The sequence below is a fragment of the Mus musculus genome, chromosome 5, assembly GCF_000001635.26.
Source record: "Mus musculus strain C57BL/6J chromosome 5, GRCm38.p6 C57BL/6J".
Lineage (NCBI taxonomy): Eukaryota > Metazoa > Chordata > Mammalia > Rodentia > Muridae > Mus > Mus musculus.
The window spans coordinates 129,936,107-130,169,186 of record NC_000071.6 but is presented as its reverse complement, the minus strand read 5'-3'; the positions used below and the strand labels follow the sequence as shown (position 1 = coordinate 130,169,186).

Sequence of the window (233,080 nt, the reverse complement as noted above, 5' to 3'; positions counted from 1 at the left end):
AGTGACTTTATATAAAAAGTTCACAGATCTGATGGCACATGCTTAGAATCCCAGTTCACAGGAGGCTGAGGCAGAAGGAACAGGAGTTGCAGCTGCATAGTAAGTGTAAGGGCAGCTTTATCTACATGAGACCATATTACATTATTTTTAAAAAGTTCACGTTGGCCGGGAGTGGTGGCGCACGCCTTTAATCCCAGCACTCAGGAGGCAGAGGCTGGCGGATTTCTGAGTTCGAGACCAGCGTGGTCTACAAAGTGAGTTCCAGGACAGCCAGGGCTATACAGAGAAACCCTGTCTCGAAAAACCAAAAAAGTTCATTTCACGCTGGGCAGTGGTGGCACATGCCTTTAATCCCAGAACTTGGGAGGCAGAGGCAGGCAGACTTCTGAGTTCGAGGCCAGCCTGGTCTACAGAGTGAGATCCAGGACAGCCAGGGCTACACAGAGAAACCCTGTCTCAAAAAATAAATAGATAAATAAATAAATAAATAATAAAAAAAGAGGTTGGTTTCATGACTTTTCTTGGGAAGGCATGACTTTTCACTCCAAATATCTCTCCAAATAGAGCACAGAAACTATACCACCCAAGTCTGCTTGCTGAACCACTGGGTTTAAATAGGGAATATTTACAGCAGCATGGACGATTTATTGATAGCTATGGCACTGAAGAGACCTCACTGCAACCCCCCGAACATTTTTTTTCTGAAAAGGTATCTGTAATATAACAGACTGGCCTCAGACTTATTATATAGCAGAGGTTGACTATGAAATCCTGATCCTCCTGCCTCCATCTCTCTTGTGTTGGGATTATAGGCATGGGCCACCACACACGGCTCTAGGCCTGTCCTTGACCGAGATTGGCATCATATATTACATCAAGTGCAATGTACTTCTTCCAAAGCCAGAACTCAGGGACTCAAGAATTAAGGAGACAGGACTCAGAGTGGGCCATTGAAGTTTGGCTTCTTATCCCCACAACCTTTAACTCTGTTGGCCTGAGGTCTTAGTTCCAAGAGGAGGGATGCTTCCACCAAGAGACACAATCATGATTCCCCTGAACCGGAGATTAAAACTGCCATTTTAGCCAAATGGCCCATACCTTTAATTTCAGCACTTGGGAGTCAGAAGCAGGCAGATGTCTGAGTTTGAGGCCAGCCTGGTCTGAAGACTGAATCCCAGGACAGCCAGGGATATACAGAGAAACCTTGAAGAAAGAAAGAAAGAAAGAAAGAAAGAAAGAAAGAAAGAAAGAAAGAAAGAAAGAAAGAAAGAAAGAAAGAAAGGAGGGAAGGAGGGAGGGAGGGAGGGAGGGAGGGAGGGAGGGAGGGAGGGAGGGAGGGAGGGAGGGGAAGGGGAAGGTTTTTTTGTTTTGTTTTGTTTTGTTTTGTTTTGTTTTGGGGAAGGAGAAGAGAGAAAGAAAGAAGGAAAGAAAGAAAGAAAAGGAAAGGAAAAAATAAACATATTCAAGGATGCTACACACACTCCAGTGAAGTTTGCTTGGCAGGCCAAGAGGCCTGGGAGCACTCACGAGGCAAAGAGTTTCACGGAAACTCACCTCCTGGAACTTTGGCGTTCTCATAACCCATATATTCATACCCTGTCTGTTAGTCTGGTGTATGGATCCACGTGCTCTCTTTTAGTATTATCTTATTATAAGTGCCTTTTAAGATTGAATTCTGACATAGCTAAGCCTTTGCCGGTGTTCCAATGTCCTAGAAAATGCTTGAAGCTGAGGAGCTTGGTAGAGACAGTAAAACTAACTAGGCATTACAAAAGAACCAAGCCAGAATAGCTCAGGGCTGGTTTGCAGAGTGCTCACTTGAGGCAGTAGCCAGTCTCACCCAAACACAATGGCCTAGCTAATAGGTGGGTTTACCATGAAAGAGCTAGGGAATCCCACTGAGATAGAAATCTTCAGTACAGGCTACATTGCATATTAGAAGCAAGTTGGTGAATTCTTCTGACAAATGGAGATTCTCCACAGATACTTAAAAGTTACACTCATACAAGAATTTATCAAGGCCTAGGAAATAGGGGGGTTGTGGTATTGCATTATTAATGAGAACTTCTGCTAGAGCAGAACCCCCTGGTGCTAGCTTTCACAAGGCTCAAGGGAGTAGCACTAATTGTGATTAGGCTGTGAAATCCTTACCTGTCATTAAACTGACCCTAGGCAGGACTGCTTTATCCTTACTGTAAACATTTACCTGGTTCCTGTAAGTCCTTTTGAAGTCATTCCTTTGTTTTGTGTCAGGCAACTTCAATGTACTTTGCCTGCTGTGACTTCCTACCCCCTTTATTTTCTGTACTATATAAGACTGGTGTTCACTTTGTGACAATACATTAGATTCTATACAATCTCCTATGTGCATCTGTCTGTCATTTCTGCCAACTCCTTGCCCATCTGCACCCAGAGACCTGTCCTACGCAGACAAGGGACACAGAGGGTCTGTGGCACAAGGAGTTGGCATCCCAGTGTGTGTTTGGTTATACTGAGAATGATTTTGTTATGCTATGGGGAAAATACAATCTTGTAGACAGGAGGGAATACATAAAGCATCTTCAGGCAGAGTGAAAAACTGTAACTCTTAATGGTTAACATTATATAAACTTAGCTGGGTCACAAGGCCAAATATATAATCCTATATACTTCTGATGTTTCTGGTGTTTCCTGGATGAGACTTAACCTTTTTTACAAAGAAACTTTCTCATGTGTTTTTTCTTGTTACTAGGAAACTTCCTAAAGCTAAGACTGATTACAGATTCTGCTATGTTCTGTGCCCTAGGAAACCAATCACAATAGAAGTGAGTAGATCTGTTTTGTATAGTTACCCACAATAAGCTTGGACCTGAACCAACCACCCAGCAGCACTGCCTGCCTCTGTGTATAAGCTTTTATGGTGTTTGCCTTTATAAGATGTCCCTGGGATGGCCCCAACATAAGAGAGACATCTGCACTAAAAACAACAACAACAACAACAACAACAAAAAAAACAAAAAACAAAAAAAACAAAAAACCTATTTGGAACAAGACTTCCATTTTGAGTAGTGGTATAGTAAATAAAGTTCCCAAGACCTCGCTGGGAACAGATATCCTACTCAGCAGAAAGAGACACGTACATAGGCAACTGACATCCTGGTTGGCTAGTTAAGACATGAATGTTAGACAAGGCAAGTCCCCTGCCACAGTTGAATACCCCAACCAATGGAAACAGGATACATGTACAACAAAGACATGTTCCTATGGAAATCCCTTATACCTAAATCCTGATTTGTGGCATAGATGTCTGTGGATTTTGGCCTTAAAACCTCTATAGGATCTTAACTCGGGGTCATGATTCAGTTTCTGAATTTGGACCTTGGCCTTGGTCGGGCCAATCAGCCCTGGGGCATATGCTCAATAAACTATCTCTGACTGACGGAGATCATTATTTGTATGGTTTGTGAGGCGACTCCTGGACCCCAACAACGTGGGTACCTGGCGTCAAACTTGGGCCCTCTTCAAGAGAAGCCCACACCCCTAGCTGCTGAGCCATTTCTGGAGCCCTGGGAGTTACCCTGAAGCTTGTAGACTAAGTGGAAAACAGACAGGACTCAGTTTTATGGGTGGACCTCGATTAGGCAGTTGAGGGTGTGAGTAGAATTAAAAAAAAACAAAAACAAAAACAAAAAAAACCCTGACTCTGGAAAGCAGATGGGATGCCTGACAGAGAAAGCTTTCAGAGCATCTTATGTTGCCTGCTGGAGATAAGAAAGGAAGCAAGAGCCTTGGGCGACTGCTCAGGGGCTGAGCACTAACGGTTCCTCTACAGTACCCAGGCTCTATTCCCAAACCCAAATGGTGGCTTTCAACCATCTGTAAACCCAGTCCCAGGTGATCTGACACCCTCCTCTGAAGGTACCAGGTGCACATGTCGTACCTACCCATACATGCAAAACACACATATACATAATTTTTTAAAAAGAGAAAGACAGAAAACCCTGTGAATGAGACACAGTGGTGCACATCTGTGATACCAGCATATATAAGGGCTCATGCAGTGGAGGCAGAAGGATTTTAAGGTGTTTAAGGTGAGCCTGGTCTGTACAAAGTGCAGGCCACCCAGGATGACTGAGCAAGACCCTCAACCCTCTGTGCTGACGAACTACCCACCCCCCCACCCCCGCTGCAAGCTGTTGCAGGCAGGTATTTGGCTGCAGAATTGAGAAAGGGAGCTAATTTGGGAGGTGATCGGGGTCTCAACCAAACCAAGAGGTATCTGTAGCAACACAGTTGAAAGATTTCACAGGTGACACCGTGAACAGATTCAAGCTCTGTGTAGGAGATGCCACAGCAGTCAACAATGGGCTATGTGTAGGAACGAGAGGACCGTCAGGGATGCGCTGACTTTGGTGAACGGTGCTACCCAAGATTGGTTAAAATGATGGAGATGGATGCAGGAGAAATGAGTAAGGTGCGCCCGTTCTTAGGTACCCATGCAAGCAGTGATATTAGCAGGTAATTTGAGTATAGCATTTCACTCACATCTGTGAAAAGAAGCCTGGATGAGATTATAAAACTGGGTCAATAGGCGTATAAATGGGATATGTGGTAGTCAGGGTTCTCTACAGTCACAGAACTTATGGAATGTCTCTCTCTAGATTAAGGGAATTTATTGTGATGACTTACATTCTGGGTCCAACAGTGGTCAGCTGTGAATGGGAAGTCCAAGAATCTAGTAGTTGCTCAGTCCCAGGGGGCTAGTTGTTTCAGCTGGTCTTCTGGAGAAGTAGCTTCCAACAGATGTGCTGGCAAGTAAGTGCAAGCAGGCGAAGAAGAGTGAGTCTTCCTTCTTCCAATGTCCTTATGTAGGCCCCCAGCAGAAGGTGTGGCCCAGATTAAAGGTCTATATCACCGTGCCTGGATCTGGGACTTTCATTGTCTCAGACTGACCTTGAACTCAGAGATCTCCTTGCCTCAGTTTCCTGGGATTAAAGGCCTGTACCACCTTGCCTGGGCCTAAGCTTTTCATAGCCACTATGCCTCAAGATCTCCATGCCAAGATCCAGGTCAGAAACTTGTATCTCTCACCCTCCAGATTTAGGATCACTGGTTTACAATTCTGGATTATAGTTCATTCCAGATATAGTCAAGTTGATAACCAGGAATAACCATTACAGGATAGTTATCAACGGATTGTTTCTCAGTTTCACCTTTCATTGCTTTTTCAGGAGGGGATCAATGGAAAAGAGACCTTTTAATGTTTTAATACGTGATATTCCTCTCTGTCGGTAGGGGGCGCGGGTGAGACATGGAACAGACAGGCATTTGCCTACCTCGATGGGTTGGGTCCAGCACCAATGTGTGTTGATATTAACCAGAACTGTTCTTTGTTGGTTTTACACTGCAGTGCCCCCAAAGCAAGCGCTTGAAGACATCCCTGCTACTCTGTAAGCCAAGAAGAACTGGACCTCAAATTCAGAGAGAGAAAGGAATTCTTCATTTGGCCTCTATCCCAACTCCAGACCAAAGCTTCTTAAAATTTTTTTCCTCCTGATCCCTAGAGGTGGGGCTTGACATTATATATAACTGGATATATGGAATAGTTCACAAGCTAGACATTTACTAAAAATAAATCATAAAAGAATTTGAGGGCTGGAGAGATGGCTCAGTGGTTAAAAGCACTGACAGCTCTTCTAGAGGTCCTGAGTTCAATTCCCAGAAACCACATGATGGCTCACAACCACATGTAATGGGATCTGATGCCCTCTTCTGGTGTGTCTGAAGACAGCTACAGTGTACTCATACACATAAAATAAATAAATAAATCTTTTTTAAAATTCTGAGAATAATTCTTTAGTGTGTGATATACACTAAAGTGTGTATACTTTAGTGTGTGTATGTATATATGTATATATGTATAGATATATGCACAAATGTGTAAATATACATATACACTATATACACACACATATAATTTTATGTAATTTTCCCTTTTTTTTTTTTTTTTTTTTTTTTTTCCGAGACAGGGTTTCTCTGTGTAGCCCTCCCTGGCTGTCCTGGAACTCACTTTGTAGACCAGGCTGGCCTCGAACTCAGAAATCTGTCTGCTTCTGACTCCTGAGAGCTGGGATTAAAGGCAAGTGCCACCACGCCCAGCTAATTTTACTATTTATAAAAGATGAAGGCAACCTTGCATTCTAGTGAGATGCATAAAGAACTAAATCTTAGCCGGGCGGTGGTGGTGCACACCTTTAATCCCAGCACTTGGGAGGCAGAGGCAGGCGGATTTCTGAGTTTGACAGAGAAACCCTGTCAAAAACAAAACAAAACAAAACAAAACAAAACAAAACTAAACTAAACTAAATCTTAGCTGAATATTTGATGCTGCATAGAGCATCTCCTGTGATTTTTCAGAGTTAATATTTTGATTTTACAATACTCTCCAATGCTGAGAATACTGCTTCACATACTGTCTTAGTTAGGGTTGTACTGCTGTGAACAGACAGCATGAAAAAGGCAATTCTTATAAGGACAACATTTAATTGGGGCTGGCTTACAGCCATTATCCTCAAGGCAGGAGCATGGCAGCATCCAGGCAGACACGGTGCAGGAGAAGCTGAGAGTTCTACATCTTCATCTGAAGACTGCTAGCAGAACACAGACTTCTAGGAAGCCAGGGGGAAGGTCTTAAAGCCCATGCCCACAGTGACACACCTACTCCAACAAGGCCACACCCCCTAATAGTACCACTCCCTGAGCCAAGCATATACAAACCATCACACATACGTACACAGTACAGAACGGCAGAATGCACAGGTCTATCTGAGAGAGTGCAGGAAAGCTAATGAGAGGGTCTCCTGAGAGCCCCCACCATGCAGAGCTAACATCAGGTTCTCTTCTGACCACATGCTGTGGTGCACGTGTGCCACCCCAGTGAATAAAGTAGAAGCAAAATAGAACAGCAAGGGTATCAGGGTCTAGCTGGGTGCCAGAGACACATGCCTGCAACGCCAGCTACTTGGGAGGCTAGCTCAGGCTATGTAACAACCGGTTTCAAAAAAGAGTTTAAAAACTGGGGGGAGGCTGCTGCTGCTTGCCCACCGCTCACAAAGACTTATGCTCCATGTCTTGCACTATATAAACCAGGCATGGTGATTCATGTCTGCAGTCCAGGCGGGAAGATTAGGAACTAACGGGCATCCTTGACGACGCCGTGAGTTCAAGTCCTGCCTGGGACACATGAGACCCTGTCTGAAAATAAACCAGTGGTGAGGTATGGTATTTCACAACTGTAATCCTGGCACTCGGAAGAATGAGGCAGGAGGACTGCCATGAGTTCCAGGCCAGTCAAGGAACAGTGTGACCCTGTCTCAACAGGAACAAGCAAAAGATATTATAGTGACACTTCTCATCCCAGCACGTGGGAAGTGGTCAGGGACATCAGGAGTTCAAAGTTTACCCTGGGCCACCATACAGCAAGTTTTCGGCCAGGTTAGGGTATAAGAGACCAGCTTTTAAAAAAAACCAAAAAACCAAAAAACTTGGGAGCTGAAGAGATGACTCAGCGGTTAAGAGCACTGACTGCTCCTCTGGAGGTCCTGAGTTCAATTCCCAGCAACCACACAGTGGCTCACCATCATCTGTAATGGGATCTGATGTCCTTTTCTGGTGTGTCTGAAGACAACTACAGTGTACTCATATAAATTAAATAAGTCTTCAAAAAAAAAAAAACCCTCAAATTCAAAATCAAATTCCAGGCTATAACAATTAGGAGATTTCTCTAAGTCATGCACTGTTGGAGGAGGAATTATAACATGGAGGGCAGAAAACACTAAAAAATTTCCACAGGATCTGATTCCAGTTCCCACTCTAGTTTCCACTGCCAATCAAGAAGTGTTTCTAGAAGGTTCCAAGTATTTCACACAGCAGCTCTGTTTTCCCCTGGTACACAAAGGCCCTGGTTCTGTTTGGTGTCAGGTGGAAAAAGGTTATTTACAATGATATGCCTTGGGTCTTAAACGTCCCCTTTAAATGGCTGTTAGAGGCATGGTCCTTATCTGGGTAAGGTGGTCTGCAGCCATAATCCTGGTTTCTCTGAAGGCAAGAAAAGTGTGCAATCCTAACTTTCTTTTTTTTTTTTTTTTTTTTTTTTTTTTGGCTTTTCGAGACAGGGTTTCTCTGTATAGCCCTGGCTGTCCTGGAGCTCACTTTGTAGACCAGGCTGGTCTCGAACTCAGAAATCAGCCTGCCTCTGCCTCCCGAGTGCTGGGATTAAAGGCGTGAGCCACCACGCCCGGCTCAATTCTGACTTTCAAAACCAGCTAGGCAGCACGAGCCATGTCTGGGGGACAAGAGACGAGACCCTGTCTTCATCCAGCTTGACACTGCCAAATGGTGACAGAGACTTGAGGAGGAGGGGCCTATCAGGAGGAGGTTTTAGATCAGTGGTTCTCAACCTTCCTAATGCTGTGACCCTTTGATGCAAAGTTCCTCATACTGTGGTGACCATCAACCACATTATTTTGTTGCTACTTTGTAATTAATTTTGCTACTGTCATGAATCCTAAGAAAAATATTTGGTTTTTTTCTGATGGTCTTAGGTGACCTGTGAAAAGGTTGTTCAACTCCCCCACCCCCCACCCCAATGGGGTCATGACCCACAGGTGAGAACCTGTTTTAGAGCGTTGGTGTAGCCTACTGAATGCCTTTGCTCCATCTCAGGATCAAAATCAAACTGTTCTCTAAGATGATTATCTCAGGTAGTTTAAAAACTGTTTCATTCATTCATTCATTCAAGTGTGGGTACAGGATCTCTGTCTGTATTTTTTTTTTTTTTTTTTGGTTTTTCAAGACAGGGTTTTTCTGTGCAGCCCTGGCTGTCCTGGCACTCACTCTGTAGACCAGGCTGGCCTCAAACTCAGAAATCTGCCTGCCTCTGCCTCCCAAGTGCTGGGATTAAAGGTGTGCACCACCATGCCTGGCGATCTCTAGCTGTTTTACAAAGCAATTTGGTAGAAGTCCTTGCAGTTCAGTGGTTAAGCTGCCCGTTCATGCTGTTCTTTTGTGTTGGGGAGTGTGAGAATTTTGAAAGAGGAAGTACAACTCTGGCTACTGGACCTTGTAGGCAACCCCAGTGTATGAATTCTATAGTAACATTGTTAGTTTTCAGTTGTTAGTTTAGAATCAGGTGTTCCCCTAAGAAAGAAATGAAGTTCACAGCTAATAAGAACGCTCCAGAGGCGACCAGAGAAGCAGCAGTGTGTATCTCGACCTGCTTAGGGTAACTACTCCCTTCCCCAGCACCCTCCTCACACGTGGTAACAGGCTTGTGTGTTGGGCTGGAGAGATGACTCAGTGGGTAAGAGCAGACTGCTCTTTCGAAGGTCCTGACTTCAAATCCCAGCAAGCACTTAATGGCTCACAACCACCCGTAATGAGATCTGACACCCTCTTGTGGTGCACCAGAAGTCAGCTACAGTGTATTTATGTATAATAATAAATGAATAATAAATAAATAAATAGGCCAGAGTGAGCAGAGCCGACTGGAGCGAGCAGAGGTCTGTACAGCTACAGTGTGCTCATTTAGCAGGCAGAGGCAGGAGGATTATTACAAGTCTGGGGCTAGCTTGGGCTACACAGTAAGATCCTGTCTCAAAAAAAAAAAAAAAAAATCAGGGGCTGGTGAGATGGCTCAGCGGTTAAGAGAGCTGACTGCTCTTCCAAAGGTCCTGAGTTCAAATCCCAGCAACCACATGGTGGCTCACAACCATCCGTAATGAGATCTGACACTCCCTCTTCTGGAGTGTCTGAAGACAGCTACAGTGTACTTACATAAACTAATAAATAAATAAATAAATAAATAAATAAATAAATATTTTTTTAAAAATCAAGCAAAAACACAGAGAAGGGAAATCAGAAGAAGGAAAAGGAAGGAGGTGAAGAGAGAGAGAGAAAGCTGAAGGGACAGGAAGGGAAAAACCAAAGGATAAACAGTTAGATATTAAGGGATTGTGCTGTAAACATGCCAACCCCAAAACAAACTGGTGGGGAAATCCAGTTTTTGGGAGGTGGTGGCGCCCGACTTTGATCCCAGCACTCAAGAGGCAGAGGGAGGTGGATCTCTGAGTTCAATGCCAGCTGGTCTACAGAGTGAATTCCCAGACAACCAAGGCTTCGCAGAGAAACACTTGCCTCAAAAAAAGAAAGAAAGAGAGAGAGAGAGAGAGAGAGAAAGAGAGAGAAAGAGAGAGAGAGAGAGAGAGAGAGAGGAAGGAAGGAAAGAAAGAGAAAGAAAAGAGAGAAAGAGAGAAAGAGAGAGAGAAAGAAAGAGAGAAAGAGACACCTTCCTAAAGTCAAAGGAACACACAGGAGAGTAGAAATCTCCAGTCTGAGTGACAAGCTCAACCCTTGTAAGCCTATCCCTGGGCCAGGCCACATCCTGGACACACCCCCTAACATGTCAAAATGTCCAGTGTGTATGTGCAGTTAGCTCCAGAGGGCTGTGGTTCCACTAGCTCAGGCTTTCCCAGGCCTCAGGCCCGGCCAGCCATTCACCACTCGCTAGGAAGGTCACCCTCCCACTCCAGGATATGGTTTGGTTTAAGAGTGCTTACTTGACATATTATGCAGGGTCGTCGGTTCAATCCCAGCACTAAAAGGAGAAATGGGGGTGGGGGTAAGCCAAGCATGTAATCCCGTACATCCCTTACTCTCAGCAGTAAGGGCAGGACCATAAGTTCAAGGACAACCACAGCTCCACAGTGAGAGTGTCTAAGAAAAGGGAGGGTGTCTTAGGGTTTTACTGCTGTGATCAGACACCATGACCAAGGCAAGTCTTTTTGTGTTTGTGTTTGTTTTGTTTTGTTTTGTTTTGTTTTGTTTTGTCTTGTTTCATGACAGGGTTTCTCTGTGTAGCCCTGGCTGTCCTGGAACTCACTCTGTAGACCAGGCTGGCCTCAAACTCAGAAATGTGCCTGCCTCTGCCTCTCAAGTGCTGGGATTAAAGGCAAGTGCCACCACTGCCTGGCAAACAAGGCAAGTCTTATAAGGACAATATTTAAATAGAACTGACTTAAAGATTCAGAGGTTCAGTCCAGTATCATCAAGGTGGGAACAGGGCAGTGTCCAGGCAGGCATGGTACAGGAGGAGCTGAGAGTTCTACATCTTCATCTGAAGGCTGCTAGCAGAATACTGGCTTCCAGGCAGCTAGGAAGAGGGTCTCATAGCCCACATCCACTGTGACACACCTACTCCAACAGGGTCATACCTTCTAATAGTGCCAGTCCCTGGGCTGAGCATATGCAAACCATCACAGAGGGGGGCTGGAAAAAAGATCCCTCCATGGTTAGAAGCATAGGATGGTCTTCCAGAAAAGCCAGGTTTGCTATTGAGCACACACAAGGCAACTCAAGACCATCTGTAACTTCAGTCTCAGATACTTTGTACCTGGCTGGTACACACATGGTACAGACAGAACGCTCATACACATAGAAATCTTGAAAAGAAGAAAACATCCAAGCATACTGCATGTACTTCCAATCCCAGTACTTGGGAGGCAGAGGCTGGTAGGCCTCTGAGTCTAGCCTGGTCTACAGAGTGACCTAAGATATTTGTCTCCGGCCATTCTGTTTTCCTCTACAATGGTCCCTTTGGTCACTGTCCACTGTCACCCTTGAATGGGCCTCAAATTATTCTGGAGTGAACCACATTTTCTACGCTAAAAAGTTAAAAAGGCAAACATTGCTGGTTTGGTATCCCAAGCTAGCCTCAAAACTCTTGGAATCAACAATCCCCCGACCTTAGCTTCCTAAGTAGCTAGGACCATGGATGCTTACCTAAAGACGCTGTCCTGCCATTTCCTAGAGTCTGTGTGCTTCAAGTCTTCTAGGCAGGGTAACTATTGATCTGTACAAGGGGGAGCGAAGGCAATCACTGCTCCAACCTGATCCTGGGCTCTGCTGTTTGGGTTGACCTGGGAGACTACATTTCTTTTCTTTTTTTTTTTTTTTAAAGACTTATTTATTTATTATATGTAAGTACACTGTAGCTGTCTTCAGACACTCCAGAAGAGGGCGTCAGATCTTGTTACAGATGGTTGTGAGCCACCATGTGGTTGCTGGGATTTGAACTCCAGACCTTCGGAAGAGCAGTCGGGTGCTCTTACCCACTGAGCCATCTCACCAGCCCGGAGACTACATTTCTAGACGGTCATTTCCTATGGGTAACGTGTTAGCATCAGTGGGTCAGGGAAAGCACTCAGCAAGGGTGAGCACAACTTTTTGTGAAGAGTCAGACTAATCAGAGACTTAAGGGAATCGACTAGCCCATTCAGGAAGGTTCTTAACCTTTCTAAAGCTGCAACCCTTTAATACAAACACAGTTCCTCATATTGGGGTGATTCCCCAGCCATAACATTACTTTTGTTGCTACTTCATAACTGTAATTATGTAATTCTAGTTAGGATTTATAACATTAACTATCTGAGCAGTCTAAGGGGGCCGCGCCCCACAGATTGAGAACCCCTGCAGTAGTAGCTTTTTGCAAACTGGGAACCTCAGAGCTCACCTGTGTAGTCAGTCCTGGAAAGTGACTCTAAGACTGTCCAGATGAGCTTAGCCAGGGCGGTGGCCACACTCCACTGTGTGGGTGGCAGGGTGGTGGTAAATTGTACCCATTTCTGTAGGGGCCTTGGTCATCACTACTGAGGCTCATGCATGCTTAGAACCACTCTTTCTCCCTTACTCAGAAAGTGGTGAGTAGGTCAGAAGGATTTCTGTTAGAGACCCCCCCAGGGCACTTTCAACGAATGGGAGGGGACACTCCATAAGGGCCTTCTCAGGGCCACTGAGTCTCCTCTCAAGTCCACAAGTCCAGCGCTGGTTTCCAGGAAGAGCTAGGATTTTCTCTAAAGATTGATTTATGTGTAAAAGTGCTCTGTTTTCATGCACACCAGAAGAGGGCATCAGATCCCATTACAAATGGTTTCAAGCCACCACGTGGTTGCTGGGAACTGAACTCCGGACTTCTAAAAGAGCCGCCAGTGCTCTTAACCATTGAACCATTTCTCCAGCCCCAGGTTTATTATTTTATTGTGGCCTCTCCAAACACCAGATTTAAAGCAGTGATCAAGGCATACTTGCCAGCAAAGGAGGGATGTCATAAGTCAGTAATCTTGTCACCAAGGTTCTAGGTCTTGACTTTAATGTCTGGTGGAGCTGGGGCTCCATGTGCAAGATTACTCACAAAGAGGTATGTTACTGAACACAGGACATGTTGTGCTTTGTACTAAAAAGCCAAATTTATGCAAATGAAGACGATGGGCCCAGCTGACCTCCCACACCCACTCTCTCCCCTCTGAAACTCAAGAGATCTGACAGCCTCTGCCTCTTGAGGGCTGGGATTAAGGGTGTGCACCAGCACTGCCCGGCTGGTGGAGTTTTTATTTAAGGTTCATTTCAGTCTGGGATCACACACCAATAAACTCCCCATACCCCATCTCCTGCGCTTGCTCTGTCTCCTGAGGGTCTGTTAGTCCTCCATGAAGCAACTCAGAACTCGATCAGCCTGGGACTGAGCACTCAGTTCCCAAACAGCCTAAGCCGCAATAGAGAACAAGAGGTTCCACCATGGCTGGCTTTCATGGTTGGGTATACAACAGCCAGGTGAACACACAGAGGTAGGGTATGGATGGTGATGGTTCCCCTACTTACATCAGTAACAGGGAATTCCTCCCCCTGGGATGTGCTGTCTTCCAGGATAGCTCTCTTGCCCTCTGTCTTCCTGTTTCCACTCTATGTTTTACTTTGCATTGCGTTCTGCTGTGGCTAATGTTACACCATGTGCTGCTATCAAAATCTTTTCCCCAACAAGTGAGCAAACGTGTCTCCCAGGAGAAAAGATGCCCAAAGGAAAAGAGGAGGTGAACTCAAGGGTTGTGGGCGCAAGCCAGACAAGAGGTGTTGATTGACAGGACACACACATACTTGTGAGAAGGTATTTCCTGTGAGTCAAGAAGCTTTTCCTCACAAGTCTTTTGATCAGGGCCTGGGCAATTGCAACCGGAAAAAGGATCAAACAGGCCAAACTACTTCCCACAGATATGACCCTTTTATTCAGAAGTCACCCCCAGCCACCACATTCAACAGTGCATTTCAGACTTGGCCTTGGCTTCTCGTGAGAGAGCCAAAACAGGCTATGAATTCTTTTATTCCATTTAAGAGAAGTTCCAAGAGGGAAGAGAAGGCTAGTGAGGAGAGAGTCCAAGTAGCAAAGATACACTTGGACATACTTGGTTTTTGGTGGTGCTGAAGAGGGAACCCAGCGCCTCGTGCACACTAGGTTGATATTCTACCATGGAACCACATCCCAGATCCCAATATATATTGCTTTATTTCATAGTTCTATTTTACTAGTCAAGGGAGAATTAGAATTATAATAAACATATTTTGTAGTACAAAGAAAAGTTTCTGTGCTGCAAGACGGTGGACAAGTCGCTGGCTTAAAAATGCAAAGGGTTTTGTTATTTAAAAAAAAAAAAAACAAAACCACACAAGAAGATTCAGTACATGGTTTGATCCCTAATACCATAAATATCAAGTCAACTATCTAAAAAAAAGGGGGGGGATTGCTGAGCTGGCTATCTTGTATCCCACCCCTGCCTGCTCCAGCAGCCTAGAGCTCTCTCTTGCCACAATGGTACAAACTATATCATCCTGAGAATAAAAAGGGGAACAGAAAAACAGTATCTCCAGCAAGTCACAAAGATGGCATCTTTACCCAGCATCTTTCAACCTTCAGCAAGCAGTCTGGGCCCGGTTTTTGAGCTGATACAATTTTCTGTCTTATATTTGTGGGCTCTAATTTTCCAAGCATTGCAATATTCTAGAGCAGGAAGTCGAGAGCCCCAGGCTAACTGCCCCGGGCTTAATTGTCTGCTTTCTACCCACGTGGGCATCATCCTGAACAGTGTACTTCACTAGCTCTCCAGACAGTGAACATAAGAGCTAGGGGAGGCGGGACATGCCTGTGTCCCCCAGAGCCTCGGAGGTAGAGCAGGAAGGGCAAGAGTATAAGGTTACCCTTAGCACTACGGCTAACATGAGGCCAGCCTGGGCTACATAAGACCCTGTCCGAAAAATAAAAATTAAAAATTAAAAAAAAAATCGGTTGAAATAAGGAACATCTTTGCTGAAACAAGGCCAGAGCCACAGTGCTGGACTAAGCTTCAAGCAGGGACATCAGCACCTCAGATGATGTGGCTGTTTGCTGAGGAGAACAGAGAGAGCAGGTGTCCTGGATAATGACTGCCCCTCATCCCTGCCATCCCTGCCAGACCTCAGCCTCTCTGTTACACTCAGAGTGAGACACATGTTCAAAATTGCGTGTTTCCACGAGAGCCCAGGAGAGTCACTGCCCTCCAGCTGCCCAGAGGAATTTAGCTCAGAGCCAGAAGCCCCAGGCCTTCTATCCCTCAGACTGCACCACTCTGATCCTACAGGACTGAGCTTGGCAATGCTGTCCTTAACAATTCCTTACATTTTTTTAAAAAAAAGTTTCATTAAAAAAATTATCATTCAAGGACACCCATGACTACATAGAAGCCATAGTGCAGCCTGGACATGCAATGCTCTCAGAGGAACGCTAAACAGCTCTCTCTTTAGGGGTTACAGGTTATATCCTGTCCCTGACTGCAGAGCAAGTCCCCACCACCCTGAATAAAAACTATCAAAGAAAGAGAGCACCCCTTCCAGAGAGGTTTACCACACTGGCTCCCCACATAAGACTCCGCAGCAAGGCCCTGTGTTCTTGACATCTGAGAGGGATCCTACATATCAAGAGGGTCCGGGCTCCTTGTCTGCCTGACTTGGGGGATCTTCAGAGAGAACCTTTAGAACTTAACATTCCAGCCCTGTGAAAGGGTAACCCTGCAAAGAAGGGAGAAGCCAAAGCCCCGGGGCAGGGCTGTAAACAATGTGGTTTTTCTAAGGCCCAACATGGTACACGGCTTTGGCAGCTATGGTTAATCTCCAAGAGAAGGTGACAGGCATGTTCTGGGAACATGGGACATATCTTTCTACATCGTAAGACAAGGTACTGCAAGTCACTGGAAGACCAAGGAGCACACTGGGAAGAGATACAGGCTTTCTTCTTTGGCCAGGGATACAGGGCAGATGTTTGGGCGAAACCCCTAGCTCACTCTTTATCCCGCCGGACACACATGGGAAGGTTCAAACAATGTGAGGCAGTGATGCTATCTGCGTCAGGGACAGGCAGGAGCTTTCCTGCAGGGCATCAAGAAGGTATCAAAAGCTCTCTGGACTCCCAGCGACATCCTTGCTAGATCTTGTGGCTTCCAGTGAAGACTGCCAGGCCTTGAAGAGAAAATCAGGTGAGAGCAGACCGAGTCCCCAAGAGCCACGAGCCAGGGAGACTGCAGCAAGCGCCTGGGCCTCTCTCTCTGCATCTGTGCCTCCGCGCTCTGTCCTCTCAACTCAGCGGCTTCTGGGACAGTCAGCAGCCCCTGTGGGGATCAGACTCCCAGAGTCACCCAAGAGGACGAACATCCTCCTTCGTGGTACTCTTGCTTCTGAGGACAACTCACCACCACGTGATTTTGAACTCATAGATGGGGCGTTTGCAGTAGTAATGGTTGACAAGGTGCTTGTCACACACCCCGATACACTGGTGGTCCACCGTGAGGCCCTGGGCTGAGAGGTCAGTGACCAGGCAGTGCAAGAGGTCGTATACATCAGCCACGGCCTCCCAGGGCCCAAAAGACACGTCCACTTCACAGTGGTGCTCAAAGAGCTGTCCATCACTCTCACTCCGCTCAAAGCGAAGGGAGTTGAGGAGCGGACACTCATAGGGGGTGATGGGCATCTCTTCCTTGAAGACACAGACTTTGAGCTTGGCAAAGCGGGCCTTCCGCTGTACTGCGCGAAGCCGGGCAATCTCCACAATCCGCTCCAAGTGGTCTACAGAGTTTAACAAAGCAGCCATTAATGGACAGAGTTGGAACAGGAGAGGAGTGAGACAGACAGACACAGGGACACACATCCAGTGACAGGATGCAGAGGGAGGAGGAGGAGGCAGATTTCACAAGGGACTCCATAGACTCAAGAAGGACACACTTCAATAAGGACCACGGTTTGCCAAAGCAAGGAAGTCCCCACAGGATGAAAGTGGGAGTATATGGGAGATAGCTTTCTCAACTTGAAAAGTCCCATTGTCACTGAAAGAGGGGACATTTTCTCCTAATATGGATGAACGCTGTTTCACCCACTTCTGAGAAAGGCCTAGGAACTAAATGATGCCTCATCACCCCTCCCCCGGATGGAAGGCAGCTGGCCCCTCACCTTTGTAATAGGGCATGAGTCCCAGGAAGGCCTGGCGCACCTTCTCGCCCTTCAGTGGCTGCATGTTCTCCAGCTGCTCCAGGAGGGGCCCGATGGCATAGTACTGGGCCTCCTTGTGCACAGCTCGCACATGCTCCCTGGGGGGCAGGTCCCCTGAACGCAGGAAGTTCAGCACATCTCTATGCAGAGAAGAAAAAGGTGAGAAGCAGCTATGGACCAAGTGGTGGGATGGGATGGGAGGGTTATTAAAGAGGTTAGAACACAGAATGTGGGCCATATCCCTAACTATAACTTTGGCCAAATGAACTGGACCTTTGTGTCTATCAGTGTTCTCAAGTATAAAGTGAAAGATTTTTTTAAAAAAATTACTTCATATGGTTAAAAGAAAATTAAGCTGGGTATGGTGGCAAATTCAGGAGGCAGAGGCAGGTGGGGCTGTGAGTTCAAGGCCAGCCTAGTCTACATAGGGACACTCTGTCTCAATCAAAACAAAACAAACAACAACAAAAATGTAAATTCAAGCTGGGCATGGTGGCATATGCCTTTAATCCTAGCACTCGGGAGGCAGAGGCAGGTGGATTTCTGAGTTTGAGGCCAGCCTGGTCTACAAAGTGAGTTCCAGGACAGCCAGGGCTACACAGAGAAACCCTGTCTCGAAAAACAAAAAAACAAAAAAAAAAAAAAAAAAAAAGAAATGTTCAGTCCTAAGTACACAGATAATGGAATAGCTATAACCTCACACTTCCAATAGTAGCAAACACATTCTACCCATTCCACATTGCTACCGTCACTATCATTCTATAGCTGTCTGGGAAGACAAAATACCAAACTGCAAGAGCTAACATTAGCTGGCGTCTCAGCTAAGTAAAGCCACACATGGAAAGTACAGTCTTTCTAATCCTCTTCAAACTCTTTAGTGCCGGGGGTAACAATCAGGCCTATTGTCAGCGGTTATGGGTAGAGAGGGAGGAAACCCCTAGATCTATCTGTTCCATCAATAATTCATCTAAGCCATAAAGCAACAACAGCTAACACTAAGCATTAATCTAGCCACTAACCATACACCACCCATTTGGTCCTCTTAATGACATTATAAGGCAGGTTTTTCTCTTAGCTCCAGTCTATAAATGTGGCCCAAGTGGGATCTATAAGGTTATGGAAAACCTCTGTTGGAGGAGCCACAGTTGGCACAGGCTCAGGTCCAGACATAACTCACTCTGAGCTGACAACCACCACTGTCCTCACTTCACTGAAGCAAACAATGCCAGCTGCACAATGAAGACCCCCATTCCTCTCCCCAGACCCAAGCAGCCCCCAGGATGGTAGACAAGTCTGTATGAGCTACAACAGCAGAGAAATGTGTGTACCTTCCAATTTCCCTGACCTTATACCCTAAATTTTTGAAAAACTCTAACTACCGCTGATAAGCCACAGACTATTGCAGTCCAGTAGTCTAAGTCTAAATGCTACTATACCAGTAGCAGACTACTATACCAGTATACAGACCAGCAGACAGTGGCATCTAAGCCTCAATTTGGATTGGATCCTGTTCTCCCTCCCTACAACCCCTTTAAGGATTTTTAAATTATTTTTCATTATGTTTGGGTGTGTGCCTAAGAATACAGGCACTCAGTGGAAGTTAGAAGTATTGGCTTTCCTGGAGCTGAAGTTACAGGTGGTTGAGAGCCAATTGACCTGAACTCAGGTCTTCTACAAGAGCAGTAAACACACTGAGCCTCTCAGCCGCCTTTCCAGCCCACGCCCACCCCTTTAAAGTCAGTCCTCTGAGATGTTCAATAAACCCTTATGAGCTCTGACAAGCAAAAGCCCGGGCAAGGCCCAGCTAAGAGCGCTATGGGAGATGCCAGCTGGGGCCAGCACTTCCCTCCCCAAATGGCCTGCAAACAAAAAAATCTTTTTATAGTTCCACAGAGTGATGTGACACTCTGTTTTCTCACCATCAGAGGCAGCTGATAGCCCACTGGGGAAAACCAGACTCTGCAAAACAAATTATATCGCTAGAGGCGCCTTTGTAAGGATAAAAATGACCCTTGTGGGCACTCTTACTTGGAGGTCAACACAAAGACATATACATCGATTGAAGTCTCTGTCTCTCTGGTCACTGGTTCAAGGTCAAAAGCTAGATCGATCCTCTAGTCATCTCGAAGGAGAGACTGAAGGAGCAGAGGATTCTAGCCATGTGCTTTGAAGATCTGACCTTCCCGGGGTCACACACAAGCTCTTTCCTTAACCATCACTGATACGCCCACTAGACAGCCACACTTATTTTTCATGTCAACAAGGAAACTGAGGGCTAGAGGGATGGCTCAGTGGTTAAGAGAACTTGCTGGACTTCCAGAGGACACAGTTCAGTTCCCAGCATCCACATCAACAGCTCACAACTGCTTGTGGTTCCAGCTTTAGGAGATTCAACATCCCATTCGGGCCTCACGCACACAAGTGATATGCACATATAAATAAAAAATAAATCGTAACAAAAAAAACCCGTGATGAAATTAAGGCATAAAAATTTTAATAAGTTTGCCAGAAGCATTTTCATGGGAAGGTGTAATAATCACATCCATTTCTTTAGGATAGGTACATATCAGACTGTGGGTTTGTGTGTGTGTGCGTTGTTATTATTGCTGTTAAAATCCCACTAACATACAAGTTTGATTTTTGTTTTGTTTTGTTTTGTTTGTTTGCTTGTTTGTTTGTTTTTTTCAAGACAATTTCTTTGTATGTAGCCCTGGTTGTCCTAGAACTCGCTCCATAGACCAGGCTGGCCTTAAACTCAGAGATCCACCTGCCTCTGCTCCTGCCTCTGAAGGGACTCGAACCACCACAGCCCTTGCTACCCTTGTTTTTTAAGGTTTTCTTAGCAAAATGCAGGAGCAGCAATCCGGCATCAGCCCATCCTCACGGTGTCTGCTGAAAGTCACTGTGAGCCTCAGAACCGTCACCATGCACCCCGGCCCCTCCGGGCTGCAGTAGCTTTTGTTGTTTGTTGGGAGTGTTGACCCAGAGTCTTGCTGGCTACATAGCCCAAGCCAGCCTAGAAATACTTGCAATCCCCCGTTTCCACCGAGAGCACCACCACGCCCAACCTGCATGGTATTATTGAATCCAAGTATCTCAATGTAAAGGTTTTCTCCAGGACGGTTTTCCGACATTCTCCTGACTCCAAGTGTGTTCCTCTCCATACAGATAATGATTCTCCAACTCTCAAACTGCACTGGGTGGGAAGAGTTTTATCAAACCCTGCCAGTATTAGACTTTCTCTTGCTGGGCTGTGGTGGCGCACACCTTTAGTCCCAGCACTCAGCAGGCAGGTGGATGTCTGAGTTTGAGATCAGCCTGGGCTACAAAGTAAATTCCAGGACAGTCTACACAGAAACCCTAGCTCAAAAAAAACCAAACCAAACCAAAGAACTCAAACAATTTCTCTTGCTGTTTTTACCTGGGGTAAAACAACTTAAGCATCTTAATAACAATTCAGTAAGAATATTTATTAAATTCCACCATTAGGCTATCTCCTCTGGTACTGTGGAATGCCCAAGACCCAATCCCAGGCTACTTGCTGGCTATGACTACGGAGCTGATCGCAGAGGAAGAGACAGACATACCCAAAGTGTGTGCCATCTCGATCGATGAAGTACCGGCCCTCGGAGTCTGTAGGGATGTAATGCCGCCCGCTGAACATGGCAGCCAGCATGGTGTCTTCATAGCGCCGCAGAGTAGACAAGCGCGTGGTAAAGTGAGCCCCTCCAATGTTCAAGGGGACGACTTCAGGAAACTGGAAAGGAACCACCACAGCGTTCAGACTGGCACAGGCAGCAAGATCTGGGCTCCTCCAAGTCAGTCTGCCTAGGTCTGACAGATCACAATCAGTCATCCCAAACTAGGGGACACCCCCCACCCCGCTTTCCTTAAGCATCCATCACCAAGTCCTACTCATTCGACCTGATAGCCCTTAAATGGGGTGTCTCTTCACCCCAACCCTCCAACCTCTACCAGCTTTCATTGTCTTTTACTCCTTTTTGAACATCTCACCTTTAAGTCCTTACTCATGCTGGCTTTTTGGCCACAGATGTTCTTAATGCTCTCCTCCCGCCCAGCTAGCAAATGAAACTGCCACACGTGGTGGTGTGTAGGTTGTTCACTGTGTAAACACCTGGATGACACTTTTGTCTGTCCACCCAGGTGTGTGTCCAACCCTAAATTACACCAAGGCACCACACAGTTGGCAGCATGGGTCCATTCCATCTCTATTCCATGACCACTACGGCTCTTCCCTCCATCTCACGTCCAAGAAAGAATCCCGTACATATTCCCCCCTTATTCCTTCACTACACTCTCCTCAATGACAGCACCTAGCTCCATACAATGGCAACCATTTCCTGCCAACCCATTTTCCTAGGTGCCAAGCATCCCAAAGGCAGGGAGAGCATGTGTGCTTGCCTGTTGTGAACAGAGACCAAAAGCTCTTTGTGACTGCATCGAGGTACCCACTCCTCACTGCCTTCCTCTTATCCAGAGCCTGGCAGGTGCTATGCTGGAGCTCTACCGCAGAGCTTCACACTCAGCACCAACCATCGCTCTCTACCTCACCCCATTCTCTCCCATTCAATTTATATCGATTGATTAGTCTCCACGTCACCCAAGGTTTTGGTCACAAGGACTAAGTGAGGACGGGAAAATAACAGTAAAGGTTATTAGCCTGGAGAACCTCAAGTCCCAGTTCCAACCAGCTGACTCCAGATGAACTAAAACTAAACTAAATCTCAGGGTAAATTTTATCCTAGATTCCCCCCCCCCCAATGTTACATCTCTCTGGCCGTGGTGAAAGTCTAAAGTCTTTGTAGTTATCTAAATAGTCCTTTCCCCAAATTTCCACACATCCTTTGTTTAGGGGGGAAAAAAAGACTCCACTGTGCATGGTGGTGCACTCCTTTGATCCCAGCCATTGAGAGGCAGAATCAGGAGACTCTCTGAGTTCTAGACTAGTGAACTCCATAGTATAGAGTGAGCTCCAGGCCAACGTGGGCAACCTAGAGAGACCCTGCCTCATTAAAAAAAAAAAAGACAAAAATAGATGAGATAAAACGTACCTGAGACTTGCCTTACAGTAGAGACTAAAATTCACAAAATATCAGTGAATTAAATGCACAAAATTTACAATTCTAAGTATGAGCTCAACTCTATTATTATTATTATTATTATTATTATTATTATTATTATTATTATTATTTTGAGACAGAGTTTCTCTGTGTAGCTCGGGCTCTCCTGGAACTCACTACATAGACCAAGCTGGCCTGGAACTCACATTTATCTGCTGCCTCTGCCTTTGGAATTGGAGGTGTGTACCACCAAGCCCAAAAATTCAACTCTTACTCTCACGGTGCAAAATGCCTTTCACATTTCTGCAGAAATGCTAAGCCCACTTTAGGTATACGCTAAGACTCAGATGTCACTTAGGTGTAATGCTTTGCACTTCTGGAGTTCTTTCTAAAAGGCAGCACCCACTAATGTACTTCTTTGCTCCATATGCGAAACAAAAAAAGTCAGGGAAAAGAGTCCTAGAACTCACAGGGAGGGATGTGACTCACAGGAGGCCGGGACTGGACAGCTGGCCTACAGTCTGTGGGATTGTGTGTCCTGTCACTCAAACCACAACTTCTGCCCAATGACAGTGCACAAAAAAAAGTGTCACCGCCGTGTTGGCCCTTTTCCCTGACTGCAGAGTTATGTCTAGAATTTTGCTTATGTTCACAAGTTTCCCACGATGCTGGCAATTCGGGGATTCTAACCCTACCACAATACTGTCAGCTGCCGGAGAGCCTCACTCAAGCCAGCCCCCTCAGATTGTCGAGTCTCCACATCTGTATCCATCTTCCTATCCATCTCTACATCTGTATTCATCTTCCTATCCATCTCCAGGGTCAGTTCAGGTGCAAAGTGTCACACACAGGAAGGGCTACTAACGAAGCCACTCCATAGCACAATACAGCAACTGATAAATGAAGCCCCTAATCCCTCCATCATCTCTGCTCTGAGTTCAACTCACCATTGCCCTCCTATTTCCCGAATTTATCTCCTGCATGTCCTTGCTCTCGCTGCTTTCTTGACCCCAAATCCTCTACCGTTCACTCTTGTCCATCTAGCAAATAAAATTACCCCATGTGGTAATGGAGATTGTTCACTGCATAACGGCACCTGGATGAGAATTGGTCCACTCAGGTGTGTCCTTTTCTTAAATCATACCAAGGCACCAGATAGGTTAACTGCAGGTAGTTTCTAATGCCACTCCCCCGGCAGCTGGAGGATACACCTGGATAACCCAGGTCCTCCTTTGGATTGTATGGAACATGCTATGTGTTGAGTCCTCGTCTAGTTGATAAAGGTGACATGAAATACAGGAATGGAACTGACATCTGGTAGTACGGGAAGAAGGGACTTGGAGTGCAGGTGACTCGGGGCAGGGAGGATACACCTAGTGTAGGAGTGGCATCAGGGGTGGATAGCTCCTTGGGAGGCTCTCCGCCCAAGGTCAGCTCTGCAAGCACCAGTCTCTCCCTCGCTTCCCATCAGCCCTCCCTTCCCCCATCGCTCGATCCAGGTACCTCCTGGGGCAGCAGGGGCAGCCCGTGCCCCGCTTGCGTGGCCGTAGGAGTGGCCGGCTCCAGGAAGTCGTCTTCGGCTTCGGAGCTGGACATGGCACCGTCCGAGTGACGGCTGTCTGGCTCCCGCCCGGTGACTACCACCATCCCTCTGGCTCTGGGCGGTGGGCGCGGCTTCGGGTAGGCGGGTGGGCGGAGGCCTGAAGAACTAAAGCCAAGCAGTGCCTGACATGACGAGATGGGCCGCCGGCGGGCGCTAGACGCCGAGGACCTGCAAGCAGTTAGGATGTCCTGTGCTGCCCTCCAACAGTCTAACGACCAACGCGCCTACAGTTAGTCGCTGGTCTGACCTGGCTGCCTCCAGCCATTGGCCGAATCTTCGCTGGCTCCGCCCTGATTGTCAGGAGGTTCGCCCAATCACAGAACAAACAATTCGGCCTTAAGCCGTAGTGGCTACAGGCCTACCCAATTCTGATTGGCTCTTGGCTGACAAGCGCGAGCGACGCCTGTCTGCTCCAGGGTTTGGCCGAGGGGAGGTGATCGCCCACTGACGACCTCGATCAGCAACCACCGCGTGGACCCTGCGCTGCAAATCGGAACCAGGCGCTTCTTGCTATTGGCCGAGGTTTCATGAACTCCTGCTATGATTGGCAAGAGCATTGTCCAATTATAGGGTAAACACGTCTGGTTGGGTTTGTTCCATTCTGATTGGCTATCTAACTAACGGGAGCGCTACCTCCCTTGGTCCAGGCCACTTATCTAGGGAAGCGGCTCTCTGCGCATAGCAACCACAGCGCAGGTAGCATCTCTGGCCTCACCCGGTCGCCTCCTACTACTGGCAGTGTCCGATTAGCTCCGCTATGACGGTTAAAGGTCTGATCCAACCATCGAGGTCTCAAACTAGAGTGACAACTGACAACGGCTTGCCGATCAGTCCCATTCTTATAGGCCACCTAAAGGGCACGCGTTCTGCACTTCCGACGTTCAACGACAGCGCTGGTCCCCCGGCGCGGTTCCCGAAAGGACAGACCACCCAATTGCTCCTGCTATTGGCTGTGTCCTCGCTGGCCTCCGCCCCTGATTGGCAGGAAGCCCGCTCATAGGGGCAGCACCGTGGTCCTGCTTTCATTGGCTTTCTGACTAGCAGGCGCGAAGCTCCAGGCCACTCCACTTTATCATCCCGGTCCATGTGTCCTGGGAAAGGGCCCAGGACTGGCTGGTTTGTCTCCATAGCAGCGGGCCAGTGAAAAAAGGCCTAAGCAGGCTGTCCTTGAGGATGTGTTGTGGAGGGCTGAGGGCACCTGCTGTGTAATAGAAATTGAGCACTGCAACACCAATGGCTGGCAAGGACATGGCTGCTGTGCTAGCGCTTTTTCCGTGGACTCACACAGGAAGGAAAACCTTGGTTGCAAATACCTTTAATTGCAGCGACTTGAGAGGTTAGAAGGATTTCTGAGAATTCAACTCTTGTCTCTAGTATAATAAATAATAATAATAAATAATAACGGAACTGAGTATGGTGACTCACGCTGCAATATCAGTACTTGGAAGTCAAGGCCAGCTTCAGCTTCATAACATTGTGAGTCCAAATTGGGTTACATGAGACTGCTAAAAACAAACGCTAAAAATGAAAAAAATTAAATAACCACAGATGAGAAAAGAGAAAACCCCACTCCCAAACAGGGCTCCTCTTCTCCATCTGACCTGCCCACACATGCGTACGCGCAAAGCTGTGGCTTTATCAGATGCCTCCTATTTGTTTAAATTAGCCATTCAAAAATAAGTGGATGGAGAGTACACCACCAAAAGGCTCAAGCCCTCCTTTTGAACTGGATTTCTGAATATCTTCTCCCCTGGCAGGGAATCTGTGTTTTGCTGTATGTGACTTCAATAAAGCTTGGCTGACTGCCGAGTCCTCGCCTTTCCTGCTTGGTCATTCTTTCAACTGGACAGAGAAAAAGAAGCCATACCCGCAATTCTAGATGACCCTCTCCATGATAACGTCATCACCTCTGCACCAGGACACAGACAGAAACAGGCACTCCCAGAAGGCTCTTCCCAGCTAGTCAGATGACCCATTTGATGCAGCACGTCTCAGTCACGCATCGACTGTGTGACCTCTGTTGGGGGAGGTTCCTTCAGAAGAAGCCCCGCATCTTTCCACAGCTCCAATAGGCTTTTGTTACCTGTCCCAATAAACCACTTAAAAGAGAAAATCAGAGATTTAATCAACATGGCCCACACTGCGAAGAGGAAATGGTCATGCCAATTATCAGATGAACTTTAGGCTTAAGTAGATGACAGATTGAGGCAGAGGCTATGCACTAGTCAAGATGTGGGTTGTCTTGGTTTTGATTCTGTAAGTTGGTCCAAAGAAATCCTTTCAAGCTGATTAGGATAATTCCTACTCCAGGTGCGGCCTCAGTATCACAGATAATTTTTCCTATGGAGTGGTGGGTGGGTGTCTATTCTGTGAGCCTCTGCTGGTCCTAGAATCCAAGATGACTTTCAGATTTTGAACAGCAACTGAACGCCTTTCTAAGCCCCTGAAACAGAACACTGTCAAGAGGAGGCAGTTAAGATGGCTCAGTCATTCATTCTGTTGCCTTCCGCGGTGAAGGGAACTGGGGTAGGCTAAGGCAGATACTCAAGTGATTCGCCTGTGTGGAATCAACCAGGACTTTGACACAAAGAAGAAGGAGACGAAATGAGGACAGAGATGTGAGTCTGGGTTTTGTGTGTGAGGGCATCCAGAAGAGGGCCTCAGATCCCCTGGAGCTGGAGCTAAATACAGGAGGTTCTAAGTTGGCCAATGTGGGTGCTTGGATCAGAATTCAGGTTCTCTAGAAGATCAGCAAGTGCTCTTAACCACTGAGCCATCTCTCCAGCCCCCTGTAATCAGTTTTCTGTGCTGGAGCTTTCTTCTACTTCTGCCAAGAATTTCCTTTAGGAATGCACTTTCCCATTTGGTTTCGTTTATACAGCTTAGGAACTCCAAGGTCAGCAGCCTGGGATGAGGGCTGCTGGGAAAGTAGGAAGGGATAAAGGGGGAGGTCTGGGAAGGAGGGCCACTCGCTGGCAGCATGCAGTTACCAACCGCACCACTCTGGGAATAACTTCCAGCCAGTTCGCAGGGCAGCTGCAGAAGAGTAGGGGGCCTCTGAGGATGGGCTAGGCAGCACATGAAGATGCAGAAATCTCAGAGAATAGAGGCTGTGATACCTTGGAACTCCACCAAAGAATTATGTCACATGACACCAAACCCTGAAATTAGGCGCTGAGTTAATCTTTTTGCCAACTCTACCCAAAGGAAACTTTTTTTTTTTTTTTTTTTAAAGAAAGGAACCTCATGTGCTCACTCAGTTGCTATTTACTCTCCTGATTTTATTTTTCTTTATGCGTCTCTGGGTGCTTCTGGACCTGTATATGGGTACCAGCAGAGGCCAAAAGAGAGGGTCGGATTCCAGGTGGTTGTGAGCCATTTGACTTGGGGCTAGGACCTGAACTCAGGTCCTCTGGAAAAGCAGCAAGTGCTCTGCTGAGCTGTGCTTCCAATCTCTATTTTAACCTGAGAATGGGTCTCACTCACATATCCCAGATTGACCTGGAGCTCCCTAGGCAACCCCGGATGAGTTTGAACTTCTAATGGCCCTGTCTGCATCCCCCGAGGATACACCATCGCGCCTGATTTACCAGCTCTGAAGTTCTGACGTTTGCAACTGAATTCCGCTGAATCCTTTTAGTTGGCTGGAAAATGTAAGGCTTGAGGCACTACTACTCCTGAGGCAATATAGGATTAAACAAGCAAGAGCGTAGGTTAGCCAGCCCTTTCTGCCCAGAGCCACAGAGTAAAATCTTCAGACTTGGCAAGCCTTTTGGTTTCTGTCATTGTAGCAAGAAAGCAACCACAGACAAGAAATGAGTATGTGTGGCCAGCCAGATGTGGTTTTCTGGCCAACATTTACCACCGCTGGGGAGAAAAGGGATGGAAATCTCAGCCCAAACCAGCTCCATCTGACTTATATACATGAGCTTCTGCCTCGTTCTGGATTCACATTGCAATTATCTAGTGGGGAAGACCAATAAGGAGCCAAGTCCCGATGGCATCAATAGTGCTAATCGTTACTCAAAAGGATACGTTTAAGTAGTAAGTCATTAGAAAATATGTTGAGCAGGGTGGGTCCTCATGTGTCTTGTATCCCCAGCCTTTGAGGCAGGAGGATTAGGATTAGCAGTTCAAGGTGGTCCTCAGCTACCTAGAAAATTCAGTGCTAGCCTGGGATACATGAGATCATAGCTTTAAAAAAGATAACCAGGCAGAGAGAGAGAGAGAGAGAGAGAGAGAGAGAGAGAGAGAGAGAGAGAGAGAGAGAGAGGAGAAGAGATGAAAGTATTATACTTACATAGGCATGCCAATGACACTATTCAAAACCATAGGGACAGAGCTCACCTGTAGGATTAGAGAATTCAATCTTTTGGGTTCCCCCAACCCCCTTCATCCATGTTTTGGGACTGGAGAGCTGGCTCAGCAGTTAAGAGCACAGACCGCTCCTCCAGAAGATTGGGAGTCAATTCCCAGCACCCACTTGGTGGATTAAAACCCATCTGTTAACTCCAGTCCCAGGGGACCCGACACCCTCTTCTTGCCTCTTTGGGTACCAGACACTCACATGGTACACAAACAGAGATGCAGGCAATACATATAAATAAAAACTTTAAAAAATGGTCTTTGTTTGTTTATAGTAGAGTCTCGTGTAGCCCAGGATGGCTCTTCATGCTCTTATGCAACCCAAAGAGACCTTAAACTCCTGATCCCCCTGCCTCCAAGTCTGAAGTACTGGTATTTCAAGTGTGCACCATCACATCCAGCTTAATAATAATAATAATAATAATAATAACCCCACTGCGGGGGACATTTTGTAGAAAAAACCTTCTCCTTGTTATTTTTTAAAAGTTTAAAAGACTTATATGTATGAATGTCGTAAGTGCACATAAGCATGTGTGTGTGTGTGTGTGTGTGTGTGTGCGTGTGTGTACATGCACTAAATGCCTGCCTATTACCAGAAGAGTTGAGCAGAAAGTAGTGGATTCCCCCAGAACTGGAGTTACACATACAATGTGTGTGCTAAGAACTGCACCCAAGTTCTACCCAAAGGCAACAAGTGTTCTTTTGTTTTGTTTTGTTTTTTGGGGGCAGGGTTTCTCTGTGTAGCCCTGGCTGTCCTGCAACTCATTCTGTAGACCAGGCTGGCCTCGAACTCAGAAATCCACCTGCCTCTGCCTCACAAGTGCTGGGATTAGAGGCGTGCGCCACCACTGCCAGGCACAACAAGTGTTCTTCATCACCAGGCCATAGCTCCAACCCCACTTTCTCTTTTTAAAAATAATATTTTCATGTATTTTTTTTCTTACGTAGTCTGTGTATTTGAGGCCCAAAGGACAACGCGTAGGAGTCGGTTTTCCCAGCATGTGGGTTCCTGGGATAGACCTCAAGCTGCCAGGCGTGACCTTAGCTGCCTTTACTCACTGGGTCCAAAGTGGACAGAACTTCCATTTGTTCATAATTCTTTCCTATGGCAAAAGTTTTTCAGATTCGGCAGTCATTCCATGCTTGGCCAGCAGAGGGCACTTTAGGCTTTTCCTATCAGAGCCAGACCACAAGGTCAGAATTCTACACTACGTAACACCAAACAGTGGCTATGCTGTGAAAATCGACCAACTCTAGATTCTTAGTAATAACTCTGGAGTGGATGAGACACACTTATTTATTTTTCTAAGAAGATAGGGCCAGGTATGGGAGTGAGCTCCTAGCACTTGGGAGGCCGAGGGAAGTGTTCAAAATCATCCCATAGCTGGAGGCCAGGGTAAGCCCCAGACCACCTCACAAAATCAAAAGTAAAAAATATTAAACACAAGTCTTATATAAGCATCGTACATATGTACATACATACACCACACACACACACATGCCTACAAATTGAAAATAAATAAAAACAAAAGGACTCAAAGCAACAACAAAAACCAAGCCAGATTTTAAGGAAAAAAGAATGCCCTGCCTAACCAATTCCCTACCAGCCTGTTTTTGGTAGTGAATACTAGAAGCCTTGTGACTTCGTGAAATAAGGGTTTACATTAAAGTCCTAAGGACTTTAATCTACCTGGAGTCCTTAGGACGCAATCGTGCCTGAGAAATGACTGAGTCCAGGGTGGTATTTAAGAAGTTCCCATGAGTACTAATGACGAGTTAACAGAAAAGCTCCTGTGGAAAGATGCTGATTGGCAGGTAATGACTGAGTAGTGATGGTCACTGGCAGGTCATTAAGACCTGGCTCTGGGTCCAGGCCACTGCATTCGCACCCCACCCACAACACTTACTCAATGGGCGACTTTGCGTAGGATGCTTGATTTCCTTGAACTTATTCATGATCTTGACAGACGTGGGTCTCAGCACAGCATCCACCCCGAGCTCCATCGTTCAGGCTCCAGCTCCGGGCAAAGCGGTTTGCCCTGGCCCTGGTTCTTGAGGCGCTCTAGGCGATCCTTCTCAGAATGGCTGGTTATCGGATGTAATACAGAAGGGCTGTATGTTATTTTCTCCTTGCATTCTTTATCGTCTTATTTTTAAAAACAGATCTTAGGTTTTAAGTGTACGGGTGTTTTGCCTGTATAGCAATACATGCCTCTAATTCCATCACTTGGGAAGCTAAACAAGGTGTATCATGAATTCAAGGCCAGCTTAGGCTACGTGAGACCCTTTCTCAAAATAAGAAGATTAGAGAAAGGCTCTACTCCTTATTAATACTTGCTTTTCTTGCACAGAACCCAAGTTCAGTTCCCAGGACCCTCACAGTGGCTCCAGCTGACACCCTCTTCTGGTCTCCTTTCACACAGCACACACATGTGACTGCTTTTCCAAAAGTCCTGAGTTCAAATCCCAGCAACCACATGGTGGCTCACAGTGTACTCATATACATAAAATAAATAAATAAATCTTTTAAAAAAGAAAAATAAATTAAATAAATAGATAAGCCGGGCAGAGGTGGCACGAGCCTTCAATTCTAACACTGGGGAGGTAGAGGCAGGCGAATCTATAAATTCAAGGCCAGCCTGGTCTACAGAGTGAATTCCCGGACAGCCAGGGCTCCACAGAATAACTGTGCCTTGAAAAACAAACAAATAAATGAACAATAAATAAAGTGCAGAAAAGAATATCTTTTATCATTTGGAAAAGAATTGCCTTTCTTCATGAAGCTCAAGAAATATATTCTTAGCCGGGCGTGGTGGCGCATGCCTTTAATCTCAGTACTAGGGAGGCAGAGGCAGGCGGATTTCTGAGTTCAAGGCCAGCCTGGTCTACAAAGTGAGTTCCAGGACAGCCAGGGCTACACAGAGAAACCCTGTCTCGAAAAACCAAAAAAAAAAAAAAAAAAAAAAAAAGAAATATATTCTTAGACCAGAGCCAGGCATGGTGGCTCACATCTAAAATCCTGGCAGAAGGGTTGCTACAATTTTGGGGTTAGCCTGGACTACACAGTGTAGTTTACCTTGGTCTACAAAATGAGACCTAACGACCACCAATGCAGAGGGAGCAGAAGTTAAGTTTATGATCTAACTCCCAGCACTAGCCAATTTTGTCAAAGGCCACAGCAACTTTCCAATTGGATGCTTGCACACGTATTCCCTGCTTGCTGCTTACAATAAAGCCTTGCCCCGATAGACATTCAGGGCTCCCACACACACCAAAACTGTCCTGTGTGACGGTGGTACGTTGTGGGAGCTTGACTAGAATAAAGACCCTGCTGTGAGTTGCATCAGATCGACTCCTGGGTGTGTTTTGGGGGATCACTAACATTTCCCTGTCAAACCATGACCACTCTGCTTCCTGGGCAACCAGACGCGACAGCCACTTTCCCTCGCCTTCCCTCCGTGATGGACTGTAAGCCACAAGCAGCTTTTCTTCCTATGAAGTTGTTTCTCTCAACTATCTTGGTCACAGCAATGCAAAGGAAACTAGCACAGGTGTCTGGTTTTAGAAGAAGAGCTAGGAGAATCTTCCAGAGGACACTGGACTTGCAGAGACCTCAGGACAGAGAGGCAGCTACCAGGTCAGGAGCAGAGGGGAAGACATCCTAGGGAAAGAAACAATGTACAGAGGCCTATGGAGGGATGGAGCCGAGAACTGGGGCTGGATCGCAGGAGATGGTGGTCTCCACTCCCAAGGAGAGGAGGCCAGGGCAAGAGTGGGACTGGTGCGTCTGCTGAGATTATTTACTGTAATGGTGTCTTCACAGAGGGCGAAGTCTTTGATTAGGGTTGGGACAGAGGAGCTGGAGGTTAAATGGATAAATTCAACAAATATTTGACGGTGGGATCAAAGGTCTTGTATTCTTGTATATGCACGGACGGAAAGAGAGTGACCTTTATGTGTCTGGCTGAGTGACAGGGCAGAAGGGACTTTAGTTAGTGACGCGGATATGACCAAACCGGCTGCAGATGTGAAACCGGAACGCCACATAAAATATCTTGCCCTGTACCTGGCAGAGGAAACATAATCGATACTTGTGGTTACTATGTATTATCTCCGCTATTCTGTGTTCCACAATAATGACTTACGGCAAAAAAGTAGCATCTTTGACCTTAGACACAGGACGCCAGAACCAACTGGAACAGGACTCATAAATGAATGGCAGCAGGCCTCTGAAATAAGTTACAGAAAATGTCCCTAGGTGACTGAGCATGAGGCCATGCACTCTAACCACTGTGCTCTGGAGGCAGAGGCAGGCAGATCTCTGCGAGTTCCATGCTGGCCTGATCTACATAGTGAATTCCAGGACAACCAACCAGGCATACAGAGAAACCCTGTCTCAAAACAAATATACAGAATGTCATTAAGAAGTGATCGTGCCAAGGGCTAAGGAGATGGATGTCTTAGCAGGTAAGGTGATTGCTGTGAAACCATGCGGTTGTGAGTTCAGATCCCAGCGCCTGTGTAAAAAAACGCCAGGCATGCCGGCTGTGCTAGCCTCTGCAACCCCAATGCTGGAGAGGAAGCGCAGGCAGATTCCTAGGGCTGCTGGCCAGCTAGTCTAGCAGCCAGCCCAAAACACAAGCTCCAGGTTCACTGAGAGACCTTGTCTCAAAAAATATGGTAGAGGGTGACATAAGATACCGGACATCAACCTATGGCCACACACGCACACACACCCACGCGCATACACCCACGTGCACACACACACACGTGAACCCACACACGCACGCGCACACACACACACACACACAAGCACACACGCACGCCCGCGCACACACAGACACAGAGGGAAGAAAGGGAGTGAGAGTAAGGGAGGCAACAGGGCAGGGAAAGCGAGCGGGGACTGTTGGGGGGGGGCGGGGACTGTTCCGGGGGAGGGGGCGGGGCAGCTATAGCACAGCCCACAGGAGTCGGTTTAGCACTGTCTCAGGTCTGTGCTCTCAATGACAGCACTGAAAACGGGACCATTGAGTGCTTCACATTTAAGCTTTTATTTTGAAAAATAAAATACAAAAGTCATTAGGTTGTAAATGTATACAGTAATTTCCAAACGTCTCTGAAACAATACAATGAATTATTTAAATAATTAAGGTATTTACTATTATCCACATCGATACGTTTCAACAGGCACGAGTGTTCTACAAAACATCGGAACGTGTACATAGAACCTATTCGGAATGAGACTGCCTGATTTTGTTAACAGAATGCCAACTTCAAACTCTCCTTTCCTTGAAATTAAAGACTGGAACCTGGGAAGGAAAGACAAGGACAAGAGGAGCTGTGACAGAACTGTGTCCCTGCTGGGCTCCTCATCCTGAGGGCCATGCATGTTCCTGGGCTCAAGAGCCATCACTTGGGGAGGCCCGGGTGTGTGACACCCCCCCTGGGGACAGGAGGCTGGCAGGTGAACAGGAGCGATGGGCACAGACACTCCTTGTCGCAGCAGACAGCCGTTCCCGAGATTTCCCTTCTGTAGACAAGGCAGCAGTCGTCCCTAGGAAAACACACAGCACGTGGTTACAGGCAGGGATCAGAGCTGCCTCTCCTGTATCTCCCGCCTCAGTCCTTGTTTGTGCCAGGGGGTGAGTGGGCTCCTGCAGCCCAGGGGCATGAGGACAGACAACCACCAGGCACAAGCCTCGGAGGGACAGGCATGAGGGGCATAGTTTCCTATCAGTGATGTTTCCAGTACCTGCAAGTAAGTTCAAGATACAAAGCATGAGAACAGGAGGGCTGCCACAGGCCCTTTCTAATGATGGTGACAGTCACCACCAATGTCCAGGGTCCAAAGCAACCATACTGACTGCTCATCATGTGACAGGACTTTAACAGCTGGGCTCTCTGGGATCTTTTCCCACCAGCACACAGGTAGCTGGGCTCTTCAGTCTCTCTGGCTCTCTACCTAATGATTCATAATGCTACAGGCCCCTTGCAAATGCTATCTCCACACTTTCTTCGTGCCAGACTCTCTGAAGAAGCCATGTTAGTGAGATCTCACCATGGACCTCTGCTTAGCACACTCTTCCTATTACAGTCAGGGAAACAGACACAGAACTAAGCTGCTTGGTGCCAGGAAGTGGCAGAGCCAATGCCGACCCAAGCTGCCTGAGGCCAGAGGTGTGCCCTCCATCTGGACACACGGCTATCTCTGCTAGCCCACGGGGAAAACTCTACCCAGCAGCACCCACCAGGCCTCACCTCACCTGTGGGAAGTTACGGGCTCAGTTACTCCACTTGCTCCGTCTGTTGAAGGAACCAAGAGAGATGTTAAAATCCTTGGGGTTGCTTGGTTAGTAGGGACTGTTCCCACCAACACAGCAGGTATGGCTAAAGGGTTATAAGGGTTAACATTACATTTAAGTTTTAAACTGACAGTGAATAGCAGACAGAGACAATAAATAATAAATAAATAAATCCCCTAGCTTGCATAGGCTGTACTCTAGCAGCCAACTTCCTTTTCCCTAGACATTGAAGCCTATTCTTAAAATTGACTGATCTTGTAATATTTGCTGCTCCAGCAAGATAGTGGGGTCATAAAACTTAACTGCTACTTTGTTTTGTTTTTTTGAGACAGGGTTTCTCTCTGAAGTCCTGGGTGTCCTAGAACTCTGTAGATCAGGCTGGCCTCGAACTCACAGAGATCTGCCTGGTTTTGCCTCCTGAGTGCTGGGATTAAAAGTATGTGCCACCATCTCCTGATGACTAGCTATTATTTCTGTTTTTGTCATCAAACTTCAAAGAGATGATTAAGACAACTGCAAGACATATATGATAAAATAAGACCCTGTCTTCACATGGGCAGGATACATGCAATCGTGTAGCTTTTGCCCTTATAAGTCCTATGCTGGGCGAGGCTAGGGGCTGCATCTTGGGAGTGCTCTCAGGTACAGTCCTGAACCTGTGTTGGGGGACTAGTAACTAAATAAAGAGCCTCTTCTTGTGAAAATTTATTCATGGTTATGGTGAATCTCCAAGGGACTCCTCACTTGTAAGAGGATCTCCCAGACTTTCAGATAAACTCAGCCTGTAACTGTTTGAAAGAAAGAAAGAAGAAAAAAAAATCTAGACTGGTCTTCCCCACATTCCAGGGAGAGTCTAACTCCTTGGCATCTCCTGAGCAACAGGGACACCTTTGTTCCTCATGAGCCCCATGGATACCTCTGAGTCCGTTAGGGCATGAGGTCTCAGAAGCATCAACACTGTGGCCCGATGTTTGAAACTCTGAGCCTGCCTAGTCTCAATTCAAATGCTGGGAGTTAAAGTTCAGGGGACTTTTGGTTATTGTGTCCATGAACAAGGAGAAGAGCATGGGGCTCTGATTCCACAGGAAGAGGACACAGAGCTGTCTCCGGGACTCTCCCAGACCCGGCCTGTGTACCTCTTCCTTAGTTCTGACTGACTGTGAACTCTAGTATGTGGAAGAGTTGGCCTTGCAGTGGTCCTCCTGCCTCTGCCTCCTGGGTCTGGGATTAGAAGCATGTGCTGCTGTGCCTAGCACATTTCTATTTCTCTTTCCTTGCTGTGATAGGGTCAAGTGTAACCCCAGAGGGCCTTGGACACTCCACGCAGCTGAAGATGACATGGAACTTGATCCCACTGCTTCTAATTCACAAGTACAACGACAACAAGCATATGCCCCCACTTGGATCCATTTCTTACGTAAACCATAATCTTGCTTTTAGATATTTATTTCTTTATTTAAAGAATATGGGTATCTTGCCTGTGTGTATATTTACAATACTATGTGTGTGCCTGGTACCTGAAGAAAGCAGAAGATACCTAGAACCAGAGTTACAGGTAGTTAACAGCCACCATGTGGGCACTGGGAATTGAACATGGGTCCTCTGGAAGAGCAGCCAACGCATGCTATTTTTAATATGTCTGTCTGTCTAAGAGTATATACATGTGAGTGTGATGACCCAAGAGGCCAGAAGAGAATGTCAGATCCCCAGGAGCAGAAGTTATAGCCAGTTGGAGGCCACCTGACATGGTGCTGGGAATGGAGTTAAGGTTGCAAGAGCAGCCCATAATCTTAATCACTAAGTCATCTACATGGCCCCTAAGCCACAATATTTCATTTTTCTAATGTGTTTGTGGGAAAGATTCAGTATGGTCAGCACAGTAACTTGAAATGTTTATCAACGCATTCTAGAACCTTATTTACATATAAGACGTCTCTATAGTCAACAAATTTGTGTTGTAGTTAAAAAAAAAAAATAATTGTCCCGGGCTGGCGAGATGGCTCAGTGGGTAAGAGCACCCGACTGCTCTTCCGAAGGTCCAGAGTTCAAATCCCAGCAACCACATGGTGGCTCACAACCATCTGTAATGAGATCTGACTCCCTCTTCTGGTGTCTGAAGACAGTACTTACATATAATAAATAAATAAATCTTTAAAAAAAAAAAAATTGTCCCACTGAAAGCTTATTTTTACTATTTTTTTTTTATTTCCAGTTCTTAAATAATTTATCTTTGGAGCTGGGTGTGGTGGTGCACGCCTTTAATCCCAGCACCTGGCAGGCAAAGGCAGTTGTATCTCTGTGAGTTTCAGGCCAGCCTGATCTACACTGTGAATTCCAGGACAGCTTGATCTACATAGTGAGTTTCAGGATAGCCAGAGCTACAGAATAGAAAGACCTTGCTCAAAAAAACAAAAATAAAAACAAACTTTATTACTGGGCTGGAGAAAAGTCTCAGTGGTTACGAGCATTTCTTGCTCTTCCAGAGAACTCAGGTGGGACTCTGCCCACACGGTGGCCCACAACCATTTAACTCTAGTTCCAGGGGATCTGACACTCTCTTCTGGTCTCCTTGGGTATCAGGCACACATGTGTTCCACAGACATACATGCAGGCAAAGCATACATACTCTTAAGATAGAAATAATAATTTAAAGTTTATTACTATTATTTTGAGACAGGGTCTTACTATATAGCGCTGGTGGGACTGGAACGCATGATGTAGGCCAGGCTGCCCTTGAACTCATAGACATCCACCCGCTCTGCCTCCCACCTGCTGGGGTTTTCAAGGTTGTATTGTCATGCCCAACTCTGGCATTCATTTTTTAAAACATTACTTGTTCATTTATTTTTGCGTGGACGGGTGCTGGTATGAATGCTTGTGGGGAGGGGATGTGTGTACACAGCACATGTCCGTACGTCAGTATTGGTGTGAATGCTCTGTGGGGTGGGGTGGGGATGTGTGTACACAGCATGTGTCTGTAAGTCAGAGGACACGTCAGGAGTCATGTCATTCCTTGCATCTTTATGTGGGTTCCAGGAATTGAATTCAGCTTGTCAGGTTTACTGACAACGCCTTTACCCACTAAGCCATCTCACCAACTCTAGCATTATTTATTCATTTTCTGTTTTTTTTTTGGGGGGGGGGTTGTTTAAGATAGGGTCTGTCTCTGGAGCCCAGGCTGCCCTTGAACTTATTGTCTTCTTGCTTCTGTCTCCCCAGTGCTGGGAAAACAGGCATGGGCCACTCTGCCGAGCTATGATAAGTTGTAGTAAGTAAATATCCTCAAGTCAGGTGTGTAACTTATCATTCTTCAAACCCATTACTGAAGCTTCTTTTCCTCTAGAGGACATGGGACATTCCTCTGGATGTCCATGTTCATGTCTACCCACTTCTTCTCTACCTGGAGATGACTTGGGTATGTGCGGAAGCACAGGGACACCTTGAGTTTTGCTCTCAAATCGCCTGCCTCGGCTTCCTCGAGTTTTTCCTGCCTCTTAGATTGTTTTCTGGCTCCAAGTTGCACAGCGGTGAGGAACCGTCCTTTCGGGAAGCCAGCCAGGGCTCTAGGATGTCAGGTGCACTCCCTCTATGGCAGAGTTGGAGTTTGGAGGGAGCTCGGGGGTTCCTTGAGAAGCCTTTTCCTCCCACTTCTGAGGATGGATCCTGATTTCTCACTTGTAACAGATCCTTGGCAAACAGTTGTTAAATCCATGAAAACAGTCGGGGAGTGTTAAGGATAGACTGCCAAGAATATGCCTTGAAAGCACTTTAAGACCCTAGTGTCAGCAGTCAGTATGGGGGCTGATGACCGAGGGTGCTCAGGTAGGGCAGAGCCTTCATCTCCGGTGGGAGACAGCATCATGGAGCTCTGGAGGACAGCGCCCTTGTTTCCCCCAGGCTTGCCGCAGGAGACACAGCTCACACAAACATGTAACAGAGTATTTCCCCAGCGATCATAACTGAAACCCTGCAAGAAACTAAGCTCAGTATGGATAGCAGCACCCAGAGGATGCTAAACAGCAAGGCTGTGAAGACAGCAGGGGCTCCCACTTCTCCCAGCTGTTCACAGGTGACAGGTGGTGACAGGGCACTCTGGGCCACTTTAGGCACATCTGCCATAACATTCTCTGTTCTTCTCCAACTCAGGACACAAGAATGGAATGTAAATGAACTGAAACATTACAACTGTAATTATAGATTGGTTTCTCGGTTTGTTTTTCAGGCAGGGTCTTACTCTGTAGGCCTGGCTCTCCTGGAATGTACTCTGTAGACCAGGCTGGCCTCAAACTCACGAAGATTCACCTGCCTCTGCCTCCAAAGTGCTGGGATTAAAGGTGTGTGCCATCACATCCAGTGCTTTGGGTTATTTTTAAAGTGTAAGAACGACAAGCTTTGAACTCTCACCAGCAGCTGACAGCCATGTGAGAACAGTTAACACACCACAGATGTGAATATAATCCAAATACCATGGCTGCATATTCTTATGCAAAGTAGACACTCAGGAGGCTGGGCACTCTGCAAGCATCTCCTTATTTATATCTGAACCACTTTGTGGCTGCATATGATCTGTTATCAAAGCACTTGCCTAGCTTTGGAAGACCCTGGACTCTCAGATCACAACAGTTCGCTACCAGGGCACATGGCATTATCTTTTCCTATTTCCCGTCTTTATTTGTTTGTACACTGAGAGGGGTCCGACCTGGACCTCTGTGTAGCCTAGGCTAGCCCTGGACTTGTGATCCTCTCGCCTCAGCTGATGGCCGACATTATAGGCATAAACCACCCACAGCTGGCTTTTATTTTCTCATTTTCACTTAAGTCTTGCTGTCTCTTCAAAAGCTTACTGGCTGGAAGCGCTGGCTCTTACGTAACAGGAAGAGGAAGGAGAAGCTGTACAGTACCTGGGGTTTTTCTTTCAGAAAGTCAGGGAGCTGAAATTCTCCTTTATAGACCTGGAAAGAACAGAGCAGGGGTCAGTTTAAGGAATCAGGTGCACCCTGGTGCACACGTGACCTCTGCAGCCACACTCTTGGGCAGTCTGGAACGAGAGGGAGAGAAACCCATCAATCAGTTCAGGGACAGCCAGAGAAACAGACCTTAGTGAGACACCCCCCCCCCCCCCCCCCCCCCGTTCTCTCTGATGCCCTGCAGCAATGGCTCAGTGCTCCTGAGCTGGCGGGCTAAGAAAGGGCGGGTATGCCTGGGAAGAGAATCCAAATTAAAATGTCAGTGCTATTCCTAGGGATGGGGAAAAGCAGGCCCTAGGCAAGCTCCCTTGGGATTCTCTTTGGTTAGGAGCAAGCTTCTCCCTGTTGCCCATCAATTCTCCAGTTACAACCCTGGAGGTGAGTCAACTTTACCCAAGGTCCTATTTAAGATGTATTAGATGATCCTTAAAGTGACATCTAGTTAAAGCTCACAGATCTTTTGTCTGAGACAGGGTCATCCCAGGCTGGCCTCAAATGCAGCATTTAGCTAACAATCACCTCGAGTTTGTAATCCTCCTGCCTCTGTGCACTGTCCCGGTGCTGGGATTACAGGCACCCGTCACTATGCTCAGCTTACACAGTCCTAGGACCAGATCCAGGACTTCTGGCATGCTGGGTAAGCACTCTACTAACTCAGCTATATCCTGGCCCAAGCTCATAAAATTTTATAATAAAAAACATACTTTCGGGCTGGAGAGATGGCTCAGCGGTTAAGAGCACTGACTGCTCTTCCAAAAGTCCTGAGTTTAAATCCCAGCAATCACATGGTGGCTCATAGCTATTCGTAAGATTTGACTCCCTCTTCTGGTGTGTCTCAAGACAGCTACAGTGTACTTACATATAATAAACAAACAAACAAACAAATAAATCTTTTTTAAAAAAACATACTTTCAATATTACAAAGGATGTTTCTAGTTCACGTAGTAACTGGGAGATGATTTTTATTTTATTTTCTAGGTTTTCTGCTTGTTTGTTTGTTTAGTTTATTTTTTCAATACAGGGTTTGTCTGTGTAGCCCTGTGTGTTCCAGACTCTATAGACCAGGCTGCCTTTGAACTCAGAGATCTGCCTACTTCTGCCACCCAAGTACTGGTATTAAAGGTGTGGGCCACCACTGCCCTGCAATTTTTTTTTAGATTTATTTTTATTATTTTATATGTGAGTGTTTTGCCTGTATGTGTGTCTCAGCACTCATGCTTGGTGCCGAGGAGGTGGTGAGCCTTCATATGGGTGCTGGGAATTGAACCTGGGTTCTTTGCAACAACAAGAGCTCTTAACCACTGAGTCCAGCACCATTAAAAAAACAAAAAAACAAAAAAACAAAAAACAAAAAAACAAAAAACCTACACTACTTTAACTTTGTTTTTGTTTTCTTTTGAGACAGGGTTTTTCTGTATAGCTCTGGCTGTCCTGGAACTCACTCTGTAGACCAGGCTGGCCTTGAACTCAGAAATCCGCCTGTTTCTGCCTCCCAAGTGCTGGGATTAAAGGTGTGTGCCACCACTGCCGGGCTATTTTAACTTTTAAAACCCTAATGAACATTTAACAATAAATATTAAATTAGTCCCAATTAAATTCCTAGCATCTTTTTTTTTTGGAGAAGAACAGCAAAAAGTCTGCTGTAAAAATGATATAGGGATGCATAAGGCAAGGGCTGGAGAGATCATTCAGTTGTTTTTGTTTTCTTTCTATGAATTATGAGGAGCTGAGTTCCATCTCCAGAACCTACATAAAAGGCTGGTGTGGTGGAGTGTATGTGTAATCCCAGGGCTAGGGAGACAGAGGCAGCAGGACAGAGACCCACTGCTGGCCTGCTTAGCCTAATCAGCAAGCTCCCATTCCCAGTGAGGAACCTTGTTTTAAAAGACAAAATGGGCACCTGAGGAACAGCAGCACTTGTGCATGCACACACACACACACACACACACACACACACACACACACACACACACACACACGGCAAAGAGTCAAGGAAGTCATGACAGGAAAAGCAAAGTGGGAGGCTTATGCTACCAGATATCCACGCACTGCATTCTACATTGTAGTCTAATAGATTAGTGCACCGCCTGTGGTGGGTTAGGTGGGAATGGCCTCCATAGGCTCGTGTGTCTGAATACTTGAACACTTGGTCCCCGGTTGGTGGAACTGTTTGGGAGGGGCTGGGGTGTGTGGCCTTGTTTGAGGAGGTCATGGGGGAAGACTTTGAGGTTTCCAGAGACTCATAGCATTCCCAGTGTGTCCTCTCTCTGTCTCTGTCTCTGTCTCTGTCTCTGTCTCTGTCTCCGTCTCCCTCTCTCCCTCCCTCTCTCCCCTCTCCTTCCTGTTTGTGGCCTGGGGAGTGAATGCTTTTCTGTTGCTCCAGTGTCAACAAACCTGCTGCCATGCTGTTCCTTCGTGATGAACTCTAACCCTCTGAAACCTTGCGCCCAATGAATTGCTGTCTTTTATACCCTGCCTCGGTCATGGTGTTACAGCAATTGAAAAGTAGCTAATACAGTATGTATGCACGGACACAGAGAGACACAGGCAGATGTGCATTCCTGCCCGGCGGATTAAGTAGCTATATAATTAGGACAATATAGTTTGCCATAAGGACATACCATGTAACAAACCATCACTTCTGGATACTGCAGTCCTGTAGATTATGATCAGAATGGAGAAGCCAGGCACAGGGGTGCACATCTATATCCCAAGCAGTGGGAGGTAGAGGCAGGAGAATCTCAAGTTTAAGGCCATTTCTGAGCTGCATAGTGAATTCAAGGCCAGCCTAGGCTAGCTGACACCCTGCGTCATCAAACAAACAAATAAATGAACAAACTTCCAAATGGTCAGGATGTGTTGGTGTATGCTTTTAATCTCAGCAACCAAGAAGGAGAAGCTCTCTGAGTATGGGGTCAGTTCTGTCTACACAGCAAGTTACAGGCTGGCCAGGGATACGCAGAGGACCCTATGATATTTTCAGTACCCAGATCAGCTAGTTCACAACCATCTGTAGTTGGAGCTCTGAGGATCCAATACCCTCTTCCAGACCCTGCAGGCACCTGTATTCAGACGTGCAACATCTCCATACACACAACACTAGATTAAGTAAACCTTTACAACAACAAACAAGCCAAGCTCTTACATGAGTCTCCGAATCTTAACTCGGTTGGTTATGTGGGACAACTTGCTCCCAGATGTGTATTATGTTTCCTTCCACATAAGAAAACATCTGAAGCCAAAGCCATGTGTCACACACACATAGGAGAGAGGAAGCAGTCACAGGAGACTGTGAGGACCAAAGTCTATGATATGTGTATACAGATAATAGGCCCACTATTCCTTCAAGTCTTCTCTGAGTCAAGTCGGGAAGACAAAACCTTTTAAATAGCAAACACATTAACCTTAAGAAGTTCACTGGGCTGGACCACAAGGACCACACAGGGCTGGAGAGATGCTCAGGTGAAGAGCATTTGTTCCGCAGAGGACCAGGCTTTTGTGGCTCACAGCCACCCATGACTACAGTGTCAGGGAAGTACGGAAACTGCAGCTTCAGTTTCAGCCTCACCCTCTGACTTCTTCTGGCACCAGGCACACATGCATTAAGGAGATATAAATGTGAGCAAAGCATCCACACATTAAAAAAAAAAAAAAGAAAGAAAGAAAAGAAAAAGAATCCCATGAGGGGGCTGGAGAGATGGCTCAGCAGTTAAGAGTTCGTGCTGTTCTTCTGAGTTCAGTCTCCAGGGGATCCACACCCTCTTCTAGCCGCTGTGGGCACCCCAGCCCCAACCCACAAACACAGGTAAAATCTTTCTTCTTCTCCTCCTCTTCCTTCTTTTCTTATTTTTATTTTTTTAAAGAACTACTTATTTTATGTATATGAGTACACTGTCCCTGTCTTCAGACGCACCAGAAGAGGGCATCAGATCCCATTACAGATGGTTGTGAGCCACCATGTGGTTGCTGGGAATTGAACTCAGGACCTTTGGAAGAACAGTCAGTGCTCTTAACCGCTGAGCCATCTCTCCAGCCCCATGGAAAATCTTCTAAGGAAGAAAATAAAACAATAACTTAAAACAAATGTTTGTGCCCTGATGCCTCCTCCTTGAGGCAGAGAGAGAGAGAGAGAGAGAGAAAGAGAGAGAGAGAGAATGAATGAATGAATGAATGAATGAATGAATGAATGAGAGAATATATCATTTGTGAAGGCACGGAACACAGAAGGCAAAGAATAACTATATTATGTAACAGAGAATAAACATATAAATATTTTAGGCTTTGTGGGGCCACAGAATCTCTGTCCCAGTGTCCAACTCTGTCCTTGTAGGGCACAAGCAGCCTTACAGAACATTCCAATGAAACATGCTCTGGTAACAACTGGTCCACATGATTACCTGTAAGTAATGACCTCCAACCTCTTTAACCTAAAAAATAAATAAACAACAACAACAAAAAAAACCCAAAACCTTACAGCGAGAAAGCTTTATGCAACAGCCAGCAATAAATCACTAAATGCTGGTGCTCAGGTTCTGCACCTGGAACTAAACACCTTAGATAAAGTGTCGCTTCTAGGTGTAGTTTTTTTTTCAACATACAGGTACTGTGTTGTACTTTATGCTTACTTTGCAGTACTTTGGATAGAACCCAGGGCTTGGCATATTCAGACAGGTACTACATACATCACTTGCTACAGCCCAACCCCATATTTTTAACTGCAAAGGCCAAAGATTGGTCTCACAGTCTCTTCACATCCAAGGCCATAAATTCAAATTTTGCTGGAGGTTAGAATAACCTTTATTCTTCACCCTTCTTTCTCTAAACTCACTACTACAATTCCTGCTTTTTTTCCCTCCACTTATACATAATTCTGTGTAGACTGGGTTAGTTTTCATTTCCGTCCCTGACAGACTCTCACCAACAGTCCGTGCTCTGCCTGCCGCTCATCAGGAATAGAATTCATTGTTTTTACTGCTTTTTCTCTTGAGGAATTATGACTTGGTGTTTTCACAGGCAGAGAAAACACAATGGCAGCCAGCAATGACAGTACGGGAAGGAAGGCAGCTTTGAAGCTCACATTCCTGGTCCCTCTGGGCTTGTATGACCCAGAAGAGGCTCATTATCTCCAAAACAGAAATGCTAACAGCTGCTAACATGCGTGTTTACATGTTCTCATCTGACTTCAAGCTTTCTGGTGGTGTACATATCAAATTGGGTTCTTAGAAAGCTCAACAGTCTTGTCCTGTCTGGAAACAACGAGGAAAATGATCATGCTTCCTATAAAATGGAGATAAATGAATTAATCAGCACAGGAATACAAAAAATCTACTCCCACAATGTCTTTAATACAAATTCAAAGTTTTAGTGCCCTAACTGCTGGATGAAGATGAGTCAAACTGTGCTTCAATCAGGACGATAAGCTACTGTTACACAGAGAAATTTTCCTGTCACAGAATGAACTATCAATACACAAAATTCAGCAGTAAGACTTTGAATTGGGGCCCAGGATGGTGGGACATGCTTTTAATCCCAGAACTTAAGAGGCAGAAAGAGAGGAAAAGCTGAGAGTTTGGGGCAAACTTGGCCTACATACTTTGTTGCTTGTTTTCATTCTATGTGTATGTGTGATTTGCCTGCATGTATATCTGTGTAGGACACTCTGTAGGTCCCATGGAGTCTGGAAGAGATCCTCCCTGGAACTGGAGTGAGTAACAGGCGGTTGTAAGTTACCATGTGGTTGCTGGGAATTGAACCTGGGTCGTCTGGACGAGCAGCCAGCGCTCTTAGCTGTGAAACCATCTCTCCAGCTCCCAGGATAAGGTTCTGAAGACTACGGCTCAAGATCAGTGTGCTGGACCGTGTTTATCAAGGATGACAGCAGCGTTACTCTAACTGTTGAGTGCTCCAGAGTACCAGCCAGTGCCACATGGAGACCGGTATCCTGGCCCAGCTCCCCAGCGCTCTGTGAAGAGGCTAGGGATACATATGACTACATATATGTACACATAAAACTAAGTCCATTTGGTGTTACTTGTATGTACATGTGTTTAAGACTGACCACTTGGGACTGGATAAAGTAACCAGGGGCCCGACCATGGAGAAAATTCCAGTCGTAAGGGATCAGAGTCCTGAACTCTATACACATGTGGTACACAGACACACAAGCAGGCAAGACACTCACATACACATTTTGTAAAAAAAATAAAAAGAAAAGAAAAATTATAAGAGGCAGTGGGTGGGGCATGGTGGCACTCATTACGATCCCAGTCCTCAGAGGGTTGAGACAGTAGGATTGTAAGTTTGAAGCTAGCCTGGGTTTATAGTGAGTTCCTGCACAATTAAGTCTGTACACCCAGATCATGTGTTGAAAACTGAAAATTAATAAATGTAAGGGAACCAGAGGCTAAGGGACATGATACATACACTCTACTCTCAAAAGCTAGTAAAAACATTAATTGTACAGTGACAGTGACAAACCACTGCCACGTATGTCGTTTCTAACATTTATTATTCCCAGTGAGAGAGCTGCAGCCAGGACTATTCTGGTTCGCTGACAGCTCCTCCCTGGTCCTCCCTCCTCCTTTTCTTTTTACCTTGATACCAAGGTCCTTGGAATGTAAAACACAACCCCAGTCTCTCTAGGTCCTGCTATCTTCTCACAGGACTCCTTAGAATCAGTGAGAGCTCGTCCTTGTCAGGTCAAAGCCAGCGTGAAAGCTTTCCATCACCCTGGTCTCTCCTTTGGAGGCATCTATTATTCACTGGACAGTCCTCCATTTTGTTCCTCCTGTGTGAATTTTCTATAATTGCCACCTTCACCTCTGATCTTAAAAAAATTAGTTGCTTTGTTTATATGGCTGTGTATCAGATGTGTATGTGGTACCTGCCAAGTCCAGATGAAGGTTTCAGATCCTGTAGATCTGGGGTTGCAGGTGGTTGTGAGCCACCATGTGGGTGTGGGGAACTGAATCCAGGTCCTGAAAGCGCAGCCAGTGATCTGAACTTCTGAGTCATCTCTCCAGTCCCCTCATTTCTAGCCTTTAGCTGTGCATCCTGGAGGAGCATCTCCAATGTGCCTGCATCCCTCACTTGAACATTTAAACGGTTTCTGTTCTGTCCTTTAGGGTTTTCTAGGGCTGGCCTGGCCTTGAGTTGCCAGCCTTTTAGGCAGGGTAGCCCCTCTGCTTTGGATGAGAGGAGCAATAAAGATAGGTCAGTCTTGCTCTGTCTCCCCACTTTAGAAGCCATATCTGAGCTTAAGGAGCTATGTGTCTTGGTCATAAGCTTAGTGTAAATATTTCTCATCCTTCAGCATAGAGTTTTCATGTCTTCATTTTATAGTGTCTTTGTAAAAGAGTATGATTAGAGATCAAAACAAAACAAAAGAAAACAACTACCAACTCTGAGTGCCCTGGCACCCACTATATAGTCTAGGTTGTAGTCTTTGGACTCAGAACAGCCTTCTACCTCAGTCTTGGGATTTTCATACTAACCCATGAACAAATGGGGTTTCTAACACCTTTAATCCCCTTAAAACACAGTGCAGGGGCTAAAGAGATGGCTCAGTGGTTAGGAGCATTTTTGCTCTAGCATAGGACCTGGGTGTGGCTCTCAGCGCCCATGGTGGCTCACAACCAGCCATCACTGCAGTTCCAGGAGATCCAGGGGATCCACCTTCTTATGCAGATACTTTTGCAGATACCAGGCATGCATGTGGGATACAGACATAGTTACATGCAAGCAGGCAAAACACTCATACACACAGACTTAAATAAACACATCTAAAACCAAACAAATATAAAACCACAGTGGAGCTGATGGGTGTCCGAGAGCATGCCTGTAACTCCAGTACTGAGAGGCAGAGGCAGGAGGATCAGTTAGTTCCAGCCAGCCTGGGCTTCATGAGACCCTGGTTTCAAAAACAAACAATAACAATAAAAACAAAACAATCCCAAACACCCCCACCAGCCCCCCACCCCACCCCATCCCCACCCCCTACCAACAGTGGAAGCTGGTGGCAGTACGAGCCCTGGGCTGGTCCCTGTGTTCCGCAGGGGGAGGACTAAGTAAACCTGGCTGTTCCGTAGTACAAGCACGCTGAGTCCACACAGCCAGCACCTTATCCCAAACCTGCTGTTCCCCTCCATGTCAACATTCCCAAGGATGAGGCAGGAGGATCTCTGTGAGTTAGGTCAGCCTTATCTATGTAACAAGTTCAAAGGCAGCCAGTGCTACACAGAGAGACTGCCTCAAACAACAATAGCAGAAAGGATGTGGAAGGTCACTAGCGTATAAACACATCTCTCGGCAGGCAGCTGGACTGCAGGGGTGTGTGTGTGTGTGTGTGTGTGTGTGTGTGTGTGTGTGCGCTCGCGCAGAGGATGACTGGAGCAGGGCTGGGGGCAGGGCAGCAGCAGGCAGCTGACTTCCAGAGACCAGACGATGAATTCAACTTTAGTCCAGCTAGGTCCCAGAGGCATTACTAATACAAATCAAGGAAATCAGTCCTTTATCTAGATACATAGCACATGTGCTGTGGGGATGTGGGAACTAGGCTAAAGGTCAGTATCTCCCTTAATTCACTTAACTCCAAGAGGAAAACCAAAATTAAAAGCTGGTGTTCAACCGCAGAGAAGCTCACTCTAAGACCTGAATGATTGATCATTCCAGCTAAATGAAGGAGGAAAAAAATGTGTTTATTTCACTTCCGACTGTAGTGTGTGTGTTTTTATATACATGCTTACATGAGTGTGTTCATGTGTGCATGCACAAAGAGGCCAGTGGTCAATGACGAGTGTTTTCCCCCACTAACTGAGACAATCCCACTGACCTCATTGCTCACCAATTCAGCTAAACTAGCGGGTCAGGACTCCTCCGTTCTCTATCTGTGTAGCACTGGGTTACTGGGTCATGCCACAGTGCCTGGTCTTCACGAACCGAGTCACCACTCCAGCCCCATAGCTCTGCCTTCATACAAACGGCCCAGCATGGCCACGAACATCTAAGCCACGAGGACATGCAAATAAATACAATCCATAATTAAAGGGTCAACAGAGGCTCATGGGTGACGACACTGAAGGTGAGGCTATCTCTGAAGTACTGGCATGGGACAGAAAGACAGACACTTAAGCAGGCATGGGAAGGGAAAGGCCCCTCGCTCAGAAGTCTGTCTGAAGCCTCTCACAAGCTAAGAACCAAAAATTCCGAAACAGGTGGCCCACGCCTTTAGTGCCAGCACTCAGGAGGCAGAGGCAGGCAGATCTGTTATTTCATGGCCAGCCTGATCTACAGAGTGAGTTGTAGGACAATCAAGTGTACACATGGAAATCCTGTCTCAAAAACCAAAAACCAAAACAACCAACCAAACAAACAAAAATCCCAAACAGTGAACAACATGTGCTGTGAGGTTGCTGTCCAGAAGACAGTGAGATTTCCAGTAAGAATGTCTGTCACAGCAGCGATCATGTGTAACTCCTGAGAAAATATGGCCCTGAGGGGAGCTCTACTCCTCTCCCAGATGAAACCATCTCCCAAGCAAAACTATTTAGTTTACTGTAGAACTATCTCACTTCTCTGATCCGGGACAGATTTCCTACTCAGCTGTAGTCCTGTGCAGTGCACAGCAGGAAACACCCTAGCATCTCATCTGAACCCCTCAGCCTCCTTTGAGGAGAAAAATTCAGAACCTTCCAAAATGATATACATATATATATATAGCAACAAAAAGACAGCGAGGCAAGCATCCCCCAGGAAACGCACGCCAGTGTGTCCTACACCGACCTTCCCCTGAGCGTCTGTATTTCTAAACCTAAGTTAATCTCAAATCAATGCCAAATTCTTCTCATAAGAAACTCCAAATCCACTCCACACCAGCACCGAGGGAGGACAACACCCCAGGGTTCAACTGAGCAGAGAACTTGGAAGACAGACCCTTCAGGCAACAGAGCAGAGATGTTTCTGGCCAGTGTCACTGACACACTGAAGAACACAGAAAGACAAGCACAATGAAGAGATGGAAAGTTCCAGAAGAGAAACGGAAATCTAAGAACTGGAAAGCACATTGTCTGAAATGCAAATGTCACTGGGTGGCAAATTACTCATAAGAAAAAGGGATCAGTGAATTAAAGAATAAATCCATTTAGTTATAAACTAATAAAGAGCCAGAGTGGGGGTAGGCGATGGTTTAGTAGATAAAGCACTGTCAGGCAGAGAATGAGGGTCCACAGCACTGCTGGGGGGCTCTGCTGACTCCTCTGCACTCCCAGGGAGGGGCTGAGAGTGAAAATGAGGGACTCCCCAGAGCAAACTGGCTAAGTCTTATCTGTGAGTTCTGGGTTCAATAGAGAGACCCCACCTCAAAGAATAATGTGCCGAGTGACTGAGGAAGATGTCTGAAGTCACCCTCTGGCCTACATGCCCCACCCCACTCCCACACCCCCACACCCACGCAGATACACACACACCACGCACACACACAGAGCCAGGCATGGTGGTGTGTATGCATCTCTACCAACACAAAGTAAATGCATGCCATTAAAAAGTTCTCAAAGACAGACATTTTCTCTTAAAAACCAAACTAAGAGAATTAGTAGCTAGCAGACCCTAATAAGGCAGGCATCTGGCTGAAAAGAAAAGATGCTGGAAAGAAATCTGTATGGAGAAAAACAGTACCCATGTGGCCTACAATGCATAAAATATTTAATAGCTGTCTGTTTACAGGAAAAAATGTGCAGCCCTTGTTCTGGAGCAATAATAGACAAACACAAAGCATAGCAAAAATGAGCCGATAATTGCCACACTGGATAAAAGACTAAAAAATAATAATACTAGATTAATCCCAAAGAAACCAGGAAAATAAAGGAGTAAAGACAGACTGTGCAAAATTAAGAACTGCACACTCGATGGCAGGCTTCAGCCCAAGCACATGAGTATTTACAAAGCATGTAAGAAACTAAACATCTCATCTAAAGTGAAGGGACTGTCACACTACGGTAACTACAATACTATCACTTCATCACGTTAGATATACAGACAGATTAAACATTACAGGATGCGGAAAACAAACCGAGCATGCGCTCTGCTTATCAGACAAGGCCAACCTCTAGGAAAGAATGTCAGAGCTGGCGCTCCTCATAGTAAGAGTTACTTCTTCAACCACTGACGGCTTAGCCTCTCAGTGATGCACACTCAGAATGCATGAGGCAGGCCTGACATCGAAAGCAGAGAGGCCACTGCCACAGGCCTCTTCTCAGAGTTTATAAATCAACTAAGAATGACCAGACAGAACAATATGGTAACAGTTACAGAAGCTCATAACTGCACGACAGTTTTCCATATGAACACAAGGCTGGCCACATGCTGGCCACAAAGCAATTTCCAAACATATTTAAAGAATTGTAGCCACAGTCTGTGTGTGTTCTCCGACCACAGAACAATCACATCAAAAACCCGGATCCAAAGAAAACAAAATCCCCAAATACTTAAAAAAGCAAATGCTGTTCGAAGAAATCTAGACTATATCCCATGCTAAGAATAGACCTACTTAAGAATGTTTTTAAAGATTTACTTTAATTTTGTGCGTGCACGTGTGTGTGTGTGAGAAATGGTTTCAGGTGCCTGCAGAGGCCAAAGAGGATACCGGATCCTCCTGGAGCTGGAGGTAGTGTAACCTGCAAGCCCTCTGCAAGAGCAAGCTCTCTAACTACAAAGCCATCTGGTCAATTTTACTTTATTTTTCAGTAGTACAAGGGACTGAAGTAGTACAAGGCCTCACACATTCTAGCAAAGTGCTCTACCACTGAGCAACACCCAAGACCCCAACTCCTCAAGTTTAACAAGCAGGTCTTTAAACAGCATTGGGCTTGACCTGTACACTCCAACTATCTGCTCCCTGGCTTCCAGACTGCACACGGAGGGCACCATAGCTACACTCCTATTACCTGGTCTAGACTGCTTCCAGTCATGGAACAACTGCAGCCAGCCTCTGTCTAGCAAGCAACAAGTTTGGACAGTAAGTTTCAGCCTGTATTCAGAATTTGAGGTTCTTTGGTGCACCCATGTAGCTGTTAGGAACAATGAACCTTTGGCTCAGCAAAGGCCCACTCAGAAAAAGCCCACAGCGTTACAGTTATCAGCAAAGAGGTTGCAATAAAAGTCTTAAGAGCGGATGAGCTTGACAAGAACACTATTGTGTCCACCGGAATTCACTGTATGTATATGCCTATGCCTCTGAGGTAGGGAGGAGTCTATATTTGGTCATGTTCCCAAAGAAGTCACTAGGTCTAGAAAGCTTAAGAAGCGATGGAAGAGGGAGAAGGCTGAAACGTGACCTGGAGAGCATTATTTATTAAAGTGTGCCACAATCTGGGGATTAGAGGCTTGTGGAAGAGGGCATGGAACGTGTTAGCATCTCATTTTCAGTTGACTGTCTGAGTCATGGCAACCGCACCACACATGACTTTCATTTAGAATTGGACAACGTACCCGACAGATGTGCTGACTCAGACGGCACTACTTTTGGGCTCTGCACACTCTATGAAAACCAACATTTTTAGGCCTAGAGGTGGGGATGTCTATTTTCCAGTCAAATGGGATTTTTCCCCCTACCCCTTTCCTTCCCACTTCCCACTGTAAGCAAAGACACAGCTTCCCCAACCGCCCTTTTCTTTCTCTGGAGCCACACACACAACTCTGACAATTTAGAGAGCTTTATGGATCGCGATGCAAGCTCACGACTGCTGCATATTATCAGCATCCGAGTCATCACAGGCAAAAGGAAGAAAGAAAAAGGGAAAGTTTTGAAGATGCACAGGATTTGGTTTGAAATGCAGCTAGCGACTGGTAATACAAACAACAAAACAAACTCAAAAAAATAAGGTCAGGGTTGGCAAGACGGCTCACTAGGCTCAGATGGCTAGGGGTGCAGCCCGGGGAAGCTGAGCTTGACTCCTGGATAGTGAAAGGGGAGGACGCTTTCCACAGAGCTGTCCTCTGACTTCCACATGCGTGTCACAGCGTACGCACTGAATGTGAACTAACTCCAGGCACATTAGTGTGGCATGCAATCTTACGAAGGGCTCAAACAAGGGGCTCATCTTTTCTTTCTCCACCACCCGCCCCCAGTGTGCGTCACAAAGCCCTTTCAAAAGCCACAGAGAGTAAAACATATCCTCGTGTCTGCTGGGTTCAAACCCCAGCATTCTTTCCGATCTCCACTCAGGGAAGCCAAGAATAACCTGGCCACGATGACTTGCACATGTGAGACTCTAGCCTACTGTCTTGGGAACCCTGACATATTACTGACATGTATCTCTTGGCTTACGGAAATCCCTGCCAGTCTGCGCACAGGAGAAAGCTGGTTACCGGCCCATTACAAAAAGGCTTGCAGGGACTGCTAAGTGGGATGTCAGACTAGGGCTGAGAGTAAGCAAACGGCAGGTCAAAACTTCAGTAAGTGTAATAAAACCTTTCAGAGACGCGTCACAAAACACATGCAAACAGTTGATAAACTGGAAATGTTCACTCACATTAATCAAAATGTGAATGGAAATTAGCAAAAATCTAGGTGACATCTCCTCCGTTACGCTGATTTTCAGAAGGTCTCTTGTATACATGTATGGGCATCAGCATCTATCAAGCACCTTAAAAAATGTTCAGATACTCTGACCTAGTCTAATGTCGCCTTTATGAGTGGAACGTTGTTAAAGAAATCCCTAAAATACAGGCCCTGAGTTCAGTGTCCAGGATCTCTGTTATAGAGAGTTAAAATTAAAGACCAGCCTGAGCCATGTGAGGCTGTCTGAATCCTCCCCCGACCCTGATCCCACCTCTAATCCCAGCACTTGGGAAGCAGAGGCAAGTGGATTTCTGAGTTCGAGGCCAGCCTGGTCTACAGAGTGAGTTCCAGGACAGCCAGGGCTACACTGAGAAACCCTGTCTTGAAAAAAAAAAAGAAAGAAAGTAAAAGAAAAGAAAGTGAGAAATGCAGGCTGATGATTTGAAACCAGATTTTACCATTAAGGTATTTATTCAGATTAGTTCTTTACGGTTTTAGCACAGCATGTTATAGAGCTGTGACCCTATTCATTTATTTTTATTGTATAAATGTTTTGCCAGAATGTATATAAGTGCACCACATACATACAGTGTGCTCTTGGAGGCCAAAACGGGCATCAGAACTGGAGTTAGAAAAGTTATGATCTGTTATGTGGGTACTAGGAACCGAATCCGGGTCCTCTCCGAGAGCATGCAGTTCTCTTAACTGCTGAGCAGTCTCTCCACGCCGAGCTGTATTCATTTTTATTAGGTATGTGTGCTTATACTTGTTGGGGGAAGTGCACATGTGCATGTGCGTGAAGGCCAGCTTCTCTGGGGTTCTAGGATGTGAGCAGGGAGCTTTCCTGACTGAGCTATCTCCCCAGCCCATATCTTTCAACAGAGAGCTAGTATATACAATCATTCTTCTCACGGCGCTGCTGGCTGGCCCTCAGGAGGTCAAGAAACCACACCTCATCCAAACAAAGCCTCAAACGCAGAGTGGTCCTTACACTTAAGGAGGGGAAAAAAGAAACCAGAAGTCAGGTCACTCACAATTGTGTTGTTTGTGCAAATGTTACAAACTGAGCAAAGGCATATTGCCGTTCCTGGGAGAAGGGTTTTGTGGACGCTGCAGACTTCTGATGATAGAGCATCCAGCAAGTTAGACAACAGTAATTTAAGATAATTTTCTGGTCATAAAAAAGCAAGAAACAAAACAAGAAAAATCAACTCAAACCAAAAAAAACCAACCATGTCTATTTTTCCTAGTTACTTGGGGGTCTCACTTACCCTCCTGGTGTTTTCAAGGATCTTGGGGTCAGGTTTTCCGTAGTTAGGAGGATTGGCGTATGGGTCATATCCAAGCTTGGCGAGCATGGGTGCAATCACGGCCATGTCTTGTAAGACGTCCGGGGGTATCTTCCCAACCCACTTCGATAGCGCCCCCACGTTGACGGGTTTGATGACTTGGTCTGTTGATCTTTCCACCCTGAAAACAACACCACGAACAATTATTTATGTAAACTCTAAACAAAATAAGGACACGTGGCATGCATAGAATCTCAGAACTCCAAAAGCAGAGGCAGGAGGATTAGGAGTTTTAGGTTATTCCTGTTTACAACAGCAAGTTAGAGGGCATCCTAACTACATGAGACTCGTAGCTTATAAAAAGAAAAGAAGGAGGGGGGTACCCAGAGGAGGCCCCCCTTCTCAGGGAAGGGGGGGGAGTTGGGGGAGGATCTACGTATGTGATGGAGTACTGGGAGAAGGAGGGCTAATATTAGGATGTAAAGACACACTCTTATTAAAACACACAGACACCCCCCCCCAACCAAACTGTTTTAGTTAGGGTTTTACTGCTGTGAACAGACACCATGACCCGTTGCACTTTGGATACAGCCACACTCTCATTAAAACACACACACATACACACATACACACACACACACACACACACACACAGAGTCTTACACATTCAGGCTTACACACTTTTTAATTTAAATCATAATTGTCTACATTATAAGCCAATTACAAAAGGTTGGGTGGATGTTATCAGAGCCTTTAGCATAGACAGTATAGGAACCAGATGTGCTGGCACAAACCTTTAATCCCAGCTCTTGGGAGACAGAAGCAGGTGGCTTTCCTTGAGTTCAAAGCCAGCCTGGTTCACTTTGAACTCACCACATCATCCACAGCCCAGGGACCCAATCTCAAGAAAACAGAACAGTGTGATGGCTTACCTTTGTACCTGCTCCGAGCCTATCAACCAGAGTTCCTTCCTTGGACCAACATGGTGAGAAGGGATAACTCACAATGGTTGTCCTCTGACATGTGCTCACCCACCCAAATCCACAGACAGACAGACAGATAGACACACACACACACACACACACACCTCCTTCAGTCTTAGAAAGCAGCCAACGTCTTAAAGTGTGCCAGGGCTTTCAGTCAGCATTCCGGCACCCTCCAGCTCCCTGGAACCTTAACACACAGTGCTCGACACACTGGTGGCCTTAAAAACGCACAGCCCAATGTGGCAAGGCAAGGGATCTGTGAATCAGCCAGCAGCCCATCCGTCAGTCCTGAGAGTCCAGCCTCTCTGTTCCCTTCTCAGCACCACTCTAATAGCTGTTCCTGTTTCTTGAGATGGAGCAGAAGCAGGTGGATCTCCACGAGTTTGAGGCTGACTAGGCCCAGTTCCAGGTCAGCCGAGGCTACACAGGGCTTTTCTCTTTAATTTACTAATAGATTAATTTATGTTGACCGTTGCTACAATAAAAGTTATTTGGTCATGATAGCTTAACAGTCTTTGATATACAGTTGAATTCTTTTTATTGCTATTGTTTATGATTTGAACATCTGAGAGATATAGAAAATTTTATCTGAAGCTTCCTTCCTGTAATTCTACTGACAGTTATGATTAAATTAAGTTTTCATAAAGTGACAAGTTTTTAAATATTAAAATTTTTAATTATTATTTTTGTATTATGTGTATGGGTGTTTTCTTGCATGCATGTCTATGTATTACATGTGTGGTTGTGCACAAAGAGTCAGAAGAGAGCATTGGAGCCTCTGAAACTGGAGTTTCAAGTGGTTGTTACCAGTCATTTGGGTACCAGGAACTGAATACAGGTCTTCTGAAAAAGCACCAAGTATTCTTAACTGCTGAGCTCTCTCCAGCCCTATATATTTTTATTTGTAAGTGTGTATGTGTGTGTGTGTGTGTTCATCTGAGTGCAGGTGCCTATAGGGATCAGAGGTAGCAGATCCTGTTTAAGTCAGGGTCCTGCTGTGTGTTGTGTGTGTGCATGTGTTGTGTGTGTCTGAATTTAAGTAAGTGTTAAAATAGTAACAGCAGCCAATTCACACCCAGGAAGCTGAGAACCAGGTAGGTTACTTGGTCCTTGAGGATGAGTGCTCAGTAGCTGTCTCTCGCTGGAGGGTAACAACCAGCACTCATCCTACGAGGAGAGTGCTTCGGTAATTCAGAGTGCCTGAAGCTAGAAGCTTCCCGGAGCGCTCCTGGTCTATTCCCCAATGAAAGCTTGGATCCCTGGCTCTGCTATCATCTAAGGAATCAGCAACAACAGAGCAAAGCCACCCAGGCCATGCAAGCAGAAAGTCTCCCTCCTCACAAACTTTCTGTATCTGAGCTCCTATTAGATGGTGCCACCTTCACTGGCGGGGGGTGTGGGGGGGTGTCTTCCCACATCAATCAGGGCAAAGAGAACAGTTCGGGTGAGGCTCCCTACCTAGTCAGGTGAGTCTAATTTGTGGTAATTGAAATTTGTGACATTAAAACCACACATAATTGATCCTTGGAGTTACCGATGGTTGTGAACGGCTAGACATGGGTGCTAAGGAACCAAACTAGGGCTCTCCCTTTGCAAAAGCCGGACTCGCCCTTAGCCGCTGAGCCATTTTTTTCCCACCACTTCCCTGGGTTTGGTGTGCTTTTGAGATAGGGTCTCAGGCAGCCCAGTTGGGTTTGTGTTATGGGTAGCTTCATGTCATACTTGACATAAACTAAAGTCACGTGAAGGAGGGAAGCTCAATTGAGAAAACGTCTCAGCTGTGGAGCAGCTTCCGTCTATGAAGAAGAGCAGCCTGGACGGACAAGCCAAATGTTCGAACCCTTTCCTCCAACTTCCTCCTGGTCATGGTGTCTCATCACAGCAATAAAACCCTAACAGACACAGTCTCTACCGCTCCATGTAGCAGACCCTGCCCTTTAACTCCTGATCCACCTCCAAAGTGCTGGGATTACAAGTGTCAGCCACAGTGCCTCTCTTTGATGACCTAAAATGATGTAACATTAGCCTATCTGCTCCCTAATGGTTGAAAACAATCCACTGTGATCAGCTTATAAAGGACATTTGTTTACCACGTCTAATTTCTCTCATGCTAATCAACCTGCTTGAACTCAATATCGCTAGAATGAAATAAATAAATAATGCATTTCCATGATTGCTTTCAATGGTTCTTATCTTATTGTTTCTCCTCGTCTACGGAATAAAAGGAGCTGGGGAAATCTGTTTCTGACTCAGAAACAGTGAGCATTCCCTGGTTTAGAGAACAGTTAACCCCAAGACCAAGGAGCAGAAGAGCCCCGCCCCCTTAGTCGACGCTCCACCCCCACACATGTTGGCCATGCCTCAGCCTTTCTTCTTCCATGTGGGGGGAAAGCAGTTCTGGTGCGGTTTGTCCTTGGTTGTCTTATTTTCTCTGCAGAACAACATCTCTATGTGTGGCCAGCCAGAGCTGCATTCTTTATGAACAACAGATCTGATTTCATTTTTTAATGGGCCTAATGTGGTTGTAAAAACACTGCATCCCGGTTCTCAAATGTTCCCTCGCTAACACATGCTGCTCCGGCCCTCCAGCATGAGGTAACAACCAGTGTGGTTAAATGCTGCTTATAATTATGCTGAGCCTTTTCTGGACTTCAAGAGTAACACAGGGGCCAAGGACTTAAATTCTAAAATTCAATATGCTAACTGGCTTAGTTTTCCTTCTGTTGCTGTGATAAAATACCATGACCAAAAGTAACTTGGGGAGGAAAGAATTTAGTGGGCTGATCACAGTCCATCTGAGGGAGGTCAGGGCAGGAACCTAGAGGAGGCCTGAACTGAAGCAGAGGCCACAGAAGGCCACTGTTTCTGGAATGCTCTCTCCATGGCTTGCGCTGCATGCTTTCTTACACAACTAAGGACCATCTGCACAGGGCATGTTTTCTCCTTATTTTTAAAGACTTACTCATTTTCATTTTGGATGTGTGTTACTGTTTTGCCTGCATGCATGCGTGTGCACCACATTCGTTCTGTGCCTGTGGAAATCAGAAGTCTTAGATTCCCTGAAACTGGAGTTACAGCACCATGTGGATGCTGGGAACTGAATCTGGGTCCTCTACAAGAGCAGTAAAGGATCTTAACTGTTAAATCTTATCTACAGAGCCCCTAAGAAGCATTGTCTCAGTTGAAGAGCCCTCTTCTCAAACAACTCTGGCTTGTGTCAAGTTCACAAAAACAAAAAACAAAACAAAACAACAACAACAACAAACCACCTAACCAGCTCAGAAACCAACAGAATCATAATTAGGCTTATGTTTTTGGGTTGGTTTTGTTTTGTTGTTATTTGAGATAGTGTCTATATATCCCTGTCTGTCCAGGAACTCACTATGTAGACGAGGCTGGCCTTGAAATTAGAGATCTACCCACTTCTGGTTTGTTTTTAATTCTTAAAAAATCAGTTATTCAGAGCCTGGGAGATGGCTCCATCCATAAAGTGTTTGCCTTGCAAGTGTGGAGAGCCGAGTTTGATCCTCAGAACTTATGTAAAACTGTGCATGCTTACTATAATCTTAGTGCTGCAGAGGTAGAGACAAGCAGATTCCTGGGGCTCAGAAGCCAGACAGCTTGGCTTAATCAGAGAACTTCAGATCAAGGGGAGACCCAGTCTCAAAAAAACCCAAAGTGGACAGCACTGGAGAAACAACCTCCAAGGATGACTCATGCCACCACGTGTGCACATACATGTGCCCGGGCATCAGCACATAGGTGTACCCCACACTCAAGAACACACACAGTTTACAGTCGTTATTACTCGATAAATAGTTTTCTTCAAAACTGACTCTACAAAGTCTGCGCATCTTTTTTTGCTCTGTATAGCGCTTGAGTCTGTGTTTGTCAGACTGGCAGTGAGGGTTTCTCATATGCCTAAATTCACAAGAGCTCTGTGTGTATTAGGAGCACAGTGTTCAGCCAGTTGGTTTCCAGCTCTGCCTTTGCCTTTTCCTGCTTCGGTGGAGTCTTGAGATCAGCCAAAAATCTTCCCTAGGCTCGCATGCAGGACCAAGGCTATCTGAACTTGCAGAAACATGTCACAATCCTTGTATGTTTTCAGGGGTTCTGGTGTTTGTCCACATTGCTATCTACTGACTCAGGCAGCATGGCAAGAGCTTTGTAAATGCTTCTGGCAGCAGCTTCACGGATAAACCAGCTCAGGGGCAGGAGGAATAAAGAGGCTTTTAAACTCACTTTCCAGGCAACTACAGAAAAAAGAAAAAGGAAAACAAACAAACAAACAAACAAACCAAACAGTACCAATAATCCAGGCTGTCAATTCAGTCCACCTGATATGAAGAATGATGAGCAGGCCTGGGGTAATAAAATGCCATCAATACCAACCTTCCCCATGAACTTCAGATAGGTTGAGAATAAGCACTCCCCAAGATGTTCTTAATAGAGTTTTATTGTACATGCATGAGTGTTTCTGCCTGCATATATACCTATGCCCCACAGGCCTGCAGTGAAAAGAAGAGTCTAGAGGAGAGTGTTAGCATCCCTGTACCAGGAGTTACAGACTGTTATCAGGGGCTTGGAGTGCTGAGAACCCAAACCAGGTCCTCTGCGAGAGCAGCAAGTCATGGCTCCAGCCTCACTTCATCACAGTTAAGATTTAGAGATATTTACTTGCATTATTCTAGGTGTGTATCTGGGTGTATGCTCAGGCACTGCATGTGTGCAGTTGTCAGTGGAGACAGAAGAGGCCATCAGAAGCCCTGAGCCTAGAGTTACGCATAGTTGTGGGTACTGGGACCTGAGCCTGGGTTCTCTGCAAGAGCAGCGAGTGTGCTTTAACCACTGAACCTTGATTTCGGTCCCCAGAAAGGCACTTAAACCCACCTGAAAATGCCTCTTCCCTTCCCTCCATTCCTACTAAAATCAATGTACCCAGCACTTAATGTATATGTGCAATGCTGTAAAGCTAAGAGAGAACTCTGACAAATGCTGTGATAAATGATACTGAATTCCAAGTGAAACTGCAGCAGCTGTGATGCTGGCATGAGGTCCAGGAGCTGTGATCACCATAAGCAGCCAAGCCACCTGAGAGGCACTGTCCAGAGGTTTTCTTCACCCTCTACATACTGGGAATGCAGAGTGAAAGGTAACATAACTGTGTTAAAGAGACAGAGCAGAAAACTGAACACTCAGAACTGGACAGTTACCACTACAAAAACCAGAAGGTATTAACACATGATAGAAAGAAGACAGGATGGCACTGCTGGCTCATGCCTGAAATCCCAACAGTTTCGAAATAGAAGTAGGAAGATCAGAAATTCAAGACCATCCTTGACTACTGTGATGGCTATTTTGGGTTGTCAACTTGACTGCATCTGGAACGAACAACAATCCAGAAATGGAGGGCACACCTATGAGAAATCTTGTGCTTGGTTTGAAATGGGTAGATCCACTCCTAGTCTGGACCTTTGAAGCAGGAAGACATGTGGCTTTGATCAGATTCTTGAGGTGGGAAGACATGCCTGGGCCATTCCTTCTGCTGGAAGTATAACTAAGGTCACAGAAGAAAGCTTTTGCTCTCTGCCTGCTAGTCCTCACCTTGCTAGCACATCCATTCTGGCATTACAGTCTACTTCTTTGGGACTCCAGTGTGTACTAAAGACCAGCTGAGACATCTAGCCTTGAGCAACTATTAGATTCTTAAGAGTTTCCATTCACCGTCAGCCACTGTCGGATTATCTGGACCACAGCCTGCTAGTCATTCCAATAAACCCCCTTTATGTATACAGAGATTCATTCTATAAGTTCTGTTACTTCTAGAGAACACTGACTGATACAACTACGTAAGGAGTTCAAGGCCGGTCTGGCTACATGCTACCTGTCCCACCATGAAGGTTGAGTCAGTAGACACTAAGCAAAAAAAAAAAAAAAAAAGGTGGGGGGGGGGGGGCAGAAAGACCAAGGAAAGGAGGATGGCTGGAGCTTTCAGGCTATAGACAGAGTTGAACAGAGGGATTCTAGAGCTGTGATAAGGGGATTATAGGGAGCTGCGTCCAACCCTTATATGGAAGCAGTACAGAGCCTGTTCCTACCATCCAGGTAGGAGAACTCTATCCTGTAGACATCGTTCAGGAAGGCCTTACTTGTAGGAACTATAAAGTAAGTGGTTCTCTGACTCACCAAACAAATCATACAAAGTTCTAGCTAGACATTCAAACTAGCCAAGTAACTTAACTCAACTCCACAACAAAGCTCAATATTTATAGAGTATTTATAGAAAGTACAAAAATATCTGAGACCCAAAATAGTAATGTGGACAATATCCAGCACACAAGTAAGCAGAAAAGCGTTATTAATAATGAGGAAAATAATCAAACAAAAGTGACATAAACTTAGAATGAAGAAACACATTTAAGGGCTGGAGAGATGGCTCAGCGGTTAAGATCACTGACAGCTCTTCTGAAGGTCCTGAGTTCAATTCCCAGAAACCACATGGTGGCTCACAACAATGGGACCTGATGCCCTCTTACGGGGTGTCTGAAGACAGCTACAGTGTACTTACATATAATAAATAAATAAATCTTTAAAAAGAAAAAAGGAACACATTTAAAAAGCTATTCCACAGGTTTTTTTTTTTTTTTTTTAACTAGATGGATAATATCACATCCACACAGCCAAGGGCAGAATGCAGGGAATGAATGCAGGCTCATGTGTGCCTCTTCGTTCACTCCAGGACACCAGCTCATAAAATGGAGCTGCCCACATTCAGAGTAGGTCTTCCCACCTCAGTTCATCCAATTATGAAAATCCCTCACAGCCTTGTCCACAGAGTAATGTAGTCTCAACAGAATCTCGAATTAAGATTTCCCTTCCCAGGCGACTCTACATTGTTAACTTGACAAATAAAACGAATCATTGGGGGGGGGGGGTGTTAAATAAACAACGCAGCTACCCTGGAGGGCAGCTTGGCAGCTTCTAACGAAGCTGATCGTATTTTTATGATCCAACAACCATGTTCCTTGGTGTTTATGCAAATGAGATAAAAAACTTATAACCACACAAAAATCTGCGTGGATGTGTATAGCAGCTTTATTCATAATTGCCAAGTCTCAGAAACACTCAAGAAGCTCTAGCTTCTTGGATGAATAATGACCACACGGAACTGTGATACACATAGACAATAAGACACTACCCAACACTGTAATCCAGGAAGGGAAGGAGAAGCTGTAAGTGCACATTACTAAGTGGAACATGCCCATCTGAAGATGCTCTGTACTTATGCTTCCAACGCTATGAGAGCCTCAAAAAAGCAAAACGTTGCCTAGGGTACAAAAATAGAAAAAAACAAAAACAACCAAAAACACAATATCCAGGGCCATGGGATCGAAAGGATGAGCAGATAGAGGACGGAACACTGCTAGGACAGTGAAAGCACTCTGCATGCTGGGGCTGGAGAAACAACTCTGTGTTTAAGAAGCTGATTCATCCTGCAGTCCCGAGTTACAGGCTCTGGATTCCCGGTACCCATGCTTCGCAGCTCACCACTGCCTGTAACCCCATCTCTAGGGGATCTGAAGCCCTCATCTGGCGTCACATGGCACAAGAGTGGGCTCCTGCTATCTATCTATCTATCTATCTATCTATCTATCTATCTATCTATCTAGATATAGATACAGATATATACTTACATGTATAGATCTAGATGTATCTACATATGTATATATGTATATAGATAGATAGATATAAATGGCCTCTAACTGACAGGTGCTATAAGCATTACCTCTTTAATTTCTACTTCAGGAATCTAAGGGTCTAATTGTGGGGTGAGGTGTTTTTTGGTTGTTTTTGGTTTTGGTTTTGTTTGTTTGTTTGTTTTGCTTTATGGTTTTTCAAGACAGGCCTTCTCTGTGTAACAGCTCTTGCTGTCCTGGGACTCACTTTGTAGACCAGGTTGGCCTCAAACTCACAGAGATCCTCCTGCCTCTGCCCCCTAAGTGCTGGGATTTTCTCCTCCTCCTCTTCTACTTCTTTTCCTTGCTAATTGGGTTCTTATACCAATCGATAACTAGCACTGGAGTCTCTAAGTCAACATACACACATAAGGAAGTCAGCCTTTGATGTTAGGAGAAAGTACTGGCTGACCCTCCTCAGATAACAAAATCTGTACACACTAAAGAAGACCCAGACTAAATAACACAGCATTTGCACAGAACGTATTCACATTCTCTCATATACAATAGCCAATAGAATTTAACGAATGCTCAAACTCTCGTCTTCATTGAGTGCAGGACCCCACTTGTAAAACAGAGCTGCCTGCTCTATTTATGTACTATACCTTCATACTATACAGTTCAAAGAACAGTAACAAGAAAGGGTCTGTGTGTTTAGTATACATTTTTCCAAATACTTCTGGTCCATGGTTCGCTGAATCCATGTGTGCAGCATCCCCTCAAGACACAAGATGGTACACCTGTGAGCTCAGCACAGAACGATCAGGAGCTACTGAGACCTTGCCTTAAAACCGTTTTAAAAATCACTTAGTCTATAATCTGGAAAGGGCAATAAACTAATGACGGCAACTAGAGCTCTAACTTCCTCTGAGTCAGTAAGAGAAGCCTAGATGAGGGTTAATCACTTGTAAATAATCAATGGCTGAAAGGCAGGTAGGTATAAGCACCCAGCTGTTCCTTTAAATCATCTACATGAAAAAAATCAGTATTTACTGATTAATTATTATGAACCATGTAATTCAGGACCCTGACAGGTGAGTCTACAGCTGAACCACCCCACCCATGCACAAATTATAGACACTGAATTAAAACCAACCAACCAACCAACCAACCAACCAACCAGGAAGCTGCCTTGATGGAAGCCAGCGGGCACAAAAGGATGGGCATGGCTTTTCTCTTTTCTTCCTAATGAAGCAGAGTTGGAGTTTCATTAAAAAAATATATTTTAATATACTGGTCATAATTCCAGGACTCAGGAACCACAGGCAGGCAGATCTCTATGGGTTTGAGGCCAGTCTAGTCCACATTGCAAGTTCTAGGACAGCCAGAGTTATACAAAGAAACCCTGTCTCAAGAAACAGAACAAAACAAAATTAATACAGGCTCAAGCATAATTAAGGGACAAAGACAACATTCAGAAAGAAAGACCCACATAGAGAGCATGGTGTGTGTGTGTGTGTGTCTAAGAGAGTTCTTTAAACAGGGGGAATATATATGAATAAAAGTGAAGTTTTAAGTATAACCAATTTACTTTCCTGAATTTAACAGCTACTTCCATTTGCACAGCTTCACTGCAGGAAAAAAAAAATTGGGTTATAAGTGTCAGGACAGCTAGCTCAGGAGAAAGGAAGCAGGCCTTGACATTTCACAAAATACCAGAGTCGCTGTATCATGCATGCTGAACCTAATAAACTTCTTACATAAACTAGGTGCCCAAATTTTATAGCCTTTTATAAAAACACAATGTATCCTTCACATGGCCACAGAAGCAAGACATGGGGCACAAGCCCTTAGAATAATATAAGAGTCCAACAAGGGTAAGCGCTGGATGCTTAACGCTAGCCTCGATCTTTCTGTGGCTTACCAATCTCTTCCCTGTGAGAGATAACAATGTCCTTGTCTTCTGTATAACGTTTTCTAAAGCTAGCCTGGTGATGCGACTCAGTAAAGGGCTAGCCTGGCATGCATGAAGCCCTAAGGTCTATCCCCAGCACTATATAAACTGGACCTGGTGGGTACACGGATGGTGGAGGCAAGAGGACCAAAGTTCAAAGTCATCCTCAGCTAAGAAGTGATTCTGACGTTAGCCTGGTAGCTTTTTTTTTTTAACTAATTTTTAAATTTAATACCAAATGGTCAGCCCTAAAAGCAAATACAGTCAAGTAACATTATACAGAGAAGGTTGTATTTATGATTTTAGAAACACATACACACATATGTAGCAACAATGAATAAAACTATATCATAAATTTGAAAGAGAGAAGGGGGTTACATAGGAGGGTTGGAGGGGGCAAAGGGAAGGGGAAATGATGTAATTATGATCTCATAAAAAGCACAATGTAATTTCTGGTGGCTCCTATGAAGTTTGGAGAAAGGAAGGACTTGAGTTTCTAACTTGAGTCTCACATACATGATTGGAAAGTCTATACGTTGATCTTGAATGAAAGCCCTAACTCTTGAAGCTATAGCGTTGACATCTTTGAAAATAAAACTCCCAATTTCATAAGTGTTTGAATTTGAACCTTAAATGTACTACCAACTATAGTTACCTTTGTAATGAATAGTCTCCAAAACCATGCCTGCTATTCATCACATTACATTGTGTTCTATTCTAGTGTATGACACATATTTGAACTTGTGGTTCAAGATCATTCATTTATGTACTTCATACAAATGACTGTTCCTAAAGATCTCATTTCTATTATGACCATCAACTGTAGCCTGGTAGCTTTAAGAGCCCGTGTGTGTGTGTGTGTGTGTGTGTGTGTGTGTGTGTGTGCATGTGTGTAGTTATTTGAGTTTGTTTGATCAGTCCAAACCCAATGTCTCCACAGTGGAAGCTTTTCTCACTGCCCTGGGCTTCCATGTGCATCCTTCAGCTTCAGTGGCTTCTGATTTCTGGGTACATTTGCAAATTAGAACAATCGGCTTTTTTGTAGCTGATATCAGGAACATCTACCATGTGTGCATGCATTTAGTGAGTTCAAAGCATTTAGTTATCACACACACACACACACAAACACACACACGAGCAATGGAAAGACAGGAGATGAACTGGTAGTGAAAGAATAAAAGAAACCTCACCAATGAAACACAAACACAAACATATGCGGGTGTACGTCTTGTCATGCCTTGTCTTTTTTTTTTTTTGAGTCAGGTCCTCTCTGTGTAGCCCTGACTAGCACGTAACACTTCATAGACCTGGTTGGCTTTGAATTCACAGAAGTTTGCTCCTGCCTCCCAAGTGCTGGCAAGAGCAGCCATAAGTGGCACAGGTCCATATCTTCATCAGCTGAATGCAGGGTTCAAAAAAGAAAGGAAGAAAGGAAAGAAGGAAGGAAGGAGAGAGAGAGAGAGAGAGAGAGAGAGAGAAAACACTACATTTACTCACTTTGACAGAGAAACTCCCCCAGCTTTCCCGATCATTTCTTCATGGTGCAAAACGGAATGGTTCCATGGAATATGGAGGAACTTTAAGAGCGTTCTCATCCACCGTTCAGGGTGTAAGACGAGCTGTTCATAGTGAACCAACATGCATTTCTTATAACCAACTTCCATACACTGGTTGTACATGGTTTCTATGGCCCGGTTCCACTTGGTCAGACAGTCCCGGTAGCTGTTCAGGTCAAAGCCAGCTATAGTAACTTTCCGAGAAATCATTGAATGTACTGACGCCCGGCCATCTCGGACCATCAGGAGAAATTTGGCATTGGGAAATAACCTAGCAAGGTAAGTCAAGGATTTCAGGGCAAACGGATCTTTGTTACATAAATAAGGTGCCGGCTCCCCATGTTTAACAATGACCTCCAGAAGGAAGGCTTGCATGGCAGAATCTAGCACTTCATCTGTGACACCCGCCTCATCCAAGCGGATCTTCTCTTTACTGGACCGGGACCACATCTGCTTCAGGGCCAGGATTCGAGGGATGACCCTGGTTTCCTCTCCACAGCGGATGTCAGGATGTGCGTCCAGCATAGCCCTCATGAGTGTGGTGCCGCTCCGAGGCACACCCCCGATGAATATTAAAGGCATATCTTTGTGATAGGTGAATGTTTTGTTGGCTTTGATGTCGAGGCCAGCTCGCACAGTCGCCTTGGGGTTCTCCAGTCGGGCTGGCTGGCTACGTTCCTCTATTCGGTGATGGCACTCCATGGCATGCTGGCCCAGGTAAAACACGGTCACAGAACTAATCACCAGACACGCCAAGAGTAAGTTCTGCTTCAGCTTCCCAACCATCTTGATGTGGTTATCTTCTTATTAGACATAGATTTTGCTCAAAATTATTGTCAAGACACGGTCAGGCCATGGAGACTCGACTGTGGCAAGGGGATCGGCACCTGGTGGAAAAGCACAGATCACCGTCACATTCCCAGGGGACAAACCAGCCCGAAAGCCGCTGAAGCAAGCTGGATGCTTCACGACCATAAGAACAGAATAGCCACAAATGTGAGCAAGAACAAGCCAGTTGAGCGCGGTGCTGCAGGCCTGTAACCCAGCTACTCAGGAGGCTGAGGTAAGCAGACTGTTAGGACCAGCCTCTATTGCAGAGTACCTCCAAGGCCAGCCTGGGCAACTTCATGAGGTCTTGTCTCAAAATAAAAAGATGCTGGGGTTACAGCTTAATGTCAGACCTAGCATGAAGACCCAGGTGCAACCTCTAGAAAAAAGCCCTGTACCGTACCCCAAACAAGTAAATAAAAAATGTTTATAATCAGAAACAGCATTTTTTTATTTAACAAATCTGAAGCTATGCATCTGACTCACCATGGAAAGACTCACCATGGAAAGAACAAAACGTTTTAACAGTAAATTCATCAAACATTCAATACATTACAACATGAATTAAATGTTGACGTCTAATCAAGTGCTGATCACTTGCATTCAAACTGCATGCCTACCCCCATCACTTGCTCTATATTCTATATCAAAGACAAATTACCTACAGAGAGCACAGAGTACAACTCATATGTGCCTAACAGTTCCCTGGAATTTAACTTGCAGCCCCACAATCTCTGAGCCATTCCCTTAAAATCAATCTCCTAGCTGTCCTACATGCCCCTCTGTGTGTGTGATGCGTTCCCTAAGCATAGCCTGTCCTATGTCCCCTCTCTGTGTGTAATCTTGCTGGCTCCATTTCCCAGCGGGATGCTAACTAGAACAGTAAAGAAGTCTATATGGGGAAATGATCGGACATACTAGGGAACGAATACATCCTGATGGGCTGGGAAACGGCCAACACTGGCTGCTCTTGCAAAGGACCAGGGTCCAACTCCCAGCACCCGTATGGTGGCTAATAATTATCTGTAACTCCAGTTCCAGGGAATCTGATGCCCTCAGGCACATATATGGAGTGTGTGTGTGTGTGTGTGTGTGTGTGTGTGTGCATACACAGACAGACAGACAAAACACCCATACACATTAAATACATACATACATACATACATACATACATACATACATACATACATACATACATTTGAAGATTTATCTGAGAGTCAGGACTTCCAGCTCTGGCCTAGGGACAATGTAGCCAATCTCCCACCTCCCCAGACCACTATTCTAAAGCTTGATTAACAAGTGGGCCTTTCAGTGCTCTGGAATCAGTCATAGATGTAGAACCTAAGAACATTTACAACTGACACCTGGAGAAGCTGGTCAGAAGAGCGTGAGTCTGTAACTCTGCCATCTCCTGACTCAGCAGCAGGCACCACGCACAGCAGGACAGCCCTGGTAACTTCTGCTCTCAAGTGGTGGGGGGCCTCAAGTGGTGGGGGGCTTGCTGACTGTGAGGTGGTGAATAACACACATGCTCAAGTGCACTGTCACTCTCAACAAGAGAGTGAGCAGCTCTAGCAGGCTGAAGCTGCAGTCCTGGCTGGGCACCTCGGGCACTAAAGAGTCACGAAAGGTCCCGGAGAAGCTTGTACGGCTCAGATTCATAATCCCGGAACTTAGAACTAGGAAGCATGCAGAATGCGGGGCATTTGGCACTAGCCTGGGCTATATACTGAGCTCGAGAGGTCAAGCTGGACTAGTGTGAAGGCCTGCCCGAAAAAAATTAAAGAAGGTAAGGAAAGGGGGAGAGGGGAATAGGAAAAAAGGACGGGAAAGGGAAAGGAAGGGAATGTGAAGGAAGAGGCAGATGTACAAACAGCCAGATCTACTGGGGGAAGAGCTCATGGCTCAGCTGTCTAAGCCAAGCAACTATTGAGTACTGAGCTACCCAGATGTACAGGCGACCCCTAGAAACCATGTTAGAATAGAAAACAATTACAGGAGCATATATACTTTACAAAAATACAGGTTTACTTCATAAATACATAATAGCTGCCATACAACCACCTAAAACGTAATAACCACACACAGAGATACAGTACACAGCCAAGCTCACGGAGACAGAGACAGGCTGCAGAAGCAAGGGCTTAACTGCCAACAGCAATGTGGGACTTTCCAGAGCAGATGAAAACTTTTTTGACTCAAGTGTTGTCAGAGTTGCACAACTATAAAATCTAATAAAACCACTGAATCGTTCACTAACAATGAGGGAGGATTATGGCATAGAAATCACACCTCAACACAGCTGTTTTCTAAACATGAATACATAACTAAAAAAAATTTCAAAGAGCTACACCAATTGAGATCTGGGTTTTGTTTATTCACATATTAATCTATTTGATGTATCTGAGCACATACGTCAGGCACTGCACAGAACTTCAATCAAGAATCCTGAAGAATAGGTTGAGATTAAAAGATTGCCTTAATAAAAAAGGCTTAATAAAAAAGGCTACAAAGAAGATGCATCAATTTAGGGTAATTGGTAGCAATACAGCATTAAAAAGTCTTACTACAGAATGGGATCCATTTTATGGAAGGCACACTTACGATGCTATCCCAGGACTCAACTGTGTGGGGAGAAAGAACAATGGTGAAAAGACCAACTAACAAAAACACAATTAGATCCAACCTTAGGACACTAACACTCTGGTTGATGAAATTAGAACTATATTGTAAGGAGGAGGGGCACCATCCCAAACTAGACTGGGCAGGGCAGTCTATAGAGCTGAGGGTCTGTTTCACCCAAATGACAGAGGACACAGGGGACATAGCTTGACATTTTATACATGCAGGAAATAATTTAGCAGGAGCAGGGCATCTAATAAAAATATAAAAACCAAAGGGCTAAATAACCAACTGGCAGCACGAGAGAGAGAGAGAGAGAGAGAGAGAGAGAGAGAGAGAGAGAGAGAGAGAGAGAGAGACTTCAGTAGCTGTTGTGGAGGTCAGACGAAGGTGTTGGAGTCTTGACTAGACTTACAGGCAATTGTGAGCCACCTGAGATGGGTGCTAGGAACCAAACTTGAGTCATCTGGAAGAGCAACAGCAAATACTCTTAGCCATACATCAAGTCCCTAATTCAGTATTTTAAATAGAAACCTCTCTGGTCCCACCTTTCCCCCCTCTGCCTCTGTCTGTCTGCCTGTCTGTCTCTGTCTGTCTGCGGGGTGTGTGTGTGTGTGTGTGTGTGTGATGCAATGAGAGTATATGCCTGAATGTAAAGATCAGAAGTCAGCCTTGAGTGCCCTCCTCAGGACCATCACCCATCTCTTCTGAGACAGGGATTCCCACTGGCCTGGAACTCACCATTTATGCCACACTGGCAGGTCAGTAAGCCCTGAGGCCAGACCAGTCTCTACCTTTCCAGCAATGGGATTACAAGCATGCAGCACCACAGCTCTGTGTTCTGGAGCTCAAGTTCCCATCCTTGTGCATGCTAGGCAAGTACATTCCTAAAGCCATCCCTCAAATTCCCTTCAGAGCGGCACTCGGGCTAAGATTTGAATAGTGAGTAGGAGTCAGGCAGTGTCAAGTGAAGGGTGTGCCAAGCATGGGGCCCACACTGATAAGGTGTTTGAAAGCTGTCACAAGTCAAGAAAAGGCCAATGTAATTACAAGGCAGGGAGCAGAGCACAAATGGCATGAAGTCAGTAAGGGCTGGACTACAACCCTTGAAGGGCAAGCTAGGGGTAGGAATTGTGTGACATAGTTAAACAGATGGACTTAAAACATTTTAAGAAAGCAGTCACTTGATCAAATTTAGGTTTGTAAAGTCTCATTCAAAACAACCTTGACAAAGAATAAAGTTGGAGGACTGACACTTTGAAGTTTCAGAACTAGAAAAATATCAGAATGGTGTCATCCTAAAATGACTAACAGAAAGACTAACTTAAAGATGCTATGTGCTTTTGTGTGAAATCCCAGCACAGGGAGGTAAAGATAGGTCACTTGCCTAACCTACTTGGCGAATAAAAGGTGGATGGCACCAGAGAATGAAACTGGAGGGAGTCGTATGGCCTCCCCACACATGCAGCCCACATGTGTACTACATGGCCTCCCCACACATGCACACCCACACGTGCACTGCACAGACAAAATTTGAGAGAGTGCTTGCCTAGCATGCATGACACCCTGGGTTCCATACCTAGCACCACACAGATCCAGCATGGTGGCACGAGCCTGTAACCCCTTGCACTTAGGAGGTAGAGACAGGAGGATTGGGAGTTAAAAGCCAGCTTTGGCTACATGACACTCCATTTCAAACAATAACAACAATAATAACAAAACAAGTCAAAGAACCGTGTTAGGGGGAAAAGGCCAGTCTTACTGTAGGCAAGTTTTGTTTCCTCTTTTTAAACAATTGTTTTTATTACTATGTGTACTATGTGTGCACATGAGTGCGGGTGCAGGTGGAGTCCAGATGAGGGCGCTAGATCCTCTGGAGCTAGAGCTATAGGCAGCAGTGAGAGCTGCCTCACTACTCTTAGCCACTGAGCCATCTCTCCAGCTCCTGTCTTTTCTCTTTCTACTGAAGGAAAGCTGGAGGGAAAGCACAGAGCCTCTCACAGAAACAAAGGGGAGGATCTGGGTGACGAGGCCACGCCCCTCAGGAGTCCGACTGCTACACAGAAACAAAGGGGAGGATCTGGGCGACGAGGCCACGCCCCTCAGGAGTCCGACTGCTACACAGTGCTTCTGACCACACAGCGGCGCTTAGTGCCATGCGGTCAGGGGCAGCGAATGAAGGAAAGGATGCATTTGACTAATATTGACAGGGAAATGATCCAAAGGAAATAAATAGCTTTTCAAGATAATTGAAATCTGGACAAAGCGTACTCAACGCACTCAGTAAAACAGAGCAGAGCTCTTAGGGGCTCTCAGAATGGTTGCTTTCTCTTAGGATTGTCACAGGAGAGACCTAACATTCTATTTGTTTGAGAGCCTGTATAAGCAGGCCACAGGAAAGCCGAGAAGTAAAACAATAACAGAGTCTTCTGAACTAGCTAGGCTTTTTGATTAAAACTTACACTGTTCCTATTTTAAATTACATTGAACTTGCTAACTTTTGACAACTGTCAGGATTCAACAGGTGACAGATGACTGGATGTCGTGAAAGCCCACTAAAGGCCAGGATGTACCTCGGCGGTAGTGTTTGTCTAGCACACACAAAGCCCTGGTTTCCATCCCCAGGAGGGGAGAAAACCACTTGGTTGTAAAACAAAAACAACTAGCTACCCCTCTGGAATCAAAAATAGAAAGTATATGCCTAACAAAAATTAACAAGGTACACTGGGCATTGTGGTACGTGTCTTTAATCCCAGCACTCGGGAGGTAGAGGCAAGTGGATCTCTGAGTTCAAGGCCAGCCTTGTCTACTGAGAGCTCCAGACAGCCAGGACTACACAGAGAAACCTTGTCTTGAAACATAAAAAAATAAAAAATAAATTAACAGGGTGGGCATGCCTACTATCGCAGTGCTTAGAAGGCCCAGCAGAAAATGAGGAAGTCAAAGCCATCCTTAGCTACATATGGAATTGGGGGCCAACCTGAGCTGGAGAGAGACTACAGTTCAAAAAGAAAAGAAAATGTGAATATGGCTGATGTCTACAGTATCTTATTTTGTTACCGACTTTCCACTGAAACAACCAACTACCAGTTGACACACGCTGGCATGTGTCAGCAGATTTTCCAATGTACTCTCGGAATAGAGATCTTTCCGACCCTATCTGTGATTTCTGCACCTCTAACCAACTGAATGTCCCTTGTGAAGGACAGAAGGATCACCTGGGCATGCTGGCCAGCTAAAGATCCAAGAAGGGGCCTTTGGCTTCCCCTGCCTTTCTCCTTACTTTTCAGACTTACAAAGATCAACTTCCTCTCTGGATAGTTCTCAAATTAGAAGTTCACAAATCCACATTGCATCCCTGCTACAAGGGGCTTCTGGGTCGGCCCACTTCAGAGAACAGGCTGAGGCTCAAGCAGTGTGTTGTTATCCTCAGCACTTCTCAAGGTCTTGGCAATTCTTCCAATATCCCTCTGCAGTTTTTCTTACAGACTGTATTTATTCCAAAAAGATTTTCAGTCCCTAAAGCCTAAAGACTTTGTCTACGCTGTGCCTCGACCACAGCAGACTTAGCAGAGGGCAGGCTTTCAATTCATACTCCACCTCCAGCAAGCGTCCGAAGTAGCCCATTAGGCAGTGCCTTTCTGTGCATGAGAGACTGTTAAACCTGAGGTCTCTGCTCCCACCTTGCTGTGGTTCTTCTCAAACCCCTTAGCAAACAGCTCTTTAAGAAGAAAGCACAGCGCTGGCGTCAAAGGACAAAGCACTTACCAAGCAATGTGAGAGCCGGAGTGTGGATCCCTAGCATACACACTTCAGAAGCTGGGCAGGCATGGTAGCTGACTGTGACTGCTGCACTTGGGAAACAGAGAAAGGGATTCCCCAGGGCAAGCTGGCCATTTACGACCAGCCTAAAAAGTGAGCTCTTGGTTCAGAGACCTTGTCTCAATAAAGTGGACAGAGATTGAGAAAGACATCGAGAGTCCAGCCATCTACACACATACTCACACGAACACACATGCCAACACAAAAACGCACACAAATATAAACATACAAAGAGACAGAGACAGAGAGACAGAAACAGTGATAGACCAAAATGGAAAAAAAGACATGCCAGGGGCTGGAGAGATGGCTCAATGGGCAAGAGCACTGACTGCCCTTCCAAAGGTCCTGAGTTCAAATCCCAGCAACCACATGGTGGCTCACAACCACCCATAATGAGATCTGACGCCCTCTTCTGGTGTGTCAGAAGTCAGCTACAGTGAACTTATGTATAATAATAAATCTTTGGGCCAGAGCGAGTGGGGTTGACCGGAGCGAGCAGAAATCCTAAAATATTCAATTCCCTACAACCACATAAAGGCTCACAACCATCTGTACTCACATACATAAAATAAATAAATCTTTAAAAAAAAAAAAAAGAAGAAGCACACATACTGCTCTTCCTGAGGACCAGAGCTTGATTCCTAGCACCCACATCAGGTGCTCACAACGCCTATAACCCCGGCTCCAGAACTCACACCTCTGACTCTGTGGGCACCTACATTCATGTGCACATATTCCCACATGCACATAACTAAAGTAATAATAATAAATCTTTTTAAAAACATGTAAGGGGGCTTGGTGGGAAGAGGGCTAAAGGGAGAAGGCACTAAGAGGCGATGGAAGGGACAAGATTAAAGAGATCCAGAGATACCTATGAAACCAGGACAGGCTAGGGAAATCAAAAAGAAAAAAGCACAATAAATGCTGACCCGACCATGTCCCTCACCCACGCTACCACCGCATATGTGCAAGTATGCATGGACATCTGTGTGACATGTGCACACAGGCCTCTTACGAGAACCTTAAATGCTCCATCACATTTCTTCAAAAAAGCAGTAGCGGTATTTTCTCAACTGGGGCCTTTGCGGAGTAAGGCTCAATAGAACTAGAACAGAACTCTAGAATGTTTAGTTTCACTTTTAGCCTCAAGAAAGAGAAAGAAGTGAGGCGGTGTAAAACATAGCTTACAGCCAGGCGTGGTGGTGCACGCCTTTAAATCCCAGCACTTGGGAGGCAGAGGCAGGTGGATTTCTGAGTTTAAGGAGTTCCAGGACAGCCAGGGCTATACCGAGAAACCCTGTCTCGAAAAACAAACAAAAAAACACATAGCTTACGGGCTGGTGAGATGGCTCAGCGGGTAAGAGCACTGACTGCTCTTCCGAAGGTCCCGAGTTCAAATCCCAGCAACCACATGGTGGCTTACAACCACCCGTAAAGAGATCTGACACCCTCTTCTGGTGTGCCTGAAGACAGCTACAGTGTACTTACATATAATAAATAAATCTTGAAAAAAAAAAGATTAAAAAAAAACATAGCTTACAACACTATGTACGGAACTGCCCCATCTGCAGGCCAGGTGACAGTGACACCTTAGAAAGAGCAGAGAGCTTTTAGACTCAGAGAGTCACGATCTCTCTCCCTTTCTTCCTCCCCATCGTCTATGCAGTGTCAGAGAGCTTATAAGAAGGCTTTGGAGCCAGGCGTGGTGTTGCACACCTTTAATCCCAGCACTTGGGAGGCAGAGGCAGGTGGATTTCTGAGTTCAAGGCCAGCCTGGTCTACAGAGTGAGTTCCAGGACAGCCAGGGCTACACAGAGAAACCCTGTCTCAAAAAACCAACCAACCAAACAAACAACAACAACAAAAAACAGCACTGAGCCGGAGAGATGGCCCAGAGGTTAAGAGCACTGGCTGCTTTTCCACAGCAACTGGGTTAGATTCCCAGCAACTACATGATGGCTCACAACTGTCCGTAACACCAGTCTCAGGGGATTCAACTCCTCTTCTCACCTCTGTGGGCACTGCATACACGTGATATACACACAGAGAAACAGACAAAACACCCAAACCTACAGAATAATTAAATAGTAAAAACAACTTGCCAGATGTGGTGGCGTACAGCTTTAATCACAGGATTCAGGGGGCCAAGGCAAGTGGATCTCTGTAAGTTCAAGGCCAGCCTGGTCTACCGAGCAGGACAGTTATGGCTACCTAGTGAGATCCTGTCTCAAATAACTAAGTAAGTAAATAAGTAAGTAAAAATGTAAATGGTAATGACTGGCCAGCAAAGCTACTCCAAAAGTAAAGATGCTTGCTGCCAACCTGACCACCTACATTCAATTCCCAAAACTCACATTAAAATGCTGAAGAGAAGCAATTCCTGCAGGTTGTCACTAATGTCTACACGCACGACGTAGCACAAGCCCATCCAACTCTCCTGTATTCACATACACGTGATAGAGAAATAAAACCAAACTACCACAATGCTGCTCCTGTTATGGATTCTGTAGTTGTTTTGCTGGCTGCTGGGGAAGGGTGGGAGGTGGGTAGCTCAGCAGTTAACACTGACTGCTCTTCTGGGGGACCTAGGTTCAAATCCTAGAGCGTGGCAGCTCCCAATTGACTATAACTACATTCCAGGGGACCTGACATCCTCTTCTGGCTTCAGTGGGCACTAGGCACTCATGTGGGACAGACATACATGCAAGCAAAACACCCAAAAGTATAACATAAAAACTTATTTCTTATCTTCAACAGAACTCCTGAACCTAGGGCTCAAAGAGAAGTACAGAAGAGGGGGCAGGGACAATGTAAAACCAGAGGAACAAAAAAGTGCTGTGAGATTTTCTCCTCTAGACACTCGAGAGAAGCCACGCCCATAAAATTGCACCAACATGGTTGCCTGACCATGATGTGAACAAGGATGGCGTCTGCAGATAAGCTAATGTGGAAGAAGGAACGCTCGGGAGACCTCAACCCTAGACCAAGACCTCCAAGGATAGACCTGCCTGGAGGCAGCAGTGAGGGAATGAAGAATAGGCAGACAGATAACAGACACAAAGAGAAGCTGGGATTGTGCGGACTGGGCTTTCTGATGGAGAAACTGCAGTACCCTGGAGGCTCAGCATGTTTGTTCTATGGAGTTGACCAGGGGAGAGTGATTACTGCATACCCTGAATGAAGGCAGGGAGGGTCATTACACACAGATAACCAAGGAGACAGAGTTTATGGCTTACAGCTGGGTCCCGGGGAAAGGTTTAGCTAACCTTAGCAGGAGGAGTTTCTGTAGGGGAGCAGTCTCCAGGCTGTGAATGAATATTCGAGGACAGAACTTCCTGCACATGCTATCAACTCCGTATATGGACCAGAGGAAGGCTTTGACATTTTCCAGTGGGTCCTGGATTGAACATGGCTCTGCCCATATCAACAACATATACCCACACAGGACTCCACTTGCTCATGGATTCCTCTGCTCCCTGTAACAGACAACTAAGGAACACTGAGAGCAGGAGAAATAGTCTTCTCCACTGAAGAATACACCACTGGTTATCCAACACCAAATGCTCAGCCCTGAAAACACAGACATACAAGTAACAGCATATGGATTAAGTGGGTTGTGTTTTTATATTTAGAAATGTATATGCATATATATACATATACATACATATATATACAATTTTTAAAAAGACTAGTTCTAGAGATGGCTCAGCAGTTAAGAGTATTGAATGTTCTTCCAGAAGTCCAAGGTTCAATTCCCAGCACCCACAAAGTAGCTCACAATGGTCTTTAACTCCAAGATCTGACACCCTCAACACACAGGCAAAACATAATGTACATAAAATAAAAGTAAATTTTAAAAGAAAAAGAAGCCATGAATTTGAATGAGACATAAGAAGATGTGGAGGGAGAAAAAGGAAGGAAGAATGATAGAATTAGGTTATAGTCTCAAAGAATAAATCAAAAATAAATCTCAAAACATTGTAATGAAAAAAAAAATCAGTCAACAAACACAAGTACAGGTTGGTCGTAGTTAGCCCATGCCAGGACACACTGCACACAGAGGCCCAGCTATAACCACATTCCATGCCCAAAATGATGCTTGGGAAATGTGTCAGGTAAAGATAAAATAAAAAAGGAACCCAGTCCCTAAGCCTTTTCTTTCCTTTGCCAACCATCAGGTCCTCATGGTTGATCATAAACTCCCCACTCAGTCAATGCGGCAAAGCCAATGCCATTCTGCCAGCTAATGTCCCTTCCAGGGTAGTTTCTACATTCACTTCTAGCTCCTAGGCATAAAGAAGACTCCCTGTAGCTCATGACTGCATTCACCCACCAAAGGATGTGTCCAGCAGTTAACCGCTAACAACGGCGCCATTCCGCAGCAACTTCAAATCTTACCCGGTGAGCGCACTATGACACACAAGCCCTGTGCTGTGCCGGAGCAGTCAGAACTCAGTGGTCAGAACACTTGGGGCTGGCTCTAGACCCAAAGACAAGGAGCAAAGAGCAGAAACAGAATGGAGCAGCATCTTTGAGTAAGCCCTACGGTCATGAGGAAAAAGCGCTGGCCAAGCATTAAGAACAGGCCCTAAAACCTAGGATACATTTGGGGGGCGGGGGCAGGGGGGCATAAGCTAAAAAACTCAAGCTGTTTTATATGGGAGCTGGGCCAGGACCACCAGAGGGCAGATATGTGGAGGAGGACATTTGACAAGAGACTGGTAAGCTGACCTGCTGAGATTCAGTGAGGACCAAGATCATACATGTTGTTGAACATGTATGGCGTGTGTCAAGAAGCTGAGATGAGGCCAGCAAGGTGGTACAGTGGAACGGGTGAAGGCGCTTGCTGCCCAAGGACTCAAGCCAGAGAGCCGAGTTCTGTGTCCAGAACCAGCGAGGAGGTGAAAGGACTTGCTCCACCAAGTTGTCCCTGGCCTCTACAAGTTCACGGTGTTGTGTGCGCACAGACATGCTGTCTGATTTTGCTGACATACTCCTCTTCTGGATTCTCCAAGCTCATGTTTACAATCGGCTGACCCCATGACCCATGACAAACAACACACATGAGGAAATGTGTCCCATCTGTTTATTTCCAGTCACTCAGTCAAGATTATACCTTTTCTAGTAACTCCGTACATTTTCCAACGGATCCAGACAAGGAAAAGAGGAGGAGAAGGAGGCACTGGGTTGATCTAACAGAAGCCCAGTTGATTACTGGAGATGGGAGAGCTGGGCTCGGTCTGAATCAAGCCTCTTAGTCATCTGGCATTAGACAAAGCACTGAGTCATAGTTCTCGAATCCACTAAACAAGAGCAACGATAAACCCCTTCACAGTGATCAGGGTGAACGTGTGAAAGGCAGAGGCGGGGAGCAGAGGAAGGGACGCACACTTGCAGGCTCTCCTTCAGTGCCCTGGACCAGCACGGGTGGAAGGGCCTTCCTCTTTCTTAAGGCAGAGTGTCATGTGGCCCTCGACCCTCTGTTCCTCCTGCCTTTACATGTCCCAGCAGACTGCAGGCATGGGCCATCATGCTTAGTTTACGCAGTGCTAGGGATGGAAGCAGAGCTTTGTGCATGCTGGGCAGCACTCTGTAACTGAGTCCCCCTCAGTCCACATGTGGAAGAGCTTTTAAAGAGCAGCGTCCAGGGTATTCACACACTGGTCTCCTCCCCCGGCCCCTAGCAGGACCACTGCCACGGAGCCTGCCCTCTGGACCACTCCTGCCAGTTCCAGCCGGTCACCAGCTGCCTGTGCTTGCTCCTTCCCACACATCTCCTCCGGGAAGCCTTCTCTGGGTGCTTGTGCCTCATCCTCCAGCCCCAAATCAACCACTTCCCCTTCTGCAACCTCAAACTACTGGGTAAAGCATCGTGAGTGCACTTAGACCACTGCACTGTGGTTAGTTCACTCCACTCCACTGCAATCTCTGCTAAACCCATCATCATCCAGGATGCTGTGGATACTTGAACAGCGGGTAGGGATCAAGTCAGGAACCCACAGGTAAACATGAAGTGAAGTACCATTTCCTAATCTTGCAACACCTAGAGTCATCTGAAACAAAGCAGATGTTCAAAAAAACAATCAAAGAGTAAAGCAAAGAACTACAAGTAAACAGAAACAAAGTTATTTGAAAGCAGCAACAAAGTTTTGCGATTATAAATGGTATCCTCAAAGGGTCTTGCTAGTTTTACTGTGTGTGTATGGGGGTGTCTGTGTACCACTTATGTCCCTGGTGCCCACGGAGGCCAGAAGAGAACATTGGACCCCTGAAACTGCGCTAACAGATGGTTGTGAGCCACCATGTGGGAACGCAGGTCCTCTGAAAGAGCAGCCAATTTCTGTAATTGCTGAGTCATCTCTCCAGCCCCATTTTGCTGTTAGATCATCATCATCATCATCATCCTCTCTCTTTTTTTTTTCAACCAACAAAAGAATTCCAGCAGGACCAGCAAGATAGCTCAGTGTGTAAATACACTTGGCACCGAGCCTGGCAACCTGAGTTCAAGCCTAAGTAAGGAGAGAAGCAAGTCCCTTGTGTAGCCCTCTGCCCTCTACACATTTGACTGTAGTGGCTGTGCTCACACAAAGTAAATAAGTAAATAACAGTAATTCCACAGCCTCTTTCATGAGTTTAGACTTTCTCCACTCCGCTCATTGCAAATACACTCAACATTCCCCTGCTTAAGACTTTTCGGCAGGCAATTCCTCTCAGAAAGTAACCCATACCTAGAATACAAGGAAACGCCTTTCTGGTCCAGCTCCAGCCTTCAGCTGCCATTTGGTCTCTATAGCCTCCCCACCATCACCGGCCCGTCTCCTCTCCTGCCTGATGCTGCTTGTGACAGCCTACAACATCCGCGAGCTGCCTGTGCAAGGCAGCTCGTCTATGCTAACACCCACTCATCCCTTCAACATTCAACTTCAATCCATCCTTACTCTTGCAGTATCACACCTCTTCATGACAGTAGAGGGCTAATGTGACAGCTTTCCAATAAACTGTGAGCTCCTTGAAAGCAAGACTTTATTTATTTATGAGTATGTATGTCTGTGTGTGGGCGTGTGCACAGAAGTACCGGTGCCCACAGACATCAGAAGATCCTGTGAGTCCTAGAGCTGGAGTTACAAGTGATTGAGCCAGTTCTCCAGCCCTGAGAACTGTAATGAATTCCTTTTGAATACATTAGTTTCAACTGCCAAGAAGTTAGTGATGTTAAGGATGGCTGCAAGTAGAGTCTATTGTGAGTTCCTGGAAGGTACTCACAGTACTTTGTTGGTTATATATAGCACAGAATGGCCACATTAAAACTCCCTCACTAGCCGGGCAGTGGTGGCGCACACCTTTAATTCCAGCACTTAGGAGGCAGAGGCAGGCAGAGGCAGGCAGATTTCTAAGTTCAAAGCCAGCCTTGTCTACAGAGTGAGTTCCAGGACAGCTGGGGCTACACAGAGAAACCCTGTCTCGAAAAATCAACAAACGAACAAAACAAATAACAACAACAAAAACCCTCAACTTCCTCACTAATATTCTAGGCAGCTAACACTTTCCTAAGATTAGCCTACCGGTCCTTTCTTCCAAGATAATTTTCTTAACTTTAGACAGGCTAGAAATACAGAGTCCATCCAGCTCTATTTCCTTTCCTTTCACCTTCCATGGTTTGGTTTCTCTGCATGTGCATGTGTGTAAAATGCATGCACACATGTGTGTGCATGAATGTGGAGACTCAAAAGTCTCAGTGACTTTCCACTTCATTGATGTGGGACCTTTCAGAGACGTGGGCTAGTCAAGCCCACAACAAGAACTCTTAACTCCTGAGCCATCTCTGCAGCCCCTAATCCATTCTTCATTTCTTAGTCTATTACATCTGCTTGTCCCACTCCCACTGATGTATAACACAGAACCCTAAGTTGACTGTGATCACTTAGGCGTGATGCAAGAACTAACAAGGCCAGGGCTGGTGAGATGGCTCAGTGGGTAAGAGCACTGACTACTCTTCCAAAGGTCCTGAGTTCAAATCCCAGCAACCACATGGTGGCTCACAACCATCCGTAACGAGATATGACTCCCTCTTCTGGTGTATCTGAAGACAGCTACAGTGTACTTACATATAATAAATAAATAAATCTTTAAAAAAAAAAGAATTAACAAGGCGGGCTGGGCCTCAGGGCCTGGGTTCAAGTTCATAAAATGTGTAATGCGGGACAGCGGGGGTGGGGACCAAAGTAAAGGAACATTTCTCAGAAAACTTTAGATGTGAAGAAACCGAGGCACAGGTTTCATACATTACTTGGCAAACTGTTGGCCAAGCCAGAACCCAGCTAGGCCTCACTCTGTGTTACGGTCCTTCCCAGACACTAGGGTGACATGAACAAAAAGCCTTGTGTGTGTTGTAAGAGAAATGAAATGGATTTTAAGATATTTTCTCTGGACGAACCATCTCAAATACACTTAGAATAACAGAAGAAAAGTCTAAACCATGTGTGCACTCTTCACCTGCATGAGTGAGAAGCCTGCATTTCCCACAGCTTTTGCCTCTCCACAGAGTTCACCTGGATAAGTTTAAGGATAGAGAATTCGGCCTGATCTTGGGATAACAGATCAGAAACATAAGGCCAGGTAGTTCTGCCTTTCTTGTGTTAAGATTTTGTTACTGTTGTTCTTTTTGTAGTTTTTGTTTTGTTTTGTTTTTTGAGACAGAGTCTCATGATGTAACCTTGGCTGATCTAGAACTCACTCTAGACCTGGCTGGCCTTGAACTCAGAGAGAGATCACCTGCCTTGGCCTTCCAAGTGCTGGGATTAAAGGACTGCACCATCATTCCCAGCTAGGATTTTAAAAATGTACGTGTGTGTGTGTGTGTGTGTGTGTGTGTGTGTGCCTGTGTGAGTTTATGGGTATCTCATATACACAAGTGCTTTCAGAAGCCAGAAAAGGGTATCAAATCCATTAAAGTGAAGTTACAGGCAGTTGTAACCTGCCTGATGTGAGTGCTGGAAACCAAACCCAGGTCCTCTGCAAGACCAGTGTGGTAGTTTCAGTAAGAATGACCCCCACAGGCTCAAACGTGGGAATGTTTAAGTCACCAGGGAGTGGTACTACCTGAAAGGATTAAAAGGATTAGAAGGTGTGGCCTAGTTGAAGGAAGTGTGTCACTGGGGGTGATGGGCTTTGAAGTTTCAAAAGTCCATGCCAAGCCCAAAATGAGTCTCCCTCTCTCTCTCTCTCTCTCTCTCTCTCTCTCTCTCTCTCTCTCTCCCCCCCCCCCCCGACCCCCCATGGATCAGGATGTAGCTCTCAGATACTCCTCCAGCATCTGCCTGTACACCTCTATGCTTCCTACCATGATGACAATGGTTACAAATCTAAAACTGTAAGCAAGTCCCCAATTAAACCCTTTCTTTTATAAGAGCTGTCTTGGTCATGGTATCTCTTCATAGCAATACGAACGCCATGTGTGTGAAGTGCCCTTAGATGCCAGAGCTGGCATCAGATCCCCCTGGAGTTGGAGTGACAGAGGTTGTGAGCTGCTGTATGGGTGCTGGGAATCCAACCCAGATTCTCTGGAAGAGCAGCCAGTGCTCTTAACCACTGAGCCATCTCTCCAGCCCCAGTGCAGCTTTCCTTTATCCCAGTCATTGTCCCATGTAAACAGGTATACTGCCTTCAACCTAGTTACTCACAGATGAAATTCTGTCATCTTTTTAAACATAGATATGAAGCTGCTCATCAGAAACCATATTACAAATTTTATGAGCATAATGGACATGCTTATTATTTAATTTTCTTGCACCCTCCTGAGGATTTCATGAGAGAGGCCTGTATAATTTTTCTAGCATAGGAAACATCCCTCAACTTGGTACTAAATAAATAAAATGCAATTCATAGTACCACTTATCTTTTTTTTGGGGGGGGGGGGGTTCGAGACAGGGTTTCTCTGTATAGCCCTGGCTGTCCTGGAACTCACTCTGTAGACCAGGCTGGCCACGAACTCAGAAATCCGCCTGCCTCTGCCTCCCGAGTGCTGGGATTAAAGGCGTGCGCCACCACGCCCGGCAATAGTACCACTATCTTAAATGCAGACTCTTCTTGCCATGAAGTTAGACTCCTACATCTCGGTCAAACACACAGAGCATATAAACAAATGTGAGTCACCATCTGCCTGCAGAGAACTCAGGAAAAGAAGATAAGAAATCTCCACACAAGCCACGATGGAATGATAAAAGGTCAGACAGACAGGAGGTATGAACAGATGCCTAGAACTAAAGAAGATGTATATCCGTGGGCTGGCAAAGGGCAGGACAGAGGAAACAGCACTAGCGTAGGAAACAGACAAGAGGGGCTGGGAGCAGGACCAGAGTATCCTGTCGAGAAGTCTCAAAGCAGCAGCGGGCATGGACACAGACTGAGGGAATAGTAAACAGTCAGTTTACTCTTGGGGAACAGAAATAACAACATAAAACAGAAACAGGGATCTGGACTGTTTCAGAGTTATCAGTGACCTAAACAAATGTGCCAAAATAATGCAGGAACCCCTTCTCCATAAATGGAAGCAGAGGCAGGAGAACTCCTGGGTCGGTAGAGTAGGACTTCCCAAAGTCCACTCTTCATGGAAGTGCAGGAAACTGACAACACCATCAAAACCAGCTTTCTCAGAGCTCTGAAAACTCACCAAAGGCTTACAAAAATCCAAGGAATGCTTATACAAGAAAGAAGGCTGACTCTCAGCCAGCAAAGTGAGTGTGGCGGCTCTATAATTTGCCTCACTCCCTTTCCCAGCTCTGAAGAAACCTTGAAAACCAACAGCCTCATAAACATCTTCTGAACATGAGCAGCCGCTGACTGGGGCAGGACAGGACTGCAGCTCCCAACAAAACAATGGCCTCAAGAGCCTCAACTTACCCTGTCTGGCAGCTTACTGAAAAAGTCCCATTCTTAAAACTTATCTTCATTTGAATGGAATCAGAGATGCCTTCATATAAACGGTCATATCCTCAAAGCATTTGTTGAAAATAATCAGACTAGTTAATGCAACAGCTTCAGGCAACGGCAACCGCACACGGAACAATCAAGACTAAAGATCTGGGGAATGAGACATTCATAGAGAGCTCAGAAAAGCCCTCAAATGTCCCAAGAACAGCTCTCAGCACTGTTTGATGTTCTGAACAAACAGGAAATGTGGACTAAGGCACAGTGGTAAACTACTGGTGTACACACACACACACTTCTAGGATGGTGGAGTGGGGGCTTCCAAAAGTCTGCTCTTCGTAAAACTAACAAGAACACTAGCAAATGATTAAGGCCAGCTTTCTCAGAACTCTGAAAAATTCATCAAAGGAATCCAAAACTCCAGGGAATTCTTATACCAGCAAGCCTGGTGAGTCTGAGCAAGCAGAAGCTCTATAACATACACCACTAGGTTTCTCCTTTCCCTTCAAAGCCTGCTCCATTTCCAGCATTTCCCAACAGGACCAGGACAGCTACCAAAGCCAGAAATGGAGACGTGGTCTTAGGGCTTTTGTTGTACTTCAGATCAGTAGCAGCATGCTTGCTTAGCCAGATGCGTAAGACCCTGAAGTTGATTCCCAATTCCCCAACACTATCCTCAAATCTATCCCTGAGCTCCGCAGGCCTTACCATCTTCACCGACCATCCTGTGCAGACCTCCACGAAGCCAGTCTTGCCTCTGTCTTAACTGCTCGTCTACAACACTACCAGAGGATCAGAGAGCTCTTTTCAAAACAGATTCTCTAAGCTGGAGAGATGGCTCACTGGCTGCTGCTCTTGCAGAAGACCCACATCACCTCAAGGGGCCCACAACTACCTATAACTCCAGCTGCAGGAGACCTGGTGCCCTCTTCCAGCCTTAGCAGGCACTATACTCACTGACACAAACTTACACATTCCCCCACAGTAATACACACACACACACACACACACAATTAAAAATCAAATAATTAAACAAAAAAAAGTCTATTATCAATGTCTATTCATGTTACCTGACACAGTAAAGGTTGCAGACATAGAAGCCCATCTTCATTTCAAAGCCCTGCCCTTAGGGCTGAGAAAGAGGCAAACGATGTAAACAAGCAAATGGAACCATCACGGGTAATTTTGACAGTAGACACAAAGCATAAGGTAGCCCAGCACGATGGCTCATGCTTGTGATACTAGCACTCAGGAGCCTGAGGCAGGAGGAACGTAGCAAATTAAGGGCCACCATAATTTAGAGTGAGATCCTAGACAAAAAAGAAAAAGAAAGAAAGAGAGAGAGAGAGAGAGAGAGAGAGAGAGAGAGAGAGAGAGAGAGAAAGGAAGAAAGAGAAAGAAAGAGAGAGAAAAGAAAAGAGAAGAAAAAAGGAAAAGGAAAAAGAAAAAGAAAAAAAAGGCACAAAGACTGGAAAATGGTTCAGTGGGGTAAAGTGCTTACCATACAATGATGAAGACCTTAGTCTAGGTCCCCCAGAACTCACATAAAGCCAGACATAGTAAGTAGTGTATGCCTATAATCTCAATGTTCCCACAGAGGGTGAAAGGTGGAACCTGGAGGCTCTCTGGACGCCTGCCAGTCAGCTAGCCTGACATACACGGTGAAGAAACAGAAGAGACCTTGCCTTAGGCCATACAACGTAGAAGGTGAGGACCAACACCAAGGCTGTCCTCTGAGCACACACACGTGCACCCACACTCACACAAACCTCCAGAAAAGGAAGATTAACAGAAAGCTTTTCTGTAAGCAGGGAGGTGGTGGCCCATGCCTGTAATCCTAGAACTAGAGAGGCAGAGGCAGGTGGATCTCTAAGTTTGAGGCCAGCCTGGACTACAGAGTAAAGGAAGGAAGGAAGGAAGGAAGGAAGAGGGAGGGAGGGAGGGAGGGAGGAAAAGAAAGAGCAGAAAGAGAGAGCTAATTTTTCTATAAAGCAGACACACAGTGAGATCTGACCCCGCCCCTTTCCTTCCCCTTTATTACACTTTATTGCTCTCCCTGCTGTTTCCTATACCAGTCTTCAGGTCAGGCATCCTTTTGGAGGCTGGTGAGAGAGTTCTACTGTTAAAAGTGCTTGCTATACAGTCACAAGGATGCCTTGTTCTAGCATATACACCCCCAACACATACACATGTGCACAAAGTCATATGGACACATACACACATATAAATAAATAAATCTTTTTTAAAAATCACTTTGGGGGTGTTGGAGAGATGGCTCGGTGGTTAAGAACACTTGCTATTCTTCCAGATAATCCCAGGTTCAATTCTCAGCACCCACAGGGCAGATCACAATCATCTCAGGCACTGGCTGAGCACACCCAATGCCTGAGCCAACCTTCTGTCAAGGAAGAGAGAAAAAGAACTGAGGTCATAACGTGATACATGACAGACCCAAAGCAAGAAGTAAGAAGCCGATTCTGACATTTATTATGAAAGGTATATTTTTTTGTGCATATGTTGTGTGCAAGTATGTGGATATATGCACATGAGTGCAGGTGCACCAGAGTCCAGTAGAGGGCGCCGGATCCTCTGGAGCGGAGTTAAGGGCAATTATGAGCCGCACAACATGGGTTCTGGAAGGTGAACTTAGGTTCTTTTCAAGAGTAGTACAAGCTCTTAACTGCTAAGCCAGCTCTATCTACAAGTCCCTGGTTCTACGATTTCTATGGAGAAATGGTATACATACATGCATACATACATGCTTAGGTCACAGGTAGGCAGAAGAGGAAGGAAGGGACAAGCAGCCATGTGTGAAATGCTGAGATGACTTCATCAAGCAGAGATGAAAACTGAAAGCTGAAGTTTACCAGAAACAGGAACTGAATAAAACAACTTTGAATAAAAGCAAACACCCTGAGCATGCTGGTGCCACATGCCTATAATCCCAGCACCCAGGCGACTGAGGACCCCTCTTCCTGAGGTAAAAGGACAGATCAGAATCAAATAAGCACAAACAATAAGCAAAGAGGACAAACCATTAGGAACCCAGGCCTAACACCCACCAATTTACTGTTAAGTGAGAGACATGTGTACATACAGAGAGAGAGAGAGAGAGAGAGAGAGAGAGAGAGAGAGACTATGCCAACAGTCAGAGCCAAGAAGCAAAGACATCTGAACAGCAATGTAGGTTCAGATGTATACAAACAGAAGTCAAAGGCTCTCCAAGTACTACCCAATGTTCGGGCTACCTTCCATGTGCTAGACCTACTGTGTGGGGACCATCAATAAGTCCTTACCCATTATGGGAACAGCTAACCTAAGGACAAACTATGATGCTTATTTGTAGACATATCTCACATATTTATTACGGTCTGAGTGTCTGATGCTGTGGTTCCTGTGGAGGTCAGAAGACAACTTGCAGAAACCAGTTCTCTCCTTCTACCATGTTCTGGGTTTGCAGGCTCTAACTCAGGTAGTCAGGTTTGGCAGCACAAGCCTTTACCCCTGGGCTATCTGCTTGTCTCCAGCGCTGTTTAAAGCACGGCACTCAATTTGCATAGTGGTCCATACTTGTCATCCCAACAACTGGGAGGCTGAGGCAGAACTGCTTTGAGTTCAAGACTATAGTCAGCGCTGGCCAGTCTAGAACGAGTTTGTGGCCCTGACTCATGTGAGAGTGCGGGGTGGCTGGAGTCCAGCGCTCAGGGATTTAGAGCACTTGCTGCTCTTGCAGAGGACTGGAGTTCAATTGCCAGTACCCACGCGGTGACTCCCACCCACCTCTAACTCCAGCTCCCAGGTACCCAGCGCCCTCTTCTGGCCTCCTCAGGCACTTAAGCGCACGCATCGTGCACATACATACATGCATGCATTATATATATATATATTAATAGTAATAATTATAATTATGGAACTGGCATAAGGAGCATGGTAAATGTCCCAAGTGTCAAGTGTCAAGAGAGGACGAAAAGGAAAAGGTGGCGGCTGATTAAAGCCAGAGGAGGTGAACAGGATATAAAAGGGTCTCCAAATTAAAAGGGTATGCACCATTCCATGAAGGGAGTCAGCAACTGACATGGAAAAAGGGACTCACGGTGGCCCACGCCTGTCATCCCTTGTTGAGACGAGACGACCACCACCAGCCTGATCTACATGATGAACCTGAGGCCAACCTGGGCTAGATGGTGATTCTGAGGTCAGCCTGGGATACAAAGTTAAGTTTGAGGCCAGCTTAGGCTATACACAGGGAGTTCGAAGACGATGTGGGCTACAGGCTAAATCGAGTTCAAAGCCAGCAAGGGTTACTCTGAATTCATAGCCAGCCTGGGGTAAACAGTGAGATGTCTCATGGGGATGGGGGTGGGGGAATCCTCAAAAAAACGGGATGACGGTCTCCATCAAGGCTAGGGATATCACAGTGAGCGTGCGTGCGCAGGTGAGTCGGGATCCGGTGAGTGGAGAGCCGAATGCCTGCTGGGCAGACATGGCAGTAGCGACCGGGACTGCTAGGCGAAAGGAGCGGGAGGCGCCGGGCGGCCCGGGGGATGGGGGAAGGGGCAGGCGGGATGAAGGATGGAGGCGTCCCGGGCTCGGCGCCCGGAGAGCGGCGCCGCTTACCTACGATGGCGGAGGCGCAGCCGTGCCGTCGCTCCGGCATCTTGGGCTTCGGCCGCTTCTCCGGCCGCCCTAGTTGGTGGCCATAGCGCCCGCCCCGGGAGCGCGTCCTCACCGCCAGGCGACGGCCCTGCCCGGCCCCGCCGAGAAGCGCACCCGCGGCCGCCTCAGCAGCGACTGGCCGCGGTCGCCGCCTCAGCTCCTGCCTCCCGCCGCCGCGTGGCCGCGGGATCTCACGCACGCCGCCATAGGCTACCCGCAGCCGGGCCGCGCGATGTGTCCGCCTCTCTGATTTGTCGGTTCCGGGGGGAGGCGGGGCTTGAGAGAGAGCCCGCGGGGCAGCCAGGAGCTGCGGGGTGGGGTCTGACATCCGGGGCCAGCGTTTGTCGAACTCGCAAAAAGGGCTTATACCCTGCTGCTGCCTACACGGGCAGTTTGTGGCTGGAGTAACAGAGCCGGTGGCCTAACTGGAGGGGAGCCAGGACTTGTTCCGGGACCCTCACATGTCCAAGAAGACCTTCATCCCTGAAACAGGGCAGGGACAAACAAAAAATAGTGTTCCTAAAAAGTCCCCTGCACTGCCTGGCCATTGCTTGACGCAGCTGTCAAGCACACAAGTCAATTTGCACAGTATTCCGTACCACAGAAAAGTATTAGTGAGGGCTGAGGATGGAGCTCAGTCGGGAGAGTAGGCGTGAAGCCTTGGGTTCCATCCCCAGCATCAACTGGATATGGTGGTACATAGCTCGAATCCCAATACTGAGGTCATACAAGGCAAGAGGATCAGAACTTCAAGGCCGTCCTTGGCTACAAGGGGGAGTTTAAGGACACTCTGGACAGCATGAGTCCCTGTCTGAAAATAAAGATGTATAAATGAAAGAAGGTGCGATGACTTAACCACTATAATATCTCAGAGGGCTGTGGCAGGAGGATTGCCAGGAGTTTGAAACCATTCTAGGTTGCTTCGTGAGTTCCAGGCCAAAATGTATTACAGGACAAAATCCTTTCTCAACCTCCCTTTGCACCCTGCCCTGAAGCCAGGCAAGGTGATTCATAGCTATTATCCTGAGACTCGAGAGGCCAAGGCAGGACAGAATTCAAGAGCTATCTGGGCTGCAGAGCAACATCCTGTCTCGGAGTTTAAATTTTTTAAAAAAGAAAGGTTGGGGATGGAACTCAGCTGCTAGAATGCCTGACCCAGAGCGTCACTTAGCACCATAGAAGCCAGAAAGAGTGACACGTGCTTATTAACCCAGCACAAGCCAGTCTCTGGCATGAGCACCTGGAATTGAAGTTGAGCCTCAGCTTCACGGTGGGTGAATCTGGGGCCCGTCTGTGCTGCAGGAAGTTCTATTGCAGAGGAAAGAAAAAAAAAGAAGGAAGTGGGGAGCATGCTCACAATCTCAGGACTTAGGAGGGGGAGCCAGGAGGTCAGCAGTTCAGGGTCACTCTTGTCTATGTACTGAGTTTGAGGCAAGTCTGAGTTACACATACATACATACATACATACATACATACATACATACACACAGGCATACATAAGTAGAACCATTCCACGAGAGAAGGGAGAACTACGAAGAGGGGAGAGAGAATTGAGAGGGAGAGAGGAAACCGCTCTTCCCCACCTACAATCCCCGTGCATGTCTCCGCCAGGTTCCATCAAAGCAGTAATTTCAACTCTATTGGCACGGGTTCTGGAGATAGCATGGGCTCAGGGACCTAGAAGCCAAATCTGAAACGCCTGTCATCCTCCTGTGAGCAAGTGCCACCTAGAGAATGATGTCCAGTCTTAGAGATTTACTGAGACTAGAGTTGAGGGATCCGTAAACGTTTGTGGAAACGTCATTTATTATCACCCCACAGTTAGGGCCCGGGGACATCACTCACATCTTTCTGGAAGCCCCCAGTGACTGGCCAGGGGTGCGATTCTGCAGTAGAGCACTTGCCTAGACTCCTACAGTAAAAGGCTGGGGGGTGGAGGAGGGGTGTCTCTTGCCTAGACTCATGCTTTCTGTGTGGGATGTGACTCAATAGTACAGCAGCTACCTAGGATCCCAGTGAGATGCTGGGCATATAACTCAGCAGTACAGCCCTTGTCCAGCTCACTCGGTGCCTGGGTTTAATCTCCAGGCACTGAAAACAAGACAAGCCAAAAACCTGGAAGGGGTACTGTTATAAAAATCATCACTCCAGGATCTGGCATGGCAAAAGGATGGGGAGATGGGGAGATGGGAAACTCAGAGGTACAAAACTGAGTTCCTGAGAATCTTGGAACAAGAAGGCTGTGGCAAAGAGCTTGCAAACGGGAATGGAAAGGTAGGTTAGGTGTGCAGGGGAAGGAGAGAGACAGAGTTTGGGGATGTAGATAGGGCTATGAGAAGAAGTGTGGATGCAAAGACGGCTGTGAGGGGGTCTTCATCATATATAGAAATGATGTGGCAAGAGATGGTTGTGTGGTCTGCCCAGCCTTTCCACTCTGACCTGGCACTTCTTGGATGATGGGTGGATGGATAAACAAGGGATGGATGAATAATAACTCCACAGCTGCTCACGAGGGCTACGGGGACACAGGGAAGGAACGGGAAAGTAATGGGGTTTCCTTCCCTGCCAGGGAAAGGCAGGGAGCTCTAGGCAAGGCCATCACAGCCAAGATCTGTGATGTAGAAACCGAAGGAACTGAAGGTTAAACTGGCGTTCCATAAAGGGATCCAAATGCCTTTGGCTAATTTGGGACAAGAAAGCGCTTGCTTACCTGCAGGCAGCATCAAAGAGGTGGTGAGCTGCAGGAGACCCCTCCCAGTTCTTTCGGAGCTTGTGGGATATATTGAGTGGAGGCAAATAAAAAAAAGAAAGAAAAAAATGATAGAATTTCAAGGAAATTAAGAGGAAAAGGAGCACGCCTCCTCCTCACTTTTCCCCACCTCCAGGTACCAGAGTCCTAGCCAGGTCAAGCCCTTCGGCCACATCAGCATCTTAAAATCCAGCACAGCCTATGAGCAGGCATTTTCCACATGGCTACAGAACGCTGCACCTTCCAAAAATACCACTTCAAGTAACCCATGCCAAGGAACAAGGGCCACATGCCCAGGCTAGAGGCAGCCAATGGGACGTCCTGAGTCCCAGGAGCTGCCACCACGTGCTCTACAGACCCCAGAGACAGGAAACGCTCACTCCCTGGAAGGTAACTCAGGCCAACATAATCTTAGGGCAAAGCCTCAGACTAAAAACTTCAAGCTGCCTCTAGTTTTGCTTGTTTTTTTGTTTGTTTGTTTTTGTTTTTGTTTTTGGTAATTTTTTTTTCATTATGTAGCCCCTAACTGTGGCAAACCTCTGGCTTCAACCTTCTAATTGCTAGGATTACACCAATGGGCTTTACACCGGGCTTTATTTCTTTTGTTTTGTTTTGGGACAGAGTCTCAAGTATCCCAGGCTAGCTTCAGACTTACTATATAACCAGGGATAGCTTTGAATGTTTAACCCTCCTGCAGAGGCTAAGGTTTGCTAATGGCAGAGAGTGATACTGTTTCTTGACTGCTCAGTAATTCCTTGCAACTACACAGCTCACTCATTTTGTAAGTGTTCAATACTATATACACATTTACACATCATTTAAAAATAGACTGGGTGTGGTGGTGTGCATTCACAGTTAGAGGCAGGAGGATCAGGAGTTCAAGGCTAGCCTGGCCTACATAGTGTGACCTTGCCTCAAAACAAAACAAAACAAGAACAAAACCCTTTATTTAGGAAAAAAAGGAAAAGGAAGTTGAACTGGAGTTACAAATGGTTGTGAGCTGCCCATTGCCCCGCACCCCACACCCCCAACCCCGGGTGCTGGGAACTGAACTTGGGTCCTCTGGAGAAGCAGAATTCAATGATGAATTTAAGATGGGTGTGTTGAACTTGGTGTGGTGGCCTATGCACGAGAGAGGCAGGAGGATCTGAGTTCGAGGACAACCTACAGAGCAAATAGCCTGGGGCTACCAAGAAAAACCCTGCCTTGAAAAACCAAAGGAAGAAAAAAAGAAGGCACGTTGATGCACTCCTTCAAACACAGCAGCAAGGGGGTTGAAGCTGGAGGTTTGCAAGCCCTGGATCAGCCTGGACTACATAATAAGACCGTATCTGAAAAGAAATTTAATAAATCCAGCATTCATTTAATTCTAGGACCCAACAAACAATATTATCACAAAATATTTTCCCTCCATTATCTTGCCACTCTTACTCATTTCCTCTCTCTTCCATTGAGAAGGCACAATAGTTATTTGTCCCAGGTGTGGCACTCTGCCTTTCTCAGTAGCGACAGGTCTGTCTGTCTGTCTCACTTTGGGGACATACCCATGCTTCAGTGAACACAGAATCTAAATGTCCGCCAGTATAGAGTGACCATTTCTGTCTTTGTGATAAATAAGGAGTCTTCAGAAGTATTCTGGTCCCTGACCGCTGAGGATTCCCTGCCCGGCCCCACTAAGTTTCCAGTCATTCAAGGAAAGTGGAGCTGGCCAGTGTTCAGGATGTGAGGTGACCAAGATTCAGTGCCAGGCTGGACAGGGAAGTGAAAGTGACCAGAACAGAAATCGGTGCCTAGAACCACGGGACAGATTGTATGCTGAGCGGCGTCTCAGGTCCCTCTTCCTCTCCAGCATCCATCCATCACAAATCTCCAGGCACCCCCAGTGCAGTTTGCCTTTTGCCCTCATGCCTTGGAGAGAAGCCAGTTTATAGGAAAGGAAGACGCCAAGGGTGAGCATGGCTCTCCTCAGTACCTACTGGTCCCGGACGGTGGAGGGTGGGGAGCAGAGGTGGAGACATGACTATGCCTGAGGCAGAATACAGCATTATTTCCAGAATACGCCAAGGCTTGGCAAATCTGGAGACTCACACGCCTCTGGGTCTGGGGTGGCCCTCCTCCACAGCACCTCCACATGCTCCTGCCTGTTTGCTCGGCTCCCTGCAAATATTTGCCGTGCTGTTGTTCCTGGCTCTGGGCTGACAGTCAGTGTAGAATGGGGGAGGGAAGCAAGCCTGGGGCCCACAGGACACAAACACAAGCATGGACAAATTGGCTACAAGTCCCTGAATGCTTGACAGAAGGTCTATTAATTTCCTGCGGTGCCATTTAACAAATGAGTCATTTACAGCCTACAGGTAACATTTCTTCTCTTTCTTTCTTTCTTCTCCATCCTCTCTTCCATTTCTCCTTTTATAAGGGAGACAAGATCTCAGTGTGTAGCCCAGCTTGGCCCAGAATTCACACTTAATCCATCTGTCGTGGCCTCCCAAATGTTGGCGTTAAAGGTCTGTGTGCCACACCCAACTAGATATTTGGGGGTGGGGGGGTGGGGTGAACACTACCATTATAGGTCAGAGGTATCAGATAACCATAGAGGTAATCATACAGGTTGTGAGCCATGTGACATGCGTGCTGGGAACTGAACTCAGGTCCTCTGGAAGAGCAGTACATTCTCTTAACCACCAAGCCATCGCACCAGCCCTAAATCTTTATTTTCTTTTATGTGTGGGGGTGGTTTGCCTACATGAATGCCTGTGTATCACATGTATGCAGGGCCCCCAGAGGCCAGAAGAGGGCATAGGACCCCTGTGGAACTAGAGTTATAGATATGAATTGCCATGTGGGGGCTGGGAATTGAACCTGGGTCATCTAGAAGAGCAACCAGTGCTCTTAATCACTGAGCCATCTCTCTAGCCCTGAATATGTATGTATGTATGTATGTATGTATGTGTGTGTGTGTGTGTGTGTGTGGGGGTGGATGGATGGATGGATGGATGGGTGGATAGATGAATGGAGATGGATGGAAGGATGGATGGGTGGATAGATGGATGGATGGATGGATGGATGGATGGATGGATGGATGGAAGGATGGATGGGTGGACGGAGGGGTGGATGGATAGATTTTAGAGGATTTAGGACTTGCTGAGCAATGCTCTACATAGTAGCTAGGCCTGAAATCACTGTCCTTTCCCTTTAAACCTTCTGAGTACCTGGGAACGAGAAGCTTCTGGGTCAGCCAGGCAGACTTTGGGCTCAGCCAGAACTCACAAAGGCAACCTCTCCTCAGTAAATCCACGAGGCTGTGGCACAGCCGGTAAAGGACTTACGTAGCATGCACAAAACTACGGGCTCTGTCTCAGTTGGGATTTCATGGCTGAGAACAGACACCTTGACCAAGGCAACTCTTATCAAGGACAACATTTACTTGGGGCTGGCTTACAGTTTCAGAGGGTCAGTCCATTATCATCATGGCAGGACGCATGGCAGCGTGCAGGCAGACACCGCGCTGGAAGAAACAAGAATTCAACAGCTTATTCCGGAGGCAGGCAGGAGGAGGTTCTTGCTGGGACTGCACAAGCCTGCTGGTTGAGCAAAAGTCTGTAAATAAGCCAGAAAGCAGCACAGCTTCTGCTTCAGGTGAATGTTTGCCTTCCTTGTCCTGATCCACTTCAATGATGGACTGTAACCTGAAAGGATAAGCCAAAGAACACTGTCATCTCCTGAACGGCTTTTGGCCAGAGAGGTTTAGAAGAGTCTCAGAAAGGGAGTTGGATAAACTATAACACTATGCATAATAATGAAATCACCTAAAGACTTTACTTCTGTGTTAATAATAATTCTATATGTATATGCACACACAAACACATGTGCATTGATATATTGTACTGTTTTTGCTTCTTTCTATAATACACTAATAGGTTTACGAACCATTAGGAATAAACGCACACATGCACACACATATGTGTGCATTGATATATTGTACTGAATTTGATATTAATTTTTTCTCTAATACACTAATATATTTACAAACCATTGGGAATACACACACATAAACACGTATACATACACATGTACATTGACATATTATACTGGTTTTGCTTATTAATTTTTTTCTCTAATACACTAATACATTTACAAACCCTTAGGAAAACCCACACACACAAGACAGAATCTCATACAGTGCAGTGGAGGCTGACCTGGAATTTACTGTATATCCTAGGCTGGCCTTGGACCCTGACCCTTCCCCTTCAGTTTTCCAAGTGCTGGACACCAAGCCTGCACTACACCTGACCTTCATTTTTGTTTTTCTTACATCCTTAGCATGACATCACCAGACCACCTCATAGACCAGAGTCTCCAGAAAACCCAGTAATTTTTGCTATTTGAATTTTATTTTTACATGTTTTTTTTTCTTTTTTCACCTTTCTTATGTGTGTGATGCACATGAGAGTAAGCATGTTTTTGTATGTATGAGGTGAAGGTGCCTGTGTTTAGGTGTGTGTGCTTGTGTGCAAATGGAGGAACAATGTTGATGTAAGGAATCATTCTGGATTATTCTATCTCACTAGCCACTGAGGTAGGATTTGGAGATCAAACCCTGAGCTTGCCAATATAGCAAGACTTGCTAGCCAGCTTACTCTAGGGATTCCTGACTCTGCCTGGGAGAGCAGGGGCAGAGTTACACGTGGGCCACCACACCTACTAAACATTTAGTGGATTCTGGGGATCTGAACTAAAAGACTTGAACTTGTGGAACAAGTGCTTTAACCACTGAGCCATCCTTCTCCCCAGGTCCCTGCTTCACATTTTCATAAATTTACAAGACATCCACTGAACTCTGTTAGGAAAAACGCTAAGCCCATGTGTGGCGCCCTTCCAGTTTCAGCAGCCAGGACTGGAAGCAACGCTATTGCTATGAGCTCGCATACACATCGTAAGTTCCAGGCTAGTCTGAGCTACAGAGAGCATCCCTATCTCAAAAACCCAAAAGGAAGAAAGAATACATTGACATTTTTTATAAGAATTATGCATAATATACAAGTTTGTTTTTTTAAGATTTATTTTTATTCTATACATAAAAATAGAAAGGTGATAGATGATAGTTGACAGGTAATACAGAGGACAGATTCGATAAATAATGTAGATACACATTAGATAGGTAGGTAGAAGTTAGATAGATAGAGATGATAGATTGTTAGATAGGTAGGTAGATAGATAGATAGATAGATAGATAGATAGATAGATAGATAGAAGAAATGATAGATAAGTGATAGATGATCGATAGATGATAGATTGATAGAAATTTAGATAGATACATGAGAGATAGATGATTGATAGATGATAGATAAATGAGCACTAGAAGATTGATAGGTGATAGATAGATAGATAGATAGATAGATAGATAGATAGAGATGAGAGATAGATGGTTGATAGGTGATAGCTTGCTGTTGAGCATGGTTGTACATGTCTATAATTCTAGTGTTCAGGAAGCTGTAGCAGGAAGATCTTAGGAGATTGTCATAGAGAGACCCTGTCTCAAAACCAACAACCAAAGCTAGATGTGGAGGCTAACCTGCAATATCGTCACTAGAGAAGGAAGAAGGAAAAGAGGTTAGAGATGGTAGAGCAGTATGTAGGGGCAGAAAGGGAGAAGGAGGGAGAGGGAGAGAGGGAGGGGAGGGGGAGGGGGAGAGGGAGAGGGAGAGGGAGAGCATTTCATGGAGCCTGTAAAGCGTTCTAGGCAATTGTATCTAGGTTACATTCTCTGGAATAGAAATGATCCAGATTGCCAGACGTGGAAATGGAAACGCTGGAACTTAAGTTCTAAATGGATGGCCACACATTTGACTCATTAGTGCTGATGCAGGCCAGATTGCTTTCCAAGAAACCCTGCCCTCTTCCCTTCTCCAGCTCTTCTCGATGGAAGACACTGAAGGCAAGCCCGGAAGGAGAGCTGTGCCCTTGCGTGGTGGCCAGCTCTCAGGAGGAGCAGATGCCAGCAGGGATGATGACAGAGAGGTGAATCCAGCAAGCAGTCCTTGCTAGAGGGACCACACTCCTCCAGGTCTGGAGGCCTGACTGCATCCATAGTTCAGCTATGACCCTATTTCCCCTGTGCTTCTGAAATCCAACCAGGGCTTACTTTCTCATCCAAAACTGTGTCACAAAACGTGGCGGCTTTAAAAATTGATGTCATATGTCACACACAACACCATAAAGTTACAGGACTGTAACTACACCCTTGGTTGCAGACTTCATTTTGGCCTGTTGATCGTTTGGTTGCTTGGTTGGCCGGTTGGAGACAGTCTCTCTGAGTAGCTCAGGCTGCCCCAGGACTTGTTTTGTACTCAAGGCTGGCCTCCAACTCATAATCTCCTCACCTCGGGCTTTCAAGGGCTGGGCTAAGTGTGTGCCATGGCTTAAAGTCTGTAATGCTTACTCTTGATTTCAAACATGATGGGGTTTACAATCACCCTGGAAACAAGTCTCTGGGTGCATCCGAGAGAGTTTCCAGACTGTGTGAACTGAGGAGGGGAAGGCTCACTCTAAACGTGGACAGCACTGTCTTCTGGGTCTTAGGCTGAGTAAAACCTGACTTACATCAGTATTCATTTCCCCTACTTCCCGCTGTAGGTGCAGCCAGACCATGACAGCTATGATGGACTGAAGCCCATCTTGGAGACAAATAGACCTTCCCTTGAGTGGTTTTGATACAACAGTGAGAATAACAATCCCCCCCCACACACACACACACACTTTAATCCCATCCACTCAAATCTGGAGCCTAGTCTACATTACTTGAGAAAAGACCATGAAGATTCTATGGCAAGCCTCAAATTAAAGACTGGTGAATATGAATTAACCTTTCTCATTGCTGGTACCAAATCCTGACACAATACAATGAACTAACAGAAGGGTTTATTCTGGCTCCCAATTTGAGTAGACAGATTATGGTGGGAGGCTTGGCACGGTGGCAGGAGCATGAGGCACACGGTCCGTTTCACCAAGCTCACTTACTTTCTCCTTTCTGCGTAGTCCAGAATTCCAGCCCATGCAATGGTGCGTCCCATATTTGGTGGCTCTTCCGACCTCCAGAACCTACTCTAGAAAACCGCCCCCAGCCACGCCCAGAAGCTCGTGGCGTCAGTGGCTCTAGATCCTGTTGAGTTGATGATATCAGACATCACACTCTGTAAAGCGCCACAAGAGAGATCAGATGATAAAAGAGCATCTAAGGACTCGGGAGAAGCTGGCCAGGGAGCCCATGATCAAATCATGCACAAATACGGGTTCCACGTTTGGCTCTGGGAGGGGCTCAGCACTCCCGGCTGGCCTGTCAGGGGATGCGGGCTGCCCTTTCTTTTGCTTCATCCTGCAGCAAGGCAGAGACCCTCCCACCCACAAAAATCTGCTCCAGCCTTGAGCTTGCATCGCGAAATCTACCCAACACTCTGAGGAACGACAGAGCCCCAGCATACAGACACATGAAAAAGCTCCGGAGATGGTTTTTACTACAGTGCTTGACAAACACGTGTGAGGACCTGAGTTTGATGCTCCTGACCCCAGGTAAGAAAGCTGGGTATAAAAGTATGTACTTGGACTTCCAGTTATGTGCAAGCACACTCTGGAGAATCCCTGGGTGAACGCTCCCTTACGTGGTAAATATCATCTTAAAGAATCAGGTGGGGACTGAAAGAGACACCTCAGCCCTTAAAAAGTACATCCTGCCGTCACAGAGGACCCTCATTTGGTTCCCAGCAGCCAGGCTAGGTGGCTCTCAACTGCCTGTTACAAAGGAAAAACAAAACAAAACAAACAAGACCAGAATTAGGAAGTCGGGGGAATGTGACTCAGTAATAAAGCACTCGCCTACTTGTGCTCAGCCCAGGTTTCATCCACAGCACTGAAAACTATATTTAAAACCATGTAACAAAAAGAATATACTTGAGGATCTTACAACAATTGCCTCCAGTGTGTTTACATGTCTTATAACCCACCCACCACGGAAGGATCTCTTGCACGGACCCTAGAGTTGGCAAAACGCCAAAAGCAGTGGCAGGGAAGTTCCCACAAAAGAGAGCCCAAACTATCCTGAGACGGGGATGGTTGGGACTCCACTGTGGGGCTGAGGGACATGATAACTGTGAGGGGAATCCAGCCAAAGCATTTATTAGACCTCACTTACAAAAGGATCACAAGTTCATGGCTATCCTCGACCACATAGTTTGTTTGAGGCAAGCCTGAGCTATATGGGACTCCTCCGAATCAAATGAAGTAAGAGAGAGGGAAAGAGGGAGGGAGAGGAAAGGAAATAAGGGAGCGGGCTCCATGAGGAATGTGTTTGTCAGTGAGGATGGGGCAAGAGCTGTAGGGCAACTCCTACACAGACACAGTGATGCCTGCGACCATGATGCACATAGTTGTGCTTTGGCAGTCATGGGCAGAGCTCGGAGGTGAGCATACTGGATTCCTCATCGGGTCAGTTCTGCAATGAGGTCTGGGCACTAATTCTGGAAGCTCCGTTGCAGATGGCTCTGAGTTTCCCATTGCCCACTAACAAGTGCTTTTTCTGTGCAAACTGGCTGCAGGACGTCTTGATGTATGTCAAGAAGTCTTATCTGACCCAGTAAGCAGAACTAAACGGTGAAGGGGGTGCATCCAGCTGGACCATAGTTACAGATGCTTGGTAGTTAAAGTGTTTGGCACCAGAGACTTGGTAATAAATACTCATTTGGAGGCTGTTTGTCTGGCATGTACAAAGCCCTGGACTGGAATCCCAGCAATATGTAGAGCAGGCACAGTATACATACTGGCTTATGTGTCAACTTGACACAGGCTGGAGTTATCACAGAGAAAGGAGCTTCAGTTGCGGAAGTGCCTCCATGAGATCCAGCTGTGGGGCATTTTCTCAATTAGTTATCAAGCAGGGACACCCCTTGTGGGTGGGACCATCCCCAGGCTGGTAATCTTGGGTTCTATAAGAAAGCAAGCTGAGCAAGCCGGGGGAAGCAAGCCAGTAAAGAAAATCCCTCCATGGCCTCTGCATCAGCTCCTGCTTCCTGACCTGCTTGAGTTCCTGTCCTGACTTCCTTGGTGATGAACAGCAGTACGGAAGTGTAAGCTGAAGAAACCCTTTCCGCCCCAACTTGCTTCTTGGTCATGATGTTTGTGCAGGAATAGAAACCCTGACTAAGATGGTGTATGAACCTGTAATCTTAGACTCAGGAGGTGAAGGCAGGAGGATTAGAAGTTCAAGTTAAGCAGGGTGGTGGTGGCACATGCCTTTCATCCCAGCACTCAGGAGGCAAAGGCAGCCTGGTCTTCACAGAGTTCAGGGAGGGAGGGGAGTTCAAGTTGATCCTCGGCTATACAGCAAGCTGGAGGTTAGCCGAGGATACACGGAAGCCAACGCAAAACAACATAAACCAACTAAAGCAAAAAAGGAACACACAAAATGAGCATTTCTATGAACTTGTATGGAATAACTCCCAGAAGATATTTACGTGAATATATTGAATTACATAATACATACATAAAAATATAGCACATAGCAAGTTCTAGAACAGGCTAGGCCACAATGTCTCAAAATTAAACAAACAAAAAAAAGATAAAAATCAATAAGAATAGAAAGCAAGGGGCTGGGGAGATGGCTCAGTGGTTAAGAGCACCAACTGCTCTTCTGAAGGTCCCGAATTCAAATCCCAGCAACCACATGGTGGCTCACAACCATCCGTAACGAGATCTGATGTCCTCTTCTGGAGTGTCTGAAGAAAGCTACAGTGTACTTACATATAATAAATAAATCTTTAAAAAGAGAAAGAAAGAAAGAAAGAAAGAAAGAAAGAAAGAAAGAAAGAAAGAAGGAAGGAAGGAAGGAAGGAAGGAAGGAAGGAAAGAAAGAAAGAAAGAAAGAAAGAAAGAAAGAAAGAAAGAAAGAAAGAAAGAAAGAAAGAAAGAAAGAAAGAACTGGAGGCAGATTACATACAATGAAATCAATTTTATTTCAAATTAGTCCTGTAGCCACACTAAAATTTTCTAAAGAATAAATCCCACTAACTTAATAAATCATTTGACTCTCTACCCTCAACTGGGGGCAGAGGGTGTGATGGGGGGAAGAAGAACCAACAACAAATCCTAAACTCTTTGTTTTCCTGTTGGTTTTGTAGTGGTGGTGGTAGTGGTGGGTCTCTTTATGTAGCCCTGGCTGTCCTGGAACTCACTATGCATAGACCAGGGTGGCCTCAAATTCACCCAGATCTATCCGCCTCTGCCTCCCCAGTGCCCTCCCCAGTGCTGGGATTAAAGACACGCTCCACCAGTGTCTAGCCTAACTATTATTATTATTTTTAATAATCATTTATTATTATATATAAGTACAATGTAGCTGACTTCAGACCCACCAGCAGAGGGCATCAGATCTCATTATGGCTGGTTGTGAGCCACCATGTGGTTGCTGGGATTTGAACTCATGACCTTCGGAAGAGCAAGTCAGTGCTCTTACCCACTGAGCCATCTCACCAGCCCCAACTATTATTTTAAAAAAAATAAAGTTTTATTTACCAGTCTGTGCTCTGCATTGGTGACTATGACACTGTTACGTAGAGTTCAGAGACAACTCTGTGGAGTGGGCACTCTTCTTCCGCCTTTATGTAGGTCTGGGGCCAAGTCTGTGCAGGGAGCACCTTTACCCCCAGGATCCACCTCGCTAGCCCCTAAGCTCTTTTAAATAGCTCTGTTGTTCCCAATGCTATGCATGAATCTGGTCAGACACATTTTAGACACAACAAGGGACTGAGTCAATATGTTGATACAGTTGGAAGTCAGGGTTCTTAGAGGAAGAAACAAACGTGGAATAAGGGGAATCAGGTGAGGTAGTATACACATGCAATTTCAGGATTTAGAAAGCTGAGGCAGGAGGATTGCAAGCTTGAAGCCAACCTGGTCTCAATAGTGGGACCCTGGCTCAATAAACAAAAACAAAACACTGACTGTGTAAAGGGGTTGGAGGGATGGCTCAGTCCTTAAGAACCTGCGCAACTTTGGTTCACAGCAACCATGTCAGGTGGCTCACAATCATAGAGACTCCATCTTGAAAGTGCTCTGATGACCTCTACTGGCCTCAAAGAGCACTGCAATCATGCACACACAGACATAGACATCCAGGCATACACACACAAAATAAATCTTAAGCAGAAAAATAAAACTGTATTACCTTCTAGCTGCAATGATGTCAACACCCTAAATCTGACATTAACACCATTCACTACTAATAGAAATTAAACTACTTCTTTTAACTATTTTCTTTTTTAGATTTATTTATTATATATAAGTACACTGTAGCTGTCTTCAAATACCAGAAGAGGGCATCAGATTCCATTACAGATGGTTGTGAGCCACCATGTGGTTGCTGGGAATTGAACTCAGGACCTCTGGAAAAGCAGCCAGTGCTCTTAACCGCTAAGCCATCATTCCAGCCCCTTCTTTTAACTATTTTAAAGATGTAGTTTAAACCAGGTTTAAACACACCTTCAATCCCAGTGCTCGGGAGGCAGAGGCCTTCTTGATCCAGGGCAGCCAGGGTTACACAGAGAAACCCTATCTCGAAAATCAACCAACCAACAAACAAAAACAAAGAAGAAGAAAAAGTAGTTTAATCTCTTAGAACTGTTTGAGATACAGTTGGAGCATTTGGTTCTATCAAAAAGGCACAGTGTGACTTATTTTTTTTAAGGATGGGTTTGTTTTTTTGGTTTTTATTTGTTTGCTTGTTTTTGTTTTTGTTTTTTATTTTTTAACAAGCCACAGGAACCCAGGAGATATCTTGAGGGAGTTTCTAACAAACCTGAGGCAATTTGGACACCAAAATAATTTAGTGGAAAGAAATTTCAGTCTCCTAGAGACTAGGCTAGTCTCAAATTCACTATACAGCTAAGGATGACCTCTGACCCTGATATGTGTACCATGGCATGCCCCCATCAATAAATAAATGTAATTTACAAACAACAAAACAAACAAACAGAAAAAGAGCCATGCTGGGTGGTGGTGGGGCACGCCTTTGATCCCAGCACTTGGGAGGCAGAGGCAGGCGGGTTTCTGAGTTCGAGATCAGCCTGGTCTACAAAGTGAGTTCCAGGACAGCCAGGGCTATACAGAGAAACCCTGTGTCGAACCCCCCCCCCCCCAAAAAAAGAGCCATATGTGGTAATATACATTTGCAATCCCAGAATCCCAAAGGCAGAGATTGTAGACTGAATGCTACTAGACCAGCGAGAGACTGTGGTTGAAACCCAAGAGAATGGTTACCAAGGAACCTGAGGTCTTCTAACCTCCACTTGCACACACACACACACACACACATTCAGGAAAAATGTGCATTTATTTGTATATCACCTACTATTTTTATCAGGTTTTATAAATTTGTTTGCACGTATTCTAAAAAGAAAACAAAAGGCTATGACATAGAACAGTGTCTGGGAGTGAGAAAGGGTCTTGACCCTCAAAGTTGTCTTCCATAGAGAGAGCCAGCCAAGGCACCACAGAGGAGCTGTAGCTTCAGGTGCCGCAGCTGATGAGACACGGAAGCTGGGTCTTTCTAGAGCAAGGAGTAGGTATGGACCTGAGCATCCACCATAGCTGAGTGCTGAACACTGTCCGTGGAGCCTGAGTGTCACCCCATCAGTTCCTAGTCTTGAGCGCTTCCAGCCCTGGGCCAATCAATCCACCAGCCTCAGGCCACTGTCCACCCTGAGCACAGGTTAGCAGCTCTGGGGATCTAGACACAGGTCAGCTTCTCCCATCGCAGTCCCTGAGATCTTGCCTTGCCAGGTTGGTTCTTGGCTCCAGGCTTGATCCGGATCCCTACTGGGACCTTGCCTACAGCTGCCAACTTCCTCCACAATAGTTCAGCCCCTGGCTTTCCTTCAGCAGTTCTTGCTTTGTGTGCCTTGCTCTAGCCCTGACTCTGTGGCCCCTCTATGACTCAGGACATTGGCTCCTTGCCCCAGGACCCCACCCTGACTATGCATGCCCTGACTCTCCCAGCTGAGGCCCTCACAGGGGTAGAATTGGAATATTTCACCTGGAGTGTCCCAGCTTTCCAGGTTCCCCTAGCCTGCCCTGCAGAACTTGGAACTTCTGATTCTGTAAATAAGACTGCCAACTCAACTATGACCCAAGACATGTTGGTGACTGATGAAGCTTTAAGCAGGAATAGCTATAGTTCTATCCAGGAACTGACTACAGAATGAAGAACAGACCCACCCAGTGCATCATAGCCTCCAGCCCCAGGATTGCCTGCGCTCAACCCTTGTGCTGGCTAACTTTATGTCAACTTAATACAACTAGACTCCTTTAAGAAGAGGGAATCTCAATTGAGAAAATGCCCCTATAATTTTTTTTCTATATGCAAGTCTGTAATGCAGTTTCTTAATTAATAATTGATGTGGGAGGGCCTAGCCCATCACTGAGTGGTGCTGTCTCTTGGCTGTTGGTCCTGGATACTAAAAAAATAAAAACTAGGTGAGTGTCTTAGCTAGGGTTTTATTGCTGTGAACAGATACCATGACCTTTTCAAGACAGGGTTTCTCTGTGTAGCCCTGGCTGTCCTGGAACTCTGTAGACCAGGCTGGCCTCGAACTCAGAAATCTGCCTGCCTCTGCTTCCCAAGTGCTGGGATTAAAGGCATGCATCTCCACTGCCCAGCCACCAAGGCAACTCTTATAAGGACAACATTTAAGGAGCTGGCTTACAGGTTCAGAGGTTCAGTCCATTATCACCAAGGTGGGAACATGGCAGCATCTAGGCAGACACGGTGCAGGAGGAACTGAGAGTTGTATATCTTCATCTGAAGGCTGATATCAGAATACTGGTTTCCAGGCAGCTAGGATGAGGTCTTAGAGCCCACACCCACAGTGACATACCCACTCCAACAAGGCCATACCTTCTAATAGTGCCATGTGCTTGGTCTAGCATATACAAACCATCACAGCGAGCAAACCAGGAGGGAGCAATCAATGAGTGTTCCTCCATGCCTCTGCATCTGTTCCTGCCTGACTTCCTCACTGATGGTCTATAACCTGCAAGTTTATAAGTTGCTTTGGCCATATTGGTGTTTGGTCACAGCAATAGAAACCCTAATGAAAACAACCCCTTTCATTTGCTTTCAAAAGTATTCAGGAACCCAAAAGGGAAATCAGAAAAGGGATGGGTACCAGGCAGAGAAGCAAGCTTGGTAATAGATAGGCCTGACAGTCCAGCCTGTGGGGTCTACATCTGGAGCAGACAGTAGTCCCAGAGTGTATGCCCCCTTTTCTGCAGCTCGCTGGCTTTGAGTCCTCAAGCCATTCTTTCTCGATATCAGCTTCAGTGCTTCCATATACGACTCAGGGACAATGCACATGAGCCACTAAGCACTGCTTCTCCATACTGGAGACTTTTGTAGCCAAAGCGTGACAAAACAATATATGGAAGGATAGGCCTATCTTGGCACTGGTTCCAGAAAGGTCCGTGTGCAGCTGCTGGGCTGGCTGTTTCTGGGCCTAGGGTCAGGCATAGCATTGTAGTGGTGAGAGTTTGGGTAGCAAACAGGAAGCAAAGGGGAAAAAAATGACAGGAAGAGGACAGGCCAAACAGCCACCAAGCTTTGTCCCTTGTGGCCTACTTCCTCCCAGGGGAGTTTTAATATGCCCCAACAACCCATTCACATCTAACCCATCAAGGGATTAGGCCTAGCTCAGGCTTTGTGATCTCTCTGGAAACACTCTCACAGAAACACCCAGAGCTGTGATTCTCTAAACTTCCAGATCTTTCTCCATCCCAACAAGCTGACTATCAAGTTAATCCTTAGCTGGGGATAGGGGTGCATTCCTTTAATCCCAGGACTAGAGAGGCAAAAATAAAACAGACAGACACACAAGCAAAAAGATTAATCATCGCTGGGGCTGTAGCGTGACCCAGTGGGTACGGTGTGTTGAATATCTGCCATCATTCGGAGGTCTCGGAGTTCTGAACATCTGGCCCCAGTGGTGGTGCTCTTTGGGGAGGTGCAGCCTTGGTGGAAGTATGTCACTGGAAACAAGCTTTGAAAGTTAAAGATACCATGCCATTTCTTGTTTGCTCTCTCTGCTTCATGCTTGTGGTTCAAGATGTGAGCCCTCAGATTCCTCCTGCTCCTGCTCCTGTGCCTGGGCTCTGCCAACATGGTCTCTTAAACCTCTGGAGCCATAAGGCAAAATAAACTCTCCCTAAGTTGCCTTTACCTCAGCAGCAGAAAAAGAAGCAATAGCATGGGTAAAGGTGTTTGCTGCCCACGCCTGATGACCCGGATCTCAGACTGAATGGAAAGAACTGACTCCCAAAGGACATCCTCTGACCTTCACATGTGGCCATGGTATGCGAATATCCACATGTACATGTGCATGCGCGCGCGCAGGCACACACACACACAAACAGTAATACAATTCTAAAATTAAAGAATAAGGGGGGCTGGTGAGATGGCTCAGTGGGTAAGAGCACCCGACTGCTCTTCCAAAGGTCTGGAGTTCAAATCCCAGCAACCACATGGTGGCTAACAACCATCCGTGACGAGATCTGACTCCCTCTTCTGGAGTGTCTGAAGGCAGCTACAGTGTACTTACATATAATAAATAAATAAATCTTTAAAAAAAAAAAAAAGAAAGAATAAGTATTTCAACCTAAAAAAAAGGCTGGTACTCAAAGGTTGGCAGGCAGTCCAGTGTGGTGGCAGACACAGGAGGCTGAAGCAGGAGGATGCCTCAAGTCTAGAGTCTGAGCAACAAAGTATGATCCTATCAGGACTTGGAGAGATGCTTCAGTGCAAAGCACCAAGTAAACTGCCCAGCCCTTGGGGCAGTTTACAATCCCTGTAGCTCCAGCTTCAGGGGATTCAACTGCCATGCTGTTCTGTCCTATAGCAGCACTGCATTCACACATACACACACACACACACACACACACACACACACACACACAAAATGCTTTAAAAAGAGATCTCAAAACGCCCAAAAGGAACTTCCTCCCTCCCTTCCCTACAACACACAAACATACCAGGTATGGTGGCACATGCTGTTTTTTGTTGGTTTATTTTTATTTTTATGAGACAGGGTCTGTGTGGCGCTGGCTGGCATGGAACTTGCTTTGTGGACCAGGCTGGCCTCCGCCTCCTAAGTGAGTGACATACACTTTGAATCCAAGCATTAAGGAGGCTGAGGCAGAAGAATCATAAGATGTCTGATGAGGACAGACAGAAGGGACCGCATAATAAGTTCAAGGTCAATGTGGGCTGCAAGAGACTCTGAAAACAAACGCTTCTCGTGTTTTGTAATATGCTAGCCTATGCTACCTGGGTACTCTGGCAACAAGAGGGCCATATCCAGATGCCCTTTGACCTTGGACCGGAACCAGGAGTCAAGATAAGCCTCTTTTTCTTGTCACTCACCCAGGCTATAGAGTTGTGGGTTTTGCCACAGAAATTGGACTAATTTCTTTGTATGTGTGTGACATGCATGCACATTAGGTGTGTACACCAGGCTAGGCTCAGATTGGAGTTTTCTCTTATCTCCTATTCCGCCAAGGACATTCCTCTACAGTGAGCTAAGCTCTGGGTCATTTCCCCTAGAGCAGCTGTGTGCAGCTCTGAGAGCTGGTGACCATCTGAGTCCGTTCTCCCAGCTCCATTCTACCCAGCAGTGCCTGACATTGCCTACAACAGTCATCAAAGCGCCTGACGAGCTCCCACTGTGTGCATGTGCGGCACAGGCCACACAAGCCTTTCTACCCCAGACAGCTGCAGTCCTGCTCCCCCATCTTAGCCCCTGCCCTGCTCTGACCCCAAAGCACAAAGATTTCTTTTCATCTTATTTTTGTGATTTTTTTCCCCCAACAAATCCTGAGATCAGGCATACTGAGAGAGGGGGTCAGGCCAAATAAAGAGTTCTCTGAACATCCAGGAAATGGCTGCTGCAGCTTTGAGCTTCACGAACAACTTGGCCAGCTGCACATCTATGCTGGCTCCTCCTCTTCCATAGCCACGTCATTGCTAGTGCTTTTGCTCTGTTCATCCTCTGGACCTGCAGGCAGAATGCTAGTGACAGTGTGCAGGAGGGCTTCGATCTGCTCCTCTGTGAGCCGTTCTTCACTCTCTTCTACCATCTACAAGGGAAAGGAAGCCTGTCAGGAGTTAGGAAGTGAGTCTCCCATCACAGCCCACCCGGGCCATGCAGTCCACAGCGCCAGCCCAGCACTTGGTCCTGAGCCAGCCAGGGCCTCATCTAAGATCCACAGTAGGATGACACCAGGCCAAATCCCAGACCAAGCCAGAGCAGGCACACAAAAAAGCAGATTGTCTGTCCATCCGTCCATCTATCTGTCCCTCCCTCCCTCCCCCACCCCCTCTGGAGATTGGTAGTCCTGGCTGTCCTGGAACTCACTATGTAGAGCAGGCTGGTCCAACACACAAAAATCTGCCTGCCTCTGTGTCCTCAGCGCTGGAATTAGGGTTATGTACCAACACCACGCCCAGCTTGGTTTTTTTTTTTTAATTAAGGAAAATCCTAACCTATTTCCATTCCCATCCATCCATGAATATGTTGGATGTGCAAAGAAATTCACCTTTAGGGGGTGGCAGGGCCCTAGATAAACTCGTGGACTTCACAACAAGCACCTCTGTCACTGGAGTGGTGTCGCCCAATCACTTGACGCTGCTTTCCTGAGCAGCACGGTCTCTATCCCCGGCCGATGCACAGATTCTACCTTGCCTTAGTTCTCCTTACCCTGCCACTCACCAGAACTCTGTAGGGGCCTCCTGTGGGACTGTAGGCACACTAGGAATTTTACAAGCATGACATCTTACAACTTTCACTACAATCCTAGCAAGAGGCATTCCCAGGCGGAAAGCCTCCCAGCTAACACATGCCACATTGTTTGGATCTTAAACGCCCCTCAAATGCTGTGTGTGGAAGGTTTGGTCCCCAGCCTATGGCACTACTGGGAGACGGAAGACCTGTTAATAGGTGGGGCTTAGAGGAGGATTCAGATACGGGGGTGCTGGAACCCTGGTCTTTTTTCCCTTTGCTCCTAGTTTCTCAAGATGAACAGTTCATAGCATGATCATTGTCACAGGCCCACAGCAACAGGCCATGTGTACTTGGACTGAGTCTGAAACCATGAGGCAAAATAAACCTTTCTTCTTTGTAAGCTGATTGTCTCAGGTATGTTGTTAGAGCAAGAGAGAGCCAGCTAACACATAGTCCCACTTGTCTCCGAAGAATCCAGAACAGGAGTCTGACGAGTAGGAAAAGAGAAGCTGAAGAGAAGACAGCTCAGTGCTTAAGAGCACTGGTTGCTGTTGCAGAGGACCTGGGTGGGGTTCCCAGAACCAATAACAGCTCCTAACCACCTGCAACTCCAGTTCCAAGGAATCCAACAGCCTCCTCTGGCCTCTGCAGGCCACATGTACACTCATGCAGACACACACACAAGACACAGGTACACATACACATAAATAGAAAATACTCTTTATAATTTTTAATTTATTTGTATTTTAATTAATTAACTTATTTAATTTTATTTTAATTTATGTGTATGAGCATTTTGCCTACATGTGTACTACTTGTGTGTCTGATGCCTCCTAAGACCAGAAGAGCATATCAGATTCCTTACAACTGAAGTTAAAGATAGTTGTGAGCCACATGAGTGCTGGGAAAGCATGAGTGCCGGCACTCTAGCAACTGAGCTACATCTTTAGCCCAAGTAAAACCTCTTCACTGAACGAGAGCCAATTTTTAGAAGGAATGGCTGGAAGGGGCAGCAGGAGACCAAGTCCCAAGGGGACCATCCCTCCTGGCACACCCCCATTCCTTTGTGTCCCCCCACAGACATGCTATCTACCAGGGACCCCACAGCCACTACACTTGGCTAGGTCAAAGACTAGAGCAACGGTAACTAAGAACAGAACACCCACAAGACAAAGGCAAGACCCAATATCTACACCAAGAAGCATCGGCAGCGACATGACTCCATATACATGAACAACCAAGACAATGTGCCTCCTCCCGAAGGCAGCAACAGGTCTAGGGAAAGCAATGTCACTGAAGCACAAGACAAAGACTTCAGAACAAGGATAAATATGTTCAAGGCCCTTAAAGAGGATGTGAATTAATGTCTTAGTGAAGACCGTGAGAACACCCAGGTGACTGAAGTAATGACAACAATGTGGGATGTGGAAGTGGAATTTAATAAACAGATCCCTAGAGAGAAGCCAGACTCAAATAAAACCCAAAGCAAAAACTCAGGAAGTAAGCTGGGCGTGGTGGTGCACGCCTTTAATCCCAGCACTCGGGAGGCAGAGGCAGGTGGATTTCTGAGTTCGAGGCCACCCTGGTCTACAGAGTGAGTTCCAGGACAGCCAGGGCTACACAGAGAAACCCTGTCTCAAAAACCCAAAAAGACATGGAGACAGAGTTTCAGGTTTTGAAGACAAGATAAAAGAAATGGGTAGCTCAATCAAAAAAGTTAAATCTAAAAAAATTTTTAATTTAAAATCTAGGCATTAAACATCCAGGAAATCTGGAACATTATGAAACCCAAAATCTACAAATAATAAGTATAAAGGCCCAGAAAATTATTTTAACAAAATTATAGAAGAAAAATTCCCCAGTCTAAAGAAAGAGACACCTATCAGGTACAAAAGGCATACAGAACAAAGAAAGGATATTGAAAGCTGTGAGGGAAAAGACCAAGTTCCATATAAGGGCAAACCCATAAGAACGTCCCATTCCATATTTCAAGTTGTATTACAGTTATAACAATAAAAACAGGCTGGGGACATGGCTCAGCGGTTAAGAGCACTGGTTGCTCTTCCAGAGGTCCTGAGTTCAATTCCCAGCAACCACATGGTGGCTCCCAACCATCTATAATAAGATCTGGTGCCCTGTTCTGGCATGGAGGCAGAACACTGTATACATAATAAATCTTTTTTTAAAAAACGAACAAACAAACAAACAAACAAACAACACTGTGATTCAGAAGTATATCTTTAAAAAACATGTCAAAAGAAAGTATGTCTTTAAAAAAACCAGCATGGTATTGACATAAAAACATACATGCTCATCAATGACACTGAACTGAAGATGCAGACATAATTCCAAATATCAACAGACACCTGGTTTTTGACAAACAAGCCAAAAATATACACTTCATTTTCAACAAATGGCTCTGGTCAAACTGGAGAGTTGCATGTAGAAGAATGAAAATAGATCCATACCTACCACCTTGCACAAAACTCAGCTCTACATGGGATCAGTTACAGACCTCAACATAAGACCAGATACCCTTGCAGGGCAGTGGTGGCGCACACCTTTAATCCCAGCACTTGGGAGGCAGAGATAAGCAGCTGTTAGTTTGAGGCCAGCCTGGTCTACAGAGTGAGTTCCAGGACAGCCAGGGCCATACAGAGAAACCCTGTCTCAAAAAACCAGCCCCCCCCCCCAAAAAAAAAAAAAGGCCAGATGCCCCGAATCTCACTGAAATCAAAATGGGCAAAGGCATCAACTCATCGCCACAGGAAAGAACTTTCTGAACAGGATATTGATCGATACCAGAAGCACTAATAGCAACAATTAGTAAATGTTACGTCAGGAAGCTAAAAAGCAATAGAGAACACTATAATGTGAGCAAAGCAGCAGAGTGCAGCATGGAAAACACTTTACTAATTATACACAAAGTCTTTATTAATTATACATAGTGATAGAGGATTAGTACCTAGAACATGCAAAGAACTAAGAAGACTGAAGAACAAGAAAACACCCAATTTCTAAGAAATGGGGTATAGAACTAAAGAGAGCTCAAAAGACACATGAATGGCTGAGAAACAGTTATTGATGGTCAATACCCATGGCCATCAGGGAAATGCTACAAACTGAAACTGCTCTGAGGTGCCACCTCGCCTCAGTCAGAATGGCCAAGATCAATAAAGCAAACAACAGCAGATGCTGGTGAGCATGCAGCAAAGCAGAACTCCCTTCCACTGCTGACAGAGTGCAGATACGGCCACTAGGAAAACCAGTGAGGAGTTTCCTCAGAAAGCCGAAAACTGGTGGACCTCGTGACCCAGCTATACACTCCTGGGCATATCCCACAGGGCCATACATCCCACTACAAAGTCACCTGCTCACCCGTGCTCACTGCTGCTCTAGTCATGAGAACCAGGAACTAGTCGCAGCCTAGGTGTCCATCAACTGATGAACAGGTAAGGGAGACGTGGTCTATTTAAGCAACGGACTATTGTTCAGCGGTTAAGGAATGTGGGTAAGAATGGAGACAGCTATGAACAATCATCCCAGGTAAGGTAACCCAGACAGACCCTGAACGCTTTCTCTCATTTGTCCATGTTAGCTGTAAGCTTTATGTGCCATTCATTTAGAATGCTCATGGATTACACGCCTTTAATCCCAGCACTCAGGACAGAGGCAGGCAGATCTCTGAGTTTGAGGCCAGTCTGGTCTATACAGTGAGTTCCGAGACAGCCAGGGCTATGCAGAGACCCTGTCTCAAAAAAAAACATGAACAAAACGTCAACAAACTAGATGAATAGGAGGATTAAATGGGGGTGGAGGGCAGAGTGAAGCAAGGAATATGGAAAGCAACAATTAACACTAGAGGCCTTTTGAAAACCTGTTAGTATAGAAGCTCCCTAAAGTGTATACACATTATAAAGAAATTCTAAAGTCGACATCTTATGCTACCAAGTAAAAACCCCAGAGCTGGGAATGGGTTACTTCTTAATGAGTCATTGGCCAAAGAGGTCCCCCCAAATCATAGGGTATTTCCAGGGCTACTGGTTACCTCCAGACCCAGAGGGTGAGGCTACTTGCTGAAGATGCCACTTATGTTATCCAGGATGGAGAAACAGAGCTAGTGCCCAACTGGAAGCTGCACGCCTACTGACTCACCCACACAGCACTAGAAGGCACACACACCTCCAGAGGAGGAAAGCAGTCACTAATAGTCACCCAGCCATGGAGCGGTCTGCTGGGTACACTGGTACAAGAGTAGCAGAAATGTTCTGGAAGTGACCAACTGCCTGGTGACTGGACTTAAGATCCACCCCATGAGATGGAGCCTATGTTACACTGCTAACATGGCCAGGGACCTGAGACTACATATAGGTCATGGTCCTAGGGGAAACCTACTGCAACTATTCTGCTAAAGGAACACAGCAATAACCTGACACTTAGTGGCATACTGCTGTCCCCATAGATTCCCACATCATTCAAGCCCCATCAGAGGAGTTTCTCCTTGTGGTAGATAGGGATTAACACAGAGACCCACAACTGGACAGTGTGCAAAGGGCGAGAGATGTTGGAGCTCTCTGCTCTAAATGAGATGACTTTATCAAAGCCCTCCCATCAAGGCTCAGGGATCTATGCTGAAGAGCTGAAGAGGAAGGAGGTGGGAAGATTCTGAGAGCCAGAGTTAAAGGATGACACCAAAGAAAGGTACACATAAGAACTCACAGAGACTGACAGTGCATATAAGACCTGCACAGGGGTAATCCATCAGAGAGGAGAATGGAGAATGTGGGCCAGGGACACACGCGAGCACACACACACACATACACTCACACACACGCACACGCACACGCACACGCACACGCACACACACACACACACACACACACACACACACACACACACACACACACGCTCCGCTCCACTCCTAAGTCCAGCCCCAATCAAGAGGCTATGCAGCTGAACCCTACTGGGGAAGGAAAACCAGTTTCCTCCATTGGAGGGACACCGGGCCTATCAGTAACCATCCAGGGCAAGCCCCATGCCTAGAGGCAGGGCCAACGGAAAACAGACGCCATGCTTTCTATGCTTTTTGCCTTAGTTTGGTAATTTTTGTCTTACTGAGTTTTTTTGTTTGTTTGTTTGTTTTAACTTTTGTAAGGCTGTTTTTTTCCTTTGAGAGAGAGAAAAAGAGAGAGAGAACTTGAAGTTAGAATAAAATCAAAATATATGTTAGAAAATGTTTTAAAATAATAAAAAATGGGCTGGAGAGATGGGTCAGTGGGTAAGAGCACTGACTGCTCTTCTTAAGGTCCCGAGTTCAAATCCCAGCAACCACATGGTGGCTCACAACCATATGAAATGAGATCTGACGCCCTCTTCTGGTGCTGTCTGAAGTCAACTACAGTGTACTTATAATAATAAATAAAATAAAAAATGAAAAAAGAAACAAATCCCTAAAAATGCATTTTTATACAGGTATGTTGTTACATGCCTAAATCCCAGTAGCTGGGAGGCAGGGCAGGAGGATCAGCCCTTCCTCAAATACATATTAAGTTTGAGACCAACCTAGGCTACATGAGACCTTATCTCAAAGACAGCATCATGTTTTAAGAGCAGACACACAATTAATAGCAGTAATCCAACAGTGTGCCCCCAAAGAGGACTTGGAGGGAAATACCTGATCTGACTGTTTAACCCACAGGGAAGACTGTAAGCTCCTGAGTAAATGGCAAACGTGGCCAAAAACAAGCTGGCCAAAGCATCTCTGAAGAGCTCCACCGTACGAGGACACACTGGAACCACGGTGGCCAGGGCATTTTTGGGATGGAGTCCTCTGCTGTGAGCTGGGGCGGGGCCCTCTGACACCTTCCCTGGTAGATAAGAACCAGTGTTCCTGCCCTCACCACTGTCTCTAGGTCTGGTGGCCACAATGCCAATCAGGAGTCACGAGGTGTGCCCAGAGCAAAAGGGCAATAGCTCTCCATCTCCACCAACTCTGGCCACAGCAGAAGCCTTTTTATCACATGCAAACCCTCAGGGATAATTACAGTGGGGAAGGTGATTTTAAACATATGATTCCCAGTTCTCAGGCACAGAAAGAAACCTCAGCAGCAGGATGCTAACTCAAACCACTCAGAAGAGAATCCTTTCTTTCAAAAGAAAGCTTAATTACCCCTCTTAGAGCATCAGGGTAAGGGACAACTACATCACGCCTCACATTCCCCCTAACACAGGTGAACAGCTCAAGGCTCCATCTCAGTGCTCTCCAGTACAACAGGCAAGCAGTTCACAAGGTAAAGGCAAATGAGAACGGAAAACCCAAGTGCTAGCAGCCAGCTCTTGGTGAAAGGCAAATCTCTGCATATACAAAGCTCTCTTAATCCCTGGAGGCTGCCAAATGCTCCAGAAGAGCCGCTCCCCACTGGAAGCCGCCAGCCCTAGCACACAGCTCTCCTCACATGACCCCAAAGCTAACTAAGGCCAAGCAGCTCTAATCAGAAATCAAAGACATTTTAAAGCTTCTCTTCGTTTTCATTTTTCAAGGTTTTTTAATCTTTGTGTATGTATGCACATGTGCATGCTCAAGTGAGTGTGCCAGTGTTTGTGTGTGTGTGCGCGCGTGTATACAGCCTTGGGTATGATCCTCACCTACATAACTTACTTGAGCCAGGGTCTCCTTTGGCTGTTTCTCCCGTGTATGTATGTCAGGATAGCTGATCTTCACGGACTCTCCTCTCTCTGCCACCCATCTTCCTAGTGGAGCCCTAGGACCTCAAACACTACACAACCAGCTTTATGTGGGCTTGGGAGATTTGAACTCAGGTCCTTAAGTTTGTGGGGCAAGTACTCTACCCACTGAGCCATCTCTCCCATCCCACCACCTAAGAATCACAACCTTTCTGAGCACTAACGTGACATCTCCTTAGGTAACACTAGATAAAAAATTGTACTTCTGACATCATTTGATAAGTTGCAGTTAAAAAAAATCAAGGGTTTAACAAAAACACTGAAGTACTGTATACAATTACTTTATGTTACAATATATATGAAATATGGCCTTATAAATGAGTTACCCTGGAAATAAAGTTCAAGACTAAACACAGAATTCATCTTGGATAAGGAAAACCCAGTGGTAGCAAGTGCGATAACTTCCAACTCTGTGGCCCAGCAGCCCACATAGCCTCTGAAACATGAGCTTCCTGGACTAAGTCGAGGTAAAGCCTACAGTGAGCACCAATGGGAGGCTGTGCAGTAAGCCACGAACTTACCGTGCAGGACGATGACCTGAGCTCACAGGCTTCACTGACCACCTACAGAGGGTTCCCAGACTGTCCCAAAAGGACTACAGCAGAGCAAGCTGCAGTCACACAAAGCCTCCCAGTCTGGGGACAGCCACCAAGGGACGACAACTAACCCCAGTGGAGGCACTTCTTGCTCTCAATTGAATTCTAACAAGCATGGGCGGTGCTGCTACTTTCTGAGAGCCTGGGAAGAGCGCATGGCTGTGGTTAATACAGGGAAGCCTCCAGGCCTCTGCTCTCCAGGTCTGTGAAACCCTCAGTCCTCTGTTCTCTGGTGGACAGCATACTGCTCTAAGCCCTGGTAAAGGGCGTGTTACCTTCTGAAGCCAGTTCTAGAGGAGGAATAGGAAATCTGACTAGAAAATGGCCTGGCTGCAGGGAGACAGCGTTTGTAGGAGGAGAAGCACCTGGGGTAACAGCACAGCAGTCTTCTCAGCGGGTGTGATGGGGATTTTAGGAGCAGACCAGACGGTGTCCTAAAGGATCCTAGCCAACGGGGAAGGTTTTGGGTGCATCTGCTGTGTCTCTGGAAGCCTGTGTGTGAGGTAATGGACTTGGTGGAGAATATCTACTTCCAATGCAGGTGAGCGAGCGCCATCCAAGTGGCAGGGGCCAGGACAGCACTATTCTTACCCCAACTGTGTCCATTGGATAACGTTTCACCCACATCCCAGGACACCCCAGCTCAGGCTCTGGCCTTTAGGCTGTCGGACACACACAGACCCTGGGTCAGGCTTCGTACTGTTAAACCATCAGCTTCCTTGATACTGAGGACTTCACACCTGGACTGAGCCAATCTTCTCTATCTTGGGGTCTTCAGCTTAGAGATGGCTTTTGGGCGGCCCTATGTGCTCCCATAACCTTGTGACCTACTCCCCTAAGGAGCCCCCTCTCATCTCTGTCTCTGGAAACACAGCTTAGAAGAGGAATAATGTCAAGGTCCTAATCAGACCCCAATCAGCCACTCACTGGAATAAAAGGTGAGAATCTTGGTCCTCCTCCAACACTGAAAGTGACACTGACCAGGCCCTTGGACCGTGTCTGACATGGCTGAAGCACTCAGTATCTATCCTCTCACTAAGAGACCCTGGAGCTTTCCACAGGCTCGGGATGGGGCCATGCTAATCCTCATGTCTCCATCTGTCATTCAGCCGCGAGTGAATAGCATATGGTGCTGCTTAAAGCTGGAGGAGACCCAACTGTGATCCTTAGCCCAAGGGACAGGGATTGGTTTCTTGATCTTGCTCTCTCCTGTAAGCTCGATCTGCCTAATGTCTAGAACAATGAGGACACACAGACACACAGACGGGAACCTGTGTTTAGCATAAGGGCTAAGTCCCCCAGGAAGCTCCCCAGAATGGAAGGAATTTTTATAATTTAATTTTGGGTGCATTCAGAAGGACAGAAAATACTCTAGGAAGACAATGAAGGTTTTAGTCAAAAATTAAGTACATTATAACCTCTGAAACATTGTAAATAGGAAGTTCTTGAAGATCATAGAGGTAATTTAGCCATTGACTTCCATACTTTTTGTAAATTTTACAAAGAGCTGACTGCTTTTGTCCCTGTTCTTCTTTTTAAATTTATTTTATTTATATTTTTATTATAAATACTTTATTAATTATATTTTATTATAATATTTATATTTTTTTCATCATAGGGGCATATTATGTGACCCTGGCTGACCTCAAACTGCCATTCTCTAGCCTCTGCCTCTACAACACTGGGATTACAAGCATGAGCCACCAACCCTGAAGTCCTGGCTGTCCTGGAACTCACTCTGTAGACCAGGCTAGCCTCGAACTCACAGAGTTCTGCTGCCTTTGCCTCCTGAATGCTGGGATTAAAGGCAAGCACCACCATCACCCAGCTAAGAACTGCATATTTCTAAGACAAGCATCAGAAACCAATTTACCAATTCTCAAAGCCAGTCTTTTCTGGCAGTGACAGGACCGCTTGCTGATGTTCTGCCCATGTAACAGGAGGAACCTGCCACATAGCTCGTGAGAGAAGCCTCTCACAGGCCCTCATCTTCACTTTTCCCCTAGAGCACCCCTGCTCTATCTCTGTCCCCCATTGCTGAAGCCCCACTAGGTATTTTTATGCAGGGAAATGAAACCATGTTTATGGTTTAGAAAATGATCTGTAAGCCAGGTGTGCTCACACTTGCGTGTAATCCCAGCACTTGGAAGGGTTCGAAGCCAGTGGGGCCGACTGAGACCCTGTCTGGAAGGGCAGGGACATACAGAGGTGCAGAGGCAGGGAGAAGGATGAAAGGACTGCAGGCTGCCTTGGGAGGTGTTGACAGAAATTAATGCTGTGTATTAGAGAGAGCACAAGCAGAGGTGGGATCGAGAGGAAATGGCAGCAACTGAGTGCCAGCAACTGAGTATCAGCTAGAACAAGAGCCTCACTTAGAGACTGGCCCAGGAGGGCAGGAGAGGAAGACAACATGTGGGGAGGAAACAAAGACCGGGAAAGGTGGGTGTGGAGACACTCTGAGTTTAATGTTTTTATGCAACATCTGGTTGGCTCTAACCCCTACAGCCATGGCCAGAAAGGCCTAGAGCAGCGGGACATAGGCTGCCAAACCCGCTTAAGGAATTAAATTTCTAGCTTCCTCATGTCCACATTAGCTAGGACCAATTGCTGAGGCCTCTGGTCTCTCGCTTCACTTAAGGCACGGGTGGGTGTGCAGGCTTTGCCTTGTCTCTTTTCTGCCTTGCTGCATCTCCAAGTGGCAAAGCATCCCTTGAGTCTGCGCCCCTCCCCAACTCACCAGCTGGATCTCCACCGCAGTCATCGGCCTGTGATTCAGCAGCTGCAGCTTCTCCGCTCTGTCAAAAGAAAAGCACACACTGCTTACAACTCTCATGCCCTGCACGACCTTCTCAGAAAGGAATGGAGTATCGCTGCCACGTGGCCCTGCGACAAGTAAGAATCAGAAGACCGCTACTCAGAGATCCCTGAGTGCCAGTATCCTACAGGGTACCAGGTGCAATGCTCACTAAGACAGCAGCTGCAGAGCTGCAGTTTTAAAACCAGGCCTGAGCCGTAGTGCATGGGCTCAGTAAGTAGAGGGCTCTCCTGCAGATTAACGACCTGAGCTCAGTCCCTGAGTTCTGCAAGGTGACAAGAGAAAACTGACCCCTGAGGGTAATCCTCTCGTCTCCCCAAACTGCACCACGGCACATACACACCCACACTCATACAACATAAAAATAAAAACATGTAAGGCACAGTTAAAAAGATCACTTGCCTGCATGGTGGCCCAAGCCTTTGATCCTAGCACTTGGAGAAAGAAGTAGGTAGATCTATGTCAGTTAGTGGCCAGCCTGATCTATAAAGTGAGACCCTGTCTCAAAAAGCAAACAAACAAACAATAGAACTCCCCATATTTGCTATATTAATTTTTCTTTGGAAGAGGAGAATTTTTTAATTCATGTTTTCTTAATTTGATTAAAAAAAAAAAAAGATAGGGCTGGAGAGATGACTCAGTGGTTAAGAGCACTGACTGCTCTTCCGAAGGTCCTGAGTTCAAATCCCAGCAACCACATGGTGGCTCACAACCATCTGTAATGAGAACTGACACCCTCTTCTGGAGTGTCTGAAAACAGCTATGATGTACTTACATATAATAAATAAATAAGTCTTTAAAAAAAAAAGATAAAATTATCTTCACTGGCTAGTCACTGCTTATAAATGACTAAGAATTCAGTTTTGAGAGTAAGATTATAAGTTGCTCAGGTTTGCTTTGATTCCTTTCAAAAAGAATTTTTAAACATTTATTTATTTATGCACGTGCATGTGCTTGCACTCGCACTTGGTTATGTGTGAAGCCACAGCATACTTGTGGAGGTCCAAAGACAATCTGCAGTTGTTTCTCTTTCTGCCGTGTGAATTCCAAAACGAAACTCAGGTGTCCAGGCGTGGCAGCAAGCACCTTTCCCCATGGGGCATCTCATTTCTACTTCTAACAGGCTGGTCCTGAACTTGCTATCTAGCTGAGGGTGACCTTGAACTCCTGATCCTTCTGTTCATTCTCAGATACTAGGATTACAGTATGTGATGCTCAATATGGATTGTCACCTTGACTGGATTTATCACCACCATGGGAAAAAAAAATCCTCTCGACATGCCTAAGAAGTAGTTTCTAGATTGGGTAAATTGGGGTGGGGTGATATGGTTGCCACCCTTTCCCTCTCAAATGGGTTTTATCAGGCATTTTGCACAGCAAGGAGAAAAGTAGCTACCACATAGTGAATTCGAGCCAGCCTGGGCTTTGAAGATAGTAATTACCATATGACATCAAACTTGGTATAAGGCCCAGGATGACTTTAATGCCTGATCTTCCTGCCTCCTCCTCTTGTCAGGATTACAGCAATTATCATCTGACATAAGAGATACACAGCCCACTGTTGAAGAGGTTAAAAGGTGACAGGGCTTCAAAGATTTATTTCATCTTATTTACAGGTCTGGGCGTTTGTCTGCATGTGTACTATGTGCACTACTCATGGATACCAGAAGGGGGCGTCAGAGTCCCTGGGTCTGGAGAGACGAACAGTTATGAGGCTCCGAGTTGAGTGCTGGCAACCAAACCCACGTCCTCTGCAAGGGCAGCAAGTGCTGTTAACCACTGAGCATCTCTCCAGGGACAGGACATCAAGGCAGAGGAATGGTGTCACCGTCTCTATCCCTACACAGGTGGTAAGTTCTACATTTCCTCCTCAGTCCAACTCATCTTTTAGTTCTGTTCAACACAAATGGGGTTTAAAGATAATTCTGGATAAAGATGAAACGCACACCACAGTTGCCTTAGCCAGGTTTTGGGGAAGCAGTGTAAGCCATGTATTCCCAAGCCTCAGGTTCACGTCTGTAAAACAAATCAGAGTCGCACTTACAGCTCATGAAGGTCACGAGAGGCAACAGTCTCACATCTGAAGTGGCCGCTATCATCACTTGCCTGTTTTCCACTTGGCATCCAAGCGTGAAACACTTCTGACATGGAGAAGGAAATGACCTGTCCAAGCTTCCCAGGAGTCAAGATAACTTCCCACCCCAGCTCACATTAGCCATGTGCTTCTAGCAGAAACATTCACCATGGCGATGGAGACAACGGCCGACAACAGTTTCCCCCCTGATGCAGGTGCTAACAATTACAGCCCGAGCACCATGAAGTTCTGCGCCTCAGCAACCCCTAAAACATTTAGCAGTCAATCTACTCAACAAATGAGATTTCACAGTAGAGAGGTGCTGACCTCATATGCAGGAAGCCTTGTGCTCAGTCCAGGGCGGATGGGAGGCAAGAGGGAGAGAAAAGATGAAAAGAAACAAAAAGGGGAGAGTGGAGAGAAGAGGGAAAGGAGACTTTGCATTGAGCCCTGAGAGTTGTCTGGGCAAACAAGGAAGCAGGGCTGGGGATGTGGTTAAGTTGCTAAAACTCCTGCCTACCATTCGCAGACCCTGGGCTCCAGTGCCGGGACCGTATGAACTGAGTGTCCTAACCAACCTCTGATGGCCACCGCCAGCCACTGCTTCCTTCAGTCTCCTCCCATGGATCACAGCGTCACTCTTTTGTTGACCACTTGTCTTTCTGACTGTTCTTTGTGTCTGTCATCCTCCCCTCCAAATCCTCTTAGGGATTTCCTCAGACAAACGGCACAATCTCAAGAGCTACTACAAGCTTTGATGGAGAAATTCATGTTTCCGAGTTTTGTGAGCTGAGCTTCAGACCTCTGTAGCCATGTGCCCCTCCCCCTGCCACGTCTCCACGTAGATGCACCAGATGCTTTGAAACCAGCACATCTAAAACTACTGTGACTACTCTTTCCAGCACACTAGCTCCTCACTCTACTTCTAGTCTACAAGGACCTAGAGTCAGAAATCTGGGCACCACCCCTCACCTCTCACCCACTTGCAAGACTCAGCTCCCGGGCACCTGTATTTATGTGCCCTTCTCACCACTACCTTGAGTCTTGGTAACAGGACAGCAGCTCCACCCTCTGGACCCTTCCACTTTTCAGTACAAGCAAAACATCTCTTACAAGACTGAAAGCGTGTGACTGGAGAGATGGCTCCTTAAGTAAGAGCTATTGCAGAGGATCCAGGTTCGGTTCCCAGTGCGTGCATGAAGGCTACTGTCTATAACTCCTACTTCCAAGGACCTGACTGAAACCCTCCTCTTCCCGCCATGGACACCAGACAATACACTTACATACACGCATGCTATTCCCAGGAAGTCCAGAAGGTACAAATCCTCTGGGGACTAGGAACTTAGCCCAGGTCCTCAGCAAGAGCTACAAGTACTCTCAACCTCTGTCCAATCTTTCCAGCCAGGGTCCTCCCAAAGGTCTTGGTATGAAGTTGAATTTTTCTAGTTCATCCCCAAGAATCCTCTGAACTCTGCCCTTCAGAAGTCTATCTTCAAATGTCTTCATTTCATGAAACGATCACAAACTACAGACTGACACAGAAAAGCCTCAGGCCAATCCCCAACTGCAGACTTTGCCTAGCAAGCAGCACTTCCTCAGCAGCACCCGAGCCTCCCTTCATCTGACCATGAACAAAACAGTACCCCTAACCTGACACCCAGTGCCTCTCCACTACGTCCCCTCCACCTCAGCGCTGAGAGAGTCAGGCTGGCACAGCGCAAGTGTAATCTGAAGGGCAAGCTAAAGGAAGGGAAGGGAAGCCCTGGCTTGTAAGAGAAGTGTAGGGGAACTGTGAGGAGGGAAGAAGCAGGCTTTTCTCTTCTGAGAGCAGATCTGGGAAGACAGCTAGGGAAACCTGAGACTCTACCATCTGTACTTGAGCTTGGCTGGTCTGAGGTCCATGTCCTAAAAACATGGTGTCAAACCCCTGGAGCAATGTGTGCAGAACAGAAGATGCTCGGTATGACTGCAGAGCTCACTGGGCTGGCCTGCGAGAGCAAGGGTCATTCTACATAGCTGTGTGCCTTACAGGGGTGATCTCAGGATAGGAACGGAGGCTACTAGTCGGATACTGAGAAGCAAAGAGTGCAGGGCGAATCTAAAATATTCAAGAATCAGTTTTGGGTGGAGACTCGGGTAACACACTAAATACAAAATTACTTAACACCCAGTGCCAGAGTGACTCGGAGTTGATCTCCAACTGTATTATGATGAAATCTACCAAGTCAATAAATCACGGCTCCTGGCCTGCCCCCACGGACTCCAGCGGGGAAGATAACTACACAAAGTAATAAGCCCTGGAGCAAAACAGAAGATGATTTCAAGATCAAATAAAGACGTAAAGAACATGCCAGCAGTTCCTCTGTTAAACACGGTTTCTGTCTTAAAATACACTGGCCATCTTAGCTGGCATGCAGCCCCTTCACCAGCCACACAGGCCAAGAGGTAGAAGCCAGCCACCGTGAAAAAAGCTTGCTGGGTCCCTCTCCTGGCCATTGTGCAGCACTGCCAGGAGCTCTTGCCCAATATTATTTAAAAGGTTACATAAGCCTTGATAAATAATTAGTCTGAAGGCAGCAAAAGGGGAAGGGAGCCAATAATCCTCTGATTACTGAAGTGTGCTTTATTCCTATGTAGATTACAACCAATTTTGAATCAATTTGCAAGACAGTTCCTATTTTATAGGCTTCTTCGTCCCTTTCTCCAACTCCCCCCACTCTTGGGGGGTGGGAGGGAATACCGGTGAAGGAACCCAGAGCCTTAGCCATGCCAAGCAGTTCTCCACCATGGAAAGGACACAGGGACCATATCCAGATAGTTCACACAAACACCTGAGAAAGGACTTGAAAATCAATCATGAGAAGGCTCAGGGGTTCAGAGAGGGCACTGCTCTTGCAAAGAACCCAAGTTCAGTTCTCTGAACTCAGGTCAGACAGTTCACAACCACTTGTAACTCCAGCTCCCGGGAGCCCTTGCCTCTGGCCTCCTGGGCCATCTGCACTAACCTGAACTTCTCCACATACAGACATTTGCATAATTACAATAATTTTTAAAAGGAACTGCCATAGTCAGTGATAACCATGAAAACCCTCAGAGGTTTGGCTACACTCTACAAAACAAGAGCCACCTTAACAGAGGCTTCTCATAGGATTGCCAGCCTAAACTATCTGAATATAATATGCAAAAGGCCCAAGATACAATTTACAAAGTTATTTCAACCAGGAAAATATGACTTATTTTCAAAGGAAATGGAGAGATAGCAAACTCATGCTAACAAGGATCTTAGAATTATCAAAGATACTACTACAACATGAAACTAAAGTAAGCTGTCGTGAAATGAATGGACAACCAGGAGTTCTAGCAAAACGGAGTCATTCAAAAAAGGGAGGGGAGGGGATGAAGGCCGCAGAGGGGGCGCTGGAAAGATGGTTCAGTGGTTAGGTAAGAGTACTGGCCACTCTGCAGTGGACCAGGGTTTAGATCTCAGCACCCACATTAAGCAGCTCACACACCCCTGGACTCTAGCTCCAAAGGATCTGATGTCCTCTTGTGGCCTCCAAGGGCAACACACACACACACAGACACACACACACACACACACCCCTGGAACTCTAGCTCCAAAGGATCTGATGTCCTCTTGTGGCCTCCAAGGGCAACACACACAGGATTTAGATTTTTGTGTTCAGCGTTCTTTAGAGAACAGAGGCAGAGAAGTGAGCTTAATACTGTGTGAGCTATGGTCATCCTGAGCAATAGGACAAAGCTTCCGGAGAGCTGGACCAGCGATATCCACCTAGCATGTGCGAGGCCCAGGTCTGATCCCCACTACCATCAAACACCAAAAAGCCGAGCAGACAGACAGTGGTTTACAGAGCAACTTTTGGAAGTCATCAACATCAGCACTGATCTGCAGACATGGGAAGGCTTTCTCCTAATGCAAACCCTCAGCCTGTGCTTTTAGCTTCTGTAAACCAAACTCACACATCTAAGGCGTTGGCAGGCACCTAATGTTCAGGGAGACGATAATCAAGCTGTTTCTACCTCAAGCAAACACAAGTGTCAACGTCGGGTGACTTCATTGAGCACCTTATAGAAAGTACTTAGGTTGTGTGGTTTTTTTGGTTGGTTGGTTGGTTTTTTTGCCTGTCTTCCCTCCCCTCCCTGCACCCTCCAGCACCCAACAGTGCCGGGGATGAAAGGCCCTCATACACGCTAGGTAAGCACTAGTACCGTGCTATGCTCTCAACTCCGCGCTGTAATTCTGAACCCTGCTTTTCGTCTAATCCAGCTGTGATGACAGGCAGTAAAGAGCTTCAGGAACTGGGACCCTAAGAAAAGACTCCGAGGAAAGCACGCTGTGGCTCTACAAGGCCATGGGTCTCATTCTCAGTTGTCCTTCTACAACACCTTAAAACAGTGCTGTGTACAACTGTGAGGTCACAGTGACTGAATGCAGGTGCAGCGGTCACATGCAGCTGTTCAAAGGCCACATCTCCTGTTACCTGTCATCTCCTGAGGATAACTTACTTACTTGGTCAGCTTGTGGCTTTTCATTGCTGTGAGGAATTCTTGGACAATCGCTGGACTCTGGTTCCTACATGGTGTTTTTGATATGTACTTTAGTGTCTAAAGATAAATACACAAAAGGCAAATATAAGCTATCGAAATTGTGAGGTTTTTAAATAAGATCTATTTTGTTTTCATTCATATGAGCCTATGAATGTATATACACTTTAATACAGACACTCATGGAGGGGGGAGGCTTTGGAACCTCCTGAGACCAGAGCTCCAAGCAGCCGAGTCACCTTGCGTGGGTGCTGGGAGTCAAACGTGGGCCGTTTCAAGCCCTAGGATGTAGAGATGTGGATAAGCTGGAGACATGGCTCAGCGGTTAAGAGTACATATTGCTCTTGCAGAGATCACGATTCAACTCTTAGTACCTACATGGTGGCTACAACCGTCTGTAACTCCAGTTCTAAGGATCTGATGCCCTTCTCTGACCTCCACAGGCAAACAGGCATGCACATGGTGCAGACATACATGAAAGCAAACATCCAAATACAGAAAATCGTGACAGGAGAAATTTGAATAAGGAAAACAGTGCTAAAGTTTAATATTCTAAAATTTCCAGAATTTCAAGTTATTTTTTTATTTTTAAATTCTATGTTTCTCTGTGTGTCTGCACATGCATAAGTTTGTAGAAGTGCAGGTTCCTGCAGAGAAAGAAAGCAACATTGGATCTCTGACACTGGCGTTAGTTACACGTGGGTGGGAGCCACCCAGGGCAGGTGCTAGAAACCAACCTCGGGTCCTCTGTAGGAGCTATAAGCACTGCACTGCTGAGCCATCACTCCAGCCAAGACAGTCAAGTGTTTGGTTTGAGTTTTGCTGACTCATCATTTTAATGTAATACCTTCTTGTTACTTCCTTTCAGGTCCCAACCACGTCAGGAAAGAACATCCTTAGGAATTAGTTTTGCTCTCTTCCTTTTAAATGCTTTTAGATTTTCCAAGTTTTCCCTTAAACAAAGCATTGGGGTTTTTTGAGTGTAGTAAAGAACCTGGCCAGCCAGTTGGGGACACACGCCTTTAAACCCAGCTCTACAGAGGCAGAGGCAGACAGATCTCTATGAGTTCCAAACCAGCCTGGTGTGTGAGTTCCAGGACAGCCAAGGCCTGTCTCAAAAAACTGAAAAGAGGAAGAATTTGTGCTTGCATAAAGAGAGTTTAGCCTTTGTCCTAGACCTGGTGATCTCCAGGTCCTTGGAATGCTATACCTGGGCCCCCGGGTCATAAGCTTATCAGCATAACTTAGTGGCTGGCTCCACTTGTATAGTTTCAGAGCAAGGGTTAGCTAGCAGTGAGACCAGGGCACACAGGGCCTGCTGGCCATATTCCATGCGTGCGCCACACACTGACTGCAGGAAAGTAACATGGCCAAGTCTATGCGACCACAGAGGGAATTATGACTTGGGTATCCTCTGTTTCTTGATTCTCTTGGCTAATTTTAACCCTTTCCTTGTAGCAAGCTGTCACTGTGAACGTAATAGCTTCCATCCTGGGACATGAGGGGGAACCCACCTCTCCCTGGGCATTGGACAGATGTTAAGCATTGCTAAAACACTGTTAAAGTCAGTATCAGTGTTATTGCTGTTCTCATTATAAGCACTAGCTCTGATGTCCATTGTCCTATAGATAAGCACAGACCCTGTGAACGAGACACTTTCACCCCCTCACGGGTAACTGTTGGGCTCTCCTGTACTGAGTTAAAGGACTATCAGTCAAATAGTCAGTGGGCTACCATGCCAACAGAGCCATTCTGACGTCCCCCTAGAGGTCCTGGGGAAATGGAACCACTGCTGCTTGCTGTGGCTCCTGAACAGACAGGACTGTTTCGAACAATCTATACTGGTTTTTTTGGTTTTGTTGTTGTTGTTGTTGTTACCGCAAGCCACAATGATGATCCTGCACACAGTGCCATGCAAGCCAGAGGAAAGGCACTGCAGAGGGTCTGCTGCGACGTGTGTGAAAGAGACAAGGCTATGACTGGAACAAACATAAACCTGCGTGTGCACGTGGGGCCTGCTGTGGGCACTACAAACACTCCTTACTGTGGCTGGTCTTAATGGGATTTCCCACACATTAGAAACCGCCTGGGAAGGAGCCCTCACCTAAAGAAGCATCCGGCTGCCCTAACTGATGTGGGGAGCCCCGCCTGCACTGTGGACAGCACATCTGCCAGTGGTCCAGCTACAAAAGGGTGTGGCACAAGGGGGAGGAGCTTCTCACTCTTCTCACGCAGCATCCTCCTACTGCTCAGTTAATTTGCCCTGTTGCTGATGATGGTTCCTAAGCTGTTACCAGGAACTGCTTCCAAGTTTTCATCAGGGACTAGGGACTAGCAGCTCTCCAAGAAACGTGTGCGTTTCCAGTCCTAGACAGAGACTACACAGGCACCCAGCCTTGTGGACTGACCAACTACCAGTCGTCCCCATCCCAAATGACAGAGAGCCACTGTGGAACTATTCTGCCTGCTAGGTACTAAGTCTCAAGTACCAAGTAGCTACAGGGTTCTCAGTAACTGTTGTTACTATTTTTTTTTTTAAAGATTTATTTATTGATTATATGTAAGTACACTGTAGCTGTCTTCAGACACTCCAGAAGAGGGAGTCAGATCTCGTTACGGATGGTTGTGAGCCACCATGTGGTTGCTGGGATTTGAACTCTGGACCATCGGAAGAGCAGTCGGGTGCTCTTACCCACTGAGCCATCTCACCAGCCCTTGTTACTATTTTAAAGCTGACAGTCTGCATGTGTCAGAGACATAGTTTTTTCATCCCATTAATTCCATCCTCTAGAAAACCCTGCCTAAAGCAGTCCTTCTCTGGCTAGCTAAGCAGGCTGTTCGCCCAGGAGATACCTCCACCTTCGGTGCTGCCTGCCTTCCCTGAGGTTACAACAGGTCTGATAAAATGCTTCTCACGGAGCTAGAGAAAGTACCAAAGAAGCTAAAGGGATCTGCAACCCTATAGGTGGAACAACATTATGAACTAACCAGTATCCCGGAGCTCTTGACTCTAGCTGCATATGCATCAAAAGATGGCCTAGTCGGCCATCACTGGAAAGAGAGGCCCATTGGACACGCAAACTTTATATGCCCCAGTACAGGGGAACGCCAGGGCCATAAAAGGGGAGTGGGTGGGTAGGGGAGAGGGGGTGGGTGGCTATGGGGGACTTTTGGTATAGCATTGCAAATGTAAATGAGCAAAATACCTAATAAAAAATGGAAAAAAAAAAAAAAAAAAAAAATGCTTCTCACGCGTCCTATTTGTTTTTGTTTTTCTTCTTTGCTATTGCTTTCGTCCTTTCCATTTCTAGTACAGCAAGCGGCACTGGCAGCATGAAGATGCAAGAGACAGTGAAGCAGCAGCCCAGACAGCGGCAGGGGAGCAGTAGAGGGTAACTGCGGCAGAGGGGGGTGGGGGGGTGGGGCAGCTGGAGAGGCCATGCTGCAAGGGTAGCATGGGCAGGCTGCTCTGACAACCAAAGATGACACAGAGCTGGCAGCAACAGCCACGAAAGAGCAATGGCAGCCACCCCACAAAAGCAGCCATAGCGGGAAGAGAGCACCCAGAAAGGAGCATGAGGGATGGTGAAGGTCTGAGGGAACAGAGGACTAAGGCCAGAGGACACAGGCTGTAAGGAGCCATAAGTGGCCAGGGTATAGTGGCCATGCCTATAAATCTCCACACATGGGAAGTGCAAGCAGGAGGATTGGGAGTTCAAAACCCTTCTGGACTACATAAGAAGCCGAGACTATGTGAAAACCTGTCTCAAAACAAACAGACAGAGAGAAGAGAAACTGCAGGCGCACACAGTTGCTAAAGAGTTCCAGAAAGCCAGCAAGTGTTTCGGGTCAATGATGTCAGGCAACCCAGGCCTGCAAATTGTCACACTAGTACTGTCAAGGGCTGAAGAGTCCTAGTTCCTAGTCCAGCTACAAAGTGAACTGCTGCCAAGAGCTGCGGAATCCTGACTCCCGAGGCCTACCCAAGACCTGGAACACTCAGAGCTGGAAGTCCCAATACCAAAAGCCTGCTTGAGGTTATAACACTAGAGGGCGCCATGCGCTGCGGCTCCCACCTGCTAGCTATCATCTCCAAAGGAATGGCAGACTAGCACTCGCTCTGGCGCGCTGTAAGAGCATCCCTGCCTGCCTGCCCAGGACCCTCAGCCAGGGAGAAAGAGCAAAACAAGGGTCCCAGCCAGCTGACTGGGACCAACTGATGGTGGTTCAGGTGGGGACCCCAAACGTGCACCTAGTGTCTACAAGTGAGGACGTTTTATTCCTCCCATTTCCCTAAGCAGCCGTCGCCCTCCTGGCTCCACAAGGCCCTCAGGAAGTCAAGCTTACCTCATAGGTGATGGCGTTCAAGTTCTGCTGCCCAGCGCTATGCTTGTTCTTCCCACTCTCCTTCCGCTGCTCTTTGAGATCCGTTAGTAACTGGAACACCTAGGAAGGGGCACAAGAGACACTGGTCAGCAAAGTTGAGAGACGTGTCTCTTCCGAGAGTTTCAGACAGTCAGGCAAGGCCACTTTCTTTCCACAGCCTGCTTCCCAACAGTTGGTTTAGAGCAAGTATTATGTCCTAGAACCAGGCAACAGCTTTTCAATGCTCTCCTAGCTAAGTCAGTGGAAATCGTCCATTTGTTTAAAATACTGGAAAGATGGCTCAGAGATGATGTCTAAGAGCACTGTCTGCTCTTCCAGAGAACCTCACATCAGTCGGCTCACAATATCTGTAACTCCAACTCCAGAGGTCCATGGCCTCTATGGGTACATGCACACACACACACACAGACATACTAAAAACAATAATAATGTAATGTCATTATCTATAATAACACAATACTAGTACCTATTACAAACCAGAGTCTCTTTGCTTCTCTGATATAATAATATTATTAAAACTAAGACCCTTAAAATATAACTGTGGGGGCTGGTGAGTTGGCTCAGTGAATAAGAGCACCAACTGCTCTTCCAAAGGTCCTGAGTTCAAATCCCAGCAAACACATGGTGGCTCACAACCATCTGTAATGAGATCTGATGCCCTCTTCTGGAGTGTCTGAAAACAGTGTACTTACATATAATAAATAAGTAAATAAATAAATAAATAAATAAATAAAACAAACTGTGAAGACTACTCAGTCAGTAAAAGCACTTGCTATCAAACATAGCAACCTGAGTTCCATTCCTGGACCCACATGATGGAGAAAACCAACTCCCACAAGTCCTCTGTCCTCTATGTGAATGGGGATACACATCACACAGAATAAATAAAATGTCTTTTTTTTTTTTAGTTTTTTTTTTTTTTTTTTTAAGTTTTTTGAGACAGGGTTTCTCTGTGTAGCCCTGGCTGTCCTGGAACTCACTCTGTAGACCAGGCTGGCCTCGAACTCAGAAATCCGCCTGCCTCTGCCTCCCAAGTGCTGGGATTAAAGGCGTGCACCACCACCGCCCAGCTAATTTATTTTTTAAAAATCATACATCACTAATCCTTTTATCTCAAAGCCTTTATGAATATGTGAAAGCAAATTTTCCCAAGCTAGATATTTTAGGGGCTTTGCTCAATACAAAAGTCTAGTATAACAATTTCTTTCTATAACAGAAAGAGCATGAGATAAATGATATTAAAAAAATAAGAGTCTGGGCTGGCGAGATGGCTCAGCAGGTAAGAGCACTGACTGCTCTTTTGAAGGTCCTGAGTTTAAATCCCAGCAACCACATGGTGGCTCACAACCACCTGTAATGAGATCTGATGCCCTCTTCTGGAGCATCTGAAGATAGCAACAGTGTACTTACAATAACAAATAAATCTCTGGGCTGGAGTGAGCAGGGACTGAGCAAGTGGGGCCAAATGGAGGGAGCAGAGGTCCAAAAATTCAATTCCCAACAACGACATGAAGGCTCACAACCATCTGTACAGCTACAGTGTACTTATATAGATAAAATAAATAAATAAATCTTAAAAAAAAAAAAAGAGTCAAGGATATCGTTCAGTGGCAAACCATTTACTTAATATGTCAAAATCCCTGGGCCTACAGCATAACAAGGAAAATGAAGGGAAATGCAATGGATTCTTAGAAGTCAACTTTTCCCACAAAGACACAGACAGACACGGACACAGACAGGAACACAGACATGGACAGGGACATATTAGTGCTGGGCTGGAGACAAGTGGGACTTTACTCCTGTTTCTGAGTTTCTATCAGAGATCTGAGGAATATACAAGCTCCTAGATCATTACTGCACACATGTGCAACACCGCCCAAGAGTCCCCCAGCCCCAAGAGTCCCACAGCCCCAAGAGTCCCCAGCCCCAACAGTCCCCCAGCCCCAACAGTCCCCCAGCTCCACCACCTTTGAAAAACAGCAGCATGAGACCCAATGAACATAGTGATTCCCCAGTGAAACAAACACCCAAACAGTGAGCACAGGCCCAGCAGGACAAAGACGCTCCTAAGAGCCAATGTTCTGCCCAGTGACCATTTCCCTGCGGTGGCTAAGCCACAGGCACTCAGGCTGGAGCTTTAGTAGGCAATACAGCAGACTGGATTAGTTCTACAAACACACACACAAAGCATACAGCACAGACACAGAGTACAACACAGACACAGAGGATACGGTGTGCAAGTGCACGACAGTACACGCACACATACACACAGACAATGGAGACCTAGACCTCCTCCAACCTAGACCTCCTCCAAGACTCCAAGACTGATTTTCCCTTGGGACATGGAAACTGACAGAGAATTTATCAGCCGGCCCTTGTACATCTGGAGCTGTCCTATTAGACTGCTTTGTTAGCAAACTAGACCCAGGCACAGTTGAAGGCAGGTAAAATGCTAATAGCTCCCCTCTCACCAATCTCCTTCCTCTTTTTCCATGAGCCCCCAAATTATGAACCTGCTCATTCTTTCCAAATTATTCACGATGGCGAGTCAACTCAACTTTTGTTCTCAAAATGAGGATATCAGTGTCTTTGAGGCCATTTGAGAATCAAAGACAAGTAGAGAATGGTTATTATCAAGAAGCTACGCATTTAATAGGAGACTTTTACAGCAGGACTGCGCTCTAAAGCAGCAGCCTTCTGCTAGGACATCTGCCTGCTCTAGAGACTCTGGGATTTTCGGCAGAGTACCTATTGTGAACCAGAGCCTCCCCGCTTCCCTGAAGAACCATGTGTAGTTCACCAAACTCATATCACTCCAAGCTCCATCAGGGGCCACCTGCCCTCTCGTTTCTAAAGAAAACCAATCCAACGTCTTCAAAAGCAAAGCTAAACCAGAGAGGAAAACACAATGGCCCGCGTGGGGGTCCTCACCTCATAGTTGCTGAGCAGTGCTGCGTTCGCATCCTTCCTACAAAAGAACAGAGAGCCGTCATCAGTTCACATCCATTTCAAGGTTAAGTGTCCACAAATGAACCCTCTAGTTAATCCCAGCTTTCTCACTCGCTCAGGAACAACCTAAACTAGAAATGCCTTAAGTTCTGCCCTGGTTAGCAATTTCAGATAGAGACAACTTTCCTTTTTTTTTTAATATTACTTATGTGTATGCTTGTGCCTATGAGAGTATATGAATGTACTACACAGGTGTGCGGATGCGTATGTCTGGTGTGTTTATGCCTAAGTGTGCACAGAAGCCTGAAGACAGCACTGAACCCCTCAAAGCTAGAGTCTGCAGGATACCTAGACTTTTCTTATAGGTGCTAAGATCTGAATTCTGTTTCTTATTATGTAGCAAGCATTCTTAACCACTGAGCTATCTCTCCAGCACTCAGACTTTCATTTTCCAGACATAGCATATCACAAATCCATTTCCCCGTGGAAGACTAAGATCTATGCCAAATCTATGTAGATAGAAGTTGGGGTAGCTGACACAAGTTAGCTACAACAAGAACATGGAGGTAAACCCTCAAAGGAACCCCACCCCCCAGAAGGGTCTGTAAGTATCAAGAGCATCAGAAATGCCTGGGGAATCAAGTGCTGATTTGTCCTGAGCCAACATCCTTGTCGCAATACCATTACCAGTCACAGGCATCTTGGACAGCCTGAGTCCTGCCATGTTGACAGAAATGGCCTATGTACTTTAACACTGACAGTGTCATTAGGAACTCCAGCAAGGGTCAAGGATCCTGTGAAAGAGTCACAGAGACGTCATCTATCTAGTTGCTAAAAGCCTGGTTTTTCCCCTGTGTGACAGCTGATTAAGCAAACTGCTACTGATCCTGTGTAAGCACAGCTATGGCACAAATAACTGATCCACTCTGAAGTACTACATCAGAGATATCCTATCAGTAACAACACAGACCACAACTGGCCCATTCCACACCATCCAGCAGAGGATGAACTGCTGGAAGCAGCCTGGAGCCACTATGCTGTGACAATTAAGGAAACCAGACATATACAGGTTCAGATTTCCTCTCTGCCAAGTGTAAGATGTAGATTTATTGGGCCAATTTCTTCCCAAGCTTACCCCAACTAAAACAAGATATGAGGAAATTTTAGTCCAGCCTGAGAGCTGGAGATGGCTCAGTCGTCACAAGTTCCTGCTGCTCTTGCAGAAGAAAGGAGTTACTACATCAGACAGCTCACAACTGCCTAGAACTTGTCCCAGCACTCTCTCCCGACACCCAAGGGTACATGCATTGAACGGTGCATAGGCAAGCAGACACACACATACATACACATCTTTTCATTTTTTTAAAACAAATTCAAGTGTAACTTGATTCTAAACCCCATGCTATCTATCACTGGCTGTATGAGTTTTCTGAGGTGATTTCCTCTCTGTAAATAGATCTCACCCACAACATGGAGCGCACACTTTCTGCATTTGTAAGATCTCATAATGTAATTATCTAGAGCACTGCAAGGGCCTGAGAAATGTCATTGTCGTTTCGTTTACCTGAGCTCCTAAACTTCTCACTTCAGAAAGATGCTCAGGTGAAATTCAATGACAGAGTTTAAGATGAATGGAGGCCCTCATTTACGGAAGAAAGAGAGAGAGAGAGAGAGAGAGAGAGAGAGAGAGAGAGAGAGAGAGAGAGAGAGAAACGAAAAGAAAAGAAAAGAAGAGAAGAGAAGAGAAGAGAAGAGAAGAGAAGAGAAGAGAAGAGAAGAGAAGAGAAGAGAAGAGATGAGATGAGATTATTTCGGGCTAGAGAGATGGCTTAGTAGTTAGGAGCACTAGCTGCTCTTCCAATGGACCTGGGTTCAATTCTCAACATCTACATACATAAAATAAATTTTAAAAAGATTATGTCAGCTCTTGCTAAAACCTCTTGGATGCAGGAACTACTGACATGATTTTAAGTCTACAGATGATGAAGCTGAGGCTCAGCTTCAAGGGATCTGCTCACACAGTAGGAAGCCCCAGTGAGACAGAAGACAACTAGGAAAAATGAGGCCAGACTGGGTGAAAGGAAACTAGCAACAGAGCCCCACACCTTCGCACGGAGCAGTCGAGAGCAGACACAATGCACAACAAACCGCAGTCTACTCCTTCACCAGAGTGCGCCTACACGGTGAAAGAACAGCACAGCATTGCAGAGCTGTGGGCCCGCGCAATGGCTGCTTTCCCCAGTCAACAACTGCAGCGGGCTCTCCCACAGCTAACACGGGTCAGCTTAGGCCTCAAGTTAACAGCACAGTGACAGGAGCAGAGCCTAGCCACATGCTATTGGTAACTCAGCAAACAGCCGCAATTTCACAAATCTCCTGCTGCATCCCAAAGACACCACACCCAAGTCACAGAGTAGTCTCTTCAGAAAGAATCTAACACAAGGAAAATGGCGCATAGCTCAGCTGGGAGAGTGCCTGCCTGGCATGCACAAGGGCCTTGGTTCCAAACAGACCAGGCATGGCAGCCTGTAGAGATGGAGGCAAAATTATTGGAAGTTTAATGTCATTCTCAGCTACACAGAGGAGGTCAATGTGAGCTAAATGAGAGCCTGTCTTTAAAAAAAAAAAAAAAAACTAAAAAACTAAAAAGTCAAATCAAATCATGTCCACATGTCATGAAAGCAGCTCACAGGCTTCCTGTTTCTGCCCCAAATTGAGTTACACTCGCTGCGCTCTCAGAGGAACACGGCTCCTGGGAGATCTCTTCAGGGCCAATGGCTCTATCTGAGTCACAGGTAATGTCATTTCCAAATCCCACGGCTCTCTGCTTTCGTGATTGAGAAACGTGACCTTGGCCATTCCAAGTCACTGCCGGACAACTCAAGCCAGCGCAGAAGGGGACAGGGCGGTGGAGGCAGGATCGCCTCAGTACAGATTGGGCCTTTTCAGTGTGTTTTTGAGACAGGCTCTCACTGTGACAGACTCACAGGCTGGCCTGGAACCTGCTCTGCAGCTGCGGCTGCCCTCGGCCTTGTGCTCCTCCTGCCCCCACTCCTAAGGAGCACGACCCTGGGTCCGAGTGAATTTTAAAGACTGTGGAGTCTGTGCGGTAGGTGGGTGGTTATTCAGTGCCCTTGAGCAACTCCTTAGTGAACTGAAGCTGACTTGCCATTTGAAATTTACCCTGCAAAGTTTGCTGAGTCAGCTCAACAGAAGTAAACAGGCATTTTGGAAAACAGAGTTCTGAATACACAGAACAAAATGATCTATTGACACTCTTTCCTTAAAAGCACACACAAGCACACACCAAACAAGTGAGCAGTGCCTATTAATTGCCACACACCTGACTTAGGGACGGAGTGACGAACAGAATTGCTAAACTTTTCTAAGCTTAAAAGCAGCATGCCATCAATTCATGTTCTGAAAAGCTACCCTTTGATACCAGAAAACAGAAGGCATCGAAGTCAACGAACACTTCACCTAGAGCTCCCTCCCACCTCACAGCCAGCCAACAGGCACTCTCATCTGAAGCCTATTGCTGGCTTGTTATGTATCTGTTGCCTCTCCTTTCTAAGTGCTAGCTGTAAAAGGAAGAAGAGGTCCAGTTTCCCAACTCTGACTATATAGTAGACCATATATTAAAAGGCACAGGGAGCCGGGTGTGGTGGCGCACACCTTTAATCCCAGCGCTCGGGAGGCAGAGGCAGGCGGATTTCTGAGTTTGAGGCCAGCCTGGGCTACAGAGTGAGTTCCAGGACAGCCAGGGCTACACAGAGAAACCCTGTCCCAAAAAAAAAACAAAAACAAAAAAAAAAAGTGTGGAAAAATAAGCTGACAGGTAGCTTTGTTGTTAGTAGAGTGACTGTCTGCATGTTCAGGTCCCTTCCATCCCAAACACCACATGAGAGAGAGAGAGAGAGAGAGAGAGAGAGAGAGAGAGAATATGTGTGTATGTTCGTGTGTGTATGTGTATATGTGTGTGTGTGTGTGTGTGCGTGTATGTGCGTGTGTGTATGTGTATATGTGTGTGTGTGTGTATGTGTGTGTGTGTGTGTGTTAGTAATAAAGTACCTGCTTACCATCCCTAGGTTCTATCCCCAGCACCACACCACATCATCATCACAATAACAATGATAATAACGGTGTGGAAGGTGTCTGTCATTCAGTGGTACCTGCCAAGCATGTGTAAGACTGTGAGTACCATCCCCAACATCACAAAATGATGACCATAATGATGAGGAGAAGGAAGAAGAGTATATCCCAACAACAGCTGGGGGTACTGTTCAGAAATCTGCCTAGTTGCCAGGCGGTAGTGGCGCACACCTTTAGTCCCAGCACTCAGGAGGCAGAGGCAGATGGATATCTGAGTTCAAGGCCAGCCTGGTCTAAAAAGCGTGGTCCAGGACAGCCAGAGCTCTACCGAAAAACCTTGTCTGGAGGGAGTGGGGGGGAAACTTGGCCTGGTTTTCTGGTTGGTCTTAACTGTCAACTTGAAACAGCTTGGAATCATCAAAAGGAGACGAAGCTTCAATGACAAACTGCCTTTTATCAGGCTGGTCTATGGGCATGTCCATGAGGGATCGTCTTGATTATTAAATGATGCAGGAGGGTACAACCTGGCCAACTGGTGGTGGCACAGGCTTTTAATCCCAGCACTTGGGAGGCAGAGGCAGACGAATTTCTGAGTTTGAGGCCAACCTGGTTTACAAAGTGAGTTCCAGGACAGCCAGGGCTACACAGAGAAACCCTGTCTCAAAAAAACAAACAAACAAACAAACAAACAAAAATTAGAAAATGCCAGAGAGTAAACCAGCCATCAGAGTTCTTGAACTGTTTCTGAAGCTTCGGTTTCCTGCCTCGAGTTCCTGCCCTGACTTCCCTCAATGATGGACTGTGTCCTGGAAGTGTAAGATGTAATAAAAACCTTTCTATTCCTAAATTGCTTTGGTCATGGTGTTTGTCACAGCAACCGAAAGAAAACTAGCACACCCAGTACGATCACAACCCTGGGTACCTTCCTCAAATTTCCAAAATAACAATAGCGATAATGGCTGGCGATGCAGGTCGGTGGCAAAGCCTTTGCCCAGCAAAGTCCTGGGTACCATTTCCACCATCACAAAACGATGATGGTGATGATGCTGGCTGGGAATATGACTCAGTCAGTAGTAGAGTGTTTCCCTAGCGTATGCAAAGTCCACATCCCAAGATAGTAATGATAATGACTGGGACGTTATCTCTGGGTCGCACTACTTCCAGACCGCGTGCACGGTCTTGGGATCCATTCCCAGAACCAAAAGAAAGAAAAAAAGGAAACCTCTCTATCCTTTCAACATTCCCCTCCCCAAAAGATGTGGGAGGCGAGCGAGTTCCCAAGCAGCAGGGTCCCTCCCCTGCCGCCCCACTTCCAGGCACTTCCGGCCCGTGCACCCCGCCCACCCGTCCTGCTCGCGGGTCCCGAGGTCTAGCCGCCGGCCGCTTCGCGGTCCCCAGATGATCCTGGCTTCCCCTGGTCGTGTCGCTTACACTTCCATGTTGCCTCTGCCTCAGCGTACGCAACCGCCGTGAGAAGAGTCTCACGTTGCGCCGGCGCTGCTCTGCTCACCGGTTCCGTGTGTGTGCCGCAAGGCACGCTGGGACCGCCGGGGTGCATGCCGGGATCGCTGCGGGGCACGCCCGGTTCTTCCTTAATTCTAGGTGTCCCTATCCTGGTCTAATTTCAGACTGTCGAGCGTTTTCGTAGTGCAGGTTTTGTTAGGATTTGCCTTGGCCGCATTAAAATCCCTAAACCGGTCATACTGGCTCATACCTGTAAACCCAGCAGTAGAGAGGCTGAGGCAGGAGAAGTGTTAGGAGTTTCTGGCCAGCCTGAGCTACATAATGACTTTCAAGCCATGGGGGCTATTTGAGACTTTGTGTTTTTGTTTTTGTTAAAAACAAAAAACACATGCCGGCCAGTGGTGGCGCACGCCTTTAATCCCAGCACTTGGGAGGCAGAGGCAGGCGGATTTCTGAGTTCGAGGCCAGCCTGGTCTACAAAGTGAGTTCCAGGACAACCAGGGCTACATAGAGAAACCCTGTCTCAAAAAAACAGAAAACAAAACCAAAAAAAAAAAAAAAAAAAAAACCAAACAAAATGAAACAAAACAAAAAACATAAGCCAGGCAAGGTAGCACAAGCCTCTAATTCCAACAAGGGGGAAAGAAGGAGGCAGAGAAAAGAGAAACCCAGTCTCAACAGACAGAAATAGAACTGGGGGAATGGTTTAAGCACGTAGGAAGCTGAGGCAGGTGGAATGCCTTGAGTTTGAGGACAGCTTGGGCAACATGGTGAATTCTAGTCAACGTAGGCTATGTAGAGATCCCGTTTCCCATACAACCGTTAAAAATTGGGAGTTGGGGGGGAGAGACAGATTTTCATTAAGTAGCCTTTCAGACTCAGAGATCTGCCTGCCTCTGCCTCCCAGTGCTGAGATTGGTGTGAGTGTTAAAATGGTTTGCAGGGGATAATGTATTAGAAATAGAGGGTGTCTGGCTGGTATGGTGGCACATGCCTTTAATCCCAGCACTTTGGAGGCAGAGACAGACAGATTTCTGAGTTCTTAGTTCAAGGCAGCCTGGTCTACAGAGTGAGTTCCAGGACAGCCAGGGCTACACAGAGAAACCCTGTCTCAAAAAAACAAAAAGAAAAGAAAACTCTGTCTCATAAAAACCAACACATGTGTGTGTGTGTGTGTGTGTGTGTGTGTGTTCAACAGGTACATCCAAGAATGATGGTATTTGAAAATAAGAAAAAATTAAATTAAAAAATTATCAAGTAAATAAAATGTCATCATAACGTAAGACTGAATGGTGCCCTGTACCTGTCTTGAGGAGAATGGGTCCCACAATGGTGTTCATGGTGTTACTCGCTCAACAGTCTTACCGTGATTGCCCACTGGGTGCTGGTGATTCAGATGTGAATAATACACACTCTCCAAGCTAGCTGACAGCCCAGTTGGAGGACCAGTTCAGGGCATAAATAACACACTGTGTTTAGACTCCAGCACAGTCAGGGGAATGACTAACAAGGACAAAGAGGCGTCCCAAAGCCAAGAGTGTTTGAGGTGCATTGAAAGAGGATCGTTCAAAACCAAGGCTTCAGAGATAGACTCGTGGAAGACAGGCTAGTGCCTCGGAGAGCACCGCCATAAATTGGTTCAGAGATGAATGCAAGTAGGGGAGTTGGCTGGCACCCATGTTCAAATGGCATCCACCTAGACACCTGGGCAGTGAGCTCAACCTGGTTGATACATCAGTGAGTGTCCTGAACTATCTGGTTTTTGTTTGAGTTTGTTTGTTTTGAGTCAAGGTCTTAAGGAGCCCAGGCTGACCTCAGACTGGCTATGTAGACAAGGATTCCTTTGAACTCTCTGTCCTCCTGCCTCTCCCTCCCAAGCAGTGCTGGGGATGCTTGGGAAAGCACTTCCTTAGTGATCTGCATTGCCAGCCTTTCCTTGCCCTTTGTTTTCATCCAAAGGACTGGAAAGGCGGGTGATTGTCATGTGAGGCTCAGGGGCAACCCTGTTAGTGGGTTGTTCATTAATGTGATCCCTCGGGTGACTAGCCAGATCTTGGAGAGCTTTCCCGGGCAGATGGGCAGATATTGCATGTGAGATGCTAATCTTTACACTTCCTGCCTCTGTGTCTCCTACTCTCCCAGACTCTCCTTTCCTCACCTTGAGGAGCGTGGCGATTATCAGGGCCACCTTCTAGATATGCTCCATGAGAACTTAAAAAGGCTATCCATATAAAATATTTAACACAGTGCCTACAATATGTTAGAATTCAAGATATTGCCAGGTGTCTTGGCACACACATGTCACCTCCAGCCCTTGGAACCAGTCTCTCTTTGGTTTGTCTTGAAAAACCAAGAGAGAGAGAGAGAGAGAGAGCTCTAGTTAACTCTCCTAAATATTTTTCATTTGTTTCAGTTATTTGACACAGGATCTCATATAGCCTAGTCCCACCATGAACTCACCTATGCAAGTGAGGATAAACCTGAATAGATCTGAAACTCCTGACCCAGCTTCCACCCCCTGACAGCTGAGATCCCAGGCATGAACCACTATGCTAGCTTTAAGCAGGATTAAGATTCAAGCCCTGAGCTTCATGCATGCTAAGCAAGCACTCGACCAACTGTATCCCAAGGCTTCTCCTAAGGTTTCCTAAACTTTCTCTGCTCTTTGGATACAAACCAGAGCTTGAGGTTTCCTAGGCTGACGCTCACAGGGTGAGAGTGAACTAAGACTCCCTCTTGCTCTGAGAGGGCTCTACTCTGAGACATGCCACCAGCTTCTTTTGACAGGCACTCTAATGCCAAGCCAAACTCCAAATCCTCCCTGGGTGATTCTAGACGAGTGTCCAGTGCTGAGCCATGCCCTTCTCATTTCATAGATTCTAAGCGAGTGCTCTATTTCTGAGCCATTCCAGAACTCTTTTTTTTTTTTTTTTGGTTTTTCAAGACAGGGTTTCTCTGTGTAGCCCTGGCTGTCCTGGAACTCACTCTGTAGACCAGGCTGGCCTTGAACTAAGAACTCAGAAATCTGTCTGCCTCTGCCTCCCAAGTGCTGGGATTAAAGGCATGCGCCACCACGCCCAACCATACCAGAACTCTTAAGCACTTACTATAATCTAGGTCTATTTGGCATGATTTTGAAAACTTGTTTCTACACAAGGCATGGAAGTTTGATTAAAGTCCTGCATTGTGTGATACAGACATTCTAGCAACTACTGAGCATGCTCCTCGAATGTTCCCAGTCCCATCTTGGCTATCTCTAGCATCTCTGGTCTGTTGGTGATTAAAAACGTCCATAGTCCATAAGGGGCTGTAGGGATGGCTCCGGGGTTAAGAGGATGTGTTGCTCTTGCAGAGAATCCAGTTTCAGTTTCCAGCTTGCCGAATACAGAGGCTCACTGTCGTCTGTAACTCCAGTTCCATGGATGCCCACGTGCTCCTCTGACTGCCACTGGTATCAGGCACATACATAATGCACATACATACACGCATCCTCCATGATTGGAGGTCTATCATGACACACCTGGTCTCCACAGTGGCCGCTGCCCACTCTTCCAGCCATGTTCTTGTGCTGATTCAAGGTAAGCCCAGACCTCCTGCTTTGAGAATGAACGTGATAGACTGAAGGAAGCCCTGAGTTTTAACCCTCAATTGCCCGTTAGAATCCCTTTCTAGACTCTCTAAAGAATACCAACTGGACTACATCCCAACTTTGGGGGGGAGGTTTGTCCTTTTTTTTTGTACATTTATGTATGTAGTATGCATGCATGTGTATGTATCATGCATATGCATAGAGTGTAGAGGACAATTTGGTGAAGTCATTCTCTCTTTCCACTATGTGGGTCCTGGGATCAAAATCAGATTGTAAGATTTGACAATAAGCACCTTTACCCATTGAGGCACCTCACTGGATCCATCTTTTCTTTAGGTAGGCATTTATTTGGGGGTGGGGGAGGGGAGGTGTGCACCACTTGCCACAGAACATGTGTAGAGGTTGGAGAACAACCCTTTGGGGTCCATTCTTGCCTTTCCCCTTATTGAGGCAGGGCCTCTCTTATATTTGTCACTGCTCCAAGTTCCAGACTAGCTGGCCCCCACATTCCTCTAGTCTTCTCGCCCGTCTTGAGTAGAAATACTGAGACCACAGATGAGTCCCACAGCCGACCTTCTATATGATTTCCAGGGATCGAACTCAGCTGGCCAACCTTTCAAGGCTAGCTCTTGTGCTGAGCCATCTCTCTAAGCCCTGGATTCAAAGTCTTGACATTCCTACCTCAGGCTCCCGACTGCTGCGATCGCAGGTATGTGCTAACAGTTATCACAGGTAACTTAGCATTTAGCAGATATCTTTCCACAGCCTGACTGCCAGCCTTTTTTTTTCTTTCTTTTTTTTTTTTTTTTTTTAATTCCATAACCCAGGCTACCTTGAGCTGGCTTATGCAGCTCAGGATGACCTAGAACTTCTGACCCTCCTCCATCAATCTCCCGAAAGCCAGGACTACTGGCGTATACCACCATGCTTCATTAGTAGTCTGTATTGGCCTGGAACCTGAAGCAAGCCTTTTGCCTCAGCCTCCAGAGTACTGGTATAACCGGCATACAAAACCATACCTGATTTAGCATGATTTACCTCTGCCCCCTACTTTAAGACAAGGTCTCACTCTTTAGTCCCTGTTGCCCACCCCCAAGCCCCCTACCCCTACCCCCCACTCCCCACCCCGGCCGGCCTCTGCCTCCCAAGTGCTGAAACGGTTTTGAAACAGGTTCATCTGCAACCCAGGCCTGGAACCTCCAGCAATCTTCCTGCCTCAGCCTCCCGGGTGCTGCAGGGATGACAAACCTGTCGTCTGTCTTCACCTCAGCAAAGGTTTTGTGTGCTTGAACCTCAGTACAACTAGTGCTGACTCCCTGGAAATCACCTCTTCCTGCTGCTAGTAGCTTAGCCAGAGGTGGTCCCGCCCATAAGCGTGATTGATGAGTCACACCCACCTCTCCCAATTGGCTCTACTCTTCCAGGAGGCGGGGACAAGACAGAGGGGCAGCGGACGCCATCCGGACCAGAAAAAGCCAGGAGAGACCAGAAGGTAACCTGGTCCCTGAGTGTCTTGATCCACTAGGTCCAGGGAACGTGGGACAGAGGGAACAAACAAGAAGGAACGCGAAGTCTGTGGTGCGCTTGCTGAGTGCTGCCCACGTCCTGCAAGCCGAGCAGGTGTCCCAACTCCGTCCCTGCCCCGTAGACCTCCCGAGCCGAGTTGGTCAGTGTGGTCTTGTCTTCCAGATTCGTAAGACAGAAGCTCCAGGAGGAGGAGGAACCGCCCAACATGGCATCAGAGGTGTGTAGGACTGAGGGGACCTTGCAAAGGAGCGGGGAGGAACCAGTCGGGTTTAACCGCGTATGGGGGCCATCTCCTGCCACACAGACCTGCAGTGATCCTGAAATTCCCGACCACACTTCCAAAGACTGGCTTCACGTAGACTCAGGGATGTCCGCGTCGTTATCTGCCCATCCAGCGCCACCTAGTGGCTTATGTAATGATCTCACTATTGGCCACTATGTCGGGCGGTTTTCCCCGTTTTTTTTTGTTTTTGTTGTTGTTGTTTTGTAGTTTTTTTTTTTTTTCTCGTTTGTTTTTTGAGACAGGGTTCCCATGTGTAATCCTGGAACTCGCTCTGTAGACCAGGCTGGCCTCGACCTCAGAGATCCACCTGCTTCTGCCTCCCAGAGCGCTGGGATTAAAGGTATGAGCCACTGAGCCCTGCGTTTTCCCTTTTTAAAGAATTATTTTAAAATGTATATTTGTATGGATGTTTTGCCTGCATGTATAGACGTCTGTGAACCCCGGGGCTGGCTACTCCCTATGTGGGATCTAAAGGAATGGAGTTACAGATGTTTGAGAGCCACCATGTGGGTGAAGACCAAACCTCCATGCTCTTACTGGCTGAGCCCGGCTCTCCAGCCCCTGTTTTTCTTTCTTTGAGACAGTGGCTAACTTTTAGCCCAGGCTAGACTGGAATTCACCTCTACTCAGACTGGCCTTAAGCGTCTGACAAGTCACCTGCATCCACCTGCTGAGTGTTCAGATTCCGGGTGTGACCTACCACATGAAAGCTTTCCACTTTTTTTTTTTTTTTTTTTTTTTTTTAGCATTGTTTGTTCGTACATAAGTATGTCCATGTGAGCTCTCATACATGTGGTGATCAGAGGACAAAATGTGGGAGTGGATTCTCTTTTCAACAGGCTTGGCAGCAAGGGCCTTTACCCAGTTAGCTACCTCATCTTCCTTACATACCGCTTTTCACCCCACATCCTCTTGTCAGGCCCCACCCAATAGGATAACTCTCTCCTCCTATTCGCTTGTTCCCATGTATAGGAAAACTTGAGTCCCTAAATTGTCCTTGAGGTCCATCATATAGAACCGGCCAGGAGGGAGGGACCTCTCTCCGTGGCCCCAGTGACTCCCTAGGGTGTCGCTGTCCTCTCCTCTGGGCCAGGAATCCCTGGCTTGTCTTCCTATTTAGTGAAAGGTGTGCAAGATATAGGTCTCCCGTGGGCTTGGTTGGTTTAGCTGGTAAATGGAATGATGACAGCTATTGGGCTTCACCTGTAAGGAATGGATCTCAGAGTCATAGCTCTGAACTCTTAGGGAATGGAGGCTGTAGGGAAGCAGATGCCTGCATGTGTGGTCCCTTCTGGTCTTCGTTAGCTGGCAACTCACCTCCTTCCTCGTAGCTCATCATTCCGATTAAAGATTTAACTCACTTGAGTTACGACGGCCTGATCTGCTTAGCTGCTGGGTCATGCGGAGGGTCAGGAACAAGGGCTGGACTTTGGAGCCAAACAGATGTGATTTGTACACCAGGGTCCTTGACCTCTTAGTTCCTTTGTGAAGTAGGGGTGTTGGTGTCCACTTCATAAAAGGATGTAATTGCAGTACCATGTAATTGCAGCGGCCCATGCCTCTAAACCCAGCACTTGGGAGACAGAGGCAGGAGGAGCTCCATAAGTTCAAACCCAGCCTGGTCTATAGACTGAGTTCCAGGACAGCCAGGGCTACACAGAGAACCCCTGTCTTGAAAAACAAACAAAGAAAAAAAAAAAAACAAACAAACCCACACTATTAATCCTCCTACATCTGCCTCCCTAATGCTGGTATTACAAGTGAGTACCACTACACCCAGCTAACAGTAACTTTTCCGATGCTTCTCTTGTGCATTTAAACTGAATCTTACTCATTCCACTCGGCCCTTTTCCCCTTCTCCCAGGCTTCCAGCGTGCAGCAATACCCTCTCCATTTGTATTGGTCCAGCCTGAACCTATCTCCACAAGCCAAAACACATGGCTGGGGTTGTAGCTCAGTGGTGAAACACCAGCTTAGAATCTCTCACTAAGGGACTGGGCTATGACTCTGTGGTAGACCACCTGTGTCTCACAAACAAGGCCCTGGGTTAAATTCCAAATATAGGAATGGGTGGGGTCAAGGGGGAGTGTGTGTCTGGAAGCCTGCTGATGGAATTAGAGCTCAGAGTTCTGCACTCCTGGAACACAGTGGTCTGGGCTGCAGATGGCCTCAGCTTGCCTGAAGCCATTCTGTGGGTTGATACTAATTGTTCTGGCTGCTGTCCTGCTTATTAAGGAGTTGTTATTACCAACAAACCAGGCACAGAGGCCGAAAATCTGGAAAGGAAGGCAGTGGCAGGATGCTTCCTGGGCCTTCCCCTGCAGCCTCCTGACTTGTTTCTCCATACTGACTGTCTGGCCCTGACCCACAGGCCCCAGGGGCCCAGGGGGGAAGGGTGTTGAAGGAGATCCTTCGAAGGTCAGGTGTAGATCCTCTCACAGAGCTGGGGGTGATGCTGGAGGCTGCTTCTGCGGTTCAGAGTCCTTCTGGCGGTTGAGCACAGAGGGGGTGGGCTCCTAGCCAGGGGCCAGAGCAAAGCGCCTGCTCCCTTGAGACACTTCAGGGCTCAGGAGGCAGTGTTGGTAAACTGCTTGCTTTGCAAGGGTAAGGACCTGAATTTGGGTCCCAGTGCTGAAGAAGTTGAAGCTGTTGACCAGCCAGCCTAGCTGAATTCAGGATCAGTGAGAGACAGTGTCTCTAAGAACTTGGTGATACACTGTAATCCCAGCACGGGGGTGGGGTGGGTGGAAGGGGAGACAGAAGGTGAAGATCTCCAGGAATTCCAGACCAGCTTCATTTATATAGTGAGTTCTAAGCTAGCCAAGGATACAGAGTGGGGTCCTGGGTGATGGTTTGAATATTAACTAAGACACCCTGTCTCAAAATTAATAGTAGCAATAAGTAATAAGGTAGAGCGCAATTAAGGAAGACACCACTGACTCCAGCATTCCTGTGTGTGTGTAGGCACACACACACACACACACACACACACACACACACACACAAAGCAGAGAAAACAGAGCACACCCTAACCCTGAACACCCTCAGTCTTCCTTCAGTATGTATTCGCTTTGCAAATGATATCAAACTAAATGCTTATAACGTTGGTTCTTAATCTGTGGGTCACGACCCCTCTGAGGGTGGGGCTTTCCCAGGGGTTGTGTGGGGCCATCAGAAAACACAGATATTTACATTGTGATTCATAGCAGCAAAATTACAGTTATGAAGTAGCAACAAAAATAATTTTATGGTTGGGGGGGAGGGTCACCACAACAGGGTGAACTGTATTTAAGGGTCACGGCTTATAACAAGCCTATCTTGTGGGTACAAACCTTCCTTATTTGTAAAGAGGCAAAACTGAGACTTCAAGGAGTTATATGGTATACCCAAGGGGAAGAAACCTTATGTTCCCTGTGGCTTTTGCACACACAGACTCACACACTCCATGTCCGCCACCAGTGTCCCTACCATGCTTTTCTGCTGGTCCTGGGTTAGCTGTTTCCTGTATATTCTGCACCCCTTCCTATGGCCTGTCCATATCCTGGCCTGTGTCCTTCTCTTTCCAAACACAAGCCTCTCTGACCTATCCTGCTGCTCTCTGGTGGCTGGAGGTGGGGGATCAGCTAATGTCGTCTTAGAAAAACAATGATACAAAAATAGGGGCTGGACAGAGTGGTGGTGATGCACGCCTTTAATCCCAACACTCTGAAGGCAGAGACAGGTGGATCTGTGAGTTCGGAGGCCAGCCTGGTCTACAGAGTGAGTTCCAGGACAGCCAGCGCTATACAGAGAAACCTGTCTCGGAAAACAAGGAAAGCAAAACAAAATAACAACAATTATACAATGTGATCTATCGGCTAGAGAAAAGCAATTTTGGTGTGGTCCCGGGAATGCCACTGTCCCCCTGGTCCATCCCATGTGGTGAGAAAGAACCCTGAATTGTGTTTCTATCATATCTCCTTGCATGCTCACCAAGTTCCCAAGCCTCTGAGTTTCAGCTGCCCTATTTATCCAGTGAGAATAATGTCTAATGCCTAGGACGATGACCCCACGCCCTTTCTGGCTAACTCTCTCAAGGGTCCCTTTTGAGAGTCTGTTTTGTTCTGTCCTCTTGGCCAGAGCGGGAAGCTATGGGGTGGCCGGTTTGTGGGTGCTGTCGACCCCATCATGGAGAAGTTCAACTCATCTATCTCCTATGACCGGCATCTGTGGAATGTGGATGTGCAGGGGAGCAAGGCCTACAGCAGGGGCCTGGAGAAGGCGGGGCTTCTCACCAAAGCCGAGATGCAGCAGATACTGCAAGGGTTGGACAAGGTAGTCTCCCTGTCACAAGCCACACCCTACATCCATTCCCCTGGGAACCCAGGCTCCTAGCCCAAATCCCTATGCCTGACATTCTCCTTTTTCCTCCTGCTGATGCTGGAGCTGGAACCCTGGGCTGTGTGCATGCAGGGCAAATGCTCTATGCTGAGTCACGCCCCCAGCCCATCATTGGGAGACTCTACGCAAGTGTTCTGTTGTATCACTGAGCCTTGTCCCGGCTCTCATATCCTGGGGCATAGGCAGTAGAATTCCAGGTCTGTTGTGTGACCTTGAAATAAGTAGATGGTTACTGCCTCAGATGGCTGGTGCTATAGTTACCACCTCTCTCCTTTTTATTTATTAATTTATTTTTATTTCACATGCATTGGTGTCTTGCCTGAATGTATGTGTGTCTAAGGATCTCGGACACCCTGGAACTGGAGTTACAGATGAGTTGCGGCTGTGGTCCGCAATGTGGGTGCTGGGAATTGAACCTGGATCCTCTGGAATCGCAGCCAGTGCTCTTAACACCACCCCACCCCACCCTCTTCCCATCTCTGTCTGTCAGTGACTCCTCATTGCTCATGACCAAGGTGGACTGGGTCTGAGAGCATTCCTCAGGGATGGGGAAGTAGTCTATGGATCAGCTGCCATACAAGGGCATTTAACCATGGTGGAACCGGGACCAAGGCAGGGAGACTCCTGGCTCCTGATGCCCAATCAACCTGATATCCTGGGTTGCTGCTACCTTGTTCAGGTTGCTGAAGAGTGGGCCCAAGGCACCTTCAAATTACATCCTAATGATGAAGACATCCACACAGCCAACGAGCGGCGCCTGAAGGTATGACACACCCTTCTTCATAAGTAATCTCTCTGTATCTCACCTTATCCTGTCACAGGCATCCTTGGCAGAGTAGAAATGGCAAGAGACTTGGGCAGAATGGGGTTGAGGGGGAGGTCCCTGGCATAGGGAAGGAGCCACAGGGTCGGCAGGGACCCCTACCTGGACGGAGTGTCACCACTTGAACTGTGAGCAGGGAGTTCCTAACCTCATGCCTCTTCACTCCAGGAACTCATCGGTGAAGCTGCAGGGAAGCTACACACAGGACGAAGTCGCAACGACCAGGTGTCCCCGTCCCTCCTGCCTTCTTCTACGAACCTGTCAACCATGGGCGTCCAGGAGGCTCTTAAGGCTCAGCTGCTGTCCTGGTTCTCTAGGGAAGCAGCAAACGTTATGCCCTGAGTCCGCCCTTCTCCTCTCCACAGGTGGTCACGGACCTCAGGCTGTGGATGAGGCAGACCTGCTCAAAACTCTCCGCCCTCCTCCGGGTGCTCATTGGAACCATGGTCGACCGGGCAGAGGCGTAAGTCTCCTGGGGATACTGCCATGGGAATTTTCTCCTTGGAGGGGATCTAAGCAAGGAATGAGTGTGGTTAACCCTAAACCAGCCATGACAGGAGGTCTGCACACAGCATGGACGATGGTTCCACCAGGGCTGCATAGTAGATAGGGGTCTGGTCTTCCCTAGTCTTCCCCGGTCTGTATACTCTAGCTCCTTCTGGGGCCAGAGGTGAGTCTATATCCAACTAAGGCAGAATTACATCTGAACACCTGGGAGGAAGAACACAATACTCAAGTGAAGTCCAAAGACTCCCGAACCCTCCTGAAGGAAGAGAATACTAGTATTCCACAGGCCCAGTTGGGTTTGGGTTTTTGTTTTCCAGGGTATTTGTTTATTTGTGGTGTTGTTTCTTTTATATGTATAAGTGTTTTGTCTGCACATGTGTATGTGTGCTGCCCGCATGCCTGGTGCCTGTGGAGGTTAGAAGAGGGCATCAGGTCCTCCTTTCACTCAAGCCGTGAATTAGCCATGAGCCACCATGTGGGGACTGGGAGTCAAATCCCAGGTCTTTCTGCAAGACCAAGGGGCCTTAACCAATAAGCCACCTTTCCAGGCCCGCAGGCCCAACTATGACAGGCTCAACGTCCCTCATGAACATGTCAGCAGTTTGACTCAGAGGATAGAGCCCAGGTGGCCACCAGGCTCTGTTCTCCTCTGAATGTGAGACCTAGATGGCCTTGGTGAAGAGAGTTGGACATGAGGCCCTGAGGTATTAGGTGGGCTCAGAGCTCCCAGAACAATAAGGAGCAGGGTGTGACTTACCAGCTCCATCCCCTACCTAGGCCAGCCCAGAGCACACCAGGCGACAGTATCTGTTTAAGGATTTTTGGAGACTGAAGCTCCAGGTGCCCAAGGAAAGGGCTTGACTAAGCGCAAAGCAGGCAGCCACTCTCCAATCTAGGCTGTCCCATCTTACTCCACTCCCCACCCTACACAGAAGGCAGATGACAGAGCCAAGGGCTGCCTCCTGCCAGCCTCGTCCCATGCATCCATGTTCTAATGTCCCTGGGACTGGCTTTGTCCCCTTCAGACTTGACAAAGGAGACCCTGAAATATCTTAGTATCAGAATTAGGGCGACGTCTCCCATTTCTTAACTCTGTGTCCCGTCCCCCGTCCTGCCCCGTCCCGTCCCGTCCGTCCCGTCGTCCCCCCCCACCCCGTCCCCCCCCCCCCCCCCCCGTTCATAGACCTCAGCTTAGTGTGAATGATGCAAAAGGATATGAACTGTGGGAGGGGGGTGGACTGCTGTTAAGAATGAGGAAGGGGTAGTGAATACAGGAAATTGAACATATTGATGGTTAGACACTAAGTGTAGCCTGGGGCTTGCTATGTAGCCCAGGCTAGCCTCAAGTTTCCTTTCTTCCTTTCCTTCTTTTTCCTCTCTTTCTCTGTCCTTTCCTCTCCTCTCCTTTTATTTTTTTATTTTTATTTTTTTTTAAAGACAGCCCAAGCCGGCTCCAAATCCACTGTGTAACTGAAGCCGCCCTTGAACTCCTGGTTCTCCTGCTTCTCCTCCCAATCGCTAGGATTACAGGTGTCCGCCACCTCACCCAGAGCGTGGGCTTTGTGTTTGAGACAGAGTCTCATCCACAACACAAAGAACTCACCATATATGGCCAAAGCTGGTCTCAATCTTACTGCAGTCCTCCTGCCTCAACCTCCCGAGCACTGGGACCGCAGACTCGCACCATCATGCCCTTCCTGGTTTAGTCTTTGAGCTCACTGACTCACTTCCGGTTTTATCGGTGGCGAGCATCTGCTCCCTTTTTATGGGCGGAGCGCCACAGGTCTATTCTTACCTTGCCTGAAAAGAGTGTTCCGGGTGTCCTAAGCAAGCCTTACCTGTCCCTGCCAGACCCCAGTCCCTCAGGTCTCCTGCTTCTCCACCTGCTACAGGGAACGTGATGTCCTCTTCCCAGGGTACACACACTTGCAGAGAGCTCAGCCCATTCGCTGGAGCCACTGGATCCTGAGGTGAGTCGTGCGGAGCAGGGGCGGTAGGTAGGAAGCGGCCCTGACCAGGGGCTTTGATGGAAGAGGAGGCTCGCTAGTGTCCTACCACCAACCATCCACCCCTATTCCCTATTTCCCACAGCCACGCTGTTGCGCTGACACGAGATTCAGAGAGACTCTTGGAGGTGCAGAAGCGGATCAATGTCTTGCCACTGGGGAGGTAAGGCATTATTAACCCTCGCTCGGTGTCCCCTTATGGAAGCTGAGGGCAAATTGCTACCCAATCAAGACTGAGGAAAGCGTGGAGATTAGAGGGAGGGGCCTATGAGACCCTGCCCCTTCCTCAGGGTCTATATATAGACAGTCGTGGTTGCTAGGGGACGGACATTTCTTCATTGGTTAAGTTGCCAGTGCTCCTATTGGCAACCACTCACGCATTCGCCTATTAGCAGCCCTAGTGAAACTCACTGGGTCACCAACAAAGACATGAAATGTTGAGAAAAGGAAGGACTCATCAGAGTAGTAAGAGGACAAGAGAGGGTAATGGAGGAGCAAATATGATTAAAATACATTCCGCGTGTGTATGAAAATGGCATAATGAAACCAGATTTGTATAATATACATGCTAATTGAAAAGGTTAGGGGCTGGGGAGATGGCTCAGCGGTTAAGCGCACTGACTGCTCTTCCAGAGTCCTGAGTTCAATTCCCAGCCACCACATGGTGGCTCCCAACCATCTGTAATGGGATCCAGTGCCCTCTTCTGGTGCGTCTGAAGGTGGCTACAGTGTACTCATATACATAAAATAAATAAATAAATCTACAGTGTACTCATATACATAAAATAAATAAATAAATCTTTTTTTTTAAAGAAAACTTTAGGGTGGGCTGGAGAGATGGCTCAGTGTTTAAGGGCCGCGCTGCTCTTCCAGAGGACTAAAGTTCAGTTCCCAGCACCCACCCTGGGCAGAACATAACCCAGCCATAACTTCAGCTCCAGGAACTCCAGTGCCCCCTTCTGGCCTCCATGGGCACTGCACACATGTGACAAACATTCACACATCCATACACACACACACACACATACACACACACACAAGAATAATAAAAACAGGTCTTTAAAAATAAAACAAAACTGTAAAGGCTGGAGAGATGGCTAAGAACACCAGCTGCTTTCACAGAAGTCCCAGGTTTGGTTCCCGATGCTCACATTGGGTGCTCACAACTGCCTCTAACATCAGTTCCTGGGGCTCTGAGGTCCTCTTCTGGACTCTGTGGACACCTACGTGCACTTGGTTCACATACAGACAAGAAGGCATGCACACACCTACACACAATATTTTTAATAGAAAAGAGTTAGACCCTGCTCTGCCTTTCAGATCTCTAACATGGGGATAACCAAACAAGAAAAACGCTGAAAGCCCAGCCAGCTTCCCATCTCGCACCATGTTCCCTGCATGGTGAAACTTTTTTGGGCCTTAAGGTGGACAGGCCAGGAAAGCAGCTGAGCAACCAAGGTTTGCTTCTGAGTGTTGCATGTGATTGGTACCCAGAGCCTCAACCTCTGTGAACCCCGTCTCTCTACAGTGGGGCCATTGCAGGCAACCCTCTGGGTGTGGACCGGGAGCTACTCCGTGCAGGTGAGGCACCTTGTTCATCCTTCTCTAGAGACTGTCACACTTAGCTTCTGCTGGTCTCAAAGACACACAAGATGACATGGGAGAGGCACAGAGAACTCGTGCCCACAATATAAACAGCACAATTTGGTGGAATTTTTCCTGGTGATAAGTAACTCAATCCTATATGCACAATAAAACTTAAAACATGGTTACATTGAAACTCTTTGTAAGATACACATGACAGCTCCCATGAAGATGGGTTCCGCAGATTAGGATCTGGTGTGGTCTCAGCTACACAGTGCAAAAATCACCAGGCAATTAACTACATCCATTCCCTGGCTTCTGGGCAGAAAGCAGGTTGTGCATCCGTCCCTTTGTAGTCTAACCTGCTGTGTAACATTTCTGGTTCCCCCCAGTGCTTATCCATGAGCACCAAGAACCTCCCTCATATCTTGCCTATGGGTATTGAGACTAATGCCTATGTCAGGGGTACCTATTGCTAGGGAAATTAAACCTCCTTCCATCCTCGTAAGATCTGTAAAGAGACCCTATTCCCCTCCTCATACCCCTCTTCAATTCCCATTTCCAAGAAGGGGTCTAGGGTGAGTCTGGGCGTCCAGATGTGGGCACTTCTTGCCTTCCAATTTAGCTGTTTTTCCCTCTCTCACCTCCAGAACTGAACTTTGGGGCCATCACTCTCAACAGCATGGATGCCACCAGTGAGAGAGACTTTGTGGGTAAGACCCCCGAGTCCAGGGCTGGGAGTGCACATCAGATAGGAGTGTGCTTGCTTAGTGTGTGTGAAGCTCTGGGTTTGATCCCCTCTGCATGAACTGGGTATAAGATGGTACACACCCATAGCCCCAGCACTTGGGAAATAGAGCCGGGAATATCAGTGATTGATGGACATCCTCTGCTAATTAATTTGTGACCAGCCTGAGCTATATAAGACCTTGTCACAAACAAACAAACAAAACCAAAATAACTACTACCAACCAAAAGGGCCAGCGAGGTTTCTCAGTGGGTAAAAAGGCACATACTACTAAGCATGGTGACCCTGAGTTTGATACCCTGAGCCCCAAATGGTGGACGGAGAGATCTGACTCCTGCAAGTTGTCCTTTGACCATCCCTGAGTGACCACACAGAGAGTAAATGAAAAGAAAAGGCCTGCTGTCCCTTCCAGCTGAGTTCCTGTTTTGGGCTTCTCTGTGTATGACCCACCTCAGCAGGATGGCAGAGGACCTAATTCTCTATGGTACCAAGGAATTCAGCTTTGTGCAACTCTCAGATGCCTACAGGTAAGGTCCATATCTCATACCAACTGGAACCGTTTCCTCCCATCCCATTGCACCGCCACCTTTGCCAGACTTGCCTGGTGCCTCTAAGAGCAGGCCAGCCAGGCATAAACAGACCTATCAGTCCTAACACCTCTATCTCCCCCCCAGCACCGGAAGCAGCTTGATGCCCCAGAAGAAAAACCCAGACAGCCTGGAGCTGATCCGGAGCAAGGCGGGCCGAGTGTTTGGACGGGTGAGCTGGGCAGAGATGGGGTCAAGGCTTCCAGACATACCCAGCGGGAGTCCTTAGGGGACTCCATGTCTGACTCTGGTGTCCCAGTTGCTCAGTGTCACTCCCCCTGCAGTGTGCCGGACTCCTGATGACCCTCAAGGGACTTCCAAGCACCTACAACAAGGACTTACAGGTATGAACCTGGGAGTGTCGTGAGGAATCCTCTGGTCTATACCACATAAATACTTCTCAGAGTTTTGAGAGAGCCAGACAGGTACCCTTAGAAGGGCTCCCTCCTGTCCTGGGCACACAGTTTGTGCCTACCCTCAGAAGTATCCTGCCTCTATTTAGTAGCAGGGGAGAGGTGCTAAGGGTACCCAGTGGAACAAGGAATGAGGCTTGGGTGAAGGGCGGGGCTGCGGGTCCCTTAACTGCCACACCCCTCCCAGGAAGACAAGGAGGCTGTGTTTGAAGTGTCTGACACCATGATAGCTGTCCTCCAAGTGGCCACTGGAGTCATCTCTACATTGCAGGCAAGACTAGCCTTCACCTCCCCCACCTCTCCCCCACTAGGCCCAGACCAGGATTTGCAGGGGAGGGGATGAGGCCAGAAGGCCTGGGAGGGGGAGGGCAGACCTGGGAGGAAGAGGGATAGATGGGATGGGTTAGATACCAAAGCCCCAGGTTTGGGCTAGAGTAAGTTTTCTGTTTTGGTTGGTTGGTTGGTTGGTTGATTGACTGGTTTGTTTGTTTGTTTTCTGAGACATGGTTTCTCTGTGTAGCCCTGGGTGTCTGGAACTCACTCTGTGCACCAGGTTGGCCTCAAACTCAAGAGATCCACCTACCTGCCTGTGCCTCCCTAGTGCAGGGATTAAAGGCCACCTGGCTTAGACCTATCCCAAAAGATAAAAACAAACTAATAATAAAAATGTTTAAGCGGAGAGTGGATTTCTCGTGGGGGTGGGCTGGGGTTGAGGTATAACTCAGTTGCTGAGGACACAGTAGGCCAGGCTCCAGGGGGTCCCCCAAGCTCACCTTTTGCTGGTCTTACGCCTCCAGATTCATCGTGAGAACATGAAACAGGCGCTCAGCCCTGACATGCTGGCCACGGACCTCGCCTACTACCTGGTCCGCAAAGGGGTGAGTGTGAAGCAGCCAGGGGACAACCGTGTCACAGGAGAAAACAAACTCCCAACCACCCTCTGCCTATGTCTATAGATGCCATTCCGCCAGGCCCACGAGGCCTCAGGGAAAGCTGTGTTCATGGCAGAGACTAAAGGAGTGGCTCTCAACCTGCTGTCGCTACAGGAGCTGCAGACCATCAGGTGTGGCGGACCCCTCCCGCTCACCACCGCCCTTACCCCCTATGCCCCCTCACTCCCAGCCCCCCATCTGCATCTTCATGCTCTGCTGCATCCCAGAAGCTGATCCTGGGCAGCTGCAGGCTGAGATGCCCTGGCTACTCTGACCCCATCCTCTTTCTCCCCAGTCCCCTGTTCTCAGGTGATGTGAGTCACGTGTGGGACTACAGTCACAGCGTGGAACAGTACAGTGCCTTGGGTGGCACAGCGAAATCCAGTGTCGAATGGCAGATCAGGCAGGTGCGGGCCCTACTGCAAGCCCAGGAGCCCTAGATCCCGCCCACCCAAAGCTGCTCCCCAATAAAGTGGAGCCCTGAAGAAACCGAGACAAGCATATGCTTCTGCCTGTGGTCCTCATGAGTGGGCTGGGGGATTTGTTGAGCTGGCCAATGGGGTCATGAAGGAAGTAGAAAAAAACAAAACAAAACGAATGCCAATGCAAAGAGAGACAGGAACAAGGGTTTTTCCTCCTACACCTTAAATCCCAGACCCCCACCCCCCGCCTTGCAGGTAGCATAACTGTGAATGCAAGATTAACACAAAATCATAAACTTAAAACATCCTGAAGGAATGATGGAGAGATGTGTCAGTGCTTACCCTTGCGGAGAACCCGAGTTAGGTTCCCAGCACCCACATAAGGAGGCTCACAAACTTCAGGGAACTCCAGCTCTGAGGGGATCTGGTGCCCTCTTGTGGCTTCCATGGGTACTGCACTCACACCCATCACACACTCCTCATCAAGTACACATCATTTTTTAAAAATTAATAATCTTTTTGATCCAGGCTATGGTGGCTCACTACTTTAATCCCAACATTCGGGAGTCACAGGTAGGCAAATCTCTGAGTTCGAGGCCAGCCTGGTCTACAGAGGGAGCTCCAGGATAGCCAGGGCTACACAGAGAAACCCTACCTCAAAAAAGAAAGTAACCTTTTAAAAACATCACAAGGGCCAGGCAGTGGTGGTGCACGCCTTTAATCCCAGTACTTGGGAGGCAGAGGCAAGCAGATTTCTGAGTTCGAGGCCAGACTGGTCTGCAGAGTGAGTTCCAGGACAGCCAGGACTGCACAGAGAAACCCTGTCTCGAAAAACAAACAAACAAACAAACAAAAAACATCACAGGGGTCTAGGGCTACATGAGATCCTTTCTCAGTAAAACACATCAAATAAAAATACAGTACAATGCCAGTGGGGCACCACCAGTCTCCCCACCTGACATAGATCAGCAAAAGCAAGAAAGGAGGATAGAGGGAGGAAAACCTCACTTGCCATTGGAGGCAGACTGATGCAGAGGCTAGGGGAAGCACCCTGATCATCCTGGGTGGAAGAAACCCGTTCTTGGGGACACACAGAACAGGTTGGGGGACCTTCACTGTAACCTTGTCCAAAACGTCACAGAAAACAACCTTTGGGGCATTCCTGGTAAAATAGAGCACCTGTGTGCATGGTGTGAGCTTGACCTTGCGCGATATGAACTAGAGCTACAGGCAGTGCTGTGGACATTTTTGTTGTTTTGTGGACTGCGTATGTGAGGGTTTTGAGTCAGGGCTTCACAGAGCCCAGGCTGACCATGAGCTCACTAAGTAGTTAAGGATGACCTTGAACTCCTGGCCTTCCCGTTTACACCTGCCTGGTCCTAGGATCCTAGGTGTGTAGGTTTACATGCTGCTGGTAGGTGGGTGGGACACCGGCGGGGCTTTCTCCATGCTAGGCAAGCGTTCTACCAGCTGAACCCTTCAAACAAGTCAGTACCAAAAGTAGGCCAGAAAGATGGTTTCCCACAAAGCCCAATGACCTGAGAGCAATCTTCAGGAGATGACCAATGAGTCCTCACATGTTGTTCTCTAAGGTCACATGCATGTCAGGGCATGAGCACTCCCAGGCTTGTAATTCAGCAGCTCACACACAAACAAAGGCTTGGTTGGTTGGTTGGTTAGTGGCCCGGTGGTTAAGAGCACTGGCTGCTCTTCTAAAAGACCCACATTCTGTTCCCAGAACTCACATGGCAGTTCACAACTCCAGCTCTAGGGGACCCAACTCCCTCATCTGGTCACCTTGGAGAGACACACACACACACACACACACACGACATCTATTCACACATCTGTTTTTAAAAGAACTAAGGGGGGTAGAGAGAGGGTTCACCAAAATGGCTCAGAGGTTAAGATCATTGACTGCTCTTCTAGAGGTCCTGAGTTCAATTCCCAGCAATCACATGGTGGCTCACAACCATCTGTAATGGGATCTGATGCCCTCTACTGGTGCGTCTGAAGATAGCTACAGTGTACTCATTATCTATATCAAAAAAATAAATTTTAAAAAATGTTAAGCTGGACAGTGGTGGCGCACATCTTTAATCCCCGCACTTGGGAGGCAGAGGCAGGCGGATTTCTGAGTTCAAGGCCACCTGGTCTACAGAGTGAGTTTCAGGACAGCCAGGGCTACGCAGAGAAACCCTGTCTCTTAAAAAAAAAAAGTTAAGAAATATATTTGTATCTAACAGATACTGGAGAGAGCCTGAGGTCCTGGTTCCCTTCCCCACAGGAAAGGACTGGGTATCCAGTCTCAGCTAAATTTATACCTGCTCTGTTCTCCGTGAATCATTAGATAGCAGAGGTGCATCAAAGAGGAAATTAGACTTCTCTTTTGCTTATCACCAAAGTATAAATTAATCCATTTTCCTTTTAGCAACTTGTTTCCTAATTTCTTTGAGATACAGGGAAACTGAGGCAGTAGGTTAGTGAACCAGAAGTATAAACAAAGCCAGTCATGAGAGTTCATGCTTAGGGCTAGAGAGAAGGCTCAGCAGTTAAGAGCACTGACTGCTCTTCCGGAGGTCCTGAGTTCAAATCCCAGCAACCACATGGTGGCTCACAACCATCTGTAATGAGATCTGACGCCAGCTACTGGGGTGTCTGAAGACAGCTACAGTGTACTTACATATAATAAATAAATCTTTAGAAGAGAGAGAGAGAGAAAGTTCAAAAGGCTGAGGCAGGAGGATCACTTTGTGTCAGGCTAGCCTGATCTACATAGATGGCACACACACACACACATATTTACACACACACACCAAGACCACATGCAATTAGGCCAGAACTGCATAAAAATGAGTGGGAAGAGCAGCTGGAAGCTCATCTGGAAGTTCAGCTTAAGATAGTTCTTCTTCAGAAGTTAACCTGCTATTTTTCAGTGTGTTAATTTTCCATATAAATAATTGTATTTTTATTACTTACTTTTAATTTTTAGAAAATATTCACGTACATGAAGTGTTTTGCACACCACATGCGTGCCAGGTGCCCACAGATGTCACTAGAGAGTGTCAGATCCCCTGGAACTAGAGTTTTGGACAGTTGTGAACCTCCATGTAATTGAACCTGGGTCAGCAGGTTCTGTGCTCTGAACTGCCTTAAAACCAAGATACTGGCACATGGGTCCAAATCCCAACTCAGAACAGGACAGAACACGATGGATGGGAGCCTAAGGTCACTTGGCTCATCAACTTCCTGGCCAGTCTGGGCTATGTGAGACTCTGTTTCCAAAAAAAAAAAAAAAAAAAAAAAAAAAAAAACCTCTAGCCAGATGTGGCGCGGTGCACACCTTTAACTCCAACACTTGGGAGGCAGAGGCAGGCAAATCTCTGTGAGTTTCAGATTAGTCAAGGCTACAAAGTGAAAAACTATGTAAAAAAAAAAAAAAAAAGTCCCCCAAAGTCTCATGTCTCAATGGTCAGTTGTCCAGCTGGTAGACTTTCGGGAGACATGAGCATCTAACTTGAACAATGGATTAGCCTATTCATAAGTTCTCACTGAGTGGACCATATTGAGGTAGGACCTCAGTAGGAGCATGTCACTCTGGGTATGTTTTTGATTCTTTTTCCAAGACCTTTCCTCTTCCTCTTTTGGTTTTGTTTTGCTTATTTGTTTATTTAGTTTTCCAAGACAGGTTTTCTCTGTATAGCCCTGGCTGTCCCAGAACTCCCTATGTAGATCAGGCTGGCCTTAAACTCAGAGATCCACCTGCCTCTGCCTCCTGTGTGATGGGATGAAAGATGTGCGCCACCAGTGCCCAGCAGGAATTTGATCATCTATAAGATGACTGAACATTACCTTGCACAGCCTAATTATCCTTAATAAGAATTTAGCAGCTTTAATAAGATTAGGACTTGGGGCTGGAGAGATGGCTCAGATATTAAGAGCACCGGCTGCTCTTTCAGAGGTCCTGAGTTCAATTCCCAGGAACCACATGGTGGTGCTTAGCCATCTATAATGAGATATGGTGCCCTCTACTGGCCCACAGGCATACATGCAGGTAGAATGCTGTGTACATTAGAATTAGTTGCTTTAAAAAAAAGATTAGGATTTTATATTTTTTCTGTTTTTCTTTTGTTTCATTTTTTCCTTTATTGAATATTTTCTTTATTTACATTTCAAATGCTATCCCCTTTCCAGGCCTTCCCTCCAGAAACCTCCCATCTCATCCCCCTCCTTGTGTGGTATCTGCAGATAGGGGCAAACAACCTGAAAAGCTTAAGTATTTGTTAGCTTAGAAAGTCATTAAGTTGTAGAATAGGTATCTATAACCCAGAGGTTTAAACAGAAAAGAATAAAAACTGCACAGCTACAGGAACTCAGAAAAGGTTGGCATCAGGTTATCTTGTTTTCTTTATGGATTTTTGTTTTACAGATTGATAGCGCACACCTTTAATCCCAGCACTTGGGAGGCAGAGACAGGCAGGTTTCTGAGTTCGAGGCCAGCCTGGTCTACTAAGTGATTTCCAGGACAGCCAGGGCTATACAAGGTTTTAAGCCCTGTCTTGAAAAACCAAAATCAAACCAAACCAAAACAAAAAGTAGATTTTTAACCATATCCAACAAGCTTATAAATCTTGAGGTACAGAGAATTTACATTTTAAAGATTTATTTATTTATTTATTTATTTATTTATTTAGTTTATATGAATACACTGTCCCTGTTTTCAGACACACCAAAAGAGGGCATCCAATCCCTTTACAGGTACTTGTGAGCCACCATGTGTTTGCTGGGAATTGAACTCAGGACCTCTGGAAGAACAGTCAGTGCTCTTAATCGCTGAGCCATCTCTCCAGGCCCAGAGAGTTTATATTTTAGCTTTTTAAAACTATATGGTATCTTTTCCTGGGCTGTTTTTTTTTTTCCTTTGTCCTGGAGATGGCCTTATGACCCAGATAATCTTGCTGGGGCCTCCAAATATTAAGGAGTTTGTGACCCATGGAAAAAGACCATAGACTAGAAACAATTGTAATTAAAAAACTTTATTGATCAGCTGCTAGCAGGATGAACAGTCTCTGATCCAAATTTGAGATTGCCATGAAGGAAGGCTATGGGTAAGACTTTTAAAGGAAAAAATCACACGAAGACCTTCAGTATCTAGGCAAGCAAGTACAAACTGTTCTCTTCTGCCAGGTTCAGCAGTTAAGGCAACTCAAAACAATCTTTGAATATCTACATAAGCAAAGTACAGAAGCAAACCCAGCAGTTAGCCATGTTATAACAAGTATATAGACACAGCTGCACAGTTTTGGGTGGGGGTCACTGAGTCAGGGTTACTGGGGACTATAACCAGAAACAAAGGGCTGGTGAGAACCAAGATGGATGCCTAGCATAAAATGGAGCTTCTTTAGCCAGAAAGACGCTCATTCATTTACTCATGATTGAGAGAAGTTGAGTTTGGGACAGTTTACTCATTAAGGACAAAGACGGAAGAGTTCGCTCATTAAGGACAAGTGTTGGGAGTGACCCTGTTTAAATGTTAACTTAAACATAAGCAGCCCTGTTTTAATGTTCACTTGTCAGCCATAAGTGCTTCCTTACAAAGTCTTGGCCTTAGTGAAAAAGTACGAGCTTAGTTGAGATTTCTGTGGGAAAAGTTGAGGCCTCTGTGGGAAAGCACTACCCCCAGTTAAGAACAAATAGCTAGCCGGGTGGTGGTGGCTCACACCTTTAATCCCAGCACTTGGGAGGCAGAGACAGGCAGGTTTCTGAGTTCAAGGCCAGCCTGGTCTACTAAGTGATTTCCAGGACAGCCAGGGCTACACAAGGTTTCAAGCCCTTCTTGAAAAACCAAAACAAACAAACAGAAACCAAACAAAACAAAAACCAAAAAAAAGAATAGCTATAGATCTTGTGGACAGGTACCTAGCAACCCATTCCGTTCTATTTCTCTTGCTGAACTTTTTACCTAGCTAATATCCTGCTTTTGGGAACAGGTGTGTTCCCCCAGATACAAAGCGATTCTGCGTCATCCCTCTCCCACACCCTGCTTCTGTGAGCATAAAACCTGGAATAATAAAATTTGACAGCTTGATCCATCAGACTTGCTGTCTGTCCTTGTGTTTCTTGCCCCCCATTCTCTCCACGGGCGCTTCCTCAGACCCTGTTCAGCTGTCTCAAGGGCCGGGACAGACAAGGATACAAAGGCTTCCAGGAGAAGGGAGAGTCAAAACCCGGAATCAAAGCAATTTAGTCAAGCATAGATGACATTTGTATGCTGTTAATGGGATTGCAACTTAAGAAAACACAGATTTAGTTACAATAGTAGGCTCAGGTTCTTCAAAACAGCCCTGGTATTTATAGCTTAAACAGACTGGCCTGGGAGGTGGCCCAGTTGGTAAGTCGGTTGCTGGGCAGGCATGAAGAGTTTGAATCTGAATTCCCCAGCACTCACATAAAAATCAGGGCACAAAGCACCCCTAACCCCTTAGCTGGGAAGACAGTAAAAGGTGAATCTTTGGCTCCAGCCAACCAGTTTAATGGGGTTCGTGAGCTCCAAGCTCAGTCCCAACATACAAGGCAGAGGGGCTTCTGAGATGGCTTAGTGAATACAGGTGTCTGCTCCCAAGTCTGATGACTGAGTTCTGTCCTTGGGACTTACAGGGTAGAAGGAGGAACAACTCCAGCCAGACATCATCTGATCTTCACACAGTGCAGGCACACATGCAAATTAATATATAAATAAACAAACTAAGATATAATAAGATGGATGGGACTGCAGACAGGGCTCAGGGTTTAAGAGCACTGGCTGTTCTTTCAGAGGTCCTGGGTTCAGGTCCCAGCACCTTCAAGGTGATTCACAATTATTTGTAACTTTAGTTCCAGGGGATTCAATTCTGGCCTCCAAGGGTACTTCACACACCTAGTACACACTGATAGGTGCAGGCAAAACATCCATATGTTATTTATATCTTTGAGGTTACTATGTAGCCTATCCTTCTACCTCAACATCCTGAGAGCTGGCCGTAGATGAGAAGCACCATGTCCAGTTCTAGGGAAGTTTTTTGTAGTTGCTGCTGTTCTTAGTGTTTATTTTCTGTTTCCCAGGGTTGCACTGGCATGTATGTCTATGCACCACATGGTCCAGTGCCTGTGGAGGCTAGAAGAGGTCATTCGATCCTCTAGGAGTGGAGTTAAAAAATGGTTGTGAGCTGCCATGTGGGTGCTGGGAATCAAACGGGGTCCTCTGGAAGAACAGCTAATGCTCTTAACCACTAAGCCATTATCTCTCTAGCCCTCCCCAGCAAATAAATAAATAAATAAGTCAGTCCTTTTAAAAAAAGGATTGACCTTTAACCTCTACCTGCACACGGTCATGTGTATACACACATCTGAAGCAGGCACCTGAAACATAAACACTCAAATATAAATAAGTGGATTGGAAGCTAGCATACCTGTGCTTGGCCAGTTTTACTCATGCTGAGAATCATTTCTTCTGTTCAGCGTCACCCCCAACCCCTTAACAAGCATACTGGTAATTGCAACAAAATGTAGGTATTTGTAACAACAACAACAACAAATGGGGAACCTTCTCTTGTGCTTAAGTTCAGCAGGCTTTAATAATGCTTTAGGGAGCAGGGCAGTGGTGGTGCACTCCTTTAGTCCCAGCCCTCAAGTGACAGAGGCAGGTGGATCTCTGAGTTCCAGGCCAGCCAGTTTAGACTAACTAAACAGAGCTCTCTGGAAAAACCCAAATCAAAACGAACCAAACAAAAACATTCTTTAGGGAACTTCCTTTTGGCTCAGTCTGAAAATCCAAATGCACACCTTGGGGTGGTTGTATCTTTAGTTCAACTCAAAGATTTAGGTTGAAACCTAAATGATATTTACCTCCGTTTTAAGAACTGGAAACTAACCAGGTGGCATATGCCTTTAGTCCCAGCACTCAGGAGGCAGAGGCGGGAGGTATCTCTGTGATTTTGAGCCTGGTCTACAGAGTTCCAGGACAGCCAAGGCTTCAAGACTCGCTTAGCTGTATATGTACTTGCCCAAGAGTGAAATCTGAGCACTGTTTGCTCAAGCCTGTTAGCTAGAGAGGCTGGAGTGATGGATTGGGGGTGGGGGTGGGGTGAGAGTTACTAAGACCACTTTCAGAGAATGGCTGCTGCAGGTCATGTGAACCGTCATCGCAACCTTCATTTGTGACTCGAATGACATCACACAGGTCCAGGAGACACTTCTTTCATGGCCATTGCTGTCAGTTCTACTCCCTTCCTCAGAGACCTCTAAGAAGAGACCTAGCTTCGAACCTGCCTGCGTGTCCTTTCCAGGCTTTAATAACAAACTCCCCAAATTCTTCTCAGTGTCTCTTTTGAACTCTCATCCTTTCACAGGAGTTATGAAGAAACAGTGGGATCAGGGACTTCAGGGCTTCTTTCAGATCTTAGCCTAGTGGTCCTGAGGGGCAAGCCCCAGAGTGTGAGGGAAGGAGGGGGAGATATTAATAGATGTGAGGCAGGCAGCGGCTGACGTCAGGCATATGGGGAAACGATCCAGGACTTCAAGCGACTTCCTCTTTCTGCAGAGTCCAGCCTTGGGGCCTCTAGATAGCCTTGAGCCAGCAGCTGTACAAGCGCTTGCCCTCAACCAAGTTGGCGCAGGCGGCTTCTCTCGAGAACATGTGACTCTTCCAGGTCCCGCCTCTGCCCTCCCAGAGAGGAGGCTAAAAAGCCCAGCCGCTGGTCGGTGGGCAGCCTGGCCAGTATGTCCCTAAAATGGAGTGCGTGTTGGGTCGCGCTGGGCCAGCTGCTGTGCAGCTGCGCGCTGGCTCTGAAGGGCGGGATGCTGTTCCCGAAGGAGAGCCCGTCGCGGGAGCTCAAGGCGCTGGACGGACTGTGGCACTTCCGCGCCGACCTCTCGAACAACCGGCTGCAGGGTTTCGAGCAGCAATGGTACCGGCAGCCGCTACGGGAGGTGCGCGCTCCCTGGGACCCGGGGTCTGGAAGCTTCCAGAAGTCAGGGGATGGGCGGAGGGATGCCTGTACCTGGAGATCCCCTTGTGCTCACCTAGAGGAGGTTAATATGGGTTTGCAGGCTGGGGAGGGGAGCGACCAGAGCAGGAAGTGGGACCTGGCATGCTGAGAACCGCATGGTTTCTGCTAGGCAGGCGCTGCCCCAGGCAATGGATTTTTTTGTTTTTGTTTTTTTAAAGCTTTTAATTTTACTTCATAGTGCTGGGACTTGAACCCAGGGCCCTGTGTGTGCTTGTCACTACTGAGCCTTTTGTTTATGTTTTGAGGCTGTGTCTCCTTCGATAACCTAGGCTGGCCTGGATGTCCGGGTGAATCTCTTGCTCCCACTTTAACTTTCCTGAGTGTTGTAGATGTTTGTGCACACGCCTCCTGCATCCCGGTGCACATACCTCCCATGCTCTTTCCCATCTTGTGAAAAGTAGAATCCTAGGAGATGCTACCCACTACAGAGATTTGGGGGCGGGGGTAGAGGAGGGGGGAGCAAATGTGACTTTGCACAGAGCTAGCAGAGGACCCTCATCCCTGCTCTCCTTTCCTACCTAGGTAGGGTTGGCGCAGAAGCAGGCTGAAGCAAACCTGTGTGCTCACAGTCTCCTCCTCTCTCAGATTCATTCATTCATCCTACCTCGTTTCCTATTGGGCTCTCTCCTCTTCCTCTCTTCTCTCTCTTTGTTTAAAATGTGTACCCATTATTTATGTGGGGTGGGGGGGCGCCACCCGTGTGCTACACAGTACATGTGGAGGTTGGAAGATAACTTGCTGGAGTCTGGTCTCACCTAGGTCACCAGGGATGTAACTAAGGTCATCAGGCTTAGTGGCTAGTGCCTTTAACCCACCAAGTCATCTCACCAGCTCTGTGTGTGTGTGTTTGAGACAGCGACTCACATTAACCTCCGACTCATAGCCATGTGGCTCCCTTAGCCTCCCAGGTTGCTAGAGTTACAAGTGATGAACCACCACACCTGGCTTAGACTCTCAGTTTTCAACTGCACTGCCCAGCATTCAGCAAAAGAGGAAGTAAGGAGAGGACATTGCCACCACAGGCCTTCTCTGTTTCCTTGGGGGCCCCTGTTCCCTGCTGTTGGCCTTCTTCCTTGTAGCAATGGTCACCTGCCTTTTATGTCAGGGTCTGGTCTTTCCTGTTTTAGACTGGCCTGTGGCTCTTTCCATGGAAATCTTGGCTCTGGTACTATCTGCCCTGAGAAAGAACTTGGTTTGAACAGTCTTTTTCCATCAACTGTCCTGCAGAGTTCACTTGTGGATGCAGCCAGTATTTTACAGAGTCTCTCCCCTGTGTCCCCTATGGTTCTCTAGGGTGCTGGGGGCGCAGTCGTGAAGAATAGACCCAATCCTTCTCTTTAGCCAGAGTCTCCTGTATCCTCAGGTCAGCCTCAGATATACTATGAAGCAGAGGATAGCCAGGGAATGACCCTGAACGTCCATCTTCCTGGCTGCACCTCTCATCTGCTAGGATTACTGGTGCGCTCCGCCATGATTGGCTTATACAATGCTGGAGTCGGAACACAGGATTTCATCGGTGGTAGGCCAGGGCTTTACCAGCTGAGCCACATCCCCAGCACGTGACTCCACTTCTTCTTTCCCTAGTCGGGCCCAGTCTTGGACATGCCTGTCCCTTCTAGCTTCAATGACATCACCCAAGAAGCAGCCCTTCGGGACTTTATTGGCTGGGTGTGGTATGAACGGGAAGCAATCCTGCCACGGCGATGGACCCAAGATACCGACATGAGAGTGGTGTTGAGGATCAACAGTGCCCATTATTATGCAGTTGTGGTCAGTATAGGGAGAGGTTGGCTGGGGGCAAGGCAGTCTGGGCTGTCCAGAAGGGCTCTGTGTCATGGGTCAGAGAAGGGTTGCTTTGTGGGCTCCATTAGAACACCATTCTTCCATCTGATGGCGGGGGCCCTCTTCTGGAAGGGGGTACCCAAGACAGACAGCAGAGCCCTGTGGCCATTTACCCTCTGCTCATCTCTCCTTGTGTCTGCAGTGGGTGAATGGGATTCATGTGGTGGAACATGAGGGAGGTCACCTCCCCTTTGAGGCTGACATTAGCAAGCTGGTCCAGAGTGGGCCCCTGACCACCTGCCGGATCACGATTGCCATCAACAACACACTGACCCCTCATACCCTTCCGCCGGGGACCATCGTCTACAAGACTGACACCTCCATGTGAGCAGCATCCTCCCCCCCCCCCCTCCTGCCCAGCAGACTTCCCCATAGGGAGAATGGTTCTAGCTCTGGATCTGATGAGACCGGCGTCGCATGCTAGGAGGGAAAGTGATTGCTGGAAGTTCTCAGGCCAGCTAGAAGGTAGAACCAGTGCCTGAGGTTGTCTTCTGATCTGCACATGTGCACTGTGGTGTACACACACACACACACACACACACACACACACACACACACAGAGGAGGCGGATTTAAAAAGCCACACAGATAATGGACCTTTGTTTTCCCACCCTAGGTATCCCAAGGGTTACTTTGTCCAGGACACAAGCTTTGACTTCTTCAACTATGCGGGACTGCATCGATCTGTGGTCCTCTATACCACCCCTACCACTTACATCGATGATATCACTGTGATCACTAATGTGGAGCAAGACATCGGTGAGGAATCCCGGCGGGAGGCTCTGTGCTAGGCTGGGTCCATTTTTATCTCAATTCCCAAGAGGAAAAAAAATCCCTAAGGAGAAAAAGGCTTCAAGCATCTTTTAGCCCTCCCCTGCCTCATTATCCTCAGAAGATAAGACTCAGACTGCCCAAGCTGACACCTTTCTGGTGGGTCTTCCTTTGCAAGGAAGTGAGGACCAATGACAGGTGGGGTCTTGTCTAAAGTGACATCACTCAAAACATTGGGTCACTTCCTTCCTCCTTGTAACTCCTAATCTCTGCACAGTAAGATTTAAAAAAAACTAAATAAATAAAAGGACAAGCAGTTGTTCGCTATTGTCTTGGGACCTAAGGGGACTTCTGGGACTGGTATGATATCTGTTTCTGTCCCACAGGGCTGGTGACCTACTGGATTTCTGTGCAGGGCAGTGAACATTTCCAGCTAGAAGTGCAACTTTTGGATGAGGGTGGCAAAGTCGTGGCCCATGGGACAGGGAACCAGGGTCAACTTCAGGTTCCCAGTGCCAACCTCTGGTGGCCTTACCTGATGCATGAGCATCCAGCCTACATGTACTCCTTGGAGGTAACGGTGATGTGGGACTGGGGCTAAGGAAGGTCCTTTGCTGCCACCTGGTGACAGCAGGCAACCAGGACAGGTGGCTAAATGGGTACTGTCTGAGATTTCCGGCTTTTTCAGTCACTTTGTGGGAGAGTCCAGCTGTGAATTGTGAAGGTCCTGAGATCATGTTCTGGTTAAAGACAGAGACTGTCATTTCTGCATCTCAAGTGCAGGCTTGTGGGATACGTAGGCACCAGGGGTGTTGGAGAATAAGATCAAACGAGCAGTCGCTGAGGTCAGCCGGGTCTCCCTAGTGAATTCCAAGACAGCCAGAGCTCCATAGTGAGACCCTGTCTCAAACAATCAGTGTGTCCCTCCAACCCCCACCTCCCAACAAAACAAATCCCAAAACCAGCCGAGCTGTGGTGGCACATACTTTTAATCCCAGAATTTGGGAGCCAAGGCAGGTGGATCTCTATAAGTTGGAGCCAGCCTTGTCTATGGAGTTCCAGAACATTTAGGGCTACACAGAGAAACCCTGTTTTGCAAACGAAACCAAACCAAACCAAAACATAACCAAAACCAAACAGCAGAGAGATGCCTGCCTGTAATTTTAGCACTTGGGAGGGACAGGCAGGAGAATCAGGAGTTCTAGGTCATCCTTAGCTACAAGTGAGGCCAGCCTGAGCTACATGAGCCTGTATTTAAAAAAAAAAAAAAAAAAAAACTCCAGTGGTGTGGGGTGAGGCCTTCCTGTTGGGTGACGCGCAGTCCACCTGGATGTTCTTGCCTGCCACATCGGCTCTCCTAGGTGAAGGTGACAACAACTGAGTCTGTGACTGACTACTACACCCTTCCTATCGGGATTCGAACAGTGGCTGTCACAAAGAGCAAGTTCCTCATAAACGGGAAGCCCTTCTATTTCCAAGGGGTCAATAAGCACGAGGATTCAGATGTGAGTAGGAGCTGTGGCATCAATGTGTGGCATGTTGGGAGTCATTGATATCTCCTTCCCCTACCTCTGTGCCCTGGGAAGATAGCATCGTGTGGTGCTGTTTGTGGTGAACCTACATAGGGTGGACGGGGTGAGTCCAGGGGCGGGGCTTTAGAAGAAAGTGCGAACTCTCCAGTCACAAGGGTAGAGGTCACGCAGCCCTGCTGTCTCCTAGATCCGAGGGAAAGGCTTCGACTGGCCGCTGCTGGTAAAGGATTTCAACCTGCTCCGTTGGCTCGGGGCAAATTCCTTTCGTACCAGCCACTATCCCTACTCAGAGGAGGTACTTCAGCTCTGTGACCGATACGGGATTGTGGTCATCGATGAGTGTCCCGGTGTGGGCATTGTGCTACCGTGAGTGCCCGCCCCCTCGCCGTCTACGATGCCCAGCGTCCCTACCTTGTCTTCGAGCCTTTGGTGACCTTTTCCTCTCTGCCTCCACAGTCAGAGTTTTGGCAACGAGTCACTTCGGCACCACCTAGAGGTGATGGAGGAGCTGGTTCGCCGGGACAAAAATCACCCTGCGGTTGTGATGTGGTCTGTGGCCAATGAGCCTTCCTCTGCTCTGAAACCCGCCGCATATTACTTTAAGTGAGTGCTCTTTCTTCCCTGGGCTTAGTTGGGCCTCTGGCCTTAGCACTTTGGCCTGGTTCAGCCTCTGTAGGCAGCCGGGACCATGGAAGTCAACCATAACCAGGTGGATAGGTGCTGTGATGTCAGTATCCCCTTCATCACTACTGGAGACCCAAATCAACCCACCAAAATTGTGGGTTTTCTACCCATTGACCCTCCTAATCATACTTGAGATGAAATCCCGAGTTTCCTTGGATTCACACAACTGTAGAGTTTTTGTTTGTTTGTTTTGTTTTGTTTTGTTCAAGACAGGGTTTCTCTGTGTAGCCCTGGCTGTCCTGGAACTAGCTCCATAGACCAGGCTGGCCTCGAACCCACAGAGATCCGCCTCCCTCTGCCTTCCTATGGCTCTGATGAAAGCCATGTGTTACGACCATCCGGCAGAACTTTGGATTTTCTGTAATTTTAGTAAATTTATTTTTGAGACAGGGGCTTGCTGGGTTTCCCTGGCTGGCCTCAAACTGGCACTGATCCCTTTGGTCCCAACTTCTGAGATTCTGGGATTACACGCATGATCTACCAAGTGGATTTTTTTTCTTTTTTGAGATTGATTTTTAATTTATTTCTGTGTGTGCCATGGCACACAGGTGGAGGTCAAAGGACAGCTTATGTCCTCTCCTTCTACCATGGAAGTCCCCAGGCTTGAACTCCGATCACTGGGCTTGGCACTAAGGGCTGGGTCACTTCTCCTGCTCCTCTATTTTTTTTCCAGACAAGATCTCAATCAAATAGCACAGGCTGGTCTCAAGTTTGCTAGGTAGCTAAGGCTGGCCTTGAATTCCTATTCCTCCTGTCTCTGCCTCCTACTCAGTGCTAGGATTGCAGTGTGCTCTCTCACACCTGACATTCATTCATTCATGCATTCATGCATTCATGCATGCATGCATTCATTCATTCATTCATTCATTCTAGATGGAAACACATGCTAAAACTATAGGAAACCACTTTGTGATTCTTTGATTGATTTAATTTATTTATTTAATGAATGTGAGTACACTGTAGCTTTCTTCAGACACACCCAAAGAGGGCACTGGACTCTGTTACAGATGGTCGTCAGCCATCACCTACTTGCTGGGAATTGAACTCAGAACCTTTAGGAAGAGCAGTCAGTGCTCTTAAGCGCTGAGCCATCTCTCCAGCCCCAGTGGGAACTAATGAGACAAAATGTTTTAAATGTATTTTCTGGTGCTGGGGATCCAGTTCAGGGCCTTGCCTGTGCATGCTAGGCCAGTGCTCTCCCATCGAGCTCCATCTTCAGCCACAGTCCTTCATCTGCCATGAGACTGTCACAGCCTTCTGGATGAATTATACTGCTTGTCACATAGAGGCAACCGAAGCTTCTTAATCGGCCGTTTTCAGCCTTCCTAACGCTGCGGCCCTTTAATACAGTTCCTCATGCTGTGGTGACCCCTCCCCCCGCCCCCCAACCATGAAAGTATTTTTTGGTGCTACATCGTACCTGGAATTTTGCTGTTACGAATCCTAACGTAAATATTTTTGGAGATAGAGGTTTGCCAAAGGAGTCTCCACCCGCAGGTTGAGAACTCCTTGTTCTCCATGCTGTAGCTGCATCCCGACTCCACGAAGTAGTATTTTGAGCTCCCAGACTTTTTGAGGAGGTGGTAAGGAAGATGCATTCATTCAGGGACATCAAGAATAAAGCCAGGACTGGGTAGGCTGGAGTACCCCAGAGTGGCTTTTGCTAATTTGGAGCTGTTTTGAGAGGGCGGGGCTCAGGTCTTATGTCCAAGGCAATACACAGCCTTCATATAAGAAGAGTAACGATCAAAAAGATGTAAAAGAAAAAAAATAGTCTCCAATAGTGATCTGTGCTTCGTAGGTCCCAGGAACCAAACTCTAGCCCTAGACTAGCCATTCTATTGGGTCCTCTCCTCTCCATTCCTCCTGGCTCAATTGTTAATTCAATTCAACACTAATGCCTTTCCTTCAAGAGGCTTCCCTGACTCTTAATTTAAATCATGCACCTCCACCCACAGCCTTACAGGGAGCCACACCCCCTCTTATTGCTGCCACCACCTCTGCCATTTTGGTTTGTATTCATCTCTGCTCTCATGGCTCCGGACAGCCACAGTGTTAGCAGTGAGCTACCACTGATGGGGAAGACGGGAAGGAAAGGGAAAGAGACAGGTGTCTAAGAGCCCTTCCCAGATTGACGACGAGCCTGTCTTCTGCCTTTCATGGACAGGACGCTGATCACCCACACCAAAGCCCTGGACCTCACCCGTCCCGTGACCTTTGTGAGCAACGCCAAATATGATGCAGACCTGGGGGTGAGCCTGGAGTGGGGGGGGGGTGGTCTCCACACTCCACGCCTCTGCTTGGTCTTTAGGCTTGTGCTTACTACCAGCTAAGCAGCAGTGGCCAGTCCAGCCGTTTCACGAGTGGGCTTCTGGGTTAAAGGGACTAACTTCCTGCTAACTCACACGGCGTAGGCAATGTGGCTTCTAACCCCAAGAAGGCTGGGCTGGATCCGGGACAATGTACTTGTTTAACCCTGACAAGAGAAAAGGCCTGGTAGTCAAGAGTACTTGTTGTTCTTACAGAGGGCCAGAGTACGGTTCCCAGTCCCCACATGATGGTGACTCAGCCATCTGTCCCGGGGGACCTGCCACCTCCTCATGCACATATAAAAGGGGAAACAGCCATTTATTAATTTTCTAAAATTAGTTTAAAATAATAGTTAAAATAGTTAACTAAATAGTTAACTAGTTAAAAAATAATAAGTTAAAATGACAAGAGCCAGCCAGGCGTGGTGGCACACGCCTTTAATTCCAGCACCCGGGAGGCAGAGACAGGCATATTTCTGAGTTCAAGGCCAGCCTGGTCTACAAAGTGAGTTCCAGGACAGCCAGGGCTATACAGAGAAACTGTCTCAAAAATACAAAAACAAAAACAAAAAAAAATCAAAAAAAAAATGACAAGAGCCCTTGTTAGCCCTGGCTTCTCTGTGTCTCTAGAACCCACCCTTCAAAGAAGCAGAGGTTGCAGTGAGGCCCAGGTGGCCTAGCCTGGCCGCTCTAGTGCTTGCCCTAACTTCCATGTGGACTCAGAAGGCTTTACTGGGCGCCCCATGCCTGACCTCTTTTCCTAGAGCTTGCTTTACGAAGTGATGCTACTTCATCCAGTCACCACAGCCTGGAGAGGGTGTGTGGTCCCTTGGAAAGACCTCATCGTTCCAAGGGCAGCTTTGAAATTGAGCATTGTTTCTAGAGAGACTAGCTTGGGTGACACTGGAGGCTAGCTAGCTAGACACGGAACTTTTTTTTTTTTTTTTTAATTTTACGTGCATTGGTGCTTTGCCTGCATGTGTGAGGGTGTCGACTGACTGCTACGAGCTGCAGATTGAACCTGGAAGAGCAGCCAGTGCTCTTAACCCCAGAGTCAGCTCTGTAGACTCAGAACTCTTTGATGCTGTTTAGACCATACCTATCCCTGTCCCGTGGACACCCCCACCAGTGTCTGGGAAGAAATCTAGCCACTCACAGCACTGCCTTCTCAATTATAAATCAGAGGAGACTGGAGACATGGCTCAGTGGTACAGCCTGTGCTCAGCACATGCAAGCCCTTGGCTTGTACCCCTACCCCTCCAATGCCTGGCCCTAAATTAAGGACCAGGAGATGTAGCTCAATTGATGAATGTTTGTCTCGAATTCCCAAAACCCTGGACTTGTGTCCCCAGGGAGGCAGAAAGGTAGGTGTGAGCAGTGCACACCTGTGGTCCCTAGCACTTGTGAGGTAGAGGCCAGTGGGTCATCAGTTCAAGGCCACCCTTGGACACATAGAAGTTTAAGGCCAGTTTGGCCTAGATATAAGTCTGAACTCCGAAGAGAAAAACTTATCCACTCTCCCTGTTGGATCGCATCCCCAGGCAAGGCCACAGGAGACCAGGAACAGAACTAGAATGAAGTAAAATCCAACAAGGTCAGGGGCTGGATGGATGGTGGCTTTGTTTCCAGTCATGACCCAGTCAGCAGCCTTAGTCCCAGTATTATATATTAGCCCCGTTTGGGTCTGGTCTTGACTTTATTTCCTGGGTAGGGCGGGCTAACCTGTGTCATTTGCATGTGACTATTCTGACCTCAGTGTGTGAGGGGTAAATTCACTCGACCGCTCTTGTCTTAGGCCCCGTACGTGGATGTTATCTGTGTAAACAGCTACTTTTCTTGGTATCATGACTATGGGCATTTGGAGGTGATTCAGCCACAGCTGAATAGCCAGTTTGAGAACTGGTATAAGACGCATCAGAAGCCGATTATCCAGAGCGAGTATGGAGCAGACGCAATCCCAGGGATCCACGAGGTAAGCGGTTGATTGTCACGATGGCGATGGGTGCTTAGTTACTTACCTCTTTTCCCTTTCCCTGCCAGGGACCCGGCCTCAGCTCCCAGGCACCTCTCTAAGCCTACACACGTTGGCTGCTGCATGCAGGCCTCTGTTTGGCTCCTGCGCATCCCAGAGACAGCCCATTCTTTGATGTTTCCACCCTGCATTCTTTTGTTCTGCGTTTCTTTCCTAAGAAATCCTCTGTTCAATGCTGAGGCTGCCTCAGATTCACAATCTCCCTTAGCCTCTGGAGGGCTGAGATGACAGGTGTCCCTCTGCACCTGGCCCAATGGCAACTTTATGAAATGAGCCTGTGAGCTGGAGAGTGGGCTCAGTGGTTAGCGCTTGCAGCCTTTCCGGTGGACCTCAGTCTGGTTCCCAGCACCCACACTGGGTACTTTAAAACTGCCTGTAACTCCAGTTCCAGAGGATCTGATGCCCTTTTTAGGCATCTGTGGGTACCTGCATGACTGTAGTGCACACAGATGCACAATTAAAAAAAAAAACCGCACAAATCTTTATTAAAAGCATTTCTCAGCCTGGGAGAAGGTAGCTCAGTTGCCAGAGTATTTGTATAGCATGCCTAAAGCTCTCTATCCTACCCCAGGACTACCTAGACCAGCTGTACTTAATGCATGCCTATAGTACTAGCCCTGGAGAATCCGAAATCCGGGGTCATCCCTGCCTACTTAATGAGTTTGAGGCTAGTCTCGGATACAGAAAACCCTGTCTCAAAACAAACAAAAAAATTCTTCCTATGTCGAGACAGGTGTTGGTAGATCCTAGGCGATGATGGAAATGTCTCTATCTGTCCTCCCCAGAATGATAGCAACCAGTCACGAAACAGCAACAGGGGGTTTGAAATGTGGGCAATAAGACTGAATTGGTTTAGTGTGATCCTAATTTAGATAGCCACATGTGGCTTGTGACTACTGTATTGTGTGGGTATGGGACTATTTCCATTAAAAAGTATGATGGCGGCTGGTGAGATGGCTCAGTGGGCAAGAGCACCTGACTGCTCTTTCGAAGGTCCGGAGTTCAAATCCCAGCAACCACATGGTGGCTCACAACCATCTGTAAGGAGATCTGACTCCCTCTTCTGGAGTGTCTGAAGACAGCTACAGTGTATTTACATATAATAAATAAATAAATCTTTAAAAAAAAAAAGAGTAGCAACTGTTCAAAAAAAAAAAAAGTATGATGGGCGAAGTGCCCTGTGTCTGTACTGCCACTTGGGTGGAGGCAGTTGAGTTGCAGGATACACAGCCTGGGCTCTGTGAGATAAAGCACTTGCTGTGTGATGAGCTGAGTTCAAGTCCCCCCACCCCTTCCCGGACCCACATAATGCTGGGTGTGGTGGCACACATCTGTAACTCCGTTGTCCTATTAAAGGATGAGAATTAGAGACAGGAGGATCCGTTAGCTCTCAGGCCAGCCACGTGGTATACACACTGTGGTGAGCAAGAGACCTTATCTCAAAAGAAATGGAAGTTGAAGACTTTTTTTAAAGATTTATTTATTATTATTTATAAGTTCACTGTAGCTGTCTTCAGACACACCAGAAGAGGGTGTCAGATCTCATTACGGGTGGTTGTAAGCCATCATGTGGTGGCTGGGATTTGAACTCAGGACCTTAGGAAGAGCAGCTAGTGCTCTTACCCACTGAGCCATCTCATCAGCCCGGAAGTTGAAGACTTCTACAAGCATATACCCGTTCATATTCATACACACGAGTACCTATGTCATACACAAGATTTAAAAAAAAAAAATTCATTATGTGTATGTCTGTGTGTCTGTCTGGATATGTACGTGTGTCTGGGTCCTCACTAAGGGTAAAGGTATCAGACTCCCCTGGAGCTGGAATCACAAGTGATTTTCAGCCACCTCAGGTGCTGGGAACTGAACCTGGCCTCTGTGAGGACAGTATACCCTCTTTTTAACTTGTTTTTGTTTATGTATGTATGTATGTATGTATGTATGTATGTATGTATGTATGCACATTGGTGTTTTGCCTGCATATATGTTAGTGTGAGGGGGTCAGATGATTCCCTGGAACTGGAGTTGCAGATAGTTGTGCACCACCGTGTGGATGGTCGAAATGGAACCTGGGTCCTTTGGAAGGACAGCTAGTGCTCTTAAGCACCAAGCCATCTCTCCAGCCCCAACAAAAGTCAGTCCTAGTTCCACATACAGGAGTTAGGTCTGGATGAGTCTGCCTTCGAGGCCAGTCTGGGTTACATGCAGGCTATGTGGTAAGATCCTATCTTGAAAGAACCCCTCCTCCCGTACTCTCCTCCCCCCCCCCCCAAACTTCTCTAGAGCTAAGTACTCCCAGAGTACTTCAGCTTTAAGAACAGCTGGAGGACTGTGCCTTTAAAAGGGAATGTACTTGTTCTGTGAATGTGAGAAACAAAATTCAGAGCCTTACCACCCAGCTGGGTGCAAGGCTGGTGTGGCAGCATTCCTTTAACCCCAGTGCCCTGGAGGAGGAGATGGGATCCCCAGAGCTGAATGTCTCACCAGGCTTGCTGAAATAGCAAGAGACCCTGACTCGATTAAGGTAGCATAAAATTAAGGAGCACCTGATTCCCAACACAGGCAAGTGAAGAGATATGACAAACACTTTTACTAATTAAAGTTTTTACTTTCTTGTTTGGTTTTCCAGGCAGGGTTCCTCTGTGTAGCCCTGGCTGTCCTGGCACTTGATCTGTACACCAGGCTGGCCTCCAACTCACAGAAATCCTCCTGCCTCTGCCTCCTGAGTGCTGAGATTAAAGATGTGTGTCACCACCACCCTATAGGTTTTTACGCTTTCAAAGATTGTTCTTAAGACAGGGTCTCACAGTGTAGCCCTGGTTGGTCTGGAACTCTTGATCCTTTTTGTGTCGGCCTCTTGGATTAAAGACATGGGCCACCTTGATGACCCCCTCCCCAAGACAGGGATTCTCTGTGCAGCCCAGGCTGTCCCAGAACTCGTTCTGTAGACCAGGCTGGCCTCAAACTCAAGAGCTCCTCCTGCCTCTCCAGTGCTGTGACTAATGGCATACGCCAGCCACCACTGCCAGGCGTGTCCTTTAAAGTCTCTCTAATGCTAGCTGACATCAGACAGCAGGGTCTCTGAGCCAGCATCAGTTGAGTCCTGCAGTTAGTACAGCCCCGCATCAGGACAGATCTTTTAGTGGTGGTCGAGTGGATCTCACGTCAGGCCCGGCTCTGATACTCCTTTTGCGTTGAATCCCAGGACCCGCCTCGCATGTTCAGTGAGGAGTACCAGAAGGCTGTTCTGGAGAATTACCATTCAGTTCTGGATCAGAAACGTAAAGAATACGTGGTCGGAGAGCTCATCTGGAATTTCGCCGACTTCATGACGAACCAGTGTGAGTGTCTGTTGGGCTTAGGGATTGTTCTCAGGTCGGCGTTTCCCCGTCCTGGGCATTTGTAAGAATCCTAGAAGTGGGTTTGGGGAGATGGCTTAGGTAGTAAAGTACTTGCTTTGGTCTAGTTTACAGTGGTTAAAAGGAGAAAAGTAGGCTTCAGATTGGGTTGTACCTCCCTCCCCCAGCTTTGGATGGGCATCTGCTTGCTCCCTCCAACACGTGGGTGCCTGCGATTGAACTTTGGGGTGAGTAGGTTTCATAGCAAGTATCTTTACTTTCTGAGCCATCTTATCAGCCCTCCTTGGTGTGTTTGGGTTGTTTTGTTTTAGCACCGCTGAGAGTAATCGGAAACAAGAAGGGGATCTTCACTCGCCAGAGACAGCCCAAAACTTCGGCCTTTATTTTGCGAGAGAGATACTGGAGGATTGCCAACGAAACCGGAGGTCACGGTTCAGGGCCGAGAACCCAGTGTTTCGGAAGCAGACCGTTCACGTTCTAAAGTTACAACTACCTCACTGCAGACTCAAAGGTGTCCCCAGACACTTCCTGACACTAGTGTTTCTATTTGGGATTTTGTGAACTGATACAAGGGGACTTTAGAAGTGACATCAAAGCTTTTCTTCCGTGGGGATAATAACTTACAGTGCCTTAGGCTCAGTAATATGTCCTGCTGAGAGGTGTCCAAGATAATTTGTTAGTTTTTTGGCCTTGGCTTTGTGAACTCTTGAAAGCCTGCTGTGTGAACATTCTCACTAAATTAAGAGCTACTGGTGAGAGGCTGGAGTGAAGGCTGGCTCACAATTTAAGAGCACTGACTGTTCTACTGGAGGTTCCAGATTCAATTCCTAGCACCCACCTGGTGGCTAACTATGAGCTGGTCCTCCATTTCCCAGGTGATCCAAATGCCCTTTTGGCCCCTGCGGGTACCACATGTATGTGGTATGTGGATCTACATGTGGGGAAAAAAGTCATACATGCAAAATAAAAATGAATCTAAAAAAAAAAACTGTTTCTTTCGTTACTATCATTGTCGTCATTGCTGTTTGAGGCAGGGTTTTTCTGTGTAGCCCTGGCTGCCCTGGAACTTATTCTGTAGACACACTGGCCTCAAAATCAAGAGATCTACCTGGCTCCGCCTCCCAAGTGCTGGGATTAAAGGTGTTTGCCACTGCCGCCACCGCCACCACCACCACACAGCAAATTTGTTTTAAAGTGCTGTGACAGATTGTTCACTGCCCTGGGACGACCCCCATGCTTGACCATCTAAACAGGCTAGTCTTGACCCAGTGAGAGTGAAAGAGTCACTCACCAAATGCCACAGAGGAGCTGGGAGTGGTGGCACATGGTTTGAATCCTTAAGTTTAAGGCCAGCCTGGTCTACAAAGTGAGTTCTAGGATAGCAAGGGCTACACAGAGAAACTCCTGTCTTTAAAAAACAGGGAGGGGGTGCAGGGGAAGAAGAGACTATTGTTAGTTCAAATGGGAAGAAATTTTAGGGGTTCTGTATTTCATGTCACCATGGACCTCTTATATTTTTCAAAATACCCAAGTTTTGTGTCTTAGTTTAATATAATTTTTTAAATATTTTATTATTTTCTGTGTATGTTTGTGAGTCACATGTGCCTGGGCTGATGCAAATAAAGGCCAGAACATATTAGACCCTCTGGAACTGGAGTTATAGGTGTTTGTGAGCCACCATGTGGATGCTGGGAGTTGAACCCCAATCCTTTGGAAGAACATGGTCACTGGGCTGACCTTCGATGCTTTGGTCCTCCTGCCTGCCAAACGTGATGGGATCACAGATTCTATCACTCCCAGTTTACACCAAACCTAGGGCCTTACGCATCCACCCATGCAAACTATCAACAGGACTGACTCTCCAATCCAAGTCCTAAAGTTTCATGCAAAACACATCATTTATTCAGGGAAGGATGGATAAGTTAGATTTCAAAAGGACTCATCTTGTTTATAGATGTTACTTCTGTAGAGGACGGAGGAATGGAAACCTCAAAGCTATCCAGACGTCTTAAAACATTCTATGTGACATCTATTGTCTGCCCCCGCCCGCATCCCTTTTTCGTGTATGAGTGTTCTGCCTGCATATATGTCTGGGCACCACTGTATCTGCATGCCCTGTTTCTGTGGAGACCCGAGGAAGGCATCAGATCCCCAACAACTAGTTACAGATGGTTACGGAAATGTTACATGGGTGCTGGGAGCTAACCGTAGGTCCTCTCAAAGAACAGCCAGTGTTTTTTTTGTTTTTTCGAGACAGGGTTTCTCTGTGTAGCCCTGGCTGTCCTGGAACTCACTCTGTAGACCAGGCTGGCCTCGAACTCAGAAATCCGCCTGCCTCTGCCTCCCGAGTGCTGGGATTAAAGGCTTGCGCCACCACCGCCCAGCTCAGCCAGTGTTAACTGCTAAACCTTCCTCTGTTGTTTCTTGAGACAGGGTGTGGCACAGCCTAGGCTGGTCTCCTACTCAGTAAGTAGCTGAAGATGACATTCAACTTCTGTCTCCCAGGTACTGGGATGATAGGCATGTGTCACCAGTATCTATCTGGCTTACTGCCCCACTCTCCCTTTTTCCTTTTCCTTTTTTCTGCTAGGAATGTAAAGCCTACTAAGCAACTGCTCTCCTATTGAGCTGTGTCCTCACTTATGGCTTCTGTCTTACCTCTGGATCTATACTTACAGGTGGCTATGGGCCACCATGTGGGTGCTAGGAACTGAACCTGGGTCCTCCGCTATTAAGAACTATTAAGTTCTTTCTCTACTCTCATTATTTTCGAGACAGGGTCTCACCAAGTAACTCTGGCTGTCCTAGAAGCTCATTATGTAGATCAGGCTGGTCTCGAACTCACAAAAGTATGTCTGCCTCTCCTGTGATCAAAGGTCTAAGCCTCCAACCACAGCATCCAGCCCTGTCAAGGATTCTTTAAAAAAAAAAAAAAATTCATGTATATTGGTGTTTTGCGTGCCATGTGTGAACGAGTCAATCTCCTGGATCAGGAGTTACAGGCAGTAATGCTGCCATGTGGGTCCTGGGAATTGAGCCCAGGTCTTCTAGAAGAACAGCCAGCGTTCTTAACCACGAGCCATCTCTCCAGCCCCATCATGGATTCTTGAGAATCACAGGAATCCAAGAACATAAGGCCCTAAAAAATCTGAATAAAAATTTAAGAGACAAGGCTCTCAATTAGTACTTATAGGGATGGGATTGCGGTACCACGGATACTGAAGCCCTCCCTGACTCTAGACTTTGTTTCCTCCGGCTTCATTTCTGAAGACTCCACACTGAAGTAAGAACGATGGCAGCACAATATCCACAGGTAATGTCTACATTTATTTTATACCAAAAAAGTTATGTGCAACAAATAAACATTCTTACATATGTACATCTGTTTTTATTTACCAGTTAGCAAAATGCTATCCTAAATCTCTGATAAAGAATATTTCTATCTATATTAAAGAGGGAATCTCCCCGGTGAACTCCTTCTTACATGAAGGCTTACTCAGGAGCTTTCGAAGCAGGAGTAGTATTTTAGATGGACCACACTTCACAGGTCATAGACACCTATTATCTATGCTATTATCTTAGTACAGCCTCATAACACTTCACCTCTCCTGGGCCAATCGGTTTAAAAGGGGGAAGGGAGGGCCTGATCACATTGCCTGGATTCCTACCCTGTTCTTTATGACAAGGTTGTTCTCACAAAATAGGATTCATACACATACTGCCTAAAATGCTAAAAGGTGGAGAGGGGTGGCTTCACTGATGTATACGCACTGGAAGAAGTCGGGGAAGTTCACAGCCCCAAACAAGTTCCTGGACAGAACAGTGGGGGACTCTGCTGACATTTTACTGACATTTTACTGACTTTTAAGGTCAGGTCACCCACCACCTGCCAGTATCCACCAGAATCAACTGGTGGCACCAACTAGAGCTTAGCAAGTAACTGCTGAGCAGTTTTTGTGTTTTGAGTTTTTGCTTTTCTAGAAACATGGTCTCAAAATAGCCCAGATTGCCCCTGAATGAACTTCTGGTCTTCCTGCCTCTACTTCCCAAGTGCTGGGTTTATAGGCATGTACTACCATGCCTGGCTGCATTTTTAGTCTTTTGAATATAATTATAAATAAAACAAAAAAGCAACAATATTAATTTTATTGTCCTCTACCTCATAGGTACAAGGATCTTTTGTAGCAAACGAAATACTTTCATATCTATGTGGGTGTTTTGCCTGCATATATGTCTATACACCATATGCATGCAGGGCCTTCAGGAGCCATGAGAGGGGGTCAGATCCCCAGGAATTGGAGTTGCAGCTAAAGGTTAAGCAGACATGTGGGTGGTTGGCGCCAAACCTGGGTCCTTTACAAGTGTTCTTAACTGCTAAGCCACCTATCTCCCCAGCCCCCAGAACTTGTCTCTTTACTTGAAAAAACTCAAATGCTTTTCAACATTCCTTCTGTATATGAATCTGAGCACTTGGGAGGCTAAGGCAGGAGGAATGTCAAGTTTGAAGCCAGCCTGGGCTATGTACTGAGCTCTAGGACAGCCTAGGCTACAGAGAAAGATTATCTGTCTCTTTAAAAACAAAACAAAACAACAACCACAACAAAAGAGCTGAAGGAGAGGCTATACAGATGAAGCAAAAAATAATTCTTGGAATATAGCTAGTGCAACTAGTTAAACCTGAGTTGTACCAGAAGTTTACCCTCCCTGACAAAACTAGCTGTGGGAAAGGATCAAGGGAAATCCCATAAGCCAACCACAGGCTCTGGAGCACACCTAGCCAGACTTTCTCTTCCTCCCGAAAATCTGAAGTGAGGCTTCCACTGTTATGAATCACTTCGAAAGCATGAAGCCCAGAATTACTGCAGGAATCATTTTCCCCCTGGTCTGCCCTTCCGTATTTATTGTTAAATCAACTAGCAGTGTTATTATTTTGTGGGTAGGCTTTTTGAGTCAGGGTTTCACTATATAACCCTGGTTGTCCTGGAGCTCCTTATCTAGGCTAGGGTGGCCTAGAACTCAGAAATCCACCTGCCTCTGCTCCCCAAGTACTGAGTGAGACTCAAGGTGTGTGTCACCAGGCCCAGCCAAACCCTGCTTCTTCAGTGTTTAAATACTCTGTCTGAAACAGTCATAACAATATTAGCAGTTTTATAACACAGTGTTTTTCTCCCCCGTTCTATAAGGTTTAATAGATGGTAGAGAAGAAGACTGGATTCCCTCAGGGCAAAACTACCAAATAAAACACAACAGGCTCACTTATAGAGAACATATATTTTAGCAAAAAAAAAAAAAATTTTTTTTTAAAAAGCTAGGGTCTCCTGTAGCTAATGCTGGTCTCTATTTTGCTATGTAGTCAAGGATGACCTTGAATTCCTGATCCTCCTGCATTTATATCCCAAGTGATGGGACTGCAGGCAAGCATGAGCACACTGTTCGGCAAATGCTGTTATTTCCAACAGCACCTGTTAACGCTCAGTGAGAAAGGGGTATTCATCCTATTAGGTCACAGGAATGTAACAAACAAACAAACAAACAAGCAATTCATACAATCAGTAATGGTGGTACTCCCAAGACTTAGGAAAGCAAAGGGAAGCCTTGAGGGGTCTGGTGGAGGGAACCCTCTCACATTTTCTTGAGTAAGGGTTGGAGACATCTGCAATGTCAAGACAAGCTTTAACTCCACTCTGCTGAGTGATAGAAGACAGAAAAGGTCATTTGGAAATGGGGCCCAAGGGACATGTTTAGCAGAGCCTTGATATGTAAGCAGCAGAAGTCTTAGCGAGTAGCCATTCCACTGCCTTGGGAGACCTGGACACAGGGCTATGAGATGAGCTCACTGTACAGTTCTCGAACGAGGACTTGGTTGACCACAAAGACCATTCAGTACTTTCTAGACGTTCTCTAACTACTTCAGAAGACAACAGCAATGCATACACAGTAAGATAGTCACAGAAATGTTCACATTCACGGGGAAACACAACCTTTGATGAAATTGGAATTAAGCGGTCTTTTAAGGAACTGGTTAGAGCCTCCTAAAGGAACATTACAATTCCCATTTTATACCTGCCCCAGGCCAGAAATCCTATGGTGCATCAGTTTCGACTGAAAGTCGTAAACCACTCAACCATTGCTGTCTCAGAGTACCCTGTCTAGTTGCCTATTTTTTAGCATATTAACCAAATCATAAAAAAAACACTGCCACTTCTCCACCCAAGGAATAAAATGGCCGCACAGACCTTCCTGGTAGAATGCAAGTTCAAGTTCTCTGCTTCGTGGTAAGGAAGGGAAGGAGGGATACTTCTGCCCCAGTTCTACCCACAGAATGATTTGGTTTGAGATTTTAAGACAGAAGGCACTTTTAACATCTCCTGTAAGATGCTAACCAGAGAAACACAGTCGCCATGCCACTGGGGTGTGTACTTAGATCACCTCTGGGTTTCTTCTCACTGCTTCTGTGTGGCTACTGGAGTGGGACAAAGCTTCCATGTTTCTCTTCCAGGTCTTTCTACGTTTGTGTTTCTTCTGAGTCAGCAAACAGTTTCTCCCGATAGTCCTAAGGTTTACAAATTCAGTATGTGATTCTGAAACACTTACTGACCATCCTTAGTGCAAGAAGAAACAAGAAGGGGAAACACTATGGACCGACCTCAGAGCACTTGGCTTGTGCCTGCTTCAGTCATAATACTGCTGAGCTGACTGGCACTGGAATCAAGGGAACACATGTGTTGAGAGCTCAGCTACTGTTTAAGAGGCATTGCCCAGAAACGCCATAGTGGTTTTTCTCCAAAGACTACATCCACTTCCCACATCAGTGTCCTGAGAGCCTTGAAATGAAAGGTCTAGTCACGTGACATCCTGTAGAGTTCCAATCCATCCAGTTCTGACTAGTCAGACTTGAGCTGGGTGTTCAGACTGTTTCTTCCTCTCTGAGTGGGAGATGGAAGGGAATCAACCACCCTGTTTCTGCTGTCAACACTGCACCAGGGCTGTCAGCGCATTTCCCAAGATGTTCTGTTTGCCTGTACTTTCTTCACTATGTATCAGTCACGATGAGCTGACAATTCCTTTCTACACTTCAACTAAACTGTACAGTAAGTTCTGCAGGGGTGGATCCCAATGTTTCTACCTTTATTTACAAATATCACACAAATGGACTCTAATTGAATCTACAGGTTTAAATCCATCGGCTAAAAACATATTACATATTGTAAACATGGCAATATTTAATACAGTATCTATTCTAAAATATTTTCATGTTCATGATCACATTTGTTATACCTGAAATTGAATTTATACACATTAAAGAATTACTAGCAATGGCTGCTCACTTTAGTTGAGGACTGGGGGCTAGGGCTACATTTTATTATCTCAGAAACATCTTCAAGGTAAAGTTAAAGCTTGTCTTTGATTGGCTCGGTGTATCCTTTTTTGTATCCAGATTTAAAATGAAGACCGACACAGGAAATAGCTAGGGCCCCTTCTAATTTACAATATTTTAAAAAATCAGTTTAAGATTCTGAGGGAAAGTGTCTGTTGTGAATTAAAAAACAAAAAACAAAAAACAAAACACCTTGCAAAATAAACTTAATGAAAGAAGTGTTTGAGACGGTTGGGTGGAGATCCGCTGGCCATCAGTCTTCCTTAGGCTGCAGCTGTCGCTTCCAGGCCTCATTCAAATAAACTAGTCGTTTGTAATTGATGATGAGGAGGAGGAAGTTCAGCACATATGTGGTGACGCAGATGATGCAAAACTCTTTCAGCACAAAGTACAGAATGTAGGCCAGGTACAAAGAGCCCACCACAGACACAATGGAGGAGGTCATGAGGACCAGAGCTGCAACTGCGCTGGCTGTCATGCCTGCAAGAGAGAGACAATGGCTAGGTCAGGTCAGGGCTGGATCTCGACAGACACTTCTCAACTGACAAGTGACAGGCTGTAGCTAGAAGCAGTGTATCAATACTGACCTTGCCTTCTTGCCTGTGAAAGAAAGCAGAGTGCAAACACTGCCCATCTGTCTTAAAGCTAAATGGGCTGAACTGTACCGAGAGGAGGGTTCTGATCTGTTACTACTGCACAAGGAAGTGTGCACACCAACTACGCAAGCTCTCAAGCACATGGAGCGAAGATGCTGGTACAGTCTACTATGAGCACAGGAGCAAGGGCAGCAGCTTTCCTTCCAAGCCACGGACTGGGGATGGTCCACTCTTGTCATTTCACTCTAGGTTCCCTATCTGGGGAGATGCTGCCTTTCATGTTTAGATCAAATTGACCAAAAAGCGAGACCAGGTGATTATGCCCTTGTCTACACTGTCCTGAAGAGGGAAAAAAAGGAGAGAGAGAGAGAGAGAGAGAGAGAGAGAGAGAGAGAGAGAGAGAGAGAACACGCTGACACTTTAGAGTGACTAATTGGTGGGGAAGGGAAAGTAAACCAGGCCAGTCAGCCACATCTGCATCAAAACACATCAGGTAAAAGGCAGCTGGAGTGGTATGGTGGCCTATGTCCATCTGCCAACACTCTGGGGGCTGAGGCAGAAGCTCAGACTGGAGGCCTGCCTGGATATATAGTAAGATTCTGTCTCAAGGAGAAAAAAACAAGTAGTCAGGTATTAAAAGCTAGGGCTCAAGACAAAAGTATCTGGAGTCTTCACTACCTTCATATGCACTGTCCTGTAACTTCCTAATGCCAGCAACACAAATACTATACATTGATTTTCAAGGTCAGAGAAGGCAAGAACATACTAAGCTCCTGACCTATCTAATTGCTAATGGGCCAGAATTTACTCCAATGTCAGATTTACTCAAACAGTACTCCATTCACCTGTGCCAAATCATCTATGCTCAAAATCTAAGTCTGAATAATTAGTGATGACACCTTGACTTTATTAAAGAAAGTTAGTTTTAAAATGATGCAAAGGCAGGCATGACAAGCTACTCCATAATCCAGTACTCAGGAGGCTATGGTAGGAGAATCTAAGGACAGGCAAGGCTAAGAATGATAAATGTTTTGAAAAACAACACTTGTGAGCTAAAGATGAAGCTCAGGAGCAGATCTGTTGTCACCTAGATGCACAAGGCTGTGGGGTTCAAATCCTAGCACAGCAAGCAAAGGAACAAAAAAATGCATACATAAAATGACGTGTGAACTATTTACTGTGTTTTTCTCTGCTCCAATTTAAATAGCAGACAGTACATCTAACGTCTGCCATGAGAATGAAGTGGGATGCCACGTGAGGGCTGCTATTGTAATAATTGCAGTGTATGCAGGCATCTGTGATTTGGGGGAAAATTGTGGACTTTTATAATGTGCCATTACTGTAACAATAGAATTATCTTATAGCTGTAAAAACTTCAACCAAAAATAAAAAACAAAACAAAAATTAATATATCCATTCCATATAAAAATATAGATAGATTAGTTAAAAAAAAGAATAAAAGGGGAAAAGGAAAATACACTGTAGGAAGGACAGGGAACACAGCATTTGCTTTTTATGTTTTGAAAATAAAGAAATTTAAGACCACGTGTTTGTTTGCATTTTCTTATCTATTCAAAAACAAACTCCAGAAGCGCTGCTGGGGTGGGGGTGGGGCAAAGGAGCTGAGCTGAAGTGGATCTGAGGTGGGATTCCCTTCACCACACAGCAGCCTGTTTCTTTAACATTTGAACTATGTGGAGGGAAAAATGTCCAATGGTAACTGTCACACAGTCTACAAGGAAGGGAGGTGGCAAGCTCTGGATATGTTAGATGACTCAGAAGAGCTGACATTACAAAAGCACGTGGAAACTAAAGTCAGCAAAGGTAAGTGGGTCTGCCTGTGATGGGACTCGCATGTGAAATGGAGCCGACACATTAGTATTATAAATGCAAACCACCTCACCTTGGTCTCCCACAGGAACCTGCATGCCCTTCTTCTCTAAGCCCTTCCTTTCCTATTAAGGGAAGATGACTGCTCCCTGATTTGGGGCTGTACTTTAGAAATCCCACAAAATCAACAAGTTGGAGATGAACTTCTCCCCTCCCCCATGGGACCCATCCTCTGCTTTGCACACACAAGCAAGCGTAATTACCATATAGCTTTAAACCCCACTGTGCTGCTTTTACTGAACCTTGATCTCTTCACACTCAATTCTTTAACAACTGCACACAACTTTCTAAGATGCAGAGGCCTCCGCTCCCTCAGCCACTGCCTGCTGCTGAGTCCCCACGAGTAGCCTGCTGTTTTAAACTGCACTATCCTGAGTATCTTGTCCACACCTTCCTATCTCTGCAGGGTAAATACATACACTCAGAATTGGGCAACCTTGATAATATTTGGTAGAAAAATTCATACTCCAAATGTGAATTGCAGCAAGCCAACTCCAGATTTAAGTTAGCCAATGACTGTACAGAAGAGCTGACAAACAATATAATAATATATCCCTAGCTGAACTGCACAGCACAAATGGGAGCACAAGCCCACCACAAAGCTAGAGTTTCAAAGGACTGTCACAAATAAGCTAGGGGGCAGTAACAGAACAGTAAAGTACAATATGTCAAAATGATGGCTACTGATACCTGACAACTAGAAAATTTGACAAAAACAAAACAACAACAAAAAAGCAAAACACTTCTAAAATGGACCTTAGATGGGAGACCAGACAATTGGAAGAGAGGAACAATTTGGCAATAACTGTTAAAATCCATTCTTTAAAAAAAAAAAAACCTGGGCTTTTTTTGGGGGGTGGGGGGTCTCATTAACCTCATGCGTGGAAATTGATTTCAGGGAGATAATTCAAGGAAGGACAGGTACTATAAAGAAAATGGATCCCCATGGCATTGTTTAGTAAAAATGTGAACCTGAAATGCCCAGACACTTAGGACAATAATATTGAAAATAAGAGGCTACCAAGTTTGTTGTTGTTGATGTTTTCTCTTAGCAAAAGGCAGGTCTGAGGATGCAGCTCAGCTGTCCAGTACTGGGTTCAATTCCAGCACCAAAGGGACAAGCAAAAGACCCACAAGACAGGGGACAGTAGAGAAATAGACATGCTGGGGTATGGCAACTTACTGCTACTGATTTCTTAAGATGCGATACCTTAGGATAGCTAGAGTCTATAATACAACTTTAAAAAGACAAGCTCACAAGCAAGACTGGAGTAATAATTTCCATGAATGTGGCTGGGTTTCTGGACATCATGACACACTACTAGCCATGACTAAACGTCCACTGATACCAAGGTCAACACATGATAAGCAGCAGTGACTCACACTTCACTCTCGTGGTTCTCTATTACTAGCGTGTACGTTTACTATGAAGACACACTAGGGTGAAGACACAAGCACTGAATGGGTATAACAAGCTTATTTCTGTATCTCTGTATCAATACTTACCAAGTAATAACTGTAGTATATAAAATATAAGTCCAAAGACACTGTTTGGCTGGTTTAATACACCATCTTTTCCAAAAATGGAACCCAAAAGACCAAATCCTCGACCCCATCTGTAAAATAAGGAAAACCAGTAACCCTATATTTGAGATTCCCTAATTTTTTAAATGTAAAATTATTTGAGAATATTATCCAATTCCACAATCAACTATGTTTGCAAAACACTTAAATATCTTTTTTTCCATGACTGATTTGCGCAAGGGTAAGGCCAAACATTAGATTTCTGTACTGTGTCTGAATTATATTGATGGTTTAATACAAATATCCCTAAAAGCTCTGTATTTCCACCTAAGACTCTCTAAACTTTCTTTTCCTAAGGTAGGCACCCTGTTTCTTTACTGACAGTATTAGCATTTGCAAGGGAAAGCCTCTCTCAATTCAGGTCACCCTGAGACCTTTCCAACTAGGTAGTTCTCTGTGGTAGGGGCTGTTCTTACATTACAGTGCCTAGCAGGGTCCCTGGCCTCCACTCACTCCATTTCCCACCCTAGGCTGTGACCATCAACAAAGCCTGCAGCCACTGCTAAGTTGCAGCAGCTGAAAACTACTCATGCGGCCGGTCCGTTCCATAGCTGTGCTCAAACCAGTCAGGCCTCTGAGAAGCTGCTTACGGGACATTTCACCAGAGTCAGCATGAGGAGACACACCCTGATCTCTGCTGCAGAGGAGTATCAGAAACCATAAGTCTCTTCTAGAATCCTGTTTCCAAAGTAAAAACTGGTATTTCACATTCCACTATACATTTTCACTCAAAGTTTTTCAAAATTATTGAGACCACATTTTCAGAATCTTTTAAAATAATTGTTATTGAATTTGTTCATTGTTATTGAATTGTTCTCTGACAATTTTATTCCTGTATAAAGTTCATTCTGCCCACCCCTGTAATACCTTTCCCACCTCTATAACCCCCTAAAATCTTACTTTAAAAACTATTAAAATCCATTTAATACGGTAATACAAACAGAGCAACAGTAACTAGATAAACCCTCACGACACTTCAGCTTTAACCCCGAATGACAGTGCTTCCTACACACAGAAAGGAACTTACGTCTGAGAACAGGACTGAGTGACGGAGTCACGTTGCTTTAAAGAAACTCATGTCCAAGCAACAGGACAACCCCTTCACAGTCCCTGAAACAACCACCACCCCAACCCTGGCACTGAGCGCGGTGGAGGATGTTTATTACAGACTTACACATTTCAAATACACAAGAGCAACTCCATTCCATCCCATCCCATGCACGAATTCTCTCACCCACCAAACACTTAGTGAGCAGGGGAGCAGCACACCCAAGGCGCAGGACCTGACAGGCAGCACTGCCCTCATGGAACGAACACTCTAGTTACAGCCAAAAGAAAAAAAATACCAAGTACATTACCTTCAGGATTGGACAAGCCTACTCAGATAGACAGAAGAACAGGGGTGGGACATTCCAGGTCAGCACTTGGTAAAGTGAAGTCACCTAGTGAGGACTTGTCAAAATGCAGATTTTGCTTCAGTGGGCTGGCAGTGAGGCTAAGACTGCATTCAACAAAAGGAGCGGGGGCTGGGGTGCATATCTGTAATTCCAGCACTCTGGGGGCTGAAGCAGAAGGAGTATCATGAGTTGGAGGCTAACCTGAGCTACACAATGAGTCCTAGGACAGCCTGGGTTAAAAAACTGAGACCCTGTGTCAAAACAACAACAAAAATAATCAAGTAGAAATAGCTCTCTCACTTGAGCTATCGCTGTACCACTCAATCACTTCTAAATATTTATCAGAATGATTCCAAGCTTCACGTTAATGTCTACTGCGTTATGGGTAGTTACATACATGTAATAATCTGAGGTCAACGCCCAGAACCCACATAACCGACTCTATAATGTCCTTTGACTTGCACATGTGGGCAGCGGCATGGACCTCTACACCCATCCCCACACATATCATGTGTGCATATCTATACACAATAGTAATACATTTAAAAATTTTAGGCCCAGTAAGATAGCTCAGAGGATAAAGGCCTTTATCACCAAGCCTGACAGCCTGACTTCAATTCTCAGACTTACTTTGGTGGAGAGAACCAACCCCTAAAAGTTGTCCTCTGACTGACACACACATGCCATGAACATGCACACACCCAGAATAAGAAACAACACACCAATCTTGTCTGAAAAACAGCCAAGGAACCAGTATGTATGGAACATAAAAGAGAGGGGGAAAAAAGAATTTTAAAAGTTGGCTTTAAAAAAAAAATCTCACTGTGTAACCCTGCCTGGCCTAGAATCATCTAAACCAAGCTGTCCTAAAAATCATAGATTTACCTGCCTCTGCCTCCTTAGTCCTGGAATTAAAGGTATGTGTCACTATGTCTGGCTTTATACCCGTGTGTATTAAAGAAAGATCATTTTGAAATGGGTGTCACTGTATAATCCCAGGACTTGTGAGGCTCTGGAGGAATATGAGAAGTTGAAGCCAGCCTGGGATACATAGTGAGGATCTGTGTCCAAAAAACCAAAAGCATTCTAGGGGCTGAAAGATGATTCAGCAGTTAAGAGTACGAACTGTGATCAGTTCCCAGCACCCATGGTCAGGTGGCTCACAACTGTCTGTAACTACAGCTCCAAGGAAGCTCCCTGGACTCCTTGGGCATTGAACTAACATGTGCCCCCCCCCTTCCAAAGAAAATCCATGCACAAAACTTAACATAAAAAAAAAAGGTGGGGGGCTGGAGAACTGGTTCAGCAGTTTTGAGTGTTGGCTGCTCTTCCAGAGAACCTGAGTTTGCACATCAATGGCCACACAGCAGCTCACAACTGTCTGTGGCTCCAGTCCCAGGGCATTTGACATGACTCCCTCTTCTGGCCTTCTCAAACACCAGACATTTATATGATTCACAGTCATACATGTAGGCAAAATACCCATACATATAAAAATACATAAAATGTATACATAAAAATAAATAAAAATAATCATGGAGTAGTGTCACACACCTTTAATCCCAGCATGCAGGAAGCAGAGGCAGTTGGATCTCTGAGTTTGAGGCCAGCCTGGTCTACATGGCAAGTCTGAAGTCAGCCAGAACTACACAGTGAGATCTGTTTCAAAAAATAAGTAAATAAGCAAAATAATTTAAAATTCTATTTTAGGCATTCTAGCTTCAATATTGAAAATAGACTGGATGGAGACAGCAGCGGTAAGATGTCCATTTAACCACAACTGAAGGATTCTCAGCAGAGTACGCGCCTGTGGCTGCCATGTGCTAAAAAATGAGATCCAGGCTATTTGGAAGGTGCAGCTCCCACAACTTGCTCACAGATGGAGCATGCAGTATGACACAAAGAAATGATGCAACATGACACTGAGGACTTTGACTTGAGCAGCTAGGCAGAGAAACTGTGTTTTCTGAGCTAGGAAGGAGGATATGATCAGAAACTCAGCATTGGACACAGGCTCACACTGCCTTTAGCAGCTACGGGAGAGATGACAGATAAGCAAGTATAAACTTGCAGTGTAAGCTAGAGATAAATTTGCTGGTAGTCAGGATATGGGTGGCATTTCAGAGTCAGGAGACTTATGACAGCAATAATAACCTTTGATAAATTAATGGCTATCAATCAACAACTGACAAATGACTCAGCTTCAGAGATGGCAAGGGTGAACACGTGGCGTAGGACTTTGGTGGCTTATGCTTCTGTTGACATGAACCCCGACTGTTCTTGTTTCAGTTGTCAAACTTTGCCTTCAGATGTTCTCATATGCACATTTCAGGAAAATAACACCCAAGTACATTAAAACACTGAGTTTCCTCAAGAAATTCTAGATTTAAGTGGCTTTCCCTTTAATTGGCCCTCAAAGTTAAATGCACTTCCTATATATGTTGAAATGGAGGCTATGGATATCTCCTCACAACCTGCCTGCAGGGATGGGAAATGGCTCATAGGGTAAAGTGTTTTCCATGTAAGCAAGGAGATCTGAGTCCAACCTATGTAAAATGCTAGATGTGGTGGCACCTATGATACCAGCCAGCGGGGAGAGCCTGAGGCTGGCTGCCTAGACAGACAGTGAGGCTGTGTCAAAATTGAGGTGGGACTACCGAGATGGTTCAGTGGTTAAGGGTGCTTGCTATGGAGCTTGACAACCCGAATCTCAATTCTATTCCTGGGACCCACATACACGGTGGATGGAAAGAACTGATTACTACAAGCTGTCCCTTGGCCTCCCAATAATTCTGTGCTGTATCTACACAATCACACATAAACAATAAAATAACTTAAAGTAAAGGGAAATTGAGGAAGTCATTAAACATTGAGCCCCTGCCTTATGAGCACTGTCCTGTACAAACACACACACACACACACACACACACACACAGGCTGAGAAACATTCTATGGACACAACTGAAAGTCATTCTACCCACTCATTTCTTATGAGCTTTAACTTTTTTTTTTTTAATTTTGACACATGGCCTCTCATTTTGTAGTCTAGACTGGCCTAGAGCTAAACTATGTTCCCCAGGCTGTCCTTAAACTTGTGACAACCTCCCTACCTCAGCCTCCCATGCACGGGGATTACAGGTGTGAGCCACTATGCCTGGCTGAGTTTCTCTCCTAAGTCCGCCATAACCAACAGAAAACTGTCTTTGGACAGCACTGTCTTTTATATGCAACTGTTTCCATGGAGTTTAATGTTGGTATTATGTCTTTTTTCTTTTCTTTTTTTTTTTTTTTTTTTGGTTTTTCGAGACAGGGTTTCTCTGTGTAGCCCTGGCTGTCCTGGAACTCACTCTGTAGACAAGGCTGGCCTCAAACTCAGAAATCCACCTGCCTCTGCCTCCCAAGTGCTGGGATTAAAGGCGTGCACTGCCACCCCCACCCCCACCCCCCCCCACCCCCCGGCTTGGTATTATGTCTTAACTACCAAAGGAATATTTGTATGAATACTTCATTTGTTAAAGGAATACTGCCAAAACACCTGCACCTACATATCCTTATGTTAAACTTTTAAGATGACTAATTCATAGAAGGTTTTGCCCTCTCTTCCTTCCAGGGCTTTGCTCTGTCACCCAGCTAGCACCAACTCATTCAGGACAGTGTGGATCTAGCAGGAATGACTTGCCTCAGTCACTCAAGTCCTAGGAGTATGGACATGTCCCACACCTGCCCTTAATGCTTCCCTCTGCAGGCAGCCGGCCAGCCGGCCATGATGATGCAGCCCTATAACCCAGCACTCTGGAAGTGAGAACACAAGGTCTAAGTGTATGTAAGTAAGTATGTAAGGCTTAATCCCTTTTTTTTAAATCATCTTCATAAAAAACAAAACTCTGGTGCTAGAGGAAGAAAGCCCAACAGTAGTTCCCACTAGAAGGCTTGGATGCAGACTCCTGGGATTAAAGGTGCACATCGCCATGCCCCGCCATTGAACCCCAAGAATCTACCTGTCACAACTTCCCTGACCTCCAATATTTTGTGTGGGTGCTGAGGGTCTAAACTCAGTTCAAGCTTGCATAGCAAGCACTTTGTTCACTGAGCTATCTCCCTACCATGTAAAGAAAAGATATAGGTGATAAAGCAAATTGGGAAGAAAAGACCTCACCATGTAGTGTTTTGTTTTGTTTTGTTTTGTTTTGGGGGGGGGGGGGTGTCGAGACAGGGTTTCTCTATATAGCCCTGGCTGTCCTGGAACTCACTTTGTAGATCAGGCTGGCCTCGAACTCAGAAATCCGACTGCCTCTGCCTTCCAAACCATGTAGTATTTAATGTTTGTTTTTTGAGACAGAGTCTCACCCTGATGGTCAGGAACTCATTATGTAGACTAGGAGGGCTTCAAACTTAGACATTATATAGACTAGGAGGGCTGCAAACTTAGAGCGCTGCCTGCCTCTGCCTCCCGAATGCTGCTACTAAAGGAGTACATCACCCACACCTGGCAGATTTGGTTTTTTTAGCATTTGTACACATTTTTCTTGAGTTTTGCTATGTAGCTCCAGCTAGCCTGGTACTTGTTTATTGCTGGCCTAAAATTAATGGCAATCCTTCTTGCCAAATTCCTGTGTGGTGGGATTACAGACACATGCTATTATGCTGTTTATTCCCAGCTTTCTTTATCTAATATTCTTTAAATAATTATGTTTTGAGTTTTTTGGGTTTGGTTTTTGTTTTTTCCCTCAAAACAGGGTTTCCTTGCTGTGCTGGAACTTGCTCTGTAGACCACGCTGGCCTCAAACTCAGAGAGATTTGCCTGCTTCTGTGTGAACCAACACCACTCAGCTTGAGCTCATTTTTATACTTTTTTTTTCTTTTTTTTAAAATGCCTCCAAAACTGGGAAGCAGAGACAGACAGCCAAATCTGTGAATTCAAGGTCAGCCAGGTACTAACAGTGAGACCAAGTCTCAAACAAACAAAAAGTTGGTTCTAGTTTGTCTCCCATCATCATCAGTCCTCTTAGAGAGCTTAATACTTTGTCAATGCAGACAAGTTTAAAGAGTGAGAACAAGGGACTTTAAAGATGGCTCTGAGGTTATTATATTATATTACGGCTGGTAACGTCAGTTTCCCGGAAGCTTCACCTGAGAGCACACAGCACACAGACAGAAAGGTTGTGGCTGAAGGAGACTGCTCACCTTTTGCTCCTTTGGCCTTCTCTGTTACCAAGGTGATCTGCCCTGTTGCTGCTGCTGATTCCTTCACTGATACCAGAACCAGTATTTCCAGGCTTCCCTCGTGGACTAAGGGCCAGTGGATGTCCAGGAACCTTTCAGATTTTCTGCACCAAACAGTAAGTGCTCAGGCACACAGCCTTGTGGACTTGGCAATCACTGAGTTGACCAGTGGGAGATGGCTACTGTAGGTCTGCTCTGGGTGCTGAGTCACTCACTCAACCTCAAAAATGAACAAGCCTGATGAGGCTGGTGGTCCATACCCTTAGGGCCAGCACTCAGGAGGCAGCTGCAGTTCCTGCAGAGGCGGCTGGATCTTCCTGCGTTGGAGGTCAGCCTGGAACAGTGAGTTCCAAAACAGCCAGGGCTATGTAGATACCGGGTCTCAAAAAACAGAACACAAGTTTAAAAAGCCTGAGCAACTAACAGGTTCTCAACCTCTGGGATGTGATTCAACTGTTACTGTTTTAATGGAAGCTGATTGAAATTCTTTAGTATGTACAGATATACTATGTAATATATATTAATCCCATTGGATCCAAAAGTCCTGCAGAGAACCCTGAATAATACAAGCAAAAACATCTGCCACCAATCCAGACATCTTGAGTTTGACTCCAGGATACACATGATGGAAGGGAACTGAGTCCAGAAAGTTGTCCTCTGGCTTCCAATGGATTGCTATGGCACGTGGTGCCTTCTAACCTCCATATAAAATTAAAAGGTGTAAGTTTTTAAATAGTGAAAACAAAGTTAGAAATGTCAAAGGAGAGAAAAAGCTCTGAAAAATGCTTTTCAAAGATTATCACCACCTTATAAATTCAAACTTAACTTTTCCAACCAAATAAAACCTACTTATTTGTAGTAAGAACTAGATCTAATCCTTTCGTCTAAAGTTATTTTAATTACTCACACCATAAACTCTAGGAACTGGCTACTGTTCAAAGATGGGGCTACATTAGAGGCTATGATATTACTTTATTTTGTATAAAATTCCAAATAAGTAGTCTGAATAGAATCCAACTGTTAATCTCTTCTCTTAATTCTATAACAGAACTTGCTAATAGTGGTCTGGGACTTATGAGGATTATTAAATTAATGCACTGCCAAGTTCAGTCACCATCCAAGAGTGGTAATGCACTGGGATAATCAAGCAGAGGCGCTCTCGATTGTCATATACAGGCTTTAGCCACTGCTAGGAGGAGTGCATGCAAAAGGAGGCAAGGGAGGCAGGAAATGAGATAATTATGGTATAATCACAAAAACAAAACATAAAAATTTAAAAACCCTCTTAACTGTTGATGAACTAGTATTTGTTAGTACAAAGGACTGCTTGCTCTTCTGTAGTTTTTTTGTTACACCTGCAAAATAACTATGCATGTGACTCTGTCCAGTTTTGTAATTCTCCATCTTGCTCTATGTATTAAGCATTGAAATGTAACTGTGAGTTGATTAAACTACTTGAGCTTATATTTTACATGTCTGCTTTTCATTGTTTCAGTGATACATTTTATAAACATATCAGTCCACAAATGGATTGGGAATTAGAATTTGTGTGTGTATATGGTGCGTGTTCACATGGGTGGGGCACACACACATACAGGTGGGGGGGGGGGTCAGAGGTCAACCTCTGGCTTTGCTCTTCAGACACTTGTCAAACTTGCTTTTTCATTTTTCAGACAGTCTTTCACTGGAGCCCAACACTTTCTGATCATGTCAGGCTGGCTAGTTGCAAGAATTTGATGGTCTCTGCCTTCCCAGCACTGAGCTGATGAAAGCTCACCACACAGGAGCCTTTTTACATGGGTACTGACTGGGAGTTGAATTCAAGCACTCATGCTTGCAAGACAATCACTATACCAGCTGAGCTACCCGCAACCCCCACCCAGCCTCTGAACTGGAAATTAAAATTTGGCCAGGCAGTGGTGGCGCACGCCTTTAATCCCAGCACTTGGGAGGCAGAGGCAGGCAGATTTCTGAGTTCGAGGCCAGCCTGGTCTACAGAGTGAGTTCCAGGACAGCCAGGGCTACACAGAGAAACCCTATCTCAACAAAACAAAACAAAACAAAACAAAAATTTGTATTAATTTACTTTACGGGTGTTTGCTTATATATGTGTCTGTGCACCCACAAGTGTTACCTGGTGCCAGAGAGGATTGGAAGAGGAGGTGCTGGATCCCTGAGAACTGTAGTTACAGATAGTTGTAGGCACCATGTGAGTGCTAGGAACTGGACCTGGGTCCTCTGCTCTAAATGCTCCAGACTGGAAATTTTACAAACTTCATCACAGTTTGGGAAATACTGGGCTAGTCATAAGAAGCTACATCTATCTTTTAATGGTCGGCAAATGAATATAGATAAGATACCAAATAAATCCCTATCACTTGAGACAATGTTAACAGATTAAGTAATTTAAATTTTTAGTATTTAAAAATTAGAAATGAAAAAAAATAGAAATGTGGAGTTTACAGGAGCACACTTTTGACCATGTCAATATTTACAGGTAGAATATATGTATGGCCTTCACAAACCAGTGAGTTAACAGTCTCACACGGTTTCTCTGTTTCTCCAGTTAAGTAATAAAAGCAGAACCAGGACACAGTGGTTCCTACTTAATCCAGCAGTGTGTCCATAGGGATTGTTGAAGAAGAGACTAATACAAAGTTATCTGAAAAACCCGAGCCCTTTCCGTGAATGTGCTAGGTGCCTGTGGAGGCAGAGGCTGATGTGAGGCATCATCCTCAGCTACCCATCTAGATTTTTTGAGACAGGGTCTTTAATTAACCCTAGAGCTCACTGACTGGCGAGGCTGGCAAATGCAAGGGATCTTGGCAAATCCAATGTCACCCAGCCATTTCTGTGGCAGCACTTTATAAACTGAGCCACCTTCCCAATCCTCCCCCAAACAAAACCTAACTCTGTCAGACTACTAACAAATAACAAATCGTTTTGGAAATACCAGAATGTTCTGTGAAGCCTAAACTCCCTAAGATTTAAGTAGATTTTAATTCAAACAACAATTAACCATCAGGCTCAAAGATCTGAGGATGATTAGCTCATGAGGAAGCGGTGAAAAGCACTCCTTCTATTCGTGAGGAAGAGAACACAGCAGTGGTGTTTGTTATGCTCTGAGTCTCCAGAGGCTTCTGCTGGGATGAGAATCCCGCTTTGCAGGCTCTTTCAAGCTAGCTACCAGGAAGAGGATGTCAGAACGCTGCCACTATGAATAAGTTTTCAGGTATGAGGGAGGAAATCAAAAGCTGGTTTGAAGGCTGACTTTTCAGTGAGACCTCTGACACTCATATACCTAGACTGAGGCGTAGGGTGGAACACATCCCTGTCACTCCCACTCTGCTTCAAAGAATCCACTGTGAGTAAACACACCACTAGTTCAATGTTCCACCTCCATAGGAAATCGACTCAGCACTGCAGGAGCTGTTGGTGGGGCTGGGTACGAATGACGAACGAGAATGTCTTTTTTTTTTTGAGATAGGGTTTCTCTGTATAGCCCTGGATGTCCTGGAACTCACTTTGTAGACCAGGCTGGCCTTGAACTCAGAAATCCACCTGCCTCTGCCTCCCAAGTACTGGGATTAAAGGCATGCACCACCAATGCTCGGCGAGAATGTCCTTGAATCAAGTCCTCTGCCTTAGCTTAAGCACTGCTCTGTAATCTTTCTCTCAGGTAAGAAGTTTATGTAGGGCCTTGCTAGTCCAGGCTAGCCTCAAACTCAAACTCTCCTAGCAATCCTCCTGCTTCATTCAGCCTTCCTATGGTTGGGTTTACATGTGTATGCCACTCGATCCAGGTATAATTCATTTTACTCACAGATTATCCCAAAACAAAATCCCAAATTTCCATTCTGCATAAAATTCCTGCTAAGCCAGGCAGACATCTTTAATCTCAGTATTCAGGAGGCAGAAAGAGGCAGGTAGAGCTCTATCAGTTTGAGGCCAGCTTGATCTACAGACAGAGTTCCAGGACAGCCAGGGCTACATAGAGAACCTCTGTTTCCAAACACACACACACACACACACACACACACACACACACACACACACACAAAATTAATTAATTAAAAATAAATAAATAAATAAATTTCCTTCTGGCTCCTCAGTAGAAAAATGCAGGCTATGGGGGCTGGGAAGATGGCAGTGAAGAAGTGCACTGCTCTTGCAGGGGATCCGAGTTTGATTCCCAGGATCTGTGTCAGGTGCCTCACAACTGCCTACAATTCCACAATGAGGGTATCAGAAAGCCTCTTCTGGCCTCTGCTGGTGCCAGGTATTCACACATAACACAGGAAAAACATTCATATTCAAAAAACATGTTAAATACATTAAAAAAATAAAAATTAATGTTTTGGGGACATTTTCCTGTCTGTAGATCATCATAAAGTGACAAAGTAACCTAGAGATCTGGGAAAAGACTTTAGAGAGATGAAAGACTGTTCAACCCGGGCTTGGTGGTGTGTCTGTAGTTCTAGGCATTTGGGAGGCTGGGGTGGGGTCAAGGTTTTAGATGACAAATTCAAGGTCAGTTTAAGAAACACAAAGTGGAATCTCATCTTTTAAAAACCATCCCACCTAGGAAGCATGTCTTGACAAGTTTAAAACAGAAAGTGCAGAGCAGATACAATCTAAAGCAACAAAAGCTAAGTAGTAAAGTTCTTGCTTGGAACGAGGCCCTGGCTGTGTCTTGGTGTGGTCACCTTTCTTTCTGCTGAGCTTCTTGGAATGGGTGCGTCGGAAGTTTCCCTTCTCTTAATCCTTTCAGGGGCTCCAGATGCACGTTAGATTGCTTTTGACTTAAACTGTTGCCCCTGGTACAGTGCCTGATGAGTTATTACTATTTCCAGTTTTCTAACTTCCATTTCTGCTTAAATTGTTACATCTTTATAGATGCCTTCCTCATCTGTGTTCTTTACCATCTCTAAATGCTTTTTTGAATAAAATATACATTTTTACCTCCATTTCTTCTACCTTCTCAAACAAACAAACAAACAAACAAACCCATTAATTGTTTCAAGGTCTTTCTCCAGTGTGTTATCTCAGAGACTGTTTTTTCTCCTCATTTGAAGCACTTCCCTGGTTCTTTCTGTGCTTGGTAATTTTGAATGCTAAAATACCGCTTTCTCTTTTTCGTTCGAGGTTTTTTGTTTTGGCACACAGTGTTAAGCTGCTTGGGATCAGCCTTCAAAATTGCTTCTGTACTGAGAGGGTGGGTGCAGCACAACCTTTAATTAGGGCTGAGTTAGCCTCACCCCAGGGCCATGCATACCCTTTGATGGCCTGCAAACACTCCAGCTAGTAGGAACAATCTATGTCCAACTCTGTGTGAGGTCCTGGATCACTTTGCCTAAGGCTTTCCCAGTGCTGAAGTACTCCCTCTCAAACAAGTTCAGATCAGTGCTAGACCTAGACCCTCTGCCTGTCTAGAGTTCTTTATATCTTTTTCACTTAGGTAATCTACTCCCAAATTTTCTTCCTTCTCTCCTACTCTAGCCAACTTTTATGTCTAGCTTCCCAACCAAGTTAAGACCATCAACTTTATTTGGGGTCCTTTAATTCATTCTGCAGCCTGCAAACTTCTATATGAACTGACAACCCAAGAGCTCAGGTTTGCTTCTTTCTCTGAGAAATCTCTGCTCAGTATTACCCAGTACCTACAAACGGCTATCTTGTATGCTTACTGGTTTCTTTTTCTTTTAGTGTTGAGGACAGGACTAAGGATTGCATTGCCTAGGCAGTACACTATATATACACTGAGCCAGTTGTCTGGGCTTGGTGGCTCTGGCCCAAGTAGGGAACTCACTACCCTCACAGTTGCTCACCATAACACCTGGCTTGTTCTTTGAGATAGTCTCACTGTAGCAGACTAGCCTCCAGTTTGAGAGGTTCTTCCGCTCTCACCCTTCCAAGTGTTGGCATTACAGGACAAGGCCACTATGCCCAGCTAGTTTTCTGGTTTCTTTTCTTTCCTCTTTCCTACTTCTTTACAGGGAGAGGCAGCGACGTGGGTGTCAGAGGACAATTTGCAGAAGTCAGTTCTCCACTTTGAACATGTGAGTCCCAGGAACTGAACTTAGGTCATCAGATACCTTTACTCCCTGAGCCACCCATCTCACCAGCCCTGTTTGCTGCTTTCTTAAGGTAGCAAAGTATGATGAGTACGGTCAACATCCCAGGATTTAGACTTTCCTGGAAGATGGGCCCCTGAGCATGCCCGTAAGGGATCCTCTTGGTTATGTGGATTGGTGTGTAAAGACCCATTTTAACTGGAGGTTGGACTAGTCCTTGATCTATATAAAATGGGGAGAATAAACTGAACTCGGGCATTCATTACTCTCTGGCTGCAGACAAAGCATCCCTGATGTTTCAAGTTCCTGCAGACTATAAGCTAGAATAAACCCTTTCTCCCTTAAGTCACTTTTGTCAGGATGTCTTGGCACCACAACAGTTTTCCTTCTGGAAACTAAGCCAGGGGGTTAGATTCAGCCCTAGTTTTTCTGCTCTTGCTAGATAGAATATTGCAAGTCAAATGGTGATGCCTTCGGTTCACATCTAAAGCCTTTGTCTTACTCAGCCCAATGCACCCTCTTTGTAATGTCCAAGCAATGAGTTCCCTCCTTTCTCCTGACATTTGCTCCACTTTCATGTCTAATACTGAACTCTCTCCTTCATAGTGCCTTAGTGCCTTGGATTTCTTCACTTAGCAACAGCACAGAGAAGAAAAACAAACTTTAGAATGTAATCAATTAGTTTTTTAAAAAATCAAGTCTATCCTTTTTACTATATACATAACCAGAAAAATAACCAGAAGTTAATTCCTTTCCAATGTTAAGATGACCTGTTCTGGGTATTTTAATTGTTATTGTTTTATTTATTTTGACACAGTTTCTTTGTGTAGTCTGGTTGTCCTAGAACTCTTTTTTGTGGACCAGGATGACTTCAAACTCAGAGATCCACCTGCCTCTGCTACAGACCCACTGTTCTGGGGTTTTGTTTTTGGTTGAGTTTTTTTTTGTTGTTTGTTTTTAATGTACAGAAGTGCTCTGACTTCAGACACAACAGAATCGGGCACTGGACCCTATTATAGATGGTTGTGAGCCACCATGTGGTTGCTGGGAATTGAACTCAGGGCCTCTGGAAGAGCTTCTGAGCCATCTCTCTAGCCCCTGGTCCCCCTCCCCTCATTCTAATGATGCACAGCCCTCCAATAAGCCTCAGTCTTTAACTGTTTCCTTTGTTTCCATACCCATCCATAAACCCTGCCATAGCAAGGCTTGGGGGTGCATGCCTATAAATTCTAGCGCTCAGGAGGCTGAGGCAAGAAGACCACAACTTGAGGCCAGAAAGGACTACATAGTGATATGATATTGCATAAAACCCAATTTAAAAAACAAAACAAAACAAAAACACTAACCAAAGCCAGACTTACCTACCATAAACAATTCACAGGAATTGCAGTGAATACTGCAGAGGGAGTTAGAAGAGTGGTCTTAAAGTAGTATTAAAAGCCACTTTTTTCCAGGTCAGACATTCAGAAATCATCAAATATGAAGCAATAACCCTGGCATAAAAGATTGTGTAGGGAGAAAGAAGTTGATATTGAGGATAGGCCCAAAGCTGGATAAGCCCAGAGGAAAAATTATTGAGCAGGTGGGGAGGATGGGGATACAAGTCTGCCTTTCGTCTTGGTGCCTATTGATATAGGAGAAACACACAAATGAGGCTTCAAACAGCATTTTAACAGAAGCTATTCTGACAAATAACTTAACAGTCAAAATGGTTAATTGGATAATGAACACCAGTCATCAACTTTCTAACCTCAGAAACGGGCTCTGAATGCTGGTATCTTTTTTTGTTTGTTTGTTTGTTTTTTGAGCTAGGGTTTCTCTGTATAGCCGATGGTATCTTTTAATATTATTTTAGAAGTGGTAAATAAAAGAACAAGGTACAGAATTCAAAAGTTGTAAAACAGTATGGATGAAGTCTGAGGCATTAGATAAAGTAAAATAAGCTTTTCAGCCTGATGTGGAGCACATGCCTGCAATCTCAGCACTCCGAAGGCAGGACGGCCAGGAAAGACTGAGCCTAGCCCTGCTGCATGAGACCTCCTTCCAAAACAAAACACAACACAACTTACTCACAAAACGACAACTACTAAGTAAGCTTTGCTGTACACATTTTACCTCTACTTTTAATTTTTTTCACTATTCAATTCCTGAAGTTTTATTTTACTAAACTTGTTTTTTTTTAAACAGTCACATGTAGCCCAGTTTGCCTTAAACGATGTAGCAAAAGATGACTTTGAACTCCTGATTCTCCAGCCTTTACCTCCCAAATCCAAGTAAACTCCATGTCCAGCTTAAAGTTTTATTCTCATTAATTTTGTCTCCTCCTCCTCTTTTTCTTCCTCCTCCTCCTCCTCCTCCTCCTCCTCCTCCTGCTTCTCCTTCTCCTTTTTCTATGCGCCTTTTGAAACAGGACATCATTCTATAGCACAGACTTGCCTCAAATATTTGGCAATCCTCCTGCCTTAGCCTCTTGAGTGCCGGACTAATTAAAGGTATAAGCTACCACACCCAGACAAAGGCTTTATTTTAGTTCTTGGTTTCTCTAGACAAAGAATCTCGGTAGCCCCGGCTGTCCTGGAACTCACTCTGTAGACCAGGCTGGTCTCAAACTCAAAGAGAAACACCTGCTTCTGTCTCCTAGAGTGCTGGGATTAAAGGAATGTACCACCACCAACCAGCTACCAGCTACAATCTTAACGTTACAAAATACTATACCAAGAACATATCTTTCAATTTTGCCTTCCAGCCAGTTCCAGACCTTTGGATAATACATTCTACTCCCTCAGAGAACTTCTCTATATGCTTGTATGTCTGTTATTAAGAAGAATACATGTAGACTTAAGAAAAAGAAAGAACTCACATAAATATGAGAGATTCCAGGGAGGAAAAGAAGGCCTCATATCTTTTAAATGAAACAAATTACACAGAAGTATACTACTTATTAATAGTAATGTATCTATTGTTTATGTTCTTTAGTCTTTTCATGTAATGTATCTCAGAGACTTCTGAATTAGTTCATATACGACTACCATTCTCATTATAAAGGCTAATTCAACATATGACCAAATCATCATTTTCCTTGTTTTTCTTACTGACAGGCATTAGGATTTGTTCAAACTTTTATGATAAGCAATACAGCACTGCCTGAACCCTTTTTAACCCCTACAAACACTGTACATATGCCTACAACGGATTTACTGAATCACAAAGCAGTTGTCTTCTCATTACTACACTAGTGAACAGTAGTTTTCACATATGAGTTTTATAGGTGGCCCTTGTAAGCTCTACATCTGCAGGCTAAAATATCTGTGGACAAAAAATACTTAGGGGGGAGAGGGGAGGAAAGTGGAGGTGAGGTTTAACTAGGCTTTAAGTAGCTATAATCCTAGCTCCTTGGAAGACTGAAGTAGGAGGATCACAAGTTCAAGGCCTGTCTGGGCAACTTAGTGAGACTCTGCTTCAAAATAAAAACTCAGCTGGCATGAATCTAACTAAAACACCTGCCTAGCACAACTAAGACCTTAGGTTTAGTATCTGATACCATAAAGAAATCTGTACTAAATGTATACCGCTGGGCAGTGGTGGCGCACAGGCTGTAGAGAGACGTGCACTGGCTGCTCTTCCAGAGGACCTGGGTTCAATTGCTAGCACTCACAGAGCAGCTCACAACTGTCTGTGACTTTAGTTTCAGGAGATCCAACACCCTCACACAAGCAGGTGAAACACTAGTGCACATAACATAGTATCATTAAAAAAATAAATAAATCATTAAAGACAAGTTTCAAAAACAAAAAAAGAATTAAACAATGCCAGTACATATTTTTAAAAAAGGAAAAAGAATGAATAAACAAACAAACAAACAAACCATGCCTGGCTGTGGTAATGCACACCTTTAATCCCAGCAGTCCAGCATTCAGGAGACAGAGGGAGATGGATCTCTGAGCTCTTGGCCGACTGGTCTATAGACTGAGTTCCAGGACACCCAGGACTACACAGAGAAACCATGTCTCAAAAAAACCAAACCAAACCAACCCTTTCTCCCCCACTCCCCAAAAAACTTACTCATTTGGTCCTTGAAAATATATGTACTATATTATATCTCAAAAAAAAAAAATCTTTTTTCTTTTTCCCAAACTGATACTCAGACTGCCAAACACAATGTCTGTTTGTTTGTTTGTTTGTTTTTGTGGTTATTCAAGACAGGGTTTCTCTGTATAGCTCTGGCTATCCTGGAACTCACTCTGTAGACCAGGCTGGCCTCAAACTCAGAAATCCGCCTGCTGGGATTAAAGACCACGCCCAGCCCCAAACACAATTTCTTGAAGGACTCACTTTTAAAAATATATATATATTTTTTTTATTTATGTGTATGTGTCTGAGCATATGCCAAATGTATGTGAAAGTGTCACCACTGGAGCCTTAAAGAAGGAATCAGATACCCTGGAGCTACAATTAGAGAGTTGTGAGCCACCTGATGCGGGTACTGGGAACTGAACTCAGATCTGTATTTTCTGATCAGTTATGACAGAAAAGCGGTGTGATTAAAGGAGACCAGCATCACTGAAGTGAAACCTCTGCTTTATTAGGACAATAGCTGCTGGTTAGCTGGGGCTGAGGAATCTGCTGTGGTTAACAAGAAACCAGCAAGACTGAGACAAAATCTGGGAAGTGGAACTTCATCAGGTGAGTACAAAGAAGCTGTGGCACAGAGGGCATCAGGTCTTTGGGGTATTTTCTGCATTAATGACTGATGTGGGAAGGCTCAGTCCCCTCTCAGGAGAGCCAGGATGGAATAAGAATGCAGGCTGAGCAAGCCATTGAGAGCAAGCCAGTAAGAAGCACTCCTCTGTGATCTCTGCTTCTGCTTGCATTCCTGCCTCCAGATCCCTGTCCTGCCTTGATTTCCCTCAATGATGACATGTGTCTGAGATACATAAGCCAAATAAATAAACCCTTTTCTCCCCAAGTTGCTTATATTAAAAACAAACTAGGACCTTATGTAAATTATTTTGACTTGAAAGACTCTCTGAAATGGCCTCAGCAACCCTATGTCTCACACTTTGAGAACTCTTGAAATAGAGTACTTAAGAACAAAGAACATAAGCCCAATTTTAAAAAGAAGGAAATTACAAAAAGAATGAAGTAAGAGTTACCTGATCTATGACAAAAGAGTGCAGACTAATGGTTTCCTTATTTGTACAATAGTGATTCTAATTCTAATGACAATATAGAAAAAACAATTGACTACCTTATACCAACAAAAAGATGTTTGCCTGTCTCAAGGGGTGTGGGGAAGAGGGAAAGAAAAGCCAGGCATCGTGGCACATACATTTAATCCCAGCAGTCAAGAGGCAGAGGCAGGCAAATCTCTCTGTGAGTTCAAGGCCAACCTCGTCTACATGAAGAGCCCCAGAAGAGTGGGGCTATGTAGGTAAGAGTCCCTTTCAATAAATAAATAAACAAATAGATGCCAAGAATACACTTGTATTCCTAGCACTGAACTCAGGAAGCTGCCACAGAAGAAGTGAGTTCAAGGTTAGCCTGATCTTGAAAAACACAGAAAGGCTAGAGAGATGGTTCAGCAGTTAAGAGCACGTACTATTCTTCCAGAGGACCCAAGTTTGGTTCCCAGCACCCACATTATCAGCTCATAAACACCTGTAACTCTAGCTCCAGGGGACCTAACGCCCCTGGCCTCCTTGGCATCCGCACTCACATGCACATGCCCACATGCAGACATGCACACTTACATATAAGAATTTTAAAGTTCTTTTTTTTTAATTTTATTTATTTACTTTATGTATATGAGTACACTGTAGCTGTCTTCAGACACACCAGAAGAGGGCATCAGATCCCATTACAGATGGTTGTGAGCCACCATGTGGTTGCTGGGAATTGGACTCAGGACCTCTGGAGAGCAGTCAGTGCTCTTAACTGCTGAGCCATCTCTCCAGCCCCTAAAGTTCTTTTAAAAGGGAGAATAAGCCGGGTGTGGTGGCACACACCTTTAATCCCAGCACTCGGGAGGCAGAGGCAGGCAGATTTCTGAGTTCGAGGCCAGCCTGGTCTACAGAGTGAGTTCCAGGACAGCCAGGGCAACACAGAGAAACCCTGTCTTGAAAAACCAAAAATAAAAAAATTTAAAAAATAAAAGGGAGAATAAACCCTATAAATTGTTACCTAAATACAAAACAAAAACAGGAAGTAATATGAAATATTTTCACATTAGAAGACAAAACCCCTTAATTTCAAAGGGGAATGTTGGTAATATAAGGATTTAAATTAGTTGGATGTGTCAGCATAAGCCTGCAATTCCAGGATTCAAAAGAATTTCTACCTGGGGACCAGCAAGATGGCTCAGTGGATAGAGGCACATGCATACAGGCCTGACAGCTTTGGTTGGATCCCTGACTCCTATGAAGTGAGAGAACTGACCCCCAGAGCTGTCCTCTAGCCTCTATAAGCTCACAGTAGCAACACATGGACACATGCATACACAGACACAAGCTTGCACGTACACATGCACACACTCACAGAAGCAAAACTGTCATTTCAGCACAGGAAGTCAGGAGGAGGAGGAAAAGGAAGAGGAGGAAGAAGAGGAGGAGGAAGCAGAAAATCAAGAGAACAAGTTCCTCCTCTGTTAGAGGCCAGCCTGGGCTATATGAGATCCTATTTTAAAAAAGAGCGGCTGGCACAAGCCTATATAATTCCAGCCACTTGGGAGAAGGACTGCAAATTCAAGGCTAGCCTGGGCTACAGTAAATTTCAAACTAGCCTGGACAACTTCCTGAGCCCATTTCAAAGTAAAAATAATTCTCGGAACGTAGTTCAGTTGGAAAGCACTTGCCCAACATGGGTGAAGTCCTAGGTCCAACCATTAGAACTGCAGTGTGTGTGTGTGTGTGTGTGTGTGTGTGTGTGTGTGTGTGTGTTTCAAAAGGTTATCTTTAAGAAAAAAGAAAAGGCAAAGCTATATATAGGAGTGAGTATGTGAGTGTGTGGAGAACTTGTATGCATATGCCTGTATATCTCCTACATACAAGTCAAACAATGACAGAGTAGTCGCTAGAAAAATAAGCATTAAGATTTTAATGAGTCTTTCAAAAAAGAAGTTATCTAAAGAGCCAAAGCCCAGGTGAAAGGCTGCTTAATTTCTTTAGTAATCAGGGAAAAGCAAATTAAAACCAAAAAAGAGTGTTAAATAGTACAATCACTTTGGGAAATTGTTCTATAGTTTCTAAAGAACACTCACTCTCTGACCTAGAAACTATTCCTAAAGACATACCCAAGAGAAATGAGAACGTATGTAAAAAGATTTGCAAGTGACTATTCACAGCAGCTTAGTTCACCACAGCCAAACTCTTCAAACCAGCACTCAATAGAAATGAAGAGAACTCAGCAACAGTAATAATGGCTTTAAACAAATTATACAGCCAACCAGTTCAATGAGAAATCATTATACTGAGTGAGCAATGCCAAACAGCAAAGAGTAAATACGATATGACCTCATTTATAAGTTCACACTACAGAATGAATTACCAGTGTTAGAAGTTTACCTGGGCTAGGCAGTGGTGGTGCACACCTTTAATCACAGCACTCGGGAGGCAGAGGCAGGCAGATTTCTGAGTTGGAGGCCAGCCTGGTCTACAGAGTGAGTTCCAGGACAGCCAGGGCTACACAGAGAAACCCTGTCTCGAAAAACCAAAAAAAAAAAAAAAAAAAAAGAAGTTTACCTGGAGCTGTAAAGACTGCTTAGAGGTTAAGAGCACATACTGCTCTTGCAGATGATCTAAGTTTGATAGCCAGCTCCTGAAGATGGATGGACAGACGGACAGATGGGTGGATGGATGGGCACGCACGTGCACGGACACACACGCCTTTAAAAAAAAATCCTGAGAAACATCTTTTTAAAAATATAACAGTTTCAGCCAGGTGGTGATAGCAAACATCTTCAACCCCAGCACTTGGGAGGCAGAGGCAGGAGGTTATCTGTGAGTTCTAGGCCAGCCTGTCTACAGAGTGAGTTACAGGACAGCCAGGGATACACAAAGAAACCCTGTCTCAAAAATACACAAACAAATAAACAAACAAACACAAAGTAACAATTTCAAGGGTTTATAAGAACAATATGAATTCCCACATATTACTGGTAGAAATCTCTTGAAAACAACCACTTGGTTAGTTGGTCTGACATTACCAACTAACACTATACACAAAAATGTTCATCCAAGCAGTGTTCATAACTGCTGTGAACTAGGAACAACTGAACCGTCCACCAAGAGCACTGGCTGTTCTTCCAGAGAACCTGAGTTCTAGTCCTGGCGCCCAAATGGTGACTCACAACTGTCTGTAGCTGTAAAGGAGTCTGCACTCTTCTGGCTGCCACAGGCACCAGACACACATGTGGTACTCAGGCATACTTGGAGGCAAAAGCCAAAAAGTTAAATGTCTCAATCAACTATACTATTCATAAGAGAACTTTATTCATCAATGACTGACTAATGAGCAGGTCCATAAACAAAATCTTACAGTGATTTACTGAATGAGGTGAGCATGGTAGTGTACTTAGCAGATCTGAGTTTGAAACCAGCCTGGTCCACATAGAATATCAATCAGGCTACATAGTGAGACCTTGTCTGCCCATCTTTCTCTCTCTCATCTGTCTTTTTCTCTCTCTCTTACAAAAAAAAGAATCATTGAGAAGGCAGAAAAAACAAACAAAATTAAAGATTCTATTAATAAAGTTCAAATGAGAGCCTGAAGATAAAGAAGGAAGGCCTCATGTTCAAGACCAGCCTGGTCTACATCTGAAAAAGTCAACTTCTGCCTTTCAGCTGAGCAGCCATCTTCCAGACATGCACCAAAATGACAAACACGTAGGCAAAGAAGAGAGTCACCCATATAAAAAAATTAAAATTATTTTTCCTTTTCTTGTTTTTTTCTTCTAAGGCCTATATCTATTTTTTATATTTTTTCCTTTTCTTGTATCTCTACTTAGTATTTCCTTCATTTTCAATTAAAAATTTCTTCGATCGCTTGTATCTATATCCTTATTATCTAATATCCTCATTTCTATTTACAAATTTTTCTAATTTTTCTTTTGCTTGTCTACATCTTTCATTGTTTTCTTCGTCTATTGGTTATCTTAATACTTTTCTCCTTTCTATTTATAGTGTTTTCTAATTTTTATTCTGTGGCTTGTATCTTTTTTTATATTTTTTCCTTTTTTTGTATCTCTATAACCCTCTATAAGAAGGTATAAAAAACTATCACGATTATTAAGATTGAGATAATCATCTTATTTGTCTTATTCCCTTTATTAATTTTAAATTTTCACCTGTCTACAATTTTTCTACAGCCAGTCTCATCCTTGGGGCACCAGCACAATGTCTCCTCAGCATGTATCAGGGCAGCCCAAACCTCCTCAGGTCCAGTCTCCCACCTAACTAGGAAACTGCTTTGGGACATTCTTGTTTATAGATAGAGCCAAGCTGGTTCTCTTTCTACTCAGCCTGGTCTTCTCAAAAGCACCCATTTTTCTATTCAGCAGGCTCTTTTTTAAAAGTGCCGAGGTTTTGATTTTTTTGCATATCTACATATACATACATGCATATATATGTGTGTGTGTGTGTGTGTATACATACACACACACACACACACACACACACACACACACACACATACACACACATACACACACACACACAGAGAGAGAGAGAGAGAGAGAGAGAGAGAGCGCGCCTAGGCCATGGAGGTGCTCCTTTGGCCACGTGTATCTGGACCTCAAGAAGGGTGGTGCTAAAGACATCAAGGGAATGGGTACTGTTGAAAAGGAACAGCCCATAAATGAGTCAGCGGTGCCAACACGTTAGCTGGCACTGCTGTAAACCAGCACGTTAATTAAGGGCAAGATTCTTATCAAGAGAACTACTGTGTGGACTGCACAGATAAGCACTCTGAGGGCAGAGACAACTTTCTTAAATTGAGAAAAGAGAGGAGAGGGAGGGGGAGGGGGAGGAGAAATATATATATATATATATATATATATATAAATCAAACAAAAACCAGCATCAACAGAAAAGCACCAAACTTGCAAGTGTAGATGAATCTTAGCTTAAAAAATAAGTGGTTACCATGAAAATTAAGACAGCTACCTTGTTGAGCTAGAGGTCAATTGATCAGGAGAGAGTCCTGCACTTATTGATCTGACTGTTGGTTATGGGTATTATTATACCTTATGAATATTACAATAAAAAAGATGCAAAGCTCAGGGACTTTTACACTGCATTTAATAAGTTTAAAAGGCAACAATCTATTGGGACTACTGACTCAACTACACTTGGTAAGGGAGGGAAAGCTCAAACAAGCCACAGGTAGCTTACTAGCTTATGCAACTGCCTGCCAAGTGATGCCTTCACTGATAGCATTTTCAGGGGAAGAATACAAACTAATCTTGGGTATGCTGAATTTAAAGTACTTTTATATAGCCAAGCAGAGAGGTCCAGTAAGAAAACAGACATGCAGATCTGTGCTCAGAGGAGAGGCCACAGGTGGAGATTACAAACTTTAGACTCCTAATTGAACCTGTTAGAAACAAGAGAGACATGACTGCTAAGGAAAAACAGTCACTGGAAGGCCCAGAACTAAGTCACTCCAACATTTAATGACTAGACACAGAAGAAGCCAGTAAGAAAAGGGAAGGGACCAAGTGGTAGGAGGAACATCAGGAGAACGACATGAACCATTGAGTAAGATAAGACAGCATGAGAAAGCCACTCTTCAGGTTGATTCATGCTTAAGAGAGGATACAGATTATGGGTAATACTTAGCAAGCCAGTTTCTACTCCACCCTTTCTGATTGACTGGAGACAAGCAGCATCCCAGCAGAAAACAACTGCTTCTGAGAATGGATGCGCATGTAGTTCTTGGTTATCTTGTGAGGAGACAAGTAACAGCTCTTCTGCTCTGCTCTGCCTCTCAAAGAGGGAGACGGCAGCCTTCTAAGGACTAAATCTGTGCAACCAGACAGTATCACTATTAAAAGGTCAGCAAGCAAGGGCTGGCTCACGTTCTGTTTCTTCCATATCTGAAGTAGCCGGAGAAGGTTCAATACCACCCACCCCCACTCTTCTCCAGGAGACACCCAGGGCCAGGGCTACTGCTTGTGCAGAACAAGCCTGGGGCAGGTGGCCAAGGCAGGTCAGCAGTCAGCCAAGGCAAATGGGCTCCTCCTGTTACAGCCCCAGGGTAGGTGACAGGATCTAGTGAAATCAGGCTTTGCTCAGGCCTCCAGGGAAGAGCTAGTCTTGTTTGAAAATTCCATGGTTCACCTCACATATCTTAGTTTGAATAATTTAAGTTAGAGTCTAAAAAATACCATTTCTACATGTACCAGCTGAGCTCATGCCAGTCTTCTGTCCTAAAGTTTGGTGCCAAAGTCTTAGTTAAGACTAAAACAGGGGGCAGGGCGGGGATGGGGGAAGCTGGAGAGACAGCTCAGCGGTTTACAGCACTGGCTTCTCTAGTGGAGGACGCAGATTCCGAACGCAGCACCCACACATTGGTTCACACCATCAGCAACTCCAGCTCTGCGGGAATCTGACCCCTACTCTGGCCTTGCATATGGTTCACATATATATACATGCAAGCAAAATATTTATATATATAAAAGTTTCTAAAACAAACAAAGCAGGGCCATTAAAACGGCCAGGGGAGATCATCCTGGGCTGTACAGCAAGTTGCTGGCTATGCTGAGCTATAAATATAAAGCAAAACCCTGCCTCAATATATAGTAACAACACGAACCACAAGAGATCCATCAGTATGTGAATTCATAATTTTTAATGCAATAGCTATGGAATAGCTTTTTTCCTTTTCTTTTTTTGAAACAAGTTCTCACTATTTCTGCAGGTTCTAAGATCCTCTAGCCCAGCACAAGTTAAGCTCGCACACCAAGCCTACCCTAGCACTCCTTCAGTGAGCTTGTACAAAACTATCACAACTAAATAGTACAGACGATGTAAACATATGGAAAGGAGAACAAGGAGGCGCGTAGGGCTGGATTTGGAAAATGACACATCTTCAGAGAGGTGGCACGCTCTTTCTTACACTCTGTCATAGTGTGTGCACTGTTCACAACTACAGGATACCGAAATACTTCTTTCTTATCTTTTTGAGATGTTTTCCAAAAAACTAAAGCAAGTTCTTGCAGGACATTTTAAAATAAAGTAGAAGGGTGAACAATATTAGTTTACACTATCAGAACTTGGAAGTGAATCTGGGGAGGTGGGGCAGTAGACAGAGCATTTGCAATGCTTTCTCTGCTGAGAACACATGACAAAGATATGCAAGTATGGCAGGCCCCTGCAACCCAGAGACAGGAGACTACTGGGCTACACTAGCTGGAAGTGGCAAGCTCTGAATTCAGGGATCCTGTCTGAATAAATAAAGTGGAGATCAATTAAGGAAGACACCCAACATGCACTTTTGGGCCTCCACCCACACATGTGAACACGCATACATCCATGTACCCCATACAAACACATGCAAAAAAAAAAAGAAAAACAAAAAAACTTGAAAGTATCCTTAATATCTAACAACAAAAAAGTATAAGTTCAGTTATCAAAAATGATAAAATATCCTTAACCATCGTATTAATAAATGGCATTAAGAAAAAAGATCACGGGGCTGGTGAGATGGCTCAGTGGGTAAGGGCACCCGACTGCTCTTCCGAAGGTCTGAAGTTCAAATCCCAGCAACCACATGGTGGCTCACAACCACCCGTAATGAGATCTGGTGCCCTCTTCTGGTGTATCTGAAGACAACTACAGTGTACTTACATATAATAAATAAATAAATCTTTAAAAAAAAAAAAAAGAAAAAAGATCACAGTAATCATGGTGGTGTATGCCTTTAATCCCAGTACTGAAGAGGCAGAAGGGAGTGGGAGGCTAGCCTGGTCTACAAAGCAAGTTCCAGGATAACCAGGGCCACAGAAACTTTCTCAAAGAGAGTAGGAAAGGAGGGAAATCACAATGTGGTGTCAACTAAAAGACACTTGAGTACAGATTTCACAATAATGTCTCTAGGCTTCAAATTAAAAGACTACAGAAAGCTAAGTGGCGTTTTTCCCAACTGATGGACCCAATAGCTATCTTTTTAATACATCTACTTAAGAGCAAAATAAAGCCATATACAGAATCTAGATTAAAAAGTTATCAAACAAGCAACTCAAGAATAATAAGGTGTACTCTATCACTTGATGGGAGGATTGGTTGAAAGAACTGGAGAAAATGGACTCCTTCCAAAGTCATCTCCAAAGCCAATACAATTCTAATCAGAATCTCAAAAGGAACATTTTTAGAACCCAGATCTAAGATTCCCATGATCGTATAAGCATGCAAATAGCTCAGAAGAACTTGAAAGCAAACACATTAACACTATTAGATAACAAATTTACTATGTAAAGTCACAGGGGTCCCAGGAAAGTGTGGTAATGGCATAAATACAGATAAAAAATTTTCCGGAACAAGAAGTCTTATCTATCCAGGAAAAGTCTGTACTAGCTCAAATACAGACAAGTCTGTATAGTGTGTGTGTGTGTGTGTGTGTGTGTATACACGTATGTGTATGTATGTATGTGTACGAGCATGTTTGTAAGTGGGAGTTAGACAAAATGCTATTTAGAAAAAAAATAAGCCAGATTTCTTCTTAACACTAAACATAAAAGTTCCATACAAGATAAAATTGTTAGCACTTTTTTTTTTCTTTTTTGATTTTTTCCAAGACACAGTTTTCTTTGTGTGTTCCTAGTTGTCCTAGAACTTGACCTATGGACCAGGCTGGACTCAAACTCAGATATCTGCCTGCCTCTCCCTCTGTGATGGAATTAAAGGGGTGTCCTATCATACCTAGCCAAGCATTAAAAAGAAAGATTTGAATATTCTAAATTTTGCTAAATACTAAAGGGAAAAAAATTCAAAACCTATACAGAAGTAAAAGATCTAACCAAATATTTCACACTTCTATATAAACAAAGACATCATAAACAAAATTAAAAGGTAAGTGACAAACTAGGAGAAAAATAAATGTATAATCCAAATATAACAAGTCCATTCAGCTATTGAGTATGGTGGCACAGGAGTTTAATCCTAGTACTTGGAGGCGAAGCATTTTATAGACCAGTTTATAGGCCAGACAGGTGGAGCTCTGTGAGTTCAAAGGCAGCCTGGTCTACATAGTAAGTTCCAGACCACCTAGAAATATATAGTGAGATCTTGTCATTTAAAAAAAAAAAAAAAAAAAAGAACAAAAAACAAAAAACTACAACTACAATCATACCTTAAAAAAAGAGATCTAATAAAATAAAATAAAATAAAATATTCAAATCCTTTAAATACATACTGGATGTCCAAATCAATACAAAGGATCTATATAGCTAGATTCACAAACAAACAAACAAACAAAAAACTGTAAAATACAAACAATCAATAAAAAAAGCGGGGCATGGTGGCACACACCTTTAATCCCAGCACTCAGGAGGCAGAGGCAGGCGGATTTCTGAGTTCAAGGCCAGTCTGGTCTACAAAGTGAGTTCCAGGACAGCCAAGGCTACACAGAGGGAAAAAAAAAAATGTTTAAATAAAAATCAGTTGGTAGATAGAGTGTTTGCCTATCCTTGGAGTCTTAGGTTCCATCCCAGTACAAGCATAAACAAGCCTAGTGGCATACACCTGTAATCCCAGCACTTGGAGATAGAAGCAGGATTACAAATTCAAGGCCAGCCTGGACAACAGACAATTTGTCCCAGGACCCACGTCAGTTCCTAGCAACGCCAAGGCAGCTCACAGCCATCAGTTATTGCCGTTCTAGGAATCTATCACCCTCTTCCGGCACCACACAGTTGGAGATGCACACAGGCAGGCAAAACACATAAAATTAAAAAATAGATTAAAAACAAAACAAAACAAAACAAAGCCCATTAAGTTTCACAGGTCCTTGGGGAGGGAGGAACGCTAATCAAGACAACAGAAGAACAGTTGTCATGTACCAAACTGGCAAAGACCTAAAGCGTGAGACTGCCCAACACCAGCAAGGGTACAAGGTTGCTGACTTTCTCTCACATCACTGGTGTGACTTTTAGTGACAAGGAAAAGAGCTATGATGTGCTAGTGAGAAGAAAAGATATTAAATACACATATGACTCAACTATGTTCTAAAATAACGTATGAAAAGCCCCTTATGCAGGCATGGTCCTTAGACACTTTCCATACACTAACTAGTGCCCTTCACGTTCCCAACAGTTCTGTGAGGTAACACTATTATTTCCCTCACTGGAAGAGGAGGAGACAGAAACAGTGATGAAGTGACAGAGCCAAGGTTTCAACCCTGCTTGACTCCTGTTGACACTCTACTTCATGCACAATGTACAGAAATAAATCAAATCCCAGACACAGTGCCATTGACTTTACAACCTAATTTAGCTCTTCATTTTGTCATAGATTTTTTTTACTATTTTACTTCTCAAATACATTTTGGTTGACAAAAAAAAAGTCAATAACCGCAATACAGCAACAATGTGTCCCTAAAATTCCAGCAAAAAAGTTGATACAGAAATAAGTTTATAGGTCAGGTATGGGAGAGCTCACCTGCTGACACCTATATGAGGAGGCTAAGATAGAAAGGTGGAAAGATCAGGGCTAAACCCGGGCTAAGCTTCTGTCTCAAAATAAAAACAAAGACAAAACTGAAACCAAAATTCTAAATGATATTTCATGTGGATTGTGAATATGTGAAAAACAAAGCAGATTTTACTCTAATTTTATCCTTAAGTTTTTTAAATGCATTCATTTATTTGTGTGGAAGAGTATTTATTTGTATGGAGTTCAGAGGACAACTAGAATGAATCTGTCCTCTGCTTACACTATGTAGGTCCCAAGGATCAAACTCAGGTCATCGGGTTTGGCAGCAAGTGCCTTAATCCATAAGCTATCTTGCTGGCCCTTTAAAAAAAATCTGTGCACTTGATAAAATCTGTAATATTTATGGTGAGAATAAAGTTCTTCTGATGAATAAAAACTAAGTAATGATTAATGGGGCAGTCTATGACAAATTTGTTTTGATCACATAGTATCAAGAAAAACCTGATTCATCAGAGACAAACAGCTGCAAATGATAAGTATTTTGTTCTTTAAAACTACAAAAACAAGCCTTTAGCCCTGGCACTTAGGAGGCAGAGGCAGGCAGATCTCTGTGAGTTCAAGGCTAGGCTGGTCTACACAGTGAGTTCTAGAATAGTCAGAGCTACAAAGAGAAAACCTGCCCTCCCCACCCCCAAAAATAAACACTGAATACCAAAAAGTGCATTAAGGCTAAATTTACACCTGTCTAAAAGACTACAAAGTATATCTCCAAGTTAAAAGTATACATAATTTAAAAATGTAAATACTTGCTAACTGCAAGTATTTTAGTAAAAATAAATGTGGTAACTGTGATAAAGAGATACATGCATATATGTTCCTATTATTGCACAATGTAATGGCTGAATTAGTCCTGCATTAGCTTATATAACTTAACATGAACAACCACAGCATGATTCTTTTGTGTGAGAGACAGAGACAGGAGTCTCCCTAGGTGGTTCAGGCTGGCCTTATGACTCTCTTGCCCCAACCTCCCTAAATGTTGGGATTCTAGGGATGTGCCACCATTCCTGGCTTGAATTCTTAAACTACTACCATAAGTCAGTCTTTACAGTAGGTTATGCACACACTGAGAAACTATTCCAGGACGCTTTTCCTGAGTGGTAGTAGCATTACAGATCACTTAAATTTTCTTCCTTTTGCTTGTTTTTATTTGCCCTCCAAATATTTAGAATATACTGCATTTTTTTTCCTTTTTAAATTTCTGTAATTATAGACACAGAAACTTGCAAAAAGAAAGAAAACTACCGGACACACTCTTCAGCCAGTCTCCTTGATGACATAACTAGTTCACTCTCATAACCAGGCCTTTGACCTTGATGTGCTGCAGTGGTACTCAGATCTCACATCAGACACAACTCTAACACATTCAGACCTTTGTGCAGTCACAGCTAATACCGAGCTCCTTCTGTCCCTCAAGACCCTTTATGCTACGTCTGAACCACGCCACCTCTTGGCTTCCATTTCTAAACTCCTTGCTGCATCTACCCCTCCATCTCTAGTTTTGTTATTTCAGTGTTACATAAATGCTCTCATAACACATGACATACACTCTTTCAAGACTGGTGCTCCAACTTGATGTAACTCGATTGTGATAACCTGGCAGTACAAATCAGTGGTCCCCAATACATTAAAGGCTAGTGCGATAATGCGTTTGAGCCTACTTAGATGCTTATAGTGTTCAAAGCACTAAGATAAGAATCAAACACTTGTGAAATTCTGACACAGAACAAGGATTCTGAGGAACAAATTTCAGAGAGATATTGGTCTAGCAGTTTTACACAAGTACTTTATGAGAGAACAAGCCAAGGCTCAGTGCTCATGTTTCTTACATGAACATGATGTGAAAGAATGCCTGGTCCTGCATTTTCCTGTTGGAGCTCTAGATTTCAGTCCTTTCCTGAGGTAGATCTGTCACATTCAAAGACAGCACACGCTGTTTAGTCTTGCTAATGGCCAGCTTTCCAATGTCCATGCCTTTCCAAATGCTATTTCCTGCAGTTGTTTCTAATCATACAGGAAACAATGCCTGTATAGTCTTAGTTCTACCTAGTGATTTAGCCAGCTTACCACGACCTGATCCTCTATGTTCACAAGACTCATCACTCTCAGAAAGGGTTACCCCAGTGGTCCTCAACCTGTGGGTAGTAACCCCCCAAAAAACATCAGAAAACATAGATTTTACTATTCCAGTAGCAGAATGATAGTAACTTTATGGTTGGGGGTTCACCACAACATGAGGAACTGGATTAAAGGGTCACAGAGTAAGGAAGAGTGAGAACCTCTAGGTTACCCCAACACAAATTCAAAACTTCCTCTTCTTTGCAGGTGCCTAGATTATTTTCTTTCTTCACAGGGTTAACCTCTTAAGTCCTCATGATAGCTACTTCGCAGAGTATCGGTTAACTACTGGGTGTGACAAAGGGCAGGCCTTCACAGACAGATCTAGGCTTAGAGGGCAAACACTCCACAAATTTTCTTCTTGAACACCACACCTTAGTAATGTCCTTGTTATTCCATAAGACTGCTGTAAAAAGCTATACTAAAAACTCAGGCATTTTCTTATGCATTTCTATGGAAAAAAATTGTCAACACTTCTTATAGCTGTTTTTTGTTTTGCTAATACAGACACCACTAATAAATCAGTATTCCATCTAAATGGAATTTAAAGTCATGGTAAAAGGCTAGGCAAGGTGGCACACACCTGTAAACCGAGTAACCAGAGGCCGAGCAGGAAGATTATAAAGTTAAGGCCAGCCAAGGCTATATAGTGAGACCTTCTCAGAGAACTCAGGCCAGTGAGATGGCTCATGGGTAACATCCACTGATGAGCAAGCCTAGAACCCAAACAGAGGTATGAGAAAAGCTGCTTCACAAAGTCCTCTAACCACCACATATGCCTCCCCTCCCCAATAATAAGACAGAAAGAAATATAAAAATAGTAAAGTTGTTGGAGTCCTGAACCAGTCTGCTTGCAGCCAGGCCTCTGCGACTACACTCGCTGGAATACATTCTAGTCACACACTGTGTGCCTCAATTTCTGTAAAGCAGTGATGAGTTGAGCTCAAAAGACTGTTCCAAAGATAATAGATGTGAAGTATTTAGACTGCTGCCCAGCAGAGAAGAAGCCCACCCTGTAAGCAAACATCCATCTTTATCACAGGGTAGCCATTCATATTCATCTCTTTCTATTCCTCCTTTGGCTTCAGTGGCTTCTGAGATATTGTTACAAGTCACAATAGCAACACAGCAATCTGTCTCTTAAATTCACCTGAATTCATGAAATTAGGAAGTTTTCTCTCACAGACTCACAGTTACTAACGTTTCACTGATATGAATACAACACAAAGTAGAGTGGTAGAAAAAAATGCTTATTACCAAAAAGCAAGCGGCAGGTCAGAACATATGATGAAAACACAGCCTTTTAAGATTCTGTTCTTTCAAATTAAAATACCTAAAAATGAACCAATGATGGTGACAGACAGTAGTAGCATTACTACTTTTTGTTTTTTGAGACACGGTCTCTTCTAGGTAACCCTAGCTGTCGTTAAACTTGCTCTGTAGCCTAGCCTAGCCTTGAACTTAGCAATCCCTTCTCTACCTTGTAAGTGCTGAGACTAAAAACATGGGCCACCATGCCAGGCTCCTTTGCTAATGCTGTTATTAGCAATTCTACTGCCTCTGAACATTGGGGGAAATGTCTCTCTTGAAATCCAAAAGTCTGGAACTACTATTATGTAATTATACTTCCCAAAACCAACCCACTGGCCTTAGACACACAGACTGCTTAGGAATATTCTTTTCTGTTAACTTTCTTTACCATTTGTTCTATTAACGCTTGAACTCAAACTTTCTTTTCCTGAAATAGCAAGATCTTTGAATACTACTGCTATCTGGCAGTCCATTTTCAAACAAAATTAACTAATGTAAAGTATATGATAATGTTTCACTTAAGGGCTTTCCCACATTGTCAAGAGCATCTTGCAGATACTTATTCTACCCAATTTGAAAGGAAATCAGTTTATAAAGGAAATTTTGTCTAAATCCTTTTATCTTCGTTAAATACACACATTCCCCCATACACATACATACATACACATACATACCCCTCTCTCTCAAGACAGTTAATAAAAAGGCTATTTCCTGAAAATAGTTTTAGTGTACATATGAAATATATTTACTCTTATTAGAATGCCTTACTTCTTACCTATCCTTCGGCAGACATCAGATTTTAAAGTGTTAAAGACTTTATGTTTAATTATGTGTATGTATTTGTACATAGGTATGTGCACAAAAGTGCAGTTATCCTCTGAGGCCAAAGAGGGTACTAAGGGCTGGAGGTGGCTCAGGGGTTAAGCTTAGCACTTGTTTTTACAGAAGACCAGGGTTTGATTCCCAGCACCCACTTGGGCTGTTTACAATGCCTGGTAACTCCAGTCCCAGGAGACCCAATGCCATCTTCTCATCTCTGTAGGTACCAAGCATGCATGTGGTGCATATACCATATGTACAGGAAAAACACTCATATACATAAAATGATAAAATACAGCTAAAAAAGAAAAAGGAAAAAAAAGAGGGCACTGAATGCCCTGGAGCTGAAGTCACAGGTGGCTGTGGACCACTCAGTATGAGTGCTGACCATCAGACTCATCCTCAATGGACTTAGCTCCTAACTGCTAAGCCGTCTTTCCAACCCCTAACTTAAGTAGTTCTGTACATCACTATATAAGTAAACACTAGTTTTAGCCACAACATCCTAAGTTCACACTTTCTATATGATAGAGAGATAGGAGCTAGACATGATGATGCACACCTGTAATCTCAGAACATGAGGGATTAGTAGAGAGAGGATCGAAGGAGTTCAAGGCCAGCCTCAACTTACGCTACAACACAGCAAGTTCAAGGCTAACTTGGGTTACCCCAAACAATGCCAGGCATGGTGGCATAAACCTTCAATCTCAGCATTTAGGATGCAGAGGCAAGCAGATCTCTAGGAATCCCAAGCCAGTCAAGGCTACATAGTAAAACTCTGACAAAAATAAGCAAGCCGGGGATGAAACTTAGTCACAGAGAGTTTACCTAACACTGGTCAGGCCCTGTGTTCAATCTCCAATGCCACTGATCGAGAAAGATTTTTAGTCTAACATATTTTAAGATAACTTTAATTCATTAATTGATGTTACTAAATATTAAATATCATGCTATTGTGTCTTATTCAAAACAAAAACAAAAACTTGACAGATGTGCAGGCAAGGCTATAATTCCAGTCCACAGGAGACTGAGACTGAAGGAGGACTGCTTTCAGTTCAAAGTTGGCCAGATCTACAAAGCAAGAAACAAAACACATGAACATTTGTTTCTTGTGATACAGATTAACTATGAGAATATTTAGTGTATAATTAAATGGTTCAGAAACAATCTCTTAGAGAAAAGCCCACTAGAAGAACTCAAAACATACAGTGAATTACTTCTTACATGGCCAAATAATAAAAAGCCCAGTAAGATTTTTGTATAGACTGCATTAAAAGAAAAATTCTAGGGCTGGAGAGATGGCTCAGAGGTTAAGAGCACTGACTGCTCTTTCAGAGGTCCAGAGTTCAAATCCCAGCAACCACATGGTGGCTCACAACCATCCATAATGAGATCTGATGCCCTCTTCTGGTGTGTGTGAAGATAGCTACAGTGTACTTATATATAATAAGTAAATAAATCTTTAAAAAAAAAAGAAAAATTCTAAAGTTGGTAATAATTATAAATATATTTCATATTAACCTATCCAGTCATTTTTATTTCATGGTTTCTAAGTATTTGAAATATGCTCCTGCATGCTTTTTTTTATTCTGCATTCATTCATTCAATTTGGGGTGTTAAAAACTTAAGTTTAAAAATTCTTTCCAAAGCCGGGCGGTGGTGGCGCACACCTTTAATCCCAGCACTTAGGAGGCAGAGGCAGGCGGATTTCTGAGTTCAAGGCCAGCCTGGTCTACAGAGTGAGTTCCAGGACAGCCAGGGCTATACAGAGAAACCCTGTCTCAAAAAGAAAAAAAAAAAAAAATCCTTTCCAAAGGTGCAAAGAACATTTAAAAATGTGAATGTGTGCATAAAATATACTTGGTGGGCTCAGTGAGAGGACTCAGCTGGTAAAGATGCTTGCCAGCAAGCCTGATGACCTGAGTTCAATCCCTAGGACCCATCTGGTGGGAAACTGACTCCCACATGTTGTCCAATGACCTCCATAAGTGTGTGTGCTACCCCACTCCCAACATAAATATGTGCAATAGAAGCACGATACACTTAGTGGTTCTCAAGGTGTCTAGTCTAAAAGAAAGTCTAGGAGGCCTCAACCTGGATGCAAATAAAACTCCTGAGGGCTCTTCATCACAGATACATTCTGCACTATAAACTCAATGCATTTAAAAAAAAAAAACAAAACTGCTTAATGAGGCCATAATGACAACCATTTTTCTACTAAAAAGTTACAGGAATTCCACTTATAAGCACGAGCTAGCCTAGCCTAGCTGGTCTATGAAAAGGGCTAAGTGGGAAAGATCAACAGCCTTAAGTTTGCAGATAAGAAACTCCAACCCTAGCTTCTTCAAATACTCCTCCACCAATATGGAGGGCAAAATAAACTAGTGAGCTATATACATTTGTGTCTCCCTAGCATTTATCAAAAGGAGGGAATGTAGTGAAATGTTAAGCACTGTTAACAAACATCAAAATATTAGGGGTAGGACTCTCTATTAAAATGTCAAACTATCTATTCTGCAATAATTCTTTTCACTTTTGCTGGTTTTGATGACTGCTATCAGTTTTTTAAAAAGCCTTTTTTAAAAGTGTAAAATACTTTTTTCTAAGAAAAAAAGCTAGCACACTACATAAAATGTTAACAGGAAAAAAAATCGATGGTATTTTCAAGAAACAAAAAATTGTTTAAATAAACCTGCTTAGCAAAGTTTCGTAAATCTAATCTCTTGCGGATTATTCCGCTAATACTAATCAGCAACATGTAAAAGTCATTCTAAGTCACCCACGGTGGTGCATGCTTGTATTTCCCTACTCAAAAGACTGAGGCAGGGGAATAGCTGTAGAGGTTATAGTCCGATGAGTTTCAGGCCAGTGTGGGTCACAACTCAGATCCTTTCATAAAATAACAGTCATCGTAGTACCTAAAATATCACTATACACAAGGTACTCATCGTTTACTCTAAACTTAAAGTAGACCCGAACTCTGGCCATTTTCCCCCTGCTGGGCACACTTCGTGAAATACACAAGGGAGAAAAATCCAAGAAATCAGATAGGGTTAAGTGCTGGTACCTTCCTCTTCCAGAGTAGGGTCAAATGCGTGTCTACCCGCAAATGTCACTGTCGCCTCCAGAAGGCTGCCAATTCTCCTTAACTCTGAGTACAAAGAGGCCTGAGCACCGAAAACACCTGTCCCGAACAACCCAGAGGATAGTGATAAAAGCCACCGGACATATAGCCCCGGGGTAGCAGAGGTCCCAAGACCCCGGGGATGAATGCTGGCTTCGCCGATCTCTGCATCGGGGGTCTTCACACGCCTCTCTCGGCGACAACAGGGAGAAAAGTCACACCGGCCAGGACGCGCCCGCGCCCTCCCGGCTGCACTGTGCCACCTCATCCCGGAGGCCTGCCCTCAGCCGCCGCCCCCCGGTCACCGCCGTCCGGGTCGCGGCCCGGGCCCCGCTCTCTCAGGCCGGAGCTCCCCGCGCGCTCCCCGCCCCCCGCCGCCGCCCGCGTCGCGCTCCCCTCACTCAAGCCGGGCTACCTGGAGGCCAGGGCGGCGGAGCACTTCACCCAGGGCCCCAGGTCGCAGAGGGCCCGGTGCTCCGGGTCCCTCTCCTTCTCCCGCTCCACGTGGTAGGCGTAGATGGAGAGCAGGATCCCGGCGGCGCACACTGCATACCGGGCCACCCGTTCCCAACGCGGCACCGACACTCTCAGCAGGACGGGCGCCGCCATCTTCCCCCCTCCGCCGCCGCCGCCGCCTCCCTCCGCCTCCACCTCAGACGCCGCCGCCCGTCGGGGCCCGACCCAGCCGCCGCCGCTGCCGCCACCGCCTCCGCCGCCGCCGCCGCCGCCGCCACCACCGCCGCGCCCCATTGGCTCGGTCGCCTCCTCCGGGCCCCGCCCCCACAGGCGCGCGGCCCAACCGCCCCGAGAGGAGTGAGGCGGACTGGGCGGGGAAGGCGCGCGCGGACACAGAGGGAGGGGCGGAGCGCGCAACCGCCAGGGAGGCGGTGCGGCGCATGCGGAGGGCGGGGTCTGAAAGAGGGAAGGGCTTGAGGAGGGGCGGAGCTTGACCAGAATTGGGGCGGAGCGAGAAAGCCGCTCATAAGTGTGGAGGGAGGAGGCGGAGCGCGCAACAGCGGGGAGGTGGTGCGGCGCATGCGGAGGGCGTGGCTGACGGTGGGCGTGGTTTGATTTTAAAGGGGCGGGTGGGAAAACCGCGCGCGGGCGGGGAAGAGGCGGAGGTTGTAAGCAGCCAGGGTTGCGTGGCGCAAGTGAAGGGTGGTGCTGAGAAATGGGGTTCGTTACACTGGAGGGCGCGGTCAGAAGGGAGGCGGAACAAGGTGGGGCGGGAGCGAAGGGAAGGGGCGGAGCGCAAAAACTCTGGTGTGCTGGATGGGGCAGGGGCGTGACCAGGAAGGATGAGGGGTGTGGCCTAGGAAAGGGGTGAGGCGAGAGGTGGTTTGGCTTAATCTTAGGGTCTGTTACAAGGGATCGATTTCAAAGATACTACTACAATGCTTGACTGGGCAAGCCCTTGGCTCCTGGTAGCAATCAGTTGCCTTTCTGCACACACACACATTTCCGTCGTTATCACTTGATATTTCTTATCCAATCCAAATTGTCCCTGACCAATGGCTCCAGAGCTCCAGAGACACGTTTGTGTGACATGATCTTCCCCAGGCACCACCTCCAGGCGTCTTGTGTTCAACATGTGAGAAACTTTTTTCTTAAATGCGCAAAACTATTTTTACATTTAAAAAAACCTATTTTTAAATGGGTTCATGAATACTTCTCTATAATTTGGATTTGATGTGGCTTTAACATAATCCATACTAAAAGGATAAAAATGAACTTTAAAAAAAAAGCTCAAAAACTTGGAAAAAGGGAAATCAGAAGAAAACGAAACGTGAGGAGGTCATAGAGGCTTGCAAAATTGTTAAAATTGAGCCATAACTGATTCTGAGCTTCCTTGCTGTCAAAACTGGACAGGAAAACCCATGTAAGGATATCTGTGTCTACAAAGAAACAAGCTGTTGATGGAGATTGCTAGCTTTTGCTTCAATGCAGCTCTTAGGCTTTGGGGGCATCACCTAGTGATTTTGATTAATAAGTAATGTTCTTCAATTAATTATACAATGTTGGATAACAAATCACCCCAATTTTTTGCAGCTTTAAGCAAGCTAATAAACTGGGTGTCTGTTTGTTTTGTTTGGGGTTTTTTTTTTTTCATTTTCTCTGCGTCAGGAATCTTCCGGCTCAGTCTCTCCACCTTTCCCTCTCTCTTTCTCTTCCTCTCTACCTTGGATCAAATTAAGATGTGAGGCATGGCTGTAGTCATCTCAAACCCTGAGAGTCCTCTTTCAGGTTCTCTCCTATGGCAGTGAGAAGGCTGCAGGTCCTCCCTGGGCAGTAACAACAGCTCCAATTTACACCTCCAGAAAACACAGCTGGCTTCCATCCCACCCACCCAAAGTAAGGGGTTGAAGAAAACAAGTTTTAGCTCAACAGTAGAATACTTGACTAATACATGTAAAGCTCTAGGTTAAACCTCCAAAAAAGGAGAGAGAGGGAAGAGATGGGGTCAGAGTCTCTAAAAAGGACATTATTGATTTGTGTGTGTGTTCACATATGTGTGGGTACAAAAAAAAAATCGCTGACTATAATCGTCCCTGACTTACCTCCTTGAGACAGAGTATCTCACTGAATCTGGAATCTGTGGTTTGCTTAGCTAGGCTGGCTGGCCAAGTACGGAGGATCCATCTGTCTCTGCCTCCAGTGCAAGAGTTACAAGTAAGGACAGCCACAGACAACCACATTAAATAGGAGGAGCCAAAGATTTGAACTTAGGTCCTCACACTGAGGCAGCAAGCATTTTTACCGAGCCATCTCTCCAGCTTGAGTCTTTTGTTATTCCGTGATCAGAAACGATAGCCTATGACTTTCATACATTCTGTTACTTAGAAGGTCGTCGCACCAGGTGGTGTCATCTGCGCCTCAAGACAAGCACCCATAAATGCCTATGACTGAAGCTCTGAGGGATCCAATGACCTCTTCCGACCTCCATGGCCCAGACACATATGTGCATCTCTCTCTGTCTCTGTCTCTGTCTCTGTCTCTGTCTCTCTCTCTCTCTCACACACACACACACACACACACACACACGTACACTTTCGTAATTTTAAAAAAGGAGAGTATTGGACTGGCAAGATGGTTCAGCAGATAGGCTCAGCGGGTAAGAGCACTAACTGTTCTTCCAAAGGTCCTGAGTTCAAATCCCAGCAACCACATGGTGGTTCACAACCATCCATAATGAGATCTGACTCCCTCTTCTGGCGCTTCTGGAGCATCTGAAGACAGCTACAGTGTACTTATGTATAATAATAAAAAATAAATCTTTTTTTAAAAAAAGGCAGGGGGGGAAGTATATAGGACTTAAGTTCATCTGCTTGCTACTCCAAAGCTAATACTTGAGAGAAAATTGGTTGAAAGAAAACAGATTTAAGAGCAGAAGATGGCTGGGCAGTGGTGGTGTACACCTTTAATCCCAGCATTTGGGAGGCAGAGGCAGGCGTATTTCTGAGTTCAAGGCCAGCCTGGTCTACAGAGTGAGTTCCAGCTACACAGAGAAACCCTCCTGTCTGGGGGGGCGGGGAGCAGAAGATGACTCAGTTCCCTGTGGAGATGGGGAGAACCACCTGAAGGGACTCAGGACCGCAAAGAGTTGTTTATAGGAAAGAGGGAAAGAGACAGTGGGACAGTAGGCAGAAAAGCTACAAAGATCAGAGTGCCTCTCTTACTGGGCACTCCCCAACTCCATACCACCTGGAAATTCTTAGGCAGACACACTGCCTCTCTACAGGTTAAATTCTATAAAGGACCAATCAGTCCCTCAAAGGAAGAAGAAAGAGCTATTTCCAAAAGCAGGAAGAGACAACCAAAGAGACAAGGCAGGAGACCGGGGCTGAAGCATAGTCTGTGGTAGAATGCTCGACTAGCAGACACAAGAATGGCAGGTGCTCCCAACCACACCTGACTGCCACTTCTGAGGTCCGTCTATTTTTCTTCTTTTTATTTTTTATTTTATTTATTTATTTTTTTTTTACTGAAGCTGGTTCCCTGATTCTTTTTTTTTTTTTAAGATTTATTTATTTATTATATGTAAGTACACTGTAACTGTCTTCAGACACTCCAGAAGAGGGCGTCAGATCTCATTACGGATGGTTGTGAGCCACCATGTGGTTGCTGGGATTTGAACTCTGGACCTTCAGAAGAGCAGTCGGGTGCTCTTACCCACTGAGCCATCTCACCAGCCCCATTTTTCTTCTTTTTAAATCAGGTCTCACACATCCTAGGCTGGCCTCAAACTCACCATATAGGTAAAAGTGACCTTGAAGTTCTGACTGTTCTCCTCCACCTACTGAGTGTTGGGATTATGGGTATACACCTCCGTACCCAATTTATGTAATTCTAGGGATTGAAGTGAGGGCTACCTGCACACTGAGAAAGTGTTCTGCAAACCGAGCCACCTTCTAAGCCCCAGGTCCCTGTTTTCTGACAAACTCGGCTTTCTATTCCAAAAGGTCTTCTTTTACTTCGAATCCTTAGTCCAATATTCTCATGTTTGTACAAAGAAAGAGACGGTTGCCGGCTCAACTCTGCTCCAGAACAAAAATCCCAGGAGCTTCCTGCAGGCCCCTTCAATGACCTCAGGCTTGATATGCTGAGTTAGAATTCTGTGCTTTACCCCAACACTTTGAAAATAACCCCAGCAAGGATTGAACGAGAACTCTTGAGGTGGAGCAGTAGCTGAGATAGAAAGCTTTAGAAGAGAGTCTGTCCAAGGCTGCCCAGGTCCCTTTGGGAAAGCAGCCTATGGAGAGGGGACCGGTGTTATTCTCATCTTTGAGAAATAATTGGTTCTCTTATCATTCCGTTAAAGTGAGTACGGCTACATAGTAGGCATTGACACACCTGCAAACAGAGCACTCAGAAGGGTTAATGTGGGATGATTGTAAGTTCAGGGCTATCCACACTGTTTCCTAAATAAACCTCTTTTAAGAAAAAAAAAAGCCTGTACCATGATCTAATGGACATAAAGAATTAGGATTTTTTAAAAAAGATTTATTTATTACTACATGTATATATGTAATATACTGTAACTGTCTTCAGACACACCAGAAGAGGACATCAGCTCTCATTATGGATGGTTGTGAGTCACCATGTGGTTGCTGGGGCTTGAACTCAGGACCTTCAGAAGAGCAGTCAGTACTCTTAACCACTGAGCCATCTTTCCAGCCACAAGAATAAGGATTTTATCACTATATAACAACCAAATACCTATTATACTTATTTCTCTTGGTTTCTCCTCTTTCTCTTTCTTCCTCCTCCTCCTCCTCCTCCCCTCTCTTCTTCCTTCTTCTGAATATCCCCCTATGCTACAAGTCTCCCAAATGAGATGTCTCTGTTTTGTCCACTGTCTTGACCAATATATAAGTCAGGAAGACAGGATCTGGCCCAAGGGTACGGACCTAGTAGGTCAATTTTGAATGAATGAACGCTTCCTTTAAAAGGTTAGTTTCTATGCAAACGATAGTTGAAAAGCCAAATGAGGAGGTTCACACGTGTAATCCCAGAAAGTGTTCTGTTGCTTAAGGACAGGATTGGGATTCTGATGTTTCCCCAGCTCTGTGTCTGGCAAGCTTCTTTGTCCCTCTGCCCCATTGTCTTCGTCTATAAATTAGGAGGGCTGCACTACTGACCTAGAGGGCTTAAGGAGGATTAAATGTGTGGTGCCTGGCACATGGGAGTATTCAGTAAATACTCCCTATTGTTACCTTAATCCTCTCCATGGGTGAAAATGAAACACAGCACTAGGTGAAATTAAAATCTTCCAGAACCACTGGCTTAAAATAAACATCCGAAACTTAACTGATCTGTAACTCAGCAACTATGAGATACATAATTTAAAACGTGATTCCTAAGGCAGAGGCCTAGAAATGAGTTTTGTTTTGTTTTGTTTTGTTTTGTTTGGGGATTTTTGTCTGTTTGGTAGGTTGGTTGGTTTTGGCTTTTGTTTGATTTGCTGGTTATTGGTGTTATTGTTTTCTGAAACAGGATTTCTCTGTGTAGCCCTGGCTGTCCTAGATATCATTCTGTAGACCAGACTGACTAAGACCCTGAAATCTGACAGCCTCAGCCTCCCAAGGGCCTCAAAGGCATGTGCCACCATGCCGCCTGAATGCTCTAGGTTGTTTGCTTCCTTGGTTTAAAACAAGGTCTCCCTAAGTATCCCAGAGTGGCCTCGAACTCATGATCTTCTTGTCTTAGCTTCCCAGAAGCTAGGATTACAGGATACTTTCAGACCGGTATGGTGGCAAAGTAGAAGTTGTACGATCAGGAGTTCAAAATCATCTTCAGCCTCAAAGTAAGTTTGAAGCCACTATGAGGCACGTAACACCTTTACAAAAACAAAACAAAAACAAAAAACAAAAAAACCCACAACAAAACAGTAATAACAACAACAAAACCTCAGAGAATGGACAAAACACCTCAGTGACTAGAAAGTGACTCCCATGTGCACACCCACACATATACACAATAAATAATAAATAAAAGTAATCTTAAAAATATTGGGGCTGGTGAGATGGCTCAGCGGGTAAGAGCACTGACTGCTCTTCCTAAGGTCCTGAGTTCAAATCCCAGCAACCACATGTTGGCCCACAACCATCCGTAATGAAATCTGACACCCTCTTCTGGAATGTCTGAAGACAGCTACAGTGTACTTACATATGATA

The 233,080-nt window shown here is 45.7% G+C and overlaps 6 protein-coding genes and 1 long non-coding RNA gene across 19 annotated transcripts; 3 read left to right on the top strand and 4 right to left on the bottom strand.

Moving 5' to 3' along the window:
* Nucleotides 1-14,067: 14,067 nt before the first annotated feature.
* On the bottom strand, nt 14,068-31,209 carry Kctd7 (potassium channel tetramerisation domain containing 7). Of its 2 annotated transcripts, none has more exons than NM_172509.4 (4): nt 23,961-24,304; nt 20,964-21,133; nt 17,338-17,516; nt 14,068-16,956 (listed from the first exon to the last, which is right to left on the bottom strand). In NM_172509.4, the coding sequence occupies exons 1-4, from the start codon at nt 24,102-24,104 to the stop codon at nt 16,580-16,582; spliced, it is 870 nt and encodes a 289-aa protein (NP_766097.1). In that variant the 5' UTR covers nt 24,105-24,304; the 3' UTR covers nt 14,068-16,579. The 2 variants fall into 2 exon arrangements, with proteins under 2 accessions (NP_766097.1, XP_006504464.1); XM_006504401.4 differs by having other exon boundaries at nt 14,071-16,956; nt 20,964-21,210; nt 23,961-31,209.
* A 2,243-nt stretch (nt 31,210-33,452) lies between these two features.
* Tpst1 (protein-tyrosine sulfotransferase 1) lies at nt 33,453-95,861 on the bottom strand. Of its 3 annotated transcripts, none has more exons than NM_013837.2 (6): nt 95,753-95,861; nt 66,652-67,597; nt 54,521-54,719; nt 39,629-39,679; nt 34,689-34,728; nt 33,454-33,979 (listed from the first exon to the last, which is right to left on the bottom strand). In NM_013837.2, the coding sequence occupies exons 2-5, from the start codon at nt 67,494-67,496 to the stop codon at nt 34,711-34,713; spliced, it is 1,113 nt and encodes a 370-aa protein (NP_038865.1). In that variant the 5' UTR covers nt 67,497-67,597; nt 95,753-95,861; the 3' UTR covers nt 33,454-33,979; nt 34,689-34,710. The 3 variants fall into 3 exon arrangements, with proteins under 3 accessions (XP_006504481.1, NP_038865.1, NP_001123948.1); NM_001130476.2 differs by lacking the exon at nt 95,753-95,861 and adding an exon at nt 89,526-89,817; XM_006504418.2 differs by lacking the exons at nt 39,629-39,679; nt 95,753-95,861 and adding an exon at nt 89,526-89,812 and having other exon boundaries at nt 33,453-33,979.
* A 12,538-nt stretch (nt 95,862-108,399) lies between these two features.
* Crcp (calcitonin gene-related peptide-receptor component protein) lies at nt 108,400-139,881 on the bottom strand. The gene is made up of 6 exons (NM_007761.2): nt 139,780-139,881; nt 134,239-134,275; nt 131,269-131,367; nt 126,887-126,981; nt 120,204-120,261; nt 108,400-109,482 (listed from the first exon to the last, which is right to left on the bottom strand). Exons 1-6 carry the CDS (start codon nt 139,785-139,787, stop codon nt 109,333-109,335), a joined length of 447 nt encoding a protein of 148 aa, NP_031787.1. The 5' UTR covers nt 139,788-139,881; the 3' UTR covers nt 108,400-109,332.
* Nucleotides 139,882-141,078: 1,197 nt separating this feature from the next.
* Nucleotides 141,079-144,059, top strand: Gm40334. Its single transcript, XR_868562.1, has 3 exons — nt 141,079-141,549; nt 143,165-143,390; nt 143,993-144,059. It is a non-coding gene; the product is annotated as a predicted gene, 40334 (long non-coding RNA).
* A 746-nt stretch (nt 144,060-144,805) lies between these two features.
* On the top strand, nt 144,806-157,929 carry Asl (argininosuccinate lyase). Of its 3 annotated transcripts, none has more exons than NM_133768.5 (17): nt 144,806-144,893; nt 145,091-145,145; nt 149,331-149,525; nt 150,271-150,354; nt 150,583-150,639; nt 150,780-150,877; nt 152,814-152,891; nt 153,013-153,090; nt 154,456-154,508; nt 155,162-155,224; nt 155,672-155,786; nt 155,934-156,018; nt 156,131-156,190; nt 156,447-156,530; nt 157,057-157,137; nt 157,216-157,322; nt 157,487-157,929. In NM_133768.5, exons 2-17 carry the CDS (start codon nt 145,134-145,136, stop codon nt 157,629-157,631), a joined length of 1,395 nt encoding a protein of 464 aa, NP_598529.1. In that variant the 5' UTR covers nt 144,806-144,893; nt 145,091-145,133; the 3' UTR covers nt 157,632-157,929. The 3 variants fall into 3 exon arrangements, with proteins under 3 accessions (NP_598529.1, XP_006504404.1, XP_030109907.1); XM_006504341.4 differs by having other exon boundaries at nt 144,847-144,979; nt 157,487-157,689; XM_030254047.1 differs by having other exon boundaries at nt 144,847-145,145; nt 154,248-154,508; nt 157,487-157,689.
* Nucleotides 157,930-166,137: 8,208 nt separating this feature from the next.
* Gusb (glucuronidase, beta) lies at nt 166,138-180,176 on the top strand. Of its 6 annotated transcripts, NM_010368.2 has the most exons (12): nt 166,138-166,580; nt 168,245-168,430; nt 168,645-168,826; nt 169,118-169,260; nt 169,659-169,846; nt 170,634-170,777; nt 170,992-171,170; nt 171,261-171,407; nt 173,656-173,740; nt 175,593-175,769; nt 179,035-179,170; nt 179,500-180,176. In NM_010368.2, exons 1-12 carry the CDS (start codon nt 166,371-166,373, stop codon nt 179,667-179,669), a joined length of 1,947 nt encoding a protein of 648 aa, NP_034498.1. In that variant the 5' UTR covers nt 166,138-166,370; the 3' UTR covers nt 179,670-180,176. The 6 variants fall into 6 exon arrangements, 5 of the variants coding, with proteins under 5 accessions (NP_034498.1, NP_001343954.1, NP_001343955.1 ...); NM_001357025.1 differs by lacking the exon at nt 168,645-168,826; XR_377102.1 differs by lacking the exon at nt 173,656-173,740 and having other exon boundaries at nt 166,143-166,580.
* A 2,318-nt stretch (nt 180,177-182,494) lies between these two features.
* Vkorc1l1 (vitamin K epoxide reductase complex, subunit 1-like 1) lies at nt 182,495-227,078 on the bottom strand. 3 transcript variants are annotated; one of them, NM_027121.4, is made up of 3 exons: nt 226,822-227,078; nt 190,559-190,668; nt 182,495-187,046 (listed from the first exon to the last, which is right to left on the bottom strand). In NM_027121.4, exons 1-3 carry the CDS (start codon nt 227,013-227,015, stop codon nt 186,820-186,822), a joined length of 531 nt encoding a protein of 176 aa, NP_081397.1. In that variant the 5' UTR covers nt 227,016-227,078; the 3' UTR covers nt 182,495-186,819. The 3 variants fall into 3 exon arrangements, with proteins under 3 accessions (NP_081397.1, NP_001273311.1, NP_001001327.1); NM_001286382.1 differs by having other exon boundaries at nt 226,960-227,078; NM_001001327.2 differs by lacking the exon at nt 190,559-190,668.
* Between the last annotated feature and the right edge of the window lie 6,002 nt (nt 227,079-233,080).

Excerpts from the sequence above, each read along its gene's own strand:
- Kctd7 (NM_172509.4), bottom strand. The coding sequence starts at position 24,104 with ATGGTGGTAGTCACCGGGCGGGAGCCAGACAGCCGTCACTCGGACGGT. Across the intron at positions 21,134-23,960 it reads TGCCCCTGCTGCCCCAGGAG|TTTCCTGAAGTCGTCCCCTT; the intron begins GTACCTGGATCG and ends GTTCCTTTCCAG. Across the intron at positions 17,517-20,963 it reads CGAGATGGCACACACTTTGG|AGATGTGCTGAACTTCCTGC; the intron begins GTATGTCTGTCT and ends TTCTCTGCATAG.
- Tpst1 (NM_013837.2), bottom strand. The coding sequence starts at position 67,496 with ATGGTTGGGAAGCTGAAGCAGAACTTACTCTTGGCGTGTCTGGTGATT. Across the intron at positions 54,720-66,651 it reads GGGGGAGTTTCTCTGTCAAA|GGTGGAAAGATCAACAGACC; the intron begins GTGAGTAAATGT and ends TGTTGTTTTCAG. Across the intron at positions 39,680-54,520 it reads TCCTTGAAAACACCAGGAGG|GTCTATAAAGGAGAATTTCA; the intron begins GTAAGTGAGACC and ends TGTTCTTTCCAG.
- Crcp (NM_007761.2), bottom strand. Across the intron at positions 131,368-134,238 it reads CACTGCTCAGCAACTATGAG|GTGTTCCAGTTACTAACGGA; the intron begins GTGAGGACCCCC and ends GCCCCTTCCTAG. Across the intron at positions 126,982-131,268 it reads TGAACGCCATCACCTATGAG|ACACTAAAGTACATATCAAA; the intron begins GTAAGCTTGACT and ends ATTTATCTTTAG.
- Asl (NM_133768.5), top strand. Across the intron at positions 152,892-153,012 it reads TGGAGCCACTGGATCCTGAG|CCACGCTGTTGCGCTGACAC; the intron begins GTGAGTCGTGCG and ends TATTTCCCACAG. Across the intron at positions 156,191-156,446 it reads CCTACAACAAGGACTTACAG|GAAGACAAGGAGGCTGTGTT; the intron begins GTATGAACCTGG and ends CACCCCTCCCAG.
- Gusb (NM_010368.2), top strand. The coding sequence starts at position 166,371 with ATGTCCCTAAAATGGAGTGCGTGTTGGGTCGCGCTGGGCCAGCTGCTG. Across the intron at positions 170,778-170,991 it reads ATAAGCACGAGGATTCAGAT|ATCCGAGGGAAAGGCTTCGA; the intron begins GTGAGTAGGAGC and ends GCTGTCTCCTAG. Across the intron at positions 175,770-179,034 it reads CAATCCCAGGGATCCACGAG|GACCCGCCTCGCATGTTCAG; the intron begins GTAAGCGGTTGA and ends GTTGAATCCCAG.
- Vkorc1l1 (NM_027121.4), bottom strand. The coding sequence starts at position 227,015 with ATGGCGGCGCCCGTCCTGCTGAGAGTGTCGGTGCCGCGTTGGGAACGG. Across the intron at positions 190,669-226,821 it reads TCCGCCGCCCTGGCCTCCAG|ATGGGGTCGAGGATTTGGTC; the intron begins GTAGCCCGGCTT and ends CTTATTTTACAG. Across the intron at positions 187,047-190,558 it reads TATACTACAGTTATTACTTG|GCATGACAGCCAGCGCAGTT; the intron begins GTAAGTATTGAT and ends TCTCTCTTGCAG.